Raw genomic sequence first — 277,435 nt, 5'->3', positions numbered from 1 at the left:
AACATTAAATTTTCAAAAAACTTTGCTTAATTTTAAAATTTCTTTCCAAAATGATTTTTTTTCAAAAAATAAATCATTATACAATTACGATGAATTAAGAATCTAAAAGATCTTAACACAAAAGAAAAAATAAAGTAGTACAAAAAAAAATACAAAATCGAAGATAAAGTAACTTGTATATCTAATCCATTTATATATAACATGACAAAAAAAAAAAAAAAAACCTAAGCTAAGTGTTGTAAAGGTTTTGGAGCCACCAGATGTAAAGAATTTTAAAATTAAAAAAAAAATGAGATGAGTCATCATCAATTTTTTTTAGGATGTGATTGGTCATCCAAAAGTTTATTTTTTAATAAAACTATAAAAGCAGGTTTAAAATTTATTTAAAAGATAAATTTTGATCTACGAAAACTAAGTTATATCTAAGAGTCGATTATGTATGAGGAAAGATTAGTACTCTCACAACGCCCATAAGTTGATAATAATTAATTATGAGCTATTTTCGGTGTTGGATGAAATAGTTTTAATTCAAAATTTAATAATAATCCCTTTCATTTTAGAAAATAAAATTTTGTTAAAACTCTTTATTTAGAAATATTAAAAAAATCTTTAAAATAAAAAATTATCTTAAAATTCTCCAACATCTAGGCTGAATTTAAAATAACTCTTTTTGCTTAAGATTTAACACAACAATCCTTAAAATGAAATAATATTCTTTATAAAAGATAATTGTTGATGACTCTCTAACATTTAGGCAGAGTAGCAAGAATTATTTCCTTCGAAATGTTATTTTTATTTTATTTTATAATATCACAAATTTTAAAAAAATGTATTGTCCCTTTTTTATTATAAAACATTTCATCATTAAGTAGTAAATAAAAATTAAAGATGAACGAATGCAAACAATTGCCAACGATAACATGCTAACGTATGTATGCCAATGAATGTTATGTAAAGTGATGAAATGCAATTTTAAAGTTGAGTTCTTAAGTATAATGAGACCACCCTAACTTTTCAACATCTAGGTAGAGTTTTGGTGTGACTATTTATATTTAAGACCCCAATTTACTATTATACTTTTTTATTTATTAATCCTATTATTAATGCAAATTAAGAATTTGTATGAAAAACTTAATGGAATAAAATTTCTTAAATACCCCATCATCTAGGTTACATTCGATAATAAATTACTCCACTTGAGATTTTCACACATATTCTTAGAATTTCAGAATGGGTTTGAGTATAGGTTTAGGTCGAAGTTTTAAGATTTGGTGACTTTTGAGTGATAATTCAGGATTGTGTACCAAATTTAGGGTTTTTAGAATTTTGGATTTTAAGGTTTGAGATTTTGGATTTTAGGGTTTTGATTTTGGGGTTTGGGGTTCTAGGTTCTAGGTTCTAGTTTTAGGGTTTAGGATTTGGAGGTTTGGGGTTCTAGGTTCTAGGTTCTAGTACTTTGGAGTTTGGATGTTTAGGGTTTTGATTTTAGGGTTTGGAGGATTTAGGGTTTTGATTTTAGGGCTTGAGGTTTAGAGTTTCGATTTTAGGGTTTGGGGTATTTAGGGTTTCAATTTCGAGGTTTAGATTTTTTGAAAAAAAACACAAACATCTCTAAAAATCTCTAACATTTAGACGAACTTTCGGAGCAAGTTCAATTTTTATAATTTTTTTAAACTAAAAAAATTCTTATTTTTTGTGAAAATTTATTATTAATAATATTATTAATTTATTTAGTGTTTTTATTTTAATAATTTCCTAACATCTATGTGGGATTATCTCGATTACACTCTCTTCAACATCTAGACAGAGAAGATTTCCTTGTTACTAGTTCATCTTATAATCATTTTATATTTTTTATTATTATTATATATTTTTTTATTTAACACTTGGTTTATTAAAAGATATTAGAAGGAATTAAAAGTTTTAAAATCATTATTATTGTTGTTGTCATTGTCATTTAATTATTATTATTAATTATTATTATAAAATAAGAAATATTTATTCTATAAATTTCAAAAGTTTTAAAACATGCATAAATAACAATAATAATAAAGTTAAAAATGATATAAATAATATATAAAAAAAATTTTACTTGAACTGAACCGGTCAACGATCCAGTCAATATCGGTTTGGTCTGGTCTAGCGGTTTAGGGTAGAGATAGTTCAAACCGATTCAGTTGGATCGATCAGGGCCTGGGGCTAAGGGGTGTTGGGTCAATGGATCGGTTTACGCAGATCTCTGGTTGGGTCATGGGGACATGCGGATCCTCCTTACCCAATATGATGTCATTTTGTTTTTAGACTTATATACAAAAGTCAGCTTTTTTGTTTTGGTTCATTTCATCCCTCCTTCAGAAAAAAAAAATCCTTCAGCTCTAAAAATTCTCTCTAGCCTTGCTAGAAATCAACGTCATGACATCTCACCAGCAGCCATTTAAAGTTGTCGTTGGTGGTTGTCGGTGATCGTCGATGACTGAAAAATATCAAAATTCACTAAAAAGTTTCTTTCAATTTTTTGAGCCCAAATCCATCCTATTTTTTCAGAGAAATAGCCTCGATCGACACAGATCGAAGATTGAAGTTTCGGTGTTCTTTTTTCCTTTTTTTTAAAAAAAAAACTAATTGATGATCTTTTTTTCTTTGTTGTAGGTGGCTTTAGCACTGAGGCTCCTCTTTACAAGGAAGACTATTTTTTTGTGGTTTTATTGGTTGGCTTTTTGTTTAGGTTAGAGGGTTTAGGAGATTTGAAGTTTTTGATTGTGAAAAAGCTTAAGGTTTTTGGGTGTAGAAGCTTAGATTTTTCTTGTTGTGGAAACTTAGGGATCTCTATACATGGACAAGCTGGGGTTTCCAAGTGTTTGAAGATATGTCAAGAAAAGTTTTTAGGTGTGAAAGTTGGATGTTTTATAAGAGGCTGAGTGTCTAGGATAATGGGCAGCGTAAGTGGTGGTTGCATGATGGTTGCAGAGGTGACTGGATGTATGAGTAGGGTAGGTTGTAGGGTAAACTCTTGGTGGCTGCAAGGTGGATGATTTGATGGGATGCATGATGGTGGCAGGACAGTTGGATAGGTTGGTGTCATGTACGACACTATGCCTATTCTCGTCCCATCTTTTTTTTTTAATAATATTTATTTATTTGTATTAATTTTATTTTGTTATTCTATTATTTAACCAATATTATCATTATTATTATTATTATTAATTAATAATTTTAATATAAATGAACGAAAACTAAAAACAAGATTTTATCTGATAGACTCAGACAAAATTAGTCTACACTTGGTTTACTGTAGGCAAAAGAATATCACAACAATAGGGGAAAAATATTTTTCAAGCATACCAAAACACCATTATTTATATAATATGGGTTTTGAAAATAACATGAGATAATTTGTAAGTTTTGAATGTTTGATTAATTAAAATTAAATTAAGAATCAAATTAAGATTAATAATAGTATTTTAATTAAGAGTAATTTATGCTTGACAATTAAAATTCATTTTATTTGAAATTAGTGTAATAATGGTAATGAAATTTATTTGATTTGATATATTCCAAAATTAACTTTAATTTATTCGAACATCTTTTAATCATTTTAAAATTAATATATATATACATATTAAACATGTATACATAGCTTAAAAGGTGGAGTAAATAAATAAATCATAGATTAAAAAATTGGGAAGTGAATATTTTTTTACACAAATGTAATTTAAGAGTTGAATATTATAATTGAAAAAAGAGAACACAAAATTATGGCAATTAAAATTTTATTACTTTTAATATAAATTTAAATGAAAGTGATTTAATGTAAATAATAATAAAAAATAAATGTAATTAATTTAATTTTTTAAAAATAATTCAAATAAAATAAAATATAAGACACATGATGATTTTCAAGATCGTACACATGTCATTAATATAAGTTATCTACATTAAAAATTATCCTCTTTTACTAAAAGTTTTGACTTTTATATATTTATTTAAGATGACAATCAAAATTTTAATACTTTTAATTTGAATTTAAATAAAAGTGATTTAAAGTCAATAATAAAAACATAAATATAATTTATTTATTTTTTAAAATTATTTTTAAATTAAATATATATTAAATAAAATAAAATATATTTATTAGATGTAACGTAGAGATTTTTAAGACTGTTAATATTTTAAGCCATTCATATAAGATATTTTTTCTTTTTGTAAAAAGTTTTGACTTTTATATATTTATATAAAATATATAAATTGATACAATTGCATAATATATATATATATATATATAATATTAAGTGGGCCGAACTGCACTTTGCTGAATTGGGTGATGCTGGTGAGCCATGTTGTATTCCAAAGCCCATTCATCTAAATGCTCAAATCCAAACGTAAATAATGGAAAGGATTTGTTTGCTACTATAATAATTTTTTTATTATTGGTCCTTTTCAAACAACAAAGTATTTTTTTTAAAAATAAAATAACAATGCATTATATATCTTTTAAAGGCTCAAATATGATATCCAACCTAGGTGCGAGATAGATAAATTTATTTGGACCGATAAAAAAAAATATTGAGTAGAATCTAAGAATCTTTTGCTACTTAAAAATAATAATATCCAACAAATATGCACATATATAGTTGTATATGCAAAAATCAAATCTCAATTTTTCAATAAAGACACAGGTATTCATGATTTCGTGCTGTTTTAAAAAAATAATAATAGAAGATATTTTCTTTGTGCATCAATGGATGCTGTTTTAAAAAGGGGATATAATTTGATCTTCACCTTTTAGTTTTTAAAGAAAAATTAATTTGGATTTGCTTAATCTCTTGCCTTAGAGGAGTAAATCAAAGTAACATTAATTAGACTTGACAATTTAAAATATAATATGTTGATATGATACGAATACGATATGAATATAACATATGAAAATAATATGATTTAAAATTTTAATAATAATTATATATAAATTTAATAAAATAAAAAAATATTTTATATTTTTGTGTTGATATGAATTATGATATATAATTTTTAAATAAAATATAATATAAATATATAATTTTTAAAATATTACATGACACAAATACATGAATCATCAAACTAGAATTAATTACTAATTTCTGTCTTATAATCTTTTAAATTATATTTTAAAATTTAAAATTTAAAATTTAGAATTTAAGATATTTGCTGGTGCTACAATCCGAACACTCGAAAAACCTATAAATCAACAAACAATAATAACAAACCTGAAATCCTAGATTATCATCTTAATCTTTGCCATGAATCAAAGAACGATCAGGTTTTGAAAACTCAATCATGTGTAACTTGTTAAATGCAACAATTATAGAAATATGAGTTGGGATTTCTTGAAATTGAAGCTTTAAAGTATGAAAAAAATAGTACACCGTTTTGCAATTTTTACACTTAAACTAGCTAAAGCATATGAGGTGGTTAAGATGGTTAATCATGTAAATTAATGTATAAGATCCAAGATTGAAAGTTCAAATCGGAACAAATTACCATTTTTTTTATGGAAGGATCGCCTAATTTATAAGCATTCCTTAACAAAGTTTAAAATTTGAAATATAATCTCTCAAAAATTTTTAAAAAACAAATCTCACTTTTCAAACTTATTATCAATTTTTGGAACTAAATCAAATAAAAATTATAGTAAAACAAGTGTTATGAAAGAAATCAAGAACTGAAGTGATAATTAAATGCTTACATAGCAAAAAAAAAAAACTATGAAAAATAAGAATAAAAGTTTTTTAGTACCCTTTTATCTTGTTAAATAAATTGTAGAAATTTATAAAAATTTTGGTTTTAATGTATTTTTGTTTAGTTAAGAGTTATTAAGAATGGAGAATGAATGTCCGAACGCACATAATGAGAATGGTCATCTGCAATTTTCCAACAAACCTCAAATCCGACGAGAATCTGCGTGTCCTAAAACCAACCACTTTCTTACAAGCAGCCCCTGCATGGAAGCATCATCAACACATGCCCTTCTTTTTCCCTCTATATTAAACCCACCTCTTTCTCAAGCTCATCAATTGATTAATATACAAGAATTTATTCTTCAATTTCTTGACATTTAATTTTTTGCATCAATGGCTGATCAACCAAGGTCCCACCAGATAGTGAGGACGAATACGGCTGTTACCGCCGGGGTTACCTCCTTATCCTCTCCGGTTTGACCCTGGCTGGCACGGTTATTGCACTCACAATAGCTACTCCACTTTTCGTCACTTTCAGTCCGGTTCTTGTCCCTGCTGTCATTGCAGCAGCTCTCCTAGTCACAGGTTTCGTGGCTTCCGACGGCTTCGGTGTTGCGGCAGTAACTGTGTTGCCGTGGTTTTATAGGTGCATTTACAAATTAAAACAAGTTATTCTTTTTATAATTGTTTTTATTAAAAGAAAATGTGACGTTTTTGTTTTTCAATGATTTGTAGGTATGTTACCGGAAGACACCTACTAGGGGTGGATCAGTTGGACCAGGCTCGTATGAAGCTTGCTAGCAAGGCTTGGGAGATGAAGGACAGGACTGAGCAGCTCACAGGTGCAAGTTCTTCTTAGGTAATTTGTGCCGCTTTGCAATTGATTTCTGCGGATCAAATGGCTATCATAGCAGTCTGGCCTTCTCTTTAAGTCATTAGAATGTTCCTGTTAATTCTATGACAATATTCCAAATTTATAAGTAGTATAAAAACTTGGGGTATGGTTTTGTTGAAAACTTGAGTAATAATTCACTTTCATAAACATTTGTTGTTGTTGTTGTCGGTCCTCTGGTGTGGGTTTAGTTTAAATTTCAATATTTTTTCTTCCCTTTTTTTTTTTCTTACCTCTATTTAGATTTAAATTTAAATACAATTTTTACAAATATATATAACAATATATATATATATAACAGAAATATATATTATATGTTTGATGCATCAACATTTGAATATAATTTTTATTTTAAACATGTAAGATACAAAATAAACAGGATTAAAGAAGGGAAACATCAAATTCAAAACCAGGACAGAATAGTGCTTAGTAAAAACGAAAAAGAAAAACAAGTGACAAAAGCAAACAAAGAGATTGCAGAAAAAAAAAAGAAAAAAAAAAGCTTCTGTAAAGGAATTAAGAATACCAAGACATGTGAATTATTCCAGTTGATTGTACAAAACTACAGCAACACAGTTGGCCTTAAGGTCACCGACCATTATAAAAATGGGAGGGTGGCTGGTGAGCAACATTTCTGCATCATGTTGTTTACCAATTGCCTATTGCCAAAAAGCAAGCAAAAATTACCTGCCTTTAGCATTTTATAGGATCTGAATCCCGCTTTTGGCATTGTTCCAGAATTATATTACAGTTATTCATAGTTCGAGCATCGAGGAGACCATGATTCCACAGCTTAATCATGAATAATCTCCAACACCTGCCAATGCAACAGATGGTTAATTTTGACTACATTAAATCATACATCCAAGATACACATAAAATGGGGGCAGCAAAACTACAAATCTCATGCAGAAGAGGCAGCATTATGAAGATGATTTTATACATCAACCAATCAGAAATACTCAGAACACTAGTATAATATAGTCAGCCCAGCAAATGCATACAAAAAAAAAAATGAATGAAACTACCAGAAGAGGGTATAAAAAAGTAGAAGCAGAATGCCTGAAGCACACAGCAATAATTTTGAATGAAAACAAAAAAGAGAAGATCTACCAGATGAGAGCTGGGGTTTTGACAAGGTCAGGCCCATGTAACTTTGAAAATGCTTCACAGGCCCATGGAATATGACCATCTGCCAACATCCTGCCAAGATGAAAACAAAAGATTAAAAACAGAAACAGCAAATGGATAACCACAACACTAATTCGAATCTAATCAACCAAATAAGAGAAACAATTAAAGAACTATTGAATTACTCAAATCACGTGTGAAATGAAGAAACTGCCAATGAAACACCAAAAACAGGAAAAAAAAAACAAAACCAACATCCTGGGTATCAAATCAGTCGGGTTCAATAGTGTTAAAACATACTTTTTGCATCATAGTTAGAGAGAGAGAGAGAGAAGAGGAGGGAAAAAAACCACTTTAGAGGAACGTCCAAGCAAGGACATGGGCAGAGAAGAATGCCAGAAACATTGCTTATATTAGAATGGCAAATCCTAGGTCCTTGCATCCATGACGCAACCCCTTTCTCTAGAGAACTTATAAGTTATAATGGAATGGATTATATGTCATTTTGACAACCTGTTTCAAGTGAAAAAGGGAAAAGAAATAGAGAAAAGCAAAAAACCAAAGAAAAGTAGAAAGATGAGGTTACCTTTGCTTCCTCACAAACGAGTTCCATAAATGCATTATTTGCTTCTCATCTTTGGTTACATCAACAAAATCATCAAGCATCTGCAAGGTGCTAATGTATATTAATGCAATCTTGTAAATGAAAAAACAGCTTTACCAGGATGCAATTCATTCAAGAGCGACCTAGGCATTGCAGACATTCAGAGTACCATGATGTCATTTTTGTAATGGTTTGTAAATGTTAGTAATTGTTCATATGTTCACTGATTTCAATTCCTACCTTGTCCACATTGCAGGTAATTGAGTCACACCAATTCAATTTACATCCCCAAAAGCATTTTCATGAGATTAAAATCTACACATCTTTTCGCAAATCATCCTTAATATTTTTCCTTTGAAACAAATCTACTAATATCAAAATGGTTACTATGCTTCTGAGCTTTCTGTACATTAGTCTAAAGACTGCCTTTAAAATGGTGCTTGTCAATACCTACATCATCCTTCAATTTTTATTTAGCCACTGACCAAAATCTTACACAATATGTCCTTCCAAACAAGCATTATAATTACAAGATTATGAAACAATAAACAAATAAATAACATACCCTTCGATCTTCAAAATCTGCAACATCATCATCAACCTCATCCTCGCTGTCTCTGTCAGACAATACTTGATCTATCACCATTGGCTTCAAGCAGCGATATCCAGTTTCAGAGATTTTGAAGCATAAAATGAAAGTGAGATCAGTCAAGAATTTCATAGTTGACAATTACTCAGTTTTCTTGACAAAAACTAATGCTATGCAAAGGCAAATTAAGTGTACCACACAACATATTTCAAAAGCTTTGCTTGGTAGAAAAGATGGAAATCTTGTTAATCTAATTGTTAAGCTACAAAGTAGAAAAGTGGTTATGAATTTTAAGGATTAGATTAACAAGTTTTCCATCCTTCCTACCAAGCAAAGCCAAAGGGAAAACCGGAACCACAGTCCCCATCCATTTCATATGCCCTCCACAGACAGCTATCTAGGGCACAAATCAAAAATTAGATCCTTACTCTTTAACAGCGGTAATGTATGTGTGAGATAAATGTAAAGCAACGGAAGGCAATATTTTTCTTTCTCCTTTCTCTCTCATTTTTCGCACTGTACAAATTATGGATACCACACACTTTTCCAGAACCAGATAACAAATACAAATTACAAAGTAGTCAGTTACCTGTGCTCTATGTGAGTGAAAAAACTGTCGCTTTTGTAGGAGCGTACGGCTGAAAAGACATAGAAGGAAAATATCAAACCCATATTCATGGTTCAGCAATAAACCCTTTATCTTAGGGGAAAAGAATGCATGGTGGCGAAAGAAGCAAATTATCTAAACAAGAGACATGCCCAAAAGAGCGCATCAGCTTTATAAGAACAAAGTTTCATCTTTTAACTGGCTGGTTACAGCTATTCTTGTCACTTATATGGCTAAAATGGGAGGGAGATGGTGGTTATTGGATTTAGAACAGCTATGCCTGAATCAGGAATGGCAGTGGCCACTTGACACATAGGGAAGTGGAGAAAGTACCTCCCACCCCCTACAGTTCTGAGACCAAAATTCTCTAGCAAAATAATCATACAACAATAGCTTTTACCATTTGCATCAGAAAATACCTAATGCAGAAAGGTACAAAAAAATGACTAGGCAATGCCTTTAAACACCCACAACAAGCTCCATCAGCCATGTTCTTATGAAAATAAGTAAAGCATTTTACAACTGCACAGTGCTGGTATAAATTAATTGAATAGAGAAAAAAAACCCAGACATACTTCCTTGGATCAGAACGTTCCATTGATATTTTTCTTGTCTTTGCAAATTGCAACAAGGCAGGGGGCATAAGATTGTTTCCAGACGTTGATTGTACACGTTCTGAATCAGAATATGATTGTCCTGCAGCACCTGAAACCCCTGCAACGTTGGAACTGGACGGAAGATGTGGAGCACACTCCAAAGCACCAATTCTAGCATTTCGTAAAATGTTTCCACCTGAGACAACAGCCCTTTCATCATTATTTGAATGAGCTAAAGTGACAAACATGATCCCTACAGCTGATCAGCTCAATCTAGAAAGTTCGAGACTTATGCACATAGTACAGGTCTTTCAACAATGGTATACTCATAAAAATTGTTTGGCCATATGATCTATTGGTAATTTTTAGGCATCTCTTGCATTTCTAAGGACTTGAGTCAAGCACCATAGAGTTCCATCTTACATGCATTAGATTTTTGGCCCCAGATCATGCTGCTTAAGATCTTGCTTTTAGCCTGGAATGTTTGAAGAAACATAATTGGAGATGCCAAAAATTAGTACCTCAAATTCAAACACCTAATGTCAACCCATTTAGAAGGATTACTAGGAAGAGATTATTTTTAGTCAAAGCTGGCATTTTTCTGTTTCATTTTTCATTCCATAACCTTGTTTCAGTTTTCCATGTACGGGAACACCTAGAGAACCTTCCATTTCGTAAACAATATATTAAATATGGTTAAACAAAATAACCTTTTTATAGAAAACTAATAAGTATGCAATCATTAATAACAATGTTATACCATGTGCCTTGTCAAGAAGCTCAGAGCCTCCTGCTGGCAGATTTGACTCCAAGAAAACTGGATGTACATGTCTTGCATTTTGAACCAGGCTCTTTGGTCGTCTACGCCTTAATTGCTTAGAGCTGTGCATGCATATGAGCTACCAACTTCAGATTATGGAAATAACATGAAGGCAAAGAAACTCACTAGCACATAAAATGGCAAGTCAAACAACTTACCAAAAGAAAAAAGTCTGTTGTTTAGGATCAATACCATCTGCAACAATCTGAATAGAATACATACATTTTTAAATTACAAGAGTGACAAAAATGACAAGTTATACAAAAACTAGTTATACTTGCAAGGTTCCTATCCTCTCTTCTATCTGAAGATAGAAGCTAGCGTCTTCATTCACCATGTAACTAATTTGAAGTACAGTGGCGAATTCAATATTGAGTCATAGTAAATTGGCAAATTTCACCTTAATCTTTAAGTAAAATAAAACTCAAACTTTGAACTATTTCAGAATCTTTTTCCTTATAAATTTGAAAGAATTGATATTAATTTCAAAAGGGTCTGGTGGCCTGACCCATAAACATTTGTCCAAATCAGTTAATTTAGGAGCTAGTTTTAATTCAGTTATGAGAAGGGAAAATAAAACAGAAACAAGTTAACAAACAGAGTACTGCAAGGCTTGGCAAGAAAATGTTCTGACCTCAGATCTCCAACTATCAGTTTTGACTGACACATTAACAGCTTGATACTCTTCAGTTACCTACAAAGTATTTATGTATTAGAAATTTTGGTATGCAAGCATCAATTATCAGAATGCCACCACAGATTCCTGAAGTTTACCGACCCAAAATTCAAAGTTGAAGAGATCATGGGATGCTGGCAAGTGATGCCTCAAACCCTATATAAAAAATTTAAGCTTCAACCATAAATGTCTAAGTACTATCAATTCAAATTCATTTGAATCAAAATGATATAGAATAAGGAAAAATAGAAACAAAAGGAACAACCTTAAAACTTGCACATTTTACCAAGCAGAAAGGACAAGAGAAGTCTTCAGTTACTGCAAGCAAATGAAATTTATTACATTATATCAATAAGATGAGTACAACACATAAATTATATAAAAATTTCAAAACAAAATGCTAATGATTAACTAGACAACAAAGGTGTCTACTACACCAGGAGGGAAGAACCAAAAAATTTAAAGAAAAATAATCCTTTGCTTGAGTTATAAGCAGCTAAAGAAAAGGATCTAACAACAAGAAAATATTTGACTCCAATTCTAATTAGTGCCAACAGCTTTACCAACCAAAAATAGCATCTATAATTTCAGACTGCAATTTCCTAGTCAAATACTCTCCCACACTTCGACTACTTACAAGGCAAGTACAGCACAACACATCTATGATTCACACCCTCCCCCCCCCCCCCCAAAAAAAAAAAATTGGAAGAAGAAATAATACCTTCAGTCCTCTGCAACTTATTATTGTAATATCTGTAATTAAAGATGACATTCCCTGCTCTCAACCTAGAACCAAAAGCAGCAAATTTTCAGTCTTAGAAAGAGATGCAAACCATGGTTCAAGAGGAAATCACATCAAGCACATGCACAATCCCTTCTTCTTCCAACTAATTAATTATTTCTCTTGCTGAGAAAGGTTTAGGTTTGAAAGACAAAATTATAGTCTATAAGAACTTAAATATGAATATTTTTAGATGGGTAGTAAATCAATATGTTTGGAGGGCAGGTGGTCACCACATTCTAGTAAAATAACTTTCCTTGGAGTACCAAAGGTTCAATAAAATAAATCAACCTCCAGTATTATAAATTTTAAGTTCAATTTAGAGAGAAAATAGACTGAACAATGAAGAGATGGATGAGCTAGTTAAAGAAAGGTCAAGGTTATTTTCATACACATATCGACAACAGGCAAAATTGTGTAAGATGATCAAATTTTTAGAATATAGAGAGGTGAATAGGTTTGATTAGAACAGCAAAACTACATTTGGTAATAAGAATGATAATTACTATAAGGATTACCGAATAATATGAGACAGAGATGAAGAAGAAACACCACTGCATGTGTATGAATTATAGGGAGATTTTTCCTTCGCCCCAACCTCCTCGGCAGAAATGATGACCTGCAGCTGCAATGGTTTGTTCTTTTGGAGCAAAAATAGTCAAATTAAATACCATAAGTAAATCATTTCTAGAAGACAAATCAGAAATGACTATTCTAAATGAAACAAGAAAATGAGAATTCAAGGACATACCATTGACAAAGAATTGCTGGAACTTTGGATTAAGATGCATTTGTCCTCATTCAAACAATTCAACTGCAGCAGATAAAAAAAAAGTAACCGTGATTCAGACATTTATAAAAGTTTCAATCATCACCGCTTGAACACTCATTGCCATTTTCTACACTGGTTAGAACAAGGCATCTAAAGCAAGTTGTATACATGGCTAAAGTGACATTTCATTAGCAGTCAGCAACAATAGAAGCAGCAAAACTGCTCATGACAAAGCGCTCTGGCCAGTTAAGTTCTGCTCATAAAACAGATAAGCGCAGGGGAACCTGATTGAACTAAGGAGTGCTTTAGCAACACAATCAACAACCCACAAACATAGAGCCCTATGCTACTTGCTTACCACACTGTCAACCACTATATTCCATGGGTATTGTTGTACAAATATTTCTCTGTTTCTACCAACTTCTCAACTGCAGTCAAAATTTTCTTTCAAGCTCTCACACATGTACATGGGAGGAGTTCAACTTATATATTCAACTCAAACAAAGCTTAGGATGTATTCTGAAGCTCAGAATGAGAGATGGCATTGTTGAATAATGTTACAGCTATACGCCCAATGAAAACACCAAGGAAAGAATCGAAGGCCAAAGGTTCGATTCCAAATCATTCTTTAATAATGTTATTTTATGTTTGAGAAGTGCATCAAATAAAATTGTCCCAGAAGCCAAATTTGAGCACTGCCTTAGGAGTGACACATTAATGACTCAACCATAAATACAGAAAAAAAACCAAGAAAAGCCCTTCACTTAGTCTTAGACAACATTGGCAATGATGTCCACAGAAATAGTAGCTAAGCAATTGGTAGTACAGAACTCCAGAATAAAAAAAAAAAAGGACCAGTAAGCTCTGATGCCACACCTTCAATAAGCAAGAATGCATTTCAACAGGTAATATCATCCCCGCTCTTTGTCCCAAACTCAAGTTTGGGGATTTCTCCCATGACAAATATAGTGATTCCAATGGTATCCTACCCCATAGGCAGCACCCTCCAACATTTGCTGTAAGGATAAATTGAATTTGAATTAAAGAAAATGCAAAATAAAGTGAAATTCAAGAAATTTTCTACAATTCATACTAAAATTAAGCTATTATAAAGGTTCTAATGAATGCAACTGCACATAAAGGATCTATGAAATACATACGAAAGCTGACAAGTAAAATGGCAAGCGAGCCAGATTTGGCCTCCATAGCTAGCTTATTAATCTCAGGGAGAATGAAATTTGCTTGAGATTGATTACTGCCTTCGATGCCAGTGAAGCTCGACAAGATACATGCCCGACGAAAACGATAAACTGCAGAATACTTCATTGTGGGATTCAAACAGTAAATATATCATAAATGAAGTACAAAAAGAGTACAACAACACCCAAAAGAAGATAAACTGACTAATGAATTTAGCTTGAATATATACACATGAAACACCGTACCTCAGCAACTGTAACATCAGAAACTAGCCTTGCCAACAAGATGTATAGTGGAAAATGATTTTGAGTTTGTACATCTTCATTCACAATCCCGGATATGGACACTGTCATTTGTATTCTACGTATCAACCAAAGAAAATGTAGTTAATAACTCAAATTTACCTGTATATAGAAAATTTTGACCACAGCAAACAAGACAGCACACCTCAACAAGCAACACTAACTAACAAATGATCATCATCAAAATTTTACTCAATAAATTCATTCATAATCACACAAAATGATAAGAATTAAACCTATTGTAACAAAAGAAACTTCTCATTGCTCCCTAACTGATGCTAATTCCAGCAAGCATATGTACTGTCAAACATAAGAATACACATAACAGATTTGCCTATCCTAAAAGCCATCAATATTTATCCTCAAAATCCCTATACTTCTTCCACCAAAGAGCACAAATGAAGGTCAATATGCCCTTTAAGTTCTCCCATTGATCCACTATAACAGAAACTGCTGTAGTAAGCACTTGCAACCATAACCTTTAAGAATATATAGTACTTCCAATTACCAGATTAAAAAATTACCTCCTTTTGTGTTTTGCCTGAATTTTGTAACGCAAACATCTTTGAAGAAATGATGGCTGCAAATAAATTTAAAAAAACATTGAAACATGGCCACAAGTAATAGGTAGAATAAAATCAACAAACATACATGTTAGAGATAAAAGGAAAATATCTTCCAATGAAAAGAAAACAAAGATGATTCAAAGCAGCAAGCAGAATTAACTGTCTACAATGTCAAATGACACCATATCTGGAAGAGAAACAAGACAGCCAATCTGAATAAAAACATAAAATGGCCAATGCAACAAGAAGCAGAAATATTACATTTCTTACAGCTCGTCTTTGAAGAATGTTATAGAGTTCTACAGGCTTGCAATAAATAGATAGACTCTCCTCAGCAGCAATTTCCTCTTCTGCAGATAAATGCACGCGGGAATCTTCTCGGCACATCTGATCTGTGCTTCTTGAAGAGCTGGAAAAACAAAACACAAACGAGAACCCCTACTCATGAACTTATCCAAATAGCCATAGTCCAAATCACACTTCATTACAATGCAACAACAAACTAAAAATTCCACAACAAATCAACCATCACCAAACATAAGACCCGGAACAAGACACTCTCACAATGCCCTTGAAAAGAATATCATATAGCAAATGATAAATCTACCATGACATAACCAGAAATTAAGCAAAACTCAAAAACCAAACACTAATATTAGTATAACATATTGGCAATGATGAACAGAGAAACATTAAATATGGGTTTAATCAGAGAGAACATACGAGGAGGTTTCACGAGCCACTAAAGGAATGCCCGGCATTCTTATTAGCTAATGCTTAAGTTTAGTATCATAGCTTTCTCTCAACTCTATTCCACCACAATTTATCTTTAAAATTAACCAACTGGAACCTGCAAAGCAGAAACCAACCTTGTAAAAACTCTAATTAGTTTTAAATTTGAAGTATCTATTAACCAAAAAAAAAACTCAATTGCAATAGAATTGGGAGATCAAGATGAACTGACCTTTGACAAAGTAAGAACCCTAATTGGGAGCTTCGAAATTGGAATGGAATTGAACCCTTTGAGGAGAAATGGAGGAAAGTGTGCGAAAGTGTGAGTTTTTGTGCGTTTCGACAGTGGCTCTTACCCACGCACCATTCTCGAAGCTTTTTTTTCCTTTTTTAGTGTTTTTTTTTCAAAGAATAATTTCGCTTTTTTTTTTTTTTTTAATTTTTGACAAATTTCAACTCCAACTTACCAAGTATGAAAATAATCCCCAATTAAGAGCAGTAATTTTTTAGCAAATGGTATAATTTTAGAAAAAAATAATATTTAAATCCATATATATACCTATTATTTAATTATAAACACTCAAATTTTTGTGAAAATATTAAAATATATTAAATCATAATTAAAAATGCATCTTTAAAATTATTAAAAAATAAATTAAGATCAAACAAAATCTATATATCTTGACCATATTATCAATATGAAAAATTATAATTTTTTTATATATATAAAACAATCAAATATATTTAAAAACGCACTCTTTTACATATAATACGTACAAAACTTTATTTCTGAAATATTCCCAATCGAACATAAATTGATAAGTAATAAAAATATATAAAATATAAAAGAATGAAATAATTTTTTTTTTAATATGGGATATTATTTTAATTTAAACACAATGTAATAAAACATTTTTTGGCAAGAAATCTTAATGAATCTATGCCTCACCAAAACACAGTTGATTATCAAAGTTAATTAATATAGTAAACAACGGAATTTTAGTAAGATTTTTCTTTTGGTGGATAGCTAGATTTAATCTATTTTTGGCACCGTTAAATTATTATTATTATTATTATTATTATTATTATTATTATTATTCAAATATTTTTATTTAATTAAATTTAATGAATTTATAAAAAATTAATTTTGAATAAATTTTTTACGAGTTCGAACTTAAATGGTTAAAAGACGAGTAAACTCTCTTGTACCTTAAACTTTAACTTGGTGTAAGATAAGAAAAGATTTCTTGGACAAAAATAAATCCAGAAGGTTGATTAAGCTTTGATTATCAAACCTTTTTTTAGATGGAAAATTATCTGTCATTTAGTTCACACTTAATCATTAACAGCCAAACTTGGATTTCTTTGCCAATTTTTTACTACCATAAAAACTACACCGTAATAAGTGTTAATTATAGCTTTAAGGGACGCGTACCGAGCTTTTAGCAAAGGTTATTTGATAAATAATCTAATTTTAATCCAAAAGCTTGAAAATCAAGTTTGCCCCAGTCTTAATAAAGCTTGTTAAATCTCAATCGTTTAAAGAATGTTTTAAAAAAAATTTGGATATCTTTGACTGTTTGATACAGATATCAAATCTTGCCATGTTCAGGATTTTGGCAAATAAAAAATATCGGCTATAAATTCTTGTAGGAGAGCTTGGTTTATAGAGAAAAACAAGGGTGTTTTTCACTTTTCAATGTTATATATATGTTATAAAGCAAATACAAGTTTTTTGTGCCAACCAGGAGATAAATTTTAAGGCAGAAGAAAGAGATTATGGTGAAAGAAACAGGGAGAAAGTGTTCTCATTGTGGACATAATGGCCATAATTCGAGAACTTGTAATGGGAAGGGAGGGTGTGTTAAGCTTTTTGGCGTGAACATAGGTGCCATGGATCAAAAGCAAGAAAATTTCATGAAGAAAAGCTTTAGCATGGGAAATCTGCAGTGTCATGCTGAAAACAACGATGGGTTTGTCGATGATGGGTATTTTTCTGATGGGCAGATTCATTCTAAGAAAAACAAAGCTGCCCATGAAAGAAAAAAAGGTACTCAATTTCTATGTTTTTGTTGTTCTTATTGTCAATCCTCACCATTCAGTCTGTTTGTTTTGTATGTAATTTCTTTCTTTTTTACTCAGATATATATATATATATATGTGAATGATATGTGGTATACTTGATCATCACTATCAAGAAGCGGCTGCCATTGATTAACCATTGAATAAACAAGTATGGTTTCATGAAACACGGCCAATCAGGGAAAACGTTATCGGGTTATTCCATGTTTCTGATGTCTGGGAATTCTGTTTTTTTGCTCAGGGAAGCCATGGACCGAAGAGGAGCATAGAATCTTCTTGGCTGGCTTGAGAAAGCTGGGGAAAGGTGATTGGAGAGGAATTTCAAAGAATTTTGTTACAACTAGGACCCCAACACAAGTTGCAAGCCATGCTCAAAAATATTTTCTGAGGCAGGCTCGGAATGATAGGAAGAAACGCAGGCCAAGCTTATTTGACATGGCTTTTCAAGAATCCAAATCCGTAAAATCTCTTAATCCCTCTCTCACTTTTGATTATGAAGAAGAAGAACAACAATTTATAGTTAGTTTGTTCATGTACATGACTACAAAATTCATGGTTTTTATTAACAGAAAACAAGTCCTCCGAGTTCCCCCACAGAAGAAACTATAAGAAATTCATCTCAGGTTGTGAACCGATTTCCACATCTTTGCTTGGATGATCGTCCAGTCATGTCGCTGACCACATCTCATAGTTTTCCAACTTATTATCACCGGGTTCAAACCACGGTAAGGGACTATTTGCAATTCATTTTCCTCTGAAAATGCCAAACCACATATTAGAAACTTCATCAATTGATGTTTTAACAGGCAGGACTAGCTCCCAATGGACAAGGCGAAATAGAAGCTAAAATGACGCCGTCTCTGCCATTTCTGCATGCAATGAATTATTCAGGACCGCGTTACATGGCTAAAGCCCTTGGAAATATAGCTGTCTGCACACCAGCTGCCCATCCCTCTTGTATACCTACACCAAGGTTGGTTCAGCACGGCGCGTTTCGAGCAGGCCCTGGTGTTTCATCATCAGAAAAAGATCTTTTGGAGCTTAAGATCGGCCCCCCTCAATCATCCAAAAATACAAGTCTGCCATCTCAAAAATCCATTAGAGTGATTTGAAAAAACAAAAGAAAATTTGTCTTGTGATGTTGATTTTTTCATTTTGGCACCAACCTGAGCAGAATCAGAACTAAATTCACACAATATTTATTTCATCAATAATCTATAGAGCTACAGTTCCAAGCCAGTTTGAAACAAATTTTCCAGCTCTGCCAAAAAAAAAAAAAAAAAAACTACCTCTTGTCAAAGCAGACATTTGATCAATTGGTGATTCAAGGTCACCATGATTTTGAGTTTTACTTAATTTTTCTTTCATGCCATTAACCCTGGGAAAGCATCCATCCAAACAATGGTTCAAATACATACATGAATTTATGACTGCTATTAAAGAAAGCCATGGTACGGCTTCCATGGAAAAATCAACAAATAATAAAATTGACATTACTATTATCAAGCAACACAATTTGTACAGGCCATTAATAATAATCTGTAAAAGAAGTAAATCTCATAACAGCTTACAAACAACTGAAAAGGCAAATAAATATATAATTCTACATGGTAGCGTAGTTTTCCTTTCTTGAGCGCACAATTAAGAAAGCTATTCTAACATGCACAATTAACTTAATTTGCAGGCAATAGCTAAAATCAGTTAAGAAGAGCAGCAACCACTCTTCTGGTTAACAGGTTGTCCTCGTATCTGCACCATCGGTGGTCTTGCATTATTGGATGCTGGCTGACTTGCCATCCTACAGTAAAAGGACAAAAAATAAATGGGAATGACAGTTGGAAGGATTAGATGTTTCTGCAGATGAGATGAGAGTAACCCTAATTGAATCTGTTTCTTTTAACGAGTCCAATACAGAAATACTACTTAATGTCATATTCCTGACGGCTAGTCAGGACATTTAATATAAAAATTTTATAATGGATCAGAATTTTACAGGCAAAAGAAGTACCAGTTCTTAATATCAGCTGCCATTGCCATGAAAGCCTGTTCAACATTAGTAGCATTTTTTGCACTAGTCTCCATAAATGGAATACCAATTTCATCTGCAAATGCCTATTTCCAGATCATAAACAATGTTACTTTTTAAGTTTTCAATAGTTCATGAAAATAAACAGCAGATAGTTGAATCACTTTTACCTTGGCTGTTTCGTAAGAAACAACCTTTTTAGTAGTAAGGTCACACTTGTTTCCAACCAGAAGCTTGTTCACATTCTCACTCGCATAACGATCAATTTCATTCAACCATTGTTTAACATTGTTGAAGCTCTCTTGGTCAGTTACATCATAAACCATCTGCCAGGTGTGGAACAAACAAACTTGTCCATAACATGCAAAAAGCGTACCAAAAAGAGGACAATGGTGAAGAAATAATGTATGTACACACATGGAGAGAAACTTACTATAATGCCATGTGCCCCACGGTAGTAGCTGCTAGTGATTGTCCTGAACCGTTCTTGCCCTGCAGTATCCCACTGAATGTTTCAGAGGGAAAAGAAAGCAGATATAGATATGCTTCAGTAGCTAGATTAGCACAGGAAAATAGAAGATACCAACAAAAAAATTGAATGGAAGACAATATGGTAAAGAACAAAATGAACACACACCCAAGACTAAGCAAAATCAATCTTTGTTATTTAAAAAATAAAGCCATAATCACAATAAAAAATTCTCCATAAGGGCTTATGGGTCAGCAAGAAACATGTATAGGAAATGACTACCAGGGAAAAATGTTCAACCCAGAAAAATAAAAAGTGCATATTACAACAATATAAAATAATAATAATTTCAAGAAAACAAGGAATCAAACTAGACCCGGACCATGAGACTCAACAGCCAAGAAGGGAAGATGTTTGATCAACACGACTTGTATTGCTATCAAATAAATAAATATCATCTGCTAGTTTAATTCAATGAACTGAAATAAAACAAATAAATAAGGGAAAGATTCTCACAATTTGAAGTTTTATAGTCTTTCCATCTTGCTCCACTGTGCGTATTTTCTGTAGAACAAAAAACAAATATATGAGTCACGAAATTCAAATAATTAGACACTTGCTTTAACCTGCAAGTCAGAAATGCTCACAAAGTCCACGCCAATTGTGCTTATATGACTGTCCAGATACGAATCATCCTGCATTGGAGTGATAAATATGTAGTCAGATTACAAAGATCATAGAGATTTTATGCTTAATCAATACAAGCAATTTGATAAAGGACTACCATTGGCAATTTTCAGATAAAGGATAAGAAACATAAATTAGAAGAAAAACTGGGAAATTAAATAATTGTTACAGTGGAAGCTTACAGCAAATCTCAGGAGAAGACATGATTTGCCAACACCGGAGTCTCCAATCAGCAAAAGCTTGAACAAATAGTCACTGCACAAAAAATTTAAAAACCTAACATTTCAACTAAACAACATCTCAAAATAATACCCATAACAAACCTAAAAAAACTCTTTATTTTTCCAACAAAATCAATCAATATATGCTAACATGAAAATTCTGAACATAGTCACAATAACATTCCCTCCAACATTCAAAGACCACATTAGGCACAATCTAAGCCTTACCCAATATCTACATTCAATGAAAAAAAGGCAGAAGCACAGTTACCATGACGCATAGAATCATAACACAAATGAAATCTATTAAAGTTATTATTTAATGAGGACAAAAACATACAAAAAGCAAACATATATTTGCTCCAAATTCTTGATCAGAATTCAACAATCAACACCCACATTTCAGTTTTTTTTTTTTTTAAATTAAAATAGATTAAATTCTGATGAAATAATAACTTTTGATCAAAAAGCTGTAGAATTTACCATAAGTAATAGATACCCACTTCCTTTAATAGCATAATTGATACAGATCTAAGCAAAATAGTACCCAAAAGAAAATCAGAAATAGAATTTAAAAAGAAATTTACTAATAAAACCCATAATTAAAAAGCTACAAAACAGATCCATAGAAAAAGAAGCTTTATAAAGGAACCCATCATGGCAAAGAACAAAAGCATCATGGATCTTAAGCAAACAGCAAAAAATAATTGGAGTAAAAAGATATTATCGAAAACAAAAAAAAGGGCGGGTGATCAGTGATAAGGAAGCTTACTATTCAGGATTCATGACTGTGGGTTCGACCAAATCGGGCCGGTCCGTTGGTGGAGGAATGGGACCGGATTCTGACAGAAAAGGCAAATAAAATCTATAACAATGTTTTTGTTCTTGTTGTTGAGTGAAAGAGAGAAAGGCAAGAGGACCTTTGTTTTTGTTTTTTCAGTTCGGAACTGAAGACAAGACAAGACAGAATAAATGTTTTAACGACACCACCGAAAAGTTTGCATTTTATAATGGCATCCACAAAATTCGCAAGTCAAATCCTGATCCCAACATTTTTTTTATAATAGAATTTCTCCTCTAAATAATTTCAATAAATTTTTTTTTCACTTTCTATGCTTATTTTTGATATTCTTGGTTTTTTTTTTCTTGGTTAAATTTAACACTTAATTAGACTGACAGCTTCATATTTTTCATTTTATTTTTTATATAATTTTATCATCTTATTACTTTTTTCTTTTGGGATTTGAAAAAGTTTAGAATAAAAAAAATTAATTTTTTTAAGATCAAAACAAATCATCAATCCATAAATAAAATTTACGAATCTTCTAAAATTTTTTATACTTATAAATTGTCTATTAACATAAAAATATAAAATTTGAACTTGAATATTTTATATCTAAATTTTAAAATTTAGTAACTTGTGCAAATTTCTGTCTACATATATATATATATATATTTTTATACAACTAAACAATTAAATGTGCAATTTGAGGGTGGCAGCCAGTGGGGCATTGATACTTTCCCTCGAGGTGTAGTTTGACCATGCATGAAATATATATATATATATATAATTGCATTAAACTCAAAATGCTTATGATTTTGAGTCGTTACTTGTGTTGGAGTCAACATCTGAAATTTCATATACCCGAAAGGTAAACATAAGGGAGGATATATAGCTATGTTTTATTATCTGCTTCCATGGATAATGGTATGGAGTGAACCCACTGATCTATGTTCTATGTTATCAGGGAATAGACACTGAAGAATGTATATGTGCAGAATAAAACAAACTATTGACTCATTTCACTTGCCAGCCCAGATGCTTCACTTTTCTTTTGCTCAGGATTCCTAAAGCTACTGAATATTGCCTGAAATTCTCTTAATTTTGCCATGTATTCTACAACTGCAGCAGTGAATGTCTTGTGAATTGTTTCCAAAAGCAGCCCCTTTATGATAGTTTTAACTTATAAAACTAACATTGTAATAATGTACGCAGCGAACTCAAACTGTATTATTATTATATCTTACTTGCACACCATGTATTTTATGCTACGAACTCTCCTGGCAAACAAGCCTGTAACTTCCTTTAACCATAATTGCTTCTGTTACTCGAGGGCCAACCGTTACCATCCTGCTTGAACCACCAGTCCATCTTCCAGAGCCGCTGCCACCAGAATTGCCTTGTCCATTTCCAGCCCCGTAGCCACCACCATGAGCACCACCACCTCCAGTCCCATAACCATACCCGGAACCTGACCCAGTTCCAGACCCAAAACCAAATCCATAACCCCACCCAAACCCATTAGGTCACCGGGCCGAGCCTGAACCATAACCCCATCCACTTCCAGGGCTTGAACCCAATCCCCAACTATAGTCCCAGTTAGGCCCATGGCCTGAACCAGTAACACCATTGGAGCCCCCGCTTGGGGCATTAGGCTCCATAGACATTTCGAGAGAGGTCAGGTGTTTCCTATCACCACGAGCACCAGCTATACCAAATGCAGCAAATAAGAAGAGAAGGAAGAAGGTCAAATGGAGAATGTTAAGTCGCATCTTCTTCTCCATTATGGATATATATGAAGTTTTAAGGTTTTTTTCTAAGCAAATTTGGAGTTGTAAGTTTTTGATTAATGATTTGCATCAAGATTTGGTGCATGTAAGTCGGTATTTATAATGGGGGTGATTGATTGATTGTGATATAAGGCCACTTGTGACAGTATCATATGGGTGCACATGTCTCCAAGTGTTCGAATTTACACACACAGACAACAAAAAGAAACAAAAAAGAGAAAAAAAAAAAGTACTAACATGCCTGAATCACAACACCGCCCTTTCAACTAAATTAATTTGTTTGACTCATGCTATGTTTCATGTCTTCATGCCTACCAAATAGAGGAAACTAGAAACAAAGTTTAAGCCACAAACTTTGTTTTTGGATATTGAAATAATGGATATCAGGGCATGAATTGTCTGTGAAGTGATCAGTTTTAAATCTTGACAATTTTAATTAAAAAAAAAAAAAAAACTGATATCCTGTCAAAGAGTCATATAAAAATTTTCATGAGTATGTCAATATTTTCATTGCTAAGCTTGAGTCATAAAACAATCAACCTGCTGTAATTGCCAATAAAGTCTGAATGGAGCAATTCCATATCTAATTTGAAATTGAAAGTATAAAAAGGGCTTAGTCTTTTCTTTATTTTCTGCGTTTCTTTTGGAGACATCTTCCAAGTTCGAATAAATAGGGAACTTAAGCAAAGGAGATATACAAACTTCAAACAACTGCAGTCTCTGCTCCACTTCAGTCGCACCAAAAAGAAATGAGGGATATTACCTAAGAAATGAAGAGTGGCTGGCTGATAGAAGGGGGAGCTGGTGGTAGTAACTTTAACAGGCCAAGCCACATAGGACGCTTGGAGACGTAAACAGTGCAAGCCAAATAGTAATTACCATCCGAGCTCTCTGTTTCTATCCATGATAACGGCTAATGGGTATATGTAGTATAGTGGCTAGTTGCTTCGGGAAAAATTCCTTTTTGCTTGTGTTGTTCTGTAATGGGGGATAACAACTTTTTGACTTCCACATTTTTGGATTTATGAGATCTAATTTTAATCCCTTTCACGAAAATGACATGATCTTGAATGTGATGTGAGATCTCTTTCTTTCATGATCTTCCATTCCTTTTTTTGGTGGGAGAGAGGGAGAGGGTGAGGAAATATTACAATCATAAACTAACTTTTGCCTTAGTAAATGAAACATTCTAAAATAAATATGTCATACTTGTATCCTAAAACGAAAACAAGTTGGAGGGGCAAACAACGCTTGATTTCAGGTTTTCAGCTTGCAGTGGACATGGCAAGCCCTTCGTAGTGGAATTGATTAGCCAGGAACCTAACTTAATGTGGACCTGTTTAGAATCTAGGACACAGACAGAGCTGGTTCCACAAACAGAGTATTTTCCTTTTTCTGGGCCATTCAGTGAAGAAAACTCTCAAGTGTTATTATTGGGCCCAGATCTACAAAGTTCAACTTGTGAGCTTTAACTGGCTCAATCCGTGTGGGCACAATGATCGACTCATGCTCGGACCACCTCACATGAGGTAACCCCATTTCCCAACCAAGTTGCCTCTCAAATTGGACCCATCTCCAATTAGTTCAACACAAAAATTTGAATGCTTTTGCGGCCCTATTATCATAATATATTCAATCACTTTCTTTCTCCTACCCCAAAAAAAAAAAAAAAGGTTTTTGGTTTCAGGTTGACACTGTATTCTCTTCCCATCACTGAAACAATCAGATGGTAGATGTATGTGATTCGATTCCTTTGTTTGATTCATAGCTCTCTTTTGCATTTAAGTCAGTAAAAGAGTCTATTAAGAGGGAAAAGGATAGAACATGGTAGATAAAACCCAGTTAAATAGGCAATTGGGCAAAGCATGTACTCATCATTTAGGCGAAGACAGCAATCATTCTTCATGTTCATGAGCAGCATGCAAGTTTAGTGGATGGCAATTCCATGAAAGGACAGGAGATCACCCTTCCGTACTCCGACATGGAAAGCAGATTTCAATGAGTTTGAGCCTTATCTACAAAGTGGAAAACAAGTTTTGAATGTTTTTTCAATTTACAGGAGCAGCAAAACCAAATTACAGCCACTTTAACGTAAAGCCAAAGCATATGTGGCAGTACCTAGTCGTGTAGCGCTGACAGGAGCATCAGGTTTAAGAAATTAAACAGAATCTCGTTATCATAAGTTGCAAGAAAAACCTGGAGGAAAGAAAGCGAAAAAATATTCCGTTGCCGGGACTTGAACCCGGGTCTTTCGGGTGAGAGCCGAATATCCTAACCAACTAGACTACAACGGATTGTTGAAATGTGTTTAATTAACACTTTTTTATGAATCAAAAAAAGAAGACGGAAAATAATAAATGTTAAAAAGAATCGGGGTCCTGAGGCCATCGTACAAATGAAGGTAGACAAGAAGTACCAACAAAATAAGAAAGAGAACTTTTTATGTCCCTTTTTGTTTTCATTAGATTCTTGCGATATGAACAAATAACTGATGAATTCAGGAGCTAAACGGATATAAAACTAGATGTTCAGTGTTGTATTGGTCTTGGTCTTGCCCGAGATAAAAATCTAATCGAACATCAAACTTGTCGATAGCCAAAGGGAAATCAAACCACAATATGACATGTTAATTCGAGTGCTAATCTGGTATCATATTCCATCGAAGAGTAGTCCTCCATTTATGTAAAATCAGTCATTATCAGAAAGGAAATGTTATTATCATCCATAGCCTTTAATTAAAAAGCTCTGTAGGAAGGTGACGTAAGATTTTTTTCCAATTTCATCACGCGATTCTTAATTAAAAAAATTAGCATTCTTTCAAATCCAACTCATAGTTAAGCAGATTCACAAGCTATGATTTTAGCATCACTCAATAATGAATTGCCCAAAATTTTCCTTAGTTCTAAAATTGAAGTGAAAATAAAGAGATTGCTTCGCTCAGTGATGGCGATGAAGTCATAGGTTCGATTCTGCCAGCTGATTTCTTCAACTACATTAATCGAAAGAGGGTTTACCCACTTGATTAGAGGTGCATTGTTACTCTCTCATTCTTCTTGTTCACATCTGTTTGTGACAAAAACAATCTTTGTAAATGCAAACATCCCAAGCACATGATGAGCTTGCTGCGAAGGAATTATATTTGTTACTGCTTTTGAAATGAGAAACATCCATCCTAATTTTACAAGCTATCCTCGTTTTACAATCTGATTAGGTATGTCAATTTTATTCATAGCCAACGAAAAACTTAATTTTTTAAATTAATAAAAATGAACATGAATATTATATTTTGAGTATAAAAATAGAAATTGATATAATTTTAAATTTTTATTAGATATAAAAATAAAAACAAATAATATAATACTTATCCTATACTCGTACTTTATATATATTTAGTAAATATATAAATTTTTTATTAAATAATATAAATTATTATTTTAGATTAATTAAAATTAATATATTTTTATTATAAAATATATATATTAATATATATTTATAAAAAAATTATCTAGACATACAAGATAAAAATTAAAAAAAAAAAGTTAAAAAAATTTTTAATTTTTTTTTTAAAGTTTAGGGTACGAGGATTATTCATATCCATTAAATATCAATAAAAATAAAAATAAAAATAAATTTAAAATATTTATTGGACATAGACACCGAACAAATATAAAAATTCAAGGATGGATATAGGCAATGTTTTACCCTACTCATGCCCTAACCGTTGACATTTCTATCATAGGATGATTAGCTGCTTCCAATCATATCATTGTTGAGGTTTGTGATATGTGATTTAAACTGGGTATTCATTAGCGTGGGATGAATCCAACTTTGGTCAATTATGGTCCAAGCTATGGGAGTTACGAACTACTTCAGATCTAAATTAATAAGGTCAATACATAATTTTCTATTCATAACGAAATTTATGGTTAACATAAACAACTCACCTGGTTATTGGAAAAATATACCATCCATGTAACTGGATCTGGGTGTTTTTGTTGTGAAGTCACAGCGATTTGTACTGTTCAATCAGACGAGAAGCATGCAGTCTTGAAGTAGGAATGACAGTGCAGCCCAAACTTTGCAGATAGGCAATCTACATTAGAAAAGAAATAGAAATGACTGTTCAGATGTGTGATTATACATTTCATAGTCCAAGGATTTAACTCAATTTTCATATGCCTCTTCATGTGGGTATATGAAGTTGCAAGGTTTCACGTGATAATTGATTATAAAAATCTTGAACGGATAATGAAGTCTTAGAAATCATCATCAAATGCTATTATGGTTAATTGGAGAAGGCTGTTGAATCAGGAACCCCTTTGAATAAAATGCAAGATTTTTGACAAACCTGTTTCGATGTTGCCGCTGATGAACCCATCGAATTCTCCATCCTTAGTTTCTGGAAATGCTCCTGGAAGAAAAAAAAAGTAGCTTTTCAGCAGAAAAGAAAGAACAAAGGCATCAAATTTTGCAAATATGTTCTCTATCTTGAGCAGAAGCAAGAAAACTACAATAAAAACCTAGAATCTGAAAAAAGGCCAAACCTGTTTCTCCCGCATCAAGTGAGCACGTCTATCAGCAGGAATTTGCTCCCACTTCACTACCTATAAAAGGATGGACCATCATGAACAAATCTCAGTACTTGCAATGTTAATTACTTATGTAATGTATCAAAAGGAATAGTCGTTACGAAAACTTCAATTAACTTGTGAAGAATAAGAAAGGTCGCAAGAAAATTCAACCATTATAGATGCCAATGACATCTTTTGCTCTTTTAAATACTAAGTCCAACTGTTGATATTTGAGAACAGCAACATGTACTTACATATTCTGCGTAGTGAAATGCTTCCTCACAGCTCAAACATGGCCTTAATGCATGCAGAACTTCCTGGTACATCATATGTTACTGTTAGAAGAATATTTATCTTCCACATACATGAAAGCCTAATTGCTAAAAGGTTGTGTCAAATACAAGCTGATCCTCCTGGAGCCTCTTTGGCAGGGGCCATATCTGGCCAAGGACATATCTTTGCCCTCTTACATGAGGTAAATAAGGCAGGATCCACCATTAAAGTTCCCCATAAGGAGACAAAATACCATAGTGCCAAGGTTGGACTGTCAGTTAATGATTTATTTAACACCTTGTATAGGATTTTAAAACATGTCTGAAATGTTTCTTTTTTTTTTTTTTGGCTCACAATCAGAAGAGACTTTGTTCGCTATAACATTTGAAGTACATGTTAGATTAATATAAACATTATGCTAAAGGAGCATTAACAGGCTATCGCTAATGGAGAACCGGGCTGACCTTGTGCTTATAATTTTTGACTCTCAGACGCTCATCGATTACAAAGCGAACCTGCAAGTAAATGTCAAAGAAAAGAGGTGGTTAAAAAACCGTATAACAGTTATGCACGTTGTATGCAGTTCAGACGTGGCAGGTGTAAAGTAAAACAGAAATGGGTCAGTTTGCTATTAGTAGAAAACTAAAAGACAGATTAGGTTAAAAGGCATAGCCGTTTCTTAGATTACTAACATCTGAGCCTCCCATCCCCCCTCTCCCAGCCAAACAAATAAGGGGAAAAAAGAGACAAGGGGCAATTTATGTATGAGTGATGACTGATGGATTGAAAATGTTAAAAGGAACGTTGTAGAAAACAAAGGAGCCTCTCCATCCTTCCTCTCAGAACAAAGATTACCTTGTCAAACAAATAAGGGGAAAAAAGAGACAAGGGACAATTTATGTATGAGTGATGACTGATGGATTGAAAATGTTAAAAGGAACGTTGTAGAAAACAAAGGAGCCTCTCCATCCTTCCTCTCAGAACAAAGATTACCTTGTCAAGCAACCTCCTAGGCTCTTGAAAGGCTTGCTTCTTGGCCCATTGATGGAATAAGTGGGAAACAATTGATCTCTCCTCCACACTGAACCTACAAGAGAATGACAAAGAAAATGTACAACCTGATATAGGATTGCTAAATTGAGAAATAAAATTACTCTACCATTAAAGTTTGAAGGAATACCTTCTTAAAAAACTACTTCCGTTGCATGCCTCAACTGATTCTATAGGCTCTTTTGAGGCTGCACTACTTTGAGCATCAAGGAAATTGTTTTGCACCATGTCTGCTTCGCGTGATTGCTTTTCGCTTGGCAGATCAGTGGTAAACTGTGCAGTTTCATTTGGAATGACTTGATGTGTGGTTTTTAAATCATTCATGCTTGCGTCAGCCTACATGACATATCCATTATAAATGTGGATTCAAAGTGCACATCATCAACTCAAAAAACACTCTGGAATGGAAACTAATAATATTAAAGAGAAAAATTCAGGTCAAAGTCAAATGATTTCATAATTATTATGGGAAAACAGCATTATGCTTTGTTAATAATGGGAAGCTTTCAGTAACAAATAATTCTTCACTTCTTAAAGTGCAAGGTCCAATGCCTACTTAATCCTTATTTAGCTATTTATCACTCAATGCTTTAAGAGGTTATACCAAAAAGTATATGCAATTGAAAAGAAAAATGGAACCTTGTGTTAACAAGCTCAAATGGTACACAATCTGGATAATGATCCTAGTGGTACACAAATTAGACATGCACAGTTTGTTTATTCTAAGAATTGAAATAAAAAAATTAAATTCATTTTCATATTGGAAATTCCATGAAGAGGACAGACAATTTTAAACTTGGACGTTAAATAATCACTCCAGTACCTGATACATATTATGTGCTACTGTGATATAAATGAACTACATGGCATAAAGGAGAACCAATGTCAGAAGGCTGAGCCAACAGATTATTGGGTTAAAGACCTGTGTACCATTTCTGTTAGCTGTCCTTACCTGACTTTCTCGAAGATGATCTGGAATTTCTTTAAGAAACCGTGAAGGTTGAAGCATCTGAAAAAGCCACACTGTTACCTCAAAATGACAATATTAAACACCATATTTCTCAGGTTTCATGTAATTCAAACCTGCCAATTCGAATCCATTGTAACATAGAGAATGAAAAGCTTTTGACGAGCACGGGTCATTGCGACATATAAAAGGCGTCGTTCCTCCTAAATATATTTTATTGAAAATTAGTAAAGATTTACAAAAAGATTTAATTTTAATTTAAAAAACATAATTTTGGAATTTTCGTATTTTTTAATTTTGAATTTGTTAGAATTTTTAAAAGATAGTTTTTTTATTATTTATTTTTTAAAAAATATGACAAGTGATCATTACATGAGTGTCATCCACATGTATAATATATATACGTGTTCAATTTTTATTGGTTAATAGCCACATCAGCATCTTCCATCAGCTAGGCTAATGCTTTGGGCTGATTGACACAGGGATTGAGAGTATGTGTATCAAATTAAACATTTTTTAATACAAATATCATAATGAACATTTTTTAATATTATAAGGGCAGTACAGGACATTATCCCAAAAGCATACCTCAACTAATGTCCCATTTTCAGTAGCAGTGCCGTTGAATTCATTTGACAAAGGAATCTCTGTTTCATTTGCCTGTGTACAGCATCATCTATTAGAAACAGATAATGATAAAGTGAAAGCGATATCATAAATTTTCATGGCTTCATGTCATTGTGAATAGAATAGTTGTATAGTTGTAGCAGTTCTTTTAGGGTCAAGTGGCATTAACAAATTAACATAGCAATATACCTTCACAATGAAGACCATATCCCATTCTAAGCCTTTTGACTGCAGACAAAATATAGAAAGTTAAAGAGAAGGCTCAGGAAAGGACATTAATCTAAGACTCATCAAAATAAAATAGAAAAATGTTTGCTGAGGTGATAACTTGATGAATGGTAGTCAAGGTAACGGAATTTTCATTGTCATGTCTTCGAGAACGAAAATTTTCTCTCTCACGCTCTGTTATGTAGTCAATGAAAGAATTTAGTAAACTGACACAGCCCTTTTCTTTTCCAATCTCTCTCTTCTCTTCTCTATCAGTAAAGTGTGTAGACAGGAAATCAGAAACATCATCAAGTAGGTACTGGAGAACCTGCAAGGGGGATCAATGAAATATGTATTCTCTGAATTGATAAATGAATGTAATTATAGCATTCAAAAGAAGAAAGTGGGTGGAAATTATAGACGTGAGTAATAAGCTGAACAAGTCTGCAGCTTGGTAATAAATGATCTGAAGGTGAATAAGATTCTAAACACAGAACACTGGACCAGTTGATACAACAAAAACAACCAAAGTAAAATAGCACTATCTTCACTCTTCAGATGTTATCCAACCAAAGCACCACAGTCCATATATAGACAATTAACATTACTAGCAAATAAGTGACCATAGCAACAAAATATAAGAGTAAAAACAGCCTGAAAGTGAAAAAAAAATAATACTAAAAGCTACGTCCTGACCAACCAACAAATACAGATTAATATCATAACAAATGGAAGTTTTAATATAAGTTGTAGCATCAGCATGGAAACTCCAAACTTACAGATCTAACATCATTGTCCTCATTGAGTAGTTTTCCTCCATCAACGTCTATGACAGCACGTTGTTCAAGAAGGTATTTCTGAAAGTTAAGGCCAAATCACAAATGATTGAAATGTCAGTAACATTAAAGAGTAAAGCCATATCAGTTTCGCTTATATGACAATCTTCAGAGGTAAAACTCTCTCATGAATTAAATAGAAACATGAACAGCACAAAGAGCCAGAAAGAAAAATGATGATTAAAAAGGAATGTGACTAAAAGTTAAAAAAGCAAGATGATAATATAGCAAGAGGTCATATGGAGACATTTTTTAAGAAACTTAACCCAATCTGAAAGAGATATAATAGTGAACAAGGCCAAGCTTGGATGCGTTTGTGCTAAAATAAATGGTGGGCAGGGAAGCATTCTTCAGTCTTCAGTTGATGACATTGTAATTTAATTTAGCCTATACAATAATAAGTGTCGTCAAGGCACCACCCCAGACAAAAATGCCTCAGACCCCTTCAGGTGAGGGCGCAGGCATGCCTCAGACTGCTATATTCCGTGGTGCACCTAGGCATGCTTTTTTGATAGGGGGTAGGCACAAAAAGAGCTTACCCAGTTGAAGATCTCTTTTCATTTCCTTTTATTTTTAATTTTTTTCATAACTGTACCTTTAATAGTAAAAAAAGGGACAATATCAAACTCTACTCGATATTTGATTGAAAATTTTATATCTTAAGCTTATTATTTTATATATATATATGTGTGTGTGTGTGTGTGTGTGTGTGTGTGTGGATACATATTGCACGTTACTTCACTCAGGTGAGCACTTTTTTTGCACATTGTGCCTGAGGCAATATAAGAGGTCTAGCACCTAGAGTGCGCCTTGCACACTTAAGAAAACTATCTTTCAGACAAATAGTGTAATAATCTTATCCCAAATTACTTGCAATGGTTTAAAGACGGGTGAACCTGAGGTATAATGTTTGATACTGAAGTTATGACAGCTGAAATTGATTGTTCCTGCAAAATAACAATAGATTAACTTCTTTGGAAAGTAAATCTTGACTGGTCTATGACTTTATCTTTGAAGAAAATGAGTTTAATAATGGATTTTGAACAAAATAGCTAGTATTGAACTTCTTCACAGAAGTACTTGAGTCTATCTGGGACAAGCATCAAACACGCTGGAAATGAAAGGTGCTTTCAACAGGTCAATGTTAAATGACCACAAGATGCAGTTGATTATGCCTCCGTGATCACCACTTGCTTAAAAATGAAAATTCCTTCAAATGGGAATAAAAATTTCAATAAAATATTCAAGTAACCGATTAAGATAATATAACTGATAAACTTACCCGGTGGACAAGTTTTGATATCATTTCCAATGTCAGTAGCACTTTACGACCTTGTGTAAGTTGAATTCTGTGATCAATTATAGAAATCACATTTCAGTATGTTGCGGAGAGATTACACAGGCAGTCCATTGGGCAAAAAAAAAAAAAAAAGAAGACATAAGAGACTTTCTATATTTTCAATTCACTGAAAGAAGTGACATTGTCATTTTTTTAAACAATGGGGTTTTAAGCAGTAAACTTTCATAACGCTATCCCTATCTTTTATTTAGCTACTTATCTTCAGCGTCATGCAGGTTTAAAGCAGGCTAGCTAGCCCCGTTGCTCACTTTTATTTCAAAAGGTCAATAGCTCCAATAATACTTACTTTTCACCATTGGTTATGTCAGAACCTAATCCCACAAGTGAAAATGGAGAAACTTTCAAGGAGTCCAATGTCAATATCGGGCTACAGCCCTTTTGGTTAAGACAAACTAAGTAGTATGTGGATACTTCTTTTGACTAATTAACTTCATCCGGGTCCAGATATTTGCTTACGTATGCTTTTCCCACTTCCTTTTCAAATGCCAAACCTTGCACCAGCATCCAAACTGGTATATACAGAAACCAGGAAGAAACAATTTACTTAAAACAGTATAACCATGTGGATCTCATTAACTGCTATTAAATCAGCCCTTCATCTTCTTCAATTGCTGCTAATTGCTGCAGTTCTTTTATTATAGAACCAATTATATGCAGCTTAACAGAGTGCTGCAAGCAATTATCACCAAGAAGTTTAATGTTTAAAGGGAGGGATTTCCGGTGTTCAGTCTTATGAAATATAATAAGGAAAAATTGTTGAGGGAAGATAGTTAAGAAAACCTCTTGAAGGTACCAGAAATCTTTGCGCTAAAGATGTCACAGGCAGCTGATAAGAAGCTGCATTTTCTACATGTGCTAATTTTTTCTATGTGGTCAATTACCTGCAAAAGGGAGCATGAAAAGGAACATTTTCAAATATTGGAAGACCACACTGAGTAATGTAAGCCTGAAGAAAAGAGATTTTGGCAAAGCAAACATACATATATGCATATTCAGTTACAATATATGATTAAAAATAAATTGAAATGTACCCTCTTCTTTTCCTCTTTTTCAAAAGGAAGCAAAGCCTTGAACACTTTACGATAGGAACTATCATCACAAGCAGGCAATGCTGTTTTAAGCATGGCAATAATAGCTCTAACTACCTGTCATAAGACAAGTGTTTTGTCAACATGCATCTTGGGAACAAATCAACTATTATAGATGTTAGAGAAGAGCATTCTGGCAACCTTTTTCCTGTAAAAAGCCACACCATGAAGATTAAATGGTATTTTCCTGTTGCGGAATGTAGTTTGAAAAACTTTTCCTGAGACCTATAGAACAAATTGGATCTAAGATATTTCAGTAGATATCTATAGACTATAATTTGTATTTCATGCATATTAAAACTTCAGAAAGTAAGCTTGACCTGCCTCCGGTAAAGAATTGCAATACTTCCATAGGAGGAAGTACCAACTGCACTGTTAGCTGCAGTTTCCAAGATCTTGTCAACAACAAAGGCACATTGTGCATCCTCATTGTAGCATTCCTTGATTGTGATCTATATTTTAATGATCAAACCACAAAGAAAAGGAAAGGTTATTGGCTAGAAATAAATTGGAAAAAGTAAAGATATGGAGAAAATGGCACAATTAACTTACCTTGGAGCCATAGGAATTTGCTGAAAGAAAATTCTTTGACAGACATCGTTTTGTGTTATTTTGTATAAGACATGATGCAGCCTCAACGATACATCGTGTGGATCGATAGTTTCTGATAAGTCTTATCTGAATGATTAATGTATGAAAAATTCAGGAATCAGAACCATTATAATGATGTAAATTAACATACTCCATTTTGTAATGAAAATTAGGAAACATAGGTGGTGAAAAGCAGATCAGACCTCTTTGTAGTTTGGAAAATCTTTGCAAAATGAATCAAAACCAGAAATGTCAGCTCCATTGAAGCTGAAAATAGACTGCAGCAACATAGAATCCTTTGGTTTAGAATAGTTGGGAAAGAAACTTGGAAAATATAAGCTTAGAGCACCAATCGGGAAAGAGGACAAAAAGAAGTCAAATTCCTATAAATGGAGGAATAGAAGATAAAGAGGTAAACCTGGTCATCATCACCAACAATTGTTATGTGATGATGGGATGCAAGAATCTGCAGAAGACCGTATTGCATTGCACTGGTATCCTGAAATTCATCTACTATGATGGCTTTCCATGAATCCTGGCACTGCTTGAACACTTAAAATTTGATCAAGCAAATAGTTGTCAGCAAATGAATAATATAGATAGTTGCACAAATGACTACGAGTAGTATAGTGCATGAACCTTCAGGATATTGAGTGAGGAGCTTCACTGAGCAACTGATTAGGTCATGATAATCTAAAGCATTGCACGATCTTAATATGTCATTATAATTTCCGAGAATTTCAGCCTGATTCAGATGCAGAGGCAAGAATCAGAAGAACAGAAGCAAAAGTGAAAAAGAATTTACGGAACAACATTTTATCAGCTTACTCCTATTTCATCACCCATTTTACGGTACTCTTCAGGAGTCTTTCCGGAAGCTTTTGCCTGAAAGAATGACTAATAAGGTTTAAATTCAAAAAAGAAAAAAAAGAAGCATTTTGCTATTTCCACATAACAAAAGCAGAAGAGTTATAAGAACACAAAAAATATATATACGGGTAAAGTTCATGATTTTGACAATTCTAAGATGATGAATCATTGTCACATAAAAGAATATTCTTGTGATAAACAAAAGGGAAACAATCCTCCCTTCAAGAGAAATTAAACTAACTCTACTCTACCAAATAGGGACAGATTCTATACGAGTCGAAAACAGCAAGTTGACCATATCAAACTATAGATAAATGATGTCAAAATAGGCTTGGCCTAGTGGTTTGTATCCCTCCAATGAAAGCTCAAGTTCCAAGGCTCAACTTCCCTTTCTCCTCAAGCCTTGACCAAGTGCATCAAAAAATTAGATGACAGAAGAACAAAGTAGAACATATGTTGATGTAATGCAAACTCTTTGCACCAGAAAAATTGGATAAATTTTGAAAAATGAAAATGAAGATATTTTACAAACAACTAACCTGAGTCACAAACTTCTGCCATTTCTTTGATCTATCCTTAAAATATCCTGGATGTCTCATACCATTAGAATTTTCAATTCCAGTGGACTTGCAAGAATCATACTTTTTTCCACTTTTTGAATTATCTAGTAACCTCACTGCCTCAACGATTGCTCTTCTTTGTTGCCCATGTCCATATATTAGAAACTCTGATGTGCGCTCTAACCTACAACGTAGATGCAACAAATATCATTCACAAGGACTCTGTAACTAAGACCAAAAAAAAAAAAGGTCAAAAGAAATTTGATGAAGTAACATTTAGTTCATTTCTGCCTCAACCACAATTTTTGTCCTTCATTCTACATCATTGCCTCTAATCCCAGTAGTCCTCTGAAAGAGAATCAAATCAGTGTGAAAAGAGCTATCTCTCAGAAAACACACATACTTGTGTGTGTTCCAGGCCCTTACAGATTCTTTTTAATAATTAAAGTCTATCAAAGTTAAACACAATTCAAACGCTCAATGGTTATAAGTTTTCCCGCTTTCAGCTACTAGAAAACATTAAAAATGCCAACTGGAAATTCAGCCAGGTATTTCAAAAGGCATGAATATAGAAAATATAAAGATTTAAGGATTCATATATTTTGCAACAAAAGAGAATCCAAAAGCAAATACATTCAATGAGTTTGAAAGGCTCAAAAGGCATTAAATAACATGAGGTTGGGCATACTTCTCTGCATGTGAACGACATAGCTGCAAAGAGAATGAATGGAATGTGCTGATTGTAAGTTCTTTAGCCCTAGCCTTTCCAGCCACTGCACCAATACGATCTCTCATTTCAGAAGCAGCAGCTGTAGTGAAAGTCATTGCCAAGATGTTTGATGGACTAACACCCTGACAATATTTAGAGGATTGGACAAAAAAAATAAACTGGTCACAAAACACAGACAGTAGATAACGTGGTAGACATAAGAAGAAAATCAATGCATCCTTTTCATCCTCTACATGTCAGATTTTACATTATTACAAGGAAGAAAAGAAGGGCAAGCCAGGGGTTGTCTCCAGCTACAACTGACAAAAAGGACAGTTAAAAGGGGAAAAAGAGCAAATTAAACAGAAAAAGAAAATATGATGGGGAAACGAGCAATACCTCATTAAGCAACATCAGAACACGCCCAACCATTGTGGAAGTCTAAAATAGAAAAAGAAAGTTCAGCTGTTACTATAACAGGATAAACATAAACGAACTACCTGAAAGAAAAGTTCAAGAAAAGAGTTTGTCTGCATGTTACGAGAATTTGAGAGAGGAATAGACCTTTCCACTTCCTGGACCCGCAACAATCATTAAAGGGATTGATATATCACTAGAAGCTGCTTCACGCTGTCTATCATTCAAAGATTGCAAGTATTTTGAATATTCATCGGGCATATTCCCACTCTGTGTAGCCCCCAAACTACTTAGATCCTCCTCTTTTAACCCAAAATAATTCCTGATATCAACTGCACTTTCTGCTCTTACATTCTCATTTGTAGTAAGAGCCGAAAGAGCAATATGATCATTACAAATATCATTATCATTTTGCTGACCTCCCATGTCAACTTTGACATTTAGATCCTCCCTTTCTGTTTTTCCTGCAGACTGCTTCTCACAAATTGCATCAATTTCTTCTAAAATAGATTCATCAAAATCCTCATCTAGAAGGCTAGGTGTCAAGAACGAATCACTTAAATTAGAGGCATGTGGTTGTTTTATAGGGGTTATAAAAGGATCAGACAAGCATCCAGTGTCCATAGAACCAGCCACCGATCTGACATTCGAAAACTCACCATGTTGACTTTTTATTGACTTGTATCCAGTGGTAGAAAAGGGGGATGGTATGTTGGTAGGCATCTCCATAAGAGGAACTCTTTTGATGCCAGTATCTGAAGCTGACAATTTGCTTTCAATTCCATCACTATGTCTGGAACAAAAACAATTAGAAAGAACACAAGTTTCATTCCTAATCATTTTCTATTAACACATCTACAAAACAAACTAGACTCTCAAACATGAAGGATTCTTGGGCAGGGTGTTAAAGCAAGAAAAGGAAAAGGGGAGGAAATTGATATGCTACATCAAATCTTAGCTATTTCTAATGAGGAAAGAATCGCTTTTAAATTGGACAAGTTGTTAGGACGATAGCTACTAGACCTGACAATTTAAAACATCACACCAAAACCATATTTAAAAAGGGACACAAAAATGATACAGTTTAAAATTTTAATAAAAACCATATATGGGATTGATAAATCCAAAATAATATTTTTCATGTTTTGTGTTGACGTATTTTTGTGTAAAACTTAAGATAAATATACGAATTATTAATATTTTATAGGACAAGAAATCAATTACCAGGTCTAATAGCTAGCATACAAGATGAAAAAGTCTAAGCTATCAGATTCTTGGAAACTCTCTCCAAAATCAAATTAAGTATCAGGATTTTTTAGTTAAGACTGAAAATTGTCTTAACTCAGCTTTACAATCAAGAAACAACAGGAAAAATCGAAAATATGACATGATTTTTTTTTCTTTCCACAGTTTTCTTGTGATTAAAAAGCAAGAAACCCTAACAGAAAATCGCTTACCCTGAAGGGGAATGACGGTAAAGATAGCCATCATCGCGAGCCCGTTTACGATAGAGGAAAGGCTTGGCGGCTCTGAAATTCTGAGAAATCCGAGGTGTTAGTAGCTGCGGAGTCTGATTGGTGGCGTGCGGGACAGGCGCGAAATTAACATTTTCTTCGGACATTTGTGTCGTTGAGATTTCAGTACATACTGATACTAGCGATTCTGATTCGCGAGGTAGCCTTCTTTTTCTTTTCGGCCGAAAGTGTAGGGGTTCGTGACTTTGGTTTCTTTTCCCTCTAGAGAAAAATTCAAATTGTGGGCCTTGGGCTGTTGGGTTGATCTTCTAATTCAAAATATGCATACATGCAAACTTGAATAGCATGTCGCTAGCTAGAATTAAATCGAATAATTTTAAATATGGTATAAAAATAACATAAAAAAATATATATTTAATATAATTATGTTTTATATTTTAATCATATCAACATAATTAAGATATAATATTATTCATGTTATATTCGTAACAAATAATAATGACATACTTAATATACGAAATTATTCATAACATTAAAAAATTAAAAATTATTTTAATTTATTTAAGAAATAAATTGATAATTACATTTATCGTATCATTTTGATATTTAAATATATTATAAATATTTAATTTTAAAATAATTTTTTGTTTAAATATTAATTAAATAATTTTTTTATTTAAAAAAAATAAATTAATAGTGTTTAATTATGTTATTCGTATATAATTATACTAATCATGTCATGTCATATCATATTATTTTGATATAAATTAATTTTAAATGTATTAATCATATCGTGTAACGTATAACATGAATAATATATGTACTATATTCATGTTTAAATTATTCGTGTTCTATTCGTATTAAGATTATTCATATCATGTTTGAAATCATGTTATATGTGAAATACAACATGATAATATGAATTGTCAAATATAAAAAAAAATATTGAGAGATAGAGCATTTTTCATTTTCATCTTTGATTTTTTATATTATACTTATTTTATATTCAATAGGTATTTTAAATTTATTTTTATTGACATAAATAATTCCAATATCTATAGTTTTTTTAAAAAACTAAAATTTATGTTTTTTAGTTTTTTTATTTTGTATATTAGGTAATTATATATATTTTTCAATAAAAATGTATTAGTTTTAATTAATTTAAAATAATAATTTATATTATTTATATATAATATGATACATATACGAGATAAATATTATATTATTATTTTTTATATCTAATAAAAATTTAAAATTATACTTATCTCGTTATCATACTCACTAATATCCATTTTTTTATTTGAATAAAAAATTAAATTTTTATTAGGTATATGTAAGAGTGAATCTTTAAACTTTGATTTTTTAAAAAATAATAATAATAAAAGAAAAATGCAACACCTACAAAAGAATATACAAAAACGACACGTTTCGAGTTGTGTAGTTGACGCCTCAAATCAACGGTAGTCTTGCAAAAGAGACTCAGGATTCGTTTGGATCTCATTGAAGCATCAGTGCAGTGTGATTGCACGCTTTTTTTTGGCAATCGCACCATCCAATGTTGTTTGGATAGCATGCGATGCAGTTTTTAACTGCACTGGAGCATCAAATTTTGACCGGAGCAAAAAGGTGCAGTGAGCAACTGCACCACTCCTTTTTACAATTTTGTCCCGTTTTATCTTCATGTTTTTCTTTGTTTTTCATGTTATTATTTTTTTAATTATTTAAATGATAAATAAATTTATATTGTTAACTTTTTAAATTTGTTAATTTATTTTTATTTTTACTTAATTATCTTTAAATTATTTATGTTTATCAAGTCTTCCATTATTTATTATTTATATAAAAATAATTTAATAATTTATTATAATTTATTATTTTTATAAATACTAAATAATTTAAAATTTTTTATTACATATAAATTTTAGTTTATATCTTTAATAATCATTTTATTATTTCATTATATTTAATCTCATCATTACTGTTATATTTATATTCAAATTCATATTTCATCATTAATTTTAATCTCATAATTATAATATTTAATTTTACTATTAAAGTAATTAATTTTATCTCAATTATTATTTTTAATCTCATTAAAAATAATTTTATTATTTATCTAAATAGACCCTCAATCTCCATTTGGATGCAATCGCAACCACAATGAGTACCGATTGCATCCTCTGAACTCATTGAAAATTCGTTTAGAAAACATAATAGTGATGCGATTGAGTGTTCTCACCGCATTGGAGTATTTTTTTTCTTTTTTTCACTGGAAGAAATTGATCCAGTGGAGTGAAACTTTCTTTTTTTTTTTTTTTTTTTGCCCTTTACATTTATATTATATTACAGAAACAAAATATTTTTATAATTTAACTTTTTCTTTTTTTTATTTTGATTTTTATTTAAAAATTATAAAATATTTTTATTAGTTTAATATAATAATTATTTTATTAATTTTTAACACTATTTTTGTTTTTAATTTTTATTAGCAAAACTATTAATTTATTTAAAAATAATTTAATAAAATTTAATAATTTATCAATTTTATAAATATTAAATAATTAAATTTTTTTGTTAATATAATTTTTATTTTATTATTTTTAATAATAATTTATTTTATCGTTATCATTAATTTTATATGTAAATATATATTTTATCATTAATGTTAATTTTATTATTACAATATTTAACTAATTTATGTTTTACTACTGTTTTTAATTTTTTCGAAACTAATCTCTCCTCCAAATGTACCCTCAGAAAACCAAGAGCCGCGTTTCCGCCGTTTCGGGCAGCTAATCACGCTTTGCCACCGTGCAGCAAATTAGCGATCTCATCTCGTTGGAAATGCAAGCGCTAAGAGCCACATACGGAGACGGATCCTCGGACTCCGACTCCGAAGCCACCACTCCATCCACTCGTCCCACCAAATCGAAATCCCAAACAGAGGAAACACTCTCTTCCCCTCTGCCTCCACCTCCTCTCTCTCTCCTCGACCCTCCTAATTCCCTTGGTAATTCAAAACAGCAACCACCTTTACATCATATACTATTAATATTTTTCTATTTCATTTTTGCCCACTAACAATTTTACTTTTCTTTTTAAAGGGTTGCTGGATTACCCGCAAACCGGTCAGCCCAGTAGAATCAGAAGTTTCCCTCACGTCGAAGGCAACTATGCTTTGCACGTCTATATCCCAGGTGTCTTTTGCTTCTTAAAATGAATTGTTACTTTTTCTTCATCAATAATAATGAAAGAGTGCTTTTTTTACTTTGTTATTCAGTTTATATACCCTCCACTTCAAAGAAAGAGATGGGTCAGTTCTTGAAGAGGGTTTCATCCTTTGTTCCCAGTCTTCATGTTGTGGATATTGATGTTCCATTGAGTACTCTCTGTAAAGAGGAACATAACCTAGAACAAGTTGCATTGGGAAGGGAATTCCACATAAGTTTAGGAAGGACAGTTCCCATTAGAGTTCACCAGATTGACTCTATAGTAACAATGCTGCGCCAGAAGCTTCAGTTTCAAAAGCGGTTAGATGTTGTTCTCTTGTTTGTTCTAGATCAATTCTTAAAACCTGTGTATGGGTTTTTTGCCTAATGGTTTCCAGGATATGGTTTTGAACTGTTCTCTTATTGCAAGTAGGTATTGGATTGATTTTAACAAATGGGAGGTTTTTGTCAATGATGATCAAACACGCACCTTTCTTTCGCTAGAAGTTGTTACAGGAGGATTAGCTGAGGTATGTGTGCTGGATTTCCTTTCTTTTTTTCGCTGTAATGATAATTCCTTCACATATTGAGCATGTTTTTGCTGTGTGATCATTCATTGTTTAGATATGTGGACATCGCAGGAGCAAAAGAAAAGATAAAGAAAGAGGATAAATGTCATAGCTTTATTGCCTATTTCCATTTTCGATATAAACGCATACCACATTTTCTCTAGAGAAGTGCAAGTTTAAGTTTGATATTAGGCTAGACATTCTAATATTATCATTTATATGAAAAATAATTACTTGCTACTATAAATAAATGTTTCTATATTTGAGGAGATAACAGGTTAATATAACTGTTTTGGTGTATTTGTTTACCTTCAAGATGTTATATGCACGGTTAGTGTATCATGTATCATGCTTGTTGAACTAGAGGACTGATGAGACTACACTAGGGAGCATGCTTGCAACTATTGTTTTGTATTTAAATGTGCAGTATAATTTATTTTAAATTTCTATAATATAATAAAATATTAAAGTGAGAAGTGCTTGTTTTAAAATGGCATAAAAATTCAGAGATCGTTGCTTCCATTGGAGTGAAAAATTCTGCATCATATTTGGTTGTAGTGATTGTCATACTAGTTGGGGCTTTGTTCTATTCTCCCTTGCAGACAATTAAGTATTTAAGTTGTATCTGCTTTAGTAGGATGGTTGTCTTCCTTCTGTAGACCAAATTGGCATGCTCATCTTGCAGTTCTGTTTCTTTTCCCCCCTATAGTCCACTGTTCTGTTATTCCAAAAATATGGTATTTACTTGGTTGCGGTTAATTTTCAGATAACTAAGCAAATTCTCGCTGTTAATGAGGTTTACAAGCTTCATAATCTTCCCGAGTTCTATAAGGTTTGGCTGTTATGATTCATTGCCAAGTCTAATCAATACTTCATAAAATTCACAGCAATGAACGTGTATCATATTGTTTGTCAATCCATAGGATCCACGGCCTCATATATCCTTGGCTTGGGCACTAGGAGACCTTAGTGGTTCACTTAAGAGAGTGGTCGAGGAAGAAACAAAATCATCCAGCATTGGAGGTTCTCTACAGAATCGTATTTGTACAATTAAATTTGGTGGCATTGAGTGTAAAATTGGTATTAAAACGTATAAAATATGTAAATCTCCTGATCAATGATAAAATCTCTTCAACCTCTTTTTGGGATAGCCATCTTGGTTTGTTTATGTTACTTGTCGAGATAGAGAACGTGTGTTAGGTCCTCATGGATATACATTTTCTTACGGGGTACATAATAACTACTTTATAGAATGCTAAAGAGCTTGTGGATTTTAATTTATTGTATCTAACAGGGTAGTTTCAAATACAATAGGATACAAGGCTTATATGATACCAGATAAAAGCTATGTGGCAATAGTGTGAGGATGCACTTCACTTTCTTCCATATTACCGTTCTTTGGCTAGTAAGAAGCAAAGGATGTAAGTATTTACAGCCTTTCATGAAATTACTGGCATTCCATACTTCAAAGTTCAAATGATGTTATGGATATTTTCCACCGTAAACTTTATAATCCACCCTATCAATCTTTGTATCCACTTGCTCAAAAGTGGTGTAATTGAAGATAAGATTGCAGTGATAATAATGACCACCACCGTCACATCGTCTGCAGAAATGTATGTTAATGCAGTGTTGTACGAGAAAAAACATGGCCAGTATACACATACCAAGCTCGAACTCCAAGGGAAATTTGCTGGTGAGGATTTTGATCATGTAAAGAGAGGTTGAGAACCCTATCCAATGAACTAGGACACTAACTGCTTCAAACTGGCAGCACTTAACAGCAAGTTGCAAGGCAGTCTCTTTTTGAAGTGTCACATCTTCAATACACTCAGCACAACCTGAAAGCATTTCATTTATTTCATTTGCCCTCCCTTTGATGGATGCAAATTGAAAAGGAGTTTTCATGTCATGAGTTCCCTGCTGGAATCGGCAAAGAGAGGGATCAACTTTCATTAGCTCGCTAACAATCTCTAGGTGCCCGCTGACAACTGCCATGTGCATGAAGCTAGAACCATTTTGGTTAACCTCTTTGGCCAAATCAGGTTTCAAATTGATAATCTCCTTGACAAAGTCAAATTTCCCAGCAGTGTAAGTTATGTGCAAGGGAATTTCAGAAGAAAAAAGTGCAATTTGATCAAGGAGGAGGGCATTTTCTCTCAGCAACTGGTGCAAGCTGTCAATGTTTCTAGTCCGAGCAGCATCAAACAATCTTCTGTCCATTCTGATCTGGTAGAATTATGCTATAACTGATCTTTGATAATAAAGGAGCTATACATGCATATAAAAAGCAGAAGTACCTTTTCCTGGAACTAATCATTCGCTTTCAGCCGCCTCTCCCAACCAAAATAAAATTCCTGGAACGTCATATATTATGCTGCCTAAGATCTGTCTTAGAAGAAAAAGTAAAATAATGGACAGATGTAGCCAAATTGTAATGTAGGGACCTCAGAGATATCAATCACAGAATTTTTGTTGCTGCAGACCTGTTCACCAGTGCTAAACTAGAAGTTAATAATGATGCCTATCACTGGGACTTCAAACAGGATGCATTTTTCAATTAATTTCCAGTAACTAATATCATAGCAGCCTGTTTAGGCCGATCCAAACATGTGCAAATCATTGATTGGTTTTCCTGAGTTAAGATTTGACAATGAATTGCAATGTTTATGTCATCAAACCATAGTTAAATATCGTAATTGATTGAAAAACAGTGTTCAGACTTCACTATGATTTAAGGAACAAAGCAGTACAATCAACTTTCTTGAAAAATAGGTATGTGGAATAAAATTGAAGAAATTCATAAGAATTTTATTTATGAATTTTTAAAATTTTTTTTAGAGTATAAGAGAATATATATATATATATAAAATTAAAATATCAAATCTGACAAATCTCTTAATATTCTAAAAAGAATAAATCACTTAAAAAAATTTTAACAATAAATATAAATTATCAGTAGGGATTTGAGCAATGAACCAAATCATTTTTATTTAAGAAACAACTTAAAATACTAAATGAATTATACCTAATCAAAATTTGGTTAGAAATCGATTTTTTACACTCCTCTTAAGTTGGGTGGTAGATATCATCATATCAATCATACCCAACTTGGATTTCAAATTCTCAAAATTGTCATAATGAAGAGCCTTAATGAGAATGTCGGCTGTCTAATTTTCTATTAGAGTGTAGACCGGTTTGATTGTGCCTTCTTCAATTTTCTCTTTGATGAAATGATGATCAATCTCTACATGTTTCATTCAATTATGATGAATAAGGTTCTTGACAATGTTAATAGTTGTTTTATCATCACAAAATAGCTTCATTGAATATCTGGCTGATTTCTTCAGTTCCTGTAGCATTCTCTCATGCCAAATTCCTTCACAAATCATGTGAGACATAGCCTTAAATTCAGCTTCAGCATTACTTCGAGCTACCACTATTTTTTTCTTGCTCCTTTAGGTGACCAAGTTACCCTACACATATGTATAATACCTTATAGTTGACCTTCAATTTGTCACAGAACCAACCTAATCTGTATCTAAGAAAATCTCCTCATCTCTATTTGATGTTTTTTTGAAGTGCAACCTTTTGCCCGAATTTTTTTTCAAATATTGAAGGATCCGATATATTACCTCCATATGTGTCTTTGTAGAATTGTTCATAATTTGCTCACCATACTTACAAAGAAGCCAATGTTAGGTTTAGTGTGTGCCAAATAAATTAATTTTTCCATAATTCTCTTGTATCTGTTTTGGTATTCAAGAGAACTTCCATCTTCGATTCCCATCTTGACATTTGGGCTCATCGGAATATCCATTGGTTTACACTTTAGCATCCTTATCTCTTTGAGAAGATTAAGTACATATTTTTGTTATGAAATATAAATATCATTTCTTGATCGAGCTACTTCCATGCGAAAAAAATATCTAAGCTGTCCTAAGTCTTTTATTTCAAACTCTTTAGCTAGAAAAGTCTTCAATCCAACTATTTCTTCTTCATAATCTCCTGTGAGGACAATATTGTCAACATAAACAATCATAATAGCAATCTTGCTATTTAGTGAATGTTTGACAAATATAGTGTGGTCAAATTGGTATTATAAGAATCCATTCTTTTTAACAGCCTTAGTCAAACGATCAAATCAAGCGCAAGGAGATTGTTTAAGGCTGTATAAAGATTTCTAAAGCTTACACACCTTGCCAATGTTGTCTTAGTTGTCAAACCCTAGAGGAATCTTCATATAGACCTCTTCCACTAGATCATAATTCATAAATGCATTTTTGATATTGAGTTGGTGAAGAGGCTAATCTAAGTTTGCAGCAAGTGATAGTAACACACGAATAAAATTTAATTTTGCTGCAAAAGCAAACATCTCCTTGTAATCAATCTCGTAAGACTGAGTGAACCCTTTAGTCACAAAACGAGCTTTGAATATGTTCATATTTCCATCTGTATTGTGTTTGATAGTAAAAATTCACTTACATCCCATTAGGCTTTTTCTTTTAGGAAGATTAGTAATTTTTCATGTGACATTCTTTTCTAGTGCATGCACTTCTTTTATTATCGCAGCCTTCCACTTTGATTGTTCGGGCGCTTCTTAGATGGTATTCAATATATGAACATTAGTTAATGATGTAACCAATACTCAGTAAGTAGGAAACAACCCTTAATAGGAAACAAAGTTACTAATAGGATGTTGAGTACATGATTTCACACATTTTGTTATAGCAATGGGCTGATCAAGATCATTAGAAAAATCATCAGAGATAGGTTCAGTAATTGTGTTACCTGTATGAATTTCAAAAGTCCTTGGATTTGGTTCAGAATTTTGGTTCTGTGTTGGAGATGTACAGGTCCTTATCTTCTTTTAAGATTTCGGTCTCCTTGAGTATATAATCATTTCCTTAGATTTTGTCTCTTATACTAGTTGACTCTGAAAAAAAAGAAGAAGAATTATTTGAAATGAAAATTTGAATTGGTAAACAAATAAAGAAAGGATCATATGATGGCTCAATCTCCTAAAGTTGATATTCCCTATAACTTTCCCCTTGAATATTGGCTTTGGCATAGAATGACTGATTCTAAAAAAATGTGACATCCATAGAAGTGTAAAACTTTTTAGTAGTTGGTGGATAACATTTGTAGCCTTTTTAGTTAGGTGAGTAGCCAAGAAATATTCACTTGAGTGATCTTGGGTCTAGTTTATTGCGTTGTTATTGGTGTATAAGAATAAAGATAGTATATCCGAACACTTTAATTGGTATGAAAGAAATAATTTAGACATAAGGGTAGGTTTTGAAAAGTGTTTGACAAGGAGTTTGGAATTTTAGTACTCGAGAAGGCATCTTATTAATAAGAAAGGCTGTTGTTAGGATTGCCTCTCCCCAGAAATGTTTCGAGGACATAAGAGGCTAGCATAATAGATCTTGTAGCTTTTATCATGTGTCTATTCTTTCATTCAACAACTCTATTTTGTTAAGGAGTTTCAGTATATGAGCTATGATTAATAATTCTTTGATCTAACAAGTAAGATCTAATAACTGAATGATAGTATTTTTATCTATTATCTGTTCTGAGCACCTGAATTATTGCTTAAAATTGAGTTTGCACCATTTTGTTGAAATTTTGAAACATTGAACTAACATTTGACTTGTCTTCCATGAAGAACAGTTATATAACTCTGGTGTAATCATCAATGAAGGTAACAAGCCATCTAAAGCCTGTAATATTGTTAACGTTCGATGATTTCCTAACATTACTATAGATCATAAAAAAAAGATGAGTTGATTTATATGGTTGACTTGGATATGAGTTGCGAGTATGTTTGAAAAACTGATAAATTTCATATTGATAAGACTTAAAATTGTTATTGAATAAAACAATGAACATTTTTTTAAGGTACAACAAATTTGGATGTCTTAAACAATAGTGCTATAACATGATTGTATTTTCTTTACTTTTACTAAAAGATGAAATCAAATAAGTATTTTTCTATGACTGTCTCTTAGATTCTTCACCTGTAAATAGATAAAATCCAACACACATCCTAGCATTGCCAATATTCTTTTACGAATACAAGCCCTGAAATTTACACATGTTAGAACGAAATTTAGTAACATAATTAAGATTTCTCATTATTTTACTAATAGATAGTTTGTTGCAATCTAAATTAGAGACATGAATAACAAAGTCAAGTGTTATGTCTTTTGAAATAATGACTGAACCTATCTCAGCTACCCGAGAGAATGACCCATCTGCTATTCAAACTATGAGATTTTTAGAATATGGGCTATATTCATGAAACACCGATGCATCACCAGTCATGTAGTTTGATGCGCCTGAATCAACAATCCAATATCTTGATTTTTCACTTTGCACAAGTAAAACATTAAGAAAGTTACCTTTTTATGTAACAGACGCTCTGCTTACAATTGACCTAGTGTTTTGAAGAGATTGCTGAATAATTTTTTGAAAGAGTTTCAACTACTCTTTACTAAATAGGCTTGATTTTGAAGGTGTTGGAGTTGTCTCGAGTAGAACTTGGCTTATAGTCAGTAGGTATCCTGTGGATTTGTCAACAATTTCTCTATGTGTGTCTTGCCTTCTGACAGTGGTCACACCATGGTCTGTTACCTTTTTCCTATTGATTTTCACCACTTTGGTAGGATTTTGGTCCTCGTGTAGCAAGGGTTAAATTTATTGTCTCTTGTGGATTGCATGATATCCCTATCATCACTTTCTTCTACTTTCTTCTTGGCGAACCTAAGAGAAAACTTTTCGGATACTGGGTAATGGCTTGATGCTAAAAATTCTCCCATAAACATCATCAAGGCTCTTGTTTAGACCAAGTAGAAATTTATAAACTCAATCCTTCTCCACTATTTTCTTGTATTATTGGCTATCGTTAGGACAATTCCATGCTATTTCTTCAAAGATATATAATTGTTGCCAATAACGAATTAAAGAATTTCAATATTCTGTGATAGAAGAGACTCCTTGCCACAAATCATATAGAGTGCTTTTGATATCAAATATTACATATGTATTGTCTACGTTGAAGTAGGTTTCTTTTGTAGCATCTCAAATCTTCTTAATAGTTTTGTAGTACATAAAATTCTCACCAATCTCGCTGATTATAGAATTGATCAACCACAACATTGCCATGCTACTCTCTAACTTTCAGGTTCAGTACTTCAAGTCCTCATCATTGGGTGAACCAACCATTCTCATGAAATAATCATCCTTACCTTTTTCACAAACAAACAATATCACTGATTGAGACCATTGGATGAAGTTTTGTTTATTAAGTTTATGATCGGTGATAGAGAAAATAAGAGACTCAATTACACCTGTGCTATTGGCCATGACGTAGATAGAAAAATAAAAAGGAAAAAAAATTATATATATATATATGTTTTGATGATTCCATATGAATGCTCTCATACAATGAAGAAATTCGTGAGAATTTTATTTATGAATTTTTAAAAAAATTTTAAAAGTACAAAAGTATATATATAGTTAAAATATCAAATCTGACAAATTTCATGATATCTTAGAGATAATAACAAATTACCTAAAATCCTTTAACAATAAATGAAAACTACCAAGTAAAAATTTTAACAATGAACCAAATCCCTTTTATTTAGGAAACAATCAAAATACTAAATGAATGACACTTAATCAAGTTTGGTTAGGAATCGGTTTTCACAAAAATGATAAAAAGGATAACTTGGTTGTTAAGCAAGATGAACTTTGGAATAGACTGCAACTAATATTATTTACAGAGGGCAAAAGCACATCAGTTGCACAAATCTTTACATTTATCATCATATCATTTCTTCCTGTTCAATGTCTCTTCAATAAGAACAATAAGAGCAACTGTTCCCCTGAGGAGTATTAACAGGGACCAAAAACAAATCCCTCTATTTCAGTAACTTGCCTTCAGAGCATTGAATCATTTCTAATACAAATATATTTTTAGCAACAAAGTGTATATCAATTGCAAAGAATGGATAGTTGACTGAAATTCAGGAGTCATATGTACTCAACAAAAATGTGCTTAGAGCCCCTGTATAGATTCAAGACTGTATTGTTTAGGAGTTGAAGTTTCAAGCCCTCGGTTGTCCTGTAGTTTTGGCTTCTTCATGGCATCAAGAGTCCGCGAGTAGGTGTAGGAAGCTGTCCGATTAGATGAAGGGCCAGGATTGCTTATTCTGCTAGCCAGGAAGCGACGGATTAGGCCCATAAAGAATGGGGCCACGGTATCTGGCTCATGTTCTACGTAGTACATGATTCCTCCCATGCATGCACAAAATAAGGCCACCTATGACAGTTCCGAAGCATCAATTCAGAAGCGAAATTTACATGAAAACAACCAACTCAGTTAATAGCGAAATAATGTGGTAGATAAACGAAACCATCTTCTGTCTCAATTTATATGTGCAAGACTTGGACAAATCATGATTCACATGAGCACTCAGCACACATAAACGTCGTCGTAATACATCTCCTTAAAAATTCATTGCTGTGAAGTGCTTCCTAACTAACAATAGTACATTGTAACATAGTCACCAAATTCATGCCAGCAAAATTCATGACTTTTTAACGTAAGGACCCAAAACAAGGTGACAGGCCCCAGAAATATCAAGGAAAAAGTTGGTTATCTATCTAACTATTGGCATGATTTTCACTAAGACCAACAAAGAAGCTCTCATGACAAAGAAAATTAAGAGCCAGATTTTTGACATTTTAACATACCTCAGCATTTTCAACATTAGCAAGCAGGCGCCGGTTTACTAAAATATACCACAATGATTCTCCGGCTCGCGGAAGAACACATAAAGCAAGTTCACTGCGTATAGGTTTTTTCTCTAGTAATATAGAAAGAGCTGATAAAGCACCGGCAACCCAATATACCAGCCTGTGATCTTTAGATGCAATCTTTCTGTGCATACATATAACCCCCTTGCATCGCACAAGAAAAGTTTTCAAGAACATATTCATACAGATTTTAACAAAAGAAAAAAGGGTATGTGAAATGAGAAACCAGCTACCTGAAAAATTCCAACAAATGCAGACAAGAAACTTGTTGATTGAACAGCATCTTTAACAGCAAGCCAACAGGTACGAGCCGGGGTATCCATAAACTAGAAGCGTATCAAGATAACGCAATAAACAAAAAAAAATAAGGACCATTTCCAAAATAAAATTTCATTGCCACGCCATCTACAGATAGCCAGAAAAAAAAATATATATATATATATATATATATCTATATATATATATATATATAATTGCTGCTCAATGTGGACCAAAAGAAACCTGTAAAATCAACTAAAAGAAATTTTGACTTAGTTACGAAAGGACAAAACTGTCGATTGGATCTGTTGCCTTACCAGGCATAAGTGGTTTTACTCAACTATAGGAAGAGTAACCTGTTAATAAAACCCATCACTCCCATTCCACTCACCCAACATTACTAACGTAGCATTATTTAATAAACCGGATTGATCATTTCATTTAAAAAAAAGTTTCAATTTTGTAGAGCTCAAAATGCATTAAGATCATTATTTTCCTGTTCGCTGCTTTCTATAAGAAGAAGCATATTATGGGAAAATTCAAAAGCGAAAACAACTCCAAGGTCCCTCCTCACACACAGATGCAGAGAGGAAAACCAGTATGTTAAGCAAGATGTACCTTTTGTAGGTGCAGAACAACAAATGGCACAAAAGTTAAAGAGAAGTACAGCGGAAATGTTTTCCTGAATGTAGCCGATGCTGTTTTAGCATTGTGGGCTAGACAAGAATTTGTTTCTGGATGAAAAACAGAACAAGGAATAATAGATGTGAACTCTTCCAACTTCAAATTATTGGACTTCCCTTGACTATATAAGTAGGCTGATATAGATGCAACATCCACTGGACCACCTCTACAGTTCTCCCTTACAGCCTTATATACAGGAGCTGCAACAGGACCTGTCTTCTGAATAAAATCTTCATATGATTTTGACAAGCTTTCGGGGCTCATCACAAAGGCATACATAACCTGGTATGAGCATCAGTCGGTAAAATGGGATGAAGTCAAAACAAACGTGGATGATATAAATTACAAAAACCTAACCCTATTAAGAGAAAAGCAGATATGAAACAATAAGAAAATTTCCAATCATTTTTTAACCTCGGAAGCAAACACTAATTCGTTAGACAAGCAACCTTTACTAAATAATAACTTCTAAAATGGAAAAAGTAATCACAAACAAAAAAAAATGGAGGTAAAATTCACAATGTGACAGGAACAGATTACCTTTCCTGAACATCACATATAAGAGAGTCATATCTTGTAGTATTTTGTTTATATCTAAAATTTAGCAGCTTCTCTTTTTTCACCTTTTACCGTCTGGCATTATGAATGTTTCACTATCATCAATTGATGTACAGAGAAAAAAAAAAAAAAAAAAAAAAACAAGTCCAAAAGTCTGAAGTAAAAATCTAGCACAAAAATCAATATGAGCTTTGTATTACCTGGGCACATGCTAAAGCAAAGAGCAGAGAGTCACCATGCCTCCACTGGCTTCCCCATAATTGAAACTTATTTTTTGACTTTGCAGAATTATAAGCACACTGAAAAATAAAGCAAAACATTAGATTATAAATAAGAAAACTGGTTTCTACAATTTCAAACAGCTTTGCAAATTTACTTTTTAAAATTGCATGCATGTACCTGGACTACTCTAGCCAAAGCATACAGTGCAAGTGTTCGCCTTCGGTTTGAATCATCTAAAGCTAAAACAGACAACCCCGCAATTGAACCAGCTAAAATTCTGTTCCATCATGACCTTAAACAATGTCAAAGATAGGAGTAGGCTCTAGAATGCATCCGAAGTTTTCAACCATTCAACCAATCATATACCATAAACAACAATGAGATATACATCTAATGGAAGTTGGCCATTTAAAAACAAAAAACAAAACAAAAAAGCCAAAGTAAGGCTTTATGTAGCAAACTTACGCATTCACAGGTGTATCTTTCCTTCTCAGCTTTCTTAGTAAGCATCTAAGCGCATGGTACGATCCTGTAAAGCCACCAAAAAGTAAACCAATGCGGCATGCTTCCTCTCTTACAATCAAATCTTTCTCTGAGACAAATTGCTGAAAAACAAAATCCAGACATTCAAGCATTGCTTAATATCAAATTTCTGCATATTCTTATATGGTAATTCCTTGAAAAGACAAATAATAAAACCCAAAATCCCAGAAAATTACCCAAACAACCATCTAATCTCGTTTTATAATAAATAGCCTCAACTAAAAGAGTTCATTTTTATCTACTCAAGAAAATGATAGCAAGTAACAAAGTTCAAACCTTCAAATTAATACAGTTTATATAATCACACGTTGAAAACAAGTCAAAGCAAGATCTTTTACGAAACTGACATAAAAAGCCCTAACCTTGAGATCAAGAAGCGAAGAGTAGGACTGTCCTCTGACGAGCTTGAAAGCGCGAAGAAGAATCCCGATACCCACTCTCACACCATAAGAAAGGAGAAAGCTTTGGCAAAGATTGCCAATGGCGTTAGCCACACATGAGACGTCAGCGTGGTCGCACGGAGGGTGGTCGCCACTCGCCGCCTTCCTCTGACGCCTCTGGAGCTCCTCTATGGCCTCCCTCAATCGCTCCTCCGCCTCACGGAGACGTCGCTCAGCCTCCGAGCTATCCGACAACAACCGCGCCGAGGAATTCGAGCTTTTGGACAGAGTCTGCATTTTGGATTCTGTGTCGCTGTTGTTTCTATTGACACGTGAAAGTTAGAGAGAGCAGTGAAGAAACAATGATAGAGCTAAAGGTTACCTATTTATTTCATCAGTCAACTATAAAATCTTGCACGATTGTTTTCTGTCAGCCGGACCAGCTTGATAAAATAGGATGGGCATGCCAGATATGATGACCTAATCACGTAACATGTTCACGTCATAAAATTAGATTTTACAAACATATTTATATCATATAAAATATTAAAATTTTTATATTATTATTATATTTTACGTAAAAATTAAGATTATAATTTACATCTACATAAAAAGATAAAATTTATTTTTTTGTTAAATTTATATATAATTATTATTAAAATTTTAAATCATAACATCTTGTATCTTATTTTATTTTATATTTTTATTATATCAATATTTCTTATTTTAAATTATTAAATTTACGTAAAATAATTATAAGACAAAAATGATATGATTTTAAAAAAATAAAAACAAAAATTTTCTTTTTGTGATACTATTAATTTTAAGACTTATATTTTTTAATAATAATTTTTTATTACACTAGTTTTTAAAAATTTGAATATTTTTGTAAACTTTCACTTTTTTATTTTTACGGAAATGGATTATCAAAAAATTTTATAATTTTTTGAAAATTCATTTTTGGTAAGCTATATAATATTTCAAAAATAAGTTTTTGAAAAATTATAAAATTTATCAAATATCCAAAAATTTATGAGAAAAATAATTAAATAATTTCATTTAAAAAATTAAAAAATAAAAATGATAGTGCATTTAGGGAAGAAAAGAAAGCAGGAGAGAATAAAAAAGGAGCTTATGGAAGAATGAAAAAGGACGAGAAAGGTGGCAAGGTCGTTAGAATCATTGAGCTGGCAGACTCCAATTAGCTCTAGCAAAAAATTCTCTCATTGCATGCTTGTAATTACCGTCATAGGAATGTGATGTAAATATACAAGACAAGCTTGGAAACGACCCGAGAATCATGAAATGCAATATCTCGATATTCTCCTATCTCTATTCTTGTTCTTAAGTTCTAATACTCCCTTTTTCTTCGTCACATTCACTCCAATCTCTAACAACTTATTACTTTTTTCTTTCATTACAAACAGGCAAATGTTAAGTCATATAGTTGTGATGAACAAATGAACATGAACTTAAGTATAAATTTTTTAAGTATTTCCAATTTTCTCTGAAGAAGTGGAACTTTCATTTTGATCTTTCCAGGATGCTTACCGTTGTTTGTCATGGTAGGTGGCCTCATCAGCAAGCTTTCTGAGGTTATCAAGATCTTGGGTTTCCTGAACAGTATGACACCAATAACTGTCACAGACAATCCTGCCTTGCAAATGAAATTGCATGTTTGGCCGAATAGATCCAGCCCAGTTAAAGCATCCACAACATCCGCCATGAAGAATCCTATCACCGTAGCTCGACCCGCAAAAAATGATATATTGCAATGTAGCTGAGAGAGAAATTTTTTTGGAAGTAAAAGAAATTTGAAGTTGTGTTTGCAGTGAGTGAGAGGAGTTATTGATTAACCATTGAGCAGCTCAGCCTCTAGAAGATATGTTCTCATGAACCATACCCACCGGGGTATTACCGAGCTTCTGAATTGGACTGGTTCTTGGTTTATAGTAGCTTCAGCGTGCATCCCCAGGAACTTTCCCCTCCTTGCTTCTACAAAACCGGCAAAAACTGCTGTTATGGGATCTCATTAATTTGCCATTTTGGTCGGATATGTAGATATCATTACATATTCTAATGCTAGAAGGATGAATTTCAGCTATGAATTGTTTAAGGGACTAGGAATTCCTTGAGAGCTTTCCTGCAACAGTCATCCCATCCTAATCCATCCTACCATTTTTAACAAACATATTCAAATCCCATGTTCCATTCTTCCAGCGTTCATCCCCGAACTTTGGAGCAGAAGATTCTGTCTCCAAGACGTCTTTCATTTTATCTTCAGAATCCTTGGACTTACCAAATTGTGAAGCGGAATTCTCTTTTTCATCTATCTTAAAGCCTTTTTGGCCTTCCACAGCAAGGGTGACAGCATTCATCACCAGAGAATAAGCAGGTTTGGCTTGTGGCTGTTACTTCCCAGTGACATGATGTGAGCTGCCAGCTCTTTGCAAGGAGGCAGAAATGGCAACGGAAGCCATTGTTGGTCAAAGGGAGTATCTTTCTCTGGTTCTTTGCTCTTCTCTAAAGCTCTTGTGGGGATGGGAAGTAGGCAATTTGCCCATACTTCTTAATAAACAAGATTATCTTCTCCTTCCCCGACCTTCTGTCAGAGAGTTATGGGCAAGTTTTGTACTTCTTTATTTTTTTGTTCCTTGTTTATTTTCCCTTTTATAAAGCAAAGAATTATCCAGTATTCACTGTGCTCACCCGGCTGATTCTGTAGTTCTACATTCTAAAAAATTTATACTAATATTTTATTAGAGGATTTAATAGTTTGCACCAAAAGATAAAAATTACAGTGGAATTGAATTTTGAAGTATGAACATTAAGGCTGAAAATTTATGTAAAACTTTCATGAAGGACAAATATTAGAACGACTAAAAGTTAAAACTATGGGGGAGGAGCTAAGAATGCTTCAAAGCTATTGCTTGAGCTTTCAATGGAGACTAGAAACCAAAATAGGGAAAGAAACAGAAATAAAAAACTGCAAGGGAGTGTCAGTTATGCTTCCCATCCTCTCAGGGTCGTTGCACGGGCAACACGGTTTACCCCAAGTGTAAAGGCACCCATCCGGAGATTGCAATTGTGTGACTGGCACATGTTCTTGATGTTATGAAAAGCTCGAGTCATGTACCTACTCAGCTCATTGTTCACTTTATCTTCATCCCACATGAAACCTTGAATGTTCTGACAAATCAGACAAAAAATTTAATAACATGCTATACACCAAGAGTTGACTGAAGCATCACTAGGTTGTCACAATTCTTTAGTAGTTCAAACTTTTTCTCTTCACAGGTTTATGGTAGTTAAAAGGATAAGCTGCATGGCAAAATGTTTTAGTTTGCAAAAAAAATCGTTTACCTGAACCCACTCAAAGTAGCTGACGGTCACCCCTCCTGCATTTGCATATATGTCAGGTAGTATTGTTACTCCTTTCTTTGATAGAATCTGCAGCATCAAAATCTCAGATCAGTATTTAGCTCCATCTTTAGGAGTAGAAAACAAGAGGTCAATTTACCTCATCTGCTTCTGGATCAGTGGGATGGTTTGCTCCCTCTACTATGAACTTTGCCTTCACATCTGCAGCATTTTCCCTTTAAAGGAGAACATGATAAGTCGATATGTGAGACAATCCATATGATGGGAATATAAGATGAACCCAACAAAGATACAGTAAAAGCAAAGCTAATTCCCGAGCAGATTGCAAAAGAGACAGGAGTTGGTTCAACTGCTCAAATATATTACTTTAATAATGGAACCTTCTAAACGGAGGGATAAACCAATGTTAGGTAAGGCATTTTAACAGCAAGGGCAACATATTCTGACCCCATATCCAATATAGAATATATAACTTGTCCTGCTGAGATGAAATAAATTGGTCATGGGACACATAAGAACTAATCTAACCCCAAACTAGAATATCCTAGCTTTGGGTGACACGAAAAATTAGTACAAATGCAACTTCGAGCATGTTTGGTTGCTTAGTGTTTCAACCTCTAAAAGGACTGTGATTAAGAAGCCATATGATAACGATTGAGACATTACTGCTCCAATAAGTTTTTAAATGGAATAGGGAAAACTTTGCATTGCAACAGTTTAGATGAAATTAAGAGCCAGCAATGGCAACATACATGCAACAGTTTATAAAGAAATGTGAAGACCAAGATGCCTGGCAATGGATCCTAACCTGTTCAGGACTCCACCTAAAGCACATGGGACGAGAACATCACATTCATGTACAAGCAGTTCGTTTGGATCCATGGAATCTCCACCACCAAAGCTTTTCAAACTGCCACTAGCCTCTTTATGCTTTAGCAGCTCTGGTATATCAATTCCATTTGGATTCTTAACAGCACCAGTGATGTCACTCACTGCAATAACCTTACCACCCCTCTCATGTATGAGCCTTGATGCCCAAGACCCCACATTACCAAAACCCTAGGAAAAAAATTAATAATATAAACATTAAAAGAGGAAGTTTTTGAAGCATCTCAGAGGAAAAGGCATTTTAACCTTGTATGGATTCATGTTGACTATACCTGAATAACAAAGGTCAAACCCTTAATTGATTTCCCATATTCAGCAAGTAAAGCTTCAGTTGCATATACAACACCACGCCCAGTTGCAGCCTCCCTGCCTAGAGATCCACCAAGATCCTAAAATTACCAATATAAGTATGTTTACATTTTGTTATTCTACACAGTTATTGATATTTTTCTCAAATATTACACTACAAGCTTTAAATGTCAGTCTTTATCACTTACTATTGGCTTTCCTGTAACAACGGCTGGCGAATATCCATGAAACTTAGAGTATTCGTCCAAAATCCATGCCATGGTCTGCACAAATATATTCTTAATATACAAATAAATCGAAGAAAGTAAACTAAATGAAATTGAAACAATTTTGTAATTTAGAATCCAACAAAAAATTCATGAAAAGCTAAACATAACTCAGTGAGGACTATATAACCTGTGCATTAGTTCCCATGTCTGGGGCAGGAACATCTGTATGTACACCAATGAGATCATGGATCTTTTGAGTGAAGACACGAGTCAGACGTTCCAATTCACTCTTGCTTAAATCCCTAGGGGTGCATCCGATGCCACCCTTTGCACCACCGTATGGAATGTCTGCTACAGCAGTCTTCCAGGTCATTAGTTGAGCCAGGGCATTTACTTCATCAGGGTCAACCTTCAAACAAAATTAACAAACATTGATTGTCAAGTCCAAAGATGTTATGCACTTTCATGATGTAAGATCAGCACAGACAGACATGCGCAACTGAAACTGCACGTTGCCATTTAGAACAGGGGAAACAAATATAACAGGTACGTTAGAACTCACAACATGAAACAGAGTAACAAGCCAGAAGCCCGATATCCAGAATTCTTTGCTAAATTTCACTTAACAATAGGGATCCGGAAGAGCAGAGCAGGGCCTATTTGGTAAAGTATATTGCTTAATTGATATTCTTCTCTAAATTCCTAAGAGGCCAAGATATAGCTTTTCCATTATTATCATTACGGCATTCAAATCAGAATCTATTTGACAGAAAAGGTTACCTTTTTGAGTGTACTGGAGTAGACGTGGTAATTTAAAGTAATCTATAATGACATCATATAAAAATGATATAAAAATAAACATAATAATGATAGATTTAAAATTTTAATAAAAATTATATATAAATTTAATAAAATTAAAAAATATATTTTTTATTTTTTGTATTAACATGAATTATAAAACATAATTTTTATATAAAACACGATTCAAATATATGAATTATCAATATTTTATATAACATAAATACACAAATTAATATGTATATCCAAGAGAATCTATCAAAAAAGTGTTAGGCTAAAAGCTTTTAATACAATCACAACAGTGGAAGCGAAATTAAACAATAAATTAAACACATAAGAGACAACAATTTAACGTTGTTCGGTCCAATTGACCTACATCCACGGATAAGAAACAAGATCCATTAGTTGTAGAGAATTACAAACTTACATCAAATCATCAACCTCACTCAACAATCAATACTCATAAGACACTTTCAATCTCCTCTAATCTTATGAAATATTCTTAACCTAAACAAACACAAACTCAAACCCTTGTGCACCCTTTCAATATAACCAAACACATACCCATATACTCCCATACATCATACCTATGTGGATCCTCTCAATTTTCTCTAGTCCACTCACAAACAAACATACACACCCATAAGATGTAGAGCCCCAATACTCTTATGGGGTGTCTATCCCACAAAACCTTACAACTCTCTTACATTTTTTTCTCATACCAAATCCTGTAGAGACTTCACTTATTTATAACAATATAAACTTGTCTATTAAGAATCTCTCTCCTCTTAAAATTCTTCTCTTACAAGTCAAACTTATCTATTAAAAATCTATTTCTTCTTAGAATTCTTCTTTTGCTAATCTTCTTGTCCATCAAACAATATCTAAAAAATCTTTAACAAATCTCTTATGAAATTTGAGTCAATATTCTTAACAAAAAGCTCTAGCAGGTAAATAAGATTACATTACTGTAACTCCGCAAGACATTGAAAAAAGCTCTGAAGTAGATTTAACAAAGTAAGAATTCCCAAGCAACCAAATTAAAAATCACTAAAAAAGGTTTATCATTTCGTTCTAAAAGGAGCATGCCTAAAGCTACCAACTAAAGTAAAGCGAATGACGATCTCTGAGGACTAAAGAAACGACGGAAATCATAAAACAAAAAACAATAGAAGACAAAAATCCAACAGAAAAAAAGAAGAAAAGCAATCACCTCAGGATGATATCTGATTCCTCCTTTCATGGGACCACGAGCATTATCATGCTGTACTCTGAATCCAACGTACGACACCAAGGTTCCATCGTCCTTGGGAATTGTGCACTCCACCTGATCAAAAAGAAACACCAATCAAAACATAACATTTAAAGATCAAAAGACAACAGGAAAGCTTTCTATCAAACTACCCAAAAAAAAAAAAAAAGAGAATTTTGTTGCAAATTGCAATACCTTGATCTCTCTGAAAGGGATCAGAAGACTCTTTTCGAGCTTAGAGTCCAATCCAAGTAAACGAGACGCCAGGCGGAAATTACGGTTAGTTGCAGCAAGAGCATTCATGACTACCTTTTAAAACCTCAAAAAACAAGAAATACCCAGAAAAGTAAATGAGCAAAAGATCAAGAAAAACAACAGCTAGGAGACTTTAAACAGAGAACTGTAAGAGAACAAGGTGATCAGTTAACTGATGAACAAAGGAAATGGAAAAGAAGGCTCTCTTTCAAAAGGACAGAAAGGGTATATATATATATATATATATATATTGAAGATGCAAGAGAGAAAAAGAGAATAGAAACAACTATAATAACGCGTGAATTGAGCGGAGGAAAATCAAAGAGTCGCTCCAAAATTTTGCAACTTCAATTTTGGTGAGAGATTTTGATTAAAACTTCTTACCTGGAGAAAGAAAGACCAAAACCCGACCTTTTTTTTTAGTGCTCATGGAATGGATCAGAGCCACTCATTGATATTGGATTGATGCCGAAGTTACCTTACAACACTGGGGAATTGCAGGGACCCATTGATTCCATTGGTTCAAATTACGCCTTATGTATGTATTTGGTGAATAAAGTTGAAATTAAAATTTTTTTCTCAACTATTATTTAGTTATATTATTACTCGACAAAGGTTGGCCAGTGGTGGATCACGTTTTGGGTGATTGAGATAATCGTCAAAGCAGATAATAGTAAGAAATTAACAGTCAAAAGAAGCAAAGCCTAGGTGCTTATAGAAGTGCGGAAAATAAGGAGATAGATTTCCACGTGAAAATTCCTTCTGCACGAACCATTGAATTCCTGATACGTCGTCATGATGGAGGGATGGATATAACAATCTGGCTCTCTCTGGGATCCTCTGAATGCACGCACACTAAGAATCTTGTAAAACGATTGTTTTATATATTTATTCGAGGTATTATTTATTTTAATTTATTAAATTTATATTTAATTTTATAAAATATTTTTATAAATTAAAATATATTAAAATTTATATATTAAAATTAACTCTAATATAAAATATAATAATAAATTTATGATAATCCTCCCCCCAACTTCTTTATAAATTGATGATATCTTTTTCTACTTTAATAAAAACCTATTATTTTAGAGGATATATCATTCATAATATTCTCTTTTACTCTAATGAAAACTCATTATTTTGAATGATATATCATTTATAATATCCTCCTCCATTCTAATAAAAGTCATAACACTGATCTAAGTGCTATATCAAATATCAAGATTATATTAATTTTTAAAATATTATCTATTTTGATATTGTTGAACCTCATTTTTATTTCATAAAAAAGATATTATAAATTAAAAATAATATTAATATTTATATTTTAAGACTAGTTTTAATATACAATTAATATGAAATTTATAACTTCTGTCGAGGATTATGACAATAATATTGAGAGACTTTTAGAAACATTCACGTTGTCAGCGGTGATTATGCACGGTTGCAATTACGATACGCCAATACCAGATCATCTTCAGCGTGGACTTGGATTTTTCCTTTCCCGAAAAGGTAGAAAATTACTTCAAAACGAGAAGAAAATAAGAAAGTAGTAGTGTTTTAAGAGTACCAAACGACACTAAAAATTTCAATCTAGCGCCCCCCATTACAAATCCGTCTTCATGGTTTAGTTTTCTCCAACAATAAGATGATTCAACCCTTCCCCATGTGAAATTGTCCGGCTGCTAATGGCCCTCAGGCAATGAGCCTGCAAAATGATTCTCTGTTAGTACATGTTTGCTGCAGTAATACCTCCAATAGCCAAAATGCTGGTACAGTAAAAACAGGAGAATAGAACAGGATTCGAGGTTTCCTTGACCATGTCACAGAAACCACTGAAATCAAAATACATAATGAACCAGATAGATAGGTGAAGTGTACTCAAGAAGTGAAGCAAAAGTGGTCATAGTATTTTCATTTAGGTGGATTCAACTCCTTTATTACTTGTGTTACCGTTCACCACAAGACAAGAACCACCACTCTCTGCTCCAAGCATCCAAAAGAACAAATGCAGAGTATATTAGCGGATATCACTTATGTCCAATGGATAAGAAGGAAAGTGACACAAATCCATTAAATAGAGCGAAAATTATTCATAAACCCCTCACAGCCAGGAGATAATTTAAGAATTATTCCAAGGGAATCAGAGGCAACTATAAGAAAAATCGTGATCTTTGAGGAGGCTCAACAAAACTTTCTCACAATTGAAGCATGACAAAAATGATTTGAGTATTTTGCTGAACAAAAAAAAAAGTATCAATGTTCTTAAAATGGGTACAGTGGAAGTACAGATGGACAAGTTGGGCCTGGCACACTAAAGCCTAGAACCAGCCTTGTCCCACACGTTAGAGCAAAACCTTGTTGCTAGGATGTGCCATTGCATTGCGGAATGGGCAATGAGGATAGCTGCAATCATCCTTCTAATTCAGTTCAAGTGTCCAAAGAAGGGGGCTATAAACTAACTACGGAAGCTATTATTCATCATTTCTACTAGAAATTAAAAAGATGTTAGTTTTAAGGAATTCAAGCCTAAAGTATTAGATGGCACGCTTTCAAGTTGCTGACCTGACATGATAAATTTTACGTACTCTGGCCATTGCCAGGATTGAAGATGCATTTCAAGTATCCAATAAATGCATCATCTTCGAAATAGCGATTTTGTGCGAAATCTGCATCAGAAATTTAACAGCATAAACGGCAGTAAAACCCTAGGTCCTGAGGAATTGAGCACTTACAGTGGCAGTAAGTAGTGTTGGCGAAGCATTGCACAACTTCCAATCCGGATCCTTGTACTCGTTTTTTGTCCTGAAAATTTAATTATTATTTATAAAAAGCTAGTGTTTTTTTATGTTCCTCTCAGAATTTTGTATTGAAAGCAAAGGGGAATGAAGCTTACTAGGAAAGAGCATTGGAAGCATAGTCATTGTCTTTAATGGAAGCCATTGAACCCTTCACCCAATAAACAAAAAATGGATAAATGGGGTGGTTCGGATTGTAGTTGCAATTGATCAGTTGATCACCACCTTGGTTAAATCAAGGGGAATCTTCAATGGCTCTAAAACCCTAACCCTCAATATACAACAAAACAACAATCCTCCAAATTCCAGAGTCAATAAAACTGGGTCAGAAAAAAGGGGCTACGAAGTCAAGTGCCAAACCAATGCTTCGAAGGACATTGAAGATGGGTTAGAGGAAGGAGGCTAAGGGATAAACATTGGGTCCTCCAAGAATTATTTAAGTGGCTGCAGCTGGGTAAATCATCCGCTAGTCAACTACGACTCAAGATCAGGAGCCTTGTTACCTTTTTTTTTTTTTTTTTTTTCCTTTTAAAAAGAATCAGTTGCTGAGTTGATTGACAAAAGACATATATGCACCGCACTTTTATACTGCTATATGAGTATAAATGATATAATAATACTCATAAATTATTTAAATTTAATTCGAATAAAACTCGAATTCGATTCAATTATAATCGAATCGAACTTAAACTCGAATAACTCGATTTATCGATCGGACTGAATTCGAATATTTTTATACCTGATTTGAATAACTCGTGAATTTAATCGAGCTTTTATATTTAAATATTTTTTATTATTTTAACTAATAAAATATTTCGAATTCGAATTTGAATTCAAGTATAAATAACCAAACTCTTATCGAGTATAAAAATTAAACTTATTTTATATATTAATATAACTTAATCGAACGAATTCGAATAATTCGATTTCGATCACGAATCGAATTCGAATTAAGAAAATAAAATTCGATCGAGTTCGAATCGAACCATGAGTTGAGAATTGAACTAAAGCTCAAATTTCTCACTATATTGACTCAATTCGACTCGATTACACCCCTAACTACGATGATACAAGTTTTGCTTTAATGCTTTGAAACTTACCCATGTGGCAAACTCAAGCAGCTGGCTAAACAGTTTGGTCATCACTTCAAATCCCAGAAAGCTTATCCCATAAATATCCACATGTTTCAGTAATCTATTTTGAACTAACCTTCTATGCATTATGATCTATGAGAAAGTCGTCACTTTAGCAAACATGAAAACCCAACATTTTAAAACTTTTCCACACTGAGTAAAATTATCAATCTACGACCGGGAATTTTAAATAATATTTCATTACAACATTTCCATCTCTGCTTCATTTATCACCGTCAAAGCATAGGCAAGGTCAAACGAAAGGATCCATCACACTCCAGCAAGCTCACAACTTGAGAAATATCCCGCCAGCCCTTTGGCAAGCAAATTGCAACTCAACTTTCTCCCTCCATGTTATAGAACAACAATATGACCATTATAAACTATTAACTTGTCAAGTAATGGTCTTCTCAAAATTGCAGCTTCTGACAACGTGAGATCCATCTTAATATGGCCTGTATCTCATAGGCCGCCTGAACCTTGGAACCCTCCTGCAAATGAGGTCAACCAAGTTAATACATTCAATAATAAGATTACTATGCAGATAATATCATATTCAATTCTCTGAAGCATGATTACCATGCAGATAATATCATATTCAATTCTCTGAAGCATGGGGGTAAAAGAAGAAGTATGTTCGACATCAACAGATGATAAAAATAAGATCAAAGATTCTGAAGTAACAGAGACCATGCAAATCAAACTAATGTGTCAGGACTGAGGATTGTGGTTTAGAGCCATGATTGCAAAAAGCTTAAACGACATCAGCATAGCAAAAGCAAGATAGTAGAGATCATAATAGGTATAATTTCTAAGGATTGTGAGATCTTCTTCACTTCAATGAATCTAATTTCAAAGAAACAGATAGACATTACAGCAAAACCAACACTGACTCAACTAAAATGCAGAGAAACCAAAACATAACAAGTTATCCTTTTTTCCCATATCCAACAACCAAACAAAGCAAACATATTTCCGTGCTTACCCATAGCCATATGAAGGATAGAAAGCAGGACCGGGCGTGAAAGGCCATTGGGAATGGAAATATGGGTTGGATCGCATTCCTCGATACTGTTTCATTCCAGGAATATTTGTTCGTTTTGCAGAGACCTGTGAATAAAACAAACATGTTTTTATTATCACATAGCTTATATTCATGAAGTAATAATCCGCACATGAATCAAATTATAAACCTTTAACTGACGACCATGCAATTCTGATTCATTTAACAGTAGAGCATTTTGAACAGCATCAATTTCAACAAATTCAACATAGGCAAATCCTTTAGGTTGACCAAACTTGTCAGTCAAAATTGTCACTCTGTTCACTGTTCCACAGGATTGGAAATGCTGCTCAACTTCCTCGGGTGTACATGTGTAGTCTACCTGTTGTTACAAAGAAACATAACATGCACCAGAGAAATCATTTAGTTACACTAAATTGATATCATTTATTAAGTACAACTAACAGCTTAGAAATTACCTAAAGAAGCCAAACAATGTAAAACAGCTTACGACAAACTACATTAATATTTCCTCTGAATAACATCTTGCACATCAAATTTGCTTGAATCACATTGAAATTGACATCTGTATAAACTAAGACTTGATTGTCCATGCACATGCTTGTAACAAGGCACATTCAAGCCACAACATATGCACAAACATAAATTCACCAAGCTAAAAGCGGAATCATACTTTTAGCTTTATTTATAAGTGAATTTTATCATCAACATATTAAATTCAGAGCAGATAAGGGAAATGTGACGATTTAGCCGAATAAATAAATAAAGAGTGTACAAGGAAAAACACAGGCATAGGAAAGGGTTGATAAACCTCACATTGCCAACATAAATCGAGCGGGAATCCACTTCCTCCTTTTCTGCTTGGTTTGCAGAAGCACTTGAGGAATCTTCACATATATGCAGGAAAAAAAGGACAAAAAAAAGAATAATTTTAATTGAAATAAAATTCACACACACAATAATCCATAATTCAAAAAATAAATATTCAAATCAATATAAAGAAGTTTAATTGCTTCTTGAAAACTAGCAAGACATTAAGTAAACCCTATCTAATTCAAAATTATTATAAAAATACAACCAAAAACTCAGATCAAATACAAACCCAAAGAAACAAAAAATAAAGAAAAAAAAAACCTTGGATAGCGCCCATCTCCTTCTCGACTTTAGCCTGCATTTCACGCAAAGCCCCGGCCTCTTTCTCGATCTCCTTCAGTCTCTTTTTCATGTCCTCCAAATCCTAAGATTATTTCCACAAAAAAAAAAGCTCTTTTTTTATCAGACAACGGCTCAGCTGAAGCTAAGAAAAAGAAGAAAAAAAGGGGCAACCTTGGAGTTGGAATTGGGATCTTGGTCAAACTCTTGCTCGTTGCCTTCGTAATCTTCAGCTCCACCAGACACGTCAACGTCAGCATCCATCTCTCCTTCCTCGTCCGGGATCTCCCCTCCGTACACGTCGTGCTCTTGCTCCATTCTTTCTCTTCTTTGCGAAAATTTTCAAATTGGGGGAATTTTGGAATTAGGTACTTTCTTGTTTCTGGATTTGAGGGAAGAAAAGAAATGATCAGTGAGTGTGAGATTCGGAGTTGCCGAAGTCGGCGTGTGCCTTCGATGTTTTTTTCCTTTGATAGATGGGATTGGCGGAAGACGGTGAAATTTGTATTTATAACTAAACAATTTGGGCAGCTTTGAGTTTTTACTGTATCGCGTAAAAGCTAATTATTAAAATATATTTGATTTAGCTTGAGTTTATATAAAATTACATTTAAGTTTGATATTGATTTAAATTTTGAAATTTAAAATTTAATTTGAATTTGATTAAATTTTAATTTTTTAGTTTGAATTTGACTCGAAATAAAAATCGAATTGTTTTAACTTATTCGATTAGGTTTGATTAATATATAAAATAAATTCGATTGTTATATTCGAATAAATTTTGATTATTTATGTTCAAATTCGAATTCGAGATATTTTATTAATAAAAATAATAAAAATATATTAAAAAATAAAAATTCAATTAAAATAACGAGTTACTCAAATAAGGTGTAAAAATGTTCGAACTTAATTCGATCAATAAGTTAAACTACTCGAATTTGAACTCGACTCGATAATAATCTAATGTAATTCAAATTTTATTTGAACCAAATTTAAATAATTTATAAATATTAATATATCATTTACATTCTTAAATATTATCACGAGTGTTAGCCCGATTGAAGGTCCAGGTCGAGATCCATAAATTTATTAGGTACACGGTAAAGGGCCCCAACGCCTATAATTTTATTTTATTTTTATTTATTTGATAAATTTATTAAGTACACGATAAAAGATTTAAGCAAAATTAATGATAACAATGAATCAAATCGAGATAAATTTATATTCGTCTCAACTTTAATATGATTTTATAAAATATATATTTAATTCTTATCTGATTCAATTCATATATATAAAATCACAATCAATCTAATTCAAAATTAATTTAATTTAATATTTATAAAATACATTTTGTAATATAAATTATATCTTAATCATATATAAATATTATATTTTTATTAAGTTAATATCTTAAATTAAAATAGTAAATAATAATTTTTTAATATAATACATATATAAATATAAAATTATATAAAAAATAAAAAAATATATTTTATATATATTTCAGATCAAGGTAAAGGGAACAAGTTTATTTAAAAATCTTACTATGATTCAACTCTAACTTTCAAAACAATATATAACTCAACTTAAAACTCAATTTAAAAAAAATATGATTTATAAGATCAAATCATATTAGAATTCAGACGAATTCAAATATATTTGACATCCCTAACGAGGAGATATATTTTCAAACAATTCAAAATAAAAAAAAATTTTAGATCTTAATTTTAATTTTTATTGGAAAAATAAAAATAAAATGCATATTTAGATGTGAAAATAAATAACATTTTCAAATAATTTAAAGTTAAAAAATATATTTCTTTCGGACAACTAAATACATTACATTACTTTTATAAATGTGCAATAATCGTATATCATAAATTAGTTATTATATCATTTGTAATCTTTTGCTTATCTCTTTAAATTCAATTAAATAATACCTTTTAACATTTGCTTTGGATAGATTTTTTTTCCTCCTTTTATCATTGCAAGTTTTATTTTTCTGCCCTTTTCAATCATAAAATAATTAATAGAGATTTTTTTTTATTTGAAACAAAAGAGATTCAAATCCAATATTTATATTTAAATCAGTTGAATCATATAATTATTTTTAAAAATATATTTAACTTTTTTTAGATTTAAATTCTAACTTTTATATATATAAAAAAAATTTTTGAACCTCTATTTGAGACAAAAAAAAATGCAATAGTAGATAATACAAAAACTAATAGTCAAAGGTAATAACGAAAAGGCTACACAATTGAATCCATGATTAGTAGTATAACATTTATTCTTTATTTTTTTTTAGAAAACATTTATTCTTAATTTGAAAACATATATATATGAATCGAAGAGTCTTAAAAGTTAAAATTAAATAAGCTTGACAATAAAATTTCTTAAGATAAGTAGGATAAGTTTTCTATAGCTCTGCATCGACTTCTTTGTAAAGCGAATTGTTTAGCAGCACTTCATCCTTATATATATATATATATATATATATATATATATATATATATATATATACACACACACATACACACTACACCATATATATGGCTCTGCATGAAGAACGTACATACGTACGTACATGTTGCTTGATTAACAGGCAATTGATCTAAAGCTTAGGAGGAGGAAGCAACCATTTAGTGCCATCAATGAAGTCAAGAACGAGGAAAGGTTTGGCTTCTGCCGCAGTTAGATGCTTGGTGAATGGCGATCGCGCACTGGGAGATGCCCCTTTTCCCGTGGACTTGAATTCTCCATAGAAAACAGTTCTGCAAAATAAGCCCAAATAACAATTCTCAGCTTATCTTATTGTACCAAAAATAAATAGGGTTTGAAAATTATCAGGATTAATTTAGATTACTTGGCGCGCTCAGGTTTAAAATTAAAAGACCATCCAGCAGGATGGACGACGCTACCCATGTCAGTATATGCAAACACAACTTTAGGACTGGTCTTCCAGGCCCTGCCAAGATATGTGCCACTTCCTGTTCCAGTAACCCTGCAATGCACAAAGGAATAGCCAGTGTTCTCCGATGCACTTTCCCTCGCTTGTGCTGTAATTACCGTAAGTCCGGTATCCCCCACCACGTATAATTCCGTGTCCTGCATCCCAGTTTTCATTCAAAACTTTCCAATCAAAATATTGTATCGTATTTCATATTAGCAAGTAAATTTCGAATGTGTTGATCTTCTAGGTATAAGAATAATTTGGATACCAGATACAAAGATTTTCCGCTTCCAAAAATGAAATCAACAGTGCCTTGAATGCGGCAATCCTTAAAGAAATGGTTGCCCTTGTCATCACACAAAGTATCCTGGAAACCAATGACCTTGCAGTTATAGAAAGCCGCCTTATCGCCAGAGATTCTCAGGGAAACCGCTTGTGCTCCCAACCTTTTCCCGTCTGGTCTCGGAGCAGAATTCTATATGCCAAAAAATATTAATAGAAAAAAGAAAACTTCATTGCAAGATAGAAAATTAACCATATACTCATCAACGAGGGATGTCTACCGCTTACCTCTATAACGATATTTGCAGCCACAAAGTAATCAGACTCAACAATAAGTGTGGCGCTGTCTACAGTTCCATACTGCCTTGCTGTACCGTCAAATGTCAATTTTGGCATGTTTTTGGGATCCCCGTAAAATGTAATGAATGGCTTAGTTCGCTCAATTTTGATTTTCTCGCGATAAGAACCAGGTCCAATACATATAATCACACGTTTGGTGTTACCAGATGGAATGCTCCCAATGGCTTTGGTTATGGTATTGAAATCTCCGCTGCCATCTTGCTTCACCTTTATGATTTGACGTCCAGCCTCAGCATCAACAAGGGCAGCGTCTAGGGTGCCAGCCCTCGCTGAGACAGGCTTGATGTTGGCGTTAAACCAAGCATTCACTTGGGATTTATCAGCTGGTATCTGTGGTGAATTCTGCGAGAGGACAACTGGGGAAAGGAGAATAATTGTGCAGATTGCTGCACAAACTTCAATGTTTCCAATTCTTTTCCTTGTCATTTTTTAATGTTGTTTGAGTTTCTGGTTGAGTTTTGGAACCTGAAGGAGCCGCTATTTATAAGGCAATTGGTCACGAAAAAGAATGTAAATATGATATTTGGAGGGATCCTCGCTTTGCCATTCATTTGTGGTTTGGTTGATGCCAAATGCAAACCGACCATTTCGGCTAAAGTCATTAATGAGTTTGCCTAGTTAATTAATAGAGATTATTCGTTGACTTTCAATAAATTTTTTTCATGGTTCCTAGTGATATCAAAAGACTTCGCGAGTTAAAATTTTATAAGGCTATTTATAAAATTACATATTTATTTTCTCCAATCACATATTTAGGTAGGAGGGCATCATCGAGTCATGAGTGTGGCATGGTGTCTCTTTAGGTCATGGTAAACCCAGGGATGGTTGGGGCTGACGAGCCTCGTATCATGTTTTTGTGTTAAACTATGAGGTTAGGCGGTACGTTCGTTGTGCCCTTTGGTTTCTCTTTATTGAGTCAGAAGGATCATGAGATGGTGTTTACGTATGAGGGGCATTATTAAGCCTAAGGAATGAGCGAGCTAGCATGTAAGCAGGCTGCTAGACTTTTGTGGCCAATCGATAGAGTTGTGCTGTAGATGGGTAGCACACCCGAGTTCCCCGAGGCAAGACAAGCACGATGTTAAGTGTCCATCATGCGTACAGGCAACTTAGAATGAGGCTAAGGGTTGAGGCTCTAAGATAGGAATTTTGTGGGATGAGATGAGCCTAGTGTGGCTCTGAGCTTTTTGTTGACCAGCATCTGTGTTGTGTCTTTGGAATCTTGACACAAGAGTTTATGTACCATGTGGGTGGGCATGGTGTTGGGTTGTCACCATGCCACAATGAGATTATATCATGAAAATTGAGGCTATGCAGCCTTATAAGTAAGGTGGGTCAGTGCTTAGGACCTTGATGCCTGTAGGCAAAGATAGAGGCTCGGGGCCACCCTAAGAATCGTGAGCTGACAAGTTGAGAGGAGTTAGGTTCCTCCTTATTGAGTTTAGGAATGTGCGACCTTACGGGGTCAGAGCTAGGAAAGGCTCATGAGTAAGTGGCTTGAAGGGTCAAGATCGAGCTATCCATGGGAAAATGGACTTGTGAAAGGCTTACCTCGACTATGAGTAGTCTTGGTGCCAAACGAACATGTGGTTTCAGTCTAAGGAACGCGTGGCCTATGACATTTTGATATCAGAGCCATGTTTGGCTTAGCAATAGGATTAATGTGGCTCTAGGTGTGGGCATGATAACATGAAATTAAGGCAATGCTAAGTTCAAAGAGAGCTATCAAAACATGTATGTGGTTTTGTGGCTATGAGAGCAAGGGAGTGAGCCAATAATGCGTGCTGTGGGAAAAATTAGCCTAGATGGAAGGCCTTCGAATAGACTCTTAGATGCCAAGTGAAAGGACATAGGAGTCTACCCTCACTTAATGAAATGTGTTAGTTTGTGTGGGCATGTAATGCGCTTTGGATGAAAAAACCATGTTGAGACTGAAATGCGAAAAAGGGACTACACTTTGAAATAGTGTTTAAGCAAGGCCATATGGGCTGAAAAGCATGTGGTTTTAAAGGAAATGAGTTGAACTAATTGAGATCAATTACTAATGAGTGCACTTATTGTATGGTGTAGGTGCCCTAATAAAGGTAAGAGCTAAGTATTTGGATCTAAGCATGGTGCCATTCTGTACTAACAGAAGAGTTAGAGTTGGCTAATGATTGAAGCCTTGAGTTTGTGTGGTCAGCAGGCCACAACAATGTGTAGTCCAATGAAAAGAGCAAGTAAGAATTGGCCAATTGACAAGGCTTTATGAGTTGTGTTGGTCAAATGACCGATCGAATTGAGTAAGCTGATGGTATTGGCATTCGAGTAAGGCAAAGGATAAGCTGACGGTGATTGAGCCATATATGGGATAGTTTGAGTAAATGTTGGCCTATAGGATGGCCTTGAGTTTGAATAGTCAATGGACCTTGAGAATTGAGTGGGTTGGTGAACCCTCGAGTCAAACAAGTCAATGGACAATGTGATTGTTTGGATCGATGAATCCTAAAGCATCAAGTGGGCTTTGAATTACCCTATTTGAGATATGCCAGAGGCAAGGTAAACAAGTTATAGAACCATCGTAGAGATATGGTTGCGTGTAGGAGCTAAGCTGAATTTGAGTAAAAGTAAGGGATAAGTGTATTTCCTTGTGGAATTGAGCCAATGAAATGGAGCCCGAGTTTATTAAGCATTATGTTTAAGTTTGAGATAGAGATTGAGTAGTGTGTATTAAGGTGCCACCATGAGGGCGGTTGGCCAGAGGGCCACACCTAGAAAGGTGACCTTGAAGGGGTCGAAAAGACCCAATTGTGAGATGATTGAAGTGTTTGAATGCCACCATGCTAGGGTTATCGTGGGTGATACCGTATAAGTGCAGTTAACCTAAGCACCATGTCCAGAGGGGTGCATTGAAAAGTCAGCGCCATAAGCGTACGGTTTGTGTGATGGGTCATCCAGTGGGGCACACCGATGTATAGTAAAGCAGGTGGTCATTCATTCTACTTAGGGTCATGATCGATAAGGGTGCTTCAAGGTCACAATATGATGTTATCATAAGTGAAGTTGTGTAGTGGCACTTATCAAGCAAAATAGTTTGAGTCTAGTAGTCATATGTGGAGATAGCACAAAGTTACGATGAAGCTGGAATGGGACCCATCTACATTAGCAATGAACAAGTACTATGCATGGTGCCTCATGTGACGAGATCTCAACCCAATCCTTAAGGGCACAAGTGAGAGACATATGAGAAAATGTTAACTATATGCAACAAACGAGTTAGGTGTGGCCTTGGTGTGGATGAGAGCATCGACATAGTAAGTAAGAGAGAATGTCATAGTCAGGCGTTGGTGTGCCTCGATCCTACCATGATTGACTTTGAGCTGAGCAACGAAAAAAACCTTGTTGTCAAGATAGTGGTACCGAAATTGTGCACAAGCATTTTAAGCATAAGAACTTGTTGTTGATATTATGTGCGAGTAGTGTGAGCCCTAGGCCCCAAGATTCATGGATAAGTGTGAGCCAGTGGGCAAGCACCTTGGAATCGGTTAACTAGTCAGGTGCTGTCGGTCAAAGCCGAATGTGAGCATCTTCGAGTGAGTTGGTGGAGCAACGAGTGAAATGCTAAAATTATGTTGACTAAGAGAAAGGTTATCGAGCCTTAAATTAGGTGAAGAAAGGCCTTAAGATGGTTGGAAAAAAAAGTATCTTCATTTCAAACATTTTTACAGTTCATAGTATAAGGGTTGAAAAAACTCTTACACTATTTATAGGGGATAATTGGTGTCAGCTTTCCACCACCTCTTTGGCTAGCGGGTAGGCAAGGGTCTGACTAGTCTAAAATAAGCTATTCTTAGGCATATGTGGTGTTTAGTTAGGCAGGCATCATCGGGTCCTAAGTGTGGCACGATGTATTTTTGGGTCATGGTAAGCCCGAGGATGGTCAGGGCATGTAGGCCTCGTATCATGCCTTTACATTGAACTATGGGGTTAGGTGATAACATTTGTTATGCTCTTCGGTTTTCTCTCCTTAAGTCGAAAAGATCATGAGATAGTGTTTGTATAAGAGGGGCACCATCGAGCCTGAGGGATAAATGGGCTAGCAGGTAGGTACGTTGCTAAACTCTTGTGACTAATTAATAGAGGTGTGCTACGAGTGAATAGCACACCCGAGTTATTTGAAGTGAGATAGGCATGATGTTAAGTGGCCATCATATGTGCAGGTAGCCTAGAACAAGGCTAAGGGCTGAGGCCTTAAGATAAGAGTTTCGTGGGACGAGATGAGCCTAGTGTGGCTCCGAGCTAGCTAATAACCAGTATCTGTGTTGTGCCTTCGGGATCTTGACACAAAAGCTTGCATATGATGTGGACGAGCATGGTGTTGGATTCTCACCATACCAAAATGATATTATTTCATGAGAATCCAGGCTGTGTGCCCTTATGAGTAAGGTGAGTTGGTACTTGGGACCTTGATATCTGAAGGCAAAAATAAAGGTTTGGGACTACTCTGAGAATCATGAACTGATGAGTTGAAAAGAGTTAGATTCTTTCTTATTGAGTTTGGGAATGTGCGACCATACAGGTCAAAATCAAAAAAAGCTCATGAATAATTGGCTTAAATGATCGATATTGAGCTGTCCATGAAAAATGGACTTACGAAAGGTTGACCTCGACTATAAATAGTCTTAGTGCCACACGAACTCCTGGTTTCAGTCTAAGAAATGCGCAGCCCGTGATACTCAGCATGAAGAAGGGCATGGTCTAGGGTGCCAGCCCTTGGTAAGACAGGCTTGATGTTGGCGTTAAAGCAAGCATTCATTTGGGATATATCAGCTGGTATCTGTGGTGAATTCTGCAATAGAACAACTGGTGCAAGGAGAATAATTGTGCAGATTGCTGCACGAACTTCAATGTTTCCGATTCTTTTCTCTGTCATTTTTGAATTTTGTTTAGGTTTCTGGTTGAGTTTTTGGACCTGAAGGAGCACCAATTTTGTAAGGCAATTGGTCACGGAAAAGAATGTAAATATGACATTTGGATGGTTCCTCGCTTTGCCATTCATTTATGGTTTCTGCTTGAAGGTTGATGCTAAATGCAAACCGGCCATTTCGGTTAAAGTCATTAATTAGTTTGCCTAATTAATAGAGATTTTTTGTTGACTTTCAATAATTTTTTTTTCATTTGTTCGAAATGATATTAAAAGACTTCAAACAGTGATTATGAATTTTCGTGACTTAAAATTTTATCAGGTTATCTATAAAATTACATATTTATATTTTTTAGTCATATTTCACCGCATCAAAAATTTTTTTTTTTAAATTTTAGAATAAAATTTATCTCATTTAAAATTTATTTGGATGGACAGTAAAATTAATTTTAATTAGATTAAAAATAATAGTGACAGTGAGATTAATTATTATAATGATAAGATTAAAATTAATAATGAAATATGTATTTAGATATAAACGTAGTGGTAATAATGAGATGAAAATAAAAATAATCATTAGAGACATTAATCAAAAAGTAAATTAAAATTTTATTTTAATACACATTTTAATTTTATTTAACATTTAAAATATTAAAAAATTAATTATTTAAGGATATAAATAGATAAAAAATAAAATGAGTAGAAATAAAATATTATTTTTAAATTCACTCATAATTATTTTAATATTAATAAAATTATATATATGAATAAAATTGAATTAAAAAATATTAACGAGGACAAAAGTATCCAATGTGAGCTGCGGTGGCTCACTACTACTTTTCCCACCAATAAAAATTTTTCAACTCACTAGTGCCACAACGTAACCGTATAATCCAAACAATCAATTGAAATACAACTGCATCAAAAAATTATTTTATCGCACCGTAACACTAGTGTAATTGAATTAAAAAGAGCGCTTAATCCTTTCAATATATCACAATTTCAAATGACTGTCAAATTCACATTAAAAGTTTTAAATTGGAAAGTACAACACAAACCTATGATTTGTTTAATGAGACATTAATTACCAATTACCCAGCTGTATTTGAGCCTTTAGTTGTTTTATTAATTAATCTAAATTAATGAAATGATTGTCTCTTTTCAAGCACGTGCAAATATTCTTCAAAAGCTTAAATCACAATAATTAAATACTAATTATTAATATTAATTACTCAAGCATCCAACTAATCCAAATTATTACCCTATTCTTCATCTGCCATTGCATGCCTGTCATTGGAATTCAGAAACTCTGTTTTTTTTTCTCTTGCTTTCTTGATTGGCCATGTTAAAGATTGTGAAGTGTTCAAAGTGCCATGCACAAACACTGCAGCTTCGGACACCGGGCGCGACATCCATCCACTGTACCTTCTGCAAGGCTATTACCTTCGTAAAAGAGCTTCTGTCTCCACTGCAGGCTCCGTCGCCTTATAACCATGCTCCACCAGGACTGCCACCTCAGGTCCATAGTAGCAGACGAGCCGTGATATTTGGTGTGTCATATATGAATTCTGGATACAAGCTCGATGGTTGCATTCATGATGCCAAGTTAATGAAGGCCTTGCTGATTAGTCAGTTCAAGTTTCCCGAATCTTCAATCATCCTTCTCACTGGTAATCATGATCATATTATCGATTTGTTTCATTTTCTTGTTTTAAGAATTTTGTTCAATGTTTTGTAATTCCAATTTGCAGAAGAAGAAAGTGATCCTAACAGGCGGCCAACCCAGTACAACATGAGAATGGCATTGTATTGGCTGGTATTTGGTTGTGAATCGGAAGATTCCCTGGTGTTCTATTATTCTGTTCATGGCTCACAGCAGAGGAACGACAGCGGAGATGAGAAGGATGGCTTTGACGAAACACTTTGTCCCTTAGACTTCGAAACTGAAGGACCGATAGTCGATGACGAAATCAATTGGACAATCGTCAGGCCACTGCCTCATGGGGTTAAGCTTCATGCAATCATAGATGCTTGCCATAGTGGTACTGCCTTAGATTTACCTTTCCTATGTAGAATGAATTATGAGAGGTTAATTACTGGTCAATCTTTAAATAATTCTCTTGGATAATATGAAATTTGATTCCAAATTCACTGCTTTAATAATGGGATGTAGTCAAGGGGGATGCGTCTGGGAGGATCATTGCCCTCGATCCGGTATGTGGAAAGGAACAAGTGGTGGAGAGGTCATTTGCTTTTGGTGGCTGTGATGACGACCAAAACTCTATTCAAATCTCGGTAAACCTTTTGATTTCTGTAAAATACTATTCATCGTCTCATGGATTTTTATCACTACCTATAATATTCTTGAAGCTGACTGCTGAAAAAGTTGATGATCACCGACCAACAGTCGAGGAATATTGCTTCAACCAGTTTACTGACAGCTTGTTTCATCCAAGCCATTTTACATGGACATGGAACAAGTTATTGGAACCTGCTAAATGCAATGCGGGCTATGGTCTCTCTCAACCTACCACCACAAGACGATGATGATGAAGGTTGTTGTGCTGTATTATCTTTTCTAGCAACGCTCACAAAAGGAGAGAGTCTGACCAGTGGTTCAGGACAGGTACATAAGTACTAATATCTTTTCTTTGATCCAATCACTTCTATGAGCATCGCCATTAATCAATTGCAAGTTGTTGCAGGAACCATGGTTAACAGCCAGTGAACCATTTGATGGGGAAAAAAGGCTTTTCTCCATGTAACTGATAAACTAATGGCCCATTAGTCCACAATCTAGTCTATTGCTGGAGACAAAGATTCATTTGGCAACCAATGGGAGTTTGTATTGTGATATCATTCTATGGCTGAATTTTTAAAAATTCAATCATAAAACTATAATGAAAGAAAGTCTAATAAAAATGATCTTCTTATGCTGTCAAATGAATTTTAAATTTTTTAAAGGTGTACAATTTTTTAATATTCCTTTTCCTTTTGCCCTTATAATTAATGATTTATTTTATTTCTCGCTCCTAATTAGTAAAAATGAAAGGAGAATTGATTATTCGGGTTTAAATTGTAACATGAGAAATGAATATGTCTTTGATCCTGTTCTGTCCCAAGTCCAACCATACGTACAATGAAATTTTCCTCTTTCTTAACCACTCTCCCATTTCATTGAAGATTTCATATCCATATATGCATTTCACTTCTTCCAGCAATTTAAGATCCATTTCGATTGATAAATATAATTAATTCTGATGAAATTGAAAATAATAATTACGATAAAAGGTAAATAGGAGAAGATATTGTATGTTTAAATGCAAATATAACAGTGAAGATGAAATTAAACATAGCAGTTGACTGCTATAATCGAAAAATATCTTATTTTTTATTCTATATGCAAGATAATCAGCTATCCTAAGATCTAGTGGAGTGCTTAATTCAATTTGCTGCAGGCTTGAGCATAAATGATTTCATTGTGGCTGCCAAGATAGATGAAATAAAAACAACAGATCTTGTTCCCTGCAAAGGAATTTGGGCATAATCGAAGCGCTGTTTCTCCTTGTTCAGGAAACACTGAAGCATATCTAAAGTCATCGTTGCAACTCAATCAGTAGAATCACTCATGATACTGCAATGCAGTTGATGAAAGATTCAACATTTTTGTCATATACCTTTTTTACCGATCTTTAGTCTTGCGTATTGGATCATTTGTTGATTTTACGGCCAATCAGTAAAGGATCATTCTTTAACCCTTCAACGTTATCTTTTGCCTGAACCCATGGCCTGGTTTGAGCTGTCTAATATTGAAGGGGGGATTGTATGAATTATTTGAATCTAAATACGGTACGAATAAAAGATATAAAAATGATTAAATTTAAAATTTTAATAATAATTATATATAAATTTAATAAAATAAAAAATAAATTTTATATTTTTATATTAACATAAATTATTATATATAATTTTTATATAAAATATAATATAAATATATTAATTTTAATATTTTATATGACATAAATACATCAATTTTACGATTTTTATGGCTTTTGCTATGAAACAAGGGAGAACTGACATTTGGTCCGAAAGGAGATAGGCCCGCAATTCAGTGCTGTGAAAAGAGTGATACCATATTCATGGAATCTATAATGTTAGAGATCAAACATAAATCGGCAACGCTGAAGTCTTGACTGCCTTTGGTACGATAAATTTGTTTAACATTTTTTTTTTGTCATGCTTATATGTTGCATAACAAAAAAAATAGTGAAAAAAAAATAAAAATTAAAAATTAAAAGGAAAGAAAAGTCAAAGGATTTAAAATATTTTTTTGATAAAAATAGAAAAATGTAAATTTTGTTTTTATTTATTGGTTGAAAATTTTGGATATAAAAGAAAATGAAATTTATATTATTTTATCATTATACTCTTATAAGTTAAAAAGAGTAAATAAAAAAATGATAAATACCTTTGTAAATATCCCACTTTTTTTTTTCTCTTATCAAACACTTAAAAAATTTATTTTCCGTCAATTTTTTTTATTTTTCCATATTCTTTTTTCTAACTTTCTACTCTAACAACTATATATTAAAACTTTACTTGATAAAAATGATGAAAAAAATAAAAATAAAAATTATAAATTATAAATATTTTCTTACTTTATAACTTAATTTATTAATTAAGTAAATAATAATCCAGCATAACGCTGAAACATAATCATAATTATTAGCACTAAAATTAAGTGGAACGTTGGATAGTACATTTAGTACATCATAGTCCATATGTACTACTTCTCAAAGCATAGAACGTACAAGCATGTCCGAAACCAGACACTCGACAGTGTCGACACCATCGTACCAGCTCACTACATAGTGTCGTTAGTTTTAGAATATTTATCCACGAGAATGAAATATCCTTTTGACGTGGCGACAATTTATTGGCTTACATCGCTGATGTGGCACTTTCTCTTATCTTGCATTAGCTCGAAATGACGTTAGAACGTTGCTCGCTTCATTGCTTGCCTTGTCCGAGATTTCAAGGGAAAATCTGACAAAACGCACTCCAACAATGGCAGCAGCTGCTTCCATGACTGCTACTTCACTAACGCTTGCATTACTTCCGCCCCAAGGTTACTCGTACTTTCCCATTTTTGGCCGCTCTTTTCCTATCAATATTTCACTTCTTTCTCTTAATTTTAGTGTTCATTTTGGTGTTTGCAAAACCAGGGCTTCGCGGATCCACTCGTAGCTTGCCATCCACAAAACCCCAGGTTTTGCTTCCGCATTTCACTTTACTTTCTCTCATCTATTCAGAAATCTGGCTCTATGAAAATGGGATTTTGCAGAGTGGATTGTAGGCATTATGTTCGATGAAATGTTTTCTTTTTGTTAAAAAGTTTTTGTAGTTTTGAAAGTCGATGCAAATTTGAACTACTAGTAATTTTTTCTCTTAATTTTATTTGTCAAAGACGCGATTTGTTTGTTGCAGAGATGGTTTTCGAGGAAGGCTGGTTCTAATTGGGTTACTGCCAAGTTCGAGCTCAAGCCTCCTCCATATCCTATGGTAAGAAGTTTGTGTTATGCAAGTATCCTTTTAATTGGAACAGGCCATGGCCATCTTTTAGTGTGATTTCAGCGGAATTAATTGGACCTAGGAAAGCAAAAGAGACCCATTTGTTATTGTTCTTGTGCAAGGATAACGAAGAAAAACTAATGAAAAGAATTAAAAAGTTGGAATTCTGTGCTAAAATTTGGTTCTTTGTTCATATATATCCAGAATGCATTGGAACCACATATGAGTCAGGAAACATTTACATATCATTGGGGAAAGCACCATAGAGCTTATGTGGACAACCTAAACAAGCAAATTGTAGGAACAGAGCTAGAAGGATTATCCTTGGAAGAGATAATTATTGTTTCATATAACAAGGGCGATATACTCCCTGCATTCAACAATGCTGCACAGGTATGATACCATACATGTTAGTAAATTTAATAATTAATAGCATTTATTGTTATAATATACATGTCTAATTGTTAACTATTGATCTCTCCCCTCCCCCGAGAAAAAAAATGTTGCCTTTTATGTTCAATTATGAGACAAATATGGTTGACTCCTTTGATCTGTTTGCAGGCTTGGAACCATGAGTTCTTCTGGGAATCAATGAAACCAGGTGGTGGAGGAAAACCATCTGGAGATCTTCTAGATCTGATTGAGAGAGATTTTGGTTCTTTTGAACGATTTATTGAAGAGTTCAAGTCTGCTGCAGCTACGCAGTTTGGTTCTGGCTGGGCTTGGCTTGCATGTCGGTGAATACTTAGCATGTCATCTTTACTTATTTCCTGTTAATATTCTCAAGTTCTTAGCAAAATTTGGACAGTAATGTCTTATTTGTTTTATCCAGACAAAGCAAATAGGCTTAATGTGGACAATGCAGTAAACCCTTGGCCATCAGAGAAGGACAAAAAGCTTGTAGTTGTGAAAAGTCCAAATGCTGTGAATCCACTTATTTGGGACTACTTTGTGAGTATATTCCTTGCTGCACACATCATAATTCATGTTACAAATGTAGATTTACAATGTAATTTTTGCTGAAGTATAAAGCAATCTGTGCATCCATAATATTTGTTAGTTCTAAGCATCTAATACTTTATCATCTGTTGATTTTCCGCAGCCACTCCTCACTATTGATGTCTGGGAGGTAATCCATGTTTTAACTTTTTTTTTTTCCGCTGATTTGATACTTGAATTATTTCAAAATTATTTGTTTTAAGAATTATTCTTGTTAAACAATACTAATTCCATTTGTGGAATATGCTCTGTGTCAACAGCATGCTTATTACCTTGATTTTCAGGTAAAGGTTCGTGACTTGTAATTTGCTTTGAATTGTATGATGAAGAGGTTATTTGCTGTTTCTAATGGAATGGTGTCAATTGAGTCTAAGAACTTTGCAAATTTATTCTTCTGGCAGAATCGACGTCCAGATTACATATCAATTTTCATGGAGAAACTTGTATCTTGGGAAGCAGTTAGTGCTAGACTTGAAAAAGCAAAGGCTCAAGTTGCAGAGAGAGAAATGGAGGAAGAGAGGAGGAAAAAAGAGGAAGAAGAGGAGGATGATGAAGATGTAGAGATGTATGTAGATAGCAACACTGATGATTCAGAGGCTGAATGAATTCAGATTAACATACTATGACGGTATTAGAACATCATGTGATTATATCTTCATTGTATCTTCAAAAGTGAGTTAGAGGTTAGTTTGCCGGCAAAGAGAGATCCTTTTGTTCTTTTCATATTCCTTGGGAAGAGCTGTAAAAGTTACAGCATATCGTTCCAGTGAGTCTGAGAGGACAAAAAATGCTAAGCATGCTCTGATTGTCTATACAATAACCGAATAACTAGTTACATTGAAGGATACTAGCATGTTGTGAACGATTGCTCCATATGCTATTATCTTATTAGAGACGTCCTCAAGGAGAAAAGACCTTGAAGATCTGAAACCATTAGATTTCCACTCGTAGGGGGTCCGAAAACATCCCAAAAGCGAAGAGTCTCATCTGCCCCAGCTGATGTTACTGTTACTCCATCAGGGCTCTACAACACACAAATACAGGAAACTTCAGATTTTCATATATTTTGTGAATGCTATACTGGGTTCTGAACTTAAAGTTTGAATAATTAAACCTGGCATAGGTTGATGATTCTGGATCTGTGATTCCCCAACTCCGCCACCTTGGTCATGGAAGGGTACCTCCACAGGCATAGTTTGTTTTGATTCTCTGTTGTGCTGTAGCCATGGCCACTCAATATCTCCTTATGATGTCTGTTCCACTCCAGCCCACTAATCTGCTTATTTACATCAAATTACTAATAGCAATAGATAAACCAAAGAAACCAAATCATTGGTAGGTATATAATTGGAAAATGGAATGATGAGAAATTTATGCGATATGTGAAATAAAATACTTAGAGATTTACCTGTGCTTTGGTTTCAATGCTGTTAATGCAGATTCCTTTTTGTGTATTCCATATCTTAATACATCCATCACTCAAGCCTCCTCCAGAGGCAAGAACATTGTGCTGATAGGGGCACCAAGCAAGGGCCTTGACTGCAGCACAATGATCACTGAGTCGATGTAGAAATTTGGATGAATTCATTTTGGAAGCTTCCCATATGTATAACAGATTTTCATTGCCTCCACTTGCCAATCTATTGCCTTCAATTGACCATTTCAAACCGCACACTTCATCAGTGTGCTTTTTTATGCAGGAAGCCAAATTGTTTCCTGCTCTAACTGCAAATGGGATTTATACATGAGAGATTTCCTAAAAAATGTAAAAATATCAAACTCAATTACTGCTCAATGATTAGAGCATGATACGAATACCATCATGATTGATAATGGATTTGTCGCGGCTTCCTGATGTTAAAATGTGGCCATTCCATGCAGTGGATGCTATCCTTCCACTATGACCTTGAAGGTTTCTAATCTGTATGTTAACAGACAATTAATTAATGCATCCAAGAACCCTTCTAAGAGCCTTGAAAAAATAAGCTGATCTCAAAGAGGCATACAAGTTTGGAATACTCAGCATCCCAGAGCTCAAGTTTGGAGCACATATATCCAACAGCTAGAGTTCTGGCATCCTCGGACCAGGTCACACTCGTAGGCAAATCGTTCGCACCACGAACTTGTAGCAACTTGTGTACACTTTGATCCTCTGAGTTCCATAAGTACAATTCCGGACCCAAAGCAACAGCAAGAATGTTGTTTTTACCCCAACTCATGATATTCACATAGTAGTCATTTCTAAGCCCTGGTGCATCCAAAACCCTCTTTTCTCCCTGCACCCACAATCACAATTCACATTGTCCAACAATGAACAGTATAAAACCTGTCATTTTATGGAGAATCTAAGCAGCCTTTAACTCAAAACAGGGAGGACAAAACTGGCATTGAGTACCTTGGGGATGCTCCTATATTGAGGCTGTTTGCTGTGGTTATCAAATATCGCTGCTGTTTCGTGTCTTATCTCATCAACAAAACGAATGGACTTTCTACTTGACTTTGGGCTTCCTCTGAAAACGATAATCCTAAATGGTTTCCCTTCAGAATCTAAAGACAGATTCTCAAACAGTTTCTGTCGATAAGCTTGCTGCCAAGCAATGAAGAGAACTTAGAAACCTTCAGTTCTCATCTCAAGATTTTCACCATATTCAAATCAATATATTCAAATAACAAGACCCGGATGCCAAAACCAGGAGAAACACAAGAATATAGATAGGTATATTATTCATAGGCCAGAAAACATGAAAATTTTCCATAGAATACAGAATTCAAGAAACTACTAACTAGAGAGGAACAAATGGTGAAATGTACATTGCATTTTAAAGGGTTGAAATCTCTGGTCCTGTTGGTCAACATGCTGTGGGCTTCATCAAGATCCATCAAGCTTCTGTTGGGTAAAAGGCGATCCCCCTTTGCATCCAACCAAAAGGATGAAGATGAATAAACAAAATTCAATAACGTAGTGATTAACTAATACTTAGAAAACATTCAAGGAAAAAACAGTAAAGAACAATACAAAAGTGAGCGTTTCTTGATAGAAGAACAGAAAAAAAAAATACTAAAAGGGAAAGATCATTCGTACTGGAAAATCGTATTGAGTGGGACTGTCATGGAGTCGTCTTGGAGAGTACCAATCCGATTCAAGGAGTCTCCACATAGCATTTTGATTCATTTTGAGGTTTCAAAACACGCTGGAGTCTTTGCTTTCTTTGTTCAGAAGCAAAATGGAATTACAACAAACTAAAGGGGAGGCTTTGATCTCTCTAGGTCTCTCCCGCCAAAGAACCAACCGTTGTTATCCTTCAAAGAATCGGGTGAAGTCCTATTGTATAGGCTAATTGGAAAAAAAAAATGGGTTGGATTACTAGCCCACATCGTTGAAAACTCTATAGAGGAGGGTCCCTGTTTTGGGTTCTGGGCTCATGTTTTGGGTTGGATTACCAGTCTCGGAACTAGCAGTTGCAGAGGTGTTCATGGACTATGTCGAATGGGTTTGACGGAAGCATACGCCTAATCCGAAAAGGATTGGCTTGTTTATAATGCTTATCCATATGTATCAAATACAAATTATACAATTAGAGATTAATTTCTTTACAAATTTTTAAAGTACGTAGACATGCAATAACTGGCCTTAACTGCAGGGCATGATATTTCTGTATATAACCTCATATTCAAGAACATGCCCCTTGAAAATGAAGACACCAAATAGATCATTTGTGGGCTTAGGAAAAGGGCAGTTAACTTCGGAGAATAGCTTTTAAACTGAAGCAAATTGCCTTTCATAGGGATCACATAAACAGGTAAAAACTGAAGAAACACTTGAATGTTTTGCAGATGCCATGGAGTACCCTCCTGGTTCAAAAGAAAAACATAGAAGGCTTTCAACTTCTCCCTATCAGAAACTATCTATGAAGTAAAATGAAGGACACAGCTAGATACTATTAATTTCATTAATACATATAGGATGAATGACTGACAGGCGCATCAGTTGGCAAAGTGCCAGTCCTGTAAGAACTGCTATAAAACTCATTTCCCCCTATAGAATCAGCAAACCGATATAGATCAGCTGGTGACCTATCAGTAGCATCAGGCACACCAACAAAGCCTTCTACAGATGGTGAAGACCCAAAGAAACCACCAAACCTCATGGATGCAGATTGCCCAACAGAGCCTTGTTGCCATCCATTAGACAGACCACTGCTACTAATCATTTGCGGATTAATCACCCCATGAGCCCCAGAATAAGAACTTGCTGACATGACACCGATGCTTGCCACCATACCACTGCTTCCAACACCAGTTATTCCTACCTTCTGGCCAACTCCATTTTCAGGTAAAGAACCTATAGTTGATCCTTGTGGTACAGCCGAGGGATGATTGGTGACATTACCAGAAATAGCAGTGTAATAAGAGTTTGAAACCAAAGAATCATATGACCTCACGCCTTCAGCAAAAGTAGCAGTCTGTTGCTCATGCAACCCATTGATATGAGAAGATTTCAGCAAGGGTGACCCTTTGGCGGCAAATCGTGAACGCTTCATTTCTTGACTCTTAACCCTACTTGAGGATCCCATTTCATCAAGTTTTCTCTTTGGTATTATTTTCTTGTCCTCAATTCTTTTATTTAGCTCAGCAATTTCTTCTTCCAACTTGACTATCTTCTCTTCAATTTGCCATGCAGCAAGAAGCTTTGTTACATCATTATTGCCATCTTCCAAATAGTGGACTATGGATTTCAGAGCATCTAATTGCTTTTCATTAGCCTTTATCTGCAAAAAGCCATGATAAGATAAATGCAATATTAAAGAACAATAAGAGTATATAAGATCATAGTATGACAGCAGATTAAAAAGGAACATACCAGTGCCACGGAGGAATTTTGTGCTTCCTGTTTCGCCATCTTGAATGCTTTTGTAGACTCTTGCAAGAACAAGGTCAAAATTGACTTAGGGGAGAATTTATCCTCAAGCCCAAAGATAGAAGCAACATCAACAGCTTCAACATGCATTCCATTCTTCACCATAGCCTCTATGATAGCTGGAGCAGAAAAAAGCATCATACATAAGACTCAAGAATTACAGCAATGACCGATCAAAAATCTAAATGTAACCACCCATCCACCCCAATGAAAAAAGTAATAATAACAATACTAAATCAGAATGGGTACTTCCAAAGTGAGGCAGTGAACAACTTTTTCAAAAGGTTGATTATAGTCTTTCAGACTTTTTTTTTTTTCCTACAAGAAACAGCAATTACGCACACAACCGCCCTCCTCTTCAACATCATGAAACTCTTATAAAATCAAGGAGATTCAAATAAGAAAGTCTTTCCCTATAACTACAGAGAATTCATGAGTACATAGACGTCTACAGAACCAAATCTACATGCACTTTGAAAGCCTCTTTCTCTAGACCACATTTCTTGGTAAAATCCACCATTTCTTCCATCCTCTTCCTTTTGATCTCAATATTTATGAATGTAACTTCTAGCATCAACTATTAAGCGAGAACCCTGGAATAGCAGTTAACTCCCCCCAAACATTTAAAATTCCCTATACATTAAAATAGATGACAGTTTGCCATGAAGCCATTGCACATAATTTATGGAGAAAATATTTACCTATATTTCCTCTTCCTACACTGGGTTCAGCAATTGATCTTCTAGCTATGTGAAGATCAAAGACAATCTCAATGCTTGAGTAATTTACTTATCCCCAGGCAGGAATATAACAAAATCCTTTAGTAACTCAAAGCTGGCTAACAGCCCAAAACAGATTCTAAAGCATATCAAGAAAAGCCATGCTTCATTTTCCCACTGTTCTTGTTACCAGAAAGACAGAATAAACCACCCTCTTTAAGGCGTCCCACTTTTTCAGCTAGTGGCTGAATCATTAGGATACATGATAAGTAAACAATCAATAGTAATTTCCTTGTTTATAGTTAAAATGATATCACATAAATTCATTTGTGGAGTTTTTAAACTCCACTCCATTATTAGTCTGTAGGATTATAATCTTACCCGTAAACTGAACAAAAATGTTAACCATAAAAAAAAAAAAGTTAATTATCATGAATTGGATGGTTAAAATTTGGAACTAGGATAAGCAATTAAGAGAAAACATGAAAACTATGACAAATTTCAAATTCCTCGAACAGGTCTAGGCCTTCGTACTTGAAAATTGAATGGCAGGCATCAAAACACCTTTTTTAACTACTATATCAGAATAATGATACTCCATACTCATAATGACATTGGTAACATCAAACAAAATCACAACTTTTTAAGCAATTCATACAAGTTAAGGAAACCAAAAGGCAATTACCTATGATACTCCATACTCACAGTGACATTGGTGTCATCAAACAAAATCACAAATTTATATGCAATTTATACAAGTTAAGGAACCCAAAATGCAATTACCAGGCATTTTATCAGGAAGCACAGGAGAGCCCTTTAACGCATCCGAAATAGCCCTGAGATTACACAAACGCAACAAATTCCCCAAATCCTCACTCCGGAACACTTTTGGAATCCCAAAACAAGCAACAAAAAGCAACAAACCCCTAGCATCAACTTCACAGGCCTTAGCCAAACCACCCTCACTAATCAACCTCTTTCGCCATGCAGCAGCTCCTTTCTCCGCTTCTACCTTAAGGTCCGCCGCAATTTTAAACTGACCCTTACCGCGAAAATCTCTCATCATCAAAAGGAAAAACTCCAACACCAAAACCGAAGCTTGCCTTGCCGGAATCATGGGCGAGTCCTTCGTATAAGCCTTTATTCCTTGTAGAAAGAACCTCCCAATGCAATCTAAAACCAATTTGTCGGGTTTTGGGGCAAGCTCTAGAGCCGCAGGGACTTGTTCTCGTAGATTCGAGACGTCTGATAAATGGGTTACAATGTATTTACGGAGTCCTTTGCTGCACATCATCTCGCAGAGGCATTGAATTTCGGAACGCGAGGCTTTCGGAAGAGAAGCCGTCTCGGGTCCTTTTTTTTCCGTTTTACTATCATTTTCCGTTGATTTGGAAGGGGTATCGGTTTCAATTTGTGGTCGTTGTTGTTCTTGTTGCGGTTCATTGAATTTGGAATCGATGGCTTGGTTGATGAAATCGAGGTGCTTCGTTAATTCGTCGAATCTGCATTTAAAAGCGTTGATGGCGGAGGAGAGGGATAAGAGGTCGGTGATGGATTTTAAGAATTGGGGTTCTCGTCGTTGTTGTTGTTCTTCTTTTTGTGGTTGCTGTTGCTGTGGTTGTGTCGGTGGCGGTGGCGGTGGTTGCTGTTGTTCGGGCTGTTCAGGTTCAGTTTTGACAACCGCTAACGGCTGTGGAATTGGCACCGGGTGTGGTGGGAACGACGGCGATGTAAGTGGTTCTTGCTTGATGGAGGCAAGAACGGTGGCGGAGGTATTGAGTTTGATCAAAGGCATGGAAGGTTTGGCCATTACTTCCGGGATTAGTGCAGAATGATTTTACTGAGAATTAAGCCTCAGAGGCTAAACTCTTTGAGTTCCCGGTACAGGAACGGTACTCCCAATTATATAAAATTTCTGATTTTTTTTTTCATTTTTGAGAAAATTTTGGGTTATTTATAAGATTTTTTTTTCTTTCTTTGAGAAAATTTTTGGTTATTTATAAGATTTTTTGTGGATATTTATAGATTTTTTTGGGTATTTATAACAATAATTTATTTTTTATTTATTTATTAAGTATATAAAATTTATATATTATCATTGATTTTTTTACATTACTAATCGATCGTGTATAATTGATAGACCATAAAATTTATACCGCATCCCAATGAAAAAAAAACACAATGTGATGACTTATACATGAACTATGGAAGGCAATTTTTTTTTACAATGCCAAAAATACAATATTTCATAAGGAAAATTGAAGAAAATAAAATATATAATTTTATTGCATTGTATCGTATTGTTTGATAACTTGAAAGCTTTGCTTATATACAAATGAATAAATTAATATATACTCTAAACTACCAAAAAAAATATCCCTATACTATTTACCTGTATAAGGTTATATCATTGAAATTATATAGTACTAGGAACAAGGTACTAAAAGAAAGATGCTGTATCAGACAAGCTGATGTTCTGATCTGATCGACTTGTAACAATGGGGTTTCCTGAAGCATCCAGATCGATAACAGCTGTTTCACCCGGCCTGTAATGTCCTGCCAGGAGGGCTTCACTCAAGGGATCCTCGACTATTGAGGTAACTGCCCTCCGAAGGGGACGTGCACCATAGGTCTGGTCATAGCCTTGTTGACAAATGAGGTTCTTGATTGACTCAGACACCTCCAAACCAATTCCAAGAGACATGAGTCTTGCTTTCACCTCTTGCAACATCAGGTCTACGATCTCAAGCATCTGAACAGAAACCAGATAGATGTGACCGACATTGTTTCCGTATAACATAAGCCTAGATAAACAGACTTTATAGCATGTAAAGATACTTGGAAACTTATAGCGGAAAGAGGTTGTTTCGGACATTATGTGAACCTCCCAAGGGATGATAAGAAAGATGGTTATTGTTTAATGAATCAACAGAAAGTTGCAAACCTGAGCTTTCTCGAGGGACCGAAATACAACTACTTCATCAATCCTGTTGAGTAATTCTGGACGGAAATATGCCTTCAGTTCTTCCATTACCAGGGCCTTCATTCCAGCATATGAAGTTGATTCATCGTCCTCGTGCAAGAGACCAATGAAGCCACGTCTACCCTTTGCAATGGCAGAAGAACCCACATTCGAAGTCATCACCACCAATGCATTCTTGAAAGATACTCTTCGACCCTGATCCACAGAATCTCGAATAAGAGACATGGATAATCAACTAATATCAATCAAAGTTATTGAATGTTGAGACTTTAAATGTCTCAAGTGAAAAGCACGATTTATTTTTTTTGTCAATACCAGCATATCAGACAAGTGCACTTCACAACAAACAAACCTGTGAATCTGTGAGGTGGCCATCTTCAAACAATTGTAAAAGGATGTTGAATATATCTGGATGGGCTTTCTCAATTTCATCAAGCAATAACAATGTGAATGGTCGTCTTCTAACAGCTTCCGTAAGCACACCCCCCTCTCCATAACCTACATAACCGGGGGGTGATCCTATTAATTTACTCACTGCATGCCGCTCCATGTATTCACTCATGTCCAATCTAAGCATCGCATCCTCCTGGAATAATGGCATTAAAGGACAGAAACATAGCAAGATTAAACAGGTGTTACAGGCCAAGTGACATACACCAAAAAACAAACCTTGAATATTTGGCTGCTCAAGTATTCATTTTTCATATAAACAGAGCTTTCTTTTGTGCCGAAAGTAAAATGATCTGCCCTTTCCTCTTTTTAATAAATAAAGCATATCTTGGATATATCAAACTTATACAACAAAACATACAAATAATGGCCATATTGTGGTTTAAAATTGTATAATATATATCATGCATGATTATTTGTTAATTCAGTTTAAAACTGATTTCAAACGGATTTGAAGAGAGAAAAAGGCATGAATAATAGCATGAAGCCTTACCGACCCAAAATAGCATGCTGCTAAAGCTTTTGTTAATTCAGTTTTTCCAACCCCAGTTGGACCACAAAAGATCATTGCTGCAATTGGTCTATCTGGATCCTTGAGGCCAACACGAGATCTCTTAACAGCTCGAGAGATGGCAGCAACAGCCTCGTCCTGGCCAACAACCCTTTTCTTAAGCTGCTCATCAAGGCCAACTAAAAGCATTCTTTCATCTGCAGTGATCTGCTGCACTGGGATCCCTGACCAAACTGAAGCAACTGTTGCAATATCTTCAGGTCCCACCATTATAGTTCTGCAAGAATCACCACAAGAAGTTTAGTTTGAGACCAGACAGAGACTAAAGGACCAAGAACCTAATGGATGTATCATTCAACATGACTCCAGCAAAGAAAAAAAACATACTCATTATTATCTGATGTGGAAGGCAAAGGCGATTCTGAAAGGAATTCACTAGAATCATCCACATTGGAAGCACCATCATCATGTTTCAACCTACTGGCCATGACCTAATCATGACAGAAGCACAAAAAAGAGGTTAACAGCAAATAAAAAAACTAAAGTATATCACAAGAGAAACTATATTACAAATTCATGCATGGCCTGAACGGTTCTGATTTCTTCCCAATAATCAGCAGGTGCCTTTGAGAGAATGTCAGTTTGTTGCTCTCTTTTCCTCCTAAATGCCTCAATACGAGCTCGACTTCCAGCCTCATCAATGAGATCAATTGCTTTATCCGGAAGATACCTGTCAGGAATGTATCTGGCTGATAGGTACACAGCAGCATTTATTGCTTCCAAAGTGTACCTGCAGTGGTGATGGGACTCGTATTTTTCACGCAGACCAAGCAGTATCTCAACTGCATCCTCCTATAAGTGATCATATCAAATCCAAATAAGAAAAGAGGGAAATAGACAATAATTTACATATAGAAAAGATTGTATTAAAAACAACCTGGCTTGGCTCATTAATCCACACTGGCTGGAATCTTCGTGCTAATGCTTTATCTTTTTCAAATTGGGTCCTATATTCCCCTATAGTTGTTGATGCAATACACTGCAAGATATGAAATATTAATGTCCAATTAAAAATGCACATTAAGAGCTTTGTCAATGAGCAGAACTTCATTCCTAAAAGGTCTATATATCACGGTATGACAATAAGAAGAAGAAGAAACGCAGCATCTATACTAAAATATTGAGGCTGCCCCTGAATTGGTCCCTCTACAGACTAGGACTGTTCCATAAAAAAAAAAAAAAAATTCAACGAGCTTGACTTCCCCCACCTTGGATTTCTACTTTTTCTCTCTTTGCTCCCTCTTTTCAAACAAAGTTTGCTCATTAAAGATCTGACTCCTACGTTTCCTCTCTCTGTTTCAAAACCATCATCTTCTACCAGTAAAATCTCCTTTTCCTCTCTTTTGCAGCAAGTAGATCGAAGAATATCAAAAGTGCAATAAAGATGCCAACTTCAACCCATTTAAAAAAGCTTTACAGGAGAAAAAAAATGGGGTCGTTTAGAATAAACAAGGCTGCTGCCCTTTAATTCCAACAGGTAATTCAGATATATTAATGCAGTTATTTTTAATTTCCAGTGTCATTTCTTTGACTGCAGTAAATAGCATGCCTATGTTTTGAAACATTTACCTGTAATTCACCCCTCCCAAGTGCAGGCTTCAATAGATTGGCAATGTCAAGACCAGATCCCTTATTTCCTCGGCCGACTGTACCAGATCCAATAAGTGTGTGGACTTCATCAATAAAAAGAATAATATCACCTGCAGAAAAAGCACATCAAGTATGAGAAACAACAAAAATTCATACTTCAGCTCCCGAAAAAGCAACTCCAAATAGTGGGCACCTGATTTTATTGTCTCGCTTAGTAAAGCAGTAACACGTGCCTCTAATTCTCCCCTCTCCTTTGCACCAGCCATCAGCAGTCCTATGTCCAAGGACATTATTTTTTTGTTCTGTGTAAAGAAACAAGCAATAAAGTAGTTAAATTCAGAGATACAAGCTTATGAGATGTATGACTATTGGCATTTAGATGGAGCAAAAAGGAACCAGCTATGCTATCTAGACCATCGATGGTTGTGAAGAGACAGACCAACAGAAATGCTGGGATTTCTGCGTGTGCAATACTAATAGCAAGTCCTTCAGCAATGGCTGTTTTACCAACCCCACTTTCACCAAGAAGAATAGGGTTATTCTTGGTCCTCCGACAAAGTATCTGAACAATTCTTTGAACTTCAGTCTCTCTGCCAATAACAGGATCAATGCGTCCTTCACTTGCACGAGCTGTAAGATCCACACAGAATTGACCCAAAGCACTATTCCCTTACAATCACAAACGAAGTACAAAGTGTTACCCTCTATTATTCTAAAAAGAATTATAAAGAAAGAGAAGGAACAGATCAAATTTGTACCTCTTGCCTTGCCAGGGGATCTTAAAACAGCAGCATTACCAGAAAGAGATTTTTCACGCATCTTTTTGGATGACACTGAAGGTTCCCTACCATCTTTTGCAAGCTCCCCTTGAAGCCTGGTGACTGCTGCAGCTGCCAAGTGATTTACATTTGCTCCCAATCTGAGATTTTCAATACAAAAAATGTAATGATACTCATGAAACTTGCATGGTATGTGCTACAGACCCATATGCTCATGCAAATGTGAATCACTAAAAATCAAATGTTAAATTTCTTTAAATTGTAAGAACTCTATAGTTCATTAGTTCATTTCCTGTTTTTGCCCCTATTTGCATGACTACATGCAATGCAAAGTAAAAGCATTTAATATCACCATAAATGATACAGCATATATCGAGCTTCCTCAGCAAGCTTCTGAATTAACTATCTAATAACTTCAAATGTCAGATAATTCAAAACAAGACAAACCATGTTCATGTTCTACAAAAATGTTCCACCAGTAAAAAGGAAACAAATTTGATCATTAAAAAAAAAAAAGTTACTACCTTTTAAGAACCCGACCAGCACTTCCGTCATCAACGGTGAACAAACCAATAGCAATATGCTCTGGTGCAATAAAATTATAACCCATAGTTCTCGAATACTCCATAGCAGCCTCAAAAACCCGTTTCGTACTAATCGAAAACGGCACATCCGTGGAAGAAACAATAGACCCTTCTTGTTCACCCGACCCAGAACCCGAATCCTCACCTGAATCATGATTACTACTTTGCCAAATGCTACGAACAGCCTCACGAGCCTTATCAATTTTCAAGCCTGACCCCAAAAAACCATTGGGGTCACGATCTTCACCGATCAAACCCAGCAAAAGATGCTGGGTAAAAACCATGTCTTTGCCAAGAGATTTGGCTTCCCTTTGAGAAAGGATCACGGCTTTGATTGCTCGCTCTGTAAAACGCTCGAAAACTGCAGAAATTTGAATGGGTTTTCTTCTTCTACGAGAACGGGAGTGTTTAACGTGAATAAAGTTATCGTAACGAGAGATTGAGAGGCCAAAACACGAAGAACTTGAAGAAGAAATTGAATTGTTATTATTTGGGTGGTAATGGAAAGGGAAACGTTGTACTGATGAAGGATGGGACAATAGGTAACGTGAATGGAAACGATTTGGTAAATAAGAAGAACAAGAAGAACATAAAACTTCCATGTTTTCTCAGACAAAATCTTGTCTTTAGTTTTTTTTTTTTTTTAGTTACGATAGTTTCATTAAGAATGTATGAAGAAGAAGAAAGGAGAAAATATAGGTTGTGTTTGAGTTGATGTCCAATCGAATTTGAAGGATATTTTTTGGCTCGGCTGTCGGGTGAAGGAAGAAAAGAGAGGAAGAAGCAAGGGATGGAGTAGATGAGCAGGATTGACACGTCCAAGCCACCACTTTTTTGTTGTGTCTTGACCCAAAAAAGTTGAGGTAAAAAAAGAACTAAAAAAGTCTTATTTTTTGCTGAGTCCAAAAGCATTCGGCTTTGAACAGATATATCTAATTTTAGACAGAAAAAAATGAAAAAAAAAAAAAAGACAAAAAAATATAATTTAATATTATTTATATAAATTATGATATATGATTTTTTTATATTATATATATATATATTTAACATAAAATAAATGCATAAAAATTTACATGTCTCCTTTTGAATGAGTCGCGCACGGAAGTAAGAAAACCAAAGTGCCAAGTCCTCGCCTGACACAGCCAAAACTTTTGGTAACGTCAAGATTGGCCCGAGAAGCACGTTTAAGTATCGCTTCCATGGTTGGTCGGGAGCTTTAGAATCTTCCTTCGATGGTTAATTTTGCATGAACATTTGCATTCCGAGCTATTTTCAATGAAGCAATACATGAACCCACGGATGTGCTACCTTCAAAATCAATGCTGTCTCAATCGTACAAGTTTGAGCTGCCACAAAGCCAAAGAATGTTAATTATTAAAGCATGGTAAGCAATTATGGAAAAGCCATCCATATGAACTGCAAAGTCAAGCCCCATCGATATCTACTCCAGTGTCTTCAAACTAGACTAGGACTTTGTCAGCCAATCCATGATCAATGAATAAGAGCGCAAAAACCAGGAAAATGCATGCATGAATGTCATAGAAATTCTTGTCTGAACATCCTATAGAAAGCCGAGATACGGGGTTGAACTTTGGCAGCTACCAATAATCATTGCAGGAGCAAGTTCCATCTTGAAAGTGATGGAATCTATTCGCATCTCTAACGACAACCTTCCGCTGATAAACATAAGAGACAAACTTGAACACTGAGTGGCAATCATTGCAGATGCGCAGATTATTTGTAACCTGAATTGATAGTTCTGGATTAGTTTTCATGATTCCGAAGGCCACAGCAAGCTTTTCACTGTGATAGTTTAAAATGTGCTCCTTGTCTTCCTCTTCCACATCGTGCAGGACACATGAAAGGTCCGGCACATACCCTACCATCTTTATCTCAACTGCCAAACTCTCTACCTTCCTATAAACTTCCTGCCAGTATGGGTTCACTCGATCAGCTGCAAAGAAGCCATGAACCTCTTTACCAAACTCAATCAAACTGAATGCTGAAGGCTTTCTCAATCCCCTATCCTTCATATCTTGCCTCAACTTCCCAACTTCCTGCCATCTGTTAGAAGCTGCATATATATTTGACATTAGTACATAGTATCCGGCATGCTCTGGTTCAAGTTGGAACAAGCTTCTTGCTGCAGTTTCCCCTAATTCAATATCCCCATGGATTCTGCAAGCCAAAAGCAAGGCCCCCCAAACACTATCATTTTGTGGTATTGGCATCTGTTGAACCATAACAAATGCGTCGTGCAGGAGTCCAGCTCTGCCTAGCATGTCAACCATGCAAGCATAGTGTTTAGCCTGGGGTGTCACAGAGTGCTTTTTCATATCAGCAAAACATTTCCTACCCTCGACAATAAGACCTGCATGACTACAGGCAGAGAGGAGGGAGGTAAAAGTAATATGGTCTGGCTTAATGCCTGCCAGTTGCATTTGTGAGAAGAGATTCAATGCTTCGCTCCCATATCCATGCACGCCATATCCAGAGATCAGCACATTCCATGAAGCGGTATTCCTTTCCCTTGGATGAATATCATCAAACATCTTGGTAGCAGTGTCTAAATCTCCACATTTAGCATACATATCTACTAGTGCGTTACGAAGAGTTGCATCAATTTTAATCTTTTTATCAATCATAAAATCGTGAAGTTTCCTTCCAAGATGTTGAGATCCCAAATAAGCACAGGCAGATACCGTGATCAACAATGTCACCGGATTAGGCTTACAACCAGAATCCAGCATCTCCTCAAAAAGTAACAAGGCTTCACTAGCTTGACCATTTTGACTGTAACCCGAAAGCATAGAGTTCCATGAGATGCCATCTCTTACCTCCATCAAATCAAAAACCAGACGAGCCTTGCTCACATTCCCACATTTTGCATACATGGCAATAATTGCATTCCCAACAGAGACATCCTCCAAAAACCCATTACAAATGGCAAAAGCATGAACTATTTTAGCTCTCATGGTATGCCCCAACTGACCAACAGCTGAGGCAACACTCACAATAGTCACTGCATCTGCCAACACACCTTCAAGTTGCAGTTTTTGGAACAACAGAACTGCTTTATGGGGCTGTTCAGCCTGTTCATAAGCCGTGATCATGGTAGTCCAGCAAACCAGATCCCTCATTGGCATTTTATCAAATATCTTAAAACTCTCATCAGTCTGGCCACATTTTGCATACATGTCTACTAAAGCAGCCTCAACATACAAATCCAAATCAAACCCAGTTCGTATAACATCCCCATGAACAACTTTCCCTTCGATAATCAACGATTTCGAAGCACATGCTTTGAGAACAAAAGGGAAAGTGTAGTTATTAGGGGAAATACCACTTTCACGCATAGAAGAATATAACTCCAATGTCTCAATGTGGCAGCCACCATTGGCACATGCCCGAATCATTGTATTCCAAAGAAAAGAACTGGATTTATCACCGTGGACAGTATCGAACACTGAGCGAGCACTCTTGTGGTCTCCAAATTTGGCATATTTGATGATAACTTGGGCACCCAAATGAGAGTTACTATTGATAATGCCTGAAGCAGTAAGAGAAGAGTGTATCTGTTTGAGTGAAACCAAATCATTGCAGAAATTAAGAAGCCTATTGCAAGCGTTCTCTGTTAAGTCAAGAAATGAACTAAAGGCAAAGTTGGAGTTTAATGAAACTAAAGAGGAAGGGTTTAGGAGAGGTTTACAGGAGGCACGGAAGTGGTAGTGCCAGGAACCCAGACGATGCATAGCTTTCGGTTGATCCGGGAACCAGTGTCATGTTTCTTGCTTTCTTTTGTTATTGAAGGAAGGATAGCATTGAGCTGAGTCAATTGACGCCTGGAGCTGCGTTCTCTTTCAAAGTGAAGAGAAATGAAATTCTCTACCATGCCAAAGCTGGGATTGGAGCAAATTGGACGACGTGTATGAGCAATCAAAATCCTACAAAATGGATCTTCTGATCCATGTGTTTCATGTTCCTCGCAATAATAGCGCTACGGTAACAAGATCTAGTGATACGTGTATTTATATTATATAAAATATTAAATTTTATATATTTATATCATAATTTATATAAAAATTATAATTATAATTTATGTTATATAAAAATATAAAATATTTTATTTTATTTTATTTATATATAATTATTATTAAAATTTTAAATCATATTATTTTTATATTTTATTTTTATATTATATTTATATCGTATTATTATATAATATTTTAAATTATTTGATCTAATGATAAAGTTTTTATTTTATTTTATTTTATTTTAAGCATATATGATATCATCCAACTTTGTGCTATTTTGATTAGCAATGCACTTGGTCTCCATTGGAGGAAACACAAAAATCATCCCGAGTTCATAGTTACAGATGTGAATCCTCGAAGTCATAGAACAGTTGGTTTGATCAAGTCCACTGGCTTTTATCCCTAGTGAGCTGGATTAGGCCTACCCAGGCTGCTGAACTAAAACTATGAGACTCACAATAAACCCAACCAAACGAAGATGAACCTGTCCTGGATCAGAAGGGCCTCCATGCAACCTGCTTGCATTTGTGTTTTTCTATTTTTATTGCAAAATTGTTGGTTGTTAAGTAAAGACAAATGTATGGTCCACCATCAAGCTTTCAATCATCTATTAATATATAATATAATATAGACAAGCACATGAAAATCAATTAATGTGGAATATTCCAAGGGAACATAATATTTTAGAGACAAGCACAATATGGTAGAACATGAACTAATAAGGCCTTTAAATCGTGATAAAAAAAAAAAAAAAAAAAAAAAAGCTGCTGAGTTCCTGGAAGGTGGAAGAGTGCGGATCCACTCAACCTCAACCGGTTAATCTGTTGCAAAATTTTAGAGGTACTTCCCAATCCCAATCCTAATCCGGATTCCTATTATTAATTATTAAAATATTTATGAATTTTTATGATGCTAAGGTTAATGACTCAACAATGGTGGTGCTTTTTCACCTATTGGAAATTCACTCTCATTTGAGTTTAAGAAAAAATCAAGGTTAAGGTACAGCTGGCAGCAGCCATATGAAACTTAGTTGACCACATATGAATCCAACATATTCTACATCTCTTTTTATAGAAAATCAATTTTAATTCTATTGATTCGTATAATTACTTTAATAATATGATATCTAGTAAATTTAAAATTCAAATTACAAAACTTTCGGATCTCTTCTTCCACTTCCTCGATCTCTTTTGTAAAACAGAAAACACGGCTTCTCACAGTAATTTACAATTCACTTTCAAAGAAAGTCAAGCAAAGCAAAGTTATCTGCAGCTCTAGGGAGGGAAAAAAAATAAAGGCTAACGAGGATCGGTAAAAGTGATAAAGGAGTGAGGCCTTGGTGTATAAGCATTCGAGTTGGAGTTTCCTACAGTCTCTCGTAGATAGTTGATCTGTAAATCCAAAAAATTTACAAATAAAAATCTAATAAATTCATAAATTTCAATTGGATGATCGGCTTGAACTTTAGAAATAGGGTAGTCACCCACTTTAAACTTTTACTGATAAAAAATAAATAAATAAAGGGAAAAATAAGTACGATGCACATGGAAGAAAAGCTAGAATAGGAAACTTCAAATCAGTTCCCAATCATGTAAAAAAAAATGTTTCTCTAGTCGGTTTTTAGCTGGTTTTTCAAGCATATGCATGATCATTGCCGAATGTTAATGACGGGCGCATCTAATCGTCATTAAAGAACACGATCAGTGCCTGGTCAAGCCTTCACTTCTCTACCTCGTTGAAGATTTTATCCTCAGCTCTATATATATTGACAAAACGTGGTTGCTCTTAAACTTACAGAGAGAAAAACTAGTAATAAGAAAACCAAGAAATATAGTATTTTTTTTTATCAGAACAGGACAAGCAGAGAAATTGTCAGATATTGCCTTTGTACTTTGTTTTCTTCTAGTTTTCAATCTGTTTGCATTGCAAGCGAAGCTTTGTTAGAGCTATAGCTGGAGAATTGGAATCAATCCAGAAGCAGAAAATGAGTTCAGAGGACGGGCCTCATTACCATCATGATCACCACCATCATTCTGATACAGAGGTTGTAGGAAACGATAAAGTGCCCCATAGCGGTCCATTGAGCGGACCTTTAAACAAAATGGTAGGGAGGAAAAATGCCAGGTTTAGCGTTCTGGACTCAAGCGCTTCGAAAGATGATGGTTATGTTGAGATAACCCTGGATGTTCGTGATGACTCCGTGGCGGTTCACAGGGTAACGGCTGCAAATGGAGGTGATTTGCAAGAAGATCCTGAGCTAACTTTGCTGGCCAAAGGTCACGATGAGAAGAAATCTAACGTGGGATCATCCATGTTGATCAGGAATGCTTCAGCAAAGATTAGGCAGGTGGGACATGAATTGAAGCGCTTGACATCGTTCTCCAGGAAGCCAGCTCGCTTTGATAGGACTAAGTCTGCAGCAGCTCATGCTCTGAAGGGACTCAAGTTTATTAGCAAGACTGATGGTGGACATGGGTGGGCTGCTGTAGAGAAGCGGTTTGATGAAATTGCTGCCTCTAACAATGGAGGTTTGCCTCGTTCACGATTTGGTGAATGCATAGGTTTGTTTGAAATAATACCAAATCTAAACTATGAATTTTTGGAGTAAATAGTTGCATATATTTCAATTAAGTGAGAATCGATGTAATGGCAGGAATGGAGTCAAAGGAGTTCGCAGGGCTGTTGTTTGATGCACTTGCTCGAAAACGAAACCTTAAAGGTGATTCAATTGATAAGGTTTACCTGAAAGAGTTTTGGGATCAGATCTCGAATCAAAGCTTCGATGCCAGGCTTCAAACTTTCTTTGACATGTAAATTTGCTTATTTTTTCTTTTTCTTTTTAACCTTAGATGAATTGTTTATCAATAATCTACACACCTTGCATTGCCTTCAGAGCTTGATCTTAATTTAAGTGGTTAACAAAATGTAGGGTGGATAAAGATGCAGATGGAAGAATAACGGAAGAGGAAGTCAGAGAGGTATGGCATCTTGAATCTCGATTGCAGCTATAAAAAAATTGTGGATAGAAAAACCAAGAAGCGAACCATAAAATATGTTCCTTAACAGTAATTTCATTTGTTGTTTTGAATGATCAAGCATGTGCTTTGTATCAGATTTTTTTACATAATTTTTTTGTCAAATTTATATCTAACTGTTGATGAACTTTTACAGATTATCAGCCTCAGTGCCTCTGCAAACAAACTCTCAAATATCCAGAAACAAGCTGCGGAATATGCAGCCTTGATTATGGAAGAATTAGATCCAGATCATCTAGGATATATCATGGTAATTCACTCATTTCTTTACTTGTTGGCTTTGTGTTTACTTTTTGACTTCAATTTCATGACCAGAAGCTTATTTTTAATAGATAAACAACCTGGAAAGGCTTCTGCTACAAGCACCAAACCAATCTGTAAGAGGAGAAAGCCGGAACCTGAGCCAAATGCTTAGCCAGAAGCTTATGCCTGCATATGAAAATAACCCAGTGAGGCGATTCTACCATGACACTAAGTATTTCTTGTTAGATAACTGGCAGAGAGCATGGGTGATGGCTCTGTGGATTGGGGTTATGTGCGGCCTATTTACATACAAATATGTGCAATATCAAAGGAGGAAAGATGTATTCGATGTAATGGGGAATTGTGTTTGCTTTGCCAAAGGTGCGGCTGAGACACTTAAATTGAATATGGCTCTGATTTTGCTACCAGTCTGCCGTAACACCATAACCTGGTTAAGGAACAAGACAAAATTAGGTGTTGCCGTTCCCTTTGATGACAACCTCAACTTTCACAAGGTAACAGAGAACACGGCTTCATATATGTTAAGAATTATAAACTAAAAATTAGTTAATGGGTTTTCTTGATTACTTTATTACAGGTGATAGCAGTTGGAATTTCGATTGGGGTTGGCATACATGCAGTTTCTCATTTGACATGTGATTTCCCCCGCCTGCTTCATGCCACTCCTGATGAGTATGAGCCAATGATACAATATTTTGGAGAACAACCCAAGAGCTACTGGCATTTTGTGGAGGGCCCGGAAGGAGTAACTGGGATCGTAATGGTGGTGTTAATGGCAATAGCTTTCACGTTAGCTGCACCTTGCTTCAGGCGGGGTAGGATGAACCTTCCCCAGCCTCTGAAGAAGCTCACTGGCTTCAATGCCTTCTGGTACTCTCACCATCTATTTGTCATTGTTTATACGCTCCTCATTGTGCATGGAGTCAAGCTCTACCTGACCAAGAAATGGTACAAGAAAACGGTAAGCAATGATCACTGCAAATTCCAGATATTCAATACATTAAACATCCTTGTTATGGTATTTGATTTTTAACCAAAACTTTATTTTTTTTGGAAATGACAGACTTGGATGTACTTGGCAGTTCCAGTTATCCTTTACTTATGTGAAAGATTGACAAGGCTGCTTAGATCAAGCATCAAGGCTGTTACAATACTAAAGGTAAGCAATTGGTCACTGTATTTGATCCCAATGCGTTCAACTTACTGGGAAAAATGAAATTCATCCAGATCTCTAATCTGCCTTGAAATTTTCAGGTTGCTGTTTATCCTGGAAATGTACTAGCACTTCACATGTCAAGGCCCCATGGATTTAGATACAAGAGTGGACAATACATGTTTGTCAATTGCGCTGCGGTGTCTCCATTTGAATGGTAAGCCTTATCATCAAAATATAGGTTACTACTACTAAATTAATAGTGTCAACGCATGACAATGACTGCTCAAATCGAAACAGGCACCCATTTTCCATTACTTCCGCCCCGGGAGATGACTATCTCAGTGTACATATTAGGACTCTTGGCGACTGGACTCGACAACTCAGGACCGTATTTTCAGAGGTGAACAGTTCTCCTACATGTTCTTGTTGTGAGTAATACCTGCCGACATTTACGTTCAAAGAATTTGTTCTTCCAGGTTTGTCAACAACCTACTAATGGGAAAAGTGGCCTCCTTAGAGCCGACTGCTTGCAAGGAACAAATAGCCCAGAGTAAGTTAGTTCAACTGGGGAAAGTGATAACTTTATCACCATTTTCTTCTCTTTCCTTTCTTCTTTTTTAACTTTTCCTTTCCAAGACTATAAAAACATGATTTAAGGTTACGTGGGAAGAAATCAATCTTTGATCTATACGTGACAAGCATTACCCTTAGGTCAACCCGTATTAATTTAATCCGATCGACGTGAAATGAGTAAGAGTTGTTCTACACAACTCTTTATTATGCTTTGTTTAGAGCATCATGTCACCGGCTTATGATTTTTTTAGTAATTCTTCATATATTTTACTCATCGATTTACGCTTAGACAGCTAAAAAATTTTAATGCTTTGTATGGCTGAAGGAAAACAAGCGAATCACATATAATATATAAACTTAATCGTCAATTTTGACCATGAAATGGTCCATGGTTAGTGCCATTGGCTGCTATATAGAAATGTCATTTTCTTTGTTTGTCATTTCTCACTGTCATGTGGTGCCATATGCTATCGCAAAGGCCTACGTCATTGAAAGTAGAAATCCTACTATATTTCATGAGTTTTCATTTTTGTCTGTCGCCTCTAAGCAAGAAGACAAAAAATATAGCATCAAGATCTTGAAAATAATGAGGAATTTATCTTTCAATTACTCTCTTGTTGTTGCCGAAATTGGGTTGCTTAGATTTACAAACAATAACTTCAAATCCTGATTCATGAACTAAATTTTTTGTTTCAAAACCCAACTAAGACAAATACAAACATGGTTTCTGTCAGCTTTAAAACCTATGGCAAGAAAGTTCACAAACCATCATTCATGGAAGTGGATATCCCAATAACACAGAAAGAAGTAGTGCAAAATGCTGTTTCCAAGTTTAGTTGTAGATTCCTTCAGACATGTCCTTTTTCACTTGCGGAAAAAAGGAGAATTTCATATGACAAATGATGTGTTAACACTAAATTCTTCAATATGTTGATTGGTGATTGAACAGTTTCCCAAGAGTTCTAATCGATGGGCCGTATGGAGCACCAGCACAAGACTACAAGAAATATGAAGTGGTTTTGCTAGTTGGGTTGGGGATTGGAGCAACCCCAATGATCAGCATTGTCAAGGACATAGCGAAGAACATCAGGGCCAGGAAAGAGGAAGAGATTTGTGCCCTGGAGAATGGAAATGGGGTCGGCATTAGTAAAACGAGTCCATTTGGTTCCAAAAGAAAAGAAAACTTCAAGACAAGGAGGGCATACTTTTACTGGGTGACGAGGGAACAAGGCTCCTTTGATTGGTTTAAAGGAATAATGAATGAGGTAGCTGAAATGGACCACAACCATGTCATTGAACTCCACAATTACTGCACCAGTGTTTACGAAGAAGGTGATGCTCGCTCTGCTCTCATTGCCATGCTTCAGTCTCTCAATCATGCTAAAAATGGCGTCGACATCGTCTCTGGTACAAGAGTAAAATCCCACTTCGCCAAGCCTAATTGGCGCAGTGTCTACAAACAAATCGCTGTTAATCACAACAACTCTCGAGTTGGTACGTACACTGAACTACCAAATTTCATATCTTTATTTAAGAAAAAGTGTTAGTACTTTTCATGATGATGAATGTTGTTGTGAAATGATAGGGGTGTTTTATTGTGGAGCACCGGCGCTGACAAAGGAGCTACGTCAACTAGCTTTAGATTTTTCCCACAAGACGTCCACCAAGTTTGATTTCCATAAAGAGAATTTTTAATCCACAATTGATCCCACTCTGTCTCTATTGTACAAAGATCTTTGCCCCCTTTTCTTGACCATTTACAATTTTTTTTTTGTAATTTTATATGCTTTTATTACATTCAAATAAGAATATATATCTATATATCTATATATGCAGTTTGTCTTCATGCATGTAGGAAATAGGACATATTACTAATGGAATATAAACATGGACAGTAGACAAAATTGTAAATGTTACTACTGGAAGAGCACAATGGTCCCTTCTGTCAAAAGATCTTGACTGTGCAAGTTTCCAAGCTGCCACTTACCATGTCAAAATTTTTATTGGAACAGAAATAACAATCTCTCTCTACAATTAAGATACATCCTGTTAGAAAATTATTCATGTCTAAGAGAGTAGACGAAAACTAAGAACTATGGATATGTATCCTCCTTTTTAACTCTGTTGGTAATTGCCATTATTATTACAAATGCATTTCTTCTCAGATTCCACAAAACCACCTTTGATTGAGGGTTCCTTCAATTCCGGGAGAATCTCAGACACAAACTTAATCAAAGAGCAGAGTCCACCCGGGAAATTATGGTCAATAACACCTCTGCCTTCCACAACATGAGCAAATCAATGAGTTTAACTTTGGCAACTGGAGTCTTTCGGTTCAAAATGGATTCCTTATCAAACAAAATTAGAAGTGAAAATGAATGAAAATGGTAATTGTTCCAACCATGCTTTCAGCTCTAATAATTGTTCCAAAATCCATGCAGAACCACCATATAGGCTAAGAGCAAAAGAACAATCTGGGTTAACATTACCAACAGAAGAATTTGATGAAACAAACTTTCTCAGAACCAATCTAACACTATCAGCAGTAAAGCTCTGGACTTCCTTCCTTCCTGGCTTCCAGAATCCTGATTCCTTGCTTTCATATATTGCAATCAAGATATTCTAAAACCTAGAGACACAGTGGTGGCTTTTCTATCCTTCTCAAGGCACTTTTGGATGTAGTAGTCCGATGCTTCAGGGTACCATGTTCTGAAACAAACCTTAACATCCATGATAGATGGATTACGGCGATTTGAGGCTAAATCTTGCAAGACAAGATGGAGGCTCAAGCCAGATCCATCAGATGCCTCCAAAAGTTGACTGCCATAGAAAACAGGAAAATTTTTGCGGATGTAGTCTGGAACCCATGTATTGGAAGAGAATGATTTATAGAAGGCCAGCTCCTTGATGCCACGTTCATCATCCTAGATAGGCTTGTACAAACGTCCTGAATCATCTACGAGGGGGCCAAGATTTCCATCAATGGCCTGGTGACCTGCAACCTGATGCTCTGGGACCTTAAGCATCTTCTTATATTTGCATACACGAAGGTTTAAACTTTAAACTACAATGGAACCATGAAACATAATTTCCATGCTATACAAACACCCTTCAGATACAATTAAACAAAGAAATGCATAAAAATATCAAATTAACCCAGGGTTATTTCTTATTTGGCCAAAGTCCAAGTTCGTTTAACTGATTAATGAAGGCATATCCATCAAAGCAGTAGCAGCACAATCGCATTGTTCTTTAGTTTCCTGTTCTTTTTGTGATTTGTATTCATTCAATGCTTTTAATCCTAGAAGAAACTTTTAAGCACCAATATCAAAAATCAAGAATGCCAAATGAATAAAAAAAAACAAAAAACAAAAAAAATCACAAATAAATGAAAAAAACTGAACAATAGGACGAGATTGACAAAAAAAAAAAAAAAAGAAGATAAATTGACAGTTGAAAGAGGGATGGAGGTTTTGCAAGTTTGAAATATGATCCGTACGGTTTACGCTAATTTTAGGAGAGAGAGAATTCCAGGATGAAAATATGAGCGTCGAAGGCCGTTGCTTTGCACGGGGATTTGAACCATCGTTTTGAAGTAATCTAGTCCGTGAATGTGGAGGGAACACGATAAAAAAAAGACCAAGTTGGTCAAACTTCAAAGTCAACGTGGTTGATCTTGATCCGCCTTTTAAGTTTCTTTTACTTCATTTTACAGTTGCATTCGCTACATCAAAAAGCTTATAAAATTAGTAACAGATTATTGATTCATAAAAAAAAAATTACTCTAATAAAATTTATTGAAATAAATTACTATATTAAAAGATATAATTTTATAAACATCAGGTCACACTGGACATCTATGTCAAGATAACGATTAAATCTTAAATATTAATTAAAAAACTTTAATTTTATGCATGAACTTGACTACTTTGTTGAACCCTTATAAAGACAACTAATCAACTGGTATTATCTCAACATATAAACTAAGCCAAATCAATGTTTATTATGTCAACTTTATGTTTTAATGTTGTGTTTTTGACTCTTGATTTAGTGATTAACGAGCTCTTAAAGAGAATATAAAAGTTTTTTTATTTCAAATTAGGATTTTTTTTCTTTTTTTTTTTTTTATGAGTTATGTTCATTCTGTGTATAAAAAAAAATTATGTTTTAATATTGGTTGTAACGTCTGTGGATGACAAACAGTAATTAATACTATCCTCCGAAATCTTAAATTGAACTGTTTTTATCTTTTTTTTTTTCTTATTTTCTTTCTTTCAAAATGCATGCATTGGCATTTGCAATGGCAATGGCAATGGCAATGGCAATGGCTTACCCGTCTGTCGTAAAATCACCACAATTAAGCGGCGCCCTCCCCATTGATGATCTTGGACCAAATGACACAATCCCAAATCCCCCTTCATTTACCACCCTCCTAGACGGTTGGATCTAGGGATGGCAGCCTAACTCTTCTCTTTGAAGTTTGATTTTTTTTTTTTTTAAATTAAGTTTCGAGTCGAGTAATTAAAAAATAAAAATCATAATTAAATTTTAAAAAATTTGTCTCGATTCATTTGTATATACATAAAAAATTATTTTTAAAATTTTTTAAAATTTTAAATTTATATAAATTTATATATTTATTTAATTTTATATTTATATTAAAAATTAATATTTTATTATTTTATGTCAAATCAAATCGGATACGATTTTATATAATATTAACTAATGTATAAAAAAAATTAAAAATCAAATTAAATTAAATCGAGTATTATAAATATAAAATTAAATTAAATTTGAAACGAATAAATATTCATCCCGATCTGACTCGTTGTTGTTTTTACATTGCATCTTCAAACAGTTAAAGTGATATTGAAGAATCATACTATCATCCAATGGAATGAGATTCTGTTTGCATCATCCTGAGAAAAATACGGATAAATCTTCCTTCAGCAGGCAGAAAGTTATCCAGGCTTTACCCATATACCTTAAGGCACAACTTTTGTTGTCCATGCCGCCTAGCAATGAGATTCTCCAAATAAAGTGCTGTGGCCCTTGCCTTTCCCTGAGGTACAAGTTAGCTAGGATAGTTTTAAGATGTACTTTGTCTTTACAAGCTTGGAGTCAACCATGTGTTTGATGTGTTGAGCAAATGAAGTAAAATTTGGTTCATAGATTCTTTACTCCCTGGAGCAAGTTAGCTAGGATAGTTTTTTGGGGTGTGTTTTGATTGAGCATTTGAATATTTCAGTCAAAGTTTTATAAAGTTTAAAAATAAATGTATTTATTTAGGTAAAAATAAAAGAGAATTTCAAATTTTAGGTAGAATTTCAAAGCTCAATTTTTTTGTTTGAAATTTCAATAGAGGTGATTTTTTAAAATTCCTCTAAATTTTATTTAATTTTAATATATATATTTTTATTTTTATATTATTAATAATATCTATATTTTTACAAATCTAATGATACCATATTGTAAATTTTATTTATATATATATTTTATGTTTAATATAATTTTTTGTAATTATTTTTTATTTTCGTCAAATTCCAATAGATTAAATTTCTTTCTAATAAATATTTTTTCAAACAAAATATTTATTAATGTTAATTTTTTAAAATGATGCATTTTAAAATGTCTTTATTTCAAAAAAATTTTATCCAAACACCCTCTTATGGTTAATATATAATTTGGCTTTTAAATTATATTATTTTTAACTAGACTTATTCATAAGTCAAGTTGGTTTAGATTTGAGGTGAACTTAGATAGAATATCAATAAATTTCAAGTTTACCCGAATGCAACTTGAAACATATGTCTCATTTTATTATCTAGGTTGGCCTTAAATGAAAACAAGTTCGGTTCAAGCATGCTTATATTTTAATTTTTTTAAATAAAAAAATAAAAATAAATTTTATAATAATATTAATATGAAAATAAATAATAAAAAAATAAAGCCTACAAATTATTTTGTTAATTTAATTTTGTTTTTAGGTGGATTGGATAAGGTAGACATAAGGTATTAACTTGTACACATCTATTATTTGATTATTTATTTTATATAATATAACTATAAAAATAAAATATACAAAATAATTATTAGGCCAAGGTTGGACATTAAATGTTATATCTAAAGCCTAATTCATTTTTTAAACGAGCTTAAAATTTAAGTTTAAATCATTTAACGAATTTAAAATTTATGTTTAAAATTTTTAAAATCTTGGATTTTGGAATTCGATTAAATAACTCAACTCTTAAACATGTATACTTTTAATAATTTGATATTTATAAAAAATTCATGATTAAGTACATTAATTTTATTTTTATCAAATATTTTACATTATTAATTAACGTTATTAATAAAAATATAGATATAATAAATAATGATTAATAAAAATATATAACATGTTAAGATATTATTAATAAAATTTTCATCATATCAAATTATCGTTAATAAAATAAGCATGAGAAATAAAATGTTTAATTAAAACAAAATTAAAATACTTAATTGTGTTTTTTTTAATAAAAATTAAGAAAAATTATTATTTTTTATATAATACCACTATACAGAAAAAATTATGAAATAGAATGAGAAAGAAAATTTGTTAGTAAAAAGAGCAAACACTGCAACCAACAAAAAGAGGCTTATTGGTCAGAGAATTTCATTTTGTTCATATTTAGTACTGCGTTTCTTGCAGTTGCAGAAATTATAAGTTAACGGTGAGACCGTGAAAATCATGGGTGCGTTTTCTGTCATTTGAAATGTAAACCCTTTTTTATTGTAGAAAATGTTTTCTGTTTATCTTATTCAATTTAAAAAAAATTATCAAATAAATTTTTAATTTCACCAACGAAATAAAAATAATGACATATATTTTTTTATTATATATTTTAAAAAATTAATTTTAGAAAATAGGACAAGCATTTTCATTTTAACCTTTCTTGTAAAATTAAAAAATTATATTATAAATATATCAAATAATTTTTCTTAAATTTATGTATAACTTATTGAATTGGTCTTTCCTACTTCTTACAAAAGTAGAAATATGCTCAACTACTACTATTACTTAAACTTATTGATTGATATAGAAAAATGATACTAAATATACTATTTTAATTCTTTTATCAATTCGGTATTTTAAGTTATGAATATAAGAGAATAATCAACTTATATTAATATAAAATTTGTTAATTTTATATTTTTTAATTATTAATTTTAATAAATTTAAGGGATGAAATTAAATAATTTTTTTAATTTATCTCTCTTATTTTTTGGATTTATTAAAACTAACAGTTAAAAAAATATAAAACTTTTTTTTGTATAACTTGATCATTTCCCATAAAATCTAATATATTTATTTTTTTTAAATTTAATAAAAAATATGAAAAAAAACAACTACCCGAAAATTGATGTAATTTGTCTACTAGCCAAAAAAATTAATGTAATTTGTTAATGATCAAGTGCAATTGTGAGATTTATAAGTAAAATATTTAATTTTTATTTTAATTATCAAAATTTAAAATTTAATTTAATTAATTTATATAATTATTTTTATAAAGTAACATTTAATAAATTTAATATTTGAATTTTAATACTAATAATTTTTTACTTTTAAATTACTATTTTTTATAAGAAAATCAAAATTCAATTCTTACACCCTCAGTTAAAAAAAAATTATGTAATTCATAAATGTTACATCTAATTAGTTCTTGATGTTATAATAAAACAAATCTCAGTAGAAAATAAAATAATTAACTTTAAAATTAAAAAATTTTAATTGAAAAAAAACTCATGGTGATATCAGATGTCAAACCCCGATAGTTTTTAGATATAAATAGGAAAGGACAAAATCTGGCATAAATCAGAAACAAATCTAAATCCAAAAATCCGAAATCAGCTTTTTTTTTCAACTTAAAAAATGTATATTTTGTGACATTTCATGTAATTTCCCTAAAAACAGAGGGTACCTTCATCACCACCTCGCCTACCTTTCCGTTTCTATATAAGCCCTCTTTCTCTAACTTAACTCTGATAGCCGTCTCGCCCTCATCACTTGGTGTTTTTATTTTTTAAAATTTATTTATTTTTTCTAAATAAATCATTCAATTTTTTTTCCGATTTTCCCGTAGATCAATAAGCTTCCAGTTTTTCTCAGCTGATTCAGGTAAAATATCATTTCTGATAAATTTTCAGTTCTTTTTTTTGGCGTTAGATCTTTTTTTTTTTATTATTGTTATAATCTGATTTTTTATGTAATAGTATTAATCATGATTATATATATATATATTTTTCAAAATTGTTTGATTTTCCTTTGTAGCTCTTGTAGTTTCGTATGATCAAAGTAACAGATCAAAGCGTTTTAAATCGATTCTGTTGTGTATATTTCAACGTTCCGTTGATGCATGCAGACTTTTATAAGATTAAACTATGAATTTTCGGTCGTTTTGAAGTTGCGATGAATCGGATGTTACAGATCTGGAATTTTATTCTGAAATTCCGTTATTTAGAATGTTGCTTATTATTATTATTATTATTATGTTTATGGAATAATGATGTTGAAAGTGGAGTGTTTGGTAATTTGATGTAGATCTTAGCCGTTGAGAATGGCGGCATCAATAGCTGGGGGAACGCAATGGTACAAAGCGAAAGTCAAGGCAGTTCCATCGGGGGATTGCTTGGTAGTAACGTCCAATTCCAGTACCAGGCCTGGACTCCCACCTGAGAAAACCATTACCTTGGCATCTATCATTGCTCCCAGACTGGTAAAGCTCATTTGAGTCTCTGTTAAATTTAACGATTTGCTTGTTTGTTGACATTTATGTACTGATTAGTTTTGTTTTGTTTGGATAATGGTTTTGCTGAATGATTGTTACTTTGAGAATTTATACGGTACTAGGTTAGTGTTTTGATTGTATAACTGCTTCAGTCTAAGAGAAATTTTGGTGCATGTCGATTGAGTCAACCTTCCTGTTGATGCTTTTGTTTTTGTATTTCTTGTCTTGTTTTGCCCTCTATTTTGTTAATAGGCCCGTAGAGGAGGTGTTGATGAGCCGTTTGCCTGGGACAGCAGAGAATATTTGAGGAAGCTTTGCATAGGAAAGGTGCTGCTCCTTTTGAATTATTCTGGTCATTTTTGTTATTGATGACATTTGGTTGTTTAGAATAAGACTGGTTCTAAATTGATTTATTCTTTACTTAGGAAATCACTTTCAGAATCGAATATGCTGTACCAAGCATTGGCAGAGAATTTGGCTCTGTTTACCTTGTTGACAAAAATGTTGCAATGTTGGTTGTCTCTGAAGGCTGGGCGAAGGTAATTTGCCTTTCAGTTTGTCATAATACTGGAGAGAGGCGATTCAATTTTTTTTTCTTTTTTTTTTTTTCGGTATTTACTTCAACCGAGCCTGGTTTGTACAGGTTAGGGAGCAAGGACAGCAGAAAGGGGAAGCAAGTCCTTTTCTTTCTGATTTGCTGCGCCTTGAAGAGCAAGCCAAACAACAAGGTTTGGGTCGATGGAGCAAGGTAATTTCTTTCCCCTTTGTAACAGTCCATTAGAAATTGACTGTCTCACTGACCTAGCAAAGAGTAGTATTTAAATGATCCTGGTCTTTGTAATTTTGGTGCAGGTACCTGGTGCTGCTGAGGCTTCTATCAGGAATTTGCCTCCATCTGCCATTGGTGACCCTAGTAACTTGGATGCCATGGGTCTTCTAGCTGCAAATAAGGGTAGTCCAATGCAAGGTGTTGTCGAGCAGGTTCGTGATGGTAGTACTCTTCGAGTCTATTTGCTTCCAGATTTTCAGTTTGTGCAAGTGTTTGTTGCGGGTATCCAGGTACATGTTCTAAACTTTGGTTCAGTGATTTTTTTTTTTGTTTGTTTTCATTTGCCATACGAGTTTTTCTTTTAAATATCTATAATTTCTCTTGTTTATTTAGGCCCCATCAATGGGTAGAAGGGCAGCTGTAGAAACTGTTGTTGATTTGAACTCTGATGAACAAAATGGAGATGCTTCAGCCGAGCCACGGGCTCCTTTAACATCTGCACAGAGGCTTACTGCCTCATCAGCAGCTACTCCTGAAGTTGCCCCAGATCCATTTGCACCAGAAGCTAAATATTTTACTGAAGTTCGTTGTTTGAGTAGAGATGTGAGTGAATGAATACTCTAGTTGACTTGTGTGTATGCATTTTGCATAGATCGTCTAAATTCTTGATTGATTTTGTAGGTCCGCATTGTCCTTGAAGGTGTTGACAAATTTAGCAATTTGATAGGGTCAGTTTATTATCCTGAAGGTGAAACGGCTAAAGACCTCGCTTTGGAGCTTGTGGAAAACGTATGTTCTTGGATTTTGTTTTGCTGCGTGCCTAATAAATGTTTTAATCAATTTTGTCAGCACTGAAATATTACTGAATTATATTTTGTAGTATTCTTATCTTAGACATTGCCTAAGTTTTTTGTTCTGTTTTGGTTGTAAAATTTTTATTCTCTCAAAGACATTAGTTTCTTGATATAATATGAAAAAATATCCTTCCAAGAGAATTTTTACACTTCAGCTATCTTTAAAGAATCTCCTTAATTCGTTAAAGAGAGCTTATGTAAAAAATTTCTTATGTTTGCAAATGGTGTTGGAGCTGTATCTTAATGGTGTTTGTATAAGAAGCTTGATGATTATCTCCTTGTTTGCCTCATTTTGTTTCTCATGTTATGTTGTTAAAAGAAGTATATTTCCTTTATTGCCAGATTTTTTACAAGACTGGTTTTACATATATCTGTAATCTGTAATTGCCATTCTCTGAAACAAATATTGTTAGCTGCTTTTTCCAATGCTCTAGTTTAGATCTCTAGGTTACCTTCTCTTTTTCTAATCACTATGCACGCTTGATAATTTAAAGGTCAGTGCCATTTGTACATACATCTTAATTTTTTTAGTTTTATGTACTTATGAGCAGTTTTAGATGCTACTTTATGTGATGCTGTGGTATCAGCTAAAATGTTTCTTTGCATAGCAGACTTCTTTTCATCCCAATATTTTTTTTTATAAAACACTCAATGAATTCTTCTTTTCTTGAATTTGTTTTGATGTATTCTGAATTCTCTATTGGTGTCTTCCCCTCGCTCCTCTCTCAACCTAACCATTTCTTCTCTAAATAAAGGGTCTAGCAAAATATGTTGAATGGAGTGCTAATATGATGGAAGATGATGCCAAGCGGCGGTTGAAAGCTGCAGAGCTTCAAGCCAAGAAGACTCGGCTGAGGATCTGGACAAACTATGTACCCCCAGCTACAAACTCAAAGGCAATTCGTGATCAAAACTTCACAGGAAAGGTAATAGCAACATTATTTTTTAATTAATTTTTCATGTCATTTTTCTTGTACCATTTGTAGTAGGTAGTTTTTTTTTGTAATTATTTTAATAGTATGATTTTTTCGCAGGTTGTGGAGGTTGTTAGTGGGGACTGCATTGTTGTGGCTGATGATTGTGTCCCATATGGCAGTCCTCTCGCGGAGCGCCGAGTCAATCTTTCAAGCATTAGATGTCCAAAAATGGGCAATCCTCGTAGAGATGAAAAGCCTGCTGCTTATGCCCGGGAAGCAAGGGAGTTTTTAAGAACACGCCTTATTGGAAGACAGGTTTGGATTCCTGTTCTTTTAAATCTTATATTTTGGTAGTCTTAGGAGCCTTTATTTATAATTTTCAGCAGACTTTTGTCAGGCCTTATTTATAATTTTCAAACTTTTGTCAGGTGGATGTACAAATGGAATATTCCAGGAAGGTCACCATGGCAGATGAAGCTATGGCTACTGCTGCACCTGCAGATTCAAGGGTAATGGATTTCGGCTCGGTCTTCCTTATGTCTCCTGTTAAGGGTGACGGTGACGATGCTTCTGCTGCTGCCTCATTCACAGCTGGTAGCCAGCAACCTGGCTTGAATGTCGCTGAGATGGTGGTTGGACGTGGCTTTGGCACAGTGATAAGACATAGGGATTTTGAGGAAAGATCTAACTATTATGATGCCCTTTTGGCTGCTGAATCTCGTGCTATTTCTGGGAAGAAAGGAATTCATTCTGCCAAGGATCCTCCAGTCATGCACATAACAGACCTTACAGTGGTTAGCAATGTGTCCTTTATGTTAATTACTTTCTTGCTGGTATATTTCTATTTCTTATTTGAATTCAAATTTTTATATACTGTCTTGTCTACTTCCAGGCATCAGCCAAGAGAGCTAGAGACTTCTTGCCATTCCTGCACCGGAGCAGGAGGGTTCCAGCTGTTGTGGAATATGTCTTAAGTGGTCATCGTTTTAAGTTGTTGATCCCTAAGGAAACTTGTAGCATTGCGTTTTCGTTTTCTGGTGTCAGATGTCCCGGCCGTGATGAGCCCTATTCAGATGAAGCCATAGCACTGATGAGACGAAAGATCATGCAGAGAGATGTGGAGGTATAGGTCTTTCTCTTTGAACTTCTTGTCTGCCATTTAGTTGTTTTTCTTTTTAACAAATGTATGTTTTTCTACACAGATTGAAGTGGAAACTGTCGATAGAACTGGAACATTTTTGGGTTCTTTGTGGGAGTCGAGAACCAATATGGCTGTGACACTCCTTGAGACTGGCCTTGCAAAGCTACAAACTCCATTTGGTGCTGACAGGATTTCTGATTTTCATCTTCTTCAACAGGCTGAGCAATCTGCCAAGAGGCAGAAACTGAAAGTATGAGGCATTACATATATTTTATAACCACCGTTTTTTTGGTAATGTTGATTGAAATTTTTTTCCATTATTTCTTTAAATTTTTATTTGTAGATTTGGGAGAACTATGTTGAAGGAGAGGAAGATTCTAATGAACAAGCCACCATCGAAAGCAAACAAAAAGAATTGCTGAAGGTGCTCTAGAACTCAACCAAATGATGCCATTTGAATGTCTTGAACTGGTGCATTATGTTTGTTGTTGTTTTCAGGTTGTGGTTACAGAAGTATTGGGTGGTGGAAAATTTTATGTCCAGACGGTTGGAGATCAGAGAGTATCATCTATTCAGCAAAAGCTTGCAGCTTTAAATATTCAAGAAGCTCCTGTGATTGGTGCTTTTAATCCTAAGAAGGGTGACATTGTCCTTGCTCAGTTTAGTATGGATAATTCTTGGAATCGTGCAATGGTTAGTTCCGCGTACTTGATTTTGATTCCTTAAGGCTTTATTTTTTCTTCATTTTCCCCATCTTCCTTATGACTTTGTTTGTCTGGTTTTGCTGCTGAAGTGTCTTGCCTTTGACTTCCCTTTTTATAGCTTAATACTGAATGCATCTTGGTTTGACTTGTGAAGATTGTCAATGCACCTCGAGAAGGAGTTGAATCTCCGAAAGACAAGTTTGAAGTGTTTTATCTTGATTATGGGAATCAAGAGGAGGTTCCATACAGTCAATTAAGACCACTTGATCCATCGGTATCATTGACTCCCGGGCTTGCTCAGTTATGCAGTCTTGCATTTCTTAAAGTTCCAAGCCTCGAGGATGAGTTCGGTACTGAGGCCGCCCAGTTTTTGAGTGAGCAGACATTAGGAAGCTCACTGCAGTTTAATGCTGTTATAGAGGAAAGGGATGCTTCTGGTGGAAAAGTCAAGGGACAGGGAACTGGTACTGTTCTCATTGTAACTCTCCATGCTGAGAAGTCAGATCTTAGCATTAATGCTGTAATGTTGCAGGTTTGAAGGATAGCCCTTTCCTATACTTAACCTCTAATAATCATGCCCCCATGAGGGATTGGCTAATTTCACTTGATGGACACTATTTCAGGAGGGACTAGCTAGGTTGGAGAAAAGGAAGAAATGGGAACCGAAGGAGAGAAAGTCGATGCTCAATCGTTTAGAGGATTTGCAGAACGAGGCGAAAACTGCTAGGCGTGGGATTTGGCAGTATGGAGATGTGGAGTCGGACGATGAGGATTCACTTCCTCCAGTTGCAGCTAAGAAAACCGGGGGACGGCGATAGAATAAGGTAAACCAAAAATCTCTTGGGGGTACACACCAAATGAGTTTAAGTTATACGTTCCCCTCATTTGATAAAAAAGGTTCTCAACCTGAACTTGCTTAAATTTCGGCTTTATTTTAATCTTCTTTATCAGATCTTTTTTGTTTTAAATTTTCTTTTATTAGAGAGGGGACAATTTTTTTTATACATGTTTAAATAAGGCGAGCTGTAGCATCTCTGTTCTGACTCCATTGCTAGGGAAACATTAGAAACATTTTTGTTTTATATTTTATATTTTGGCTTTTGGATTATTTTTGTGGTATGAGAACTTACTTCCCTTTATATTGCTAGCATGGTATGGTATTGAAATGTATCCTTTTGGTAAAATAATTTTAACTTTTAAAGAAGACTTAAATCTGAAAAAATTCTTGTGGTAAAACTTTTTGACTGGTAAATTTGTCCGTTGAGCGAATTGTTATTTTACTGATAAATTCTGGCGAAGTTGTTTTATTTTCTTTCAAGAAGGGTGTAAAAATTGGACTATATTTTCTAAATCAGACTATTTTAAGCACTTAATTGCTCATAATAAACACCAAAAGATGCCAAGAATTAGATAATCTGTTCATTTACTATCAGTGCTTGTCTAAGATAAGATAATATGTTAATTCATTAACATAATGAATGTATGTATAGGATGCAATTTTACCAAATGAAAAATGAAAAATATATATTTTATATTTTCATATTGAAAAAATTTTATAGGAATATACAAATTTTAATATTTTATATTAAATAAAATATACATTTTGACCTGTTTTACGGGGAAAAGTCATTCCTAAGAAATAATACCTCTACGACATATTCATGCTCCGCCAGCTGCAACTCAACAATTGAACTTCATGTTTTTTTTTTCAAACAGAAAAAATGTTTAACAAAATTCTACACCATCTACCATTCATTGGCCGCAATGGGATTTGGACGTTACGATCCAATTTAAAAGTGAAAACCATGCTTTAGCAGCGGAATATGATAAACTTCAAACTCCGTCTACTTGGTTTTAGCTTTTCGAGGCAGAAAAAAATACTCTTCAATTCATACATATAATATTCAGAAGTAAAACTTTAAAAACACAAGGACCATGAATGTTTCGGCTACGAAAACCACCTAAAGCGCAAAAATTTGCCCAAAGTGAAAACTGATAATCACCGGCCAGGCGGCCACCTCTTTTTATGACTTGTTTCAAGTGTCACGCCGCCTTCGTCGAGGAGCAGCAGCGGCTTCTTCTTTCTCTTCCTCTTCAGCCTTTTCTCCACTGCTTCCTTGATCAGTTGATGTCTCAGCAACCTCTGGTTTCTTCTCTACTCTTGGCTGCACACGGTTAACCATTGAGTAAGACAAACAGCTGATGCGGATCACGAAAACACAAACATAAAAACTAGACCAGACAAGAGGGGTTCAAAAATCCGTACTTGCTTCTTCCCACCAAAAATGAGCTTGAAGAAAACCGTGAGGATAATCACCACAATAGAGACTAGGACACCAATGGTGAGGTTTGGTTGTGTCTCGGCCTTCTCAATGAGATCCTAAAAGAGAAATTCAAAATTTCAGATTAAATCCACCGATGAATTATTGATTTGCATATGAAAGATCGTATCAAGAGAACTTACGAGAATTTGAAGCTTGTATTCACTTAATAACGGAATATCAGCAACCTTGTATAGGATATCAAAGACCTTTTTCTGCAGGAGATATTACCAACTTTAAGTTATATGGTATAAGATTGAATAAGAAAAACAATCAAAAGTAAGCCTGCTAGTGCATTACCTGGAAGCCTGCATGCCCATCTGAACCAGCAGCTTCGTCCTCAGCCTTCTGTTTTTCCTTCTCAACATCAAACTTTGGCTTCCATGTGGTCTCCCTATATGACTCAGCAACTTTCTCGTTTTTGGCTATCAAAATATTGTCAAACAATATACCATCTTGCATTGTCCAGATCTCAATACCAATGGCAGCAATAGCCTCAAAGTCAGGCTTTTCAAGCTCGAAGTAGTTGGGGTTTGGAATCTCCCTAGGCTTCCAAATACCCTTGTAATTGGGGTTGTCAATTAGTGGGGGAGACCATTTTCCCTTGTAAGCTGGATTCATCTTCATTGGCCTCTTCCATTCACCGCAACCAGGGGCTGCTTCACAATTTGGGTTATCAATTTTTGGGGCTTCCCAATCACCATCCTCTTCATCATCCCAATCTTCTGGCTTGGTTGCCTCAGGATCATCTATCTCCTCAGGCTCATCATCTAACCATCCTTCCGGTTTCACAGCCTCCCCATCTTCAATTTCCATAGGTGCATCTTCATCCCAATCATCTGGCTTCACAGCATTTGGATCAGGAATCTTTGCTCTCTCATCCCAGTCCTCAGGTTTCTTATCATCAGGATCAGGAATTGTCTTAGCAGGGATAAGTGGAGGCTCAAAATTTTCAGCTGAGAGGAAGTTTGCCTTCTTCTTCTCCTCTCCATCAATCAGAATTCTAATTTCATTGTCAGGCTTTAAGATGGCAGTGTACACATGAGTAAGCTTGTCAGATGGGACAGAAGGTGGGTATTTAAGATGGTGTTCAATGTATTCCCCACTTTTAGGATTCTTATGCTTCAGGATGAAGTGCACCTTGTTTGTGGCCCCACATTTGTCGGGTCCAAACATGATAGAGTAAGGGGATTCATTGTCAAATTCCTTAGGCTTCCACCCAGCCTCTTGAGGACGAAGATATTTCAGGTATGCACCACCACATTCGAGTCCATTCTGGAGGCGAGTCTCAAACTGAAGCACAATGGTTCCATCTTTGAGACTCACAGGCTCGTCAAGCTTATTCACTATTGCATACTTCCTTGCCTTCTCACTCACAAGAAGACCATAGTCATCATGCCCTTCACTCTTTGAATGCTTCCATACACCTGCAACCCCAAAACCACATTAACATATATTCTTCACTCCCTAAAATGCCCATTTGACATATGGACATCACAATTGATATCACAAAGGATACTTCTACAACAGTCAAGACTAATTTAAACTTCAACACCTCAAATTTGAAGTAACTTGGATGCAAGTGTACAATTAGGTACATTAAATGGCAAAAAGACACAAAATTTCAGGAAAGATAAGATAATTCCATCTCAAAAAGTATCAAAAGATTGATTACCAATGATGGAGCAAAGATAAGATCGTGAATTTTGCAATGCATTAACATGTAAGCAAAGCCATGAGGTATGGTGCATCATAAACATCATTAAGCATCTTATCTCTATTTCCAATTTCCCAAAGATCCATCCTTTAAGCTTACTTCTATGCATATTTATACAATGATCAGTGTCAAGAAAAACACATCAGAAAATATCCCACTGAAGAGATCCAAAAATCAAACGTAAAAGTACTAAAAAAACCTACCTTTATAATCATCTTTATCAGAGACGACCCATCGCCCATCAAATGACTCTTCAAATGAATCATAAAATACCTAAAGAAACAAACCCCAAAATCGATAAATCTCATTTTTCAATTTTCAATTTCACAGATTCAAATATTCTTAAACAAATCGAGGTTAAAACAAAGTTCAAATTACCAAATCATCATCGGCGGCGAAGCAAAGGAGCTGCAGCGACGCGAAAGCTAGGAGGAGAAGAAGAGCGAAACGCCCCATCATCATCAATCCAAGAACCCTAACTCTGATGTTGATTGAATCGAAATCTAAATCAAAGCAGGAACTGTGTGTGTTGTGGACTTTTATACATCTTCGTGACACTGGCATCGACTTGTTTGGCCCAATGATAGTACGTGCCACGTGAAATCAACAAATCGTTTGTCGACACGTAAGCCATCCCATGAACTCTGCTTATGTACAATTTTAGTATAGGATTTTTTAATTGAATTTGGAAGCTTACGTATTATGCTTTGGTTAATCGCTTGCCGGGCTTGACCTAGTCTAAAATAGGAAAAGCCCCATTTGGTGGATGGTGATCGGACCCAATATTGGCCCATTTTTTGCTTTTTTATTATTGTTTTCTTTTTCCATGTTTGCATGCTATGAAGCTAAATTAGTCTTAAAATTAAATCTAATAATTTAAACTATAATATAAATATGAAATAAAAAAATAATACGATTAAAATTTTAATAAAATTATATATAGTTTTAACAAAATAAAAAAAAATATCTTATTTTTTCTTGTCGATACGAATTATAATATGTAATTTTCATATAAAATACGATACGAATACACGAATTTTAATATTTTACATTACATAAAATTTCAAATTTACCTAAAATAAACATGAATTTTAATTCAATTGATTATATAATTATTCTTGAAAAATAATATGTAATTGATTTAAAATTTAACATTTTTGTGATTTTTTTTATTTGAGTTTTTTTCAGCCTCAATTTAATCATGGTAACTTAATGATGTTCATGTTTTTAATAACTTTTATACAAATTTAATTGCACTAATCATACATTTACTATATGCCCATATTTTTCAAATTATCTTATTTTTATGTTTATTGATACTCTATATATATATTCTTCTCTAAAAAGCACTACATTCTATGTAAGAAACACTTTCCTTTTCAATTTGCAAGTTGAATAAAAGTAAATGGAAGGTGATCCAGCTTTGAGAAAATTGGAGCTTCTCTATGCATGAGATATCTGCGGTTATAGTTTTTTAACTAATGCTCAAATTTTCAAGTTTAATGAACTCAGTTAAAACTAAACATTCACTTGTATAATACAGAGATGGAAATGAATTTCATAGTCTGTCTCATGGTTTTTGAAGTTATTAGCATAATAAGGTAATTTTTTCTTTTGAGTCTGTTGGATAAGCCATTGTTATGACTTCAAGCTTTCAAATTAAGCATGTGGATTTGAGGGAATCCATAGGTTAAAGCTGTCAGAACCATCCCTTCACTTATGGCGCCACACAAGCTTCAAACTAATTATACCTTTGCAGCTTGAACTTTCATTGCAAACTCCCTGAAATCAGTACCTGTTGCGACTGAGAAAAAATTGTGCTGTAGCAATGCGTTTGATTTTTACAAGGTAACTTCAGAATATAGAGATTATTACGAGAACTGCATGCATTTAGTAACTGATAAGTTATAACTAGGCACTGCTAATTTGCACATTATATGCAACTGTCATCTATGAAGCTGAGCTGAGCCATAGATGAAAAGCTGTATATATATATATATATAAAATACCTGGTTTCCAGCATAGCCATCGGGTTATATAGTCGATCATGTGCTGCTGAAGTGCTGATAGACTGAGAGCCAACATTCTGTAACGCTCTCACCTCAACGGCTCCTCCTGGAAACAGAAAACAAGGATTTGCAGATCTATGTATATCAGAAGAGCCATTGAGGGAGAGAGTTAGAGACCGTTGGATCCCTGGTTTTCTTCACTTGCAAAGAGAAAGAAATAAAAAAGCAGGTTATGAAAAAGAGCTCTGAGATTTATTTATAGAGAGATTCAAGAGAAAGTTTTGTCTCTACCTTTCTTCTTATTTTGTACTTTTTTGCCCCTTTTCTTGTTTTATTGTTTTATTAACCAATGAAAGCAACTTACAAAGAAACTTCCTGTTATTTTCTTACATGTTTATGAAACTATCAAGATTTAGAAAGAAAACAAAATTTTGTTTAGTGCAGTGTCTTTGGGCTTAGTGCCAAATCATTTTGATTCAATCAAAAGTTCTAAAAACGAAAAGACAAGAAACAGTCGATCTCTATGTAAGTAAACTTCGAAGATCTTGCTCTTGCTGTCCAAACATGTTTCTGAAAAGTATTATACCCTTGTATCGACATGAAATCTTCAATAAATTTATGAGAAGCAATATGCCACATACACTAGTCGAAATGGCCTTTAACAATATTCTTAAAGGCTGCTAGGGGTCCCGAGAACAATTCTCCAGCCAGAAAACAGATATTCCAACTGTCGACGTTGCACCTAAACTGTAACTACTGTTGGCGAGTATGCCGAAGTTGGGTTATGCTACTGTTCGGTTTTCGAAACTTTCCAGGCTGTTTGTTTGGTAAGTAATGATTGTAGGAAATTAAGATCAACCACTTGTAATCACAAAATCATGTTTTTGCACAAGGATTCTTCTTTTGTTGTTGATTGCATTGGAATTTGGGGGTCTGCACCATGAGTTCAAATATGTCAAACTCTCTCTAACCTTTTGTTGAGACCATACAATACTTATCCGCATGTTCAAATTTTCAGCTATCTTGACTGATGCAGTTTTTTTTTATGATTTTACCGAAATTAAATTTTGACATAGAATCTGCCATTTCTCATTGATTGGGGTTATAAAAGGCCCCTTGTATTGAGGAGTAAGTATTCAGTCTCCCTGGCAGGCTGCTCCAATGAGGAAAGATTGGAAGCCTTTGAGGGAAACTGGAACTTTTACGGATTTCTTAAAAAATTACTCGACAGATTCCTATGTTTGCTTCGTTGCTTATACCTATCACAGACCTGAAACCTGGGGAAGGGGGGTTTATAGAGATAATTGCCCCTATTTTCTGTGAAAATTTGTGTCAAACCCTACATGCAACATCAACTACTACATCCTTTTATATTACTCCATTGACTCTTATTAAGTGCATAACTATTCATCTTCGATAATATTCTTAATCTTCACAATTGATGATACTCCATCAAAATGGCAGACCAGATTCCAAGAGTTTCTAGCATGAAATCTAGTCGAACTCAATTTCAATTCCAATCTGACCTCGCAAATGGTTTTGATTCATTTGCATCCAGATTTGTTGGAACCTCAAAGAATTTTTTTGATAGTATTAGAGAATACATTGAAGCTTTAAAGCAACATAAATCTAGGCATGATTACAGTAATATCTCATGCTTTTGTTTTAACCCTTGAAATTATATTACCTTTCTCCTCAGTGTCACGCTCTCCTACAGCCAATATTTTCAAAGTTTTGATAGACTGAGAGCCAACATTTCAAAGTTATAACTAGGCACTGTTAACTTGCACGTTATTTGCAGCTGTCAACTATTAAGCTGAGCTGAGCCATAGATGAAAAGTTATATATACCTGGTTTCCAGTATAGCCATCGGGGTATATAGTCAATCATGTGTTGCTTGAAGTGCTGATAGACTGAGAGCCAACATTCTCTAACCCTCTCAACTCAACGGCTCCTCCTTGCAGTAGAAAAGAAGGATTTGCAGATCTATATATCAGAAGAGCCGTTGAGAGAGAGAGTTAGAGACTTTTGGATCCCTGAAACCGTCTCCGGTTTCTTCAAAAATTACTCGACAGATTCCTATGTATGCTTCGTTGCTTATACCTATAACAAACCTCAGGCTGGTTTATATAGAGATAATTGCACCTGGGATCTGTAGCCTTCAAATCTTCAGAGAATAAAACGTTGATCTTAGTTAACTGGCTCATTACATACTACAAGGGTCAAGTACTATCTCATGCTTTTCTTTTACATGTCAACCCAAGTGGATGGTAAATCATGAAGAAATATTCTGCAATAATATAAATCTTATCTCTATCTAGAAGCTAAAAGTGAGACCACTAGAGCTGTATATATACCTCTCACTGTACACATGGAATCCATGCCTGACTGCCAATTGAGGGAAAAGACCTTCACCCTTAAAAGTCAAAATATAAGAGTAACAATATCATGCACATTGGAGGAGAACTTGGCTGGAATAAACAATTTTTCATAGATAAAACGAACTGTCATTTTGCAATCTGTATCTTTCCTGAAAAATGCAAAATCACATATTAAACCATATTATATCTTGAAGAATCTACTACTTCCTGGAACCAACATATTGGCCCTTAAGATGATAAGGTTGGTGGTTGCACATAGTCGAAGGAATATATAGGCGTAATTAACACTCAAGCTAAGGTATGGATTCTCAAGATGTTAAACATCGACCTTGTCTAGTATAAAATGGGTATCAATCAATATATTTCAACCATTATTATTCTCCATGAGCTCCACAGTAAACATCACACACTAATTGTCAAACTCAACCCCAATCGACATATTTCTTTACAATTGCTTTTATAAAATATGAAGAGAAAGCCTCCCTGCATATTAGCAAGAGCCCAGTTAGATCTTTAAGTAGTATATTGAAGGCTGGAAATTTAAAGTGTCTACATTAGATGGAACCAAAAATATCAAATATGGCCTGTTTCTGATTCATTTGTAATTGCTTGAAGGTTTCGAACTGAGTCGGAAATGTTAAGTCAAAGAGTTTAAAAAGATCAGCCGGATGCATCGATGAAGAAGATGTTGCTCAGCTGCAAACGATGGGGGGATGTTACATATAATCCTGCCAGATTACACGCTCTTGTTGAATTATTATTGAATGAAATAGGCTTTTTAGTTTTCACCGGGAAAAGAAGAATAGATGACTCAATAAAGTGAATATTGAACCAAAATCATTACTGTCTTGATTTCACAATCTCAGGGTTTTAGGTAGTGAGTCTAGTGACATGAGGTAGCAACCAGGAAGAGAACTAAAAAGAGCAAAATAAACAAAATCTCGGCATTATTTCACTATGCAGTTACATCACGTCATGAGCCACAAGGAAAACCTAGAAATTTCCCCTCTCCCTCATCAAAAAAGGAAGAAAAAAAACAGCTTGTTATGTGTGGCAATTAACCATCTAGGACACGAAATGTGGGATTATCACCAATTGGTTTAAGAGTTTCAGGCCGAGGCATAGGCCTGTGAGCGAAAATATCACCGCGTGTAGTGTCATGAATGGCATAGTCATCATTATTTTCCTGAACGTGGGCAATTATCCTGAAAAATGACTGCTTGGTGAACCTATCAGCTTCATCCAGCACGCGATCAGGCTCCTCCACTTCCGGTAGAGTCTCTCTTAGCTTCTTGGTCTCTCGCACTTGTGGCGAGTTCTTCAGCTGCTGCAATGCGGTGTGAAGCCCTAGGGTGGTTGACAGCGTTATCGTGCCCATTGCTACGTAGACCGGCAGGAAGTCAGCCCTCACTTTCTTTGGTGGCTTGGCATCTTGAGTGTAACCAAAATCGGCAGTCGGTGCATATGACTTCGATTTTGGTGGGGTTGAGGTGGCATATATTGCCTTCCTAGTAACCAATCTGCTAACAGCTTCAAATAACCCTGAAATCATAAAGCAAATTTTAATGAGAACCCAAGCAGAAAATCAGAGATGAAAACACGGAAAAAAAAAAAAAGTCCTTCTATAAACAATTACTTACAGTCGATCTAAATGCCACGATATTTACTGGAGTGAATAGTGGGAGATTACACTAGGCTTTGCTTGATCGGATTGTATCAGGAACTGATAAAGATATATATATATATATATATATATTTTGCTGATGACTTGCTTGGTGGCACGTCATTCAACTACAGTTTTCTGTTTCCATTTTCTTTTTCATTAGGTCGGAGGCCAATATGATACAAGGCCTAATGCTAAATTGCTGTCTTTGACCTGACCCAGATGTTTTCCCTAGTCCTTGTTCTTTTTAGGCTTCATTACAACCGCAGTCCCTGGCCACTTATTACGACTTTGAACTTCTATTACATTTCGAGATCATGCCCGAACCCGCAAAATTCGAACCTGCACGGGCTGAGTCATGCCCGAATTAACAGTGATATCTGTGGTTAACAAAATAAATCTTGTTTAATATTCCAAATCTAATTCGAAATAATGCCATTTCCGCAAGCCAGGGAACACACATGTGATTGACTAAGGAGTAATGCTGGTCTTGTCTGGTCATGCTAACCCTCCTTAGATGGTGACTGCCTCTTGGTTGTTTCATTGGCATGTTCATTTTCTCTTGGTCTTTCCTATTTTCAATGATTCATCATTTTTTTTCTTTAACCTTCAACTGCCGGTAGGGGAATTGCTGACAACAGGACTCGATATTTTATTTGAATCTTACCAATCCAACCAATCTTCAACTTTTATTATCAATATTAATGATTTAATCCACTAGGCTAGTTTAATTGATAATAATAACAGAATTTTTTTGTTATCGACCAAAGATTTTGATTTTTGTAAGAATTTTTTTTTAAAAAAAATATATCTTAAATGTAATAAATCATGAAAGAATGTATTTTTAGAAATCATACACAAAGGAAATTAGACTTAGATGTATATTTGATCATATTAAAAAAATTAATGAATTAAAGTGGTAATACAACACATGCTTGTGTATCATAAAAGTTACTGTTGGAACTGTAATTGAATCGAATCGAGTTAATATAACGAAAATTTCAAGTTTGAACTTGACATGAAACTCGATATTTGAAATATTAATTTGAGTTCAATTAAATTTTAGTTTTCAAATTCAAGTTCAATTCAAAATAAAAATATAAAATATTCAAATTTATTTATCAAATAAAAATGAGCTCAATTTTTATATTTGATTTCAAGCTTAATTATTTATATTAGAATATGAATTCAAAATAATATATAAGTTAAATAGTAATTTTAATTAAATAATAAAATATATATTAAAATATAAAAGTTCAATTAAATTTACAAATTATTCAAGTCGAATATTAAAATACTCAAATTCAATTCATTCAATGAATTAAATTATTTGAACTCAAAGTTAATTTAATAATGATCAAATCAAATTCAAATATTATTTAAATTAAACCAATGCATTATTTACACTTTAATCACCACCCATCAGTCTCAACTTTATAGAAAAGATAATAATTTGAAAAAACCTTTGTTCGAAAAGCTAATAATAATTAAAGATAAGAATATATCCAAGCTTCAAGTATTCCAAGGAACCGGTCTACTTAATTTATCACTCCACAATCAAGAGTTTCCAAAGAAGATAAATTCTTTGTGTTCTTTAATTTAATTTGTTTGTTTTATGTCTTTTTCACATATAAACCCCTAATATCTCTCACTACTTTTTATAAAAAAATTGGTGTAACTTAAAAATAGATTTGACAATTCATGTCACCGTATCATATAAAATATTATATTCATATCATATTTTATACGAAAATTACATGTCGTAGTTTATATCAATATGAAAATATAAAATAAATATTTTTGATTTTATTAAATCTATTTATAATTTTTTTAAAATTTTAAACCGTGTAATTTTCGTATTCTTTATTTATATTATTTTCGTATTATATTATCATATTATATTTTAATTTATCAAATTTATTTAGAAATAAAAAAATAATTATAAACATTAAAATTTGACTATAAGATGTATTGAATTATCATTTCTTAAAAATAAATATATGAAAAAAACTCTGAATTATTTCCAGCTAAATTTAGAGCAGTGCTAATTGAAGCATAGATGCTCACATCCTCCCCTTTTCAAATGGGGTGAAGAGTAAAACTAATAGGTGGATGGTGCAAAGCGATTGTACCCTCTATATTTGAAAACAAAAGGTCATATCTCCTTCCATAATCCTCCCTTAATATTTTCTTTCCTTTCTTGCCATGACTTGCTTTAACTACCTTTCCTTTTGTTTATCTTTCATTCTTTTCTTTGGAGTGGAAATCCTTTGTTTAAATTTAGTAATTCGTATATTTGATTAATCTAACATGCTAATAATTTATATATTTATATTATATTTTAAATAAAAATTATATATTATAATTGTATAATTATAAAAATATCAAATATAATTTTCTCCACTTGTTATGTAACCTTTTCATCCTTTTTTTTTCTTCTCTTTCTTTCTCTTCTCTACTTTTCATCATTTATCATTGTACTATGAAAATTTAAATTTAATTGATCATGTGTATAGAAAGTTTATCTATATCTATTTAATTTTTAATGAAGTATTGATAAATTAATGAATTTGATACAAATTCAAAGGAATAAAAATGAAATTCAAACTTTTTAAATCATAAATAAAAGTTTACATAAAAAAAAATCAAAAACTAAAAATGCAATTTAGTCCTATAACTATAATCATGCTTAAAAAAGAAATGATATGTGTATTGACCAATATGTCTTTCTTGTTCATGAATTTATGTTAATTTTATATTAGTTGATGATTATGATAACTATAACCAACGAATCTATGTATGTGATTTATATCTTTGTGACACTTTCTTATTTTTTTTCCATTTTTTTTGAGTTAATTTTCGACCTTTTCTTTTTGAAATGTCTCTAATAATTTTTTTTTTAAGTTTTAAATATCTAATACTTTTATTTATTATATTTAATTGATTTTCAATTTTTTACATTTTTATTATAAAAATATGGTAAATCAATGTTATAAAAAATAAATTCATAATGTTAAATATACAAAAATAAAAAAAATGAAATATATGTAAAAATTAAAGGAAATATTAAGGAGGGAGCAGTCACCATTTATGTAATAGCAAAGAATAATAATATTCTTATAGTGGAAGATAAGATTACCATGGGTCCATTTCAAATTTCACACACTTTAGGTCTTGGCTGATCTTTTTCCTTTGTGTCCGTTCTTTTATTTCTTTATTTTTAAATGAAAGATTGTGCCATTGACACCTGTCTAAAGGGTCAAGGGTCTTTATAAAAGCATGGGTGCTAAAAAACCAATGATTATTCAATGCAATCTGTTCTTGTTATTTCTTCTATACGAGCTCTGAGCTTTAGAGCTTAGATTTCCTGCCAAAAATGAGGATAAGAAAGAAGAAGAAGAAGAAGAAGACTACAGGTGATGATTACTACTGCATGTATGAGATAATGTTACCTACTTCTTCCTTATAGAGGATTTGAAGGGGCAAAATGCAACTAGGCAAGTCATTGAGGCAAAGGGTAGGCCATGCCTTTCTTCCAGGTTTTACTTTTCTTGTTATGTTTCATCTTCACTCTTGTGTCTAAACTCTGAGTCTATGGTTCAGATTGAAATGAGCTTGTCAAATACTAGCAGACTGAGTTGTTCCAAGTTGTTAGATTTTCACTGTTTGACATTATTCTGCTCTTTCCATTTCCCTTGATAAAAAAGTGTTTCAGACTCATCTTTTCTATTTGAATAGATTGACCCTGTGAAAAGGGTCTCCTGAGTTGTTGCTTCAATATTGCCAGGATTTCCTCAGGTGACGAATGGCTTGTTTCTGGGGGCTATGAAACGAGCAGTAGGATAACATTGGGCTTGTTTCAGGTTATGAATAAAATTTTTCTTCATCGACATGCTATTTGTACACAAAATTCTCAGTTTCACCAGCACTTAAGTTTAGTCTCTAAACCAAGTTCAAGTTCAAAGATTTTGATGGTAATTGTTGCACTTTCATGTCTTAAAAAGTATATTTGCATATATTCATGTGGACAGGAGCAAGACATTGCAATTTTTTTTTCTTTCTTTGCCTTTCTACTCAAGGCATGAAAAAAAGAGTACCCATACTTGATATTAGCACAAACAGGTACTTAAGTACAATCAGAAGCCAAAACATGTGGGCAAGCAAGTTGTATTTGATACTTCAGCACAATCAATAGAATTCTGTAAACTTCTCAATGGCTTTTTTTAAGTAGCAATCAACCATGGAAATGTAACATTATCTTATTCTCATGTTAATTGGAAAAGTTCTGTCCAAAACCAGCATAAAACCAGCTATAGCATTTTAACAACAATCCCATTAAAAAAAAAAGAAGAAGCCTTGTCCATGATAAAGAACCATTACTTTGTGCTCAGTTAACGAGCACTTTCAACACAAACAGATTGCATATTAAATGAAGATCAATCTTTAGTAACTCGACATCTATAAGAGATCCTTCATCTCTTGTATTGGATTCAAAGACATTAAAAAGAAGAGTTCGCGAGGCAGGAGGAAGAAAAAAATGAACTGTTTGATACCTATCAACCTGGAAGTCAGACATCATTGTCTTATAAACCCGATTCTCAACATTTAGTTTAGGTAAGCCTGGGGAAACATTTTTTCTTACTACAAAATTATGCACCCCATTCTCTGAAGGGGAATTATCACCTATCATATAACTCAAATAATCATATTACTTAATTGTTGAATTATCTTATTACGGTTATATTCATCATCAACTCTACTTTCTTTTCAGCAATAAAATGTAAGGCCACTAAGCCTGACTGCAGAACTTCTCTAGCCAAGATCTAGACTCTTTTTCATAGCCTCATAAACCAAATATGTAATGCTTGCAGCTGGGACAACCTTGAGAAGATTGGGAAACAGTCCTTTGTAGAAACCTCTATAACCTTCATTCTGAAAGGTTCTCCAAAATACATCGGACATTCCCTTATATGGAACATCAGAGGTAGTACGTTGAGCTTGCATTCTGGGAAAACAAAAAAAAAAAAAAGAAAAAACCCTAAGCAATAAGCAAACATAACAAATTTGTTGATACAGATACCAAAACCAGTATATTGTGATGCAGATGCCTAAATTACCAGAAAATGGGCTTATTCACATAATCATACCTTGTTCTAATAACCTGCAAAGGGTAAACGCAGGTTGCTCCTAAAGCTCCAGAAATTGTTCCACAGCCTAGTTGCACAAGGGGACCAGGTTCTACAAAAACATGAAAGAGTCGTCAGAAAGCAATTTGAGCGAGAAATCCTGAAGAAACTCCAAAGTTAATGAAACATAAGGAACCTAACAGACAGAAAAGTACCACCATCTTGAAGAATATATGTCCTTGAAAAATCTTTCAAGGTCTCATAGACAGCAAGGTCGATGCCAGCATATGGGATAATCCCAAGAAGAGATGGGACAAGACCTTTATAGAATGCTCGAGGTCCTTCCTGAACCCATATATCCTTGGTTAGTTTCCGCACCTTTGGAGCCCTTCCACCTTCAGAAGCACAAGTCTGTAACCGAGTTTTTACAAGATCCATCGGGTAGATAGCAGATTGTGCCACTGCACCTGCTACACCTCCAGCAATTAGTCTTCCACTGGCACCTATATCACCCTTCGCATCTCCCATACTGTCTCCTATTACATTCTTTAACATTTCATATGCATAGAACTTGATAGCACTTTCAGGTGCTACCTTCACAACATTTAACCCATTACCTCGGAAAAACCCCAAAACACCATCTTCCTTCCATATCTTCTTTACAGCTGGCAGAATGTTAGCACGTGTAGTCTGCACTTGCAAAACCACTTTCAGGCGATCAAGAGGAGCAGTTGCAGTGCGAGAAGTTGCTCCTGCTATTCCTCCTGCAATAAAATATTTGCTTCTCTTAACATGTTTACTGATGCCTTGAGGAATAACAGCATGTTCTCCAATATCTACAAGGCAAACCCTTTCCCAATGATGATAGATGTTCTCAATCGTAGCTTCATGAGGATAGAGTAGAAGGAAATCTCTCCATTCTTCAAATGTTATAATTCCATTATTGTCTTTATCAACATGCTCTACAAATCGAGCAAGCTCCTCATCATCAATTTGAATCCCTGCAAAATACAATCTGCCAGGGCTTATAAGATGAAAACAAATGTTTAATTGCAACCATGGGAACTACCAGCCCTTCCACATGAAGCATTAATAAGAATTAAATGTGAGAAATCATGATGACAGGAACTATCATGTGTTTCCATTGCATATAGTGTATTTTCAAGAAAGCAGCGCTTCCAGAAAGCCCACAAACTACACCATAGGCCAAGTATCATAAGCCAATCCACAGTTTCCCAATCTCTATAAAACTCAAAATTACGATTCCAAAAAGCTTAGAGGTAAAAATCATGTAGGGTAAAAAGGGAGCACCAGATTCATCAATAACATCCACAAGTCCAAGTCTGTAACATGTTTACTCATCATGTAAGAACACCAATAGATACCTAAATATATTCCAAGAAGAAACTGTCTCAAACATCCAGCAAAACAAATTAGAACATATTTTACACCGACCAAGAAACCGTCTCGAATTCCACGCCAAACAAAGTCACACATGAGCATACCAACAAGATACCGGAGAACATTTTCCTTCAATGGTGGAAAACCTCCCTAAAAAGCTCACATAGAACCTTTGTTACCAAACCATAGGATTCATTCAGGTACCTCAACAAATGCAGATGCATTCATAAAAGAAATATAAAAATCACAGATTCACATTTAACGTAGATTTTAGAGACAAGAAAACACTCATTAGCAACTTCTCTAAAATAGAACGAACGTACAGTTCAGACTTCCGCTCGCCAATACTTGGGTTTCAGAAAAGTCTGTGACTAAAAGAACACATACTTGAACAATAACAAGAGAACAGCAGATTCAAAAAATGCATCCAAAGTCCTTTCTTCTTCTGTTGATTTAAGAACTGAAATAAGAAACGCTTAATATATCCATCCAGAAGGAAACTCATCTGGCATGTAAAGCTTTATACCCACCTCATTATCTTCCCTTGAGAAAATTTCAAATAAAGGCTTTCCATTACAAACTGTGGAAGCAACCTCCTAACACCTAAGTATAACCTATTCCAAATTCCTTGAGAAATTTGATCAAGACAATACATACCCACAACTCTATATTACCAATAAAAGTGCAGCTCTGGTTATGCTCTACAATGATCTCCAAGGTCATGGTTTATTTTTCTGTATTGCCATTTGCCACTCCGATGGGATAAAGATGTCAAAACACACAGAGATCTAACAGCAAGTGTAAGACATTTAATTAAACTTCCATTATAGAGAGTTTTCAGAGTCAATGTTACAAAGTCTTAAAGAACTATGTCACACCTTGTAAATGTATGATTCACTCCATTTAGAATCAATTATTTTCACAAATTTTACCTAAGATAAACAGCATTTCTTTGGCCCGAAGACCATCTCCTTCAAGCTTGTTATCTACGCACCCACCCCAAAATCTCAAGATATATCTAGTTAAGGGAAAAAATTATACATGTGTTTCACCCCCCAAGAAAAAGAGTTTAAGCACCAAAATTTCACAGAATGAATTCAATCTGCCACCAATAAAAATTTGAAAAGACGTGCTTCTATAGTCACCCATCATTGAGATTTGAGCACAGCAATTTTCTATAGTTGTTTTAATCACTTCATTTAGTCTCCAAGGAAAGTTAACCAATTGCTAAATTATTAAAAGCTTTTGTAAAAAGTAGGAAAATCAATTCTAGTGTTTAATTAGTCCGACTGCACATAGTTACCAAACAAGAAACGACACCAGGAATTCTCTAGCAAACAACACAGACATACAGATCGAATTCAAATTGCAATCCAAAACAATGCTTCTGGATGAATTACTATTAACGCAATCTACTTTCCTTACGGGTACCTAGCGCCAGTTCGAATTACAAACACAGCAAAACCAAATTCTCCAATCTCGCAATGATTACAAGTAATTCTAGTGAAAGGGACATTAAAAAGATAGAAAGCAACATACAGCTTCTCAATTTATGAGCAAAAAACTAAAAATTGTTCAAATTTTTTAATGATTTCACTATCAACCCAATCAATGCAACCACCTCACCAAACCAATCAAACATATCAAGGTAAGAGAAACAAAAAAATAAAAAATAAAAACTCAATTATTATACATAATAATGCAGAGCATAGCATACCAGCCTTAACAAGCGCATCCCATAGCTCCTCAGGCAAAATGCATCCGTTATGCTCCACATCAATAGCTTGGAAAATCCTATAAAGTTCAAGCTCCTTATCATCCATATACCTCTTAAACTCGTGGTAATCCACGCGCCCATCTCTGTTTGCATCACAAACTTTCAACAGATCATTGGCGTACTTATACTCGGCCGGAATCTGCAAAGCAGAGAGACCCTTTTCGATCTGAGCATAATCCAAAAATCCCACATTGGCTGCATCAAAAAAATTGAACAAACTCCGAATCCTTAAATCCCTTTCTTCGTTGGTCTCGCGTAATGCTAACAGAACATGATCCATTGTGACAGGTCCCGATTTTTTGACCGGGTTGCAACATTCGGGTTTGGATTTTGTCTCCATTTTAGGCAAGCCCACATGCTCCACGCCCTGCCCTGCTGCTCCAGACATAACAATACCAAAACGACAACGTTTCCAATTACCTTACCAAATTTCACCTATTTTCTTCTTCTTTTCTGCTAGCATGGAGGTTTGGCAAGAAGAGATCTGTTCTATAAAATTGGAAACAAACAACATAAAAAAGACCTTTTTTTTCTAAAGGAAGTAATTTTCCCAAAAATCAATTCAGGATCCAAAAAAATGGAACCGAATCAGGGAGAGAAAGAGGACAAGGATGAAGGCTTGTCTTTGATTGGAGAGGAGGGGGTCAAAAGGAAGGAAATTTAGTCAAAATTCCAAAGGAACAGACTTACTACATCAAAAAATGAGATAAATTCAAAGCTTTTTAAACGAGTTTTAATTTGGGTTTTGTTTTCTTTTTCCTAAAATCAAAACCAACCAAGGAAACAACATTACTGCAGATTGAAAGAAGGAAAACGGGCGGTTCCAAGCAATGAAAGAGAGAAAGAGTGATTACAAATTGGAAAAATACACGTGCAAGATAATTGAAGGTAGAAGCTGAGTGTGGCTCCAGACCAGATATTGAGTTAACACGTCTTGGCCCCAAAGCTCTACACCTTCCAAATTCCCTTTCTTTTTGTGGGCTTTGAGAGGCAGCCAAGTTAGAATCAGGGACAGGCAGAGATTTTTCTGGGGTCTGGGTTTTTTTCTTTTAACTTATAACTTTCCTTTACTTTCCTCTCCTCCTCTGCCTACCACAGCTACAGGGGTTCAAGGTAGAAGAGGCTACTAGAGAAAGCAATATCATCCTTTCAACTGTTATGTTAGTAATCTTTTTTTTTTTTTCGCCTTATTTTGGCCGGGGTCGGATCATCTGTCCGGAAGAGAGTTGTGCTAATGTGATTCTTTGGGAATTTTACTTTCGTTACTCTCCACTTTTTTTCAATCCTTTTCTTATGACTTTGCATATATATAATGCCTTCAGTTGGAGTAAATTTCAAGTAAGCTTGTTAAATGTATTCCCAATTGTTTGGATTTACTTCCTTTTTATGTAAAAACTTTAGGTTTATATCAATGAATAATCAGCCAAATGATTTTGGAATCGACTGATTCGAATTTGAAGTTTAATTGTAACTCCATTTGTCTAGGCTTAGATGTCGCAAGATTTGCATATGGAGAAGCAGAACTGCGAAAAGATGAGCCAATGCCAAATCCAATTTAGACCACTCAAACGCCTTACACATAACATGCAAGTGATGTTAAATGGACTCCGATATTCAAAGCTTCAAATTATTACAGAGAGTTGCTTTATTCATGCCTATATATCTCTCATTTGACAACAAAATTAATGGAATTTATTGATGCAATACATACTACAGTGTCACAAGAACATCTTCACATCACAATTGCTACCGCGGCCCAAAGGATAGTTAAAATATAAGAATGTCCTGTGTCTGCATCAGATCAGAGTTTCATAAAAATATCAGAGGTTTAATCTAAATTGTTAATAATCAAGAAGCCTTATTGCAACAAAGCCGCAGTGAGTTAACTATTCTTTAGCCTTTTAATAAAAAAAAAAAAAATTATTTAAGCATTAATCCGATTTGGTCAGCACCGATCAATTGTTTTTTTTTTCTTTTCAAAAAAAATTTAGGAGCATGGGAGGTTACCTGTCTCCAAAGGTGGATAAATTATTAATCTAATTGAGATTTACGGATCTATTAAATTTTTATCTATGAATTTTTCAAACTTACAAATCATTTACCAAAAAAAAAAAACCATCGAAGGATTAGCACACAGGTTTCCCCCTTTACCACTTCTGCCAACCCATGCTAGCCAGCACCTATCAATAGTTTGGTTTATGTAAATAACGATCTTAAATGCTCTATTATAGTCATCTCTCTTAAAAGAAAGCTAGCAGAAATTTCTCTTATCTCCTACACTTACGAATTTGCTTAAGAACACTAGTCTGGTAAGATTAATGATTTTTCTTCATCAATCTTTATCATTTGAGGATTAGAAACTTACTTGAACAAAAGTGTGCTAGGTGCGAATTGGCTTGGGCAATTGTTCGGCAACCAAAATGTAGAATAGCCCCATGACTCCTGTATGATATCTGAAACTACTGTAATTAGATTCCAGAATCAGAGTCTCCCCCTTAGATATCTTGACAGTTCCTGGTTGAGGATAGCAGGTGGACATTCCTACAACATAACCAGCTTCATTTCCTGCTTCATGCCCCTTCCCATAAGTCGGTATTGAAGAACAAAGTAGTTGGCCATCCTGAATTCACCACATGCAAGCAGGCAAAGCTCATCATCATAAGAAGACATCATATTACTTGAGTTCACAAAATGATCACATTAAACATCTAAATTTTTTTAGCAATGGCACAAAAGTACTGTCAAGTAGAAACAAGACATTTAAGTACCTCTCTATAGAGAGCAGAACCAGAGCCCCCTGCATGCTGGTGTGCAACACCATAAATGACATAACCACCAAATGGCATGTCAAGGCTTATCCTTTTGGCGTCAAGGCACCCATCCCCAGCCAATCCAGTAGCATGGCAAGATTCAACGTCATATTCCACCTGCATCAAAGATGTTCAGTGACTTGATACTTCAAAAGAAATTTTATTTGACAAAAAAATTGTTGCAGCACATAAACAGTTCATTTACCTTGCAAGAGTGCTCTGCATTAATCCCTGTTGAATTAGCAGACCTTTTCCAACCATCGGCGATGTCAAATATATAAATTTTAACAGGCACAACAGAGCTTTCCATATCGACCCACTTCACAGTGTATCGAAGGTAAAGGGCTCTTCTGATGCCCTTAAACCCTTGTTTCAACCTGCATTGTGTACGATCATAGCAACATAACAAACCCCCTTTGTAGTCTGGGCTCAAAGGGTTTCCAGATTGATCCTTTGTAACATTATACAGATCACACCTGCATTCGGTACATCCCCATCTATCTTCCACACCCCTTGTATCAATTGCATGAATGTTAAACATCCATCTCTCCTCAAACCCAGAAGGAACGTCAGCAGGATTACCAACTTCTATTCCATATGGATCGGGAATATGAGTTGCGGTTTTTCGTGTCTCAGACCCAAGGCCAAAGAACTGATCAAGAGCACCATCCTGACAAATCCCACTATTTCTCCCAGAAATAAAATCTGACATGTTAGGTGTTTTATTTTCATTAGACTTAAGGTCATAGTATCTTGAAACAGTCCAATGATGGAGATAAGTCTCATGAAGGGGAACAGGATTCCCTGCCTCATCAATCAGTTCTGCATTGAAACTTTTCAAGGCAATATGACCTTTTGGAAATTCAAGATTGTAATATAATCTATTTTCCACTGATCCTGGTCCCAGCACAAACTTAGGTGATAGAAAAACAGCAGTTTTTATCTTATTTTCATGTCTCCGAAAGGCTTGTGAATGTTGTAAACTTAGTGTCACCAAAATTCCAACCAAAAGTAACGACCATGGATTGGAGCTTGTCATTTTAGAAAACTGCAAGTGCAATCTGGGGAAGGAAAAACACAGACGGGCAATAATCAATTCCACAGGCAAAAACAATCCAATTAAAAGGAAACTGAAATTTGGATAGGATTACCAAAGATAAAGAAAATTAAAGCTGCTATCATTGACATAGAACTGGAAAAGAAAAGGAAAGAAAAAACAAGGAAAACAGCAACCTACCGGTACGTTCTGAGATTGCTTCTTCACACCCTTCAACCACTGCTGTGCTGTGTAAGCCACACGTGTTGAACGTTCCCAGTTCTGGTTGGAGAAATCGAGACTTTTAGTTGAATATATATACATACATAAGATTCAAAAAACAGGGAAGCGTACAGAATTTTGCTTAGGTTACTTCGTCACGCCCGTCAGCCACTCGTATTGAACGTTCCAAGTTTTGGATGGACAAATTTTCCACACTGATAGAGTTGAATATACGTTCATAGGATAAGAGCATTGCTCAACTGATTTATGCCATAGACGAAAAGTGTAACGAATATGAAACTGCATGGGAATTTTGTCGTAATAAGGGTAATAAACAAATGATGCAAAAAGCATAAGCCATGACGCCAAGTTTGAGAACTGCTTTGAATGGTCATCACCTAATTAACGAGACTTCGATGCTAAGCAACGCCGCCATCCATGGTGGACTATTAACAAGGCAAAAGCGTCTGGAGATTCGTGTTTTTTTTTTGTTTGATAATGACATCAATAACGATCCCGGTGGATTTTGCCGCTGTCCCACGAAATTTCATTTAAAAAAGTCAAAATACTGTTTTGATCACCTGGGTCGAAAAGTAAAAAAAACAAAAATACTAAAAACAAGTAAGATAAGTCAAAGCCATAATCTAGACTTTGAACATGTGCTGTTTCGGTTTCTTCGGAGGCGATGGTAATAACTATCTAGCATGTTTACACCGCTTCAACGCAAATATTTATAAATTTTTTGTTTGAATTGAAATGTAAACTAATAGTTTGTTCAAACTATCACATGCTTCTTTCTCTTTCGAAAAGCTACCTCTGACTTCATCTTTCCTCTTCCACCAAAGTTTTCTTTTGAGTTTTAATTAATAACCCACTTTCATCTCTTTTTTTTTAACCGAACCTCTCACGGAAATCCGAAAAACTCCTTTAAAAGTCTCAAAAGTTTCACTAATCTTATCTATTTTTAGTGTCCTTAGATTTTTTAGATTCCAAAAAAAAAAAATTGAAAATTGCAAATCTTTTTTTTTTTATAAAATCTTAGATTTAAAGGGTTTTTTTTTTTTTTTTTTTTATAATGGCTTGTATTGGTCTGTGGATGTTATTTTTTTAGGAGAAAATTGTTTAAAAAAATAAAATTTCAAATTTTATGATTTTTTAAACAATTTTTGTTATTTGCGATGGATTTTTTAGTTGATTTTTATTTAATATATTTTTTCAATTGATTTTTGTTTTATCTGTATTTTGATAGTTTTGATTATTTGATTATGGTTAATCTTAGGGTTTTTGAGTTCTATCTGTTTGCTTTTTATTTTTACAAAATTTTAACGATTTTACCATTATATCCGACGGTTCTTTCTTCATTTGTTGTAGACAGGAGATCAAATAATAATTTTTAGTTATATTTGAAACATAAAATTATAATAAAATAAAATTATATTATATCATAAATAAAATTATATTAAATAATATTATTTTATTTTATATTTGATGTATATAAAAATTATGATATAATAATTTATTCATTAATCAAAATTATATACGGTAAATATAGATCAGCTTAGGTACACTGGAATATCTATGTTGGACCGTCTCTGTCCTAAGCTTTTGGGCCTATGGTTGCCAATTGAGCTGATTGGAAGTTGGAACCATCGCCATTAGAAGCTTTTGATCCCTTTCTTCATTTCCTATGCTGATAGGTGACTTCAAGGTCCAATCTCCAACAACATAACCAATTGCCTGATTCATTTTGCAGGCTGTAGTTTTAGGCCAATTCTGGATAGAATCCAATGACCAAAAAAAAAAAAAAGACTAAGTGAAGGAGTTTTATTTTTAAATAAAAAATTTGAGAATAAATAAATTATTTAATCCTTTAAATTAGAGTAAAATATATCATATCTAATAATTTAAGATAAATAGTTAGAGATTATATATTAAAAATGACTTTAACAAACAATCAATTGAATTAAACTCAAAATTTTTACATAAAAATATAATAATTATTTTTTAATTGAATCAATCATTTATTAATAAAAATTAATTAAAGTTGTAATACAATGGAAGTATCTTTCATTATCCTACACCGTCCATCCAATTATAATAATTTTATTAAAGAATTTTACTATCATTTTTAAATAAATTGTGATGAGTGGTAAATTTAGTACATTCTACTGCAAATTCAAATATTTTTGAGTAAAAAAGGCAAATAATTTATGCTTACATTACGGAAATAACCCAACAATTAAGGGTGACTTCTTTTTATGTAGGTCAAAAGTATTCTCAATGAATTTTTGTATAAAATTAACTAAATTAGAGAATAATTATATCATAAAAACAGAATTTATAGGCCATAATTCAGAGAATGGAAATTATTTAATTATTTTAATAATTTAATAATTTAATTTAATTATTTTAATAATTTAATAATTTAATTTAATTTAATTTAATTATTTAAACTTGACAATTTCTTTTTCTTTTCACTGAAAATTTTCTTAATTAGGTAGAACAATGAATATGGAATAAAATATATCTAAATATTATATTATAATTTTTTGTTTTTTTTTTTTTGTTTAGTAAATTGTTTCCAATTAAGCATGCAAAGAAAGATATGGAATTTTGATTTTGTAATTAATGACATAAATACCATTTATTACTTTATCAAAATTATCATTCTATAGTTAAAAAGATTAATTGGTGGGATTATAATTTTTTTTTTATCTTATCTTTTAATAATTTATTTTCAAATTAAGTCATTATTATTGTTGATGGTATAACCATGTATGAGTTTGGCACTGAAGAGGTAGGAGTTGGCAACTCAATTAAGTGATTCTTTAACCAAATTAATTAAAATGATTAAAGGGATATGATCCTTCTACTCAAGAGGTAAGAGTAGGTAACTCAATTACTCAAGATTAAAATCAAAATGAACTCATTGGAAAAAAGAAAGGAGAATGGCAATTAGGTAATTCAATAACAATAGTTTGGAAGAATTAAAAAGTAAGCTTGGGATGATAAACTTGACGGTGTTATTGACTTTACTGATTTGACGTCGAGTGTGACACGTGGGAAATAATTGACTTGAAGACATTGATGATGACGCCAGAGGAGAGAAACAGATTGGTCAGAGAAGAGAAGGAAAGAGAAGCGAGTAGATTCACGAAACGTGGCAGCCGGTGTCAACCACTCATGTCAACCGAATAAAGGTTTGATTTTGATCAGTGGATTCTGAACTGATACTAATAAACAACTCATTAACGGCTATCACCAATTCACCATTATTATTATGAGAGCGCTTTTGCACGATAATCACAACTTTTGCTTTTGTATCTTTCTGATTGTAAATTGGATGCCACGCTGCCTCAAATGGCTTTTTTTTTTTTAAATGATATTTACGTGTTAGTAACTTTTTCCTGGTAAACATGATGAAAATTAAACATTACCAGATAATGAAAATTTTCAAAAAGAAAAAGACATTGTCGAGTTTAATAATTATTTAATGTCAACATAAAATATTAAATTATTTTAATAATTTAATTATTTGCTTCTCTTAACATGTTCACTGATGCCTTGAGGAATAACAGCATGTTCTCCAATATCTACAAGGCAAACCCTTTCCCAATGATGATAGATGTTCTCAATCGTAGCTTCATGAGGATAGAGTAGAAGGAAATCTCTCCATTCTTCAAATGTTATAATTCCATTATTGTCTTTATCAACATGCTCTACAAATCGAGCAAGCTCCTCATCATCAATTTGAATCCCTGCAAAATACAATCTGCCAGGGCTTATAAGATGAAAACAAATGTTTAATTGCAACCATGGGAACTACCAGCCCTTCCACATGAAGCATTAACAAGGATTAAATATGAGAAATCATGATGACAGGAACTAACGTGTGTTTCCATTGCATATAGTGTATTTTCAAGAAAGCAGCGCTTCCAGAAAGCCCACAAACTACACCATAGGCCAAGTATCATAAGGCAATCCATAGTTTCCCAATCTCTATAAAACTCAAAATTACGATTCCAAAAAGCTTAGAGGTAAAAATCATGTAGGGTAAAAAGGGAGCACCAGATTCATCAATAACATCCACAAGTCCAAGTCTGTAACATGTTTACTCATCATGTAAGAACACCAATAGATACCTAAATATATTCCAAGAAGAAACTGTCTCAAACATCCAGCAAAACAAATTAGAACATATTTTACACCGACCAAGAAACCGTCTCGAATTCCAAGCCAAACAAAGTCACACATAAGCATACCAACAAGATACCGGAGAACATTTTCCTTCAATGGTGGAAAACCTCCCTAAAAAGCTCACATAGAACCTTTGTTACCAAACCATAGGATTCATTGAGGTACCTCAACAAATGCAGATGCATTCATAAAAGAAATATAAAAATCACAGATTCACATTTAACATAGATTTTAGAGACAAGAAAACACTCATTAGCAACTTCTCTAAAATAGAACGAACATACAGTTCAGACTTCCGCTCGCCAATACTTGGGTTTCAGAAAAGTCTGTGACTAAAAGAACACATACGTGAACAATAACATAAGAACAGCAGATTCAAAAAATGCATCCAAAGTCCTTTCTTCTTCTGTTGATTTAAGAACTGAAATAAGAAACGCTTAATATATCCATACAGAAGGAAACTCATCTGGCATGTAAAGCTTTATACCCACCTCATTATCTTCCCTTGAGATAATTTCAAATAAAGGCTTTCCATTACAAACTGTGGAAGCAACCGCCTAACACCTAAGTATAACCTATTCCAAATTCCTTGAGAAATTTGATCAAGACAATACATACCCACAACTCTATATTACCAATAAAAGTGCAGCTCTGGTTATGCTCTACAATGATCTCCAAGGTCATGGTTTATTTTTCTGTATTGCCATTTGCCACTCCGATGGGATAAAGATGTCAAAACACACAGAGATCTAACAGCAAGTGTAAGACATTTAATTAAACTTCCATTATAGAGAGTTTTCAGAGTCAATGTTACAAAGTCTTAAAGAACTATGTCACACCTTGTAAATGTATGATTCACTCCATTTAAAATCAATTATTTTCACAAATTTTACCTAAGATAAACAGCATTTCTTTGGCCCGAAGACCATCTCCTTCAAGCTTGTTATCTACGCACCCACCCCAAAATCTCAAGATATATCTAGTTAACGGAAAATATTATACATGTGTTTCACCCCCCAAGAAAAAGAGTTTAAGCACCAAAATTTCACAGAATGAATTCAATCTGCCACCAATAAAAATTTGAAAAGACGTGCTTCTATAATCACCCATCATTGAGATTTGAGCACAGCAATTTTCTATATTTGTTTTAATCACTTCATTTAGTCTCCAAGGAAAGTTAACCAATTGCTAAATTATTAAAAGCTTTTGTAAAAAGTAGGAAAATCAATTCTAGTGTTTAATTAGTCCGACTGCACATAGTTACCAAACAAGAAACGACACCAGGAATTCTCTAGCAAACAACACAGACATACAGATCGAATTCAAATTGCAATCCAAAACAATGCTTCTGGATGAATTACTATTAACGCAATCTACTTTCCTTACGGGTACCTAGCACCAGTTCGAATTACAAAAACAGCAAAAGCAAATTCTCCAATCTCGCAATGATTACAAGTAATTCTAGTGAAAGGGACATTAAAAAGATAGAAAGCAACATACAGCTTCTCAATTTATGAGCAAAAAACTAAAAATTGTTCAAACTTTTTAATGATTTCACTATCAACCCAATCAATGCAACCACCTCAACAAACCAATCAAACATATCAAGGTAAGAGAAACAAAAAAATAAAAAATAAAAACTCAATTATTATACATAATAATGCAGAGCATAGCATGCCAGCCTTAACAAGCGCATCCCATAGCTCCTCAGGCAAAATGCATCCGTTATGCTCCACATCAATAGCTTGAAAAATCCTATAAAGTTCAAGCTCCTTATCATCCATATACCTCTTAAACTCGTGGTAATCCACGCGCCCATCTCTGTTTGCATCACAAACTTTCAACAGATCATTGGCGTACTTATACTCGGCCGGAATCTGCAAAGCAGAGAGACCCTTTTCGATCTGAGCATAATCCAAAAATCCCACATTGGCTGCATCAAAAAAATTGAACAAACTCCGAATCCTTAAATCCCTTTCTTCGTTGGTCTCGCGTAATGCTAACAGAACATGATCCATTGTGACAGGTCCCGATTTTTTGACCGGGTTGCAACATTCGGGTTTGGATTTTGTCTCCATTTTAGGCAAGCCCACATGCTCCACGCCCTGCCCTGCTGCTCCAGACATAACAACACCAAAACGACAACGTTTCCAATTACCTTACCAAATTTCACCTATTTTGTTCTTCTTTTCAGCTAGCATGGAGGTTTGGCAAGAAGAGATCTGTTCTATAAAATTGGAAACAAACAACATAAAAAAGACCCTTTTTTCTAAAGGAAGTAATTTTCCCAAAAATCAATTCAGGATCCAAAAAAATGGACCCGAATCAGGGAGAGAAAGAGGACAAGGATGAAGGGTTGTCTTTGATTGGAGAGGAGGGGGTCAAAAGGAAGGAAATTTAGTCAAAATTCCAAAGGAACAGACTTACTACATCAAAAAATGAGATAAATTCAAAGCTTTTTAAACGAGTTTTAATTTGGGTTTTGTCTTCTTTTTCCTAAAATCAAAACCAACCAAGGAAACAACATTACTGCAGATTGAAAGAAGGAAAACGGGCGGTTCCAAGCAATGAAAGAGAGAAAGAGTGATTACAAATTGGAAAAATACACGTGCAAGATAATTGAAGGTAGAAGCTGAGTGTGGCTCCAGACCAGATATTGAGTTAACACGTCTTGGCCCCAAAGCTCTACACCTTCCAAATTCCCTTTCTTTTTGTGGGCTTTGAGAGGCAGCCAAGTCAGAATCAGGGACAGGCAGAGATTTTTCTGGGGTCTGGGTTTTTTTCTTTTAACTTATAACTTTCCTTTCCTTTCCTTTCCTTTCCTCTCCTCCTCTGCCTACCACAGCTACAGGGGTTCAAGGTAGAAGAGGCTACTAGAGAAAACAATATCATCCTTTCAACCGTTATGTTAGTAATCTTTATTTTTTTTTCGCCTTATTTTGACCGGGGTCGGACCATCTGTCCGGAACACAGTTGTGCTAATGTGATTCTTTGGGAATTTTACTTTCTTTACCCTCCACTTTTTTTCAATCCTTTTCTTATAACTTTGCATATATATAATGCCTTCAGTTGGAGTAAATTTCAAGTAAGCTTGTTAAATGTATTCCCAATTGTTTGGATTTACTTCCTTTTTATGTAAAAACCTTTGGTTTATATCAATGAATAATCAGCCAAATGATTTTGGAATCGACTGATTCGAATTTGAAGTTTAATTGTAACTCCATTTGTCTAGGCTTAGATGTCGCAAGATTTGCATATGGAGAAGCAGAACTGCGAAAAGATGAGCCAATGCCAAATCCAATTTAGACCACTCAAACGCCTTACACATAACATGTAAGTGATGTTAAATGGACTCGGATATTCAAAGCTTCAAATTATTACAGAGAGTTGCTTTATTCATGCCTATATATCTCTCATTTGACAACAAAATTAATGGAATTTATTGATGCAATACATGCTACAGTGTCACAAGAACATCTTCACATCACAATTGCTACCGCGGCCCAAAGGATAGTTAAAATATAAGAATGTCCTGTGTCTGCATCAGATCAGAGTTTCATAAAAATATCAGAGGTTTAATCTAAATTGTTAATAATCAAGAAGCCTTATTGCAACAAAGCCGCAGTGAGTTAACTATTCTTTAGCCTTTTAATAAAAAAAAAAAAAATTATTTAAGCATTAATCCGATTTGGTCAGCACCGATCAATTGTTTTTTTTTTCTTTTCAAAAAAAATTTAGGAGCATGGGAGGTTACCTGTCTCCAAAGGTGGATAAATTATTAATCTAATTGAGATTTACAGATCTATTAAATTTTTATCTTTGAATTTTTCAAACTTACAAATCGTTTACCAAAAAAAAAAACCATCGAAGGATTAGCACCCAGGTTTCCACCTTTACCACTTCTGCCAACCCATGCTAGCCAGCACCTATCAATAGTTTGGTTTATGTAAATAACGATCTTAAATGCTCTATTATAGTCATCTCTCTTAAAAGAAAGCTAGCAGAAATTTCTTTTATCTCCTACAATTACGAATTTGCTTAAGAACACTAGTCTGGTAAGATTAATGATTTTTCTTCATCAATCTTTATCATTTGAGAATTAGAAACTTACTTGAACAAAAGTGTGCTAGGTGCGAATTGGCTTGGGCAATTGTTCGGCAACCAAAATGTAGAATAGCCCCATGACTCCTGTATGATATCTGAAACTACTGTAATTAGATTCCAGAATCAGAGTCTCCCCCTTAGATATCTTGACAGTTCCTGGTTGAGGATAGCAGGTGGACATTCCTACAACATAACCAGCTTCATTTCCTGCTTCATGCCCCTTCCCATAAGTCGGTATTGAAGAACAAAGTAGTTGGCCATCCTGAATTCACCACATGCAAGCAGGCAAAGCTCATCATCATAAGAAGACATCATATTACTTGAGTTCACAAAATGATCACATTAAACATCTAAATTTTTTTAGCAATGGCACAAAAGTACTGTCAAGTAGAAACAAGACATTTAAGTACCTCTCTATAGAGAGCAGAACCAGAGCCCCCTGCATGCTGGTGTGCAACACCATAAATGACATAACCACCAAATGGCATGTCAAGGCTTATCCTTTTGGTGTCAAGGCACCCATCCCCAGCCAATCCAGTAGCATGGCAAGATTCAACGTCATATTCCGCCTGCATCAAAGATGTTCAGTGACTTGATACTTCAAAAGAAATTTTATTTGACAAAAAAATTGTTGCAGCACCTAAACAGTTCATCTACCTTGCAAGAGTGCTCTGCATTAATCCCTGTTGAATTAGCAGACCTTTTCCAACCATCGGCGACGTCAAATATATAAATTTTAACGGGCACAACAGAGCTATCCATATCGACCCACTTCACAGTGTATCGAAGGTAAAGGGTTCTTCTGATGCCCTTAAACCCTTGTTTCAACCTGCATTGTGTACGATCATAGCAACATAACAAACCCCCTTTGTAGTCTGGGCTCAAAGGGTTTCCAGATTGATCCTTTGTAACATTATACAGATCACACCTGCATTCGGTACATCCCCATCTATCTTCCACACCCCTTGTATCAATTGCATGAATGTTAAACATCCATCTCTCCTCAAACCCAGAAGGAACGTCAGCAGGATTACCAACTTCTATTCCATATGGATCGGGAATATGAGTTGCGGTTTTTCGTGTCTCAGACCCAAGGCCGAAGAACTGATCAAGAGCACCATCCTGACAAATCCCACTATTTCTCCCAGAAATAAAATCTGACATGTTAGGTGTTTTATTTTCATTAGACTTAAGGTCATAGTATCTTAGAACAACCCAATGATGGAGATAAGTCTCATGAAGGGGAACAGGATTCCCTGCCTCATCAATCAGTTCTGCATTGAAACTTTTCAAGGCAATATGACCTTTTGGAAATTCAAGATTGTAATATAATCTATTTTCCACTGATCCTGGTCCCAGCACAAACTTAGGTGATAGAAAAACAGCAGTTTTTATCTTATTTTCATGTCTCCGAAAGGCTTGTGAATGTGGTAAGCTTAGTGTCACCAAAATTCCAACCAAAAGTAACCGCCATGGATTGGAGCTTGTCATTTTAGAAAACTGCAAGTGCAATCTGGGGAAGGAAAAACACAGACGGGCAATAATCAATTCCACAGGAAAATACAATCCAATTAAAAGGAAACTGAAATTTGGATAGGATTACCAAAGATAAAGAAAATTAAAGCTGCTATCTTTGACATAGAACTGGAAAAGAAAAGGAAAGAAAAAACAAGGAAAACATCAACGTACCGGTACGTTCTGAGATTACTTCTTCACACCCTTCAACCACTGCTGTGCTGTGTAAGCCACTCGTGTTGAACGTTCCCAGTTCTGATTGGAGAAATCGAGACTTTTAGTTGAATATATATACATACATAAGATTCAAAAAACAGGGAAGCGTACAGAATTTTGCTTAGGTTACTTCGTCACGCCCGTCAGCCACTCGTATTGAACGTTCCAAGTTTTGGATGGACAAATTTTCCACACTGATAGAGTTGAATATACGTTCATAGGATAAGAGCATTGCTCAACTGATTTATGCCATAGACGAAAAGTGTAACGAATATGAAACTGCATGGGAATTTTGTCGTAATAAGGGTAATAAACAAATGATGCAAAAAGCATAAGCCATGACGCCAAGTTTGAGAGCTGCTTTGAATGGTCATCACCTAATTAACGAGACTTCGATGCTAAGCAACGCCGCCATCCATGGTGGACTATTAACAAGGCAAAAGCGTCTGCAGACTCGTGTTTTTTTTTGTTTGATAATGACATCAATAACGATCCCGGTGGATTTTGTCGCTGTCCCACGAAATTTCATTTAAAAAGTCAAAATACCGTTTTGATCACGTGGGTCGAAAAGTAAAAAAAAAAAATACTAAAAACAAGTATGATAAGTCAAAGCCATAATCTAGACTTTGAACATGTGCCGTTTCCGCACATTGTTTTCTTCGGAGGCGATGGTAATAACTATCTAGCATGTTTACAACGCTTGAATGCAAATATTTATAAATTTTTTGTTTGAATTGAAATGTAAAATAATAGTTTGTTCAAACTATCACATGCTTCTTTCTCTTTTGAAAAGCTTCCTCTGACTTCATCTTTCCTCTTCCATCAAAGTTTTCTTTTGAGTTTTAATTAATAACCCACTTTCATCTGTTTTTTTTTAACCGAACCTCTCACGGAAATCCGAAAAACTCCTCTAAAAGTCTCAAAAGTTTCACTAATCTTATCTATTTTTAGTGTTCTTAGATTTTTTTAGATTCCAAAAAAAAAAAAATTGAAAATTGCAGATCTTTTTTCTTTTTATAAAATCTTAGATTTAAAGGTTTTTTTTTATTTTTTTTTATAATGGCTTGTATTGGTCTGTGGATGTTATTTTTTAGGAGAAAATTGTTTCAAAAAATAAAATTTCAAAATTTATGATTTTTTAAACAATTTTTGTTATTTGCGATGGATTTTTTAGTTGATTTTTATTTAATATATTTTTTCAATTGATTTTTGTTTTATCTGTATTTTGATAGTTTTGATTATTTGATTATGGCTAATCTTAGGGTTTTTGAGTTCTATAATTTTACAAAATTTTAACGATTTTACCATTATATCCGACGGTTCTTTCTTCATTTGTTGTAGACAGGGGATCAAATAATAATTTTTAGTTATATTTGATACACATAAAATAAAATAATATAATATTATGAATAAAATTATATTAAATAATATTATTTTATTTTATGCTTGATATATATAAAGATTATGATATAATAATTTATTCATTCATCAAAATGATATATTTTTAAATTTTATATAGTTTAAATTATTAATATAATTTTTTAAAATATAATTGGATATGTAAATTTAATTTTATGGATTAAAAATAATCTATTTTACTTAAGAAGGATTGAATAATCTTATATCAAGAAGATATTAATCTCTTTTACAATCTCTATCTCTCGTATACAAATCAAATATAATATATGATAATTATTATTTTATCTTATTAATAATTTTATACATCAAACATGATCTAAGATCTTGCTTGATGCATAAGATTATGATAAGATAAGATAATATAATATTATGAATAAGATTAAATTAAATAATGATATTTTATTTTATATTTGATGTATATAAGGATTAAAATAAAATAATTTATTTGTTGGTTAAAATTATTATTATTTAAAATTTATATTATTTAAATTATTAATGTAATTTTTAAAAATATAATAGGACATATAAATTTAATTTTATAGATTAAAAATATTTTTTTTAAAATGATAAAATTATCTTATCAACATAAAATATCTAATCATTTTAATAATCTAATTATTTTATTTAAATACATAATAAATATATAATAAAATAATTAATATCTTTTTTTAATTAATTTTACGTGTCAAACGTAATCTTAAGATATTGGATCAGTCTCCATACGTAAGCTTTTAGGGATACTTTTTATGCAGTAAGTATAGACAAGCCTAGGTACACTTGAATATCTATGTTGGACCGTCTCTGTCTTATGCTTTTGGGCCTATGGTTGCCAATTGAGCTGATTGGAGGTTGGAACCATCGCCATTAGAAGCTTTTGATCCCTTTCTTCATTTCCTATGCTGATAGGTGACTTCAAGGTCCAATCTCCAACAACATAACCAATTGCCTGATTCATTTTGCAGGCTGTACTTTTAGGCCAATTCTGGATAGAATCCAATGACCAAAAAAAAAAAAAAAAAGACCAAATGAAGGAGTTTTTTTTTTATTTAAAATAAAAAATTCAAGAATAAACAAATTATTTCATCTCTTAAATTAAAGTAAAACATATCATATCTAATAATTTAAGAAAATGGTTAGAGATTGTATATTATAAATAATTTTAACAAACGATCGATTGAATTAAACTCAAAATTTTTACATAAAAAAAGATAATTTTTTTTAATTGAATCAACCACTTATTAATAAAATTAATTAAAGTTGTAATACAATGGAAGTATCTTTCATTATCCTACACCGTCCATCCAATTATAATAATTTTATTAAAGAATTTTACTATCATTTTTAAATAAATTGTGATGAGTGGTAAATTTAGTACATTCTACTACAAATTCAAATATTTTTGAGTAAAAAAGGCAGATAATTTATGCTTACATTACAGAAATACCCCAACAATTAAGGGTGAGTTCTTTTTATGTAGGTCAAAAGTATTCTCAATGAATTTTTGTATAAAATTAACTAAATTAGAGAATAATTATATAATTAAAAACAGAATTTATAGGCCATAATTCAGAGAATGGAAATTAGGGGTGCAAAAATATTTAGCAACGGTATCTAACTTTTTAAAGGCATAAAAATTGGAAAGTTGACCTAAAAATATGCTTCAAACGTTTGACCAATTGCTCCAAAGTTTAGGGAGATTGACAGCAAAGCAGGTGTTGCAACCAGGTTTCACCCCATGTCTTGTCTTTGTTATGTCTCAGATACATTCATAGATTTACTTCTTGTTTCTTCTTTTGTGTCTTCCTGAAAATAGTCCCAAAACCTGAAAGAAAAACCAAGCACTAGGAGATGACAGGAAAAAAGGAAAAATCCAAGGAGAGAAAGGAAAAGAGACTCCAAGAGATTTCTCTTCTCAGGACCATTCCTTATTCTGATCATCAGAGGTACTCTCTTTTTTTTTTTTCTTTCCCTTGGAAAATTTCATTTTTGTTTTCCTTTGATTTTGGTAATACCCAGATTGGTATATCAACAGATATTGCTCTTCCTCACTCCTTAGCATTGCAGTTATTATTATTACAACAAATTTGATGCAGTTTGCTTGGTGATCTTCTGTAAAGGAATTTCTTTTTATGATCATCATTTTTCAGTGTTTGATTATTCCTTGGAAGTTGGATAGATTTGACAATCTATATAAAAAAATCTTGCAAATTATTTACTTTTTGGTTTCCTTGTTCTAGGTGGTGGTCAGAAGAAACTATTGCTGTAGTAACTGGTGCTAATAGAGGAATCGGGTTTGAGATTGCAAGACAACTTGCTGGGCATGGATTGACAGTAATACTAACATCAAGGGACACTAGCGTCGGCATTGAAGCAGCCAAGGTCTTACAAGAAGGGGGTTTCAATGTGGATGTCCATCAGCTCGATGTCTTGGATCATGAATCAATTTCAGCGTTTATTGAATGGATAAAAGAAAAATATGGTGGCATTGATATTCTGGTAAACGATAAAAATCCATTGTTCTTTTTTCCACTCATTTTAGGAACTCAGCTTGGTGTCAGCTTTTCATGCAAACTTACATTTTGCAGGTAAATAACGCAGGTGTTAACTACAATCTTGGGTCTGAAAATTCGGTGGAATTCGCTAGGCAGGTTGTTGATACCAATTATTATGGCACCAAACGTATGATTAAAGCAATGATACCATTGATGAGACCTTCTGCTGCTGGTGCTCGTATCGTTAATGTGAGCTCACGGCTAGGTAAACTAAATGGCCGGCGCAATGTAAGTAAATTATTCTCCTCCCTTTCATCCACAGACTAAACTCTCATTTTTCTTTTTGATATTAATGGTTTGTACAACAGATTGCTGAAGGTCATCTACTGTTGTAAATTGCTTTTTATGTTCACAAAATATTCTTTTTCTCGAATTCAAACTAAATTTAGGTTGTTTCTGACAGAGAATTGAAGATGAAACTTTGAGAAAAGAACTAAACGGTTTGGACACTCTCTCTGAGGAATTGATTGATAGGACACTGTCTACTTTCCTACAACAAGTTGAAGATGGCACTTGGGAATTAGGTGGATGGCCTAAGGCTTTCACTGACTACTCAGTATCTAAACTTGCTGTTAATGCTTACACTAGGGTGGTGGCAAAGGAACTCTCTGATCGGCCAGAAGGTGAAAAGATATATATCAACTGTTACTGCCCAGGATGGGTGAAGACTGCAATGACAGGTTGGGCAGGCAGTATTTCAGCTGAAGATGCGGCTGACACTGGAGTCTGGCTTGCCCTCCTTCCAGACGAGGCAGTAACAGGAAAATTTTTTGCGGAGAGACGGGAAGTGAACTTCTGAGGCAACGAAGCTATTATTGCAGGGTTCAGGAATCCATTCTATTCTTGAAGATTTCAGGCGTAAAACAGCTGAAACCAACTTGTTTGGGATGGTTTATCTGCCCTGCATTAGCTACTGAAGGATGAGAGCCAGCACCTGTCATTTATCGAAATGGAATCTGAAAATACGCATGGTGCTATCTGTTTATACGTACACTTAACAGAGAGTAAACAGTACTTCAAATTCTATGATAATCTTCCCACCAATTCTGCTGTACTTTAAAGCTCATCAAATATTTTTGTGTTTTGGGTTCTTTTGTATTTCATCTTTCAAAATGAAGACTTTTTTTATATTTGATGTTCTTTTATCTTTTAAAGCTTGTTTACTCATCATTCCTTTCTATAATATAAGAATAAAAAAACTGGAAACAAAAAACAATAAAATAAATCTTCTTCTTGACTTGAAAGCAAATTTTAGTTGAAAAACTCTAAGCTCGAAAAGTAAATTGAGTTTGTAATCCGATCAAAACGCAAATTAATCATGAAAGCCAACATCCTTTGCTGGAGATTGCGATAGAAGTTTCCCTTTCCATGAAAAATTCATAGACTTTACTACCCTATTTAAGAACAAAGAAAAAGAAAATATGAACAGCCATTAATCCAACTATACAAGTATAGTAGTACAATTTTCTTACAGGAAACGCTGAAGATGGACCGTGAACAAATAGATGGAGTGACGTGGCAAACACTGACAACACCAGTACTACCCGACAGCCGAAACACCAAACCTCCGGCTTCTATTCAAAAAAGTATCGACTATCGATCCATCCTTCGTTATCACAAAATTTTAATCTTTGTTGTCCCTTTTTTTCTGGAAAAAAAACGGATATTTGATGTTGCACCTGAAGCAATAATCATAATAATATAAAAGTAATATATCATAATAAATTTATAATAATAAATAATATCAATAATAAAAAAAATAAAAAAATAAAACATATCAAGATTTACGTGAAAAATCTTTTAATAAATAGAAAAAAATTACGAATCATCAAAAAAATTTTCACTATCAAATAATATATATAATGTTCTTCTCTAGTTAAAACTAGAGCTAATCGACAACAAGAGAAAGACAATTGAAGAAATCTCATCAAATAGATTACTCAATAAATACATCTTGAATTTATTCCTGAAGAGCTTTAAACTCGATCTTCACCATTTAGAATGTAAAACTCTGAATCATAAACTTGTTAACAAAGTTTCAGCTCAATCAGATCACGAATCAACTTCTGTTCAATCAACTCTCTCTTCTTCTTTTTCTTTCTACTTTTCTTGGCTTTTCTTATTTCTCTTACACTACCTTAAAACAGTCACACCTCTTTTTACTAAGTAGTTAGAGCACTGTGTAAAAAGAAAGACCAATGCCTATAGTCTTTGATTGGTCCAAAACCAATTACATAGGATTGAACCCCATTTTCCTAATAATCTTCTCCTTTAATCCCATTAGGAGGAGATTCATCACTATAGCAGTTTCATTTGAAACTTACCTTAGTCAAGGAACTCATTCCGACTAAGTTACTGCAGAGCTCAAGCTTCTCATTGAGAAGTATTTTAGTTAATATATCTGCTACATTCTCATTAGTATAGACTTTTTTTCACAACATTTGTTGTTCTTCAATCGTAACCAGTGATATCTAACATCAATGTGTTTTGTTTTAGCATGGTACATAACATTTTTACTCAAATCTAAAGCACTCTGATTATCACAAAACACCACATACTCTTTCTGATTCAATCTCAATTGAAAAAGAAAATATTTCATCTAAAGTATTTATTTACCTGCTTCAATTGCTACAATATATTCAGCATTTGTAGTTGACAAAATAACACATTTCTGTAATTTAGACTACCAAGACATGGTTTTTCCTACAAAAGTAAACAAATACCCTAAAGTAGATTTTTTACCATTAAAATTGATTGTCATGTCAGCATTAGAAAACCCTTCTAGAACTGATTGTGAAACTTCATAACTCAAGCACATTTATGAGATGCCCCTCAAATGTCTGAAAATCCATTTCACTACTTTTCAATGAATCTTTCTCATATTAGAAAAAAATTTACTCACTACACCAACTGCATGAGCAATGTCAGGTCATTTGCAAACCATAAGATATATTAAAGAACCAACTGCAAGAGAATAAGAAATATTAGATATAGCTAGTTGCTCTTTCTTAGACACTAGACAAGATTTCTTACTCAGATAAAAATGATTGACAAGTGGATTGCTAACTGATTTAGCATGTTGCATGTTGAATCTACTAAATACCCGTTTAACATATTTTTCTTATGACAACCATAGCTTTTCAGCTCTCCTGTCTCAGATAATATCCATACCAAGAATCTGCTTTACTGGATCTAAATCTTTCATGTCAAAAGATTTAGACAATTGTTCTTTCAACCTGCAAATCATACCAGCATCTTGTCCCACAATTAACATATCATTAACATATAATAAGAGAATAATGAAGTTACTATCAAAAAAATTTTTGACATACACACAAGGATCCGCTGTCATTTTTTTATAACTATGACTCATCATAAAAGAATCAAACTTCTTATACCATTATCGCGAAGTTTGTTTCAAGTCATACAAGTTTTTTTTCAATTTGTAAACTAAGTACTCTTTTTCTTTCACTTTAAAATCCTCAGACTAATTCATATAAATATCTTCTTACAAATCATTATACAATAATGTAATTTTAACATAAATTTGCTCAAGCTCAAGATTCAAACTACCTATTAATCCCAACACCACTCGAATGAAACTCATCTTCACAATCGAAGCAAAGATCTCATCAAAATTGATGCTTGGTTTCTGAGAAAAACTTATTACCACCAAACGAGTTTTGTACCTCACTAGTTTGTCACCATCATTTTTTAACTTGAACAAACATTTATTCTTCAAGAGCCTCTTCTCTTTTGAAAATTTAACAAGATCATAAGTACCATTTTTTCATAATGACTATATTTTTTCTTTCATTACTTTTAATTAGTGCTCTCTATCCGGAGTAGTCTGCATATCTTGGAAGCTCTCTGACTCTCTTTTACTGGTAACTAAAATAAAATATAAACTTGAATATCTGGTAGATGGCTTGTGCTCTATAGTACATCTCCTAGGCTGAAACTCTACATCACTTGATGTCGAAGGTAGCTCTCCATACTCAAAACTCTCAGGTAGAGAAGATTGCTCCCATTACTTAAAACTAATAACATTTGGCTTATCACTGACTGTGGCTGGCTCATTCATATCCTCAAGTTTTTTTTTTCTCATTTTCACCATTTTGTGGCTCTTTTCAGTAGAACCTCTATCGGTGTTGACACATCACACTCAACAATAACTCGTGTCGTGTAGCTTTTTTATTATAGTTTTTTTTCATGAAAGATTACATCTCTACTTCTGAGTGTCTTTCTTTTCATTGGATCTCATACCCTGTAGCTAAATTTCTTATCACTATATCTTACAAACACACATTATGTAGCTTTATTATCAAGTTTTGACCTATGTTCTTTCGGCATATGTATGAATGTTTTATACAAAAAAATTTTTAAATGAAAGTATGAATGATCTTTCCCTGTCCATACTTTTTTTAAAATGTCAAAGCCCAAAAGAATTGATGGTGATTTGTTAAGCAAATAACAAGCTGTATTGACTGTTTCACCCCAAAATGGCTTTGGTAATTTTGTCATTCTCAGCATACATTTAACTTTTTTCACAATGATACGATTCATCCTTTCAGCTACACCATTATGCTGCGATATTTCAGATTCTGTCATCTCATACCTAATCACATGTTTTGAACAATACTCTTCAAAGTCTTTAAATGTGTATTTCCTACCATTATCAGTTCGAATACACTTCAAGGATAACCCTGTCATCATTTTCACCATAGCATAAAATTTTTAAAAATGTTACAGTACCTGATTTTTGTATTTCAACATATACACTCAAATTTTACGTGAAGCATCATCAATAAAAGTAATAAAATATCTACTATCACCTAATGACTTAACCTTAATGGGACCACATACGTCAGAATAAATCAATTCCAATATATTTTTTTCTTTGAAAACTCTTACGAAAAGAAACCTTATGATACTTATTAAATAAATAATAATCACATGAATCAAAAGACATACCTTTGGTTAAGGGAATGAGAGACTGTCTTGTCAAAACCTATAACCTCTTTTTGCTCATATACCTCAACCTCTTATGCTATAAGTTTGTTGAAGCATCATCCTCAATGGTATTTACCTGGTTACCGTTCAATTGCATCCATGTCTTATATATTGTGCAACATAGTTTTTCTCTTGTAACTATCATAGATCTTTTGAGAAGCTTCCAACGCCCATTCTTTTATCAACTCTCATATTTTTTTTTATCAAAGACATCAATAACAAGCAAATTCATTCTCATATCCAGAATATGTCTGACATCTCTAAAGTCAACATGCAGCCTATACTAGTTTGTACAATAATATCACCAATCTCAATAATCTGTGACATACTCTTGTTTCTTATCTTGGTGCAACCAAAGTCTCTTGCTTTGTAAGTTGTAAACAACTCTCTCTTAGAAATATAATGATATACCGCTCTTATGTCAACTATCCACTCAATACTGGGATCACCAACATACTTACAATCATCATGTGTACAAATCAAAGTAATTGAATCACTATATGAATTCACTGTTACAACATTGCCATCATTCGAACTCTTGACTTTCTCATCTTTTCGTCCTTACTTTAAGATTTTACAATGTCGTTTTATATGACCTACTTTATCACAATGGAAACACTTCACTTTATCTCTGAACTTGGATCTATGTTTAGACTTATTACGATTTTTTTAGTTTTGATCTTTGTCGATGTTTCTACCCCTGTTCTCTATGACAATAGCTTGATTTTCAGGGTCTACATCTTTTCGCTTTGCTTCTTCATTAAGCATAATGCCTTTTACCATCTCCAATATTACCTTATAATTAGGAGCTAAATTAAGAACAGTCACAACTAGAGTATTCCAGTTGTCTGACAATAAATCCAAAAAAAATAACACTTTTATTTCATCATCCATCTTAAGCTCTATAGTAGTCATCAGATTAAATATATCTTGAAAATCATTCAAATGTTCTGTAATCGATCATCCATCCATGTATTGTAAAATTGTAAGCTTTTTAACAAGCATAACTTTATTCATACTTATTTTTCTCTTATACAATGCTGTCAATTTTTTTCTACTTCTTGTACTACATGATGAAATATGCTGATATCAATCTATTTTTTGATTATAGCCAACGTCTTTCTACCTAATTTCTTTCAACTTTTATCTTTCATATCTGATAGTTTAATCGAATCATCTAATACCGACTCATACAAATCTTTACAGTATAGATGATTCTTCATCATAGGCTTCCAAATCAAATAATTTGATGCTGTTAATTTTATCATGGAACCTGTATCGCCCTCTATAATCTCAAACAGAATTTACTTCTATCCTTGGTTGTTTTTGTATCGATGTCTCAAAATAACTCTTGCTCTGATATTACTTGTTGGACCTGAAGCAATAATCACAACAATACAGAAGCAATATATCGTAATAAATCCACAGTAATAGATAATAATCAATAATAAAAAATACAGTAAAAATAAAGCATTCTAAGATTTACGTAAAAAATTCTTCAGTGTAGAGAAAAAAATTACAGACCATCAAAAAAATTTCTACTATCAAATAATGAATAAATAATGTTCCTTTTTAGCTAAAACTAAAGCTAATCAATAACTAGAGAGAGATAATTAGAGAAATCTCATCAAATAAGTGACTCAACAAATACACCTTGAATTTATTCTTAAAAAACTTCAAACCCGATCTTCACCGTTCAAAATATAAAACTCTAAATCATAAATTCACTAACAACGTTTCAGCTCAATCAGACCATAAATCAATTTTTGTTCAATCAACTCTCTTTTTTTTTCTTTTTTTTTCTTCTTTCTCTTACCACATCTTAAAATAGTTTCACCTTTTTTATTAAATAGCTAGAATATTATATAAAAAAATTACATTATCTTAAAATAGCCTCACTTCTTTTTATTAAATAGTTAAGATATAGTAAAAAAAAAATCAAGACCCATAACCTTTTATTAGTTCAAAATCAATTACTTGAAATTATTCCCCGTTTTCCCATGACTTGGGAACAGCAATCAATCAACAGTCCAGACATCACAAAAAAGGCTCCTTCTTTGATAAGGACACAAGAAGGTGGAGTCAAAAAAAGATGATGGGTGTTTGGATGAGGTGAGAAGATTGGGATGGGAAGGGGTTCGGAGTCAAAGTTGAACGGATGGAGCCGAGCTCAAGGTTTGGTAATGAAGACTCTAGTGCTAATTGGAGGTGCCATTTTGATCAAGAGATTCACCAAATCTACCACTCACTGGTATCACACTAGAATCGTTGTTCGTTCCCTTAGCGACGAAAAGGTACTTCATTTCATTCTTCTGATTTTTATTTTTTTTTTGGCTTTTCATTTCATTTTTCGTTATTGATGGTACTTCTTGAGAGAGCATGTCATGCCCGGAGATCAAGATGTAACACGGTCATATTACTTTGAAAAAAATCTCAAAGTAATACAAAGCCTTCTTTCTTAAACATTCTAAAATTCTTCAATAAAATAATATACCAAGTAAAATTTATATATTTAATCCAACTGATGATACATCTTTATATGTGCAAATCAAACCATATAAAATACAAAACTGCCTCTTAAAATCTCATTGGCCAATATATTTTCTGACGATTAAGTAATCTTACCCATTTCATCTTTTAGCTTCACACAAGATAATCAAACTTATCACTTAGTCATCTGTAAAGAAAAAGTAAAAGGGAAATGAACAAACCACAGCTCAGTAAGTATAGGCTCACACACCTTACCAGATCAAGCATCGTTTTCTTACACATCATATAGATCATTCAAAACATTCATCAAATCATAATATCAAAACATTTCAAGATCATCGTTTTGTCAAATATTTCATAAATTCATAAATCAATGTCAAAATATGTCACTTCATAAATCATTACAAAATATGCTATTGTTCAAATATCATAACATACCAAATCATGGATCAATCATTAAAAATCGTCGCAAATCATCATTATCATTCAAATCGTTAGCTACGGTCACTGCTATAACCCATGACATTGACCGTATCGATAATTTCATTATCATAATCATTGCTAACTATTATAACCCGTTAGCCAGGGCTTACGCTAACTACTATTACCCGTTAGCCAGGGTCGTATGATCATGTCTTTGTTAACTACTATTACCCATTAGCCAGGGTCGTAGAACTAGTTCTGGTGTCGATGATCCCACTTCCCAGGAATGTAAAAACGTAGCCATCATAAAATCATTCTTTAAACATAAATCATTTTCTCATTTTATTCATAAGCATGGTCCATCATTTATATAGAGAAACACAAAATAATCATATGTTTGATCCTATTTTCATACATAAAAAATAATAAAATAAAATATTCATTCATTTAGAAACATACATATATACATAGATTCGAAAACAAACAAAGTGTGTGAGATTCTACTTACCTCCATTCGATTCCACCACTTATTTTTTTTCCTCCAAAATAATTAATGGCCTATCCAAGATTATTTCAACAGATCAAAATTTAATCAACCATTTTTGAGACCATTTATACAAAAATCAACTAAGTTACACAAAGGGTTAACTTAACTGATTAATATTGGTAGCCTGACCTCTTTTCATTAAAACAGTCATATCTCAACATATCTAAATAAGAATTATGATCTCTTTAATGCGTTAGAAACTAGACTTGATAAGCTTTCTAACCATATATGTCACACCTCGTAATTCCTTGTAGATTAATTATAACAATTTTTGAAATCCACATCATATACTGCTGCCAAGCAGCCTGTATACCTTTTAATAAAAACTATATATTTATTCACAGAAAACTCCAAATTCAATTCCGCTTATTTCATTGTAAAGTAGACTCAATAAGCTTTCCAAACATATATGGCATAATCTGTAAATCATTTAATACAAATTAAGAAGAATTTCGTAATTCAACCCTGATACTGTTGTTTTACAGCTTGCCTATCCTTAAGTTAAAATTAGAAAAACCCTTCATAGAAAACTCGGATTTGACTTTCGTTTGTTTCATTAGAAACTAGATTCAACATGCTTTCCAATGATATATAATAATCACAGCAATAATCTATCCATTAATACAAAATTCTATTTTAATTCATTATTACAAATCATAACATCTCATCCAAAAATAGAATTTTTCCTTCAATCTTTAAAAACTCAAATCCTTACTTTCAGCCTTCAAACTCCATTCAATAATCATCAATAAATCTTAAGAACATGAAATAAACAAAGCTCAATAATTCACCCAAATAGATCATGAAGATTAATGAAAGATTTCATAATTTTTCTTGGTTTTGCTCTCAAAACTTTAACTCCAAATAATAACAATCAACTTGATATTTCTTTTCAAATAAAAAAAGGCATGTACTCACCTTTAAGGGATTAACTTGATAGTAGTCTCTGATTGTGAATCTCCAACTTGATTTTTTATATTCTCTAACCCTAAAGAAGAAGAAAAAGAACTCTATTTCCTTTCTGTTTCACGATAAGTATATTTTTTTTCATTTAATACTTCAGCTTTTTTTTTTCTTTTACTAAATAATGTCTTAATAAACTTATGAGCTTTAGTATTAAACTAACCCAATTATTATTTGAGCTGGGGTATTACAGAGCAAGCCTCTAGAGATCCAGATAATTACTTAAACATCAGGTACTATTTGCTTATTCCTTTACTTATTTGTTGAGCTTGATATTACTCAAAGCATTCATCTTTAGTTTATATTGTGATTTATGTTGTTTCCAGTAATGGGTATCAGGCTGATGCTTTATATACAGTTATATTTAAGAATTTTATCATTGCAGAACACTTACTTGTCCAGCAGCTGAGAGGGTGGATGGTTCAAAGGTTTTATATTTCGAACAGGTTGGTTCAACTCACTGCCCAGTTAATCTTTCTGTCTCCAAAATTTCAGTTAATATGCATCAATTTACTGGTTTTCACTTGGCTATGCATTTTGAAGGACTCCTCAGAAACCCTTTCGGCAGGTAAGCTATATTGCGAAGAGCTTTGCTGATCGGACAACCTATGACAACTGAAGTTTTAATGAATAATGGACAAACCATAAGTTAAACTCTGTGCTTTTATTCTTTGTGTTTTCCTTTGATCTTTTAGCTATTATTTTGTGGAACACCTTTACCTCATACAGTTCTGACAGTTTTTTGGTTGCAGAGGTTTTTCATGGTGAAGCCTTGCCCAAAAGATCTGAAATGTGATGTTGAGGTTTGTTTCTGATCTGATTTACGATAAGAGATTACCCTGCTGTTGAATTATGTTGTGTTTAGGATTTAAAAAGAGAAAATGAAGCATGCTAGGAAACAATCTCACTTATGTTTGAGGGGTTATGTATTCTGAAACCAAGTATCCTTTATGTTGAGATTTCACATATTTCTTTGATCACCTATTGCCTTCATATGATGCTTTGGTGCTTGCTGGCATTCAGATTTCTAACTTGTATCTTATGGCATAGGTAAGTTCCTATGCAATTAGAGATGTGGAGGAGTACAAGAATTTATGTGATCGCCCAAGGGATCAATGCCCACTACCTGAAGAAGTTATTGGTGTAAGCCTTTTCACATTATTCTCTTTTTGTCCATGCATGCATGAGATAATTTCTTTGATTTTTCTTTGCATTTTGCAGATATTCTCAGTTTTCGGCTTGAATGTTGCTAATGCTAGCTGTTTCTATCATGTCATAGCTTATATATTATGCTTAGCATCTTTTTTGTTTTTAATCATGAAACAAGTTTTCTTTTCTTTTGCTTTTTAAAGCCAGAAAGTGGTGGATAATCATAAGTAATTTGGCAATAAGAATTCTGCTGCACAAATTTGAGGTGAAGGCCTAGATTTGGCCATTTGGGCAATGATAATTTTGCATTTTGTTAAATAATATTGTACGGACAAGATATTGCAGAACATCTAACAACTATATATCTCAAACCCTGTGGAAGGGGGAAACACTGTTTATATGAAGGTTCAACTCCACCCGGTGGATTCCCGAATTCATGGGTATATTCCTCTCCCTGTCAATCATTTTGTCATTACCTTAATTTACTTTATTGCCAACCTTCCAAGGTCAGGATCAGGATATTGACATGATCCAGTTTGCATCAGTCCAGTGTATGGTTATTTAACGAGTAGCTATTACTATTTTTTTTTCTTTGCTGTTCTGCCAGAATGGAGCAACATACTGTACTTCAGAACTTTCAATTTTGAAGAATAATGAGATACATACCTGGGATAGGGGCTATGATGATGATGGAAATCAGGTCATTTTTGACAGTCTTGGTTTTCATTTCACCTTATTTTGCATGAGAATGATGCGAAAGCCTCTATTAAATGTGCTTTCTTTTATGTTTTTTAAAGGTTTGGGGAGTGAAGGAAGGTCCTTATGAGTTCAAATCTGCACCTGCCTCTTGTTTCAATGGCATGTTTTCGCCTCTAAATTTTCCCCCATCACAACCCATGGAGAAAATTATAGAGGGTTCATTTGTCTTGCAAGAATGATTGACTGTTACATATACTTTTTATAAGCTGTAAATTTTTTAACTCCTTCAAATAAGCTCGAGTGAAGCTCCCTGGCTGTACTGTTGGTTACTATATTTTGCCAATTTTTTTTTTGTCTAGCAATTATAGATACAATGCTGTACACAAGAAAGATTATGCAGTACACATTGAAACCTAAGGCAAGGCACATGAATATGGCATTGCAGGATTCAGGAGTTAAATTTAACGTGTGTGAAGAGTTGCAAGTTGGAAAGTGATGGCAAGAAGTAACCAAAGTCACTTTTTCAACAAAAATTTCATTTTTTCTGCAAAATTGAGTTGATGCATACACATTTTCGGCTGAATCAGATGGTTTAATCAACGGTTCATAATATCTGGCTTCTCCATTGCTATGATTTATGTATACTGTATTTTCATTCAAAATAATGTCGATATTGCAGTTTCAGCTCTTGGGATCCAAGAAAGTAACCAAAGTGGATTAAAATGAAATTCTAAAGATTAAAGTTACAAGAATGGTCCTGCTGCAAACTCTGAAACATTCACAGAATTACTGGCTTTCATTCAGCCTACGATGTAATTGTTGAGGTAAAAGTATAAACCAGCAAGTGCTGCGATTCCAACCACAATGGCAATAGGCAATGCCCTCCTGCATTAGTTCAACATGAAATCAAAGGGTGAGTGATGGAAAAGAAAACAAATGGTTTGGGTTTTCTTTAAAAAAAAAATGCAAAAGCCCATTTTAAGCAGGAACAAAGCAAACAAGTGGCGTAGGGTTAAAGGTATGAAGAAGTGTAGGGTTACCCAACAGCTTCGTCTCTTTTCATTTGTTCTTTTCGTGCCTTTCTAACATCTGTGTCATTAGCATTTCTTGCCACTGCAGGTTGATATGGCCTGAATCTCCTCTTAGGAGCACCACAAACTGCAAGATCCCATTCAAAACATCTTTGTTCTTACCTCAATTTTGCTTCAAGGAAGTTATGTTATTACAGGAAATAATGTGCAACAATTGGTTCAACTGAACTGTTTCCTTAACAGGATAACATTGATAAGTAAGGAACCTTATTCTAAAAAGACGCAGGGGCAAGAGGAGATGGGCGGCATATGGCATGGCTCTAGCAAGGCCAAATTACATGGGGAAATACAGTAATTTTGAGTTTAACAGGAGACCAAGTTCTCTTTCTTTCAAGTAAATTCATTTATAAGAGTGAAGATTACCAGGACAAAAATAACTATCAGGTGCTTTCTCAAAGGGAGTCCTCTCATTATATATATACCTGCAACAATCATTATCCAAGAACAAATTCAAGAACCCCATCCATTTCAAGCTATAAATAGTGTAAAGCAACAAAGGCAAAACAAATAAGATAATGAGCTGCACCCGCAATCACGGCAAATATAGGCTTGCTTGGAGGCCACACGCATGTAAATCCTTGGTGCAGTAGTAGCAGTGGGAAGCTGCTGACGAGAAGGAAGCAAGAGGTGGAGTGATGGAGAAAAGAAAGCTGATTTCAAAGCAAAACTATCAAAGGGTGCCCGAAGTCCGACATTGCCTGTAGGAGCAATTGGAGAAGCTGGTCTTAAGGATTTTGTGGGAGCCTGAAGGGCCATTTGCTATTTGCTGTGCTTTCTTCTGCTTTCTCCTTTGCGAACAGCTGCTGCTTTGTGCAATAAGGAACAGAAACGAATGGAAAAGCAGAGTTGAGAAGATAAGAGTGGTAAATTTGTAAAGTGGAAAGCGTGGCTTTCATGCTGCCCACGCAAGCTCTTCCCTACCCTTTATTTGTTGGATTTTCCTTATCTGGTTTTATGGGTTTTAAGACATTTTTTGATGCCTTATTTTTTATGAAAAGTGGAGTGAAATTCCAGGTTTGCCCTAGCTTTGCATATGTTGATTGGGAAGAAATCAAGATTTGATGAAGGCCCGAAATGAGAGGAAACATCCAAAGGACCCAACGCAAAGGTTTATGTGTGACCGTTTTACATTTTAAACATGATATCAAAACAATAAAAAAAAAACCATATTTAACATCTTGACAACGGATACTCGTGTCTACGAATTGCCAATTGTATGACATAATGTTCTTCTATCTTATGAACCACCTAGAAAAGTTTTGACATCAAACTCTACCCACACAAGGTTCATTATTATCCAATAATGATGCAGTTAATTGAATGAACTAAAGATTGGGAAGTCCTGAATTCTGAGAAAACATATTGAATAGTCACAACCCAAAAGCTGAAGAAAAGAGAATTTATATCTAATGCATTTTGGCAGAATTAAGATTTACATTTTGTATCAGCGGCTCAATTATACAGGTAAACTCCTGTAACGTTCAGATGTAGGTCTACAGGGTGGAATGCTGGAAGGTTGTAGGAACCTGATGTTACATTACAAGTGCTAGTGTTACCAAGGTTTCAGGTCGCCAACGAGGCCGGCGGTCCAATGCAAGACCTTTTCACCGGGCTTCAAGTACACGCTCTTGTCATGTGGCAATTTACGTGCAAGTCCATTCAAAACTTGATGGAAAGCATCTCCTGGTTGAGCAGGTTGGGGGAACAACATTGCCTGCTTCATTGAAGGGTTGGCAAGCAGTCTCTGCTTTCTTAATATTACTTCCGGTGGGATAGATGTGAGCATCGTGTCCAAGTTAGGAACATCCTTCTCATCAACAAAAACTCCAATTTCCTCCCACGGAATTGCATCAGCAAAGGGTAGAACAATGTCATCTGCTATAATAACAGGAATGCATCCGAATATCACTGCTTCAACTAATCTAGGACTCCAAGGTGCCCAGCCAAGTGGACACAAACAAAATACAGCTCGTTGCATGTCCTCATAGTAGGTAGTTGGGTGCTCAGTTGAAATGTCAAACAGTGGATTGTCCTTAAAGTTCTCCCATACTGCTGCTCTAGCACCTCTGTATAATTGTTGAACAAGTTGAAGGCAGGTATCTAGGATCAAATTTGTCTTACAGCAAGCATCCATAAATAACTCCACAAATCATCTAAGAAATTTTTAATTGAATCAATTTTAGTTTGACATATGGAATTTCTACATGGTTCTGTATAGTGCTTCTTAAGTAACATGAAAGCAGACCCACTATTCCATTCTCATAATTGCCATGGCGTAACATCTCTAATTAACATGTTTCAGCAACTGTATTTTATCACAATGATTTTTCTTTTGTTTACATCTCCTAAGAAAAATAAAGACCCTTGAACTTTCAAACAGCAGTCTATTAACAATTAAGCTTAGAGAGACATACCTTGCATAGTAACCACCTTCAGGGTCGTTTCCAACATCATAAAACAGTCCACGGAAGTAAACAAAGATGGACCTAGGAGTTTTTTCAGGAATCAGATGTGTTTGCATTTTCTGGGGTGGAGCATATGGTGGAATTGTGATTGAACCCTCTTTCAGGCATACATGATTCCGCTGTCCAAAAGTCTGAACCAATGTGGCACGTTGGAGCAAGGGGAGAATTCCTCTTTCAATGGCTTTCTCCTCCTGCAATAACATATTTGAGTAATTAATGATTATCCCAAATAAAAGATAGGGAGAAAATCATTTTCCAGAAAACAAGAACCAAATAACATTCAGACAAACCTAAAGACAAAAAACCAGTGGGCCACCATAGGATATCATAATAATCAATCTAATCAGTTGAAAATGTGCCACGTATAACTGAGAAGAAAACAGAGTAAGGATAAACACTTACTTGATAATGGAAGCATGCCCCAAAGTCATGTGGCACTAGAAAAAAGTGATCAGCCCCTTCTGTCCTGTTCCAGTAAGGCCAATTCGAAGAAATAAGCTGTATTGCACTTCTCATCATTCGTGGTGACTTAAATGGCAAAGGGAGGCCATTTGGCGTCAGGTCACATGTAGTGTATACAGGAGTGTAAAACCAATCAGCCTCCTCAGGATTGAGGGTTCGAACAGGGCTAGATAAAAGAAACCTATGCATGTAAATCTCAGCTGCAAACATGTGGTTGAGGCATCTTTCGTCCTTCTGCAAAATCTTCTTGTTGTACTTGCTAGGAAGCTCGTAAACAAAAACTTTCAACCTTCCAACTGGATCATCTTCCAAGACATCACCAGCACTGCCTGCAATCCATGAAACCCTATCAAATTAGAAATGGTATGCTCAAATTTCATAGCATGAGAAATTCGATAGTTTAGTAAGACTTTTATTATTTGTGATTTAATAGTGGAACCACAAAATGAAGAGTGTCTGAATGGCAATCCTTGAGGAGCAGGTGTGAAGCACAAATTGGAGATAAAGAAAAATGATATAGTAATTGACAGGATACCTTGGTATGCAACTTCTTAAGAGGAATAAGTAGACCTTCAATTGATAGCAGAGATATGAAAAGGTATAACCCTCGCATCCAACTTCAAAAAATAGGACTCAGCTCCTAAATTGAACTTCCTAAAGTGTTTTGATAATATACATGTCGTTGAGAAATACATGGTAAAGGTGTCCAAAATAAATTCTACTGACCAAGGGTGGGTACCTTTCCTATTCTTCAATCTCCTTAAGTGAACATGCATTCATAAATTAGCATGGGGGAGAAGTAATGGAAATGTGTAGATTTGGAAAATGTTTTCCATATTCCATCTTCCCTTTTACTTTATTCTGATGAATAAAATATGGTAAATAACTAAGTTTGGAAACCCTTGTAAAAGGAAAAAATTGCTTCCAAACTACAGGCCTTATAAGTGGATCACGCTATATTCATAATAGGATCTCCAATCATTATACAGAGCTGATATAATCCATATGCACTTGACCAGTTTGCTTGGAAAGAATCCCCTAATAATTTCACTTAAAACAGCCCTAAGCAACCATCAGAATCGAAATTTGATCATTATATTGTTTCTGCCAGCTATTTATCACACATAAGCAATTATGCATAAGACATCATATTCAGACAAACTAAACCTCAAACCAAATATCATACTAAAACATCAGATATCAGAATATTCTCATTTTCTTCGTTTTCTGCTTCTTGCACAATTCTTATACAGCCTGCCACGCGGTTGACTCAAAGAAGATCAATACTACAGTAAGGATGTGCTAAGAGGATTCCGGTATATCAAACGATGCTGCCTCCGTTTTAGCATTATATAGATTAACAGTCCAAACAAAAGCTCATCAATGGCTACATTTCTTCTAAGGTACTAATAGGCAGTTCTATCCCTGTTATCATTGGGACTAACTAATGTTTCACCCTTAGCAACTGTATCCACCTTGACAACATTGTAATTTTTTATGAAAATGGGCACTTTTCTTGGAGAGGAATGCTCAACTACATTGCATGATTGTTGAATACAAAACATTCTAATTGAATAAAAAAAAAAAAAGCCAGAGGAACCAATTTAAATTCAGAAACCACCAAGCAAACGTCTAATCCAGCTTAAACTTGAAGAAGATCAGAAAAATTCTTCACTACATTAGTTCTTAATAAGTAGAGAAAACCCAACAAAATTATCAAAATTACACTCCTCAAACTCAGCTAAATGAAGCCTCAGAAAAATATATTAAAGGTTAAATCTTACCTGAAATTCTCTCAGTAGATTGTCTATGACCCTGCTTGAAAGCCTCAATCTTGACAACAAAAGCGGCAAGAAAAAGAATTCCAATAAATACCCATCTCCAAATCTCCATTTTCTCTTCTCAATCTTACTCCTTCAAGACTAAACAAAATCTCTCAAATTTAGCAAAGAATCATAGCTCAAAAGATCAATCCAAGACACAGCTGCACCTGCACCCCCTCCCTAAGAGAAATCAAACAAAAAGAAAAGCAAAACAGTTGTGCCGTCACAAGAACAAGTAGTTAAGAGAGGGAGATTTCTCAAGAATTACTGAGTTTTAAAGGTATGAAAGACATGGGTTTTCTTTGCTTTCTATTGTTAGTTTGACAAAGAAGGTGCATGAGATTTTGGTAGAGAAGGACAAGCAAATTCTGGTCCAACAAAATTCTTCTTTGTTCTTTTTTTTTTTACCAATAAAAATATTACTGTCGGCATGCAGTACCATGTGATTTGATGAGAAGTCCATTTCCTAGTTACCAGAACCCAGCCACTGGCATCAGCTTTCAAACTGCTTTCCTTTTATTTATATAAGAATATATTATATTAATTATTTAATCAATTTCTTCAACATTTACAACAAATATAATTTGCTGCTGCCGACATAAAATTTTCTACTTTGACCATTTTCTCAGGGTTTTTTTTTTTTTTTTTTTAATTTTCTTTCTGTTTTAGCTGAAAAGGGGAGATGAAGATATAGATAAAGTAATGATTATCGTTTACATATTATTTAAATTTATAAAAAAAATTTCAATCATATACATAATAAGTAAAAAAACTTGTAAAAATAGATTAAAAACTAAAAAAAAATGAAAGTTAACCTTAATCCAGTAAATATTATAATATTTTAAAAAACAATGTTGAATAAAAATAAATTTTAATTTAATACATATAATTTTTTTTATTTTCAATTACTATTTTTTATAAAAAAAATTATTAAACCTTTTTCTCGTAAGAATAAAATGATGATTATATTTATTTATTTACTGTATATTTAGAACATACATGGGAAATGAAGGGTTAAGTAATTTATTTGTCTTTAGTTACTGTATTTTTATAGTATATTAGGGAAATGAAAGTTTAAAGTTTTGTATTAAGGGTAATTTATGTTTTGACATTTTTTTTTACATCAGAAGTACCAAAAAAATTTACATTCATAAGTAATTATTATGTTTATAACAATTAAATCTACATAAATAAAAAATAAACTAACAAATTTAGGCCCAATTGATTTTCTTTTTTTTTTTTTTTTTTACATATCTTTACTTTTTAATTGTTTTTATAACGTATCAAATGGTTTGATCACTATTTGGATCGGTCAAAACATGCAAGAATTTAAAATTAATTAAAAAAAAATTATTATTAATTTTATTTTTGTTAAGACAAATACTGAAAATCTAAAATTACTGTTTTTAAATAAATCTAAAATTTAAAAAAAAATTCTAAAACGTGTAACAGTACTATTTTTTTTAAGGTTTTATTTATCCCATCGTATTATTTATTTAATAAGTGTGCAAAAAATTTATAGATAATAAATCTTGATGATACAATAAATTTTAATGACTAACTATATTTTACATTGATAAAATCAATTCACCAAAGCAATCACCGGTGTATCACAAAATCAATGAATTTTTATATAAGTTTTCTACAGCAAAACTTTTATAAAAGAAATCTGGAGTTAAAAGAAAAAGGAGAGTTTCAAGAATTATTTTTATCTCTTGTCAAAAAATCAAAGAAGCCTTTTATAAACAAATAAGTATTCTTCTTACAAACATAGCTGTCTATTTTGAATAGATAAAAATTATTTATTTTAAATAATTGAAACTGTTTATTTTGAAGAGATTTATCTATTTACTTTGAATAAACTTAACTATCTGTTTTTTTTTTTTTAATGTGGGATTATTTTTCATATTTTATTTTCAAAATCTTTAACAATTTTAACATAACTTCAAAAGGATATAAATAAATTAAAACAAAAACCCAAATCTGAAATTAATGGATTCTATTGGTTGGTTTTAGTCTTTTAAACTTAAGAGTTTTAGTTAGACCTTTAAATAAAAACACTTAATCCAAATCAAATAAAAAAATTGATTCAAATCAAATTAAATACTATCACTTCAGATGTCATCATTTATTTATATAATTGAAGCAGTTGAAATTAAATTTAAATTATTAAAATTAAGAATTCATCATTTTATCAATATAATACACAGTTGTTGGTCGCATATATGTATATATATATATATATATATATATTGATTACATTAAGAGAAAAAAATCATAGTACAGGTAAGGAAAAAGAGAAGAAATATGATTCGAAATCAGATCCTTAATATTCTCCCAAACGTCTTTAACAATTAAACTAAAGGCTTAAGGATAAGCCGTGTATATATTTTTTATTCTATCAAATGTTTTATTTTTATCTCTATCAAAATAAGAGAATATTTTATCAAAAAGAAAATTCTAAAAAAAAAAATTAACATATATATAATTAATAATAATTAATTAATTAATATGCTGAAAGATAGTGAAAAAAAAATGCATGCTGCATTGAATACAGAAAATGATCGATACCTAGCAGACATGTGATTCAATCATCACAATCTTAAAAGAAAAAGAAAATGAATGAGTGATTAGTAATTAATCTGATGAGCAACCAAAGTCGTTGTTTGGTTTGTATTGATTAGTGTTTTAATTTGTTGTTTAACTTAAAATGTGGGATGTTGGGTTCATTATGTCAAAAAAAAAAAGTTATATCATCAGTTATATATAAGGAGAATCGAGTTATACTTGGTGTAAAATAATTTGTTTTCTATATTTTTTTTATAATTTTATGGATAATAACAGAGAGAAAAGAAAAGGAACTGAGAAATATGGTGATGATGATTTCTTCTAATAACATGGATTACTCCGAGGTACTCCAAGGAAACAGGAGAAGAGAGCTTGGAAAGCAATGAAATGGAGAAGGCTAAAATAAGTCTTATGAGAACCTTGGTTAAAAAAGAAGATCCTCTTCCAAGGTCTGCTTGCTTTGTTCTCCAATTCTTTCTTTTTTCCTTCTTGTTTAGTGTAATTCTTGCTGCTATATCCATCTGCAGAAACAAATTATTTGCTTCTTCGGTTTCTTGTCAGTGTTGTTTCTTTGTGTTTTGACCGTTAATTGCCCTTCATCAAAGCTGAATAATTTGAGATTCAGAATCGGTTTTGCAGGAAGTAGATGATTTGACATTCAGACGATTTCTGCGAGCTCGTGACTTGGATGTAGGGAAAACATCTGCCATGTTTCTGCAAGGATCAGACAATAAAGGACGACGCTTACCAATTCTTCTTGCCGCGAGACATTTCCAACATAAAGGTGGTGTGGAAGAATTCAAGCGTACGTTACTTTTTCCAAATTCAAAACATTTCTGATAATTTTGATCTGACTTTGCCCTCAGCATGTTTCTTTATTATTCATTTTAATCTACCATGTCAATGTTCAGGTTTCATAGTCTACGCTTTCCACAAAATATTTGCAAGGTAACCGTTTTTATACAATTTCATGCGAGACATGTGATTTGACAAGGTAATCAGCCTGAAGCAGTATAAAAATTTGGGGATTATGGCACCTATTCTGTAGTTTATATTTGATGAAACCATGTTGCTCCAGGATGCCTCCTGGACAAGAGAAATTCGTTGGTATTGGAGATCTTGAAGGTTGGAGATATGCAAACAGCGACATCCGGGCATATCTTGCAGCTCTATTTTTCGTGCAGGTTTAGCTCTTTAACTAAACATGCATATTTGAAAACTGTCCACTTTTTATTTTTTTTTTATCTTCTTTCCTGCTCAAACGATCATAGGAAAAAAGATTGGCTATATATCAGTCGCTTATGCCATGAGAGGCAGGGTTGATCATGTTGAAATATGATTCGTAAAAAATATCGTATTATTAAAAAATTTAAATAAAATGTCTTATATATACACGAACGGTCTAATAATCTAATAATTTAAGTTTTGAGCTCAAATAATATCCAACATGTACGTATGGATTTTTTGATATCAAACTTAAAACGTCACAGGTTCGAAAATCACAAGTTCAAATTTCAGTAGTGTTATTGAGGGGAAAATTCTTAATAGATCGAAGGTTAGTCGATGCTCGAATGCTGTTGATAAAACTTACTCACATAAAAAAATAACGACTCAAATGAGATCTTAATAAGACTTATTCACATAAAAGAACTGAGGTAGTTTTTAATTAAAACTCACAAATGAAAACGATATTATTAAAAAATTTGAATAAAATATTTTATATATATATATACATATAAAGGATCAAAATTTTAATAATTTAAATTTTTGAATTCAAATGATAATAACTTAAACTTTTAAATTCAAATGATATCTCACGTGTATGTGTATATATATATATATATATATAACTTTTTTTAGTGTATTTTCATAAATTTCAAATGTGATTTATCACTCCTACAGATCAAACGGTAACATAGTTTCTTCTCTGAAAATGACAGGAGTATTACCCCGAAAGACTAGAAAAGTTGTTCACAGTGCATGCACCGTACATATTAATGACGGCATGGGAAATTGTTTACCCTTGAATTATTTGACAACAAATCCAAGAACAAGTTAATCAAACCTGCAATGTATTTAATTTATCTGGTTAGGTTATATGGTAGATTTGACATAAAAGGTTTTGTGTGCTTTTTAAAGATACTGTTCATTGACAACAAAACGCTGAAATAAACCCTGCTTGAAGAAATTGACAAGAGCCAGCTCCAAGAAACATACGGTGGCAAACTGCCATTGGTTCCGATTAATTCATGACTGTTAAAAGATATATGAGCATAAATATGTTCACTTTTTCAATGTCCAGCATATATAAAATTGTTGCAAATTCAATTCCAAGTCTGTTAAAAGACGACTTTTAATAGGATGTAACCTTCTTCATTAAAATGATCTTTATCTATTTCATGATAACAGTGACATGAAGTAACGTAACGAAACAAGAGACTTCATCTTGAATTAGGTTCCAGGTTTTGAGAAACAATCCATGGATTCAGTTTCAGTGCACAAATTGCATATCAGTATTAGATATAGATATAAAAAAAGGGTTGTCTTTAACAATTTCGAAAACCAATGAAGCTTTTCGTTACGAAGTAGTATAAAAAACAGGAGCCAAATTTCAGGTTGTGGCCTGCAGTGTGGGAAGAAAACAGGGCATAACAGAACAAAAACATTTTGGCATTGGCTAAGAAGGGGATGGAAAGAAAGAAAGAACAAAGAAAGTAATAAAGTGATGAGTACTGTGGGAGGGAGGAGCTGTTAGTGTCCAGCAGACCTATGACGTGTCGTCCTTGGATTGGTCAAACTGAAAGTGACAGCCCGTTTGACCAAAGCTTTTGTTTTCCTTGTTTTATAATTCTGACAAGAAGATAAAGATCTCTCATGGAGTAGGAGGTTGCTTCCTTCTTCACTTACATTCCCACGGTTTGTCTCCTTAATCCAACCACCAATGTGATGTGGATACGTGTCCAGGCAGTGGGGGAGTTTCATGTCTTTGGACCAACTATGTTGGACTTGTTGATGGGAGCAGACAGGTAGAAGAACATCAGATCATGGCTTTGAGAGAAATGGCGTTTGTCTTTTGAAAGTACAAATGGAAACAGTCTTTTTCAAAGAGCTTCGGCAACCGGGTTTCAGCTGAAACACCTGCCATTTTCTGTACTTCTCTGCAATCTTTTACATTGCCAATGAACAGTATAACATTAACTTGATAAAAAAAATAAATGTCTTTTTTTTTTATTTTTATACTAGACATTACAAAGTTAAATTTGGTTACATAATTTTTCATTGAAATTACCGAGTTAGCCTTTCCAGAGCTTGTTTTAATTGAAGGCTTCAGGTTTTCAGAATTGCAGAAGAAGTAACCCTTTTCAGAAAGCTCCATTGTACCCTATAAGTTTCAACCCTCTTTTTTTTTTCTTGCCTTTGGACTTTGGCTGCGTTTGGGAGTGAGAAAGCCTATAATTTCAAATACAAAAAAATATATTTATCTAATGTACTTAATAAATATCAATTCATAAGAAAGAAGTTCATCTGCTTAACCAAATCAAACATAATGAATTCCTTAAATTAAACTCAATTAAAAGGGTTTTTTCTTACAACTTGCTACCTTGAATTCAAACAATTTTGTTTTTTTAATCTGACATGAAGATAATTAAGCTCAAAGCATTCGAAACATTTACTAAATTAATGTTGATTATTTATATATGCATGCATAGGGTGACAATAGGTACAAATAATACCATCATATGTACATTGCATTTGCATGTAATTCATTTAATTTGCCTATAATCCATATTAGAAATGTCAAAATAGAAATAGCATTTGATATTATTAGAAATGCTTAATAATATCGCTTAAGATGGAATAAGGAAGTAACTAAGGAAAAATGGACATGACGAGGTGTGTGTGAGAAATTTCAATGGAGAGAAACTTAGAATATGTGCCTAGTATGCCTAGTAAGATTAAGCATTCTTTTTGATTGATTTATGTACTTGATCTTTCAATTACTTATGTCTGAGACAAAGCGATAATAAACTTATTAAAATAGTTAATAATTGATAAGATGTTTGCATGAAACTTAAAAAAAGTTCACGTAAATAATTATTAATCTCACTTAATAATTTCAAGCAGGTGTAAATCACATTTAGTGATTTTTGATAAATTAAATATGTTGAGACTTAAGTTTCGAATCTGCGTGACTTCGAGTCTTGGGTATTCATTCATCCGGAGTCTTAGATCAATTTACCTATCACGGTTCACATTCTTGTAAGATATTATCCGTTTTAACCCCTTTGGCCTCACGATTTTATCATATAAAAGGTATCTTACAAGGAAGAGGTAGTGTGAACCCTTTCATACTCCAGTGCCCATCCTATTATGTTCGATGTGGGATTCAAAATTTTTCCTTAGGTCCATGACATTCTCCTTCACCTAACTTCGTGACGCTTTCGTCACGAAGAGTGGTCATCCTGCCTACTTCTCTCGAGACGCTTGGCGTAAGTCGAACGGTTTAAGACTAGTTCTGATACCATTTGTCACGAGTCGAGACTTAAGCTTTGAATTCGCGTGGCTCCGGGATCCGAGCATTCACTAATCTGATGTATCAGATCAATTTACCTATCATGATTCACACCCTTATAAGATATTATCTACTCTGACTTTCTTGATTTTATGATTTTATCCTATAAAAAATACCTCACAAGTCATTAATCAAAAGTTCGTAGGACGTTTAGCAAATCCTTCCTTTAACAACGGATAAGTTATTTTTCTAAAAACAAATGACGTTCTAAGCAATCCAAAGCCATAATTGCATTCACGAAGTTTTAACCATTAAGTGGTTGATTTAGGATTAACAGGATTATTAAAAATGCTTAAAATATATATATTTATAAAGCAAAAGATCCATTGCATGCATAGTATATAATATATGGACATCGGAGAATCTATCATGCAAAAAAAAAGAAGAATATTATTGTTAGAAAACAAAAAAAGAGAAGTATTTTGCTAAAAAAATAGGGGGGGCATTTTGGTACATTGAAAAGTAATGGAATGTTGGAAGTTGATCTTTTGCTCAACGAAATCAGACCAGGCAACTAGAACGAAGTTCAAAACGAAAAATCCATGCTCAACGAGAAAAGTCAAAGGAAACATAATCTGGCAATCCTCAGATCCATCAATGTTACCCTACGGATCTCTCTGGATCACCAATCGGATGGCTCAAAACATTCTAACATAAAAGTCCTAAATCCTTATCTTAATCACCAAAATAATTTGTCCGTACCCACCTTTATGGGATCATTCTGAAAGTGACGTGTCGAGTTACTATTGGCTCATTATACAAAAGCTGATGCAGAGGAACATTAACTGTGAGGGAAAGGGATGGGGAAGCGAAATGACTGTCTCTCACTGGTTACTGGTTAGGTTCCAACAGTCAGGTGCAAGAAAACCAGTCATGGAAGGGTAGTTTGGGGATTCCAAAGTTCTGTCTTTATAGCAACCGACAGGGTCCCCTCGCCAAAAATCATTACAAAAAACTTCATTTTCTTGAGAGAAAAAAAGAGAGTTTGAGAAAGAAATGGACCCTGAGGCCTTCACTACTGGTAGCTTCTTCAAGTGGGACACGAGAGGAGTGGTGGCCCCAACGCCAGCGCGTTTCATGGAAGCAGTGGCATCACCTCAGCCGCAGACGGTTGCTGCAGTTGCGGCTGCTTATATGGGGAGGCCGAGGGAGCTTGGAGGGATAGAGGAGTTCTTTCAAGCTTACGGGGTCAGATACTACACTGCAACAAAGATAACCGAGTTAGGGTTCACTGTAAGTACCCTCTTAGGCATGAAGGAAGAGGAGTTAGATGAGATGATGAATAGCGTCTCGCAGATATTCAGGTGGGAGCTGCTAGTTGGTGAGAGGTATGGGATTAAAGCTGCTGTTAGAGCCGAAAGGAGAAGGCTCGAAGAAGAGGATTCAAGGCGGCGACACTTGGTTTCAGGTGACACCACCAGCTCTCTTGATGCCTTCTCCCAGCAAGGTTAGTTTTAATTAGTTCATTGATATATTACCATTTCTCTTTCGCCTGACGTAATAGAATCTATATAAGACTTGAAAAACAAGTATTATGATTATTATCTATTACTATCATATCCCAGTGACCGTTTTTTGTTCTTTTTCTTTCTTTGATAATATACATAATCTGATGTTCATTTCATGACAGATACTATAAAAAGTAACTGTTCAGCAGCTGTTTTTGAAGCTTTAAACAATCTCATTTTGCTGATCGTTATAGTTTTATGTATATAAAAGTTGGTTTGACGTGAATGGGAAGATTGTTGTGAAGCAAGCTATATAAATTTCCTGGATAGTTTTTGACTTCTGATATTGTAAAAATGAACGTGTTGCTCTTGATTTTATTTTGGCTGGCGCAACAATATCTTAATCTCAAATGGAAGTAGTAGTATTTCTTTTTTCTTTTTCTTTTTATTTTCTTTTTTTCTGGGAGGGTTGAAAGAGTGTCATTGGCAGGGTTATCAGAGGAGCCAGTGCAGCAAGAGAAACAGGCGGCAGGGAGCGGTGGAAGGGGCACGTGGGAGATGGTAGTGGCTGGGGGAAAGAAGAAGCAGCGGCGGAGGATGGGGCAGAAGAAGTTGGTAGCAGAAGTTGATCATGAAGATGAATTACAGGGTGGCATTGATGATGAAAATGGTGATGGTGGAGACTACGAGAGACAACGGGAGCACCCTTTCATTGTAACGGAACCCGGTGAGGTAGCTCGGGGCAAAAAGAACGGTCTTGATTACCTCTTCCATCTCTACGAGCAGTGCCGGGAGTTCTTGATTCAAGTCCAAAACATCGCCAAGGACCATGGCGAAAAATGCCCCACCAAGGTAACAAATTTATCCCTTTTTTTTTACTTTCTTACACAACCAAACAAAACAACAAGAATCAAACGCTGACATTGAAATGAAGTTAATCATTAAGGCTCTTAATCGAACAAGAAAGAAAACTCTTCGAAATTTTGTTTCACTAGCAATTGTGAATTTTTTCTTACTGCACGAGGCTTGCCACCTGACTAGCTGTAAAACATGGCTCAGTTAGAATCTTGGAATCGGACCCTCTCAATAAAGCTAGCTGTTCCAAAGAAAATGTGTCAGGTTGGGTACGGAGAGGAGTGGGGTCTGTCTTTTAGCCTTATTTTCGCTGTCAGGATGGGTTTAAGTGGTATGTCCCCCGTATGACAGCTGCACCATTTTTAACGACGTTTTCAGAACCAAGTCCTTTGCATTTTGGATCCTAACATGTCTTGAACCCCATGAAAAATACTCTATAAAGTCGAAACAAAAGGGTTGGACACTACTATTTGTCTCTGAATTCAAAGACCCAAATTCCGGTAATCAATGTAATGGGTAGAATTTTTATACAGGTGACCAATCAAGTTTTCAGGTATGCTAAGAAGGCTGGAGCAAGGTACATTAACAAGCCCAAAATGCGACACTACGTGCACTGCTATGCGCTGCATTGCCTTGACGAGGACGCATCGAATGCGCTGAGAAGAGTTTTCAAGGAGAGAGGAGAGAATGTTGGGGCGTGGAGACAGGCCTGCTACAAGCCACTCGTGGCCATAGCCGGGCGCCAGGGTTGGGATATTGATGCAATTTTCAACGCACATCCCCGTCTTGCTATTTGGTATGTGCCAACCAAGCTTCGACAACTTTGTCACGCCGCACGCCACAGTGCCGCCGCTTCAAGATCCATTTCTGGCGGACCTGATCAAATGGCCTTCTAAAGCTTTGATGTCACAGCCAATTCTGCAATTTGCTTATTTCGAGACTGAGAGAGAGCTAATTACCTTGGCGTAAGTTTCTTTTGAAAAAAAAAAAAAACCTATGTAGCTGTTATATTATGTACGGCAAGTCCTATTTGAATCACAAACATGACAATTAATATAGTTGCCTAATCTTTAATTTTTAGTTTAAGCAGATTGTATAATGTATATCGTGCATTATTCCGAACTGATTAGACGGGGAGGTTATATCGCAAATTTCAGTCATAACTTACATTACATTTACATATCGCTTCTCATACAAAATTACTGATTATGAAACTCTTAACTTATGCCTTCAGAAAACAAAAAATAAAAAACTAGAAGGAAATAGCTTCCCTTGTGTGCTTTGCCCAACGTTATAAAATCACAACCAATTCAGATAGGAGAATCAATTCACATTCATAAAACCTATTGGGATCATTCATCATCCACCACAGATGGAGTGGAATGCTCTCACATTATAGCAGTATTATTATCATATAGACCAACTGAGTACACCTGTTTATGCGCCCCCAAAAATGGGGAATAAGGAATTCAAGAGGAAACTCTGATACCCAATGTTCTTCACATTAGTCTACAATTGTTTTCAGAACCAACAGATTCGTCCCTGGTTGATTCCTAGGTGATGCTTTTACAACCCATTGCGGACACTGGACATAACAAAGAATGTGCTTTCAGCCGAGCGGTCAAGCCAGCAGACAGTCGGGACGGCAAAGTTTTTGTTGACCTGATCATCTTCAATCCAACGTGATAATGCAATATATCCATCTGTTGTCTCTCAAGACGCATGATACACGACTTCGATACAACATGACTCATAGAAGGAAAAACCATGATGGCAATTGACAAGAGGCAAACTCAAGGTGTGAAACCGAAAACAGAAAAAATAATTTTGATACGTACAATGCTTTACAATCAAGTGCTTGGTTTAATATCTCTGCTTCGCATGTGGGTCAAAAATTGTGTAGGTAATTCTGCTAGAAGTGCTTGAACAACAGAAATTTCACCGCCTGCAATTGAAAGGATTGGTATATCCCAAACTATAAATAATTTCCGAAGCACTTTAATCAGTTTTCACATAGTACCATCGGAGTGAGTAGACGTCTTACTTTGTACATCCCTAAATGGAACAAATTGAACAATATCACGTGAAGCCACACGTCCAGTCGAGCTTTCGAGTTTTTCCCCCTTGTCCGCATCTAAAATCTGTAAAAGAGATTTGGTTACTTAATAAACCAATTGATTCTTCTCATCAAGTGCCGCCAAGAAAAAGATAAATTAGGAAGAGATCATTCCCCCTCGAATGGATATAAAAGGGTATAAGTAGCAAGTACCTCCATTTCTTTGAAGTCAGCTCCTCCAACTCCAACAATGAGGATCGACAATGGGAGATCTGATGCTTTTACTATGGCATCTTTGGTTTCTTGGAGATCCGTTACTACCCCATCCTAGAGCAACATTAACAAGTATAAGAGTTAGAGCCAAAATTTGCTTAGTATGTCCCTCAAATAGAGAAATCCAGGACAAGATCACAAAAAGAAATATAAAAAGGTATGAATGTTGGCTACAAATACCAATTACATACATGTTCACAAAAGTTTATATAAACTTCAGCTTGAGCTAGGAAAACCCATCCCTTTCTTTTTTATATCTTACCGTGATTATCAATAAAACAAAGTATTTTCGAGCTTCATTGGCAATAGATTGGCTGGCAATTAATGCAGCTTTGTTAATCACATGTCCAAATAGTGTTGGCCCTGCAAGAGAAACATTAAAAAGGGCACTGGTATAGGCCATCATAATTCCTTGGATTCCTTCAACCTGAGAGATAATGATATTTGGTTAATATCAGGGCCAAGAGAGTAAGAGATAAGAGCATACGAGGTACTGAAAATAGATTTATGTTAGCAACTACTCACCCCACAGTAGTCACTACTTCCATTCAAGTTGAAACAATGAGAAACTGGACCATCAATGGGCCGTGCACCAAATCCCCAGGCAGGAAATCGCTTGTCTGTATCATAAAACTGCAATACCTCTCCAACCTCGTAGATTGCCTGCGTGAAAAGATACATTAACATTTGCTTGGGCTCTCGAAAAAAAAGAAAGGGAGAGGACATCCATTTCTTACTTTCTGATATGCATTCAGCCGTCCTGATGGATCAATATAATGCAAGGAATCGGGGAGGCGGGGATTTCCATTCGAAGCTGATAGACCAGAATTAAGAAATAAAATGTGTATAACCTATTGCATGTTTGCAAAACAGCACATGCAGCATGATGCCTTCCACATGTATCCATATGACTTTAACAGTTTCAAAGTTATATAAAGCAAATTCTAAGGTCTTAAGATGCAGAAATGCAGCATAGTTCAAAACTTAGACCTATATATGCAAGGCATGTTTTAGGCAATTGATTCTAAACAACTTGTTAAATTAGGGGAAAAGGAAACAGAAAAGAAACAAGAAGGGATAATAGATGTAACAATTTTCGTACTCTCAAAAATTGTTTGTTTAATTCACTATTATATTTTTAATCCAAAATGTTCACTATAGTCCAGATTTTATGTTTATACTGGTCCCCCAATTAACATAATTAAAGATGTGGCATGTTTTGCCGTTAAAGTTAATAAGAAAAGACTGAAAAAAAGAATTGGCTAATCAAAATAAAGGACAGCAATTGGTCGAATTTCAGAGGGGGCCATATGTAATAACGGCAAGTACTTTGGGTAAATAAAGCATTTGGATCTCACCGTAATTCGGCCAGTGGGACTCCAACATGTCAAATATTAGCCATATCTTATTCCAATCCCATATAAACTTAAACAGCAAAGCATGGAATATTATCAGAGGACTTAACTGTGAGATCAATCTGAAATTTGAATATAAATTTGGCATTAAGGGACAGTTTATAGGGACTTTTCATCATGATAATGATGATTATACAAGGATTTAGTTGAACAATTGCTGAAAGTACAAAGACCATCAGTACCACTATCCCCATCAAGAATGATATGATGATGATACAAGAATTTGAATTAACAATTTCTGAAATAAGAACATGCGTGTTACTTTTCCAACCAAGCATATCATAAAGACTTAACCAAGGAATACACAAAAACACAATGAAAAAGCCAGAAATAAAGATCTTTTGAAATTCTGAACATAAATATGATAAAAATCTCCATGTTGCAAGATGCAGTGAAATGCAAAGAGAGTGTCCCAGTGCCCGGCATGCATGAAAGTAGGCATGAAAGATTATCAAAAATCTTGATGTGCACAATTATGCCTCTGTGCATCACGGCAGAATTAAACTTTTAGCATCAGAGATTGACATGTTAAAAGGATGCACACAGCTCAAATGCAAATAGGAAGCAAGACCAAGACAAACAAAATTTGAATTCCCCGCATGATGACTGACAACCTGACTTGATGCTTTGACCTCCTAAAAGTTATTAAAAAGAAAGTAACCACATCAATACGAAAAATTCCGTCTGTGGTACAAGTAAACAGGAAAATACCAGTGAAATCAATAGCCACCATAAAGTTGAGCTCAAAACCCCCAGCCAAGTAATCAAGGAAGGTATGTTGGACAGTTTCAGAGAATTTTTCCACAAAAAGCTTGCTTCTTAACATCTGTAACAAAGTTAGCAGATCAGTAAAATAAAGCTAAGTGAAAGAAAAATTCATTATGCAATTAATTCCAGTCCATGTAGTTAAACCTTGTTATGGTAATCATGCCCAACCAGTGTTGGCAAAAATAAATTTTCTCCTTCCCTTCCAGAATGAAGCTTTTCCAAATCTGCTAGTGACTTCTGGACTTTTCTGATAAAACCCAAAAAAAAAAAAATGAAGCTGTATCAGGCAATGTGTCCAAAGGAAAAGGAAAAAGGAAAATAAGATCTATAATTACCCAATCAGATCGTGCTTGCCATTGCCGTTGAAGTCAAAGCACTCTATCACTAATGGACTATCCTACAAGTTTATTTAGAAAATGACATTCATAAAACAAGCAAGAAACAAAAACAATAAGGGCTAACTTATCGATAAATGCTCAACATCAATGACGAAAACATCTGCTCATGTTAAGCAGACACCTGCACATTTATATAGCTGATAGTAATTCATAGGCAGCCCAGTAATAATAACCAATTCAACAGTTAAAAGAGCTCTGACTTTTGAGCAATATCAGGATTACTAGCAGGAAGGATGAATAAACTTATTGAAAGGAAAATGGTTGTTTTCCTGTAAGGCCTGAATGGCCAATATTAGACATTTTGCACTGCCATGTAACGAATTACGGAAATAGTAGCTCTTGTTATAAAGTACGAACAAAAACTTGCTATACCTTGCTTCCGACTTGTTGAATATTCAGAAACACTGGCTTCCATATTGGGTTGAGATCATTCTTTAAGACTTCAGTTTTACAAACAGGAATAGAAATCCCACTCTCCACAATTTTTGATATTACCAAAAAGGGGTCCTGAAAGATAAGTACAGAAGGGCACCGAAAGATAACTAATATTCCTGATAAAATGTAACAAAAAGTAAGAGAACTTGAAATCAGCAGTGCATACACTTTTTGAGAAGATATCCTTGGATTCCAAATCTAAACACCTTAACATCATCTCTACTGTAGTCTTTGAGCTAAAGCATTCTTCAGCATGCACAGTAAGCTTTCCACGGTGTTGGGAATGGGTTGATGAGACAGATTCCTCTCTACGTATAAGATCCAAGGTTAATGACCCGTTTGGTTTGGTTACAATCTGCAGATGTAGAAACAATTATTTGATGAGTAACTATATCAAAATTTGTAATTTAACAAAATGAAAGCAAAACAGCAAGGGAAGACCCCTCAATTTTATTTTAAATCTAGGTGTTTTCAACTAAACTAAGGCACTTCGGCTCAATTACATTATAATACATCTTTGCATTCAAATACCCAGCTAACAGGGACAGGAACCGGAGAAGGAAAGACATAACTAAGAAGATATTTATGCTATACCTCTGACAATGCACAACTTGCCTCACCAAGAGATTGCTGCTCCTCCAGCTTCAGCATCTGTGCAGAAGTGAAAGCAAGCATCAACTAAAGATTTAATGTTTGTATGCTCTATTATGCGAGTGACATGAGGAGGAATTGTTGTACATCTTGTTCGTTGACAAAGTCAAATCATATTTCTAAATGACCGAAGTGTAAATAAGCATGTTAATAAATTATAACTTCAGAGCAAACAAATCCTAAACAACTAAAAAAAAAGACATATAATATATCAAAAACAAAGTATACATATTTCCTCCAAGTTTGTCAGCACATAAACTAAGCTATTTAAAAAGGGAGGTGAAGGAGGGGGGAGGCACAAGAAAAAGACAACATTACTCAAATATACCTTTACTTCGATATTGTGAAACTGACTGTCAACATCAAAGACATGAAACCTGTAATCAAGTGTGATCCAACAAATTAAATTACAGTGAAACAAATCAAATCATTTTGCTGACCAAAAAAAAGATAGGTAGTACAGAACTTACAGCAAGGTTTGGACAACCTCAAAATGATAAGTAATTGTATACTTTGTGATCCATGTAGGACTCAATGAATTGAGAACTACTTCAGTACGAAATACTTCTGCAATTGCTCCATCTATATCTTTAATATAAACCACCAGCATCGGATCACTCTAAAACAAACAAAACTTATGAGATATCAAGCTAAGATTTCTGCAACCAAAGTACAGTTCTCATGACTAAAGAATAAAGCATGGCAGTAAAGTAAATAAAAGTTAATGGTTGATACAAAAGCTTTGAAAATGTTGTAAGAGCCAACTGAGCATTCAAACTAAAGCTAAGCAGAAGCTTACTTTTCATTTATTATAGATTTTTAAATCTTTCCCTATCACAGAATTTTTCTTGTAATATCATGGTATGAACTTAAGATGCAATTAAAATGATGGTAGTAATCCTAGAATTGGTGACATGATTCTTGGATTCATTAAGCTCATATTCCTAAGATGTTTAAGAGCCTTTTCTTGATCAGTTTGGATATGGGGTTAATAAAGGAGTTCTTTAAGTACTTCACATTATGTGAATGTCTCAAATATTTCATCCTAGAAACATGGCATTATCTGTAACCTTTGGTCATACTACTAACAGTGACTCACACAAGAACACACCATTCCCTTCTCTACAAGATGAGCTAGCATCTATTTACAGGTTGCATTAAATGCACCATTTAAACTATCTATATGGCGTCTAAGTTTCAATTTAATGACAAAGACCTTCTCTGTACAGAGTGACTTCTCACGATCTCACCTTCAAGTCCCTCATCCGTACGTCCCAATTCTTATCTCCTAATTCCACTTATTCAAAGGCATCATTAAGTCATCCAACATTGAAAAGACCCTCCACAAATTCTAATACCAGCTATCAACTAATGCAACCAAAATTTATCCCTTAAGCATAGAACTTCCATAAGTAAGTTTTAATGAATCATGGGCAATAATTTTAATTCTAACAACAAAGTCAAATATGGTACTGCAAAAATACAGCAATGAATTCCATAACTACAACATTGTTTGTAAAGCAAATAAGCTAGGGTCGATCTTTGCAGCATATTAAAATACGAACATACCTTGGAGAACACATCCCGGTCTCGCAAATTTGTAGCAGAAAATGATAACTGCATAACAATGTTTTTACATAGAAGAGTCAATGCAACAGCAGACAGTTTGCAAAAAAAAAAAACAATTTTCACAAAATTTAGATAAAACTAAACAGACACCAGCTTATGCAATCAATACTGATTAAAATCAAAGACTCCAAATTAGACCTGACAATTCATGTATTCTGATGTTGTAAAATATAAAAATTCGTATATATGTGACGTGTTTTATACAAAAATTATGTCACAATTCATGCCTATATAAAAGCATAAAATACATTTTTTTTTTTATTTTGTTAAACTTATATATAGTTATTATTAAAATTTTAAACCGTGTATCTATTTTTTGAATTGTGTTCGTGTGTGTAACCTCGTATTTTAGATTGACAGGTCTACTCCAAATCACTTATCCAAAAAAGATCAGAGACTCCAAATCTAAATATGAATTTAAACCTAGAAATTTCTAGTTTCTGAATTTGAAAAATATTATCAAATTAAGCCGTAAAAAGCTGCGTTAAACCTATTAGTCAATCATCTACTCTTACTCAGTAACAAGCTGAATTCGACCGTTCATTATAAGGCACAACTAGGCATTTTAGACATTATCACTAGAGTAACTGAAGAGAAACGAAAAAGAAAACCTCAATCTGAGAGAAGAGGCCGTGGAAGCCACGAGACTTTAAGTAGTTGTCGACGGCGTCGTTTTGATTGCCGGTGGCGGCGGAGGCCGCGGTGCCACCAACAGCCGCCATACTGCCGCCGACGTCGGAGAAGCAATTTCCCATCTCTAACTGTACTCACGGACTGTTTTTCAACTCGAAAAACGATACATATGCATGAGAAAAAAATAGGAAATAAAAAATGTGGAGACAAAAATCACTTTGTAATGAGATTTCAAGTTCTTCAACAGTGTTAAGAAATGGGCAAATGGCCCACGTTTTCTTTAGTATCGCTGTCCATTTTCCAAAATCCAAATCAGCAACGGAAAACGCGTTGCTGAGAGCGCGTTTCGTTCGTTGTTATAACTTATAAAGCAACGGTAGCCAAAAAAGGAAAGTTGGGGCCAATTTCCAATCAATCAAATTCGCTTTGATATCAATAAATAATTGATTTAATTAATTAAAATTATTTTTATCCATAAAAAAATTTTAAGTTTAAATTTTATCAATGATTATTTAGTAGAATCATTTCGAATGTACAATCTGTAACTATTTATTTTAAATTATTAATTTGAATCTTACTGATAATTATTTATTGATATCATCTCGAATATACGACCTACAATCACTTATTTTAAGTTGTTAAATACAATACATCTTACTCTAATTTAGGATTGAACAATCTATTTACTTCTAAATTTTTTCTTATAAAAAAAATTCACTTTGTTGAGTTTTTTTTATTCGATATTATCATGAATTAATATCACATAATTGAAATTAAAATTTTAATATTTATATTGATTTTCACAAAAAAATTTTTAATACATTAAAATTAAAAAAAAATTTATAAAATTAAAATTTCATAATTTTTAATGTTAAAAAGTAAAGAAAAATCATAAATTATAATTTTAATATATCAAATGCAAAAAGCCCTTGGATGCTATGGAGGATAAGAGAGAGAAAAAGAAGGAATTAAATCTGATAATTTTTATATTTATAACGTATAAAATATTAATAATTTATATGTTTATATTAAATTTTATATAAAAATTATTTATTATAATTTATATTAAAATAAAATTATAAAATATTTTTATTTTATTAATTTTAGTTATAATTTTAGTTTAAATTTTAGTTATTTTTATAATTTTTATTCATATTATTCATATATTATTTTTAAAATATAAAAAAAAGTTTTGATATAAAAAATATGATATAGTTTTAAGAAATAAAAAAGACAAAAATAGTATTTTATCAATGAAATTAAAATTCTAATATTTTATTAATAAATTATATAATTGCTGATTACTTTAATGAATTAAAGTAAGATAACGATATGGAAAGTTTAAAATAACGTTTTTTTAATTTAAAAAAAACAGTACTTATAAGAATACAACTTTTTGGTAACATGAATATATATATAAATTATTAAATGTATTAACATTGAAATTTTTTAATTTTACAAACAAAATTAAAATGATAATATATGTCTTATTTTTTTAAATTAATTTTTTTTTATTTTTTAAATATGCACTAAAAATATGTCACAATTTTAAAATAAAAAAATTTTAAATTATAATATTTGGTGAGACACAATACCTTAATCTATCAAATGCAAAGAGCCCTTGGATGCTATGGAGGATAAGAGAGAGACAAAGGGAGGAAACTAAATCTGATAATTTTTATATTTATAACGTATAAAATATTAATAATTTAAATGTTTATATTATATTTTATATAAAAATTATATATTATAATTTATATTAAAATAAATTTATAAAATATTTTTATTTTATTAATTTTAGTTATAATTTTTGTTTAAATTTTAGTTATTTTTATAATTTTTATTCATATTATTTTTATATCCTTATTATACTACCAAAAAAAGCCATCACGATTCACGGTGCAGCACTTTGGAATCGAGAACCGAGTAGTGGAAAGCAAGCACAATACATTTTTCAGGCTAGACTCTAGTCCAGAGGCATGAAAGCCAATTCCAAAGAGATTATCTGATGTTTTCATAAAAATAAAAAAAGGGTTCATGGAGACAACGAGCACAAAGGTCAAGAGGTCAATCACTAGAAGTAGGAATGGTGGTGGGGTAGTGGTAGTGGTATGGATGATGCCGACCATGCAAATAGACGCAAGGCCCATTATCTCCTTGCTACCCTTCAGCCAAGACACACCCAATTTGTTGAAAACAATCAAATACAGTACTTAATAATCAGATTCCACATCATAGAAAATCCAGTTTGAAGTTCATGGCAATCACAACTGGAATACTAAAGAGAGTGAGGGAAAAAGATTCATACTTCTGAAGCTATGATCAACCTGCGCTAGGTAATATGGTCAACTAAATTGGTGACAAAGCTTCTCAACAAAATTAAGACCGTAAATGAATCGAATCGAACCGAACTAAGCATCTTTCTGTTCAAGTTTAATTTGATTAATAATAAACAAACTTATAAATGAACGAGCTCTTAACGAACTCCACAATATATGTTCGAGCTTGATTTGTCTATTTTCAATCAACTTTAACCAAACATAAATGAGCTTCAATTTTAAGTTTCAAATTCGAATTTTTAACTCATTATTATCGAAAAATCGCAATATTCACAATTAACTGTTGATTTTATTAAACAAATGATCAGTGGATTGTGAAAATTTATAAGTTTTACTCGACTTATTTTGATTTTTAAGCGATGTGGGATTCATTTGAATAGTAACATAAGTCTAGCAGAGTAAAAGGAAGGCCTTAACTCATTCTTTGTTTTGATTCGTAATTGATGTGTGGTTAATCAATGTGTTTATAATCAAAAACACTTTTAATAATCTAATTCAATTTTTATGAGGTGATTATTCAATGTATTTTTTTCAAAAACGCTTTAGAATAATTTTCAATTTTTAGGATTTAGAATTTATGATTTAAAAGATTATTTAAGTCGTTTTATAAGCAAAAATACCTTAAACAATTCCAAAAAAATTTTGAAAAGGATTATTCATGACGTTTTTGACCAAAAATCCCTTGAATAATCTTTTACAAAAAATTTAATAAGATTATTCAAAGTATTTATAGCGAAAAACGCTTTCAATAATCTACTTCAATAGGGTTATTCAAAGTATTTATGACCAAAAATACATTGAATAATTCTTAATTTTAGGGTTTAAGGGATTATTCAAGAGATTTTTTTTTAGAAAAACACCTTGAATAATCCCCAAAAAAATTTTAGAGGGGATTATTTAAGGCTTTTTTGACCATAAACGTCTTGAATAATCTTTTACAAAAAATTTAATGGTGTTATTTAAGACATTTATAGTCAAAACACTTTTACTAATCCACTTCAATTTTTATAACAAGATTATTCAAGACGTTTTTGATAAAAAGACCTTGAACAATCTTCAATTTTTAGGGTTTAGGAGATTATTTAAGACGTCTTCTGACAAAAAACAACATGAATAATAAAAAAAATGAAGGAATTATTCAAAACATTTTCTAAGAAAAACGTATTGAATAATCTCCAAACAAAAAATAGAGTGAATTATTCAAAACGTTTTTAATCAAAAACACATAGAATAATCCTCTAGTAAAAAAATTGAAGGCTAATAACCAAAATTTTCACGAACTTTAAACGAGCTTATTCGCCTATATAAACAAATTGAACAGACCTCTGTTCATATTCGGTTCGTTTAACAAACGAACATAAAAATGTTATTCAAGATTATTTGTTACGCTTAATAAATTAATGGAAACTGAACATATTCACAAATAATTTGTCGAAAATTTGTTCATTTACACCCTTAACAAAATCAAAATGTTTACTAAAATAATCAGCCAAGGTAATCAGCATTTTGCCACTTAAATCTATTACAATACACTAAATCTTATATCTCATACTCTATGATCGACTATATAAAAAACCAAATAAAAAATTAAGTTTTTGTTTGAATTACCCCTATGGACTACCTTCTTTGCTCGTGTTCGTCCACCAAAACAAGAGAATCCTTATCTATTTGACACCGCATCCAGGCGGCGATGCAACGTGTCACTTTCGGGGGATGAATTAGCAACTCTTGCATATTTAACACTCCATTCGAGCTTTGATGTAACGCGTCGTTGGGAGGCAACAACCCAATGAGAATTTTTGTTTCGGTCGAGGATGACCTAGCAACCCTTGCATATTAAACACTACATCCAAGTTTTGATGTAGCACATCGTTGGGAGGTAGCACATCGTTGGGAGGCAACAACCCAACGAGAATTTTTGCTTTGGTCTGGGATAACCTAGCAACCCTTGCATATTTAACACTACATGCAGGCTCTGATGTAGTGTATCACTGGGAGGCGACGACCCAACAGGAATTTTTGTTTTGGTCTTTCATCATAGTTTAACTATATTTTACACCACTTGTCAACAAAAATACTTGGGACCGGCAGTGTGCGGAGTTAAAATATTTATAAAGGGCCCAACCGAATTAAACACTCCATCCTGGCTTTGATGTAGCACGTCGTTGGGAGGCAACAACCCAATGAGAATTTTTGTTTTGGTCTGGGATGACCTAGCAACCCTTGCATATTTAACACTACATCCGGGCTCTGATGTAGCGCATCGTTGGGAGGCGACGACCCAACAAGAATTCTTGTTTTGGTCTTTCCTCATAGTTTGACTATATTTTGTACTGCCTGTCAACGAGAATGCTTGGGACCGGCAGTGCGACAACACATATGCGGAGTTAAAATATTTATAAAAGGGCCCAACCGGATTCAAACCGGTGACCACTTGATCTGCAGTCAAATGCTCTACCACTGAGCTATGAACCCTCTGATAGTAATACTGGGTACAGATCAGATTTCTCCACTTACCGTACTGTTGAATGTATCATTTATCCTAGTATAGTACCATTCAATCAAAAGTGGGCTTCCAGTTTAAGCTCAAAAGTTTTCCTTTATTTTGGGTATTTACTAGGTATCATAATAAAGTGACAGACTATCAACATTCCTAACTTTAATTCACCTTGCAGAACAATAAAAGCCATGGTAAACAACAATACCTTGCATGGTCACTAAAATTTCATATGCATCTTGCGGATTCGAGGTAACATCATTTCCCTTTATAAGTCAATGATGAATTGGAGCTGCTCCGGCAAATGGACATAAGTAAGCAAGGGGAGGAGTCCCATTCGCCACTTCAGGTACTGCCATTGTTGGCATATAAGACAATACTGACGGTGTTACATGAGGAGCAGCAGGTGATGGGTTGGAATTATAGTACGGGATAACACTCTCCTGCTGCTGAACAGTTTCCCCCTCTCTGTGTAATGGTAACTGATACATATTGCCCATGCCAAGCTGTTGATTAATACCCATTGTCCCATCGCTACATTTGCAGCAAAACATGAAACATTAGATTTAAAAAGAAATTGCAATATGCTTGGCAAAAACTAAATAGCATCTGAATAGGCAGAAAGCAGTTGGATATGTGGATTCCCATCTGTGGATTTAGGTCTAAGAGTCACACTGCTGTACAAATTTTACTTACAATGTAATTAAGGATGGTCATGCATACTTGGCAGAAAAAAAAAAAAAAGAAATCAAATTCTTATATAAAATTCTTTTATTAAGCAAAGATTCTTTTATAAAATTCTTTTAATAAGCAACAAATTTTTTAAAAGAGTTCATTCAGGGTCAGAGGTGCATATTTTCACAGAAAACAAATTGCTTCTGTAGTAGAGAAAGGTGCTTATCAGAGCCACAAATTTTTGGCAAAAAAGAATAAAAAAAGATGCCACAAACTTGTTTTAATTAACCAAAATGATTTCTCAGTAACAGTGACCAACCAAAAACACTTGTCTTCAAGCCAAAGATTCAACTCCTAAATAATAACACATCCATTAAAAGGGAAAGGCACCTGTTATATTGGTCTGGCACAGTTTGGTTAGGGTTTCCAGCTGCATATGGCTGCTGAAATTCTGCCAAAAAATATTAATAATTTGATGTTGGCAAAACTTGTGTTACCATAGTTGGATGGGAATGGCCTATGTTTGTAGTGGATCCAAAATAATGCTGCTGTGGAGAAGGGACACTCCGTAGAATATTCTGAGGCTCTGAAACCGGTTGGACATAACTGAGTTGCAACCCAGTTACATTTGGATCCACTGGATGGACATAGCCCATGCCTCGCTGAAGCCCTGTCTGCTGAACCTGTTGAGACTCTAAGACTTGCACACATGAATCCTTGGGAAATGGTAGCCCTGATTGATTTTGCACAGCTTGAAGTACATCGGCTGCAGATAACCAGGTGCTGGCACTGTCAAAGGATGAAACAATGACAATTGACTCGCCACCTGCACCATGGTATAATGCTATTTAGTGAAAAAGGAGCATGAAGAAAAAAATTACAGGTAAAAGAAAACGTTGCATGCATCCATCTCACCTGCTGCTTGTTGAGTTCTTGCTTGAACTTGAAGCCCTTCTGGTAGTTATGTTCAATGGCATGTCTAAAACAACTGTCATACAAAGGTAAACAATCCCTATAGATCTTAAACCTCACCTGAAAAAGCAATATGTGCATGAGAAATGGAATAACAAACTGGAAAATCATCTAACTAGAATGAAGTAGGGCCTTATGCTTCCTGTCAATTAGAAAAACATGTAAGCATCAAGTGGGATTGAATCTCATTTGTGCATATAAGGACTTCTTCTAGATAGACCTAAAATAATCTTAAAGTCCATTTCATAAGGGCAAAAGGGACTTCTAGAGCTTCAAATTCATATATGGCTTTCCAATAGCATTAATGAGAATGCTACCAGCAAAAAAAGAGCAGGCTATTAGCATTACAACAAGAAAAATCAGAAGAATAACACCTTGAGCAAGGTAAATGCTAATAACTATCAATGGTTTGTTGCAATCCATATTCCTCTAGTCATTGAACTAAGTTCTACAAGCCTATTTCCCATGAATCATGGGTGTTATGCCATGTAGGCTTCATTCTAAAGTCTTTTTGAGTGTGCTGACCACCCAGAGTACTGATGTCCATGCAGCCAAAATATTTGTTTATGTTGATTTCTCAAGGGCATTGCACGTCAACAATTGGGATAATGGTTGTAACAAACAATAAAGATTTCGGATTATATTTGAAAAATATAAAGGCAATATAAAAATGTCATAGCCTTGTCCTCCTAGGTGTCTCTATATGTGAAAGAGAAAGTAGAAACTAGCAAGAAAGTTAGAAAAGTGATCTCATGGCATGTCTGTCCCAACTTTATGGAGGCCTATACGAGTGACAGCTACCCGATGCCTTCGACTATGGAAGAACAAGCCAAGTTATGGGATAGAAAAAATCACAGGGGAACTGCATAATGCTACCAAAAACCCTTCGAAAAAGTATCCAAGAATGGATCTCAGATGCCAACCATGAAGGTGGTCTTAAACATGTAAACCTTTAAGCTAAAGGCATAAGATTACTTGCCTGGGCAGGAAACCTGCCATTGAAAGCAGTTTGTTCCAGGTTGAATGTTCCAACAGAGGTTGCCTCGTATATGCCATAGAGAAGCTTCAATTCAAAATCAAATAGAAAAAGCTTCATGCCTGGCTTGATTTTCTCAACAACCTCCAATCGTCCAACAGGAAGACCAAAAACACGGTACCTGTAGCACTGTGGTTTTTGTTCTTCCATTGCACATAAGTATAAAGCCTGAAAGCTACTCCCAATCATTCTCATCGATTTCTTTTGCCTGCATGGCAATATCATTGCAATGAGCAGCAAGACCTTGCGCAATCTCAGACGAACAGGTAACTGCAGGAACAATAGCATGAAATGCTTGGCTTTAATGCCATTTTATTGGCATCTAGCAATTGCCTCTTCTCTATCCAGGGACAGGGCTGTCAAAATAGAAGAAATCAGTTCCATTTACTTTATCTCAATCATCATAACCACTCTCGATAAACAAAACCACAAAAGTGGGACACAGTAGCCAAATATAAGCTCACATTCATAGCAAACAAACATAAATTCACAATCCTTTCAAAATGACATTTTCCAAATAAAAGCCGACTTGCACATCCTAACTACCAATCTATGTTTCACTGAACAATGCCAACGAGTGCACTATTTCTCTAAACTGAAACTGAATCAAGCATTATTTTGTTTCTAAATACTAAGTTTACCCCATTCTTTTATTCAATATCACATGGGCAAAAAATGATCTTTTATTCATAAATTCATAGTTTAAAGCTTTTTACTTTGGTAACCCACTTTTTGGCCTTAGTTCTCAAAGACGACCATTTGATGCCAAGGGGACAAAACGAAGAAAAGAAAAAAACCTCTGATTTTCTCAAGCAAGAAAAAAACTTGATAATTTAAAAAACGATAATGACATAATACAAACAGATACGAATAAGATAAAAAATGATATGACTTAAAATTTTAGCAACTTTATATGAATTTAACAAAAAAAATTATATTTTATATTTCACGTTGACACGATTTATAACTTTTTTATAAAACACATATGAATACTCTAATTTCAGTATTTTACAGGGACACAAACACAGAATCACCAGCTCTAGAAAAACGTTTCTGACAAACCAAACACGACAGAAACAAGGAAAGGATAAAGGGAGGGAAGTGAAATTGCTACAAAAAAAATAAAATACATTACCTGCAGACTTCTGAGTAACATTTGGGTTTCCCTTTTCTTTCTCGCTGGCGTTTTGTTTAGTGTATGAACTATGACAGTGTGGAGCACAGGCGACAGAATACGAGCGACTAAGCAAGTTAGAAAGTTGCGCAGGAAACCCAGGGGCCCATGGTGATGGCCTACTGGGCTGGCAATAGGCTCCGCTTATTTTCACCACGTGTACCTCAGAAATTTGGAGGATCCCAAACTTTGCGCCACATAACCCAGAGTGGCACTTCCACGGTGCCACCCCAGTTACGTGGATCCAACGCTTTACGTCCGGGTTATCCTCCGAGCACACCAACTTGGTCGTAAACGTGATCTTTTAGGTTTGATCTTGCTTCAATCCAAAAGCATTGTTATTATCTTATTAATTAAATAGTATATATTTGAATTATTTTAAAAATATTCTAATAATAAATTTAACCTTATTGTAGAAATTATGCAAAGTTTCATTGAACATTTCAAACGTCATTTAAATTTGATCCGATTTGATTGATTAGTACATCTAAATCTAATCCATCCCCTCCCACTAACGCATAAATGTAAATATTGATAGTGATAGATAAAATTTATATGAAATTTTTAAAATAAAATTTGTAAAATTTTTTATTTAAAATGATTTAATAAAAAATTTAAATAAATAGATTAATAAAATTTAATATAAAAATCAATAATATATAACAAGTATATATTTACTTAAAAAATATATAAAATATTAAAAATATTATTTATAATTTTTATTTAATTTATATTTATTTAACAATAAAAATTTTATCAATATTTTCACAAAAAATATTTATCTTAAAATATTTATCAAGTTTTATTAAAATTTTTTTATATTTTATATACATAATTTATATAATATAATGAGATCTTTTAATTTATTAATTTTAATTTTAATTTAATTATTTTTAATAAAAAATTTCACCGAACTTCAACTAAAAATTTTCGTTTAAATCCTTTTTCATGACAGTTATTGCCTTTCCATACTTTTTCACCGGTTATTTTTTCTAAAAAGGGTCAGTTAATTCGGTTGGCCGTTTTTTAAAATCAAATTGAATCGAATCAACCTATTGCTTGCCACTAAATGCAAATACAACTTTGATTACTTAATGCCTTAAAACTTAGAAGTAGAGCTCCAATGATTACTTGCATGCAAATTGACGACCAGAAAATGAAAACCATCAATTAAGATTGGAATACATGAAAAAATTCTGAATATCACAATGTAATCTGGGTTGAGTATTGGTTTGTCATCATTGATACAGGCTACGTATTGCTTGATAATCAAAAACTGATCGATGACCAACTCCTCTTTTCGAAACAAGTTGAAAGACACCAGATTATGGAGCATCAGATCGAAATGAGGGGAAAGGATAAAGTTTCTCTCCCATGGGAATGAACCCGATGTAAAATACTAAGAGGGAACTAAAACTTTTTATGCAGTCCAATTTGTAGATCAGAAGATATGGAAATGAGAAGTGGGAAAGAGTAATGCCATACAGCTTTAAAGACTCGTTTCTGATGAGCTCTGATTGACTGGGATGGCTTGGAAGCATTGTACCTAATATCAAAAATGTGGATAACAGGGTCTGCTGAACCAGATGAGATGTATAAACCATCGGGAGACCAAGCCTGATTTATCAGAGCTGATTGTGAGTCACTGCTTTCTTGCTTCCACCCAAAAGAATGGAGTTCTGTATGCCTTAATCTAATATCATAGAGCCGGAGCTGCCTCTCGTGAGCCCTGCGAAAAAAAAAATCTTCTTGTCTAAAACTCCAAACTGCAGATGAAGTTATAAAACTTCCTGTAACCATGAGCAACAACCTAAGGTTAAACCGACAACTACACAATAACCAAGTAATTCTCTTGAAGTGGCATATAGAATCTGACAGGAGCCATAGAAGACCCAAAATTGCCACCATACTAAACATATTATAATCATATCTTAACTATGCTAGCCAATCCAGGAAACTGATGTACAATATACATCTGAATCTACCGGTTAAGTAAAAGTCGTGTTATATGTTAACTCGGTAGAATCCTGGAACAGACACTATTAATGCAATTGAAAGATGTTCAACATTTATTTTAAAATGCTAGTATTCATCTGAAGAAAAAAAAAATAGGGTCCAAAATAATGGGAATTAAAAAAAAAGTGCTGTTAACTATGCAACTGCTAAAGTGATCATAATACCAAGATTGTGCGTTATTGCCTACTAGAGGTGTCCCAAATGAAGGTTATATAAATAATGCTTGAAGTGTTCTTAGTTTTTTTCATCACTGCTTTGCTCAAAGTTCTAATAGACTAGAGGGAAAGTATAGCAATTTATTAACCTGGTAAAACACCAATATTGAAAAGAGCCAGAAGGTATGCTAAGAAATGTAAAAGGTGAATAGCCAAAATAAAGAAGTTTCCTGGTTGCAAAATAGATTTTTCTTACCCAGTTTGAACCATGAATAGATTGAAGTCACAAGGATTTGGCAGAACACTCATGCATTTACTTTCTATTTGATGTTTGAAGTCTGCTCTTCCCACATGCGCGTCGAACCCAAGAATTCTTTTGTCGGCCCCAGCAGACAGTACAATCTGCTTTTGCTGCATCCCTGCAACTCCCATGACAGCAGAAGAATGCAGATTCCTATGTAGGGACTTTGGCTTCCATACATTCTCATCTCTCTCATTCCAAAGCACCACAGCATGATCGCTACCACCAGTCACAAAACAGGTATTTTCCCAGGGCATGAATGTTATGCCGTTGATGATACCTTTAACATGAGGCTTATCCTCTAAGTAAGTTACACGGGCTCTCTGTAATTGCACATACAAGCAAAAGGAGAGTTTACTTTAGATTAAGATAGGGCCCTATTAAGATGGAAATTGAATGTTAAGTGAAAAATTACAGGGTACTTAGCTCTTCCACAGCATCCACACATCCAAGAATATAGCAGCAGCAAGATTTTTTTAAAACAATGAATTACAACCATCACACTTACCCCTTGTGTTTTGTTAAGATTTAGTACTGATATCTGTGAATCCCCACCATCTGCAGTGTATACAGAAAAAAGGCTGTTTCCGTGAGGATGCCAGGCTATATCTTCTGGCCATCTTCTATCTCCTGAGGAAACACAATCTGTGGAACTAAGAAAAGAGGCTGATGACCTGAAGTCCAAGGCAAAAAAAAAAAAAGAATAAGAAACCATTAGCACTTAATTGATACAATTGAAAGAGAGGGAGATAAGAGTTATGGTTCTGAATACTGCTAAGTAATACACAAATTTGGGTTAAGAACCATATTACAGCCTGCTCTGACTGATGTCATGTCTGCAATGTTCTCATAAATGCCAAGCAAACAAAAGAATGAGCAACGAAAGGACATGCCACCTATGATGCTGTGCTGCCTTAATCATACTAGAATATGCAAGAGGGGAAAAAGGCACAATGATAAGAGATTATGGAATCATATCAGGAAAACTTGAGAAGTGCTCAGCCAAAGACCAACCTGATATTGCATTTTCTGTAGTGAGTAATAAGATAAACCACCCGCTTCAAAAATGGCACAGACAATCAAAATTTAACTTTTGATATCAATGGCCTCCTGCTGTACCTAACACAATTAAGTTTTAATCGCGAACAATTTTTGGCTAACTACGTATATCATTTTCCTCCATTATGCATGCTCTAAGCACGCTAACCTTATCTTGCTCGCCACAGTTCAAAAAAGACTGACAAGGATCTTTCAGCAACAAATTCTTTAGTCAAATTCCAGTAACACAACCCTCCCCCTTTCTTTTCCCAAATGAAAAAATGAATGTCACAGTTAAAAGCTCTTTGACTCTATAAAATACCTTTCTGCAAAAAGAATGCTTACACACTTGTATCACATGGATCATATTCATAGTTCAGCATGGCAGTATATATCCATATCAAACACATACTATGATAAAATTAGAAGCTCAATTATATGAAATTTTTGCCCTGAAATCTGTTGATCAACAACCCATATCAGCTACAGGTAGTAAATAGCAGGTCCAAATAAAAAAAATTTAACTTACCCTCTACCCTGAATTTGCCACAAGTTGACTAATCCATCTAAGGCACTGCATACAGTCCAACACATTAGCAATAATCAGATCCTGTAGAACACAAAGAAACTATAGAATTTGCCATGGTAAACAGTTGAAACAATGAGGTGCATGGGGGCTTCCTGGCATATGTTCCTCTTCCCTTATCAAAGAGCATACCTGGTCACAAAAAGCTGATCATTCACTGGACACACAGCAAGACTTCTCAACTTTCTTTTGTGCTGACTAGGGATGTGATTGCTTGTATAGGAGCCAATTGTGGATGGTGAAGAACTGCTTTGTACCAAGGGAATCAATTCTTTGTGTTCTTTTTGTTCTGATACAGCAGAAAATTTGGAACGTTCATGTACCAACATGAAAATAAGTAATGAACCCAGTTAGAGGCGATCGCCTTACCAAACTTCCTTTTAGTTCCTCTATCTTTAATATCAACAACCTCTACATTGGTAGAGCTTCTATGAGATTTCTCGCCTTTTACTTTTACAGCACTATTAGAGGCAGCACTTGCTTCAAGACCAATGATAGTCTTTGCACCTGATCCTGCTGGTTTTATAGGCTGTGGAATCTTTGGATTCACAGAAGGGATTACAAGTTCAGTTCTTGATTGTGGTTTGTTTTCAGAACCTCCAGTTAAATGTTCAGGACTGATTGATCTTCGCTCCACCTTCAAACTTTTAGTTTCCAAAGAAGCATTAGATGATCTTGTGTTATTTCGCCCTCGAAGGCGAGCCAATTTAGATTGTGAGTCTTGCAGCCTCTTCTCTGCTTGATCAAGCTGTGTTTCAAACAAGCATGAAGAAAGAAAACAATCAAACAAAACACTCAGACATGAATGTGCAACTGAAAGCTTAAAGCTATACTGAAACAAACCATCATTACAATACACTTATCACCATGAATTTGGTTCACTAATAGTTTGCCACTAAACAACTTGATAATCTCATAAATCCATAGATTATTCAACAAAATAAAGAGAGCAAAAGATTGTTTCTTTATACTCTATTGATAACTGCTTCTGAAAAGTGGTAAAATTTATCACTTCATGAGATTATCAGATTGGTCTTTCCACTTCAATATCACTTAATTGAACTTGTTTTTCTCCAATGACAGGAATTAAAACTGAAATATTAAAGCTATACTGAAACAAACCAGCATTACAATACACTTATCACCAAGCATTTGGTTCACTAATACTTTGCCTCTAAACAACCTGATAATCTCACAAACCCATAGATTATTCAACAAAACAATGAAAGCAAAAGATTGTTTCTTTATACTCTATAATAACAGCTTTTGAAAAGTGGTAAAATTTATCACTTAATTGAACTTGTTTTTCTCCAAAGACAGGCATTAAACCCGAAACATTAAAGTGAAAGAGAACTTCAAAGAAGAAACTAAAGATAACTAGAAATCCCTCAATTGATAAGCGACCATTCAAAAAAGAAAAAAACCCAAACATCGAAGGATAAAAAAGAAACAAAAAAGTGGGGAAAAGGGTTGAAGAACCTGAGATTTGTAATAGGAGATACGTTGGCGGAGGTGTTCGACTTCTTTGGAGCGGTGGTCGATCAAAGCCACCAATGCTTCTTCTTGCTCTGCTCTGCTGTTTTCGTCTTCTCCATTGGCTTCTTCTTCTTCTGGTTCTTGCTTCACTCTCTTCGAAATCATTGAACCCGCGCTCATTTTTCTTCACCTATTTTCTTCCCCTTTTTCTTTCTTGTTTTTTTTTTTTTTTTTTTCCTTATGTTGGACAGAATCACATGATAGAACGAGAGCGGTTCGATATAAACTTTCTTGTTTTTACAATTTTGACCTTCTTCTAATAAATCCTTTTTTTTTTCTTTTTTCCAAAATTCAGCTAATAAAATTAAGACAAAAGGGTAAAAAAAAAAAAAACCTTGAAGTAAAATTTAATAATCATCTAAAATTGTATTATTTTTTGTAATTAATTAAATTTTTAAATATATATTTCCATCAATTAAGCTCTTATTAAAAAATGATTAATTATACTTGTTTAATTGAAGATTTAATTGAATAAAAATAAAAATTTAAAAATTTAATTAGATAAAAAAATATTTAAATGTTCAATTGATTTGAAATAAAAAATTTATAATTTGATTAATTATAATAAAATATCAAAAGTTTAAATGATAATAAAATTTTTATTTAAGGGTTTTTTTTTCACTTGTATGCCTAAAATTAATCATTAAATTATTTTTAATTTGTACAAAACTTTATAAATTTTTTTATTAAAAAATCGAACCAGACTTTTTAAATAAAAATAATTAATTATCTCATTATTTTAATAAATACAGGGAAATTAAAATAAATTCTATTTTTATGTAAAAAAAAAAGATTTTTTTTTGTCATTAAAAGTGAGTGTTTTTTAATAAAACTCTCAAGGTAACAACTGAAATTATGTTGAAAGAGCGTATATAGTGGCAATTTCATATTAATAATAATATCTACTCATGGCTTTGGAATTAAAGATATAAATAATATATTAATATTTATAAATTATTTGAATTCGATTCGACTTATCGATTGAACCAAATTCGAACATTTTTATACTTGGATAGAATAATTTATAAGTTTAATTAAATTTTTATATTTTAATATATATTTGTTTATAATTAATAAAATATCTTAAATTTGAACTCAAATTTAAATATAAATAATCAAATTTATTTTATATATTAATTAAACTTAATAAAATAAATTCAAATAATTTGATTTCTATCTCAAATAAAATTTAAACTAAAAAAAAAAATTTTAACCGAATTCAAATTGAATTTGAACTTATTATTATATCAACTCAAATTCAAACTTAATACACTCCAAACCAACCTTTTATTAATGTCAATTGGCCAAGCCTTTTGATACAAATGTCTTTGAGAAAGTTGAACACAGGATGAGACATGACCACCTGCAAGAACTCGTTCCCTTGGTTTACGAAACATCAGCCATCAGCTTACTGACTCAAAACCCTGTTGACATCTTGACCTCAGGATATCGAAACACAGGCGGTACATGTTTCAAAACATGTTCCTGTGTTCGGGTCCTAGCTCCAAGGCTAAAAAAATCCACCAAAAAGCATTTATCCGAGTTGTCTGTTTCAAACTTTGTCTTCCAATGCAATAAGAGAGAAGATAACAAGGTTTTACGAGTCGCCAACAATCTTGTGACCTGTTTCAAGTATAAAAAAAATGTATTTCATTAAAAGTAAACAAGGGAAGTTCAAAATGTCACAACTAGAATACTTAGATATGCTCTCTACCTAGAACAAAAGGACTGGAAGGGATTCCAAAGCCTTGGGGACAAAAATGAAATCACATGACTCAGGATACAAAACTGAAACAACAAAAGGATCCCTCAAGTAAAGCATAAGCCCGGGAACATCTATACATGATGGTAATGTTCAGTCAAAGACTATCCAAAACATTACGCCAGTTTACACTCATAATGGCCTTTGATACAAACAAAAAATGAACAAAATTTGTCAGGTACCACTTAGTTTTGGATATGCATTTTGGTTCTCAAAACTGCTGCTCTATGGCAAAAAGGGTCATCAGGCCACCGTCAAATACTTAAGTCGGGTGGATGAAGTTCTAGTACTCTGAAATGGTATTAAAGTTAGAGCTGGATAAGCACACTGCTTAATCAGAATCCTTGGAAGAACCTAACAATGATTCTGCGCCATTGGAAAATTCCTCCCCGTTAGCTAAAGTTGAAGAACAGTCTTGACGGTTGTTCTCCTCGTTGCCAGTTGTTCGAGATCTCCCTGGTCTTGATCGAATGTTGGTACCCATAGGAAAGGGCTCCTATCATAAACAAGAAATTAGGAGTTAAATTCTCAAAACTTCATTACAGATATAAGAGTAAGGAAATCCGCATGGAAAGCCGCACAAGTAAAACTACATAATAAATTTCAGAAAACAAGAAAAAAATTACATTGAGCTTAATTATGGTGTATCAAGATAACCTACCTGATCACCAGCATTTGGGCCACCAGTATGAAAGAGAATAGGGCGGCAACGTTTATCTTCATTCATCAAGCTTGAATTCTGGAAATGAGCAATAAGAGCAGCCTTTCCCTGAATCCTAGCATATGCAAGAGATGCCACCTTTTCACTGTTGAACTTTTCCCATTTTTTGCCATTGAATGCCTGAAAACATGTATTGGTTTAACACGATTAGCATTAATTTATCAAAATAAAAGTGAAGTATACAACTAAACGTGCAGATGATAATATTTGCATAAATAACCAATATTAGTGTGACATATCATCCATGTATCAAACCTTATAGAAAGGAATGATCTGTTGTGGATCAATCATGTTGAGGAATGCATAGCCCACATTGCATTTGTTCTGCAGTTAATATTTGTAAAATTTAGGGTGAGTAACACATTCCACTACAAGTACAAGTAGCATGCCCAAGCATGAATTAGTGTGTCAAGGTTGGAAAATGGTTGATCGACCAATTAAGTTACTTGCCTTGAAGTCAATTGGCAAATAAATAAAATCATAAGTTCCTCGAAAGTGCTCATCAATGGCCGCCAGAAGCATCTTTGAGGTATACCTGCAAAAAACACCATTTAACTTTTTCGTAAGGTGATAATCATTTGAAAGAGGGAAAGGATGAGGAATATTTACTAAATGAAAGAAAGTATAATATTGGATGACATCAATAAATCTGAAAATCTGAAGAACGAACACTAGCATAGCATCACATTAAAAGTTCACCTCTGCTAACTCACTTCAACTATACTACTAAACATGACCAAATTGAATGAGTCGGAAACAATTTGTCAAGTAGTCCAAATATAAACAACATTGCTAAATTGGTGATCAATCAAAAATTACACCATTTTGGAGCAACAGTGAGATTTTAAAGGCAAAGTGCAGCTAATTATCATCAGCAAGTCTACAACTTTTTTAAGGGTCATTCATCAAGTAATTTGAGCATAAGAAAGTTTTTAACAGAGAAATTCTATGTAACAAAATTATTTTAATAGTAGAAAGAACAACTCAAGACACAAGAAATAAATAAAATGACTGGAATTTGCATGAGGAGCAGTTCACATACTTGTTGGGTATGTTTTTAATCATAAGTGTTGTTCTGTTGTCTTCCCCACGTATGATGCGGTCGATATCAAGCTCAAATTGTTTCTTGTCAGCATTAATAGAATTTGATTCATTTCTACGATGTGGGTTCCTGCCAGGGAAAAGGTGCATCTGCTGAGGAGAGTGTACCCCACCATTTTTTGTCAAATCCATACAATTTCCACCAACATGAGAAAAAATGTTGTGGGAAGCAATTTCCACAGGATGCGATGGCAAACTACCAGGAAAACCCACACTTCCAAGAGATCCCAGGTGAAAACCTGAAGTTTCAGGAGACTCCCCAGCATAAGGATGCCGCCTGTCCCAGAATGCAGAATTAACTGGTGGTGCTGAGCCAATGTGGTGGTGTACAGGTGATCCTACATTCAACATGACAGGAGGAGCCCTAGAAAATGCAGGGATGTGCCGAAGGGGATTAGCATGAACACCATTGACAAATGATGGCGAATTCGGCCAAACCATGGCACTTGATGGATGTTGTTGGTGTGAGTTGGAGTTGTTCCACATGTAATGATTTCCATTAAGTGACAAGCTTCCATTTCCAGACGACCCAAACACTAGAGAGATTTTATTAGCGACACAAAGTTAGAGAGAAAGACAACACGAGAGAGTAAAATCAAAAGCATTAAGTTTACCCAAAACTTTTACCATAACAAATTGTGAAATTTATCAAAAATATTAACAGACTAAATTATGAAATTTCCTATGAATCCACAAAGGAATGAAACAATGATCAAGGAAAACATTTTTCAATTAATGTTGGATATCATAATCAGCTGAACTTACCCCCTGCATTAGGTTCCATCAAGTGCCCATTTGAACTTGCTCCTCGAATTTGCCTATCATCAAGTCCTTCAGCCATCATGGGACCAATGCTGCTAGCCATGTCTTCTATGGTGCCAGAGGAGTTCAATGGAATACCATTGGCTAAGCTATCACGATACTCAGGAAAGGAATGAGGATGGAAACTTGGTACACTTTGGCTAGAAAACTTCATTTCATCCAGCGAGTGGTTGGGCTCCTGAAGGCTTAATTGTTTGCCTATAGGTGCCACTCTTGCTGGAGAGGCTAAGTTAATTGGAACACTGGAACTTTGATGAGGTTCAACAAAGGTATTCACGGGTGCAACAACATGAGTAGATCCATTATCCATGTAGCCAGATGCAATTACTCCCGGAGAAACTGTCACATTGAATCATAATGAATGAAGCAACAGAAACATTTGCTCTGAAACAACAGCTAATAATGAATTGATCAGATGTCAGAATTTACAGGCAAAACCATACCAATGTGTACAGATGATAACTCATCATCAAAAGGGCTTTCATGTAGGTTACATCCAACTTGCTCCTGCTCAGACTGTCGCATAAAACTGCAAAAGGAACTTTGATTTACCACTACTTATACAACTTAAATGCACAAAAACCATATTTGGCATCCAGAAAACTGATAGCACATCATTTACCAACTCCATGCTCACAGCGAAGTAAGGTACAAGTAGTAAAGTCACAGAACCATCATGTAAAAAGTAATAAGAAAATTTCCCACTTTCAGGAGCCTGGGTCATGGAAAAGGGGAAATTACAAAGGCCCAGATTCCCTTCAAAAGCGAAGACTATTCTAAAAACAGTTTAAAAAGAAGTAGAAGAAAGCACCACAAGTTGATGATTTTACCGCCTAACACCCCCTGGACGGCTTGGTTCAAGTTTGATCTGCTTCCCAGCAATGACACTCCTATTCAATGCTTTAAAAGCAGCTTCTGCAGCTCTTACATCATAAAACTCGATGAATTTGTGATTATGCTTGTGTGGAGACTCACGGATCTGCCACGCAAATTAACCAAATGATTTAGACATTTATCATCCCAAATATAAGGGAATTGTGATGCTGAAAGAAATAGACTGAATCCTTTACTTCTTTAATTTCCCCGAAAGCACTAAATATTCTTTGAAGCTCATCAGGTGAAACAGAAGAATCGAGGTTGAAAACCACCAGTTCCCCTTGGTTTACATCTTTGTCAGATGGATTATCCTGAGGTCACAATTTTTAAAAAATAAATGAATAAAGCAGCAGTGTGTCACATGAAGATGCATCAAAAAGTTGGACAAAACAAAGATTGTAAGTTGTAACAGCAGTGAGGGTAACAACAACGATAGTGGATGGTAACCATCCAGAACAAAATGGTTGAAGTCACACCTTTGGAATTGAATAATGTATATCAAGTTTCCTACGCCTCAATGGCTTATTTTGCAGAGCCCTCATTGCATTTCGGGCTGCCCTTATATCATAATAAGAAATCATAACAAACCCACGATGCTTGCAAGCAGTATAGAGAGTTCGGATATCTCCATATTGCTGACAGAAGGAAACACGTTGGTCAATTTAACTTACTTGAACATGTACCTTTTAAAAGGAGAGTGGATGGAGGAAAATTTGCTTGCACAAAGTCTCAATAAACAGTGTGACAGATGGAAAAGGAGCACAAACCTCAAAGAGAGCCTTTAATTCTGAGTCTTCCACATTGCTATTAATGTTCCTGACAAAAAGTATCCTAGAAGGATGTTCACCATATGGATGTTCACCAACAATTGAGCCACTGGAACCCCCTTGACCATTGAGTATTCCAACAAGATCTGAATTCCTTGGACCCATGGATACACGATCATTCCCTTCTAATTCCATTTCTCCACCACTGCCGAATAGGTCAAAATCTTCTAATTCATCTCCTTTACTGGCATGAGTATTAAGTCCCAATTCATCAATCACTCCAGAGAAAAGATCATCTTCATCAGGGAGGAGATTTCCAATAGTCTGTGCCTCAATTTCTTCCATAGATTTGAAAGGTTCTTCCTCATGGTGTGAAGCAGCCTTACTGGCATTTTGTAAAGATAGATCATTCCCCAATAATCTCACTGCATAAAGATAAAAGCAAAGCAAATCATATATGGAAAATGATCAATTGTATGGTAATAAAAAAAGGCAGTGAGCAACCAGTGAAAAAAACTAAAAAACTTTAGCACAGTGAAGATAGATATTAGCTCTAAGTTTCAATCTATTTGATGGTGAAATGTCCGAACTAATTGGATGAAGCTCTGGTATATAAAAGGGGAAATAGAGAAATATATATGTGAACAGAATAATAAAATGGATGATGATTGCATGATTAATTAATGAAACAGTTTCTTACTTTCTTCTAGAATTATGTTTGCATTATATGGTAGGATATTAATAGTCATCAATCAAACCATAAAATGCTACAACAGTTAAAGCATCTGATATTAGAAAAGCAAGAGAAACAGTGCAAACATGGAAAGCATGTGCATGTTGACGCACTATCACATACCTAAACACATGTACAAAAGCTTGATACACATAGACAAAAACACTTACACTTTCTACTAAATATTTCAGACAATGAACTTGAAAACAGACTACTTTCATGCTGGATCACATTGGCATTGGTGCTGTTTCTATTAAAGTTCACTGCTGGTTGCATATACAGATTTGACAGTGATTTTGGATGGTGATTCACGGAATTCCATGAAGGCTCAGATAAATTGGTAATTCCCTTCCAACCAACATCCAACTTTTTTTCTTGATCCCTGGCCAGATTTAATGGAGGAAGTTCCATGCACTCAGCAGATAGTTTTTCCAATGGAGATGAACCACCCAACTTGTCTGCAATGACCAGAAGTTATTTTAAATAGACAGAAAGGAAGATAACCATGCACAAGTTTTGCATAGAAAAGCACATGAAATTTTTCATTTAAAAGATCTGAGATTTAGAGGCAACACATTATTAATTGCAAACTACTCCATTTATCTGTTATAAGGCATTTCAAATTTTACAAATGAATTTCGAAGTTCTACATGTGACACCAACAAAAATTCCATAAAGCAAGAAACATATCTCTAAAAAGAATATGCAAAAAATATGGGAGCTTACTAAGTTAATCAAGGTTAATATGCATGTATGCTATCTCAAGGGACAAAGTCATGCTCCAAGAAAGATCTCTAGAAGGGTGAATTCTGATAATAAATACAGCATTTTCAAAAGGGGAAGAAGCACTAAAACATACTTTTGACTCTTAATTACACCAAGGTATTTCAGGCTTTTTTGAAATAACAGGACAGAAGCCAATCTATAATATATCTGCAGCAATAAACAAAAGCACTTCTCATATGAAATTGAAATCTAATTTAGCACCAATTAAATTAGCACTAAGTTAATCAAGGTTAATATGCATGTATGCTATCTCAAGGGACAAAGTCATGCTCCAAGAAAGATCTCTAGAAGGGTGAATTCTGATAATAAATACAGCATTTTCAAAAGGGGAAGAAGCACTAAAACATACTTTTGACTCTTAATTACACCAAGGTATTTCAGGCTTTTTTGAAATAACAGGACAGAAGCCAATCTATAATATATCTGCAGCAATAAACAAAAGCACTTCTCATATGAAATTGACATCTAATTTAGCACCAATTAAACAGAATTTAATCAATATAGATGGCAAACTCTCCCACCGGCAATTTACTGTTTCAGAAGAACCATCAATAGTCAAGCATTCCATCAATAAATCAAGCTGATTGGTGCATTCTTTTGACAAATATTTCAAGGAAAATATCCCACATTTCCATGATAGATTTTGGATTGACTAAAGTCTTCTGTTATACAATAATATGGCTTGAATTGAAAATACAATTGTAAATATGCTTACCATTCTGACTGGTGCACTCAGAAATCCTTTTAATACAGACAGGACATAACAATCAGGACCACCCAGTTACTAGATCAATCTTTTGGATTATACACTCAATTGTAAAGGTTAATATGGTTATTAAATACATCCCATATATCATCACAAAGTCAGGGGCCACAGCTTCTCGCAATAATCAAGAGCCCGAATCATTCATTAAGTTTAGCGATAAAAAAAAATTGAAGTTCCACTCTTACGGGCTAAGCCCACTGAAAGAAATTAACGGCCAGTTTAAATGGTCAACGCAATTAAGTAAACCGATTAGCAGCAGACAGAACCAGCAGTCAGTTGTCCATAGCACTATTCTCACCTTGGTTATCAGACATGGTATTTGGCTTCCAAAATCCAACTTGTCTCTGCCCAACAGAAGTTGATATTAAAGCATCATGAAACAAATTACTGTTTTCTGGAACTGGGGACTTAAAAAGTATTAAAAAAAAGAAGAAAATGATCACTATTTTAAAAGGAGCATATACAGGAACCCGGCCATATCGTCTAGACAAGAAATAAAGAACCAGTCTGATAAACTCAAAATATGAATTAAATTATAAAATTGAGTGTATTGTTATTCCCTAGAGTACCTCAGCTGGGATTGGACTCTCTTCAAAAAAGTAGGACGATGCCGATGAATTCCTTTGGTCCATGATCTCAAATGGCATTGTTCAGCTTCAACACCAGAAAATCTCAAAAACTAAAAGCTCAAAATTTGTCAATGTTGGCTCCTTCCTGGCTTAATGGCCCTATCCTGGAAAGCATTCAACAATCACCACTTCCTAGTCATTAATCTTGAACTTTGTTTATTAAAAAAAATACATCAGAAATGCTAGAGAAAGTTACAAATTCTAAAGAAACACTAATCCTTTTAATTTAAATTCTCAATTCTTCTTTTTTAATATATCAAAAATCATAGAAGGAAGTGAAGATGATACAAAAGCTAGCTACTTTCTTAAAAAATTGGCAACTTAGAAAGGATTTTTGAAGGAAACATAGAGGGCAGCTTTTTTTTTTTCTTTTTAATAATTCAACTAAGTTGAAACAATATGTACCATGAAAAGGAAACCCACTTACCTACCAACAAACAAACAAATTTGCCCCGTTTGGTTTCCAAGAAAAGGCAAGAAAAATTTAAAAAGAAAACCCTAAATTACGAACAAAAGAAAAAAAAAAAAAAAAAACTTAAGCTAACTGTGAATAAAAGAATAACAATAAGCTATATTCCCAATATTCAAATTCTAGTTTTTTTTTTTTCCCACTCTTTTTTAAGCAGCTAAAAACAAAAAGAAATTATTTATGCAAATTCAACCCTAAAAGAAATTTGTTGACTACCTGATCAGTTTAAACCCAACTTTGCATTTCTCAAAATGAATTATTTTTTTACTTCAAAATTACACTTTTTTCCCACTTAACAAAGAACAAAATTCTACAAAAACCCCTGATAAGATAAGGGAATTGAATTATAAAAAAAAAAAACCCAAATTCTGAATATTTACTATAAAAATTGAGGTAAAAAAACCCCAAAATTGTCTAAGTTTGACCTAAATAAAACAGAAACCAAATCTTACCTTTTGAACCCAAAATCTAGAAAAATCTGCAATCTTTTTCATGATCTGATGCCCATTAAAAAAAAGGAGCAATTTTGAGAGAGAGAAAAGAAAAGGAAAAAAAAATCAAAGCATAAAGGAAGATGATAGGGCAAGGGATCTCAGCATCTCTTTCCCTGCATTGCAAGCCATTGCTCACCACAAGAGAGAGATTTTTTTTTCCTTCTTTTTTTTTATCCAAACATTATTTAAAAACAAACAAGAATTTTCAAAAAAATAATAATAATAATAAAGATGGAAGTTTATTCTCTCTTTGTGGTAGCTTGATTCCGGGGAACAACAAAAAGAAATGCGAAATTCCGGTGAGATTTAGCTGCTCGCCGGTCACTCAACGATGCGAGAGAGCCAAAGAAGAGAGAAACAAAAATTAGATTTTGGATTTTAGAGAGAAACCGGAGAAGGAGAAGGAGATGGAATCGCATTGTGTCGTTGTTGTTGGTTGGCTTTGAAAAGAAAAAAAGGTCTAATTGTCTATTTGACCCTAAAATTATTATAATTTTTTTAATGTGATATTTAAATAAAAAGATTTTTAATTAAATACCAAATTTTCATTTTTATGTATTAAAAACTATCTTAATTTCTTAGTACCGATAGAATAACTCGAATGTGCATTGAAATGTTGACGAAGATGATATATAATGTAGATGATATATAATAATGATAATACTATTATATGTCATTTTTAAAAAAAAAAAAAAAATTTCTTAAAATTTTTAATTTAAAAACTTTTTTTAGTTTTTAAAAATGACACTAATGGCCACATCTCATGACATCAACATATTATTCACATCAACATTTAAATATTATATCAGTATCCTAATGGTGTTATCAGATTTGGTAATTTAGTATATGAAAATAAAATATAAGTATTTGATTAGAAAAAATTTTTTAGGTATCATATTGAAAATTTTAATAACTAAGGGTTAAATGAAGTATTATTCTAAAAAAAAAGACAAAACAGAAAAGAAATAGGTCGGGCCGCGTGGGGAAAATTTTATCTGTTCTTTGTGGATAATAAAATCAGAGCCGTTCCTTAAAACACGACCGCTTTTGATTCAGATTTTTTTTTCTTTTTGAGGAAATTTTGGTTAACAACGGCGTTACGGCTCCGTTGTTGTCGGCGATGCGGCGCTTGAGCTGGTGCTTTAAAATTACGGAAAGTTTTAGGTTTTTGATGCGCTGGCTTTTTGTTTGATATATAATTTTTTATTGAAGGATTATTGAGTTAACAATGTGGCCTAAATACGCAGTGTTTGGAAACGGGGATTGAGCTGGAAAAATTGGGTCTTCTTGTAATTGAAACCTGGATAGGATTTATTTATTTATTTATTTTTAGTGGAGTTTGGAAAGAAGTTTGTTTTAGCCAATGGTGCTCCTAATTTGATTATAAAAAAAAATAATAGTTAATTGAGCATAATTATTTTTTAAGGGAATTTATGAGTTATAATATTAGATATTAATTGGTAATTGTGAAAATTAATTATCAATTAATAGTACACGAACTTATTCAAAAGTCAAATTATCGTTTGAAAATTCATTTAAATTTTAAAATGACTTAAACAAAAAATTAAAATTCATTAAATACATTTAAATATAATTTTTAAATTCGTTTAAATTTCAAACCAAATTTTAGATAAAAAAATAAAAATCAAACCTGACAACCAAATTCAAATAAAATATATATAATTAAAATGTTATAATTATATAAATATATATATGTAAAAAAATTTTATATTTTATTTTTTATGTAAGATTTTTTTTAATTTTTTATTATATAAATAAGATTTAATGAATGGATTTAAAATTTGTTTTTTTCAATTTGAGCAGGAATTAAAAAATTTTAAAGCTTGAAACATTAGGCTAGACTAGACTAAATCTAAAGATGCATATAAACCATTACCATCAAACATAACCCTACTCAAAGTCGACCTGACCTATGAATACCTCTATTATTAAGTATTGATTTGACAAAATCTTTTGCAATCGGATTGTAATTCTTTTCCTACATAAAAAGGGAAAAATTAAACTTTAGCATATATAACTAGTTGGAAATTTTATCAACAGATGTAGGAGCCTTTCTAACAGAAGCAGCAGAGTTAGCTAATTCCTCATTTGCAACAAGTTTACAAAATCTCTTAAAGCGCTTGCACTTTGTCCTCTATCTTACAAAGTTTGCTCCATCTGTAAACTGTTCAAAATGCCAAACCACCATAAACAAGTGTGTAAAAAGCCCACATATAAGGATAAGTTTTAATGCCCTCCTTGGTTTTCTAATATCATTACTGCACCAATTCCAATAGGCTAACTGATGGAGTACTCGTGGTTTGCTAAGATACTTCTCCTCATTAAACCGTTATTCTCGACCTTTTAAGTTATCAAAACCTACTAAATGAGCAAACAATAGAATAAAAGTTCTCAATGTCATGTAACAATACAAAATGATAACAGTGTCAATGATATTCTAGTAATATTCTAATAATATTTTAGATTGATTATATTATTCTAGTAATATTTAAGTAATATTTTAAATTGATTAGACATTGATTTAGAGAATATTAGATATTGATTAGGTGATTATAGGAATTGATTTAGTCATTATTTCTATATATTATATTTTCTATTTTGTAACAATTTATTTCTGTATAAATAAGCTTTAAGCCTCATTGTAAAACATAAATCATTATAATAAAGTTTTCATCATTTTCTCCTTTTTATGATATCAAAGCTATTTCATGATTCATTCCAAAAGTGAATCACCATGAAATTACCAATATATGCCTATTCTCATCCTTGGTTTATTCTCTTTCTAAACTACATTTTTTGCTTTCGCACTTCAATTTTTTAGGTTTCCTTTCCCATCTTTAATATTCATCTCTTATATCAATACTCATAACTTCCTAAATCTCTATTTTTTTTCAAGAGTTTAATGACAGGTATTCAATGAGAAAATGTACAACTAATTTTCATTATCCTTTATGAAAATAATTACAATAAGTGGGCTACGGTTACATATAGTTATCTAAAATGAATTAAATTATGGCTTGTTGTTATTAAAGAACGCAAAACACCATAAAAAAAAGAATATGAATTCAGTGATAAATTTGTAGATAAGCTAAAGAAATGAGAAAGTAAAAATCATCGAATTCTATCATGGTTCACCAACACCATTATTTCTTCTATCAATGTACATTTTAAAAGATTTTAACTTGCTAAAGATGCTTGAGATTTTCTTGTCACATGGTACAACTTTACTATCATTGCTCATCAATATCATATTTTAACCACTTTATCTCCCCTTCGTCAATAACTAGGTTAATTGATTAATGATTTTCATTTTAAAATGCAACATTTATGGGACATACTTGAAAATTCTGAGCCAAAATTCAAAGATGAAAGTGATGTTGGTAATTGTATTACTTATCGAAATCAAATTCATCTTATTCAATTTCTAATAGCACTTTGAGATGAATTTGAGAATACCAGGTCTTCACTTTTGCATTGACATTCTTTAGCAACTATGGATAATGCTCTCATGAAATTGATATATGAGAAAACTCGATTAAGTATTAGTCAGACTCATAGTGTTGATACTGTTATTACTACTACTCATCAGAAAAGTATTAGCTTTACTTTTCACAAGTCTTATTCACAATGTGATAGGACTAATCATCCCATTCAAAAATATAAAGCTAAATATCATTATAACAGTAGTCTAATTCATGATCCTTGCACTAACAAGAGTGCTGTAGTAACAACCACTAAACCAAACACTTCTAAGTCTTCATTTAAAACCATTATAATCTTCACCATTGATCTTTAAACTTTGTTCCATCAAGTATTATCTCAATCTCATATTCCTGCCACGTCTACTGTCATATCAGGTAATGTTTGGTTATTTGATACTGCCTGTAAAAATTATATGATTACCGACCCTTCCTTGTTCAAAAGTAAGATACCTATACCTAATGGTCTAATCATTAAAACAGCAAATGGATATGTCTTAAAAGCTAGCTATATTGGTAATATTGAAACCTCAAAATTATGTACATTTGACATTTATCTTGTTCCTAATCTTACCTTAAATTTGCTTTTTATTAGCCAACTTTGTGACCTTGATCTTGAATTGCAATTGTTATAATAATATGACTATTGTGTAGGATCCTCAAACAGGTCAGAAAGTTGAGACATGGCATAAGGTTAAAACACTATTTAAGCTTAAAACTTTGAAATTTTCACATCATTTACCTACTACTACTACATCTCAAACAATAAACTCTTCAATTTCTTTAGATTTATAGCATATTAGGCTAGGATATGCATCTATTTCTTGAATAAAGTCACTTGCTTCCATTGGTATCTTAAATAATATTTCTCATGGTATTTTTTATTATTTGTCTTGTCAACTTGGAAAGCAAAGTGTTTTACCTATTAATAAAAGTGATTTTATCTCATCTACTCTTTTTTATTTAGGCCATTCTGATATTTTGGGTCCAGCTCTCACACTAACCTTAAGAGGTTCACGTTACTTTATTATATTTATTAATGATTTCTCTCGTTTTACTTAGATATATTTATTCAAACAAAGAATTAAACTTTTATCCATTTTTTGTGAATTCAATAATATGATACAAACTTAATTTTTAAAAAAAATAAAAATTTTTAGGTCTGACAATGCTACTGAATATACATAAATTGAGTTTTATAACTTATTAAAAGATGATGAGACTCTTTCTCATAGGTCTTGCCCATATATTTCATAACAAAATGGTCAAGCAAAAAAAAAAATCATATTCTTGACACAGTTTGTATCCTTCTTATTTTCTTTTCCCTTTCTAAATATTTTTAGGGTGAAGCTACTCTCACTGTTGTTTACATTATTAATCGTGTTCTTACACCAATATTTGGCACACAATCTCTCTATAAATCTCTATACAATAAGGTACTTGATTATCATTCTTTCAAAATTTTTAGATGTGTTTACTTTGTTTTACTTCCTACTCATAAAAGGATTAAACTTAAACCTAGAGCTAGATTTTATTGCTTTTTAGGTTATGATATAAAACGCAAAAGGTATAAATGTTATAATCCAATGTCTAAACATCTTCGCATCTTAAAACATGTAGTTTTTTGGAAACATAAAAAGTTTACTAGTCTATCTTTATTACATTCACCATGTTCTTCTTCATGTATTTTTACATTTTTATTTTTTTATTTTTTTTCAAATGAAGAGACTATTAGAGGTACTTTTGACTCAAACAATTATCCATCATTTTTTACTCCTACTATATTTGATCTGATTAAAGCTCATATTGATACGATTGTCCCTTCTCCATATATATTGCTTCCACTTCGTCATTTCACTTGGGTAAGGGAACTTAAAACTCAACTTCGTGATTTTCACTGTTATTATACGTTAGTCACGTTACATGAACCTCATAATTTTTTTAAAATTATCTCTAATCAACAATCAATGGTAGAAGAGCTTTAAACTCTTGAAAAAATTCATACTTGAGATATTGTTGAATGACCTTTTGATAAGTCAATGATTGATTGTAAGTGACTTTACAATATCAAGATTAGATCTGATGGGTCAATGAAATGTTGCAAAGCTCGTCTTGTTGCTTAAGGATTTATACAAGAATATGGCATTAACTATGAAGAGACTTTTACCCTAGTTGCACGTCTCACATTTATTCATTCATTATTAGCTGTTGCTCAACTAGAAAATAGCCAACATTTTAAATAAATGTTAAAAATGCCTTCTTAAATGGTGATCTCACTGAAGAAGTCTATATTAAGCTACTTCTTGGTTCATTTGTACCTTTCAACATGGTCTGTCATCTTCGACATGCTTTATACGATCTCAAACAACCCTTAGAGCTTAGTTCTTGAAGTTTAGTACTACTATTGTACAGCTTGATTTTATATCTAGTAATTATGATTCTGCCTTTTTTACTCAAACTACTAGATATGGTACTATTCTTCTCTTACTTTATATAGATGACATAATAATTACGTGTAATGATAAAAATGGTATTCAAAGTCTAAAGACTTCTCTGCATTTTAAATTAAAGATAAAAAACCTTGATATTTTAAGTTATTTTTTAGGCTTTGAAGTCACTAATGATTCTACTAATTTACATTTGTCTCAAACAAAGTATGTTTCTAATCTTATTACTCGAGCAGGTTTATCTAATAGCAAAATTGCATCATCACCACTTGAATAGAATTTGAAGCTTTCTCCTTCAATGGTACACCACTTTAAGAGCCTTTTTTGTATCAACCTCTAGTGGATAGTCTTGTATACTTGATAATTACTCGTTCAGATATTATCTATATTGTTCATCTGGTAAGTTAATTTTTGTTTGCTCCTTGATTTACTCATTTTGCTGCTGTCTTCTTAATCCTACGATATGTTAAAGGTACTATGTTCTATGGTTTACATTTTTTCTCTAGTTTCTCTTTGCACTTGCATTGTTATTACAATGCTGATTAGGCAAAAAATCTTACTGATCATCGTTCTACCACAGGTTATTGTTTCTTTCTCAGTTTTTCTCTTATTTCTTGCAGAAGTAAAAATTAAATTGTGGTGTCCTACTCTAACACTAAAGCTAAGTATCAAGCTCTTACAAATGTCACATCAGATTATGATGGCTACTTCAAGATATGAGTGTTTTTCATCACTCTAGTACTTCTATATTATGTGACAATCAAAATGCCATTCAAATAGCTCACAATGATGTTTTTCATGAGCGTACTAAATATATTAAAATTGACCGTCACTTCATTCGTCACCATCTGCTTGCTCAAACTCTTCGACTTGTTCCTGTTATCAGTGTTGATAAAAAAATAGATATCTTCACCAAATCGCATTCACCTGATCAATTTTTTGTCCAAGTTTTCAAACTCAAGTTGGCCTCTACATTACCATCTTAAGTTTACAATGGGTGTCAATGATATTCTAATAATATTCTGATAATATTTTATATTTATGATATTATTTTAGTAATATTCTAGATTGATTGATATTGATTTAGAGAATATTAGAAATTGATTTGATATTGATTTAGAGATTGATTAGGTGATTATAAGAATTGATTTAGTCATTATTTTTATTTATTATATTTTTATTTTGTAACAGTTTACATCTGTATAAATAAGCTTTAAACCTCATTGTAAAATGTTATTATAATAAAGTTTTCATTATTTTTTCCTTTTTCAAACAGAAATACTAGAGAGTTACAATGTTTACCAAAACTTGATATGGCATTTAAAATACAAAAATTCACAATCAAATATATCAAAAGTTTAACATTTTAAGTACAGACTAGATATATAATTAGAATTGATATACATTATAAAACGATTACAAATAAACTCACGACAACACCAAATCTCTTAGGCTTTTCTTGGTAAGAATGATGAAAAGAGGTAATGATAGAAACTTTGTTAATCTAAAGGTTAAAATTCATAACAAATTTCCTACTTTGCAGCTTAACAATTAGTTTAACAAAATTTTCATCCTTAAGTTTTTCCAACCTTACAACCAAGCAAAACCTTAGAGAAAACTATACCAATATTAAAATCTCTTTCAAGTTTTATTTAAGTAAAATCCATATCGAGTTTACCAATGGCATGTCAAATAACAATATCAGGAAGTTGAAATCCCAAACAAAAATGACTAATAAAATTAACTGAGTAAAAATGTGAAGGGTTTGGAGCAAATGAAGAAAAAAAAAAAAAAAGAAATCAAATGCTTAGAAAGATGATAGTTATATTGAGACCGTTAATTCTTAATCAAATACATTTTAATGCTATATTCCTATCTAAAAACTTTGTTCTGAGCTTTCAGCAGAGGAAAAACAACAATTTTGTAACAGAAAATGTTGTGGAAACTTGTTTAACAGCTATTAAATAAAGTTTAAACAATCATATATATGTATATATGATGCATTAAATTTGCTTAATGTTTGTAATGGTATTTAACATCTAATGCATAAATTTCATACAAGAATAAGAATGACAGTCGAAAAAACAAAAAAAAAAACTAAAATTACAAGGATACAATCATACAACCAAATGTTTATCACTGCCTTTGTCTATTAGATTAATAAGGGATAATACCTTATTTGACCCTTGAATTATTATAAATTTTCTAATGTAATACATAAACTAAAAAAACTTTAATTATGTATTTAAACTTTGTTTCCATATATTAAATTATCTCGACCCTTTAACACCGTTAAAATAATATTAATGTGATACTTAAACACTGACGAAAATAACAGGTAACTAGCATGTGACAGTGATATGATTACTATGTTATAGTGATTGAACTGCATTTATTATTTTTAAAAAAATAAAAACTTTTTTAAAAATTTTATTTTTAAAAATAATAAGTGATAACCAAACCTCAAATTACATGACAATCATATATCATCTATGTCAATATTTAAATGCCATATCAATGTTACTTTTATGGTATTAAAAAGTTAAAGTCACATCCATGTTATTTTAAAGGTTTATAGCAAACTAATTAAATTTTTTTTGTTTAGATAACACATTAAGGGGCGTTTGGTTTGGGAAAATCCATTCATTTTTTCCTAAAATTTTATTGTTAAGTATTTGATTCTAACGTTTGATTTAGGGTAATCTCAAATTGCAAATCACTTATAGATTTTTACTGTTAAAATTTTTTTATATTGTAATTAATAGCGTTTGACATGAAAAATGCCTTAAATAATCATGTTCAACTTTTTTTAAGATTATTTAAGGTGTTTTTAACTAAAAAATACATTAAATAACCTTTTACAAAAAATTGAATAGGATTATTTAAGGCGTTTTCTAGCAAAAAATACTTTAAATAGTCCTCTAAAAAAATTATCAGCATTATTTAAAGTGTTTTTTTGGCAAAAAATGCCTTAAATAATCCAAAAAAATAAGTAATAAAAAAATCCCAAAAAATAAATGCTAAAAAGAATGGTTAAACCAACAACCTTATGGTTAATAGCTATATGCTTTAACCAATTGAGCTATTCTAATTTTTTTATATTTTATATCTTAAATCTTATAAGAAATGAAGGAGATTATTTAAAGTATTTTTAGTAAAAAACATACCTCAAATAATACGATCTAAAAAATTGAATAGGATTATTTAAAGCGTATTTTACTAAAAGCATTTTAAATAATCCCCTTATAAAAGCATTAAAACGCTAGAAAGAGATGTTGAATTTACAACTTTATGATTAATAACCATATACTATAATCGACTGAACTACTTCAATTTTTTAATATTTTATCTTTTAAATCTTATAAGTAATGAAAATAATTATTTAAGATGTTTTTAGTAAAAAAATCACCTTAAATAATACGATCCAAAAAAATGAAGGGTATTATTTAAGGAGCTTTTAGTAATCCCTTTTAAAAAAATATTAGAGATTATTTAAGGTATTTTTGATAAAAAAAATACTTTAAATAATTTTCTTTAAAAAAATATTAGAGATTATTTAAGGTATTTTTGATAAAAAAATACCTTAAATAATATCTTTTAAAAAATTAAAGAGTATTATTTAAGGCATTTTTAACTAAAAAATATCTTAAATAATCCATTTTAAAAAAATATTAGAGATTATTTAAAACATTTTTGGACCAAAAATACCTTAAATAATCTCTTTATATTTTTTAAATGATATTTTAAAGATACATTTGGACTAAAAATGCCTTAAATAATCTCTTTTAAAAAAATAAAAAAAATTATTTAAGGTGTTTCTCAACCAACGATGTCTTAAATAATTCTCAATATTTTTTTATTGATGATATTTTATAAATAAAAGCAACAATCAGATAAAATATTTATCTTCTTTTGCTATCAAATGTATCATTTGTCATTTAGGTATTTATTATTAATAAAAACTATTAAAAAGTTGTCATCATATATATTAAAAAGATTATGGTAATTATTCAAGAATTAATATATGTGAATTTTTTCAGATAAATGAGTAAATTTGAACACAAGATGTTCTGAAAATTAAAAAAAAAAACTTCGAATATCACACTTTTTCGAAAATCACTTTTCATAGAATCCAAAATTTCGTGAACCAAATAACCTTTTATAAAAATGTAATACTTCAAAGCCAAACGAGGGGTTATCCCATTAAAAATTTACCTTTCTTTCCATCATTAGGCTTTGTCTTTGTAGAAAAGAAAAATAAACAAAATCAAAATAGAATAATAAAAAAAAAAAGTAATCCCAGATAAACATGAATAAAATAAAAAATTTGCAAAATACTTACCTTTCAATGCTAACAGAAAGTACAAAATGCCAGAGCTATTGGAATGGGATCGGATTCAAGAGAGAAAACAAGAGTGTGAGAGACAAAGAGAGGAATGGGTCATTTAGGTCTCCGAGAATAAGATCAGGACTAGAGTCGAAAATGAGATAACGTAAGGAGTGAGAGGGAAAACGACAAAAATTTAGGTAATGTTTGATTTAAAAAATAAAATATTTTTGTTTTTATTTATCAAAAAAATAAAAAATATGAATGAAAACATATTTGATAATTAAAAATAAAATAAATAAAAATATTAAAAATATATATGTATTTTTAATTATAAAAATAAGAGATTTTTTTTTTCACCAACAGGTGATTGGCTCAATTAGTTAAGGCTTGTTCTTTTCAACATGGGTTTGAGTCATGCCAATGAGCACTTGTTGGAATCACCTCGAATGCATTACTTGCAATCACATATCTTAAGCTGTCAGGTACAGTATATCTTATCTTGACTTGAGGATTAAGCTGTCATATTTAAATATTTTTTAATATCATTAATTAATAAATATATGTCATATTTATAATTAAATGACATTAATAGTAATATTATTAAATATTTTATTTATTTATTTTTATATTAAAAATAATTTTGATTTTTATTTATTAAATATATTTTTAAAAAACAAAAATAAAAATAAAAATAAAACACATTTTTTAAAAACTAAGCGTAGCTCAACTTTAATTTTTAGCACTGTTTTGGGCCTTTAGGAATTAGGCCTTGTGTTTTTTAATTCAGCCTTGTAATATTTTTTTGGCCCAAAGCCCTTTAGTTTTATTTTTAAGGCTAAAATTAAAATTAAATAATAAAAATATATATTAAAATATAAATTCTCCAATAAATTAAACGAATTATCCTAATCATCATTCACCATAATCTCGGCGAAAGGGAGGCGTGAATCTTATGGGAGTTCAGTTTCAGTATTTAAGTTCACCGTGAGAACGACCGACGGAGTTAACACGACAAAAATTTTCGACTGTTTAGTTCAGCTAAAATCAAGACAAAACTTTCTTACTCGATTGAGATTTCAACTGTTCAGTTCAGTTCAAACACTGACAACTGCGCTAGTGTTTTGGAACAGAAGAAAATAAAGAGTAGTACCTTGACTGAAGAAAGAATAAGGGTAATAAGAATTGAAATGGATCATTTAATTTTTTTAATAATATATAATATTATAAATGTTTAAATTTAAATTTAAATTTTTTTAAATCGACTTAAATTGAATTTTATATTTAATTCATTAAATTTTAAATTTTTTATATATTATTTTAACATAATTTTTAATATATTTAAATAAATTTTTATATAAAACAATTATTTTTATTTACAAAAATTAATAAAAATATATAATTCGATTAGTTCTATTTTTTATTTTTTATTTTTCAATCAAATTCTTATCTAAATTTAATATATATTTAATATTTAATCTTAATTCAAAATAAATAAAATAAAATATAAATAGAATCAAATATTACGATTTTTTATACTTTTTTTATTTTTTTTATTTTTTTTTTCAACCTTAATCAACAAAGACGATGAGTCCATAAAGGCGCGTGGTATGTACTGAGAGGAGAAGCTACCAAAATTTACAGTCTGACATATTTTTTATACAAATCTGAAAGGAATCATCCATGGAGGTCAGAGGCCAATGCCCCTCAATCCTTAATCGGATGTAATTTGCTATTATACTTCTAATTTCATTGAATTTGCATTATATTTTTAAATGATATTAATTTTTAATAGAAATAGTGAAATGAACGGAATTTGATATTTGCATTAACATAATATTTCAAAAAAATATTAATATCATCAGCGAAATTAATACTGTAGAAATAAATTTAATACTATGTAATACCCTAATGACAAGTATTGTCCTAATAGCCATCTTTAACAAGACAAATGCAAAGTGTTTAACATAGGAAAAGTTAAGGATAAACTTAAAAATTCATATATTTATATTTATTTATTTTGTATATATAAAATATAAAAACTATTATATTATAATTCATTTTTATATATTAAACACAAAAAATATTTTTTAACTTTTATAAAATTTATTATAAATTTTCTAAAATTTTAAATTATACTATTTTAATATCTTCGCAACGTTTTAATATGATATTGTTACGTGGTATTTAAAATTATAAGTTCTAAGATAAAGATGTTTAATTGGCTGGACAACAGGGAAGATACGTATCTTTGTGGGAGATGAAATGTCTTGGCAAATCTTGGTGCCCCAGAAAGAAAGTTGTATCCCTTTTTGGACATTACCATTAAGGAAACAGTTTTCTGTTTATGGCAGATGCTTAGTGATGGTTCAGAGTATTTAGACTTTTCCATAGAAACTTGAATCACTAGCCTTAAAAAATTTTACGCTAAAGGAAGGTGAGCCTGCTCTTTTGTTTACTTTCCAAAAATATGAACTCCACTCCTGGGAAGCATCGTTCTCTATGTAAAAATCTTGAGTTCGAATTTAGCTAATAATTCTTTTGTTGAGATCATTTTGAATGTGTGATTTATAACGATTATTCTTAAATTATCAGATACATCATATTTTATCTTAATTTAAAAAATTAACAAATCTATTTAGTTTCGAATTTTTTGTACCAAAAAAAGATCCCTCTTTGGACACTGAAGCCTGTTAGGGTTCTTTGTACGGAAAAAATCTCATTTGAGATTAGGCCCCAATCCCTTTCCACCTAATACGTTAAACACCCAAATTAGACCCTTGTCGTCTTCTTCTTCTTCAAGTGGTAGATTGTAACGTCTGATCTTATCAAACCATTCCCAAATAGCACTTTCACCCTCAACAGCTGGTATTTTTAGCTTGTGAAAATCCATCTTTGACTGTGATGGAGCCGGATCCGATTAACATGCAAGAGAATGCAAGTTGTCTAGTTGATGAATCACAGGGACAAACATTTCATGCCACAGACAGCAAAACAAATACCAGACATGTTCGGTGGACTAGACAAGAAACAATTGTGCTCATACAAGCAAAGCTTGCCGTAGAGAACAGAGCACGATCAAGGAGTAGATCATTGTCGATCTTTGCATCAGACCAGAATGAGCCTAAGTGGGATTCAATTTCTTCCTATTGTAAACAGCATGGCTTTGGCCGAGAACCGGTTCAATGCCAGAAAAGATGGAGTAATCTTCTTAGTGATTTCAAGAAAATTAAAACTTGGCAGTTACAGATGGAGAAAGAGGCTGAGTCATTCTGGACGATGAGAAGTGATTTGAGAAGAGAAAGAAAATTGCCTAGTTTATATGATAGGGAAGTTTATGACATCTTGGATGGAAAGGGATTTGCTATGGCAGCAACTCCATTGGCACATGTTACAGCCATGACAGAAATAGATAACAGCAACAGAGGTCAAGCAGCAATAGCAGCAGCAGCAGCAGCAGAGGAAAAGCAGGAAAATGAAGATGAAGAAGCTGAGGAGGAAATTGGGCAAGGAAATGAGAAGGAAACTATTGCAATGAGGAGTCCTGTGAAGACAGTTAATACTCCGTCACCTATTTCAGGTAACTAAATTTTAGTAATTCAAAGTTTCAAGTGTTAAATCATCAAGTCCTTGCTTAGGTGTGATTTGTATTTAAATATTATAACATTCCATTACAGTATCAAATATCCACTGCTGTTGAATGCCAATTACTTAAACCTGCTTTATCATTTTGATTTATGAAAGAACCAGGACCAAAGCAAATCCCTTATCATCACTACTAAGTGCGTGGAACAACAAAGAATGAACTATTTTTTTTTTTTCTATTCTGCAGGTGAAGCTAAGGAAAAGTGTCCAGGCTCAATATCTCGAACAGGATCTATGGTTCAGGAGGGACTGAAGCGGAGGCGTTTGTCAATAGATGGAAGTGAGGACAATAATTGGGCCAAGATTCTAAAAAGGAACAGTAATATCCTAAGTTCTCAGCTTGAAGCTCAAAACATAAACTACCAACTAGATAGGGACCAAAGAAAGGAGCAAGCTGATAACTTAGTGGCTGCCCTCAATAAGCTCACAGATGCTATGGTGAGGATTGCCAATAAGTTATAAGTGAAAACCAAGATAAGAGATCTTAGCTTCCTGCAACACAGTGAAGCAAAGGTGAAAATGATTCCTGGGTTGGTGGCGCAAGCGAAGCTTCATTATCTACAGCCAGCCTTTTAATTTTTCTTTCCAGATTATTTTCACAGTTTACGACTAAAATGAGGCACCAGGTAAGAACAGTTCAGTTCTTAAGCTTTTCTTTCATTATGAAAATCAGATGCAGTTCTCAAAATTTTGAAGATTCTGTTTCTATTGTAATGCCACATGATGAATTGCTAAACTTATAGTTTTCTTGTTTAATTTCTTCTGAATCCTTATGAACCTAGCAAAGAAAGTTTAAGGTTTTAAGCTTCATTAGCAGTGTTAATCAATAGATAGCCATATCATTCTGTTTAGAAACCTTGAGAGTTGTTAAGACTTTCTTGTATATATTCTTCCAGTCAAGTTGACAAAAATGAAAGGGAAAGTACAGAAATTTACCATCTTGTACTCACTAAATTATGCATCAAGCTTGAAGAAGAGCAAAAAGAAAACGAAAACATGTTATTGCACCATTCTCATATAATATGTTGACATCATCAAAAAACATGATTGATCGTTTAAAAAGTAACAAAATTTTGTACTCAGATAATTAAGCATGAAGCTTGAAGTCAAAAAAGGAAAACACTATGCCTATATTGCAGCATTCTGACACAATATGTAGACATCATGAAATCAACCATGATCAATCACTAAAGCTGAACAAAAATTTTGTTAACAAGTATCAGAAGTTAGATACAAGGACATCTAATATAGAATTAAATACACAGGCAAGCATGTAATACAATTAAGGGCATGCAATGAAAATCAGGGATTAGAGAAAGAGAAAACTGAAAAAATTTTCCTGACATTTCTTATCCAGAAGAAGTAAAACAAGACAAAGGGAAAATCTAACCTGTCCTCCCACCATGCAGAAGCAGACATGACAAGTCTGGCAAAGTAGAACTGTGTAGTGATTGGCCCTCTCTTTCGTATTTTCCACCCAACATTATTCAGCGCCCTTTCCACGTCCGCCTCAGCATGAAGATATGCCCTTGTCACCTTAGATGGCCCAGGAAACAACTCACTGATCCTCTTTAACAGATCATAATAAAATGTCTTTGGTGCAAAGCTCAAAATTAATCGACCCTCAGCTAGTGAAGCAAGGTGTGAAATCATCCCATCTGCTTTACATTGTGGATAATGTATTAAAACATCTAAGCACACAACAGTACACAGTACCATACTTCCCATCTAAACTCTCCAAATCTTTCACTTCAAATTTTTGCATACTGGCGCAATATCACCATTAGCTACCGCTAACTGCTATTTCACCTGCATCATATAATTACACAGTTCAGGCTCGCAATTTGCAATCAACAGATTACATAAAGTCAGAAACATTCTTTGAACAATGCTTGATTTGAGTTATCAACTAAATATTCATTACTTAAAATTCCATTATCCGAACAATTCTTAGATAAGAGTATCTGGTAATCTAAAACATGAAACGGTGACAGACACAAACACGATATGATACGAAAATAAGACTCGAAGGTGAAGCTTAAAATTGCATTTCATGTTTTCATGTCAGACACAAATTGTGACATAATTTTCGTATAAAATATTATATGAATACATGAATTTTATTATTTTACAGGACAAGAATAAACAATCCCTGGGTCTGGCCAAACAAAAATTTCCGTTCACAAAGCTGTTATGACAGTGAATTAAAGATGCATATAAAACGGCTCATCAAACTAACCTGCTTCTCAGCCTCAGCCACCATGACGGCGGAAATATCGCTAGCCGAAACAACCGCCCCTTCTTTCGCTAAGGGAATCGCGAGACAGCCGGTTCCACACCCGACATCGCAAACGGTCACTCCTTCCAACGTGCCTTCGTCAGTCAACATTTTCATGGCATTTTCAACGGTCTTCGAGTGCCCTAGCCTAATATCAAGTTGGACCTTGTTCACATCATCACTCTCTCCATAAATCTTCTTCCATCTCTGGAAACCGGAATTGTTAAAGTAACTCCTAACGACTTCTTTGTCGCCGCCACCGGCTTCTTCTGCCAGTAGACGACGTCGGCGTTCGGGGTCAGAAGGAGAGAATGGCAGCTAGGGCGGCAACGGAACCTCCACTTATGAGAGCAACAGTGGTACCGTCCACCGCGGAGAGCTCGGTTATGAAGGCGGCAGTGGAGAGAGGGGGAATGGAGGTGCTTTTAAACGGCGTCGTTTTCCTGGAGTTGGCCTGGAAAGGAATGTGAGAAGATAGAGCCGCCGAGTACGCCATTTTTTTTTTTTAATTTTTGACTGAATTATTTATTTTTCTTTTTCCCTGATTTCCTCGATTTCTCTCTCCGGCCCGTGAGTAAAGGTTGGCTACGTGTCTACTGGGGAAGTGGTTGATGAAGATTTGATAATTTTTTTTATCTTGTTGATAGGATTAGAATAAAGCCGATCCGGCCGACCCACTAGATTTGAATGGAGTCCACTTGATTTAAGGTTCGAAAACTTTTATTGTAATGTTTAATAATTAAGTAATTTTTTTTTAATTTCAAGATAGAGATTGTTCAATTCCTTAAAATAAAGTTTTATAATTTAAAATAAATGATTATAAATTATATATTCGAGATAATTTTAATAAATAATTATCGATAAAATTTAAATTTAAAATTTTTTTATAATTATAAATTATATATTCAAAATAATCTTAATAAATAATTATCGATGAAATTTAAACTTAAAACTTTTTTATCAAAAAAAATAAATTTTAACCAATTAAACTAACTATTTATTGGTATAATCAAGTAATTTTATGTTTAATATTTCAGTAATCATTCTTTTAAAAATACTTTCAATAAGTATACGTTATTGAATATCCAAAAATAACACGTATGATATTATTAAAAATTATATAAATTTATTTAAAATAATAATGGTTATGCATATCAATGTTATTATTAAATTTTAAATTTATTAAATGTTATATTTTTAAAAAATTATATAAATTAATTTATTTAAGTTTGAAATTTAAAAAAATTCTTCCAAAATTATAAAAAAAGTTATATAAAGTATTTCAAATTTTAATAAGTATCTAATATTTTAATAATCAAATAAATATTTCACAGGTATAGTGAAAATTGTTTGGAAGGATGTAATTTTTTTAATCAAATTTTGGCAAAATTTAAATAGATATGACTTGCCTAAAATAAAATGCTTAATACGAAATGAATACTTTTGTACGACATGTGATGTATATTTTTTATTATGTCATTATTATTATTTTGACAAGATTATATATATATATGAATTAAGTCAATATTTGAATCAAATTGTTTTTTTTTTTTTTATGTAAGATAATTTATTAAATTTTTTTCTATATAAAAAAAAAAAACAACTGCAGCGAAGCAAGGAAATCACCCTAATTATAAAAATAAAAATAAAAATAAAAACTATACAAGTTTTTTTTTTTTTAGTAACTTCATATTGAATATTTTAGTAATTTATGTTGTTGAATATCTATAATAGTTAATGACAAATAAGTTAAATATTACTAAAAATTAGATGAAAATCATTTAAATTATATATTTATAAAGGTTCCTAATTGTACATAATAATATTATCAAGAAAGCTGCAAAGGATAACTGCAAATGTTATAAAAAAAAGTTACAAAAATTATCAAAATTATTTCAAATATTACAAAAATACAACAAACATTATAAAATACTATAAAAAATAGAAAAAAAGTTATAAAAAATGCTAAGAGATTAAAAAAAAAACTTACAAAGATTATAAAAATATTACAAATATAAAAATTATTATAAAGGCTACAAAAATGCTAACAAGATTATAAAAACATTACAAATATCACTACAAAAGTTATTAAAAAAATGCTATAAATATTAACGAAAATAGTAAAAAAAATATTACAAAAATGTTAAAAAAATTATAAAAATAATAAAAAAAATTATAAAAAAAAACACCATAAGAATTATAAAAAATGGTACAAATGTTATAACAAATACTACAAATATTATCAAAGAACAAAGTTTATTGAAAACACAACAAAATTTATCAAAAATAATAAAATGCTATAAAAATTATAAAATATTAAAAATAGTTAAATATTAAAAATATTAAAATAAATGCTACAAAAATTATAAAAAAAAAGGTATATTAATTTCCAAGATAAATTAAATTTAAATATTTTAAATATTTTATTGTAAATGCTACAAAAATTATAAAAAAAAGAAAAATTAAAGGTATCTTAATTTCCATGAGAAATTAAATTTAAATATTTTTAAATATTTTATTGTTTTTAAGTTCAAAAAAAAAAAAAAAACTCCAATTAAGCTAGGGCCCAACCCTCCGATTCGACGCAAACAAGATCCGATCAGATCCCTAAAAAACTAGAGATCAGCCAAGTGGCCCTTCAAGAAGCCCAGGTAGGCCGAATCAACACTAACGGTTCGGACTCTTGGATCCGGATCTGAAAACACCTTCAAACCAAAAGTAACGGTCGAGAAACTTGAGCCGAAGCAAGCCATTTCTTCACTACCAGTCTTCCACTAGATTAGTCCAGAAGTACGTCACAACCAAATTTGTTAACATCTCGACACTCTGTTTGGTCGCCGGTAAAATGCCTTCATATTTTCGTCCATTTCTCTGCCACCGTTCTGCCAGAAACCTTAGCGGTTACGTGCATAATTATTGTTGTTTTTGTTTGTTGTTGAAGGTGCCATGGCCAAGGTTAAAGAAGTAACGGCAATGGAAATTGACGATTCAAATTCAAACGTTTACGATCAGATCAACCGCAAGTTCTCTATCAACTGTCAGATTTTTACATTTCTTTATCAACTTTTAACTTCAATTGCATCAATAATACTAATTTAATGGCGAGATTGTAGGTTATATCTCTTTTTTTTATTTATTTAAAATTTCATAAAAATTTGCCTTCCATATTCAGTTTTGCAGCTTCTTAAATCTGCTCAGATGCAACATGGATTACGACATGGAGATTATGCTCGTTACCGGTAAATTACAAAATTTTTTTTAATTTTTAGAAAATTGTTGAAATGCATTCTCTTAAAAGGGTTTTATTTTTTAAAATTAGTGACATATTAAATGAAAAAAATTGGGGGGTGCAGGAGGTATTGCACTGCTCGTTTGAGGAGGTTGTATAAATCATTGAAGTTCACACATGGCCGCGGTAAATACGCCCGAAAAGCCATTTCTGAGTCCACGGTCAATGAAGTGAGGTCTGCCTCGTCAATTTTGCTGTAATAAATTTTTTTTACAATTCTGAACGGGGTATTCGTAATTCAATTTTAACCGAATTAACTGACTGAATCAATTTAATTCAATTAATCAGTCAATTAAATTTCGATTGATTATCCAAAATGATTTTAGTAAATTTTCGGTTTTCGGTAATTAACCTATATATAAAATTATTTATTTCATTTCAAGTTATTAGAGTTTTTAACTTAATACTTTAATGTTTAAATTTTTTGTTGGATAATTTTATTTAATTTGTTTCAATAAAAAATTAAAATTTTAAAATATAATTTAACTTAATATATTTTATTATTTAGTTTATCGAAAAAATTAATCAAACCGACTAAATTAATTTTGGTCTATTAATTTTCGAAATTAAAAAATTCGGTTTGATTAATGAAAATAAAATTACATAATTCGGTTAATTTGATTTTGGGTAATTCATTTGAAATTAACGGAGCTGACCGAATAAACACTCATTCCGAAAGTTGTTTTTCTCTTTATTATTTTCTCTATCTTATCTTTTATAAATGCCTATGTGTATGTGCATGCCGCGAGATAATTGTTGATGCGATTTTTTGCTTGTTGGATAATATTTAGAGTTACATAACAATTTGTTATGTTTTAGAGTTCCTCGAGATTAGCATCTTATAATTTAAATTATTTCCATTATAAGCTTTTAGTGTTGAAGAGGATTGGCTGGTGGGTGCAATGTGGAGTCAAGTTATCATAGCTTTCCAAAGTTAACTGTGTAATTTTTATTTGATTTAAAATAGGTTTCTTCATCTTGTTCTTTATATGGCAGAGACAGCTTCCAGATGGCCCAAATGCACGCCAGCGTATCTACTTGATCGGTAGATTACGCAAGTCTGTCAAATGGGCTGATTTGTTTTCACATTTGTGTTCTGTCAGAGGAGATTCTGGAACAACTTTAGAAGCTGAGGTGTGTTTGCAATTTGGTTGTCTATGTGAGGTTTCTGTAGCTATAATCTTCAACATGCTTTTATCTGCCAACAGGAGTAAAAGAAAAAGAAGGAGAAAATTGTTGTGTACTTGCATTCTTTTCTTTTTAAATTTCTTGCTTTTATTTCTTTCTTTCCCTATCTTTGGTCAACTGATGTGCCTTTTGAGTTGCATAAAGGTGTAAATGCTTTAATTCAGTACGTAAATTATTGCTTACAAAAGGCATCACAGTGAACAGAATTGAGTTTTTGCTCTCTGATTGGAATAGCATTATCTTGATGTGAACTGTGTTAAGGGGCACAGACTTTGTACTTGTGGAGGAAGAAGTGAAACTAGGCATGCCTGTAAATCTCCATTCATCATAATCAAATTTCTGGTTGTCTATTGTGAATCTGTGATGAAACCTTAAATTACTACAGACTTTGGTGGATATATTTTGTATTCTTTTCTTTATGAAGTGTGACTTCTTTTCTTTGCAATTCATCTTGTTTTGATATTTTATTTTAGGCCTATGCCTCCTATATGAAAGGGAATTTGTTGTTTGAACAAGATAAGAATTGGGACACTGCATCGAGGAATTTCAAAAGTGCCAGGTTTGTGCTTGTCTCCGATAGTATAAAGATAATATTTATCATGTTAGAGTCGATGGCTAATATTTTTGCTTGATCTGCATGCTCCCATGTGAAAAGAAAAAATTCAATATCCTTCATAATATTTTTCCAATGGTTTCTTTGTTGATTATCACACGCAGGGCTAACATCTTTTATTATGTTGCAGGGCCGTTTATGAAGAACTTGGGAAATATGGAGATGTGGAGAATCAAGTCTTGTGCCATGAACATGTTGAAGAGCTTGAACCTAGTATTCGCTACTGCCTTCACAAAATTGGAGAGTCAAATTTACAAACTTCTGAACTTTTATAGATTGGTGAAATGGAAGGTCCTGCACTGGACCTTTTTAAATCAAAGCTAGAGGTCAGTTCATTTCTTTAAACAAGTTTGACTGACTTACTGCTTATTTTTCAACTGACTTGCTAGCAGCTGCTTGGCTGTGAGAAATTGGTTTCTGTCTGTGTAAAATGCCTCTCATTTCTGCTACTTTATTTTTGTCATCAATTCTTTGGTGTGTTTAAAAAAATGACCTTTCAAATTCCATAAGACCTCCTTTTTTCCAATCCTTTACCACCTTACTCAAGGGGAAGTGGTGAGTGTAATACATGATTTCTTTCTGGAATTAAAATGCATCATTTTGTTACTATTAGTTCAATTGAAATAAACTAATGATTTCCTTTTGTTAAGAAATTTTGATAAGATGTTTGCACTATCCTTTACAGCCTTCAAGCTGATCCTTTGTTTGCAGAAATTTGAATCTCTGATAGAAAATATTAGGCTTCTTTGTTATAATGGTTAGTAATGCACCTCCTAAAAGCTTGTATAAATGATAATTTCTTATGTAAGATGAACACTCATTTGTTTTATAGCTCTTGCAATTTGTGATCCACTTACTCACCTTTTAAAAGCTCATATCAGATAACTGTGCTGGGAAGGGAGAGAGAGGGAAACAATAACATTTTTCCTTTTCTCTCTTTTTATTCTGCCGAGGGTTTTGTCAGTTACACTGAGCTCTTATACTATCTTGATTTGCAGGCTGTTATGGCAGAGGCAAGATCACAACAGGCTGCATCTCTGACAGAGTTCCAATGGCTTGGCAATAGATTCCCGATTAGTAATGCAAAAACTCGGGTTGCTATTTTGAAAGGTTTGCCGTTAGCTCTTCCTATGTCCTGTGAGAATGTTTGCAATGAGATTAGCATGTATATTGTTCAAATTAAGAATCAAAACTGAAAACCAACTCAAAAGTTGTTATTGGTAATTTATGATTGACCTTTATATTTTTAATGGCTTTTTTTTCTGAAATTAGATGTCGGACTCTCAATGCATATACTGTTCACAACTGAAGAATTCTGGGTCTCTTTTTGCTTGATGGGGCTTATAGTATCAAAGGCATGAATCAATTCATGATTGCACTACTTGGGTCCTATGCTTGTAGTTGAGTCTTTTATCTTTTCAGTTTCATTGGATATTTTTGGTTTTGAATTGCCTGTTGTATTCTGGATATAATCAATGTCTTAAGCTTTCATTTTATGGGAACTTAGAGTAGGTAGTCCACTCTTAGTAGATTTTATTTTCAGTTTATCTTTCAATCTTTTCAGTACCTTTCATTGATGACTAATCCTAGAACCTATTGTGTAAGCTACAGGTGTAAATTGCAATTGAAGCTAGCATTCCAATTTCTATGCTGCAGTCCTTTCTGCTTTCACTCTTTGCCCCCCCCCCCCCCCTTGATTTAAAATGCGGCAAATGTTTTGCAATAACAAGTTTCAAGCTTCAATTGAATTCAGTTTCACAAGCCATGGTTTGTGTCATTAATTGTAGATGTGCAAAATGCACCTCTGTTCACTTTAAATTTGAATTCTGGTTGTCTGGTCATTCTCGTCACCTTTTAAATTGGTTTATAGTCTAACTATGGTCTAAATTTATATTTTCTCTGTGTGACAACTTTTGCAGCACAAGAACTGGAAAAGGATTTACATGGCCCATCATCCGATTCAGTTTCAGCAGAGAAAAGACTAGTAACTTTTGATAAAGTTTTTACAATATATCATGAAGCAAGGAGCTGTATCTGCAGTGACTTGCTATGGAGTGTTAATTGACCGTTTTGCTGTCGTTTCTTTTCACTTAGTACTATTTGTTAGAATTTTAAAATTTTCAATTACTTTTAATTATTGACTTCCAATTTCAGTTCTTTGAGTCTGATGTTGATGATTTAGCATACACTCTAGGTCAATGCAGGTAATGCTGAAAATGTGAAAGATGACTTAAATGGTCTCGATAAGGCTGCTAGTGCTGTACTAGGACAACGAACAATTGAGTGCAACCAGTTGTTAGTTAGCATTGCAAAGAGCAAACTTACTAGGCGTCGTGAGGACAAAAATGAGAGAGTGACCAAGCCAGAGGAGTTTGTTCAGTTATATGACCTTTATTACAGGTGAGGATTCTATTGAGGATTATCTGTTTTTGGCATCCCTTCCCTCCCAGAAAAGAAGCTTGTATTGTTGTATTAATTATTACTCTGCTAAATGGGTGCTATATTTGGCAGAATACAGCTGATCTATCTGATTTAGTTAGTTCTGGAAGAGATAGAAAACCTGAAGAAGTGACATTTGCTGAAGAGTGTCAACTTAAAAATTTGGCCTTCCGAGCTGAAAGGTTTAATTTCTAATGATCTCTATAATGTCTACCTTTTTTTTCTTTTGGGGTGGGGGGGGGGGGGGGGGGGGAGGAAGGGGTAGGGTTGGGAGGGAAGCTTGAAGGGGAGTTTCATTTTGTGGCTACACTTTTGTTGTTTAGCTTGGTTATCCGCTGTCAAAACTCTGACAATCAAAGTCTAGCACGTTATATGCTTAAATATTTGCATGAACCTATTCAAGGTTAATATCCTTTTTCCTTTTTACAAAGAAAAAGGGAATGTCCTTTGACTGGTATTCTCAACTTTTTGTTACATTTTGAATGTTTACAAAGTTGTTCGCATAGTTGGCCTCTGGATGAGATGACCTTCTGCATTATTCTGTAATACCCTTCTTTATCAGAAGGGCTTTTTTCTTCTCTTTGGTGGTGTTGGTAGGAGTGAAATAGAATTGATAATTTCCTGCTTTTCAAATGATCAAATATTGAGTCTACTTATGTAGCAATTCATTTTTTTTCAGATTGATTTTGTGTTTTATTACAAGACCGGTGCCCTTTGAAATTGATACATGGACCTCTGGAATTCTTTGCAGGTGCTTCTATTTGGCAAGGTCATACAGTTTAGCTGGAAAGAGAACAGAAGCATATGCTCTATACTGCCGTGCTCACTCTCTTGCTGAGAATGCCCTATAGAAGTTTCAAACTTATAGTAATAGTGATCAGGTTTCTACATTCATTTAGTGGTTTGCCTTCCCCACTACCTTCAGTAGATTTTTTGCGTTATTTTGACTACTGCTGAATGCATGTATGCTTTCCGTATGCAAATTACCTGCTTAACACTGAAATTTTTTCTCCATGTTAATGAACTCCTTAATAAAGTCATTTCTTTAGCAGTCTCTTAACAGTGGGTTCAGACATCTGATCAATATAATCATGTTTAAAATTTTAATCTGTATCTTTTTATCCATGACAGGTGATGATCAAAGCGTTGAAGACATTATACGATGAATGCAGATCTTACAGTTGCATAGAGCATGCAACTGGAATTATTGAGGAGGAGAAGGCTCCGGAGAATCTTTCAAAGAAGATATCTTTTATATCATTAAGTGGAGCTGACAAGAAGGTACCATTTTTACTCTTCCATTTCTTGGAATACATTATATATGGCTGTCACGCATGTTCACATAAATACGTAGCCAGGATAATGTTACACCAGGTGTGAAACTAGTTATTTTTACACCATTTTAACTGTTTATGTACTTTAGTTTTATGAAACCAACTATTGGATTCTTCCATGTATCATTGTAGATCAAGCATGCAAGTAATTTTCAACTTGACATTACATTTACAAAATTCCCATTTACATGAGCTTTCGACTTAAAAGGGCCATATTTCCAATTTTGCAAATATTCCTTGATGCATTATTTTTTCTTTTATTAAAAAACTTGTACATGCGTCGGAGACAGAGATACATCTCCTGATCCTTATTTTATTACATTGTTTTATGCGATGCTTTTGATCCGTTCAGGTGGAAAAATACCTTCTCGAGAAACTTGATCTCTACGAGTCTGCAATCGGTGATTCAAATTCGAAAGCTGTTCCGCTTATAGAACGCCTTCCGGTCAGTACCTCGTAACCCTATTGTTTTAGACCTGGCCTATAATACCATTGATTTCCCATTTCTAGAGAACCGGATGAAGAAAGACAAAAGGGTTTCGTAAGTAGGCTTTGGCGTTGAGTTACAGACAAGGTTTTGGCATGCGTTGGCCTTTGACTTTATATTTAGAGGCCAGTAATTCGTAACTGCAAATTTTTGGGAATTACATAGTCATGATATATTTGAGCTTTTCAAAAATTTTGGACCGGCTGTTGTGTAAATGTGATTTCAATTTCCCATGGTTGAGATTGTTTTAGAGATTGTTTTATTGAGAATTCAATGGCAAGAAGTCCTTTGTTTTTTATTTGCACATCTTTATTAGCCATGAAATCCAAAGAAAGTTGAAACTATGACAAAACAAAGAATAAAATTTGTTATATACTGTAGATGAGCAGGCTACACTGTCTCTAAAGCAAAGGACAGACAAATAATAAGTCCTTGGCAGATAAACGTGTCCCTCAATCCAAATGGCAAGGCAGTTCACCACCGACTATAATTGTCTGCATAACTGGTATAGTGGATCATAGGGTTAACCTTTGGTGGTGGCCTGGAATTGAAAAAACCGTATGGAGGAGGCACCAGTGGTGGAGGCGGTGGGCGCATAAGCCCAAAAGGATGATATAGAGGTGCTGACGGACTTCCATTGACTGGCGGAGGATAAGGCTCAAAGGGTCGATAGTATGGCCTAGGACCACCATATTCAGGCATAGGTGTACTTGGAAATTGCCATTTGGATGTTCCATCCAGCATTGATGATTTCCCTAACATGGTCACTCCATCCAACTTCTGTTTTGCTCCTCCACCCTTGTTACAAAACAACCCAAGAAACCCTTTTTTGCCTTCACTCTTTGGGTTAATTTGGTTCTTGGTGGTGAGATCAGGATGTTGGCAAGTGATGTTGGTGTTGCTCCATTTCGTCTTCACCTCGCAATCATTATCAGAATCAGATATAGCAACACAACGACAACAACAGTCATTGTTCATTTTGGCATGTGACCCATGATCAGATTTATCAATACCAGTGGCTTGAACATCTTGCACGGGGGACTTATGGAAGGACAAAAGCTCAGCTTTTTTGCCCCATTTTTCAATCTTCTTTACCATAGTCGTGGGGTTAACTTTCCCTGAAACTATCATCACTCCTTTGGAATCACAGACGACAGACTCCACTCCTAGTTGTAGACGACAGCCAAAAAAACAAAAAACAAGTTTCATAGATGATTAGGTACAGAAATGAAGGAATTAGCATTGATTTTTTTTCAAGCTTCTTCTTTGCTTTCAATTGACACGTAGTGCAAAAGTTGATGTTCACTTTCAAAGTACAAATCTACAAAAGAACCAAGTAAAATGCGATTTTTGAAAAAGAGTACTAAAATATTTCATGATATGTTAATACGATAATTTAAAATATGATACGATGATATGAAAATAAAATAAATAAAAAATATAAAAATAATATAATTTAAAATTTTAAAAAATTATAAGTAAATTTATTAAAATAAAAAATTTATATTTTATATTTTTATAATAATATAAATTATGAGATATAATTTTTATATAAAATATGATATAAATATAATATTTTATACTATACAATGACATAAATTATTAAGTTTGTGAACATAAATCTATGGAATACGGAAACAAATGAGATTATGAAATTACCGCAACTGCTTGGCCATGCTCCATTGACTTGAACTGACTTCAAAAACAAAATTTTTGGTGAGAATTTTGAAAGAGAAAAACAGAGCCAAACACAAGAAGGTTGGGAACATAGGATTAACAGGGGATATTATTATTTATAGACAAAGCTTTGACCTTCCCTTTGCTATATTTGAGTGATTAGTTTAAGAAAGTTTTTAAACTTCCATAATATTAGAGGTTGGGAAATCAGAAGAAAAATTTATGGGAATGAAATTAATTGAAAGTATGGAAAGTTTTCCATAATCTTAATTTTTGGGCGGTTAAATGGTTATTTTAATGTCATTTTTATAAATGGGAAGTGAAATGTGAGGAATCTCCATATTAATTAAATTAATCACCTATCTATAAATGAAAATTTGTACTATACATTATTATCAATAATTTTAAATTTTATCAATAAAATTAAAAGACATGAAATATTTTATCCAAAATTTTTTTATTTTATATATTTGATTTATGTTTTATTACGAGTCAAAATTTAAGCATTAGACACTGTGACATTCAGATCATTTATGCATAACATAATTTGAGTTTTGAATTAATAAAAAAAAAAAAATTTAAAATACAATGTAAATTAAAAAAAAAATGTTACTACTGTTTTTTATTGATAACTTTTGTAATTAATAAAAAAAATTAAAAAAAAAATGATGAAACTTTTACAAACGAAATTAAAAGAATTAACTAATAGAATAAAATATATTTATTAAACTAAAAAAACTTAACATGCTTTAATTTTTAATTCTTCTTTAAAATTTTAAAACTTTATCCTTAATATATAAAATAATTGAATTATAGTAATACCATTTTGTAATTTACTCTTTTATTAAAAGAAGACATCAATAATTAAAAATTAATTGAATTTTAAATCTGATGCTTTTGGATTTTGAAATTTTTTTAAAAGCAAAAGGATATTACTTTAGAGAGAAGCAGAAACGGCGGGTTTATTTTTATTATTTTCCTTTTTAAAAAATTAAAAACAAATTAGTGACAGCCATGAAAGTTCGCAGGGGATGTTCTAACAACAATGCTAATCTCTTTTTCACCATTTAAAGTTGGAAATTAAAAAGAAAAAATATATTATTATCCTCTTTCGTTTGCGCCATTTTCTCAAATCTCCCAAGCGCAAAACACAAAAAATTAAAAAAAAAAAATCGGACTTGTCTTTCGTCGCGGAAAACGAAGAAGATCGAGTGAAATTCTGTGTTTCTCCAAAAATGCATTTCTCCAAACTTGAAGATACGCCGATGTTTCGGCAAGAGGTTCGTCTTTTTTTGTTTGGAAATGATGCGTTTTTCCTTAAGTAATAGTTCAATAATGCAATTATATGCCGTCATTGATTTTGAATAAACACGAAACTTTCGTTTAGATCGCATCCGTAGTTAAAAATTAGGCGAAAAATTAGGTGTTTTTGGATGTTATATTATATCATGATCTCTTTATATATTTCCAGATGCATTCAAGCTTCGCTAATCGGCTTTTGGAAGTAATAAATCTTAGAGTAATTTTAGCCGTTTAATCCTTTTTTATAGTTCTTTTTACATTTCGATAGCATTTTTTTTTTTTTTTTTGGAAAACTTCGTTTGCTTTTTCTGCTTTAAATGGGATCTTTTGTTGCCGGATTCGGTTTTTTTTTTTTTTAATACAAAGGACAAGAGGCTGTAGCATGGGATAGGAAAATGGTTTGCTACTTTAGACCTTTTGAATGTCATATCAAATAGAAAAGTGAACTCGATTCTCGATTATTTATGTTCAAATTCAAATTCATATATATATGTAAGATAGTAATTTTTTAATTAAAATAATAAAATTATATATTAAAATATAAAAATTCAATTAACTTTGCGAGTTACTCAAGTCAGATATTAGGAAGTTTGGACTCGGCTTGCTCAATAAATGGAGCTGCTCAAGCTTGACTTAACAATGATCAAACCGAATTTGAATTTTATCCAAGTTGAGCCCGAATAGCTTGCGAATATTGATGTATCATTTATATCCCTAGGTTCAATTAGTGTAATTGTACTTGTTTATTTAATGTTTTAAGATGAATTTTGTTATTATTGTTAGTTAGTATTTTTTGCATTATGTTTAGGTTAGTTTGTGTTGGATACCGCAAGTAATTGTTGTATTCTTGGTGAAACAGATACAATGCTCAGAAGAGAATGCCGAGTCAATGCGAGGAAGATGTTTAAAGTTTTACAAAGGATGTCGAAAATACACGTAGGTTTACATTTTGGTTTTTGTTTCAGTAGTTTTCATACACCCATTTCCTCTAGCATTTCACATGATTAACTTTGAAGAGAAAACACTGCTCATTAACTAGCAATCTCTTTTATTCGTGTTATTTTGTGGTGTTATTTAGCTGTCGATATCTAATATTAGTTCTACTTTGATAAAGAAGAAGACAGAAGCCCCTGAAAACAAAAAAAACTGAAAGAAGAAAAGCAGTAACTCATGGAGGTAGAAGCTGCTTATAAGTTCTAATTCATAATTTTTAAATGGTTTCTCAAACAATGGATTGATATGCTTTTCCTTCCCTATGCGGTGAGGGGGATCTCTTTTCTGGCTCCATTCAAGCCTTCTTAGACCTCAGGCTACTAGAGAAGCCTTGGGAATGGGGCTGTGCGGAGATGAAGTCTTATTACTTAATTACAAATGTTGTGCTTCTGAGTTAGACAAGAACTAACAAACAACGCTCATATCTTTTAACTGGTAAGAGAAACTGTGGTTAGCTGTTTTTTTGTTTGTCCAACAAGTGGTAAGTGCACAACAATTTCAAATATGAACTGTTATCCGGCTGCCCAAATGTTATTGTTTCTCAAATTAATATTACTTCCCTTATAAGGCCTCATATTGTTGAATGATCTCACATGGTTGATTCCTTCTAAATACCAGAGAAGGGCTGGGAGAGGGATATGACAGTGACATTGCTTTTGTAAATGCCCTTGAAACTTTTGGAGGGGGGCATAATGATCCTATTTGTGTTGCTTTTGGAGGTACACATTCTAACATCCTGTACCCCGTTTGAATGATACCTTGAAAATGCTTATTTTTATTTGCTGTAATTTAGAGCTGCCAAGATTATGTCCATTTAAATATTGCATGGTGTTAAAATGGATTATCACATTTATTTTTTCATTTACTTTTGGTCCCTTTTCATGTCTTCCTCATGTTATGTGTCCTTATCACTTGAGAAAGGCAAAGCCTTTACAAAAATTGTTTGAGCAGAAATCAATGCTAAATATTAGAATTTCTTATTTTGTGATAAAATTGATACTTAAGAGGAGATACTTAAACAGAAACATTTTGTTTCTTTTCTTGAAAGATAATAATCTTGTTTGTCCTTTTTTTTTCTTTACTTAGTTCTTTATGCATTTATTATGTAATTTTGGCATTAAGGTTTTTACTTAAATTGATCACGCTGATCTATAACCCTCTGTCTGTCATGGTTGGTATATAAAACTTGTTGGTTTGTAAGGTCTGGAAATGAAATAAGTCGCTCACATATTACTGCTGTTCTTACTGATGGAATTTATACTGTTTCCTCAGGCCCGGTCATGACAAAATTCACCATTGCTTTGAGAGAAATTGGTACATACAAGGAAGTTCTTCGTTCACAGGTAGTGACTTTTGTGATTTTAGATATATTTTATGTAGGGCTTTGATTATTGAATTTAGCGATTTGACATAATTCTGTGTATGATTAGTATTTTCTATGAAAATTTGTAGTTATTGAACATGTTTCGTCTTGAGCAATTATAGCGTAAATTATGAATAATTACAAAACAAAAGGATACTGCAGGTCCTAATTATGCACCTCATCACCAACCTTAAGAATTACTACCAAGAGGAAGCCTGTGATACAATGGAGGGAAGAGGATGAGGTTCTCCTCCTCCCAGAAACACATAAATTTCAAAATCTAAATGTTCAGACTCAATTGAAGGCATTAACTAACTATTTTAATGATTTAATAAGTTGGATTTTTTTTTCAAAGTTTGTTTCCACCTTAAATTACCAATCTAATAGAATTAGATCGTAGTGTGTGGATCTTACATAAATGAACTGGTAAGTTGTTTATCAATTGTAGTTTGTATTCTTATCTGGTATTCCCTTCATTTCCTTATATGACACGCATCACTTTTATTAAAACTTTCTAGCACATTCAATTATTCTAAGGTAGGCCATTCTCTAACAATATGCTTGAGATTTTCTGCTACAATAAAAGGTCATTTTGTTTGACATTAAACTTCTAAGTTGTTTCTCCCTAACAAAAGAGTTTTAGATTGGTGAAACTTTTTCAATTAATTTGATTCCCTCTTCTAACATGTCTAATTTTCTTTTTCAGATAGAGCACATGCTAAATGATAGGTTGCTTCAGTTTGTCAATATTGATCTGCAAGATGTCAAGGTACTCTTTAATTTTATCATATGATAGATACTTCATCCAAGTGCCTATCATCTTAACGAAGGATGTTGAACTTTACGGACAATAGCTTGATATTTTTCTTAGTTATCACTAGTTTCAGCTCTGAAGTTACAGTGTTTTTTTTTTTTTTTTGTTAAGAAGCAGGAAAGTGATATTGTTTAGACTTTCTCCTTTTTCTTTTTCTTAGTTCACATTCACATGATTTAATGTAACATTATTGAGAGAGAGAGAGAGTAGTGCTAACTTTTGCTTTTAGTGGAACATTTTTTCCTTGCTGTTGGAGAGGAGAGAGTTAATGAAGAGGATTTTGTGGGCACTTTAATGACATTCATTTTACCTACATGTACTATTGGAAAGTCCTAGGGTACTTTTGAGAACAGCAGTGTCATTAATGTCTTATCGGCCTGCATGCATAGTGGATAAATTTTTTTATTCCTTCTCATATTTGACCTAGAGGGATGAGATCTATGGTTATCTTCTTTATTGCTGCCTCTCTACAACTGGTGTCACCTGCTTCTAGATCGTTACAGGCTGGGGTGACCAGCTTCTATCGGAGTTCTTTACTCATACATGACAGTCTTGGTGATGTTAATTGGTTTCTCTCATATTTTCTGACCCACTGCTGAACCAATGTTTCAGGATGCCCGAAAACGTTTTGACAAGGCTTCGCTTATATATGATCAGGTGAGTATCAAATCAAAGTGTTAAACATGCTTCTCTTTTTCCTTTTTGATTTTCAATTTTCCAGTAATAAGGATGCCTTTAATCTTTAAGCATTATGATGATTATTTTGTAAATTTAAATTTATTGATAAAAGATTGTTAGAAGGGACCTTGAAGCATATGTGCATCTTGTTGCAAATAGAAGATACCAACCATATTTTGGTTGGTTACTGCTCATTTCAGAACACAATTTCTAAAATTTCCCTGATGTTGAGTATTGATGTTGCACTCAAAAACCATGAAGGAGAATGGTAACACTAGGAAGCAGGGCCCATGCAATGTTTGTGTTATATTTGATTCTAAATTCTTATACAGAGTTAAAGTCCTTCAACATGGGAAGACATGATCGTAAAGCCTCTGTTCTGTTGTTTCATTTGCTAATTGCTTTTGGTTTCTGAAAGCATAAGGCAAAAGGCATGTTTTGATAAAAATAACCAATGATATTTTAAAGAATTATAAATTTAAAAAAAAAAATGAAGGTTTGTGAATATCAAAATGGATTATATTTTTAATATGGAATAATCATGTTGAAAAGTGTGTTACATTTTAATTTTTCAAATTTTTTTACCGATGATGGTTTTACCTTTTCATCATTTCTTTTTAACAACTTTGATGGAACAAATTGTAAGTAGCTAAAGCAACAATCAAGTAGAACCTAAATTGATTTTTCTTACCATTTGATCGTAATCACTTTATATTCTTATAAGTAATGCACTCATAAGAATTAATTTATGATTGAAACAACTAGTTATTATGAATTTGAGAACTGATTTTAGTGGACTATTTTTTTGTAAAGTTAGCAGCTCTATGACATTCTAGCTGGTATATTCTCAATGATGCAATTGGTGCTATTTCCCATTTTGCCACACAGACACGAGAGAAGTTTCTTTCTTTAAGGAAAAGCACTAGAATGGATGTAGCTGCAGCCTTGGAGGAGGTATATACAATATTAACTTTCTCTTGACCCAAAGAATTATTCTTACAAATGCATAAATTGATGAACTATGTTGTCATGGTTAACCATTATCTATCAAAATCTAATTTGGTAGAGAGACATTCCAGGAATTGCATACTGTGAGAACCTCATTTGAGCAAGCCCGTTTCAATCTGGTAAGTTATATTTATTAACAAATGAGTTTTCAATTTTATATGCATTTGTTTACTGGAAACTTCTGGAAACTGCAAATATGCATGTTCTGCTATGTCCAGGTTAGTGCTCTATCCAAGTTTGAAGCCAAAAAGAGGTTTGAATTTTTGGAGGCTGTTAGTGGGATGATGGATGCTCAGCTTCGATTCTTCAAACAGGTATGGGACATGTCATATGATGACAACTCATCTTTTTCTTGCAGGTATCTTCTTAGTATGTTCAACTTCTGGACCCTTGTTCTGTGCAGGGATATGAACTCTTACATCAGATGGAACCTTTTATTAACCAGGTTAGTCATAGTAACTTTTCCTCTTATAAGACGAAATGAAAGATAAATTATACCTTTTATCATATAAAAGTGTGGAGATTTCTTTCCTCCAGTTGATATTGCTTTAAAAAATGAAAAGAAATGGAACGAAGCTGCTAAAACTAGTTGCCAACTCCTTTGAAACTAGAAAAAAGTAGATGAGACATGCTATAACTTTTTGTACATTGCTTTTCCTCACAAGTTGCATCCTTGAAGGAACCCACCAAGAAACCCATTCTAGGGAAGAAGGTTAGTTGTTTTGTAGCCCGCAGAGAAAGCCCAATCTTTCATTTATTTTACCCTCTTTCTTCTTCTCTCCAATTCATAGCAAAAGGTGACAAGGGGTGCAAAAGATTAGAGCCCTCAAAGCATAGGGTCGAAATTCTTGTTGTCCAGCTTTTGCATATATCATTAAATGAAGTAAGAAAAATTATCATTGCCAGTGTCTTTGAGTGACCGGAGGTTATGTAACCAAAACAATCTTCCTAATCTTGAGAAGATAATATATGATAATGCATAACAAACTGTTTTGGACTATAACGCTAAATTAAGCTGGTCTACCATGAGGATTTTATCTACAGTTGCTTTAGATTCTTCTACATGTTAGGACTAGGAGTGAATACAGGAGCTTATGCCACCTAAATATCCTTGTCTTCGGTAAGTGGAAATGGGATTCGTCCTCAGGTCCCTTATGACACATTAATGAAGCTAATATAAGATTTGTCGTTGCTAGCTACCTGCTAGAGTGAGACTGATTTCGAATTAAGAAAAAAGTATGATAAGAGCCCAGTTTAGATCCCTTTCTAATCTGCTTTACTGCAAAAAGAAAACAAAAAAACAAAAATGACTCTTGTCCACAGAAATACTCAACAATGCTCCAAAATTTTAATCTATTTTTAGTTAATGCCACTTGGAACCAAGGTGCCTGTTGTAATTTAATATACGGCATGATGCTTTTATTCTTCTGGAGAATCACCAGCATAATAGTTCTGGTCAAGCCAAATAGATGGAAGTGGTAAGCCTTGAATCATTTTTTTGAGAACTGTTGCTTTCATCCAACCATTTCTATGACAAACTTTTTCTTCACTAATAAAAGGAAAAATTTTGCCTCGAGAGCATTAGTATTTCTTGTCCCTCCTTTTCTACATCAGAATCCAGTTCCTTTCTTGATTTATGAGGTCCTCCTCCTGTCATAAAAGTTCCCATAAGCAAGAAATTCATTGGGAAACTTAGAATGATTTTCTTTCCTGAGGAAATATATATTTTTTCTCAAGTTTTCTGCCAATAAAGTTTTCCTCAGAAGTTCTGTTCTTCCAGCTTTGAACTTTTGATATCTCTTAATCAGGATAATGTCAAAAACTAGTTTTTCTGGGTTGCAGGTCTTGGCCTATGCACAACAGTCTAGGGAATGTTCCAACTATGAGCAGGCATCTCTAAGTGAAAGAATGCAGGAACATATCAGGCAGATCGATCGAGACAGTAAGCTGTCCTTAACTGGCTATTTGGATCCTCCTTCAGCAGATGCTATGAGACCTTTTGCAAGGGGTTCCCAAAAAGTTATTGAGGTAGTTATGCAATCTGCTGCAAAGGGAAAGGTAATATCTGATCTGTTAATCAACTTTTACATACTTCTCTTAGAGAATCTTACCTAAGTTTGAATTTTGATAACTTTTTATTCCTAAGGAGCTTCTTTGCATATCCATAGCTAATATTACCTTTACTTAGGTTCAAACCATACGACAAGGTTATCTTTCAAAACGTTCCTCAAACTTGAGGGGAGACTGGAAGAGAAGGTTTTTTGTTCTTGACAGTCGAGGGATGCTGTACTACTATCGTAAAACATTTGCCTGGTCTTCTGTAAGTCACTAGATGGAAGATGGTTAAAACTATGGACTGTAAATGTTCTCTTTCTTTTTTCCCCATAATAAATGTTACTCATTTAGGCAGCTGGAAGTCAGTCTGCTATACAAAGGAGTGGTTGCTCTGAAAGTGGTCCTGGGCTGCTGAGTCGATGGCTTTCTTCTCATTACCATGGTGGCGTACATGATGAAAAACCCATTGCACGTCACACTGTAAACTTGTTGACATCAACAATTAAAGTTGACGCAGATCAGTCAGATTTAAGGTTCTGTTTCAGAATTATCTCACCAACAAAAATCTATACATTGCAGGTATTTGTTAATAATTCAATTTCACAGTGAAAACATAATGGATGCTTTCATTTGTGACTCTGACTTTTTTCTTGCAAATGTTTTATGGTTAGTAAGTTTGAAAATGCTTAATTATTTAGCAGATTCTAAAAAATATTTGTTTGGCAATGCAGGCAGAGAATGCACTAGACCAAAAGGATTGGATTGAAAAAATAACTGGAGTAATTGCTTTGTTATTGAGTTCCCAAACACCTGAGAAGGTAATTGATGGAATTTTCTTCTGAAGAAAATAGGGGAAAAAGCACCTAATTATGCCTTATTTCTTTTTCCTCAACCATAAAATAGAATAGATATACATTTGTTTAATTTTCTTGAATTGGGAAAAGGAGGCATTCTTCAGGTGTTCCTCACTAAATATCCTCTAAATTCTTTATCTATGTAAATGACCATACAACGTTTATGTCAGTGTCTCTCTGCTTACCCCTTTGGAAGTGGTGATAATTGCTCTGTTAGTGATGGTAGTTCACTAGCAGATTCCGCTGATGCTTATCAGACAGCAATGGGGGAACAGACATCAAAGAATCTCTCCTCTGGAAGCCATTTAGATATATCTAGAAGTTTGCGGCACCAAGAATATCGCGCGCAGAGTGAAAAGCCAATTGATATCTTAAGAAGAGTAGCTGGGAATGATAAATGTGCTGACTGTGGTGCACCTGAGCCAGACTGGGCATCTTTAAACCTTGGTGTACTTATATGCATTGAATGTTCCGGAATTCATCGCAATCTTGGTGTACATATATCAAAGGTATGTCATATATATGTGTTCAGGGAACCTTATGTCTTTCTATGACATGATAATGGCATTTCCCTTAATGTGTTTTAAAAAAACTTTTGGTTGAGTAATTGGACCTTTCAACATGTGAGACACAAACCTTACAGAAGAGCTTATTTATTATCAACAATTTGTCTAGGATGTAGAAGGATCTAAATAGCTGAAGATCTTTGTTTTTGTTTGTAAGATCTTTTTCCCCTCCCTCTGATTCCCTATTCATGCAGCTTCACTATAACCTTTTACTCAGGTAAGATCACTGACACTTGATGTTAAAGTGTGGGAACCATCTGTCTTGGCTTTATTTCAATCACTGGGCAATATCTATGCAAACTCAATCTGGGAGGAGTTGTTGCACTCAGGACATACAAGAACTGCCATGCCCGTGGGGTAAGTAAAACATATTTTGATCTGATTGGAAAACTGTTTCTATGCTGATAAGTTGTTACTTCTTGTTGTGTAGTTCTTTGATGTCTGATGGATATAAGCAGCTTCTCACAATGAAACCTAGTCATAATGACCCAATTTCAGTGAAGGAGTTGTTCATTCATGCAAAGGTATTGCCCCAAATAATTTAGTATCTTCCCCCTATTTTTCGTTCTTTTCTTTTCTCAAATGAGAATGCTGTGGAAAAACCAAGAAATAAAACTATGTGAAAAACTAAGAGTAAACTGAATGTATATTGAAAAACCGCTCATAAAGAATTATACAAGCACCTTAGGTTTATATACAACTAACTAGGGATTAAACTAGGAAACTAAATCTTCCTAAAAAACTGATCCTATAATTGAGGGATTGTCTATCCTAATTTTTTGTCCTTAATTCTAGGGATACAAATACTTAATTCTAGAGATACAAATATAAATATACAGATTACAAGATTAAATATAAATATAAATATAATTGCCCTTTTTTACATGTTTTGGATGTCAATTTTCAAAATTTACCACCTTTTTAGAGGTTGCTGCTAGGTAATTTCAACCAAACATTGACTGCTAGGCTCACTTGTGAGACCAGTAGTTCCTGTTATTGTCCCAATTGGCATTTGAAGACACTTGAGCATATCAATATTTCCTTGCCTTTGGAAAATACGTGGCTTATAGCAGATAGTAAGGGTAGATGAGATGAAGAAGATGAAAGAGCCAAGATCATAGCACAGTGCTTGCCAAAGGAAGAGGAAAGTTGAGACCTGGAAGTAACCTTTTCACTCTTCATTTCTTTTCTGAAAACTAAGAGAACTGTATCCAGGACAATGACTAACTTCTTGAGGAGATAAAAGCACTCGTGTGATAGAATTAAAAAGTCATTGAGAGCTCTGTATAATTCAATTTGAGACACAGATACATAGGAACTAGGCAGTGAATTTAGGTATCCTGCTAGACAAATTGATTTCTTAGACTGGAAATTTAGGGAAAAAGCAATGCTTGCTCTTGGGTGGTAGGGCTAGCTAACCATGCAGTTTCAAGGTCACTTTGTTTTGTTATTTAAAATGATACTCTGTTTCTTTATGTTCTGTTCAATGTTTGAATCAGTGCTTTATTTCATTGTCCTTTTTCTATTTCCTTTTTCTTCTGCACGTTTGGATTCTGTTTCCTTTTTCTTTTCTAGCCTTTATCTTGCCCTGAAAGTCTGATTGCAGCCTGAAATTTTGTTCATATGCATCAATACTTCAATTACATATTCTATTGTTTACACATACTAGGATGTATAATTGTCTGATAAAATTTAATATGCTTCATAACTTAATGTTCAAGCTGTCAATAGATTTGCTTGTGCAATGGTTTTAAAACAATACATTTGCTGGGCAACTCCATGCCTGTGGTAATAGGTTTAATAATCTTTTCGTCTGGATATAGAGCTGACGGTCTGATTATTTCAGTATGCAGAGAAAGCTTTTGTTCCTAAGATAAAGGACAATCAGCATCTCCTTTCAATGGCAGAAGACGTGTGGGAAAGTGTTCGTGCTAATGACCATAAAGCTGTATACCGTCACATTGTTTGCTCCGGAGTAGATGTCAATGCTATCCATGGGCAAGCATCATATTGTACATCCTCACCTCTGTTCAGATTAGTGTAATGGCAAGACTAAGAAAATTTCTCATCACAACTTTGATTGCTTTGCAGGTGACTCTCTGGACCAGTCCTCAAGATATTTGAACTCATTAAATAAAAGTGAAAATCAGATCGAAGAGGAGTGTTCTGACCGCTGTTCTTTACTTCATCTTGCCTGCCTAACCACTGACATTGGCATGGTGGAGCTGCTCCTTCAGTATGGTGCAAACACAAATGCTACTGATTCAAGAGGTCGGGCGCCACTTCATCTTTCATTGGTTGGCAGGAAATCTGCAATAGCAAAATTGCTGCTTACAAGGTGATTTTTCTTTTTCTGAATTTCCTTTTGCTCTATTTGCGTCTAGGGGATCCTGCTCTTTATTATGCTCAGAACAGGCAGAACTTTTTCTTTACAATTTTCTTTTTCTTCAGTATTATTGCTTTCAGCATGGTGAACATGACACTGCAGTAGATTCTCTTAAGAAAATATTGGTTTAAAGCTTTTCTGGAGCTCATAAGGATCTGGATATTATTTCATGAGATATGGAATTTCACATATTTATGATAGCAAGGGCATAAAAAATGCTACCTCAATCAGCGAAATTTTTAGTTTATTTGTCATCAAGACTTCTTCCTGGCTTTGTTACATCATACATACAGTTGAGATTCCCATGTTTGAGTTTTATAGATAACAATTCACCTTCTCAGTAAGCTAAGTGAAAATTGTCATTTTTTGTTTGCTTTTTAATGGAAAATATGCATTGATAAGATCCGCTCTCCTCCCAAAAAATGGAATAAAGGAAAAGAATTTGATTGTAGGTTATGAAAAAGCCTGTTAATGCATACACTGCAAGGCCATGGTGAAAAGTTTCAGAATGAAACATGTTTTTCTGCCTTTTCTTTGGTTCTCTTTTCCCATCATTTGTACAGATATATATATATTCATAGTTTTGTTTAAACAAGTTATCTTTTCTCTGCGCCGTGAAGGCAACTCACAGTTCCCCAATTGCAGGGGAGCAGATCCACATGCTGTAGATGGAGAAGGTAACACTGCTCTTCAGCTTGCATCAGCATCAGGCATCGATGATAATGAGGTTTTGGCACTCTTAACAGACAGCAACAGATAGTATAGTGGATCCGAACCCAAAAGAGCCTGCAATGACCCCCAAATGGAAGAAATAGACGACCAGTCGCCTATTACTTGAAAAGGTTAGTGCTGAACTTAGTAAACAAGTGAAAAGTTTGGCTTGCCAATGTGAAACTGCATTATAATTCATAGCTTTCTTCAAGTGTATGTAATTCCTCCTACCCCCATCTTAGTACTTTCTTTAGGTGCTGTCAATTGTACTAAGGTAGCTTATCTTTTTTATGCTTTGCTGTTTATTTCTTCTTTATCTTAATATATATGCAAATTTTATTTGATGATTGGGTTAGCTTAGCTAAATCAAAAGAGTGATCTGTTGATAAAATATTAAACTTTTAGATCCATTGTGCTTACACGAATGGATAGAAATCAAAAGGTAACTCAATTCCTCTGCATACCCCATTGAAAACCTTCCAAATCATTTCCAACTTATATAACTTAACCAAATCACCTAGAAAATTATTACAACTAAACCAGGCAAAAAACCACCTTCTTTAGCACCCAGAAAAACATAAACAGCATCATCCCAAAAACCTATTTTCTTATAACAATCAATCAAAATCTCCCAAAACTCTATATCATTCCCTTTATACTCCTGTTACACCTAATAATTGAACCCAAAACGGCCTGAAAAGGCCTCCGCGTCCTAACCATCTTGTCTGAAACAACATTAGCATCACGAAAAAGCTTTGAATTGCATAAAATAATCACTAGAAACGAAAAAAAATCCAAATTTGGCGAGTTTGGGTCATAGATCTTAGCTAGTTACTTAAAAGTAGTCCATTGTTTTGTTGCAATTGAATATTTGATTCAATGACGGGTATACAATTCTTATACATAATCGTTTGTTCAAGTAATTCATTATTTTTATTTCATCTGAACATTTGACTAAATAATTGGTATGATTCTAGTATAACCTCTCGCTCAAAGAACAATATTCAAATTAATCTTCCTCAAATCTAAAGAAAGAGAGTAGTTCATAGTTGTTCCATTTTTTTCCATCTTTTTTTTTTTTAATTAAGTTGAAACAAACATGAGGATACAAGGCTTATGAGGTGAAAAACAAGTCTCCAAATGAGCCATGGGAGGTGTATGGATGTAGGAGGCTGATTCTTAAAGGTGATGGGAAGAGGAGAGTTGTGAAGATTCATATCAAACATATGAAGTATTATCTATTTTAATTCAAAAATTTTATGATTTTATTTCATAAAAAATACTTTATAAGTATGTATTTGAATCTCTACTTATGTATAATTGTATATTCTCAAAATATTTTAATTTAAAATTGGGGTATCACAAGAGTGTGAATCATTTGGTCTCTATATTGCTAAATTTATACAATGGCTAGTCCTTCTCTTTCTCTCCTTTAAAAGGAGAGATAGGGGTCCAATATTCTCTGCCAAACCTTGCTTTTAATAGTAACTACAAACTTGCATGGTCCATGGGCTACATTTCTGTTTGTCAAAGCTAGCGGATCAAATGAATCAAAAACCGAAACTTATGGTTCCATTGAAAAATCCTAAGACTATTAGAAAAAACAAAAACAATTAAGCTTCTCTTTTCCCATGCAATTAACATAGTTTTACATGATAATATGGGTTTGGACAAGTATCAAGACAAACCTATGCTTCTCTTCTTCTCACACTTTTTGAAAACTATCTATTTAAATACATCTTCTTTCAAGACTATAGAGGAGGAAAAAGTGATCCCAAACATCAACTAAAATCCCTTCTTCATTGAGAGGAGTGAGTTGTAATTCAATCATAAGTTTTTCACTTTTCTATATTATAAATGTTGAGAGATACAGATCTTACATAGTTGATAAACAAAAATTAAACTATCATGAATTCAGAGTTTAGATCAATTATTCATACAGTTAAATTTTTATAAGTGAAATTCAGTAAGTTTGAAATTTAAATTTTAATATTTGTAACTCATTTTTTATCACTTAAATTGCGACATTTTTTGTAAAATAATTGGATTATGATTTTTAAGTATTTACCTTTTCTTTATGAAAATTCTTTTTTTTGAAGAATAAAATCACGAGAGATCGTTAGATTTTCAAAACAATAATTCAACGTATAAAATATAGTTCGATCATTCTTACATCAACAAAACATTAATAAACATTTCATTTCAACAAAACAATAATAAACATTTCATATTAAGTACTATAAATTTTAAACTTGTTATTTTTCAGATTTAATGATTAATTATTCTAACATTTTAACCTGAGAGGAAATGATCAATCGTAATATTCAAGCTCTAACAATTATAAAATCAAAGTCCAAGTAATACTAAGTAATAATGAGAATACTTTGAAATACCCGAACACATTTGATAATATGACAAAGAGAAGTCTTTATAATTTCCTCTTTCTTTTTTTATGATTCAAGAAAAAATCCAAAAATCAAAATCAAACTTCGCTATCAATTCAAACTATTTTAAGATAAGAAAAAAAAATATAAACCATAAAGCTAGAAGAGAGAGACGAACAAATACGATACGAATATGATACAAATATAATATAAAAATAAAATATGAAAATGATATGTGTTAAAATTTTAATAATAAATATATATATAAATTTAACGAAATTAAAAAAAAATATTTTATATTTTCATATTGATATATAATTTTTATATAAAATATAATATAAATAAATAAATTTTAATATTTTATACAATATAAATATATAAAATCATCAAATTTAACAAAAATCATATAAAAAAAGAAGCAAGTCTTTTTTGAAAACCATATAAGAAAACTGAGTTTTGTTGTGGCATTGCTATTGCCGTTGCGGGGGAAACTATTTGGATCATCATGCAGGTCAACGTGATGGAATTTTAGAGGGAGTGGGGATTCACATTTAATGTGCATGAATTTTTAATGCCGTGTTGGATCAAAATTCTTTCAAAAAAAAGAAACTAAATAATTTCTTATGTGTATTGATTGACGTACATAGCAAATTAAAGTGAGTAACCCAAAACTTTATAATAGATGAGAGCATTTGCTTTTATTTTAAAAATTCAGAACTTGAACTAATCAAAATAATTTGAAATAATCAATCAAATCAAATTGAATTAAAATGATTAATCAAAATAATTAAAATCAATTTAGATTGGTGAATTTGATTGATTTGATTGATTTTAATTATTAAAAAATATATAATTTATATTATTACTTAATTTTTTTATTTATATTATATATTATAGACATTATATATTACATAAAAAATGATATATTATATGTGATTTTTAAATATTATATATATTATAAATATATATTTAAAACTAAATTTATTCTATTAATTTGATTATTAATTTTAAAAGTTAATATTTGACTGAATTAATCAAATAAATTATTTTTTAAATTACTTAATATCAAAATCAAATAAATCGAATAAAATTATTTTACTTTAATTTATGATATCGATTATAAACTGTTTTTTTTCTTGAAAAATATAACTTTTTTTTTTTCATACTTCCTTTTCAAGCCTCTGTTACTCGTGGAGGATGACTTTTCTTGCTAATTTAATTTACTGTACTTTGATATATTTTTGAATAAATCAAAAGCCTTTTGGAAAAACCCAGAAGTGAAACTGTCAGACTAAGAATTATATTTCTTTTTCCCCCACGTTTTCTTGGCAAAGCTCATGGGCTGCCATTACTTAACATGCATGAATCACACCAAGCAATTTTAAGTAAATTTAACCCTAAAATTATAAGCATATAAGCCAGTAACTGAACCTAATATCTCATTAAAACTTTTTTTTTTTTTTATGAAAGATGCTTAAGGCTTAGGGGGCATTGGAAAAAAGTTTTACGTATTAAGAATCGAATTTCAAATTTACGATAATTCAATTTTAAAAAAGGTAAATGAATTATTAGATTAAACCTTTAATTTGAGCACTTTTGATTTTGATTACTCTTTTAATTACTTTGAGAAGTGGTAACCGCCTCTATTTGGGCATTGACAAATTAAAAGTCTTTTTGTTATTAAAAAAATAATATTTTATGTATTGTTGAAAATAATTTTGATATTCAAAAGTTGTTTTTAACTCGATATCAATGCGAAACAATAAAAAAAAAAGACTTTTCAATTTAAAAATTTAATTTGTCAATTCAAATAAAAAAATTTTTCAAGAGGAGTTTCAAGATGAGAAATACATTTAAAATTAAAATCATTATTTATCCATATATTTTTAATATTTTATTTTTTATGAATATGCCTTTTAATATTTTAGTTACTTATAATATTTTTTTACACGAATATTAAACACTTATAATTTTTAATCATATTTTTTAAACATATTTTTAATATTTTTTTAATGCAATAGCAATACTAAATTAAACTAGTAAATAGAATAGCAATAAATTATTCATAAACGCTTTAAAAAAGAAAATAAATATCTTATTAAATAGGAGGTTTTTGGGTACAATTGAAACAATTGAATTATTCACATCAAAATTTAAAAAAAAATTATAAATTCTTCCAAATAAAATGCATTTTTATAAGTAAACCTTGCCAAAATCATATCATTTTATTTTTTAATATTGGAGTAATTTAAATTAAATGGCGATTTCCTAATCTACGATTACCCAACAAAAGTGGAGGTCAAGCCGGCGCCCACCAAAAATTTTCAATGTTTACACGATGCATAGGGCGGCGAGAATTTCATTAGTTAATATGGAAAAGTTAACTAAGAAACTAAAGAAAACAATAAGATGTTTCCATAATCAATTGCATGTTATTGCCTTTGCTGACAATGACATATTGCTAATATATTTTAAAAAATCATATTTTTTAATAAAAAATTAGAAATATTAAATATTAAATTTAATTTTATAAAATAATTATAGGAACCGATTAAATTAAGTCTTGATTTTTTAAAAAATATTTTGTGAGTAAATTAAAAAAAAAAGGTTGTTCTTTGTCCAACTTGACCAATAAGGGTTTTATATTTTGAGATTAGTAATGATTATGGTGAACAATTTAATCACAAAAATTAGAATTAGTGGACTTGGAGTTGGTTTGATTTTTCTTGAAATTTTTTTTTTAAGAAAAGGAGGAGGATTATTTAAACTTATCTTTCAAAATTAAATAAATAACATAAATAAGTGATTGATTCAATTAATTAAAATTATTTTTTTTGATAAAAAAATTTAAGTTCGAGTTTTATCAGTGATTATTTATTGAGATCATATCAAATGTATGACTTATAATTATTTATCTTAAACTATCAAATATGACACATTTTATTTATTTAAAAGATTAAATAATTTATCTATCATCAAATTTTTCTTATAAAAATAAATAAATAAATAAATAATGGTGTATTGGCCCATAAATGGTACAACTTTATGGTCTTTTGTGTACGAAACAAGAAAGCATGACCAATTATTTTATGTGGTGCTCTTCATCTGCTTGGCATCTTCTCATTTACTTTTTCTTTTCAATCTTTAGTATCTAATTTAACTTTTACAAGTTTATTTCAATTTTAATGGGGTGAAAGGTCCCCAACAAACATGACCTTAAGTCATCAACATATGCTATAAAAATTAAGCACGTGGAAAATGTGCCATGTGAGGTTTCTGGTTGGAATGTAAATGATACCATTATTTTTTTCAATTAATTTTCCGATTGTTGACTTATTAAAAATTTCGTTCAGTTTTTAAATTTTTGTTGTAAAAAAGCCAAAAAAATTTGTAGGTTTTAAATTTTAAATTTATTAAATATTATTTTTTAAAATTTATTGTATAAACGGATTGAATTAAACTTCAAATTTATTGTCTATTTATACAAATAAGTCATGTATTTATTTGGTTTATTTGTTTATATTAAAAATAATTAAATAAAAACTAAAATCGATAATGAAAATTAATAGTTTTAAATATTTTGTTGCATAAATTAAGTATATAAATTTTGAAAAAAATTTAAAAAAGTTTTGATTTTTTTAAATATATTTTTTTAGTAAAAATAGTGATAGAATTTTTATCTTTAAATAAGTTACAATCAATTTTGAATTATAAATTATATTTTAAAATTTTTTAAATTATTTATAAAAAAAATTCATAAACTTCACTTAAAAAATTTCATTTAAGATTTGTCCATTATTATATTAAAAAATTTGTTAGAAGTTAATTACTTTGCTTGAACTAATAACATTCCAAATGAATTAAATTAAACATATCAACAATCAAATTGCTATGACTTATTTATCCCTAATTTATTATATCAAATCATGGATATCATATATATATTATTGATTTTTATGGAATTAAAAAAAATTGACTTTAATGCATTTAATATTAATTTTTAAATTTTTTATAAAATAAAAAATTCATAATTTTTAATGTCAAAAAATAAAAAAAATCATAAAAATAATTTTAAATTATAAAAAGTTCAGAATTTTATATGTTCAAAAAAATAATATAATTTTGTGACATTTAAAAAAAAAAAAAAGGTATGGTAAGAGTATTAATATTATCTTGACCTAAAACGTACCCAAACATTGAATTTGCTCTTATCGCTTTTATCTAACAAGTAAAGATTAGGTTTCTCATCAATGAACAACTGTATATTTCTCATCATAAAAATAGGAACCAAAGCAATTAATTACTAGCCAACCCAATTAAAAATAGTACTATACTATTAATATAAGATTATGGTGAGATTAATTAATTAATTAAATTTTATTTAAACTTCTTTTCATTGTAACAAAATAAAATGAGGATTAGATTAACTGATTATGAATCATAATACACGTGATAATGAGTTTTTTATAATCAAAATCAATTGTGATCCGTAAAATTAATAACGATTGAATATTTTATTTGTAAGGTATAAATTCGATTATTATTATCGATAAATGTTTTAATGAATAATCCATACATTTAATATAAATTTTCATTAAAACATACAATTTATCTAGATTTTGAAATGAAATAATCTCTGGTCACTTAAACTTTTTATAAAAAAGATTGGCTAAGAAACCTTTGTTTTAGGCCACCAAGCACATCTCTATTTATCTTGTCTTTAATATTTTTGTAAGTGTGATTAATTAAGCATATCCATATCATAATTTTGAATTAATTTAGGAGGCAGCCCCACTAATCAGACATCATTAACCTAATTATTAGCTTGAAACTGTATTATTAATCATCAGATAATCTAGTTTAGTTGAGACAAAAGAGTAGTCGTCCCCCTTTCCCTTGCCACGGGAAGAGGTGGAAAAGATGGCCTTTTTTCGTGGTCGGTGATTTTAATTAATACGGATTTATATTTGATATAATATTAATATATATTAATAAGTGATTAATTTAATTTATTAAAATTTATTTATTTTTATGAAAAAAATTTAAATTCAAATTTGATCAATAATTACTTGTTAGAATCAGATCAAATGCATCAAAGGATTTAATTTCTATATTTATTAAAGTATTATCTTAAAATAATGAATTATTAATTCAATAATATTAAAGTTGATTTTAAGGTTAAGATTTTTGAATTCAAACTTCAATAATAATTCAAAATAAAAAAAAAATCTTAAACCCAAGTCAAGATAATATAAAAGGTTTTTTTAATTTTATCAATAAAAATAAAATATTATTATTTTTAAATTTAAAAATTTATTTAAATAATTAATATAATTACTTTTAAAATATTACATCCAATAAATTTAAATTTAAATTCTAATACTTTCAACTTTTTAAATTATTCTAAAATTGATGTCTTCTTTGTATAAAAAATACTATCATTTGTCACATACTTTTTTATATATTATTTATAAAAAATTGATGAGAAATGAGAATAACTTCAATTGAATTTTTTTTTATATTTAAAAACATAAAATAAAAAATGACATGAATAACAGCGTTGATGACGTAATCCAGTAACGTTCCTATCCCTACCAAACCAAAGTCACGCAACCTGAGTGATAAGACGTAACCAATTCTAAGGATCCGTCCAAAGCTCATTCTCGCATGGTCAAATTGTAGAATTGGTTCCTGTATTTATATAAAATTATAAATTTCGCCTACAAATTGATTCATAAAATTGCGATCTTGAACTTTTACGAATGGTTAAATGTAATAGGTTGCTCACATATTATATAATATAAAATTGACTTAGATGAAGCAATATTTAAAAAAAAAATTAATTTCAAACAAATGAGATGAGATCGATTTTTCGATCACATAATTTTTTTATGAGAAATCAAATAATTATTTTTCGTAAAAAATATCACACACTTTAATTTTTGAAAAATTATGTGACTAAAAAATTTTAATTCAACAATTTAAATTTTGATAAATTTATAATAATATCATAACATTTAGACCAACATGTTATCATGATCAATAAATTTGAACGGTACAATTTTATTTCTGTTAACGATTTAATTTTGATGAACATAGGGATTAAATCATTATTTCATTTAAATAAAAGGACCGGTAGTACAATTTAACATTCTGATGGACCCACGTGTCCCCAAAAACTGATAGGACGACCATGTGGCATACGACCATTGCTCACTGTCAGTTTCTTCCAAACTTTAAACTGCATACAATTCTCATTTCAGTTCCGCCACAAACATAAAAAACCAAAACCGCAATGCAATTCCGTTTCAAATCCGTAACCGTTGTTGCTCGGTCAGATTCGATGACGTGGACTACGATGATGGCGATGAATAAAAGGACCACAAACCATCGGGATCTGCTCCGGTGGGGTTAATTTCCTTTTCAATTACATCATAGTATTTGTTTTAATTTTTTTTCCTTAATCAAATTCGACGTTTCTATGAAAACGTCGTAGTATTTATTTTTTATATTAAATACGATGTCTTTATAAACATCGTAATATTTATTTTTTTTATATTTAATGTTATGTTTTTAACAAAAATAATGCAATCGACATGTAATATTAAGATTTTATTAAATAATTTAATTTTTTAAAATTACATATAAAAATATAACACTTTCATACTATATAAAATCATTTATCGCAAAAATTTTATTTTTTTAATTATTATATACATGTGAGTGAAAAAATTAAATAAAATATTAAAAATTTAATTTATGTTTTTTTAATGAAAAGGTTAAGGTTAAGAGGGGATTGGTTGGGACTTTGGGGTTTGGTCTGTGGGTTAGGGGTCAGGACTCTAGGGAAGACGGATTAGGGAATTGTCGGAGATGCTAAGGGGAGGGGAGGCAGAGGAAAAGTGGGCCCACTTTCTGGGATTAGTGTAAGCTAAACAGGAGACATGTCGTGGGACCTACTCCCCATGATAGCAGCGCAGCAGACTGCTCACCACTGATCATCATCGATCTCTGGTTCTCTCTCCATCGCTATACTCCTGTTTTCTTTCTTTATTTATTTAATTTCTTTTTTCGCCAATCCTGCATTATTTCGTTCACATCAGTTGTACGTTATATTCGCGCGTACGAACATCCGTCAGTCAAAGGCTGACTTTTTTGATAACATTGCAAACAAGAAGAATATATCACCTACTAATTTATATCATATTTATAAAATATTAATACATTAATATCACTACCAGATACAAGTCCCTTTTACCGACGTTGATGTTTCACCTGTTTCCACTTTATTTCGTCACTGTTACTACTCTTTTGTCACTGTTTGCCTACTGTCGTGTTTTAACGATTATCACCTTGTTCTTAAGATATTTTTGAAGGAAATGCTTTTTTTTTCTCTTTGCTTCAAATTTGAAAAGAAAAACGAAAAGAACAGTGGGTTCAACAAAGATGAAACAGTTCGTTTTGGGACCAGGTCATTAGTTACAATGGTTTCTTCCTCTCTCCGATTGCATGTCCACATACTTCTAACCATTTGAGTGGGGAAGGGCCACATGGGGGATGTTACACGACTAATGCAACGGCTAAGAGCTTCATATTTTCGTCGCATTTGACAAGTTCAATGCTTGTAACAAACGCATTCGTCACCAAAAGTAAAAATAATAATAATAATGATAAAAGCAATTCTTCAAGTTTTCGTCACATTTGACAAGTTCAATATTTCACATTCCAACAAAAATTTATTTTTTTGTTTTGATTTGTTAACTTCACATTACGTGGCAATATTAGTGGAAACATAAACTTTTTAGGTTAATCAAAACAAAAGGTGGCAATATTACAAATTTTAAGTTATAATACTTTTTAGAATAGTATAAGTTAATTTAATGTAGCATATATAAGTGTGACTAAGTTGGATTACCATTGTGGGAAATTGATAAAAAAATTTTTTTTGAATTATCATTTTTCACAAAGAAATTTGTAAATTTTTAATAAAAAATAAAATTTAAATTTATTAAATGTTAATATAAATTAATTGAAATAAATTATAAATTCAAATTATTTCCTTTTTTGCATAATATTGTCTATTGGTTGAAAATAAAAATTATTAATAGTAAAACACATACATAAATGATTATGGATATAATAATAGTACATGGATTTCCATTTATGATCCACTTCATCTTTTGTATGTTTACCCCAAAATGGAACCACTAATTTTCTAAAGACGAAAGCTTATTTGGTTTGAAAAATAAATTAAGCATATTTTCTTCACTTCTATTTTACCTTATCCAGATATCATCATTCCTTAATTGATCGAAAGTTGGATTTTTTCAAAGCATTGGCATGCTCGTGCTTATAAATTCCAAAATATGTCACATGTCAAGCTATCGTGTTAGTTTACTAACCCATATAGCTAAGATAGCTCTATGAATATCTTTTATTTTTTATTTAGTAAAATATTATTAGTATATTATTTTTTTAAAGGTGTTCATTCGGTTAGTTTAATTAATTTTGAATAAAATTAATAAAATTATTTTATTTTATTATTTTTAATCGAATTAAATTTATTAATTTTAAAAATTAATTTACTGAATTAAAATCAATAAGTTCGATTAATTTTTTCGATTAATCAAATAATTAATATATTTAAATTATATTATATTTGAACTATTAATTTCTTATATTTTAAACAAATTAAATAAAATAATCCAACAAAATATTCAAATATTAATGTATTGTATTAAAAACTTTAATAATTTATGAAATAAAATGATACATTCATGATTTTTTTAATTTTATATTTAAATTTTATTATATTTCGATTAATTCGATTTTTGAATCAAATTAATCAAAAATAAAAATTTTTTTAAAATCATTTTCATTAACTAATCAAAATTAATTCGATAATCAATCAATTTAATTAATTAATTCAACTAAAATAAATTTATGAACATCCTTAATTTTTCCTAATAAATCAAAATGTTTTAACTTGAACCCATATTCATAGTGACCATCACATTTATTTTTTTTGTCAAAACAGTGACTCTTACGTTTAAGTAACTATTTAGATTTCATCATATTTTTGATGTGATATTATTAAATTTATTATATTATTAGTTAAATTAAATACTAATTATAATAAAATTTATTTAAGATAAATTTATTATTAAAAATTTTTCTCAATTATAATTACAATAAATATTTTTAATTATATAATAATAATAATAATAATTTTTTTAAATCTCATCATCCGTTAGGAATAAATTTTAAATCTCAAAATATGGGAGATAGCTAACTTGTTATTCATGCTCTAGAGCAAGGCTCAAACCATGTGCCATCTTCTTTGGCTATTGCAAATTCACAAAACCACACCGAAGGTACAGTCCTTGCCCCGTAAATTCATGTCCAACGAAAACTTTAATTGAATGAAAATAAAATTCTAATAATTTAATAGAATATAAATAAATCTTTAAACATCCTATTAATTGCAATAAAATAATAAATTTTAAAATGATTATTTAATTGAATGAAAATAAAAATTTAATAATTTAATTGAATATAAATAAATTATTGTAATATTACATAATTTAATTTAGAAGACTTTTATATATATATTACATTATTATTTAAATTTAATAAAATTTATGTATTAAATGTAGTTTTTTAAAAGAATATTTTACAAACCGTTAATAATTAGTATATTTTTTTAATTTCCGGACAAAGATTCCTCCTTTTGTTGCTTTAGACCACACACAGCGGGTGATAGACAATACACGTGGGTCCCACTGACTTACTTCTTTCCATTGTCACTTTGCGCTTACACGTAAGTTGCCGTTCAATTTCTCGCCATATTCTTCTCCTTCCTTCCACTTTTGTCCTACTTAAACTTTCAAACTTCTCATGAGAACTGTACATTAATTTTCCTTCGACCTTTTTTAATTTTTAAATAGATTATTATTATTATTATTATTATTATTATTATTTGATAATATAATTTTTAAACACCATAAACGAAATCAAGAGATTACATTTTTTTATATTGTTTGTTATTATTTTTTAAAATATGTTATAAAAAATATATATTTTACCCAATTAATTTTTGGGGATATTTAAACTTTTTTTTCGCCTTAGATGAAAATCGTATATGATAATTATTATATTTTATATAAGGATAAAATTTGAAATTCTTTGAATTTAAATTTAAATTTTATAATAAATCATAATTTTTTAGTTACTTAATTAAAAGATTGTTCATCGCATTGTAATAATAATAATTATTTTAAACAATAAAATTATGATTTAAAATTATTATATTTATTTATTCATTTAATAAAATTAATTTTACATTCTATTGTCATATTATCAGTAAGAATGATTGACACTCAAACTCTTATGTTAATGTAAGCTCACCATTCTTTATTTATGAATAAAATATTTAGTTAATAAAATTAATTTTCATGTTTTCTTAGTTAATATTCATTCGACTATCACATTATTATTAAAAATGATTAATATTCAAACTTTTTATCATAGTACAAGCTTATCCTTATTTTTTTTTTATGAAAATAACTCATTCAACTATCACCATTAACATTTCATTAATACATCACCTTATAATTGGTCAATTTATCTCTCATTTATTTTAAATTATTAAATATATTTATATTGATTGAAATTATTAAATATAACTTATATTTATTTACGTAATTTTTTCTTAAGTTTTACATATACTTAGCATAAATTTTTATTAATTTTAATTACATTATCATCTATTATCTCATATATAAAATAAAAAAATTTAGGCATATAATTTCAAACCCTTTTCTTCAAGTTTATTGAATATTCTATATCTTATATTCTTCTTCTACCAACATTAACTTTAGACATTTGACTAATTTAAACTCAAGGTATAATCCAAAGAACCAATTTCAATACCCCATAATCGTAATTTACATTTGTAAATAAATACAATTTGAAAAAAAATGTAAAAGCGAAAGAAAAAAGGTAGGTAACGCACTAACGATTCTGGCAAAAAAAAAAAAAAAACTAACGATCCGCGACGAGAATTAAAACGAGATATACAACACGATATACTACTATATTTAATTGAGGGAGATAATTTAGGTTGTAGCACCATGCCACCCCAGGTGCGCACGGCAAGGATAAGCGTAGCGGGCACAGTGGAAAAAATATTAAATAAAGATAGCAACACTTGCTAACGTGCACCAGAAGTTGTGTTAACTACGCACCCCCTTAGCTTTCGCGTATCCCTTTCTCCTTATCCCTTCACATCCATCCAAGCTTGCCCGTTAATAGCACGACAAAGCCACTTCCCCACTAACGTCAGGACAAACGGCGTTACATGCCAACCCAATGAATCGTCGACACCAATGTAATCGTCGTTAAAACCCCATCCATTCCGGGAAGGGGAAACCGGCTTATTAATTGTAGCCCAGTAATTTTTTAATTTTATTTTTAAATTTATAATAATTTGCCCCTGCCTGGTCCCCTTTGACTCCTACCACCCCTGATAAGTCCACCGGGTGTAGCCGGTAAGTCAGACAGGTTAATGCCGGTTGTTTCAGTGGGTTAGAAATTGACCGCGGTTGAAATGATTGCCATTGTTGCCTCCACTGTTTTGACTCACCTCGGTTAGGTCTCTCGTCCCCTCATCAGACACAGACGAGAAAAAAGAAAGAGAAAAAGGAGAAAGCCAGAGAAAGATAAGAGAGAAAGAGAAAAAAGAGAGTTTATTTTTTTCATTGAATTTTTCCTATTCTGTTTTTGGTGTGTACGAGCTCTGATTTTTCAGCTGCTGCAACTGATCAGAGGCTGAGGTGTTGTTTACAGAAGGGAGGGGAAGAGTGAAAGCGACTATAGATACAAAGTGGAAGGAAAGAGAGAAAGGTAGAAGAATTGATTGATAGGTTCGTAAATCAAGAAGTTTGGTGCTGAATTGAGAGAAATATAGGCTGAGAAATATAGGCTTTCTTTATGAGGTATTGGAAATTTACTTCGTCGATTTGATCATAGTCTCAGAGAAAGAGAAAAAAGTTGGTTGTTTTAGGTGAAAGAAGAGAGCTAGGGCTTTTATAACAGTGGTGATGGTAGATTGAATGGAATTTGAGAGTATCTGATGAGAGATCTGAGCCCAAAGATTTTTTAAGAAATGACAACTTCGGAGCCAAATGATGCTAGGAACACCATGGAACGGCAAAATGGTAATTCAACTCGACCGGCTGTCGTCAGAGGTAGAATCCCTTCCTCGTTCAATTCGCTTCCGTTTCTTGCTTTCTCTTCTCCTTTTTTGTCGATCTTGGGTTCTCAATTTTTGGTGCTTTTTTTTTTTCTTGATTGTTCGCCGTTTTATGTTTACTTTGTTTCGTTTTGTGTGTGGGAAATAGACCCTGAAACGGCGCTGTATACGGAGCTATGGCATGCATGTGCTGGACCTCTAGTGACCGTCCCTCGCGAAGGAGAGCGCGTGTTTTACTTTGCTCAAGGTCACATAGAACAGGTTTCCCTTCTTCCCTCTTTTCTCTTTCATTTTTCTTCTTCTTTTGTTTTATTTCTGTTTCATGTTGGAGAATGAATTTGATTTGAAGTTTGTTTTTAATTTCGCTTCCTTTTTCCTGTTTTATTTTTGTTTTTGTTTTTCTATTTCTATTTCGGGGTTTGTTTTTAATGTTTAATTTGCTTATTAACCATGAGTTTCTGGTTAATCAGGTTGAGGCGTCTACTAATCAGGTAGCAGACCAGCAGATGCCGGTGTATGATCTTCCATCAAAGATCCTTTGTCGTGTGATTAACGTTCAATTAAAGGTACCTTGCAACTATTTTACTGTGATTTGTATGGTTTTTCTCTCCTTCCGGGGTTTTGTTTTGCTAGTGCAACGAATAACCTTTTGCTGTTAATTCTATAGGCTGAGCCGGATACCGATGAGGTTTTTGCGCAAGTGACTTTACTGCCTGAACCTATTGTAAGCTTTGGTCTCTTTTTTTTTTTTTGGTTACTTTACATTAGGAGAAGATTGAAGTTGAATTTCTGATGGTTTGTTCTTTTGCCCTATCAATTTTTTCAGCAACATGAGAACACCGTGAACAAGGAGCCTCCCATTCCTCAACCACCACAGTTCAATGTACATTCCTTTTGCAAGACCCTGACTGCCTCAGATACAAGCACCCATGGTGGGTTTTCAGTGCTCAGGCGGCATGCAGATGAATGTCTCCCACCATTGGTTTGTGTCTATCTGCTATGGATTTGTACCTTTTTTCTGTCCCTTTTGATAATTAGGTTGTGATTCATTTGATCTTGTTGGTTAACAGGACATGTCGCGTCAACCTCCAACCCAGGAGTTGGCTGCTAAGGATTTGCATGGAAATGAGTGGCGATTCCGGCATATCTTCAGGGGTAATGCTTTTAAACCTCATTGGTTTTGTGCTTATACATCATAATGGAATTCAAGGAGTTTGGTAATGAAATGTTCATACAAGTTCGGGTCAATGTACTCTTTTACTTGGTTCTGTTCTGATTAATCAGCTAAAGCTGTTTTGTTTACAATTTGATTCAAATGTTGAGGGGAATACCAGGTCAACCACGAAGGCACTTGCTTCAAAGTGGTTGGAGTGTTTTTGTTAGCTCCAAGAGGCTTGTTGCAGGGGATGCATTTATATTTTTAAGGTTTGCCTTCTTCCTCAATGTGCTATGGAGATTGTTGTTTTAGCATTGAATTCCTTGTTTGAGCTTGAGAATTGACATGTGGGAATGACTTGTAATTCTAGAGGTGAAAATGGAGAATTACGTGTTGGTGTACGACGTGCAATGAGGCAGCAGGGCAATGTTCCTTCGTCAGTAATATCAAGTCATAGCATGCATCTTGGTGTGCTTGCGACAGCATGGCATGCCTACACAACAAGAACCATATTCACTGTGTATTACAAGCCTAGGTATGTAGATCATGACTAATCGACATGCTGTGTCATTTTCCCTTACATTACATGTTAAAGTTCTCCAACTAGATCACTCTGTCATGAATTTTCAACTGTAACATTGCCGTCTGATAGAGTAATTCATTGCAGTTCTTGTATTTACGAATGTAAATTTTCTGTTATAGGACAAGCCCAGCTGAGTTTATTGTTCCATTTGATCGGTACATGGAGTCAGTAAAGAATAATTACTCGATAGGGATGAGGTTCAAAATGAGATTTGAAGGTGAAGAAGCTCCCGAGCAGAGGTATTGCTTGTGCCTTCCTTTCTCTACAATGATAATATCCTTATATCATATGGCTACATCAAAAAAGTAATTATGAAAACAAATTTTCAACTTGATATGGGAGCAAGCTGAGATTATGTTTTTCATTTTTTTTTTTCGTTGCAGGTTTACTGGAACAATTGTTGGAATTGAAGATGCTGATCCCAAAAGGTGGCAGGATTCCAAATGGAGATGTCTCAAGGTAGATTTTAATTTGACCACTGTTTGAAAGTTTTTTGAAATACTAAGACAAATGGTAGAATGCATCAAAGTTATGTTTATCATGGAACAATGTTCTAATATCCCATATAGGTGCGATGGGATGAGACTTCTACCATACCTCGTCCTGAGAGAGTTTCTCCTTGGAAAATTGAACCTGCTCTGGCTCCACCTGCCCTGAACCCCCTTCCAATGACCAGGCCGAAAAGGACTCGATCAAATGCAGTGCCTTCATCCCCTGATTCCACTCTGCTTACTAAGGAAGGTAAGTCTTGTCTCATGTAATGAGTTTTTAGCATATTTTCATGTAACAGCTGATCTGGAGAGATCTAATTGAATTATTATCATTTTGTAGGTTCATCCAAAGTTACTGTAGACCCTTCAACAGCTAGTGGGTTCTCTAGGGTCTTGCAAGGTCAAGAATTTTCGACCTTGAGAGGCAACTTTTCTGAGAGTAATGAGCCTGACACTGCTGAAAAGTCAGTGATATGGGCACCTTCAGTAGATGATGAGAAAATTGATGTGGGTTGTGCTTCAAGAAGATTTGGGTCAGAGAATTGGATATCCTCGGGGAGGCATGGACCAACATGCACAGATCTGCTCTCAGGTTTTGGGTCAAATGCTGATTCCTCCCATGGGTATTGTCCATCCTTGGTTGATCAAACTTCAGTAGCTGGTAATCCAATGGGAAAACAATTACTACATCAAGAAGGGAAGCTTGGCTCTTGGTCCCTAATGCCCTCTGGTTTATCACTCAAGTTGGCTGACACTAATGCAAAGCCTCCTGTGCAAGGTTCTGATGTGCCTTACCAAGCACGAGGAAATGGTAGATTTAGTGGTTTTGGTGACTATCCTATACTTCAAAGTAATGGCATTCAGCACTCACATGGAAGCTGGCTGATGCCTCCCCCAACCTCGTCTCTTTATGAGAATCAAGTCAATTCAAGAGATTTAATGCCCAAAACATCATTGGTACAAGAGCATGAGAATGGAAAATCCAGAGAAGGAAACTGCAAGCTTTTTGGCATTCCTCTTATTAGCAATTCTGTTGCATCACAGCCAGCATTCTCTTATATTAATGCATTGAATAAGCCTGTGGGTCATATTCAAGCTGCATCACACCAAATTCTTGCATTTGAATCTGATCAAAAGTCTAAAAAGTCAAAGGTCTCACAATTGGCAGAGGATCTGTCTTCTTTTGATGAGCAGGACAAAGTATTTCAGCTGGGTCATCCCCATGCAAGAGAGATTCAAAGCAAATCTCCTAGTGCTTCAACTAGGAGTTGTACCAAGGTTCTTTCTCGCCTTGATTGTGTAAAACTTGCTGTTTTGACATCTGTTAAGGAACTTGCTCAATTTATTTTTTATTTTCAGGTTCACAAGCAGGGGATTGCACTTGGTAGGTCTGTGGACCTTACTAAGTTCAGCAACTATGATGAATTGATTTCTGAATTGGATCAGTTATTTGAATTTGGAGGCGAGTTAATGGCCCCTAAAAAGAATTGGCTTGTTGTTTATACTGATAATGAGGGTGATATGATGCTTGTTGGAGATGATCCCTGGCAGTAAGGATTCTTGCATTCATTCTAATTCATTTCACTCTTTTCATTTGTTTGATGGCTTAAATCATTATTGATTCGTGCTTGTGAATTAGGGAATTTTGTGCCATGGTTCGCAAAATTGGTATCTACACTAGGGAGGAGGTCCAGAAGATGAAACCAGGGTCCTTGAGTTCCAAGAGTGAGGACAATCGAGCTTCTGCAGAAGGCCTAGATGCAAAAGAAGTGAAATGTCCAGCAGCATCTATTGCAGAGAATTGTTAGGCTTGGCTGTAATAGTTCTGGGTAATATTCTAGGTGTGTACTCTTCTGATGATTACATAGTATTGGATCTTGTTCTGAATAGTGGTTGGACAAATGATCAAATTGAAATTGGCCATGTTGTACTCACCTTAGATGCTTCCTCCCCTGTTTTCTTTTTTCTTTAGGTTGTTCGAGCATTCCAAAGCTTTTCACATTCTAGTAAGTAACATGTTCCTTTCTTTCTTGTTTCAGCCTTTTGGTGGAGGCAACAGGAGTGTGCTATAATGACATTCCGGTTGGTTAGAACTTCAATTAGTTTGAGTTGAAAGTGATTTCTGAGTCTATTTGCTACAAGTTTGTCTCAGAAATCAGAATCAGACATAGATGGCACGAATGGTATCAATCCAATTTTGGACATGTTGTGGAGGTTAGTGTATGGTGTCCTTTATATAATTCATAATTAAGTATATCCGAATTGAATTTCAAGCGCAGCCTTGCTTTTGCAACCACCCCCCATGTACAGAAGATGTTTTACCCCCCTTTTCAACCTGTGAATGTAAGTTAATACACAAGCTAATGTCTTTTCTAGTAAGAACATTATTTTGTTGGTTTTTATGGAAATTGGGTGCATTTCCGCAAGGATATTGCCTTTACTGATAATAGAAAGTTGAATCACTTTCATATTTGTTTAATCATTCCCTTGTGTGATGTGATTGGTGAATCTGCTGCAATCTGTTGATCTATAAGCTCTAGATCCTTCTGTTTTTGTAAAAATTTTGGAGACTTGTTGGGATATTCTAATCTTTGATAATTCAAGGAAATACCTTTCTGCCATTTGTCCTCTCATGCCTCGAGGGTGGTTGAGCAGATTTTGCAAATCGGGAAAGATAGAGATTGGTCTTATCTGGGCTGAGAAACTGATGGATATGGCGGTTTGGCAGAACTTTACCAGAAAGTGATTGCCATTAGGACTGCATCGGTGGTTTCCAGGAAACTTCACCTGATAAAGTGATCACCAACGCCACTATATTTGATGAGCCAGATCCATTGTATCGAGCAGCCTGGTAAATGCCTGAAGGGTGAGGCAATCGATTTTTGACTATTAACAGTAAAATTTCAATTCCTGTCCAATGTTAGCCGGCCGAGTTTGGGGTTGGTTCTTTGAATAAATCAGCATCCAATAAAAAAAAAAATTCAACGTACCTTTCTTCTGGACTTATCCTTTCTGCTCGGAAAATGTCAAAGTTTTGGACTTTTAACGTCTCCTAAACAAGACCAAGTGGGAAAGGTACAGAGCCTCAGGTCGGAGCAAATTACATCAGGGCCCCATGCATTGAAGATAAAAAGCCTTATTTGGGGACATGGTAAATATTTTGAGAGCTTATCCACGTTAAAGGTGCATAACATGTTTTTGTTGTGACAAGGTTTGTATGTTCACTCAAAATCTTAACTTTTGACCAAAATGTTCAAATTTGAGACAAAAGTAGAGAGTTTCAAGCAATGTAGAAAGTTGGCTTTGTTGAGGGAGTCCGATAACAATATTACCATAGCTTAAACAAGCCACCATTATATACCAACCGACCACTTCCTGACTTTCAGAACCGAAAGTAACATTGGTCCAAAAATGATGCAACAACATATGTTCATAACTTTCATAATTCATTAAAAAGGTCAACTTTCCTAAGGTCTTTAAAAGGATAATGAAGTGTTACCTTCTTTAATCATCTCACTTGTATTGTTTGACAAAAAATCTGATTTCTTAATTTTCTGGGGACTCAGATGCTTATCCATCTAGGATTAAAACAATGTGCATTTTTAAGTATTTTCAGTCCAAATCCCTGAAGGTAAGAGGTTCAATCACAAGGATTAATTGAGTTTGCAAAACCATGGTTTGATATTCACGGGAGGTATTACGAAAGTAAAATTTTGAATGCACCCGACCAATGAGAAAATGTACTCTTAAAATTGTTTAGGGAGAGGATTAGATCAAGACAAGACTTAAGATACCCCTAAACACGTTTTAAAAAAGAAAAGTTTAGAGGTTTTCAAGTCTTATTATCTAGTTAAACTATGTAAAATATTAAAACACATTATAATAACACAACACGAACATGATACGAAAATATTATACGAATGTGACACGACTTAAAATTTTAACAATAACTATATATGAGTTTAACAAAATCAATGTTTCTGTACTAAGATGAATTATGAGTCGCAATTTTTATATAAGATACGAATACATATTTTTATATTTTACACTATATGAATACATAAAATTACCAGGTCTAAATAGTTTAGGAAAGAATCTGACCAAAGTTTTTCCCACCAGTAACGGAGCACCCTGCTGGTTATAGGGGGAACTGAGTTTGTTCAAATTGTATTCCAAATGCAGCAGTCTTGAGATTGAGAGGCTTATCCTCATTAAATGACTAAAAATCTAAACAACAAAGAGAAATTAAGAGCAGAGGTTGATTCAAAAGCTGAAAAAAGACTTCAGGATTACAGATTTTCGATTCTTCCAAAAGTTTTTAGTTGATGGGGTGTTTCTCACCTGTTCAAACTAATTTAAAGCTCTCATGTTGCTCACTCTATAATTTGATTTGGTGGATACAATAGACTTCTACACGCTTGAAACAAAATCAATTGCTGCTTTCTCTTGGATATTCAAGTCTGTTCATAGTTCAGATACACCTGCTGAAGAAACCTATATCATGTTATGGAAGCCAGCCAAATCCAAAAGTACAGCCTTGATTTGCTCTGGATAGATGTCCTGCCCTTCCTTGCATTGCTGAAAACAGGAACACAGCCATGATGCGTAGAAAGTGAAAAAGTGAAATATCAAAAGCTAAAACGATAACATCACAGCTCATGCGGATCAAAATCAGGTGGAAAAGCATGCAAGTTACAAGAAAAAAAAAAGCATAAGAAAAGAGTGAACTAAGAGCTGATAATATTACCATTAAAATTTTATGGAAGATTATAACTGAGGTGGAAAAAGAGAAGCAGGAAAACATTGTATTAGCTCCCCTAGTGTTGACTCAGGATTTAAATGGATCAAAGTGCAATGCACCTTGTACTACGTTTGTCCTATATTATATTTGCACATTCATATAACCGGGTTGAAGCAATACATGGTTCAGGCTTTTCATTTGTTGCTTTAAGGGACGCAGGTGAATTTTACAAGACTCACGGCTGCTTTAAACATCTTGTATGAAAATTTAAATTTTAGAAGCAAAATGAGAACTTTATTATGGTCATAAAATGTACCTCAGCTCGAAAGATATCCATGGCAAAGCCATTGAAACAGCTAATGACTGCTTGCTGGATGTCAAGCCCAAGGTTGTCCAAAGCCCTCATTGTGGAGAGCAAAAGACCTGGCCTGCGGCCACAAAACATGTGGATATTTACAGCTTTTCCTTCTCTCAGCCTTACTTCAACCTATATATATACAGCATATCAAAATCAAATCATTCAAAGTTCTATAATCATAAAAACTAGATCAGTTAATATCACATGTTATATAAAATCTACAATGCGAGTCATCTCTAATGCTGCCTACATACAACCCACATAAAGGACAGTGGAGAGAGAAAATCCATGGACCATGACCTACATTGTCCGTTATGCACCTATCGACTGATGTTGCTGGATAAGCCTGCCAAAACATGCTGACTCTGTGGCAACCCATGTGGGTGAACATTTCTGTCTAATTAATGACTAGTTAAATATTGATCTTGCTAAGGGTCAGAAAGAGAAACTAGATATGATGATGGTCGCAGAAACGCCATTAAGTATGCTGGAAACAAAAATGAATTAATGATATATGCTAAGAGAAAGATGAGAGTAACTTTTCAACATAAATAGATGAGTTTACCCTTGCTGGTTGCCCATTTGGACTTGGTAATGAACTGGGGCAAAGTTCATCCTTGATAATACGACTGGGCAAGGTAACTGGAGTTGGTGTCAAAGGATGGAAGCTGGTTGTAGGTGTCAGTGAAGAGCTAGGAGGGTTTGACTCCAGTTCATTGTGGAGGTCATTGATCCTTTGCAGAAGTTCCTTCAGGTACTCAATTGCATCCCCAAGAATAGAAGCTCTATCCATCTATCAATAGAAGGATAAAGAAATCATACTATTTCTATTAAGCAAAACTGAGAGAATATGAACCCCAAAAGCCTTCCTATGCAAGTAAAATTAACATTTTTGTTGTTCAAGTTGGATTGGATTAGAAGTTACATTGTGAAGTCAATTAAGTAAAACATAAAAGAACAATCACCTACAGAAGAGTCCAGCATCTGTATTTGAAAAAGATTCTCGTATTACTTTATGTTTGAGACTTTTAATTGCACCGAATCAAGGCAAATATACTTCGCATTATAATCATAGTAAAAGTCTTGGTGAATCTAAAGAACAGTATTGGTGAATCTACTACCAAAAAATTCTTTGATTGAAACCTCAATTATCATAGATTCTCTAGCTTCATTTGAAACACATCTGATGTTTATAATCACCTTTAACTAAATTCCTAGCTTTAGTATACTTTTTGTACTTTATAACAATCAATGAACTGCATAAACTTAGTATTATCCAATATCACTGTCTGTGGCCATATATCTTCAACATTAGTATCATGAATTTACACCACCAAATCACCCGAAAAATTTGAATGCACAAGATGATAAAACAAAGGAGAATCAAAGATAAATAGGTGGGAAGAAGTGGAAGAACTAGCAGTGAAAAGGAAAAGGAGGATATGGTCAAAGACTAGAGAAGAAAACTGAATGCAGCAGAGAATGAATCTGAAGTTACGATGAAACTATTTTGCTACTCCAATATAAAAGTAAAAGACATGATAAGAGGATATTGCAATTATGGAGCTTTACTTTTACTTATGGATGACTTAAAAGAAATTACTTCCTGGAATGTCGTCCAAAGATTATGGTGAAATATAAAACACTCTACGAGATTCCATTGTGAGAGAAATCAATGCAACTTTCTCAGAGCATTTTGGGGACATGTAAAAACAAAAGATGCCACTCATTCACATAATACAAAAATATCACCATGGAAGAAAAAAGCCAGAATATATGATGTTTCTGAGGATCTAAAATAAACACAATAATTCATACTTGAATTCACGAGATAAAAACGAAAACGAAAAAGAAAAAGAAACGTGACGGAAATTCTTACTTTACTGATCTTTGGAACAACAGACCGCAACATGTAAAGCCTGTCATTGAGTTTCTTTCGACGGCGCCGCTCAGCCATCAAATTCTTAGCAGGAAGCCCTTTCTTTTTACCCTTTTGATCTCCTCCAGTAA

The 277,435-nt window shown here is 33.2% G+C and overlaps 36 protein-coding genes, 3 long non-coding RNA genes, 2 other non-coding genes and 7 pseudogenes across 84 annotated transcripts in view; 16 read left to right on the top strand and 32 right to left on the bottom strand.

Annotated features, from left to right (window-relative positions):
• The first annotated feature begins 6,029 nt into the window (after positions 1-6,029).
• On the top strand, positions 6,030-6,714 carry LOC111318089 (oleosin Cor a 13-like; annotated as a pseudogene). The gene is made up of 2 exons (XR_016345351.1): positions 6,030-6,357; positions 6,447-6,714. The product of XR_016345351.1 is annotated as an oleosin Cor a 13-like (transcript).
• A 291-nt stretch (positions 6,715-7,005) lies between these two features.
• On the bottom strand, positions 7,006-16,341 carry LOC111314420 (polycomb group protein EMBRYONIC FLOWER 2). Of its 5 annotated transcripts, none has more exons than XM_022915771.2 (21): positions 16,212-16,341; positions 15,971-16,097; positions 15,509-15,656; positions 15,206-15,261; positions 14,625-14,739; positions 14,340-14,499; positions 14,056-14,195; positions 13,159-13,221; positions 12,926-13,047; positions 12,348-12,412; positions 11,892-11,944; positions 11,729-11,782; positions 11,585-11,644; positions 11,109-11,155; positions 10,891-11,012; positions 10,110-10,326; positions 9,517-9,565; positions 8,904-8,987; positions 8,321-8,400; positions 7,717-7,806; positions 7,006-7,420 (listed from the first exon to the last, which is right to left on the bottom strand). In XM_022915771.2, the coding sequence occupies exons 2-21, from the start codon at positions 16,006-16,008 to the stop codon at positions 7,297-7,299; spliced, it is 1,887 nt and encodes a 628-aa protein (XP_022771506.2). In that variant the 5' UTR covers positions 16,009-16,097; positions 16,212-16,341; the 3' UTR covers positions 7,006-7,296. The 5 variants fall into 5 exon arrangements, with proteins under 5 accessions (XP_022771506.2, XP_022771514.2, XP_089622270.1 ...); XM_022915779.2 differs by having other exon boundaries at positions 12,926-13,032; XM_089766144.1 differs by lacking the exon at positions 15,206-15,261.
• A 1,328-nt stretch (positions 16,342-17,669) lies between these two features.
• LOC111314406 (myb-like transcription factor family protein) lies at positions 17,670-19,319 on the top strand. The gene is made up of 4 exons (XM_089766146.1): positions 17,670-18,029; positions 18,303-18,520; positions 18,631-18,786; positions 18,868-19,319. The coding sequence occupies exons 1-4, from the start codon at positions 17,759-17,761 to the stop codon at positions 19,171-19,173; spliced, it is 951 nt and encodes a 316-aa protein (XP_089622272.1). The 5' UTR covers positions 17,670-17,758; the 3' UTR covers positions 19,174-19,319.
• Positions 19,320-19,540: 221 nt separating this feature from the next.
• LOC111314413 (GTP-binding protein YPTM2-like) lies at positions 19,541-22,494 on the bottom strand. 2 transcript variants are annotated; one of them, XM_089766147.1, is made up of 9 exons: positions 22,237-22,341; positions 21,948-21,995; positions 21,426-21,498; positions 21,204-21,251; positions 21,073-21,120; positions 20,521-20,592; positions 20,258-20,413; positions 20,070-20,173; positions 19,541-19,859 (listed from the first exon to the last, which is right to left on the bottom strand). In XM_089766147.1, the coding sequence occupies exons 2-9, from the start codon at positions 21,980-21,982 to the stop codon at positions 19,763-19,765; spliced, it is 633 nt and encodes a 210-aa protein (XP_089622273.1). In that variant the 5' UTR covers positions 21,983-21,995; positions 22,237-22,341; the 3' UTR covers positions 19,541-19,762. The 2 variants fall into 2 exon arrangements, with proteins under 2 accessions (XP_089622273.1, XP_022771494.1); XM_022915759.2 differs by lacking the exon at positions 21,948-21,995 and having other exon boundaries at positions 22,237-22,494.
• A 425-nt stretch (positions 22,495-22,919) lies between these two features.
• LOC149516927 (uncharacterized) lies at positions 22,920-24,129 on the bottom strand (annotated as a pseudogene).
• Positions 24,130-26,256: 2,127 nt separating this feature from the next.
• TRNAE-CUC (transfer RNA glutamic acid (anticodon CUC)) lies at positions 26,257-26,329 on the bottom strand. The gene has a single exon. It is a non-coding gene; the product is annotated as a tRNA-Glu (tRNA).
• A 463-nt stretch (positions 26,330-26,792) lies between these two features.
• On the bottom strand, positions 26,793-39,893 carry SRS2 (P-loop containing nucleoside triphosphate hydrolases superfamily protein). 3 transcript variants are annotated; one of them, XM_089766139.1, is made up of 31 exons: positions 39,619-39,893; positions 38,309-38,954; positions 38,144-38,185; positions 37,724-37,887; positions 37,015-37,219; positions 36,434-36,490; positions 36,245-36,350; positions 36,024-36,157; positions 35,809-35,883; positions 35,567-35,692; positions 35,335-35,466; positions 35,156-35,239; positions 34,958-35,071; positions 34,707-34,807; positions 33,849-33,915; positions 33,463-33,513; positions 32,510-32,587; positions 31,852-32,058; positions 31,713-31,751; positions 31,485-31,556; positions 31,013-31,099; positions 30,882-30,938; positions 30,753-30,788; positions 30,060-30,265; positions 29,873-29,966; positions 29,344-29,394; positions 28,861-28,923; positions 28,580-28,639; positions 28,384-28,446; positions 27,980-28,128; positions 26,966-27,098 (listed from the first exon to the last, which is right to left on the bottom strand). In XM_089766139.1, exons 1-30 carry the CDS (start codon positions 39,780-39,782, stop codon positions 28,039-28,041), a joined length of 3,471 nt encoding a protein of 1,156 aa, XP_089622265.1. In that variant the 5' UTR covers positions 39,783-39,893; the 3' UTR covers positions 26,966-27,098; positions 27,980-28,038. The 3 variants fall into 3 exon arrangements, with proteins under 3 accessions (XP_089622266.1, XP_089622267.1, XP_089622265.1); XM_089766140.1 differs by lacking the exon at positions 30,753-30,788 and having other exon boundaries at positions 26,793-27,098; XM_089766141.1 differs by lacking the exon at positions 30,753-30,788 and having other exon boundaries at positions 26,809-27,157.
• A 2,447-nt stretch (positions 39,894-42,340) lies between these two features.
• LOC111314389 (U6 snRNA phosphodiesterase-like protein) lies at positions 42,341-44,568 on the top strand. Its single transcript, XM_022915700.2, has 6 exons — positions 42,341-42,646; positions 42,741-42,833; positions 42,917-43,166; positions 43,279-43,375; positions 44,181-44,246; positions 44,338-44,568. The coding sequence occupies exons 1-6, from the start codon at positions 42,481-42,483 to the stop codon at positions 44,533-44,535; spliced, it is 870 nt and encodes a 289-aa protein (XP_022771435.2). The 5' UTR covers positions 42,341-42,480; the 3' UTR covers positions 44,536-44,568.
• A 6,600-nt stretch (positions 44,569-51,168) lies between these two features.
• On the bottom strand, positions 51,169-55,280 carry LOC111318077 (uncharacterized). The gene is made up of 8 exons (XM_022920716.2): positions 54,865-55,280; positions 54,425-54,564; positions 54,137-54,236; positions 53,938-54,036; positions 53,114-53,461; positions 52,471-52,563; positions 52,175-52,381; positions 51,169-51,740 (listed from the first exon to the last, which is right to left on the bottom strand). Exons 1-8 carry the CDS (start codon positions 55,177-55,179, stop codon positions 51,477-51,479), a joined length of 1,566 nt encoding a protein of 521 aa, XP_022776451.2. The 5' UTR covers positions 55,180-55,280; the 3' UTR covers positions 51,169-51,476.
• Positions 55,281-56,180: 900 nt separating this feature from the next.
• LOC111303892 (light-harvesting complex-like protein 3 isotype 1, chloroplastic) lies at positions 56,181-57,260 on the bottom strand. Its single transcript, XM_089765242.1, has 4 exons — positions 57,059-57,260; positions 56,801-56,877; positions 56,434-56,662; positions 56,181-56,293 (listed from the first exon to the last, which is right to left on the bottom strand). The coding sequence occupies exons 1-4, from the start codon at positions 57,258-57,260 to the stop codon at positions 56,181-56,183; spliced, it is 621 nt and encodes a 206-aa protein (XP_089621368.1).
• Positions 57,261-57,614: 354 nt separating this feature from the next.
• On the bottom strand, positions 57,615-62,541 carry LOC111314379 (glutamate dehydrogenase A-like). The gene is made up of 10 exons (XM_022915677.2): positions 62,359-62,541; positions 61,915-62,028; positions 61,681-61,794; positions 59,857-60,078; positions 59,649-59,723; positions 59,424-59,540; positions 59,072-59,322; positions 58,403-58,478; positions 58,246-58,332; positions 57,615-58,071 (listed from the first exon to the last, which is right to left on the bottom strand). The coding sequence occupies exons 2-10, from the start codon at positions 62,020-62,022 to the stop codon at positions 57,886-57,888; spliced, it is 1,236 nt and encodes a 411-aa protein (XP_022771412.2). The 5' UTR covers positions 62,023-62,028; positions 62,359-62,541; the 3' UTR covers positions 57,615-57,885.
• Positions 62,542-63,453: 912 nt separating this feature from the next.
• LOC111318070 (uncharacterized) lies at positions 63,454-65,300 on the bottom strand. Its single transcript, XR_002693604.2, has 4 exons — positions 64,874-65,300; positions 64,713-64,782; positions 64,543-64,646; positions 63,454-63,685 (listed from the first exon to the last, which is right to left on the bottom strand). It is a non-coding gene; the product is annotated as an uncharacterized LOC111318070 (long non-coding RNA).
• Positions 65,301-65,897: 597 nt separating this feature from the next.
• On the bottom strand, positions 65,898-68,575 carry LOC111314373 (polyadenylate-binding protein 1-like). The gene is made up of 6 exons (XM_022915663.2): positions 68,259-68,575; positions 68,067-68,169; positions 67,749-67,819; positions 67,102-67,293; positions 66,894-67,018; positions 65,898-66,399 (listed from the first exon to the last, which is right to left on the bottom strand). Exons 1-6 carry the CDS (start codon positions 68,400-68,402, stop codon positions 66,354-66,356), a joined length of 681 nt encoding a protein of 226 aa, XP_022771398.2. The 5' UTR covers positions 68,403-68,575; the 3' UTR covers positions 65,898-66,353.
• A 2,123-nt stretch (positions 68,576-70,698) lies between these two features.
• LOC111318060 (putative pectinesterase 63) lies at positions 70,699-72,105 on the bottom strand. Its single transcript, XM_022920698.2, has 4 exons — positions 71,608-72,105; positions 71,306-71,512; positions 70,951-71,192; positions 70,699-70,858 (listed from the first exon to the last, which is right to left on the bottom strand). Exons 1-4 carry the CDS (start codon positions 72,103-72,105, stop codon positions 70,699-70,701), a joined length of 1,107 nt encoding a protein of 368 aa, XP_022776433.2.
• Positions 72,106-77,924: 5,819 nt separating this feature from the next.
• On the top strand, positions 77,925-79,468 carry LOC111318051 (metacaspase-1-like; annotated as a pseudogene).
• A 2,193-nt stretch (positions 79,469-81,661) lies between these two features.
• Positions 81,662-84,291, top strand: LOC111314359 (superoxide dismutase [Fe], chloroplastic-like). The gene is made up of 9 exons (XM_022915630.2): positions 81,662-81,710; positions 81,808-81,851; positions 82,070-82,144; positions 82,358-82,546; positions 82,715-82,886; positions 82,986-83,104; positions 83,256-83,282; positions 83,413-83,436; positions 83,554-84,291. The coding sequence occupies exons 1-9, from the start codon at positions 81,668-81,670 to the stop codon at positions 83,755-83,757; spliced, it is 897 nt and encodes a 298-aa protein (XP_022771365.2). The 5' UTR covers positions 81,662-81,667; the 3' UTR covers positions 83,758-84,291.
• On the bottom strand, positions 84,033-86,324 carry LOC111314368 (cell division cycle 20.5, cofactor of APC complex-like). Its single transcript, XM_089765240.1, has 8 exons — positions 86,235-86,324; positions 85,964-86,122; positions 85,548-85,739; positions 85,159-85,428; positions 84,971-85,073; positions 84,561-84,877; positions 84,267-84,428; positions 84,033-84,176 (listed from the first exon to the last, which is right to left on the bottom strand). The coding sequence occupies exons 1-8, from the start codon at positions 86,322-86,324 to the stop codon at positions 84,033-84,035; spliced, it is 1,437 nt and encodes a 478-aa protein (XP_089621366.1).
• Positions 86,325-86,894: 570 nt separating this feature from the next.
• LOC111314353 (protein FRIGIDA-like) lies at positions 86,895-90,797 on the bottom strand. The gene is made up of 3 exons (XM_022915618.2): positions 89,573-90,797; positions 88,014-88,189; positions 86,895-87,921 (listed from the first exon to the last, which is right to left on the bottom strand). Exons 1-3 carry the CDS (start codon positions 90,597-90,599, stop codon positions 87,103-87,105), a joined length of 2,022 nt encoding a protein of 673 aa, XP_022771353.2. The 5' UTR covers positions 90,600-90,797; the 3' UTR covers positions 86,895-87,102.
• Positions 90,798-91,047: 250 nt separating this feature from the next.
• On the bottom strand, positions 91,048-96,601 carry LOC111314346 (chaperone protein ClpD, chloroplastic-like). 3 transcript variants are annotated; one of them, XM_022915610.2, is made up of 12 exons: positions 95,687-96,601; positions 95,142-95,302; positions 94,823-95,052; positions 94,577-94,685; positions 94,363-94,493; positions 93,671-93,772; positions 93,304-93,585; positions 93,121-93,224; positions 92,716-93,010; positions 92,125-92,358; positions 91,734-91,967; positions 91,048-91,541 (listed from the first exon to the last, which is right to left on the bottom strand). In XM_022915610.2, exons 1-12 carry the CDS (start codon positions 96,346-96,348, stop codon positions 91,230-91,232), a joined length of 2,856 nt encoding a protein of 951 aa, XP_022771345.2. In that variant the 5' UTR covers positions 96,349-96,601; the 3' UTR covers positions 91,048-91,229. The 3 variants fall into 3 exon arrangements, with proteins under 3 accessions (XP_022771345.2, XP_089622260.1, XP_089622262.1); XM_089766134.1 differs by having other exon boundaries at positions 94,798-95,045; XM_089766136.1 differs by having other exon boundaries at positions 94,798-95,045; positions 95,142-95,273; positions 95,687-96,041.
• Positions 96,602-96,727: 126 nt separating this feature from the next.
• LOC111314340 (pentatricopeptide repeat-containing protein At4g33990-like) lies at positions 96,728-99,765 on the bottom strand. Its single transcript, XM_089766137.1, has 2 exons — positions 99,456-99,765; positions 96,728-99,296 (listed from the first exon to the last, which is right to left on the bottom strand). Exons 1-2 carry the CDS (start codon positions 99,496-99,498, stop codon positions 97,345-97,347), a joined length of 1,995 nt encoding a protein of 664 aa, XP_089622263.1. The 5' UTR covers positions 99,499-99,765; the 3' UTR covers positions 96,728-97,344.
• Positions 99,766-101,576: 1,811 nt separating this feature from the next.
• Positions 101,577-106,637, top strand: LOC111318046 (respiratory burst oxidase homolog protein C-like). The gene is made up of 12 exons (XM_022920674.2): positions 101,577-102,341; positions 102,434-102,590; positions 102,710-102,758; positions 102,952-103,065; positions 103,148-103,573; positions 103,657-104,040; positions 104,143-104,238; positions 104,334-104,449; positions 104,533-104,635; positions 104,712-104,785; positions 105,758-106,302; positions 106,394-106,637. Exons 1-12 carry the CDS (start codon positions 101,765-101,767, stop codon positions 106,501-106,503), a joined length of 2,751 nt encoding a protein of 916 aa, XP_022776409.2. The 5' UTR covers positions 101,577-101,764; the 3' UTR covers positions 106,504-106,637.
• Positions 106,638-106,792: 155 nt separating this feature from the next.
• Positions 106,793-107,981, bottom strand: LOC111318040 (inositol polyphosphate multikinase beta pseudogene; annotated as a pseudogene).
• Positions 107,982-112,832: 4,851 nt separating this feature from the next.
• Positions 112,833-119,100, top strand: LOC111314324 (ribonuclease TUDOR 1-like). Of its 2 annotated transcripts, none has more exons than XM_022915553.2 (17): positions 112,833-112,966; positions 113,390-113,564; positions 113,829-113,903; positions 114,002-114,115; positions 114,220-114,324; positions 114,429-114,635; positions 114,739-114,948; positions 115,027-115,134; positions 115,955-116,125; positions 116,234-116,431; positions 116,545-116,910; positions 117,009-117,239; positions 117,319-117,507; positions 117,601-117,681; positions 117,756-117,950; positions 118,116-118,493; positions 118,585-119,100. In XM_022915553.2, the coding sequence occupies exons 2-17, from the start codon at positions 113,406-113,408 to the stop codon at positions 118,777-118,779; spliced, it is 2,982 nt and encodes a 993-aa protein (XP_022771288.1). In that variant the 5' UTR covers positions 112,833-112,966; positions 113,390-113,405; the 3' UTR covers positions 118,780-119,100. The 2 variants fall into 2 exon arrangements, with proteins under 2 accessions (XP_022771288.1, XP_022771297.1); XM_022915562.2 differs by having other exon boundaries at positions 113,390-113,698.
• A 685-nt stretch (positions 119,101-119,785) lies between these two features.
• On the bottom strand, positions 119,786-122,509 carry LOC111314333 (calnexin homolog). Its single transcript, XM_022915574.2, has 6 exons — positions 122,378-122,509; positions 122,203-122,272; positions 120,583-121,709; positions 120,426-120,497; positions 120,228-120,341; positions 119,786-120,126 (listed from the first exon to the last, which is right to left on the bottom strand). The coding sequence occupies exons 1-6, from the start codon at positions 122,459-122,461 to the stop codon at positions 119,998-120,000; spliced, it is 1,596 nt and encodes a 531-aa protein (XP_022771309.2). The 5' UTR covers positions 122,462-122,509; the 3' UTR covers positions 119,786-119,997.
• A 4,826-nt stretch (positions 122,510-127,335) lies between these two features.
• Positions 127,336-128,015, bottom strand: LOC111303886 (uncharacterized). The gene has a single exon (XM_022900387.2). The coding sequence runs from the start codon at positions 127,939-127,941 to the stop codon at positions 127,447-127,449; it is 495 nt and encodes a 164-aa protein (XP_022756122.2). The 5' UTR covers positions 127,942-128,015; the 3' UTR covers positions 127,336-127,446.
• Positions 128,016-131,132: 3,117 nt separating this feature from the next.
• On the top strand, positions 131,133-131,942 carry LOC149516926 (uncharacterized). Its single transcript, XR_016345349.1, has 2 exons — positions 131,133-131,569; positions 131,840-131,942. It is a non-coding gene; the product is annotated as an uncharacterized LOC149516926 (long non-coding RNA).
• Positions 131,943-132,415: 473 nt separating this feature from the next.
• On the bottom strand, positions 132,416-137,811 carry LOC111314295 (calcium-dependent mitochondrial ATP-magnesium/phosphate carrier protein 2-like). 4 transcript variants are annotated; one of them, XM_022915496.2, is made up of 4 exons: positions 136,297-137,811; positions 133,394-134,179; positions 133,200-133,290; positions 132,416-133,057 (listed from the first exon to the last, which is right to left on the bottom strand). In XM_022915496.2, exons 1-4 carry the CDS (start codon positions 136,742-136,744, stop codon positions 132,865-132,867), a joined length of 1,518 nt encoding a protein of 505 aa, XP_022771231.1. In that variant the 5' UTR covers positions 136,745-137,811; the 3' UTR covers positions 132,416-132,864. The 4 variants fall into 4 exon arrangements, with proteins under 4 accessions (XP_022771231.1, XP_089622254.1, XP_089622255.1 ...); XM_089766128.1 differs by having other exon boundaries at positions 133,397-134,179; XM_089766129.1 differs by having other exon boundaries at positions 133,394-134,193; positions 136,407-137,811.
• Positions 137,812-137,947: 136 nt separating this feature from the next.
• Positions 137,948-140,490, bottom strand: LOC111314308 (uncharacterized). The gene is made up of 5 exons (XM_022915521.2): positions 140,404-140,490; positions 139,372-140,227; positions 139,125-139,283; positions 138,722-138,976; positions 137,948-138,147 (listed from the first exon to the last, which is right to left on the bottom strand). Exons 2-4 carry the CDS (start codon positions 140,203-140,205, stop codon positions 138,737-138,739), a joined length of 1,233 nt encoding a protein of 410 aa, XP_022771256.1. The 5' UTR covers positions 140,206-140,227; positions 140,404-140,490; the 3' UTR covers positions 137,948-138,147; positions 138,722-138,736.
• A 3,384-nt stretch (positions 140,491-143,874) lies between these two features.
• Positions 143,875-146,548, bottom strand: LOC111314318 (calcium-dependent mitochondrial ATP-magnesium/phosphate carrier protein 3-like). The gene is made up of 2 exons (XM_089766133.1): positions 146,410-146,548; positions 143,875-144,182 (listed from the first exon to the last, which is right to left on the bottom strand). The coding sequence occupies exons 1-2, from the start codon at positions 146,450-146,452 to the stop codon at positions 143,956-143,958; spliced, it is 270 nt and encodes an 89-aa protein (XP_089622259.1). The 5' UTR covers positions 146,453-146,548; the 3' UTR covers positions 143,875-143,955.
• A 1,354-nt stretch (positions 146,549-147,902) lies between these two features.
• Positions 147,903-150,514, bottom strand: LOC111314301 (uncharacterized). Of its 2 annotated transcripts, none has more exons than XM_022915509.2 (5): positions 150,415-150,514; positions 149,383-150,238; positions 149,136-149,294; positions 148,733-148,987; positions 147,903-148,159 (listed from the first exon to the last, which is right to left on the bottom strand). In XM_022915509.2, exons 2-4 carry the CDS (start codon positions 150,214-150,216, stop codon positions 148,748-148,750), a joined length of 1,233 nt encoding a protein of 410 aa, XP_022771244.2. In that variant the 5' UTR covers positions 150,217-150,238; positions 150,415-150,514; the 3' UTR covers positions 147,903-148,159; positions 148,733-148,747. The 2 variants fall into 2 exon arrangements, with proteins under 2 accessions (XP_022771244.2, XP_089622258.1); XM_089766132.1 differs by lacking the exon at positions 147,903-148,159 and adding an exon at positions 148,379-148,547.
• A 2,836-nt stretch (positions 150,515-153,350) lies between these two features.
• LOC111318032 (short-chain dehydrogenase/reductase 2-like) lies at positions 153,351-155,559 on the top strand. Its single transcript, XM_022920648.2, has 4 exons — positions 153,351-153,818; positions 154,113-154,371; positions 154,461-154,655; positions 154,831-155,559. The coding sequence occupies exons 1-4, from the start codon at positions 153,724-153,726 to the stop codon at positions 155,224-155,226; spliced, it is 945 nt and encodes a 314-aa protein (XP_022776383.1). The 5' UTR covers positions 153,351-153,723; the 3' UTR covers positions 155,227-155,559.
• Positions 155,560-161,566: 6,007 nt separating this feature from the next.
• On the top strand, positions 161,567-166,176 carry LOC111314266 (chromophore lyase CRL, chloroplastic-like). Its single transcript, XM_089765239.1, has 10 exons — positions 161,567-161,734; positions 163,245-163,276; positions 164,043-164,096; positions 164,249-164,309; positions 164,407-164,431; positions 164,602-164,666; positions 164,914-165,007; positions 165,349-165,452; positions 165,620-165,712; positions 165,810-166,176. Exons 1-10 carry the CDS (start codon positions 161,567-161,569, stop codon positions 165,948-165,950), a joined length of 837 nt encoding a protein of 278 aa, XP_089621365.1. The 3' UTR covers positions 165,951-166,176.
• A 229-nt stretch (positions 166,177-166,405) lies between these two features.
• On the bottom strand, positions 166,406-167,735 carry LOC111314281 (uncharacterized). Its single transcript, XM_022915473.2, has 4 exons — positions 167,329-167,735; positions 167,166-167,224; positions 166,752-166,869; positions 166,406-166,596 (listed from the first exon to the last, which is right to left on the bottom strand). Exons 1-4 carry the CDS (start codon positions 167,556-167,558, stop codon positions 166,512-166,514), a joined length of 492 nt encoding a protein of 163 aa, XP_022771208.1. The 5' UTR covers positions 167,559-167,735; the 3' UTR covers positions 166,406-166,511.
• A 452-nt stretch (positions 167,736-168,187) lies between these two features.
• LOC111314259 (putative beta-1,4-xylosyltransferase IRX10L) lies at positions 168,188-172,025 on the bottom strand. The gene is made up of 4 exons (XM_022915422.2): positions 171,514-172,025; positions 169,670-170,058; positions 169,217-169,458; positions 168,188-168,868 (listed from the first exon to the last, which is right to left on the bottom strand). The coding sequence occupies exons 1-4, from the start codon at positions 171,620-171,622 to the stop codon at positions 168,355-168,357; spliced, it is 1,254 nt and encodes a 417-aa protein (XP_022771157.2). The 5' UTR covers positions 171,623-172,025; the 3' UTR covers positions 168,188-168,354.
• Positions 172,026-174,366: 2,341 nt separating this feature from the next.
• On the top strand, positions 174,367-176,093 carry LOC111303881 (uncharacterized). 2 transcript variants are annotated; one of them, XR_016345404.1, is made up of 5 exons: positions 174,367-174,569; positions 174,760-174,925; positions 175,032-175,114; positions 175,199-175,304; positions 176,061-176,093. It is a non-coding gene; the product is annotated as an uncharacterized LOC111303881 (long non-coding RNA). The 2 variants fall into 2 exon arrangements; XR_016345405.1 differs by having other exon boundaries at positions 174,746-174,925.
• Positions 176,094-179,568: 3,475 nt separating this feature from the next.
• Positions 179,569-182,031, top strand: LOC111314246 (floricaula/leafy homolog). Its single transcript, XM_022915397.2, has 3 exons — positions 179,569-180,140; positions 180,632-180,993; positions 181,530-182,031. Exons 1-3 carry the CDS (start codon positions 179,690-179,692, stop codon positions 181,890-181,892), a joined length of 1,176 nt encoding a protein of 391 aa, XP_022771132.1. The 5' UTR covers positions 179,569-179,689; the 3' UTR covers positions 181,893-182,031.
• A 280-nt stretch (positions 182,032-182,311) lies between these two features.
• LOC111314227 (protein BONZAI 2-like) lies at positions 182,312-189,589 on the bottom strand. Of its 2 annotated transcripts, XM_022915372.2 has the most exons (16): positions 189,233-189,589; positions 188,562-188,609; positions 187,463-187,611; positions 187,321-187,369; positions 186,936-186,992; positions 186,508-186,696; positions 186,279-186,413; positions 185,844-185,905; positions 185,653-185,755; positions 185,452-185,566; positions 184,063-184,139; positions 183,851-183,988; positions 183,588-183,752; positions 183,266-183,379; positions 183,041-183,137; positions 182,312-182,941 (listed from the first exon to the last, which is right to left on the bottom strand). In XM_022915372.2, exons 1-16 carry the CDS (start codon positions 189,374-189,376, stop codon positions 182,847-182,849), a joined length of 1,737 nt encoding a protein of 578 aa, XP_022771107.1. In that variant the 5' UTR covers positions 189,377-189,589; the 3' UTR covers positions 182,312-182,846. The 2 variants fall into 2 exon arrangements, with proteins under 2 accessions (XP_022771107.1, XP_022771115.1); XM_022915380.2 differs by lacking the exon at positions 186,936-186,992 and having other exon boundaries at positions 189,233-189,527.
• Positions 189,590-193,996: 4,407 nt separating this feature from the next.
• Positions 193,997-194,068, bottom strand: TRNAC-GCA (transfer RNA cysteine (anticodon GCA)). Its single transcript has one exon. It is a non-coding gene; the product is annotated as a tRNA-Cys (tRNA).
• Positions 194,069-194,172: 104 nt separating this feature from the next.
• On the bottom strand, positions 194,173-199,283 carry LOC111314252 (uncharacterized; annotated as a pseudogene). The gene is made up of 7 exons (XR_016344906.1): positions 199,079-199,283; positions 198,397-198,458; positions 197,909-198,248; positions 196,717-197,043; positions 195,681-195,797; positions 195,156-195,591; positions 194,173-194,624 (listed from the first exon to the last, which is right to left on the bottom strand). The product of XR_016344906.1 is annotated as an uncharacterized LOC111314252 (transcript).
• Positions 199,090-203,774, bottom strand: LOC111314236 (transducin family protein / WD-40 repeat family protein). 2 transcript variants are annotated; one of them, XM_089766127.1, is made up of 7 exons: positions 203,523-203,774; positions 202,413-202,791; positions 202,176-202,332; positions 201,987-202,031; positions 200,928-201,093; positions 200,375-200,742; positions 199,090-199,737 (listed from the first exon to the last, which is right to left on the bottom strand). In XM_089766127.1, exons 1-7 carry the CDS (start codon positions 203,697-203,699, stop codon positions 199,701-199,703), a joined length of 1,329 nt encoding a protein of 442 aa, XP_089622253.1. In that variant the 5' UTR covers positions 203,700-203,774; the 3' UTR covers positions 199,090-199,700. The 2 variants fall into 2 exon arrangements, with proteins under 2 accessions (XP_089622253.1, XP_022771125.1); XM_022915390.2 differs by having other exon boundaries at positions 199,090-199,676.
• A 1,023-nt stretch (positions 203,775-204,797) lies between these two features.
• On the bottom strand, positions 204,798-213,920 carry LOC111314190 (protein MEI2-like 4). 19 transcript variants are annotated; one of them, XR_002693123.2, is made up of 16 exons: positions 213,464-213,920; positions 212,483-212,646; positions 212,212-212,257; positions 210,532-210,819; positions 209,629-210,053; positions 209,338-209,496; positions 209,056-209,172; positions 208,816-208,964; positions 208,429-208,514; positions 207,929-208,324; positions 207,105-207,699; positions 206,513-206,597; positions 206,318-206,386; positions 206,003-206,182; positions 205,294-205,837; positions 204,798-205,202 (listed from the first exon to the last, which is right to left on the bottom strand). XR_002693123.2 is itself a non-coding variant. In XM_089766119.1 (15 exons), exons 2-15 carry the CDS (start codon positions 212,558-212,560, stop codon positions 205,673-205,675), a joined length of 2,838 nt encoding a protein of 945 aa, XP_089622245.1. In that variant the 5' UTR covers positions 212,561-212,646; positions 213,464-213,920; the 3' UTR covers positions 205,213-205,672. The 19 variants fall into 19 exon arrangements, 7 of the variants coding, with proteins under 7 accessions (XP_089622245.1, XP_089622246.1, XP_089622247.1 ...); XR_002693124.2 differs by having other exon boundaries at positions 205,524-205,837; XR_016345338.1 differs by having other exon boundaries at positions 213,817-213,920.
• Positions 213,921-215,431: 1,511 nt separating this feature from the next.
• Positions 215,432-230,198, bottom strand: LOC111314185 (magnesium protoporphyrin IX methyltransferase, chloroplastic-like; annotated as a pseudogene). Its single transcript, XR_016345347.1, has 3 exons — positions 229,664-230,198; positions 228,815-229,233; positions 215,432-215,690 (listed from the first exon to the last, which is right to left on the bottom strand). The product of XR_016345347.1 is annotated as a magnesium protoporphyrin IX methyltransferase, chloroplastic-like (transcript).
• Positions 226,404-228,180, top strand: LOC111314173 (trihelix transcription factor ASR3-like). The gene is made up of 2 exons (XM_022915287.2): positions 226,404-227,359; positions 227,612-228,180. The coding sequence occupies exons 1-2, from the start codon at positions 226,684-226,686 to the stop codon at positions 227,884-227,886; spliced, it is 951 nt and encodes a 316-aa protein (XP_022771022.2). The 5' UTR covers positions 226,404-226,683; the 3' UTR covers positions 227,887-228,180.
• LOC111314176 (uncharacterized) lies at positions 227,912-239,350 on the top strand (annotated as a pseudogene). The gene is made up of 14 exons (XR_016345348.1): positions 227,912-228,050; positions 232,644-232,739; positions 232,875-232,941; positions 233,056-233,166; positions 233,959-234,125; positions 234,653-234,738; positions 234,923-235,118; positions 235,791-235,902; positions 236,712-236,848; positions 236,987-237,183; positions 237,294-237,413; positions 237,983-238,112; positions 238,363-238,512; positions 238,918-239,350. The product of XR_016345348.1 is annotated as an uncharacterized LOC111314176 (transcript).
• An 88-nt stretch (positions 239,351-239,438) lies between these two features.
• LOC149516925 (uncharacterized) lies at positions 239,439-240,299 on the bottom strand. Its single transcript, XM_089766126.1, has one exon. The coding sequence runs from the start codon at positions 240,259-240,261 to the stop codon at positions 239,527-239,529; it is 735 nt and encodes a 244-aa protein (XP_089622252.1). The 5' UTR covers positions 240,262-240,299; the 3' UTR covers positions 239,439-239,526.
• Positions 240,300-241,678: 1,379 nt separating this feature from the next.
• Positions 241,679-253,804, top strand: LOC111314168 (ADP-ribosylation factor GTPase-activating protein AGD1-like). Of its 2 annotated transcripts, XM_089766117.1 has the most exons (20): positions 241,679-242,009; positions 242,891-242,967; positions 243,643-243,743; positions 244,297-244,367; positions 245,094-245,156; positions 245,814-245,858; positions 246,768-246,833; positions 246,959-247,006; positions 247,106-247,201; positions 247,291-247,332; positions 248,730-248,945; positions 249,076-249,207; positions 249,294-249,521; positions 249,674-249,760; positions 249,967-250,305; positions 250,580-250,719; positions 250,793-250,886; positions 252,209-252,374; positions 252,454-252,700; positions 253,394-253,804. In XM_089766117.1, exons 1-20 carry the CDS (start codon positions 241,965-241,967, stop codon positions 253,506-253,508), a joined length of 2,418 nt encoding a protein of 805 aa, XP_089622243.1. In that variant the 5' UTR covers positions 241,679-241,964; the 3' UTR covers positions 253,509-253,804. The 2 variants fall into 2 exon arrangements, with proteins under 2 accessions (XP_089622243.1, XP_089622244.1); XM_089766118.1 differs by lacking the exons at positions 241,679-242,009; positions 242,891-242,967 and adding an exon at positions 243,146-243,459.
• A 13,659-nt stretch (positions 253,805-267,463) lies between these two features.
• On the top strand, positions 267,464-272,805 carry LOC111314156 (auxin response factor 2A-like). Of its 4 annotated transcripts, none has more exons than XM_022915247.2 (15): positions 267,464-268,091; positions 268,245-268,357; positions 268,567-268,662; positions 268,764-268,820; positions 268,923-269,078; positions 269,167-269,251; positions 269,431-269,521; positions 269,623-269,787; positions 269,955-270,074; positions 270,219-270,294; positions 270,405-270,576; positions 270,667-271,604; positions 271,686-271,876; positions 271,966-272,155; positions 272,366-272,805. In XM_022915247.2, exons 1-14 carry the CDS (start codon positions 268,010-268,012, stop codon positions 272,132-272,134), a joined length of 2,511 nt encoding a protein of 836 aa, XP_022770982.2. In that variant the 5' UTR covers positions 267,464-268,009; the 3' UTR covers positions 272,135-272,155; positions 272,366-272,805. The 4 variants fall into 4 exon arrangements, with proteins under 4 accessions (XP_022770982.2, XP_022770961.2, XP_022770972.2 ...); XM_022915226.2 differs by having other exon boundaries at positions 271,966-272,167; XM_022915237.2 differs by having other exon boundaries at positions 271,966-272,167; positions 272,299-272,805.
• A 1,868-nt stretch (positions 272,806-274,673) lies between these two features.
• LOC111314162 (transcription factor ICE1-like) overlaps positions 274,674-277,435 on the bottom strand; it is a 3,894-nt gene continuing 1,132 nt past the window's right edge. Inside the window, exons 1-4 of the mRNA XM_022915261.2 lie at positions 277,305-277,435; positions 275,991-276,218; positions 275,384-275,554; positions 274,674-274,904 (exon numbers count right to left, since the gene is read on the bottom strand). The exon at positions 277,305-277,435 is cut by the window's right edge and continues 1,132 nt beyond it. Coding sequence (XP_022770996.2) covers positions 274,821-274,904; positions 275,384-275,554; positions 275,991-276,218; positions 277,305-277,435 — 614 coding nt within the window. The 3' untranslated portion in view covers positions 274,674-274,820. The remainder of the gene's footprint in view (positions 274,905-275,383; positions 275,555-275,990; positions 276,219-277,304) is intronic.

Source organism: Durio zibethinus, chromosome 9, assembly GCF_047325235.1.
Source record: "Durio zibethinus cultivar Kanyao isolate XHJ-2024 chromosome 9, ASM4732523v1, whole genome shotgun sequence".
Lineage (NCBI taxonomy): Eukaryota > Viridiplantae > Streptophyta > Magnoliopsida > Malvales > Malvaceae > Durio > Durio zibethinus.
This window is presented reverse-complemented; position numbering and strand designations above follow the sequence as displayed.

Bases quoted from the DNA above. Each gene is read 5' to 3' on its own strand.
- LOC111314420 (XM_022915771.2), bottom strand. From the start codon at position 16,008: ATGCCGGGCATTCCTTTAGTGGCTCGTGAAACCTCCTC. The intron at 14,740-15,205 runs GTAATTTTTTAA...GTTGATACGTAG, and splicing joins CAGGCAAAACACAAAAGGAG to AATACAAATGACAGTGTCCA. The intron at 8,401-8,903 runs GTATGTTATTTA...AGCACCTTGCAG, and splicing joins CAGATTTTGAAGATCGAAGG to ATGCTTGATGATTTTGTTGA.
- LOC111314406 (XM_089766146.1), top strand. From the start codon at position 17,759: ATGGTGAAAGAAACAGGGAGAAAGTGTTCTCATTGTGGACATAATGGC. The intron at 18,030-18,302 runs GTACTCAATTTC...TTTTTTGCTCAG, and splicing joins TGCCCATGAAAGAAAAAAAG to GGAAGCCATGGACCGAAGAG. The intron at 18,787-18,867 runs GTAAGGGACTAT...ATGTTTTAACAG, and splicing joins ATCACCGGGTTCAAACCACG to GCAGGACTAGCTCCCAATGG.
- LOC111314413 (XM_089766147.1), bottom strand. From the start codon at position 21,982: ATGCTATTAAAGGAAGTGGGTATCTATTACTTATG. The intron at 20,414-20,520 runs GTAAGTTTCTCT...CACACCTGGCAG, and splicing joins GTGGGGCACATGGCATTATA to ATGGTTTATGATGTAACTGA. The intron at 19,860-20,069 runs GTACTTCTTTTG...CTTTTACTGTAG, and splicing joins GCAGCTGATATTAAGAACTG to GATGGCAAGTCAGCCAGCAT.
- SRS2 (XM_089766139.1), bottom strand. From the start codon at position 39,782: ATGTCCGAAGAAAATGTTAATTTCGCGCCTGTCCCGCACGCCACCAAT. The intron at 36,491-37,014 runs GTTAGTTGTTTG...TCATTCTTTCAG, and splicing joins GGCAGAAGTTTGTGACTCAG to GCAAAAGCTTCCGGAAAGAC. The intron at 31,100-31,484 runs GTATGCTTTTGG...AAATATATTTAG, and splicing joins AAAATGGGACATTAGTTGAG to GAGGAACGACGCCTTTTATA.
- LOC111314389 (XM_022915700.2), top strand. From the start codon at position 42,481: ATGCAAGCGCTAAGAGCCACATACGGAGACGGATCCTCGGACTCCGAC. The intron at 42,834-42,916 runs GTGTCTTTTGCT...TTTGTTATTCAG, and splicing joins TTTGCACGTCTATATCCCAG to TTTATATACCCTCCACTTCA. The intron at 44,247-44,337 runs GTTTGGCTGTTA...GTCAATCCATAG, and splicing joins ATCTTCCCGAGTTCTATAAG to GATCCACGGCCTCATATATC.
- LOC111318077 (XM_022920716.2), bottom strand. From the start codon at position 55,179: ATGCAGACTCTGTCCAAAAGCTCGAATTCCTCGGCGCGGTTGTTGTCG. The intron at 54,237-54,424 runs GTAAGTTTGCTA...ATGATGGAACAG, and splicing joins AAAGATACACCTGTGAATGC to AATTTTAGCTGGTTCAATTG. The intron at 51,741-52,174 runs GTATGTTAAAAT...GAACTGTCATAG, and splicing joins CTAATGTTGAAAATGCTGAG to GTGGCCTTATTTTGTGCATG.
- LOC111303892 (XM_089765242.1), bottom strand. From the start codon at position 57,260: ATGAATGCTGTCACCCTTGCTGTGGAAGGCCAAAAAGGCTTTAAGATA. The intron at 56,663-56,800 runs GTAATACCCCGG...TTTCTCTCTCAG, and splicing joins CAGTCCAATTCAGAAGCTCG to CTACATTGCAATATATCATT. The intron at 56,294-56,433 runs GTAAGCATCCTG...TTGTAATGAAAG, and splicing joins ACCTACCATGACAAACAACG to AAAAAAGTAATAAGTTGTTA.
- LOC111314379 (XM_022915677.2), bottom strand. From the start codon at position 62,022: ATGAATGCTCTTGCTGCAACTAACCGTAATTTCCGCCTGGCGTCTCGT. The intron at 61,795-61,914 runs GTATTGCAATTT...CTTTTTGATCAG, and splicing joins TCCCTTTCAGAGAGATCAAG to GTGGAGTGCACAATTCCCAA. The intron at 60,079-61,680 runs GTGATTGCTTTT...TTTTGTTTGAAG, and splicing joins GAATCAGATATCATCCTGAG to GTTGACCCTGATGAAGTAAA.
- LOC111314373 (XM_022915663.2), bottom strand. From the start codon at position 68,402: ATGGAGCAAGAGCACGACGTGTACGGAGGGGAGATCCCGGACGAGGAA. The intron at 67,294-67,748 runs GTGAGGTTTATC...TTGTAACAACAG, and splicing joins GCTCGATTTATGTTGGCAAT to GTAGACTACACATGTACACC. The intron at 67,019-67,101 runs GTTTATAATTTG...TTTTATTCACAG, and splicing joins TGCATGGTCGTCAGTTAAAG to GTCTCTGCAAAACGAACAAA.
- LOC111318060 (XM_022920698.2), bottom strand. From the start codon at position 72,105: ATGACAAGGAAAAGAATTGGAAACATTGAAGTTTGTGCAGCAATCTGC. The intron at 71,513-71,607 runs GTAAGCGGTAGA...TTTGGCATATAG, and splicing joins CTGCAAATATCGTTATAGAG to AATTCTGCTCCGAGACCAGA. The intron at 70,859-70,950 runs GTAATCTAAATT...CTTATTTTGCAG, and splicing joins TTTAAACCTGAGCGCGCCAA to AACTGTTTTCTATGGAGAAT.
- LOC111314359 (XM_022915630.2), top strand. From the start codon at position 81,668: ATGACTGCTACTTCACTAACGCTTGCATTACTTCCGCCCCAAG. The intron at 82,145-82,357 runs GTAAGAAGTTTG...ATATATATCCAG, and splicing joins AGCCTCCTCCATATCCTATG to AATGCATTGGAACCACATAT. The intron at 82,887-82,985 runs GTCGGTGAATAC...TGTTTTATCCAG, and splicing joins TGGCTGGGCTTGGCTTGCAT to ACAAAGCAAATAGGCTTAAT.
- LOC111314368 (XM_089765240.1), bottom strand. From the start codon at position 86,324: ATGAATCAAAATGCTATGTGGAGACTCCTTGAATCGGATTGGTACTCT. The intron at 86,123-86,234 runs GTACGAATGATC...TCTAAGTATTAG, and splicing joins CCACTCAATACGATTTTCCA to TTAATCACTACGTTATTGAA. The intron at 85,429-85,547 runs GTACTCAATGCC...TTGTGGGTGCAG, and splicing joins AATATAGGAGCATCCCCAAG to GGAGAAAAGAGGGTTTTGGA.
- LOC111314353 (XM_022915618.2), bottom strand. From the start codon at position 90,599: ATGGCCAAACCTTCCATGCCTTTGATCAAACTCAATACCTCCGCCACC. The intron at 88,190-89,572 runs GTAATTGCATTT...TTTCTGCTCCAG, and splicing joins GCTTCCTGATAAAATGCCTG to CTATCATAGAGGCTATGGTG. The intron at 87,922-88,013 runs GTATGTTCCTTT...GGCTTTTTGCAG, and splicing joins AAAATTCCTCCGTGGCACTG to ATAAAGGCTAATGAAAAGCA.
- LOC111314346 (XM_089766134.1), bottom strand. From the start codon at position 96,348: ATGGAAGTTTTATGTTCTTCTTGTTCTTCTTATTTACCAAATCGTTTC. The intron at 93,225-93,303 runs GTAATATAGTTT...TGTCATGATTAG, and splicing joins TTCAGGCCATGCATGAATTT to GTCATGGCCAGTAGGTTGAA. The intron at 91,542-91,733 runs GTTTGCAACTTT...GTTTCTGTTCAG, and splicing joins GGTCCCTCGAGAAAGCTCAG to ATGCTTGAGATCGTAGACCT.
- LOC111314340 (XM_089766137.1), bottom strand. From the start codon at position 99,498: ATGCATCGTCTGGGTTCCTGGCACTACCACTTCCGTGCCTCCT. The intron at 99,297-99,455 runs GTAAACCTCTCC...TTACTGCTTCAG, and splicing joins CTACCACTTCCGTGCCTCCT to GCATTATCAATAGTAACTCT.
- LOC111318046 (XM_022920674.2), top strand. From the start codon at position 101,765: ATGAGTTCAGAGGACGGGCCTCATTACCATCATGATCACCACCATCAT. The intron at 103,066-103,147 runs GTAATTCACTCA...TATTTTTAATAG, and splicing joins ATCATCTAGGATATATCATG to ATAAACAACCTGGAAAGGCT. The intron at 104,239-104,333 runs GTAAGCAATTGG...TGAAATTTTCAG, and splicing joins AGGCTGTTACAATACTAAAG to GTTGCTGTTTATCCTGGAAA.
- LOC111314324 (XM_022915553.2), top strand. From the start codon at position 113,406: ATGGCGGCATCAATAGCTGGGGGAACGCAATGGTACAAAGCGAAAGTC. The intron at 114,325-114,428 runs GTAATTTCTTTC...ATTTTGGTGCAG, and splicing joins GTTTGGGTCGATGGAGCAAG to GTACCTGGTGCTGCTGAGGC. The intron at 116,432-116,544 runs GTTTGGATTCCT...AACTTTTGTCAG, and splicing joins CACGCCTTATTGGAAGACAG to GTGGATGTACAAATGGAATA.
- LOC111314333 (XM_022915574.2), bottom strand. From the start codon at position 122,461: ATGATGATGGGGCGTTTCGCTCTTCTTCTCCTCCTAGCTTTCGCGTCG. The intron at 121,710-122,202 runs GTAGGTTTTTTT...TTGGGGTTGCAG, and splicing joins TGATAAAGATGATTATAAAG to GTGTATGGAAGCATTCAAAG. The intron at 120,342-120,425 runs GTAAGTTCTCTT...TTTCTCTTTTAG, and splicing joins AATACAAGCTTCAAATTCTC to GATCTCATTGAGAAGGCCGA.
- LOC111303886 (XM_022900387.2), bottom strand. From the start codon at position 127,941: ATGATTTCAGGGTTATTTGAAGCTGTTAGCAGATTGGTTACTAGGAAG.
- LOC111314295 (XM_022915496.2), bottom strand. From the start codon at position 136,744: ATGTCTGGAGCAGCAGGGCAGGGCGTGGAGCATGTGGGCTTGCCTAAA. The intron at 134,180-136,296 runs GTATGCTATGCT...TGTATTTTGCAG, and splicing joins GGATGCGCTTGTTAAGGCTG to GGATTCAAATTGATGATGAG. The intron at 133,291-133,393 runs GTACTTTTCTGT...ATGTTTTTGTAG, and splicing joins ATATATTCTTCAAGATGGTG to AACCTGGTCCCCTTGTGCAA.
- LOC111314308 (XM_022915521.2), bottom strand. From the start codon at position 140,205: ATGACAAGCTCCAATCCATGGTCGTTACTTTTGGTTGGAATTTTGGTG. The intron at 139,284-139,371 runs GTAAATGAACTG...TCTTTGATGCAG, and splicing joins ATGCAGAGCACTCTTGCAAG to GTGGAATATGACGTTGAATC. The intron at 138,977-139,124 runs GTACTTAAATGT...TGGTGAATTCAG, and splicing joins GTTCTGCTCTCTATAGAGAG to GATGGCCAACTACTTTGTTC.
- LOC111314318 (XM_089766133.1), bottom strand. From the start codon at position 146,452: ATGCAAACAGAGATGGGCGCGTGGATTACCACGAGTTTAAGAG. The intron at 144,183-146,409 runs GTATATGGATGA...TGTATTTTGCAG, and splicing joins GATTACCACGAGTTTAAGAG to GGATTCAAATTGATGATGAG.
- LOC111314301 (XM_022915509.2), bottom strand. From the start codon at position 150,216: ATGACAAGCTCCAATCCATGGCGGTTACTTTTGGTTGGAATTTTGGTG. The intron at 149,295-149,382 runs GTAGATGAACTG...TCTTTGATGCAG, and splicing joins ATGCAGAGCACTCTTGCAAG to GCGGAATATGACGTTGAATC. The intron at 148,988-149,135 runs GTACTTAAATGT...TGGTGAATTCAG, and splicing joins GTTCTGCTCTCTATAGAGAG to GATGGCCAACTACTTTGTTC.
- LOC111318032 (XM_022920648.2), top strand. From the start codon at position 153,724: ATGACAGGAAAAAAGGAAAAATCCAAGGAGAGAAAGGAAAAGAGACTC. The intron at 154,372-154,460 runs GTAAACGATAAA...TACATTTTGCAG, and splicing joins ATGGTGGCATTGATATTCTG to GTAAATAACGCAGGTGTTAA. The intron at 154,656-154,830 runs GTAAGTAAATTA...TGTTTCTGACAG, and splicing joins AACTAAATGGCCGGCGCAAT to AGAATTGAAGATGAAACTTT.
- LOC111314266 (XM_089765239.1), top strand. From the start codon at position 161,567: ATGGGAAGGGGTTCGGAGTCAAAGTTGAACGGATGGAGCCGAGCTCAA. The intron at 161,735-163,244 runs GTACTTCATTTC...ATTTATTCACAG, and splicing joins GTTCCCTTAGCGACGAAAAG to AAAACTCCAAATTCAATTCC. The intron at 164,097-164,248 runs GTACTATTTGCT...TTATCATTGCAG, and splicing joins GATAATTACTTAAACATCAG to AACACTTACTTGTCCAGCAG.
- LOC111314281 (XM_022915473.2), bottom strand. From the start codon at position 167,558: ATGGCCCTTCAGGCTCCCACAAAATCCTTAAGACCAGCTTCTCCAATT. The intron at 166,870-167,165 runs GTAATCTTCACT...GGGATCTTGCAG, and splicing joins TGATAGTTATTTTTGTCCTG to TTTGTGGTGCTCCTAAGAGG. The intron at 166,597-166,751 runs GTAACCCTACAC...GAACTAATGCAG, and splicing joins AAAAGAGACGAAGCTGTTGG to GAGGGCATTGCCTATTGCCA.
- LOC111314259 (XM_022915422.2), bottom strand. From the start codon at position 171,622: ATGGAGATTTGGAGATGGGTATTTATTGGAATTCTTTTTCTTGCCGCT. The intron at 169,459-169,669 runs GTAAGTGTTTAT...ATGTTATTGCAG, and splicing joins GGGCATGCTTCCATTATCAA to GAGGAGAAAGCCATTGAAAG. The intron at 168,869-169,216 runs GTATGTCTCTCT...ACAATTATACAG, and splicing joins GAAGGTGGTTACTATGCAAG to AGGTGCTAGAGCAGCAGTAT.
- LOC111314246 (XM_022915397.2), top strand. From the start codon at position 179,690: ATGGACCCTGAGGCCTTCACTACTGGTAGCTTCTTCAAGTGGGACACG. The intron at 180,141-180,631 runs GTTAGTTTTAAT...TGTCATTGGCAG, and splicing joins TGATGCCTTCTCCCAGCAAG to GGTTATCAGAGGAGCCAGTG. The intron at 180,994-181,529 runs GTAACAAATTTA...ATTTTTATACAG, and splicing joins GCGAAAAATGCCCCACCAAG to GTGACCAATCAAGTTTTCAG.
- LOC111314227 (XM_022915372.2), bottom strand. From the start codon at position 189,376: ATGGGAAATTGCTTCTCCGACGTCGGCGGCAGTATGGCGGCTGTTGGT. The intron at 186,414-186,507 runs GTATGCACTGCT...CTTATCTTTCAG, and splicing joins AGGATATCTTCTCAAAAAGT to GACCCCTTTTTGGTAATATC. The intron at 184,140-185,451 runs GTATTTTCCTGT...CTGGTCTATCAG, and splicing joins GGTGGCTATTGATTTCACTG to CTTCGAATGGAAATCCCCGC.
- LOC111314236 (XM_022915390.2), bottom strand. From the start codon at position 203,699: ATGAGCGCGGGTTCAATGATTTCGAAGAGAGTGAAGCAAGAACCAGAA. The intron at 202,792-203,522 runs GTTCTTCAACCC...TTTGAAACACAG, and splicing joins TCTCCTATTACAAATCTCAG to CTTGATCAAGCAGAGAAGAG. The intron at 199,677-200,374 runs GTAAGAAAAATC...TTTTTTTCGCAG, and splicing joins CTATTCATGGTTCAAACTGG to GGCTCACGAGAGGCAGCTCC.
- LOC111314190 (XM_089766119.1), bottom strand. From the start codon at position 212,560: ATGCCATTTGAGATCATGGACCAAAGGAATTCATCGGCATCGTCCTAC. The intron at 212,258-212,482 runs GTACTCTAGGGA...TCTGTTGGGCAG, and splicing joins AGAGTCCAATCCCAGCTGAG to AGACAAGTTGGATTTTGGAA. The intron at 209,497-209,628 runs GTTTGTGCTCCT...TCCTTCTGTCAG, and splicing joins AATTAAAGGCTCTCTTTGAG to CAATATGGAGATATCCGAAC.
- LOC111314173 (XM_022915287.2), top strand. From the start codon at position 226,684: ATGGAGCCGGATCCGATTAACATGCAAGAGAATGCAAGTTGTCTAGTT. The intron at 227,360-227,611 runs GTAACTAAATTT...TCTATTCTGCAG, and splicing joins TACTCCGTCACCTATTTCAG to GTGAAGCTAAGGAAAAGTGT.
- LOC149516925 (XM_089766126.1), bottom strand. From the start codon at position 240,261: ATGAAACTTGTTTTTTGTTTTTTTGGCTGTCGTCTACAACTAGGAGTG.
- LOC111314168 (XM_089766117.1), top strand. From the start codon at position 241,965: ATGCATTTCTCCAAACTTGAAGATACGCCGATGTTTCGGCAAGAG. The intron at 248,946-249,075 runs GTAATATCTGAT...ACCTTTACTTAG, and splicing joins AATCTGCTGCAAAGGGAAAG to GTTCAAACCATACGACAAGG. The intron at 250,306-250,579 runs GTATGTCATATA...CCTTTTACTCAG, and splicing joins TTGGTGTACATATATCAAAG to GTAAGATCACTGACACTTGA.
- LOC111314156 (XM_089766116.1), top strand. From the start codon at position 268,010: ATGACAACTTCGGAGCCAAATGATGCTAGGAACACCATGGAACGGCAA. The intron at 268,092-268,244 runs GTAGAATCCCTT...TGTGGGAAATAG, and splicing joins TCGACCGGCTGTCGTCAGAG to ACCCTGAAACGGCGCTGTAT. The intron at 269,788-269,954 runs GTATGTAGATCA...TTTCTGTTATAG, and splicing joins ACTGTGTATTACAAGCCTAG to GACAAGCCCAGCTGAGTTTA.